The sequence below is a fragment of the Lithobates pipiens genome, unplaced genomic scaffold (genome assembly GCF_037356315.1).
Source record: "Lithobates pipiens isolate NorthernLeopardFrog02 unplaced genomic scaffold, aLitPip1_a1.2 Scaffold_25, whole genome shotgun sequence".
Taxonomy (NCBI): domain Eukaryota; kingdom Metazoa; phylum Chordata; class Amphibia; order Anura; family Ranidae; genus Lithobates; species Lithobates pipiens.
Genome location: NW_027507787.1, coordinates 95,361,935 through 95,650,292, shown reverse-complemented (window position 1 = coordinate 95,650,292; position 288,358 = coordinate 95,361,935). Strand labels below are relative to the sequence as shown.

General features: G+C 45.7%; 1 protein-coding gene, 2 non-coding genes and 1 pseudogene across 4 annotated transcripts; 2 read left to right on the top strand and 2 right to left on the bottom strand.

The window, feature by feature from the left end:
* Window positions 1–120,400: 120,400 nt before the first annotated feature.
* Window positions 120,401–120,471, bottom strand: TRNAG-CCC (transfer RNA glycine (anticodon CCC)). The gene has a single exon. It is a non-coding gene; the product is annotated as a tRNA-Gly (tRNA).
* Window positions 120,472–122,093: 1,622 nt separating this feature from the next.
* On the bottom strand, window positions 122,094–122,164 carry TRNAG-CCC (transfer RNA glycine (anticodon CCC)). The gene has a single exon. It is a non-coding gene; the product is annotated as a tRNA-Gly (tRNA).
* Window positions 122,165–155,471: 33,307 nt separating this feature from the next.
* PATL1 (PAT1 homolog 1, processing body mRNA decay factor) lies at window positions 155,472–286,121 on the top strand. Of its 2 annotated transcripts, XM_077454730.1 has the most exons (19): window positions 155,478–155,644; window positions 166,243–166,333; window positions 186,576–186,769; window positions 197,854–197,925; window positions 198,696–198,896; window positions 211,205–211,264; window positions 214,448–214,531; window positions 228,410–228,600; window positions 229,077–229,184; window positions 238,497–238,677; window positions 243,939–244,062; window positions 245,670–245,767; window positions 246,037–246,096; window positions 247,091–247,239; window positions 256,689–256,848; window positions 256,937–257,077; window positions 272,174–272,262; window positions 273,547–273,696; window positions 285,732–286,121. In XM_077454730.1, exons 1-19 carry the CDS (start codon window positions 155,630–155,632, stop codon window positions 285,748–285,750), a joined length of 2,187 nt encoding a protein of 728 aa, XP_077310856.1. In that variant the 5' UTR covers window positions 155,478–155,629; the 3' UTR covers window positions 285,751–286,121. The 2 variants fall into 2 exon arrangements, with proteins under 2 accessions (XP_077310858.1, XP_077310856.1); XM_077454732.1 differs by lacking the exon at window positions 272,174–272,262 and having other exon boundaries at window positions 155,472–155,644.
* Window positions 234,584–234,702, top strand: LOC143932086 (5S ribosomal RNA; annotated as a pseudogene).
* Window positions 286,122–288,358: the final 2,237 nt, after the last annotated feature.

Sequence of the window (288,358 nt, the reverse complement as noted above, 5' to 3'; positions counted from 1 at the left end):
GGTCTCAAATAGAGAACAGCTATGTAGGTGGATATAGCGGTATGTACTGGGTACAGAGCACGCAGACACCACGCACTATCTCCTAACACTACTGACTGCAAGCTCTATTATTAAAGATAGATCACTAGCTATATAGGTGAGGTGAATATAGCGGTGTATACTGCGGTCAGGGCACGCAGACAATAACCACTACACAACAGCAAGATAGAAAATCGTCCGAAAACTATCGGTGTGTACTGTGTTGAAGGTACACAGAACACCCACTGCTTCAGACGCCAACACACTACACGAGGCCACCGCGATGGCGGCCTTATATAGTGTGGGGCGTGCACTACACAGCCTGAGCTATGATTGGCCACAGGCATCCTGCCTGTGGCCAATCATGGCTCTCCTCGCTGCTGGCGCTGCGATTGGCCAAGCATGTGGGGTCACAGTGCATGCTTGGCCAATCATGAGCCAGCAATGCACTGCACCATCGCAGTGCATTGTGGGCCGTTAGCGCCACGCGAATTTGACACGAACGGACCAAAATGTTCGGATTTCGCCGAACGGACGAACAGCCAATGTTCGAGTCGAACGTACGTTCGACTCGAACACGAAGCTCATCCCTAGTTGTCTCACAATAATCATGTCAACGTCAGTTCTCAGAAAACACCCTGTGTCACTGTTTATGGAAGACATCCTCAACTCCCTCTTCCTATGACTTGTTCTTCTGACATTCCAGCTTGGCTACTGTTCAGGAATAATTCAATTCATTAAATTCCATGTGGGCTGATGTTCATGATTCCCTCCAGAAAGCTGCCAACAAATTCAAGAGTTTTGCTGACCGTCGCAGGCGTAAGCCACCTTCTCTTCAGCCAGGAGACAAAGTCTGGCTCTCCACCAGGAACATCAAACTCCGGGTTCCTTCTCTCAAATTTGCCCCAAGATTCATTGGTCCGTACACCATAATTTCTAAACTGAATCCTGTTTGTTTCAAGCTCCAGATTCCCAAAAGCCTCAAAATCTCTAACTCCTTTCATGTTGTCCTAGTCCTCAATAAGTTCTCTCGTCCTCTCTCTACCATAGCACCAGTCTCTGAGGATGACCAGGAGTACGAGGTTAGCCAAATTTTGGATTCCCGACTTTGTAGAGGCATTATCCAGTACCTCGTGCACTGGAAAGGTTTTGGTCCTGTGGAGAGGTCGTGGATTTCGGCTTCCGAGGTCTTTGCACCTCGTCTGTTGAGGAAGTTTCATTTGAAGTTCCCCTCTAAACCTGGTCCCAGGTGGGGAAGGCCTCGTAAGAGGGGGGGTACTGTCATGGTTATGCAATAGAGTTCGTCTGCTTACCTGTCTCCATGTGTTCATCTCTAGAGACCAACCGACCCTCATCTGACTGCTTTTGTAATCCATCCTCTGGCATGGCATGGCTCCACCCTAACTCCTATCAGAGAACTCTATTTTAACCTGTGCACTGCAGGCCAACCCTGCTGATCAACCTTTGTGTGTTAGCTTCCTGTTACCTGCCGTGTGCTCTTCTGTTGTTCCGTTACCGACTTTGGCGTGTCCTTGACTATCCCTGTTTGCCTGTGATCCTGACCTTTTGGCGTGTTCCTGACTATTCCTGTCTGCTTGTGGCCCCAACCATGGCTTTGTCCCTCACTATCCCTATCCTCCTGTTGCCTACTGTGGGTGTGAGCTGGGGGACCCAGGGGGTCGCGTCCTGGAGCTAGTTGCAGCCAAGTCCATCCTCACTACTAGAGGCTCTGGTGAACACCTGCTGGCTCTTAGACTCCACGCCCCAGGGAATCTTACACTCTAACCCCAGTGGGATCCATCTTGGTGTTCTGGCGGCCCTGCCTTCCTTATCACCCTGACCCCCGTCCGCAGCAGTCAGCCGTAGGGTCCACAACCTTGCGGTGCACTCCTGATCCCTACGGTGTGCATCTGTCACCTGGCCTCATGGTGACCTGACACTGAGGTTCTGTTTAACCACTTGCTTACTGGGCACTTAAACCCCCCTCCTGCCCAGACCAATTTTCAGATTTCAGCGCTGATGCATTTTGAATGACAATTGCGCGGGCATACAACACTGTACCCAAATGAAATTTTTATCATTTTTTTTCCCACAAATAGAGCTTTCTTTTGGTGGTATTTAATTACAGCTGGGAGTTTTATTTTTTGCTAAACAAACAAAAAAAGATGCAAAAAAAAAAAAAATCATGTTTAATAGTTATAAAATTTTGCAAACAGGTAATTTTTCTCCTTCATTGAAGTGCGCTGATGAGGCGGCACTGATAGGCTGCACTGGTGGGCACTGATAGGCTGCATTGGTGGGCACTGATAGGCATAGTTAAGGCGGCACTAATAGGCACAGATAAGGCGGCACCGATGGGCACAGATAAGGCGGCACTGATGGGCAAAGATGGGCACAGATAAGATGGCACGGATGGGTGGCACGGATGAGTGGCACGGATGGGTGGCACTAAGGGGCACTGATAGGTACCACTGATAGATGGGACTGATGGGCACAGATAGGTGGCACTGATAGGTGGCTCTAATAGGTGGCACTGCTGGGCACTGATGGGCGGCACTGCTGGGCACTGGTGGGCACTGGTAGATGACACTGATGGGCACGGATATGTGGCACTGGGGTACAGCACCTTTGTTGAGGCAGATTGTGGGCACTGCTGGGTGGCACTGTGGGCACTGCTGGGTTGCACTGTGGGCACTGCTGGGTGGCACTATGGGCACTGCTGGGTGGCACTGACAGGGGCACTTATTTTTTAATGAGGTGGCATTGGCAGGGGGCAGGTGGGCACTGGCAGGGGGCAGGTGGGCACTGGCAGGGCTGGCCGTGATCAGGACTGATGTCCCGATCATGGCCGCCGGTGATCGGCTCTTTTTTTTTCTCCTTGCGCTGTCAGCGCAAAGAGGAATAATAGCCGATTACCGGCTTCGTTGTATCACATGATCAGCTGTCATTGGCTGACAGCTGATCACGTGATAAGGGGTCGGGATCGACCCCTTGCTCGGATCAGTGATCAGGCGAGTCTCATAGACTCGCCGATCACAGAGCGCGCCGCGCTTGCCCCTCAAGGGGCACGCAGGCCGCTCCTGCACGGGACGACGTCAATAGACGTAGTCCCGGCAAAGGAGGTCCGCGCTGTAGCCATCATTCGGCTATAGCGTGAGTCTCAAGTGGTTAAAGACTGGCTTGCTGACATCCCTTCTGGCTCCTTATCCTGCTTGCTGTTGCTTTACTTGGATCCCTGACTTCTGGCCTGGCTGATTACCCGATCTGGTTGTTGAACTCTGGCCTGGCTGACTACTCGATCCAGTTACTGGACTCTGGGTATGCTTTGACTATGCTTTTTCTATTTACCATTTTATTTTTATTTAATAAACAAGTGTGATTTAATTGTACTTCTGTCTCGGTCTGGTTCATGGTTTCTGACACTATGGTTATGATAAGGTGATAACTACAGTGGTTGTGCCATCACATCAACATAAGGTAACAATACAGTGAATCTAAACAGGTAAATATAGCACAAATACAAGGGAGCTCCCCCTACTTTAAGTTCTAGGTGCAAGCTTGCAATAACACTACAGGTCTGTAGTGATTTGTAATCCAACAAAGTGAGATAATAAAGGTTAACTTAGAAAGGATCCTAGAACTGTTTCTGGAGATACTCCAATGGTTATTGCCTCCGGTATGGCACGGTACTAAAGTGAAATGAGGAGTAGATGTTAGACCTGCCTAATGTCAGTGTTTGTTAGATCCTCCTCCGTGGTACTACAGGTCCCAGCACCTCTGTATAGAAGTCTAGCTGTATGCAAGTGCATAATAAACTGTGGGCTACAGCCCGCTCACCAACTGGATCTGATGAAATGCAGTAGTTCTGCTCCGGTGCACTGTGTCTTGCTTCTAGCCGGCCGGCTCCTTCACACCGATCCATTCTGCAAGATGCACTGGGTCCCTCTGATGGCTCCGGCAGGTGTCTCTGGATCCTTCCTGATCCGGTCACTCAGTCTCTCCAGCTATCAGATGAATGGCAAAGTCTCTCTTAGATGCGGTCCACAGTGGCTGTAGGCCACGCTCTCTGGAGACAATCCTCACAGGTCCTCACAGGCAGGCCATGCGTCCAGAAGAGCCCTAAGATGGCTGCGCAGGGTCCTTTTATAGCCTACACAGCATGCATTTCAGTACAGGGTGACCATGAGTAGGTCACCTGGGATTCTGAGTAGATAAGGTCATAGCCAAAATGTAAACAACAGTCACTTCCTGTTATCTTTCCAACATGATGAAAAGGAAAATCATCCAAGTCCATTTCCAGTTTTGGTCACTAGATGGTGCCAAATACTAAGGAATAACACTGTCCATAGGTTTACATATTAAAGCATTAGTAGGCAAAAATATCAGAGCTACATATATTTATATATATATATATATATATATATATATATATATATATATATATATATATATATATATATATATATATATATATATATATATATATATATACATACACTCTGCATTTACGATAGACTTTATATTCAGTGTTTACGCTATATTCAGTCAGTGAAGGCATTGTATTAATGCAGTATCTCAAATAAGTACACCCCTCACATTTTTTTAAATATTTTATTATATCTTTTCATGTGACAACACTGAAGAAATTACACTTTGCTACAATTTGATGTTGTGAGAGTACAGCTTGTCTAACAGTTTAAATTTTCTGTCCCCTCAAAATAACTCAACACAGCCATTAATGTCTAAACTGCTGGCAACAAAAGAGTACACCTCTAAGTGAAAATTTACAAAATGGGCCCAATTAGCTATTTTCCCTCCTCTGTGTCATGTGACTCGTTAGTGTTACAAGGTCTCAGGTGTGCTAAATTTGGTTTTTTCGCTCTCACTCTCTCATACTGGTCAGTTCAACACCAGACTGGAAGTTCAACATGTCAGCTCATGGCAAAGAACTCTCTGAGGATCTGAAAAAAATAATTGTTGTTCTACATAAAGATGGCCTAGGCCATGGATATGCAATTAGCGGACCTCCAGCTGTTGCTAAACTACAAGTCCCATCATGCCTCTGCCCCTGGCTGTCATTCTTGTGGCTCTAAGAGTCTTGCTATGCCTCATGGGAATTGTAGTTCTGCAACAGCTGGAGGTCCGCTAATTGCATATCCCTGGCCTAGGCTATAAAAAGATTGCCAAGACTGAAACTGAGCTGCAGCATGGTGGCCAAGACCATACAGTGATTTAACAGGATAGGTTCCACTCAGAATAGGCCTCGCCATGGTTGACCAAAGAAGTTAAGTGCACATGCTCATCGTCATATCCAGAGGTTGTCTTTGGGAAATAGACGTATGAGTGCTGCCAGCATTGCTGCAGAGGTTGAAGGGGTGGGGGGGGGTCAGCCTCTCAGTGCTCAGAGCATATGCTGCACACTGCATCAAATTGGTCTGCATGGCTGTCATCCCAGAAGGAAGCCTCTTCTACAGATGATGCACAAGAAAGCCAGCAAACAGTTTTCTGAAGACAAGCAGACTAAGAACATGGATTACTGAAACCATGTCCTGTGGTCTGATAAGACTAAGATAAACTTATTTGGTTCAGATGGTGTCAGGCGTGTGTAGTGGCAACCAGGTGAAGAGTACAAAGACAAGTGTGTCTTGCATACAATCAAGCATGGTGGTAGGAGTATCATGGTCATGAGTGCTGCCAGCACTGAGGAGCTACAGATCATTGAGGGAACCATGAATGCCAACATGTACTGTGACATACTGAAGCAGAGCATGATCCCCTCCCTTTGGAGACTGGGCCACAGGGCAGTATTTCAACATGATAATGACCCCAAACACACCTCCAAGATGGCCACTGTCTTGCTAAAGAAGCTGAGGGTAAAGGTGATGGACTGAACAAGCCTGTCTCCAGGCCTAAACCCTATTGAGCATCTGTGGAGCATTCTCAAATGGAAGTTGGAGGAATGTAAGGTCTCAAACATTCCCCAGCTCTGTAATGTCATCATGGAGGAGTGGAAGAGGACTCCAGTGGCAACCTGTGAAGCTCTGGTGAACTCCATCCCCAAGAGGGTTAAGGCAGCGCTGGAAAATAATGCAGGCCACACAAAATATTTACACATTTGGGTCCCAATTTGGACATTTTCACTTAGGGGTGTACTCACTTTTGCTGCCAGCGCTTTAGACATTAATGGCTGTGTGTTGAGTTATTTTGGGGGGACAGCAAATTTACACCATTATACAAACTGTACACTCACTACTAGGGATGAGCCGAACACCCCTCGGTTCGGTTCGCATCCAGAACATGCAAACAGGCAAAAAATGTATTCAAACACTGTTAAAATCTATGGGACACAAACATGAATAATCAAAAGTGCTAATTTTAAAGGCTTATATGCAAGTTATTGTCATAAAAAGTGTTTGGGGACTCGGATCTTGCCACAGGGCACATGTATCAATGCAAAAAAAAAGTTTTAAGTTTTTTTCAGGAGCAGTGAGTGTAATATGCTTAAAGTGAAACAATAAGTGTAATGTTCCTTTAAATTTTGTACCTGGGGGGTGTTAATAGTATGCCGGTAAAGTGGCGTATGTTTCCGTGTTTAGAATAGTCTGAGAGCAAAATTACATTTCTAAAGGAAAAAAAGTGATTTAACTACTTGCGGCTATAATGAATAGTAATAATAGTAATATAATGGGACCCGGCAATACACATAAAAGTCATTGAAAAAAACAAAGGGACCCCAAACCAAAATTTAAAAAAAAATGCCGTGGGGGTCCCCCTCAAAATCCATAGCAGACCCTTCAGCGCCAAAATTTTAAAAAAAGCGTGTGTACCAGGCCACACGCCCTCAACATGGGTAGCCCCCCAAAGCCCCTTGTCCTAATGATGATGTGGAGAAGGGCCTCATCCCCACAATCCTTGCCAGGTGGTTGTGGGGGTCTGGGGGTGGGTGCTTATCAGAATCTGGAAGCCCCTTTTAACAAGGGGAACCCCAGCCCCCACCCTTGTGTGAATTGGTAATGGGGTACAAATGTACCCCTACCATTTCACAAAAAAAGTGTCAAAAATGTTAAAAAAGACAATAGCCGGTTTTTGACAATTCCTTTATTAATGTCTTCTTCTTTCCCCGCTTCGTCTTCTATCTTCTTCTGTTCTTCCTTCGGTTTTCTTCTTCTTCCTCCATCTTGTTCTTCCTCACTTCTTCCTCTATCTTCCTCTGCTTCTTCATCTATCATCCTCTGCTTCTTCCTCCGGTCTTCTCGTCCGGTATCTTCCTTTAGCTTCTTCTTCCCCGCTTCGTCCTCCGGACGATCCACTTCAATGGGAGTCTCCCGCTGTGTGACGCTTCTGTTCAGGTGACAGCTCTTATATTACGGAAGGTGGGGCCACCCAGTGACCTCTATGGCTTTCCCCATGGTGTCAGAGGGGGCGAGGTCACCCGTTTATGTAAATGGTTGACCCCACCCCCTCTGACACCATGGGAAAGCCATAGGGAAGTCCCCCAGGGGGCGAGGTCACCCATGTTGAGGGCATGTGGCCTGGTACAGATCAGGGGGGGCACTCTCACCCCCCCTCTTTTCCTGCAGCCTGCGAGGTTGCATGCTTGGATAAGGGTCTAGTAGGGATTTTTGGGGGGACCTCACGCCATTTTTTTAAATAAGTTTGGCATGGGGTCCCCCTTAAAATCCATACCAGACCTGAAGGGTCTGGTATGGATTTTGAGGGGACCCCCACGCCCTTTTTTTTTTTAATTTTGGCGCGAGGTTCCCCTTAATATCCATACCAGACCTGAAGGACCAGGTATGGAATTTGGGGGGACCCCCACGCATTTTTCTTTTAAATTTTGGTTCGGGGGTTCCTCTGTGGGGGAATCCCATGCTGTTTTTTTCAATAACTCTTAGGGCCGGTTCACACTGCGGGCGATGCAAGGCGACACCGACTTGCCTCGCCGCGACCTGCCGCGACCTCAGCGGCGATTTGCAAATGACTTCTGTATAGAAGTCAATGCAAGTCGCCCCGAGGTCGCCCAGAAGTAGTACAGGAACCTTTTTTCTGAGTCGGAGCGACTCGAGTCGCTCCTCTCAGAACGGTTCCATTGTACAGAACGGGGGCGACTTGTCAGATTGCGGCGAGGCAAGTCGTGTCGCCTCGCATCGCCCGCAGTGTGAACCGGCCCTTATGTGTATTGAAAATGTGTATGAGTCGTTTTAAATTACTTTTTTTGCTTTAGAAATTTTATTTTGATCTCAGATAGGGATGAGCCGAACACCACTCGGTTCGGTTCGCACCAGAACTTTTGAACGGACCGAAAATTCGGACGAACCTTAGAACCCCATTGATGTCTATGGGACTCGAACGTTCTTAATAAAAAGTGCTAATTTTATTGGATAATATGCAAGATATTGTCCTAAAAAGGGTTTGGGGACCTGGCTCCTGCCTCAGGGGACATAAATCAATGCCAAATTTTTTTTTTAAACGACTGTTTTTTCGGGAGCACTGATTTTAATGACGATTAAAGTGAAAAAAAAGTGAAATATTCCTTTAAATATCGTGCCTGGGGGGTGTCTATAGTATGCCTGTGAAGTGGCACGTGTTTCCCATGTTTAGAATAGTCTCTGCACAAAATGACATTTGCAAGTAGGAGACGTTTGTAAGTTGAATGTTTGAAAGTAGGGGCCTGCCCTATATGCTCTGCAGAAATGTGGGCCTAAGGTGTTGGTGTTGCCACAACACTGTAAGCCCTCAAAGTGACTCTTGGTGGGCGCTGGAGTGCCCTGCTGTGAACGATTATATCAAGAATTGTAATTACATGCCATTGCTGAACAGTGGTAGAAAAATTGGGCCTTTGGTGGTTGTGGTGGTGGTGCTGGTGCCACAACACTGTTAATCTCGGTGGGCGCAGGAATGGGCCCTGCTGTGAAATATCATAAAAAGAATTGTAATTATATGCCCCTGTTAAACAGGGGCTGAAAAATTGGGCCTTAGGGACTGGTGTTGGTGCCATGACACTGCAACCTCTCCCAGATACTCTATTTGGAGTGCAGAAATGAGCCCTGCTGCAAAGCATTGCATCAAAAATTGTAATTACATGCCCCTGTTAAACAGGGGCTGAAAAATTGGGCCTTAGCCACTGGTGGTGTCACCCAGAACTAAAAATGTTCTTCCAAGCTATAAGCAGGATCATTGAGGAGGAAGAAGATAGTCAGTCAACATAACAGGACAGTCACTCAGCATCAGCATAGGCAGTCTTGAAGGGATGTGACATTTCAAAAAAAATTATTCGGTTATATCAGCTTCAGGTGCTTGGTAGCTGGTGGAGATCCAAGACTGATTCATCTTCATGAAGGTCAGTCAATCAACCGAGTTGGTGGACAGGTGCACCTTGTGATCGGCTACAAAGCCACCAGCAGCACTGAAGGTGCATTCTGAAAGAACACTGGATGCAGAACAGGCCAGCAGCTCAATTGCTCACTGGCCAAGTGATCCATCCTCAAGACCCAGTAAGCCAGAGGATTTTCGGTGTGAAAGGTGTCCAAGTCTGACCTTGCCCCTAGGTATTCCTGCACCATGTAAATCAGACGCTGGTGATGGTTGCTGAAACCGATCATATCTTGGGGTTGCGGACTAAAAAATTGTCTGAACGCATCGGTCAGACTGCCACCTTCTCCACCGCTCCTTCTGTGACTGACCAAAGCCTCAGCAACACATTGTCTAGGACCAGGAGTTTGTAACCTCCCAGTCTCTGGGAACGCGTTGCCCAGACCTTTCTGCAAGGCCTGCTGCAGATGTCTCATCCTCTGCTCCCTCTGCGACAGCAAGATAAGGTCCGCAACCTTAGCCTTGTACCATGGATCAAGGAGAGTGGTCAGCCAGTAATGGTCCCTCTCCTTGATCCAAAGAATACGAGGATCCTTCTGCAGGCTTTGCAGGATCAGGGAGGCCATGCAGCGTAGGTTAGCTGAGGCATTCAATCCGGAGTCCTCTGGGTCACTAAGCACAATATGATCCGCAGCCACCTCCTCCCAACCGCGTACAAGTCCACGTGCTGCTGCTGCTGATGCTGAGTGCCAGGCTCCACCTCCATGCTGATACAAGCCTCCTCCTCCTCCTCCTTTTCCTGTGTGATGGGTGGGACAGCAGGAACACTGTCTGGATAAAGGGGGCCTTGAGAGGCAAGGAGGTCGTCCTCTTCCTGCCTCTGTTCTGCCTCAAGTGCCCTGTCCATTATTCCACGCAGCGTATGCTCCAAGAGGTGGACAAGAGGTACAGTGTCACTGATGCATGCACTGTCGCTCCTAACCATTCTTGTGGCCTCCTCAAATGGTGACAGGACAGTGCATGCATCCCTTACCATGCTCCACTGGCATGGTGAAAAAAAAACCGAGCTCCCCTGCCCTGTCCTGGTGCCGTAGTCGCACAGGAACTCATTGATGGCCCTCTGCTGCGTGTGCAGCCGCCACAGCATGGCCAACGTTGAGTTGCACCTGGTGGGCATGTCACATATAAGGCGGCTCTTGGGCAGGTTCAACTCCTTTTGGAGCTCAGCCAGCCGAGCACTGGCATTAAATGCACACAGACTTTCTTGGCCTGCCTCAGGACATCCTGTAAGCCTGGGTACCTGCCCAAGAACCACTGCACCCCCAGGTTAAGGACGTGAGTCACACAGGGCACATGGGTCAGTTGTCCCTGTCGTAGGGCGGAGAGGAGGTTGGTGCCATTGTCGCAAACCACCATTCCTGGCTTAAGCTGGCGTGGCATCAACCACCTCTCGGCCTGCCCCTGCAAAGCTGACAAAATATCTGCCCCAGTGTGGCTCCTGTCCCCCAAACAAAACAGCGCAAGCACGGCATGGCATCTTTTTGCCTGCGTACTTGCGTAGCCCCTGGAACACCTACGGAGCACCGCTGGTTCCGAGGACAAAGCATTGGAAGAGGCCATGAAGGAAGAAGAGGAGGAGGGGGTGGAGGAGAGAGGTGTGTCACAACCATTAGTAGCTTTTTGGAGGCGTGGTGGCGGAACAACCTCCAACACTACTGTACCTTGTCCTGCATCCTTTCCAGCTGCCAGAAGAGTGACCCAATGGGCCGTGAAAGATAGGTAACGTCCCTATCCATGCCTGCTGGACCATGAGGCAGCAGTAATATGCTAGGGCTTGGTCATTTACTCTACAAGTCTTCAGCATGATGCGGCTCAACACGTCCAGCTGTCAAAAATAAGGACAAGCGTGTCCATTGGCCACGTGCTGATGACGGTGCACCGCGTCCACGACCAGCACTGTTGTCTCTAAACACAGAGCCTGCTTGCAATCTTTTATTGGCTCATGACTGTCTGCCTCTCCTTGTTGGCCTTCCAGACATAGTAATGGCATGCAGGGAGATGGAAAAACCATCAATTGGGTAGCTTTAGGTGCACACTGAGCAGATGACACAGTTCAACGACTGTAATTACTGCAGCTGCCTGCCGGTGTTCCAAAAACAGAACAACACTAGCAATAAGGTGTAGCTTCAGGTGTATACTGTGCAGGAGGCATACAACACCCACTGTAAATGCTGCCGATGCCTGTATTACAGAACACCAGTAATAAAGGGTAGCTTCAGGTGTATACTATGCTGGAAGCACACAACGCCCACTTTAACTGCTGCAGATGCCTGAATTACAGAACACCAGCAATAAGGGGTATCTTCAGGTGTATACTTTGCTGTAGGTACACAACACCCAATTTAACTGCTGCAGATGCCTTTATCACAGAACACCAGCAATAATGGGTATCTTAAGGTGTATACTGTGCTGGAGGCACACAACACCCACTTTAACTCCTGCAGATGCCTGTATTACAGAAGACCAGCAATAAGGGGTATCTTCAGGTGTATACTGTGCTGGAGGCACACAACACCCACTGTAAATCCTGCAGATGCCTGTATTACAGAACACCAGCAATAAAGGGTAGCTTCAGGTGTATACTGTGCTGGAGGCACACAACACCCACTTTAACAGCGCTAGGTTCACAAGAAAAGAACACACTGTTCCTACCTATCCTGCTCTTTCCCTGAACGCCGCAACACACTACACAAGGCCACCGCAATGGCGGCCTTATATAGTGTTGGGCCTGTACTAAACCCCCTGAGCTATAATTGGCCACAGGTATCCTTCCTGTGCCAATTATGGCTCTCCTCCCTGCCGGCGCTGTGATTGGCCAAGCATGCGGGGTCACAGTGCATGCTTGGCCAATCATAAGCCAGCAATGCACTGCCATGGCGAAGTGCATTGTGGGCCGTGAGCGCCACATGAACATGGCGCAAATGGCCCATAACTTTCGGAATTAGCCGAACGGACGAACAGCCAGTGTTCGAGTCGAACATGCATTCGACTCAAACACCAAGCTCATCCCTAATCTCTTACTATTATAAACATGGGAAAAATGCACCAGTTTACAGGCATACGATAGACACCCCCCAGGTACGAAATTTAAAGGAATATTACACTTTTATTGTTTCACTTTAAGCATTATTAAAATCACTGCTCCTGAAAAAACTGACATTTTTAAAACTTTTTTTTGCAGGACCCAGGTCCCCAAACACTTTTCTTGATCATACATCACGGGACACAGAAGCTTCATTACATAGTGAGTTATATAGGCACCTCTGGTGATTGGACACTGGTTAACCCCCAATTAAGGAGAATTTCTCCCCTATGTAACCCCTCCCATATGGGAGGCACCTCAGTTTTTTCACCAGTGTCTATGGTGGTTGGTCACGTAAAACATGTGCTATGAAGAAAGCTCTGTGCAGGTCCCTGCGGGGGTCTAAGGGCTACAACAAACCGGATCCTAATCTCGGGCCGATATTTTGACTCCCAAGATGATATGGTACCCAGGCCTCGTCATCCGAAGAAACCAGGTTTTGCCTGTAAGTCCTCTCCTATTGGAAGACTGGGCTCTGGGAAAATCAGACTTGCTGTACTATTTACATAGTGGCACGAAAGTTTCTGGCAGAGACTTTTACAAGGTCCAGGTAGGAGGTTCTTCTGAGAAGGAACCCCCAAAAAAAACCTGAAGGTTGGCACAACTCTGCCCGCCGTGATGGGTGAAGGCTGGAATCTGTCTGTTTTCAGCAATTCCTGTGGCGAGGACGGGTAAGGGAAGTTAATCCTATATAAATTATATTATGGATTTCTTCATTGAGTAGTTGTATGTCTTACCTGGTTTCCACCACTAGAAGGAGTAAGAGCAGCCTGATGCATGCTTGCATGCCTTTCAGATACACATGCTCAGTGAAGCCTGGTTCTCCCGGATGACTCACGTCTCCACTGCAATCTCTGCCACAATGAAGGTTATACAGGGGTCCCACGTAGTCTGGGGGTCCCACGCAGCTCAGATGGCGATTCCCTTCCCCCCTGGATACCGGCGGTCCTCGTGCATGCGTGGGGAGTGTGGTTGCGAGGCATGCACGTCGGTGTGCACGGCGCTGTACTGCGCAGGCGCCAGGTGCCAGTTTTTAAAAAGCCCAGAGCGTCAGGGGGCAATAAGTGGAGACACAGGAGCTGTGGGCAGTAAGCATCCCAAGGGATTGGATCCAGGCAAACCTAAGACACCTACTCAGCATCAGGTTGTGCAGTTTAAGCATATATATTTGAGAGTGAGTATATGTGAGACTTTAAGCACAACAGTGATTGCACTTTGTACTAGTACCTCTGCTTTGTAGCTTAGGACTATGTCTCCTCGTAAGAGGGTCTCAGGGGGAGGTAACAAGGGCACTGCTAAATCACCGCCTAGGTCTAGGGCAGTGATGGCGAATCTTGGCACCACAGATGTTTTGGAACTACATTTCCCATGATGCTCAACTACACTGCAGAGTGCATGAGCATCATGGGAAATGTAGTTCCAAAACATCTGGGGTGCCAAGGTTTGCCATCACTGGTCTAGGGGTTCTAAAAATGCCTGTAGGTTACCATCCCCCCCTGCAAGACTGGAGCCAGCCTCACAGGATGAGTCAGTGCCCCTGTCAGGTTTTGCAGCCTCTCCTAATATTTCAGCCCCGGTATAGGTCACTGAGGACTCCCTTAGGGCTACATTGGAGGGTTTTAAAGGGAGAATCATGAATTTTATTTCAGCTTCCCTAAAAGATAGCAGGGAAAGGGGTAGATCCCCTCCCTCTGCTGAGATTCTTCTTTCAGATGACACTTCTGACAATGAGGAGAGATTCCTATCTTGGGACAGGGATCTTGAGCAGTCGGATGAATCAGAGGAAGAGGAGAGAGTCCCCTCCTCCCAGGCGCTCAGAAAACAGGTGCAGTATTATACTGAATTGGTGCGTACCACAATCAGAATGCCTGCTGCTGAGGTCGCTACCTCCTCTGTTTCTTCCCTGGGAGTCAGGAAAATCCCACAGACTGCCTTTTCCTTTCCAATTCATCCCTTAATGGATAAATTGTTGTATGAGGATTGGGGACATCCTGATAAACTGTTTGCTCCTCCTAAAAGGTTTTCTATGCTTTATCCTCTGGAGGAAAGTTTCACCAAGAAATGGGGGGTCCCATCTGTCGATGCAGCTGTTTCTTGCGTGAATAGAAACTTGACCTGTCCTTTGGATAATGCTCAGGTATTTAAAGATCCAACTGATAAGAAGCTGGAAACATTATTAAAAGCCTCCTTTTCCGTGACTGACGCTGTAGTGCAACCTACAGTCGCAGCTGTGGGGTTGTGTCAGTTCCTCAAGGAACAGGTTAAGCAGATGCTTGGCCTCCTTCCCAGTGAGGAAGTGGAGAATTATGCAGAAATACCTCAAATTCTGTGTTTCATGATTGATGCAATTTTGGATTCTGTCCAACAAGCATCACGTTTGTCTCTCCTGTTGGTACACATGAGAAGGGCCCTATGGCTAAAGAATTGGGCAGCTGAGCTATCATGCAAGAAGCATTTGATTGGGTTCCCGTTTAAAGGGGAACGTTTGTTTGGAGAAGAATTAGACAAATTGGTCCAAAAAATTTCAAGGGGTAAATCTACTCTCCTTTCAGTCAAAAGGAGCAAACGTCCATCATTTAGGCGTTCTCTCTCTCCCGGAGCATCAAGCTCTAAGCAGTGGCAACAGCCTTCTCAACCCCCCTCTAAAGGAAAGGCTCAAGGCCGGGCCCAGGGGCAGAAGAAATCCTGGGGGTGAAAGCCTGCCAAGCAAACCCCAAAAGCTTCCTTGTGAAGGGGTGCCCCCGCTCGCCCCTTGGGGGGAAGGCTCCTGCAGTTTGCGAGATCCGGGACAAGTGGGTGGTCTCTTCGGTATCTCTGGGCTACAAGCTGGAGTTTCAGGAGATTCCACCTTCTCGTTTTCTAGGGTCAAGGATCCCCAGGGACCCAGTAAAGCAAAGACCGCTATTTCTGGCCTTAGATCTCTTACTATCCCAGGGGGTGATAATAGAAGTGGACCCAAAAGAACAGGGTTCAGGGTTTTACTCGAACCTCTTCACCGTTCCAAAGCCAAATGGAAGTGTCAGACCTATCCTGGATCTGAAGGATCTGAACCGGTTTTTACACATCCGGTCCTTCCGAATGCAGTCAATTCGCACTGTGGTCTCCTCCCTGCAAGGGGGAGAGTTTATGGCATCAATAGACATCAAGGATGCATATGTCCATGTGCCAATTTTTCCCACACACCAAAAGTATCTAAGGTTCGCGGTAGCGGCCCCATTTTCAATTTGTGGCCTTGCCGTTCTGGCTCGCTACGGCCCCTCGAGTCTTCACAAAGATTCTGGACCCTCTCTTTGCAAACCTAAGAGCTCAGGGTATAGCCATCATGGCTTATCTAGACGATTTGCTTCTCATAGAGAAAACAGTAGCGCTCCTGAAACACAGTGTTACCAGAACGCTAGAACACATGGAACGCCTAGGTTGGATTATAAACCTAGAAAAGTCGTCCCTACAGCCTGCTACCAGGTTGGAATACCTGGGTATGGTTATCGACACCGCTCAGGGCAAGGTGTTTCTACCAAGGCCAAAAGCTTTGGCCATTGGGGATCTGGTGCACCTAATTTTGGGCAGAAGATCTTCCCCCATTCGGTTGTGCATGAGACTGTTATGGAAAATGGTCACCTCCTTCGAGGCCATTCCATTCGCCCAGTTCCACTCAAGGCCTCTGTAAAGATGCATCCTTGCGGCTTGGAACAGGAAGCCCCAGTCCTTGGATCTTCCTATGCGTCTATCCCCAGGGACACGCAAGAGTCTCGTCTGGTGGTTACAAACCGAGAATTTGCTGAAAGGCAAAACTTTTCTTCCTCTTCCATGGAAGAATATTACGACAGATGACAGCCTGACAGGCTGGGGAGCAGTGTTGGAGGAGACGTGCTCGCAGGGGAAATGGTCTGCGATCGAGAAGCTATTGCCCATAAATGTCTTGGAGATCCGGGCAGTTTATATAGCTCTCATGAACTGGTCTTTCAGACTACGGGGTCTCCCTGTTCAGGTTCAGTCCGACAATGCCACAGCAGTGGCCTATATCAATCACCAGGGCGGTACCAGGAGTCTGGTTGCACAAAAAGAGGTGAATCGCATACTTGTCTGGGCAGAAAGGCATGTTCCATGCCTTTCTGCAGTCTTCATTCCAGGAGTGGAAAATTGGCAGGTGGATTTTCTGAGCCGCCAGCAGTTGTGCCCAGGAGATTGGGCTCTGCACCCCGACGTGTTTTGGAACATATGTCACAGGTGGGGTACTCCAGACATAGATCTGTTTGCGTCCAGGTTCAACAGAAAACTGGACAAATTTGTGTCAAGGACAAGAGATGTACTCGCTCAGGGGTGGGATGCTCTGACAGTTCCCTGGGATCAGTACAATTTTATTTATGCCTTCCCCCCATGCCCGCTTCTGTCGCGGTTTCTGGGAAGAGTCAAGAGGGAGACAAAGTCAGTTCTTTTGGTAGCCCTGGCTTGGCCCAGGGGGCCTTGGTACGCAGAGATCATGAAGTTGGCAGTAGGCAGGCCGTGGATCCTCCCTCTCCGGCCAGATCTACTCTCACAGGGTCCAATTTACCATCCTGCTTTACACAGTCTGAATTTGACGGTTTGGCTGCTGAGACCCACATTCTGAGAGACGGTGGGCTTTCGGGGCCAGTCCTTTCTACTCTGGTCAATGCCAGAAAGCCAGCCTCCAGGCTTATTTACTACAAAATCTGGAGGGCATATGTTTCCTGGTGTGAACTCAGGGAATGGCATCCTAGAAAGTATGTCATTAGCAGGATTTTGGCCTTCCTCCAGTCAGGCCTAGAAATGAATTTGGCCGTAAGCACTATCAAGGTGCAGATTTCGGCCTTGTCAGTGTTTTTTCAGAAGCCCCTTGCATCGCATTCCCTGGTGCAGGCTTTCATCCAGGGGGCTATGCGGATAAGGCCGACAGTCAAACCTCCGGTATGCCCATTGGATCTGAATTTAGTTCTCTCGGCTTTGCAGGGGCATCCTTTTGAACCTTTGCATCATGCTTCGTTAGTTCTTTTGACTAAAAAAATGGTTTTCTTGGTAGCCATATCCACGGCTAGAAGAGTGTCAGAACTAGCAGCTCTCTCCAGCATAGAGCCGTATCTAATTATTCATAAGGACCGGATGGTCATGCGTCCCAACAGGTCCTTTCTGCCTAAGGTGGTTTCAGGATTCCATTTGAATCAAGATGTAATCCTACCATCCTTTTTTCCGGACCCACAGTCCGCAGAAGAAGAATCTTTGCACACTTTGGATGTGGTAAGGGCAATCAGTATCTATCTTCAGGCAACTGCTCAGATAAGGAAAACTGATTGCTTATTTATTTTGCCGGAAGGCCCTAGGAAGGGCCAGGCGGCATCAAAATCCACTCTCTCAAGGTGGATTAGACAGATTATTTCTCAGGCCTATAGTGTTAATGGGAAGATTCCTCCTTTTCAAGTGAAAGCGCACTCAACTAGGGCTGTAAGTGCTTCTTGGGCAGTGTATCACCAGGCCTCCCTGGCTCAGATCTGTAAGGCTGCAACTTGGTCATCAGCCCACACATTCACCAGATTCTATCAGGTGGATGTCAGAGGGCAAGAGGATATCGCCTTTGGGCGCAGTGTACTGCAGGCTGCAGTTTAGGTCCTCCGGTCCTTGGCGGTCTATAATTATGATCTGTGTCTCCCTCCCCTCAATCTGAGCATTGCTTTGGGACATCCCACTATGTAATGAAGCTCCTGTGTCCCGTGATGTATGATCAAGAAAATAGGATTTTTATATACAGCTTACCTGTAAAATACTTTTCTTGAGAGTACATCACGGGACACAGGGCTACCGCCCCTCTTGGGTTTTACGTAGTTTCCTATTGCTTTGCTACAAAACTGAGGTGCCTCCCATATGGGAGGGGTTATATAAGGGAGGAATTCTCCTTAATTGGGGGTTAACCAGTGTCCAATCACCAGAGGTGCCTATATAACCCACTATGTAATGAAGCTCTTGTGTCCCATGATGTACTCTCAAGAAAAGGATTTTACAACTAAGCTGTATATAAAAATCCTATTTTTATGACAATAACTTGCATATTAACCTTTAAAATTTACACATTTGATTTCTCCCATAAACTTTTAAAGGGTGTTCTGCGGCTTTCGAATTTGCTGCGATCAACCCAAACAGGCGAATAGCCAATGTTCACCCCAAACATAAAGCCCATCCCTACTCACTACTTTACATTGTAGCAAAGTGTAATTTATTCAGTGTTGTCACATGAAAAGATATAATAGAATATTTACAAAAAAGGTGAGGGGTGTACTCACTTTTGTGAGATACTGTATATATTTACAGTCCATATATAAATTTATATATATATATATATATATATATATATATATATATATATATATATAAACGCCGAAGGCTCCGTGAATACCAGATCAATTGCTACCAGGACCCGGAACCGACAGAGGACTTGAATGTAAATATGGTACATAATATTTCCTATTTTCCTTTAAATGTTACAGAGACTCGGGTCTTAAATAAGGGCCTGAATTTCTGTCCTAAGGAAAGGATGGATTCATTTAGATTAAAACAGGACTTGTATCGCTTTTACAGGAATATACGGTTAAAAGCTTATTATTCGTCTCGCCCTATGATGAACAGTAGCAGTTCTTCGGCCATTTCTATTTCTAATTTAGGTTTGAAAAATAAAAGTACATTTGTACCTCCTACTTCATGTGCGGCCGCAGAACTGTTCATCAATAGGGTAGAGTCTGATATCAAATTGTTTTTGAATGATCACACTAAGAGGGACCATATACAATCCAATCTCAATCGACAAAGGCTGATCAATAGTGGTAATGGATACTTCTCAGTATGAAAGGGAGATTTTTAGACAACTTAATGATGTTGGAACTTATAGACGACTTTACAGGTTTCTAATAAAATAAAAAAGGTAGTTAAACATGCAGTACAGACAGGTATCATAGATAATAATACGCAGACATTTCTCGTTTCAGAATTTTCTATGACTCCCATATTTTATGTACTGCCTAAAATCCATAAGGATTTGAAAAATCCTCCTGCACGTCCCATCGTCTCTAGTATAAATTCTATTACCACACCATTAGCTAAATATGTAGACAAATGTTTATCTCCTCTGGTCTCCAATACCCGCTCTTATATTTGTGATACTATGGATTTTTTAGAAAAGGTCGAGAAGTTTAATATACCCCCAGGGGCTGTATTAGTCACCTGGGATGTAGCCAATTTGTATACAGCTATTCCACATGAGCTAGGAAGTGAAGCAAGCAAACGCCTTCTAAAACAATCGGGACTTTATAGTTCTGCTCAAATAGAATTTATTTTAAAACTATTGCGGCTTGTATTGGAAGAGAATTTTTTTCTGTTCAAGGATACATATTATTTACAATTGACAGGCACTGCGATGGGTTCTAATGTCGCCCCCCCATATGCCAATGCATTTATGGATATGCTGGAAAATGCATTTGTTTATCATTGTAAACTGTTTGAAGATAATTGTCTGGCATACTTTAGATTTATTGATGACGCCTTTGGCATATGGGTGGACGACACTGAATCGCTATGGTTATTTAATGAATATCTTAACTGTTTGGTTCCTGGTCTGAAATGTAACATGTCGGTTGCAAATGAAAATGTTCCTTTTCTGGACACTTTATTATCTGATCAGGAAGGGAGGATTGTTAGCGATATTTATTGCAAACCCACAGACTGCAATCAAATACTACACTATTCTAGTTTTCACCCTCCAGGTGTATTTAAATCCATTCCAAGAAGTCCGTTAAAAAGAGTTGCTAGGATCACTGATAAATCTAGCTTTAAGGAGGACAGACTGAGTGAGATGGAGGTGAGACTACGACAGCGGGGTTATCCTGGTAATACAGTACATTTTGAATGTACTAATTTAGAAACAAAAAAAGAAAAAAAATCCTGTCCTAGGCTTCCCTTCATCTCTCAGTTTCATCCCTTCTCTAATAAAGTTAATAATATTATTAAAAAACACTGGTCCATATTAAGCAAAAATTATCCTTCTGTCCCTCAGTTTCGTTTCTCCCCTTTACCTTCATACCGTAAGGGTAGGACCATATACAATCGATTGGTAAGATCTGACCAGTATAGGGTACCCACTTCACGGGTTACTTTTTTGGGACCTCCTAATTATGGTTCATTTCCTTGCTTGTCATGTATTCAATGTTACATAGTTACATAGTTAGTCAGGTTGAAAAAAGACACAAGTCCATCCAGTTCAACCAAAAAAAAAAATATATATATAATAAATATCATACCAACCCATATACCCAATTCTATACCCACAGTTGATCCAGAGGAAGGCAAAAAACCCCAGCAGAGCATGATTCAATTTGCTAAAGCAGGGGAAAAAATTCCTTCCTGATCCCCCGAGAGGCAATCGGATTTTCCCCGGATCAACTTTACCTATAAATTTTAGTACCCAGTTATATTACGTACACTTAGGAAATAATCCAGGCCTTTCTTAAAGCAATCCACTGAGCTGGCCATAACCACCTCTGCAGGGAGTCTATTACACATTTTCACAGCTCTTACTGTGAAGAAACCTTTCCGTATTTGGAGATGAAATCTCTTCTCCTCTAGACGTTAAGAGTGCCCCCTTGTCCTCTTTGTTGACTGTAAAGTGAATAACTCGACACCAAGTTCCCTATATGGACCCCTTATATATTTGTACATGTTGATCAAACCCCCCCTTAATCTCCTCTTATCAAGAGTGAATAAATTCAGTTCCTCTAATCTTTCCTCATAGCTGAGTTCCTCTATGCCCCTTATCAGTTTGGTTGCCCTTCTCTGCACTTTCTCCAGTTCCCCAAGATCCTTTTTGAGAACTGGTGCCCAAAACTGAACGGCATATTCCAGATGAGGTCTTACTAATGATTTGAACAGGGGCAAAATGATATCTCTCTCTCTGGAGTACATACCTCTCTTAATACAGGAAAGGACTTTGCTCGCTTTGGAAACCGCAGCTTGGCATTGCATGCTATTATTGAGCTTATGATCTACCAAAACCCCCAGATCCTTCTCCACTATGGATTCCCCCAGTTGTACTCCCCCTAGCGTGTATGATGCATACATATTCTTAGCCCCCAAGTGCATAACTTTACATTTCTCAACATTAAACCTCATCTGCCACATAGTCGCCCAATTAGACAGAGCATTGAGGTCGGCTTGTAAATTGGTGACATCCTGTAAGGACGTTATTGCATTGCATAGCTTGGTGTCATCTGCAAAGACGGAAATGTTACTTTTGATCCCAGACCCAATATCATTTATAAAGATATTAAAAAGCAAGGGTCCCAGCACTGAACCTTGGGGTACACCACTGATAACCTTAGACCATTCAGAGTAAGAATCATTAACCACTACTTTCTGAATTCTGTCTTTTAGCCAGTTTTCTATCCATCTACAAACTGATGTTTCCAAACCTGTAGACTTTACCTTACACATGAGCCGTTTGTGTGGAACTGTATCGAACGCTTTTGCAAAATCCAAATATATCACGTCCACCGCCACCCCTCTGTCCAAGGTTTTACTTACCACCTCATAAAAAGAAATCAGGTTTGTCTGACAACTTCTGTCTTTCATGAATCCATGCTGTCTGTTGCTCAAAATATTTTTTTCCTGCAAGAACTCGTCTATGTGGTCTTTTATTAATCCCTCCAGTATCTTCCCAACTATAGAAGTTAAACTAGCGGGTCTATAATTACTTGGTAAAGACTTTGTTCCCTTTTTAAATATAGGCACCACATTGGCCCTGCGCCAATCCAGTGGTACTATTCCTGTCATTAATGAGTCCCTAAAAATTAGATACAATGGCTTTGAAATTACAGAGCTCAATTCTTTTAGGATCCGTGGGTGGATGCCATCAGGTCCAGGTGCTTTATCCACCTTTATTCTGTCCAAATATTTCTGGACCATATCACTTATGAGCCATTGTGGATTTGGGGCTGCGTCAGTACCACCCCCATTATGGACATGAGCTCTCCCATGCTCCTTTGTATACACAGAGCTGAAGAAAGTATTTAATAAGTTAGCCTTCTCTTTGTCCCCAGTCACCCACTCCAGATTATTTTGCAAAGGGCCTACATGCTCAGACTTAACCTTTTTACTATTAATATATTTGAAGATTTTTTTGGGGTTTGTCCTACTGTCTTTTGCAATCTGTCTTTCATTTAGAATTTTTGCATCCTTGATTTCCTTTTTACATATTCCGTTATATTCCTTGTAACATTTAAATGACACTAGCGTTCCTTCATTTTTATATTTTTTGAAAGCTCTTTTTTTATAGTTTATAGCTTTTTTAACTTTGGCCGTGAGCCACATCAGCTTTATTTTTAACCTTTTAAACTTATTGCCCATGGGAATATACTTTGCAGTGAGATCACAAACAAGCTAGCATGATTAAGGGAAAGTCCTTTAATCATCCGACTCAAGGTTACAATATCCCTATAAAAGATCATTTCACATGTGTCAGGTCACCTTGTGGCGAGGTGACAGATGTACACCGTAGGGATCAGGAGTGCACCGCAAGGTTGTGGACCCTATGACTGACTGCTGCAGATGGGAGACAAATCCCACTGGGGTTAGAGCGTAAGATTCCCTGGGGCGCGGAGTCTAAGAGCCCCAGGGAACGTCACCTGAATACCTGAATTATACCTGATGCGATGTAAATTTTATCAATAAATTTACTTTTGTTTGTGCAGCAATCCCTTTTCTGCTTTTATATATATATATATATATATATACACTGTGAATTCAGTGTAACCTATATATATATAGTGTATTCTGTGGTGTATAGTTTCTAATAGACTTCAGGTGGTGTACACGGTATATAATACAGTTTAGTGTGGTGTTGAAAAACAAAAAATATATCATGTCCGGAAGGCCACCAGGGAGAGGCAGATGCTCAAATGCCACTAAAAGAGGGCAAGCAGCCTCTGTGTCTACAGTCAACAGTGGTGGTCGTGGACATGGTGCATCTTCTGCAGGTGACTGCAGGGCATGCTTGTTCTTTTTTTCTTGCCTTGTTATTGAGCCATAACATGCAGAAGAGTTTGTGGAGTGGATAATGAAGCCATCCTCATCTTCCTCATCCTCTGTCACCCAGGCTCAAAGTAGTTTGCCTTCCAACGCAGCTGCCAAAGTGGCCTATTCCACTGGCTCCTTGTCCACAGTCACTTCTTTCATAAGCCCCAGCATCATGCACTGAGTCCCCAGAATTATTCGACCACAGTGTCGGTTATATGCTGCTGGAGGATGCTCAGTGATTTGAAGGCTCCAATGTTGGTTCACAGGTTGAGAAAGGAAGTAACGTGAGCCTAGATAGAAGGGGTGCCCAAGAAACTGGCACTCATGTTCCCCCAGCTGCAGCACACTGCCAAGTTTTCTCCTGTGATGAGGAGGGAGGGGATGATGAGGTCACTGACTGTACTTGGGTGCCTGAGAGAAAAGGAGGAGGAGGCACAACTCCAATGAGGCAGGATATCCTCTAGGGGCAGCTTAAGGGCAGCCACCCTATTGCATCACACTGCAGAGCTACGCAGGTGAAGGGCACTGCTGGCTCCCCACTGACTCTTAAAAGTTCCTTGGTGTGGGCCTTTTTCAACACATGTGCAGCAGATAGCACCGTTGCTTTTTGCAACCTATGTCTGAAGTGGATCAAGCATGGCCAGAACAGAAGCCGCTTGGGCACCACATGCTTGACCAGATATTTGATGGCCTGTCATGCAGTCCGTTGGCAAAAGCACTTGAAAGACCCACATCATAGAAAAAGGCGGACTTGCTCCTCATCTGGGATCTCCAGTCCTACTATACCTCCAGTCCTCTCAAAAACCTGCACTGAGAGGAATGAAGGTATAGCAATAGGTGTCCCAAGTACTTGCAGCCAATCTGCTATCAGTACGCCATCAATTGATTTTAGCAGGCAAATTTTCCTACCCCAGTTGCTGAACCCTAAAAATAAATTTGGTCCCAGCCATCCACATGCTCAGCATCTAAATGCTAGCTTGGCCAAATTGCTAGCAGTGCAACTGTTGCCTTTTCAGCTGGTAGACTCTGCCCCTTTTGTGAATTTGTGGAATGTGCTGTTCCTCAGTGGCTGGTTCCATTTCTTTTCACAGAAGGCCATTCCGGCTCTCTACCGGCATGTGGAAGGCAATGTTTTGGCCTCATTGGACAGGGCAGTCAGCAGTAAAGTTCATATTACCACTGACTCATGGTCCAGCAGGCATGGGCAGGGACGTTACCTTTCCTTCACGGTGCACTGGGTAACTCTACTGGCAGCTGGGAAGGATGCAGGATAGGGTTCAAAGTTGTTGGAGCTTGTTCTGCCACCATGCCTCCAAAATGCTAGTGGTGATTCTGCCACAGCTCTCTCCTCCACCCCCTCCTCTTCTTCTTCCTCTATGGCCTCTTCTGCAGATTTGTCTTCTGAACCAGCAGTGCTCCGTAAGTGTTCAAGGGGCTAAGCAAGCAGTCAGGCTAAAAGATGTCATGCGGTGCTTAAGTTTGTCTGCCTAGGAGACCAGAGCTACACTGGAGCAGAAATTCTGTCAACTCTGCAGGGGCAGGCTCAGAGGTGGTTGATGCCATGCCAGCTTCAGCCAGGAATGGTTGCATGCGACAATGGCACAAACCTTCTCTCCGCCCTCCGACAGGGACACTTGACCCATGTTCCATGTTTGGCACGCATCCTGGTGGTGCAGTGGTTCTTGACCAGGTACCCAGGCTTACAAGATCTGCTGAGGCAGGCCAGAAAAGTCTGTGGTAATTTTCATCGGTTATACAATGCCAGTGCTTGGCTGGCTGACATTCAAAGGAAATGCAACCTGCCCACCAACCGCCTCATTTGTGACATGCCCACCAGGTGGAACTCAATGTTGGCAATGCTGCAGCAGCTGCACACACAGCAGAGGGCCATCAATGAGTACCTGTGTGAGTATGGCACCAGGACAGGGTCAGGGGAGCCCGGCTTCTTTTGGCCATGCCGATGGCTACTGATCAAGGATGCATGCACTGACCTTTCACTATTTGAGGAGGCCACAAGGATGGTGAGCAGCGACAATGCATGGATCAGTGAAACTGTCCCCTTAATCTTCCTTCTGGAGCACACGCTTCATGGAATCATGGACAGGGTACTTGAGGCAGAATAGCGCGAGGAAGAGGAGAACTTCCTTTCCTCTCAAGGCCCCCTTTATCTAGATAGCATTCCTGTGGCCCCCCAAACACACAGGAAGAAGAGGAGGAGGAGAATTGTATCAACATGGATGTAGAGGATAACACTCAGACTCTAGTCTTCAAGGGTTGGTTTTCAGTGCCCAGAAACCCAAGAAGTTGTACGTGGCTGGGAGGAGGTAGTTACAGATAATGTGATCCTTAGTGACCCAGAGGACTCAGAATCGAATGCCTCTGCAAACTTATGCTGTATGGCCTCCCTAATTTTGCAAAGCCTGCGAAAGGACCCTAGGATTCATGGTATCAAGGAAAGGGATCATTATTGGCTGTCAACCCTTCTTGATCCACATTGCAAGGGTAAAGTTGCAGAACTCATCCTGCCTTCGTAGAGGGAGCAGAGGATGAAACTGAAACATCTTCAGGAAGCCTTGAAGTAAGGTTTGTGTAATGCATTTCCAGACCCTGGGAGGTTACCATTTCCTGGTGCTGGACAATGCGTTGCTGAGGCTTTGTTCAGTCAGAGGAAGAGCGGTGGAGAAGGTGGCCGGTTGACTGATGCCTTTAAACAATTTTTCAGTCCTCCGCGCCAAGGTATGATCGGTTCAAGCAACCATCGCCAGCGTCTTCATTATATGGTGAAGGAATATCTAGGGTCAAGAGCAGACTCGGAGACCTTTCCAACAGAGCATCCACTGGGTTACTGGGTCTTGAGGATGGACCACTGGCCAGAACTTGCTCAATATGCAATTGAGCTACTGACCTGTCCTGCATCCAGCATGTTTTCTGAATGCCCATTCAGTGCTGCTGGAGGGTTTGTAATGGATCAAAGAGTGCGCCTGTCCACAGATTATGTTGATAGGCTCACATTCATAAAAATTAATCAGCCTTGGATCAGCAGTTATCAAGCACCTGATGCTGATGTAACTGCTTGAATTTGCTATGGATCTGGGATCCCATGAGGACTGCCTATTCTGACTATCCTATTCCTCCTCAATCTTGATGATGCTAGCTTCCAACAATATTTTTGGTTTAGGTCACCACCATCACCACCCAAGGCCCAATCTTTCTGCCCCTGTTAAACAGGGGCATGTAATTACAATTGTTTATATAATATTTCAATGCACGGCCCATTCCTGCACCCAGCAAGAGTAACTGTGAGGGGTTACAGTGTTGTGGCACCACCACCCCCACCCAAGGCCCATTTTTTCTGCCCCTGTTTACCAGGAGCATGTAATCACAGTTTTAATATAATATTTTACAGTAGTGCCCATTCCTGTGCCCAACAAGAGTAACTGTGAGTGGTTACAGTGTTCTGGCACCACCAACACCCAAGGCCCAATTTTTCTGCAGAGTATCTACTGTATCTGTGTTTATATGTGTGTGCATGTATGCGTGTGTGTGCATGTATGTGTGTGTACATGTATGTGGGTGTGCATGTATGTGTGTGTGGGCATGTGTGTGTGTGTGTGCATTCATGTGTGTGTGTATGTTCATGTATGTGTGTGCGTGGATGTGCATGTATGTGGTGTGCGTGGGTGTGTGTTCATGTATGTGTGTGTGGGTGTGTGCATGTATGTGTATGTGTGCGCATTCGTGTGGGTGTGCATGTGTGTGTGCGTAGGTGTGCATGTATGTGTGTGTGTGTGCATTCATGTGTGTGTGTGTGCGTTCATGTATGTGTGTGTGCCTGGGTGTGCATATATGTGTGTGTGTGTGTGCATGTATGTGTGTGTGTGTGTGTGTGTATGTATGTGTGTGTGTGTGTGTGCATAAAGGACCGCATTTTTTTTTTTTAGACTATCTACTGTATCTGTGTTTATATGTGTGTGCATGTATGCGTGTGTGTGCATGCATGTGTGTGTACATGTATGTGGGTGTGCCTGTATGTGTGTGCATGCATGTGTGTGTGTGTGCATGTATGTGTGTGTGCTTGCATGCATGTATGTGTGTGTGCATGCATGTATGTGTGTGTGTGTTCATATATGTATGTGTATGTATTCATGTGTGTGTGCGCATGTATGTGAGTGTGCATGTATGCATATGCATGCATGTGAATGTGCATGTGTTTATCAGTGGCGGTGCATCCAAAAGGGTGCACAGGTGCTGCCCCCTCTCTCCAGCCACTCCCTCTATGACCAATGGATAGATTCATGCATAACATACCCTGTTTCCCCGAAAATAAGACCTAGCGTGATTGTCGGTGATGGCTGCAATATAAGCCCTACCCCCCAAATAAGCCCTTCTCTGTTTCCCCGAAAATAAGCCCTACCCTGAAAATAAGACCTACAAGGACTTTAACTAGGGCTTATTTGGGGGGGTAGGGCTTATATTGCAGCCATCAACGACAATCACACTAGGTCTTATTTTCGGGGAAACGGGGTAGCATGAATCTATCCATGGCCACCACTGCCACTCCCATATTTAGGTGTCCAGTCCCTTTTGGGGTGCTGGGAGCCTGAATTACAGTGTCGGGGGTAGGCGGGGAATGTTTTTGAAGTGCCTGATTAGAGCCGTAGGTTCTAATAGGCTTCAAAATAGGTAAACTGCGAGCGCCATGCTTGGCGCTCACAGTCCACCCAGGTGTGTTAGAAAAGTGAATTAATATTCACTTTCCTAACATTGAACCAACCTCTCCACCAATCAGGTGTACGGGTCTCTTACCCGTCACCTGATTGGCTGGAACGATAGGCGCAGCTATTGGATGCCTATCAGGAGGAGAGGACGGGAGATGAGGATGGCAGGAGACGCATGGAGGACTCCACTCGTGGCTGTCACCCGCTGCCCCACCAAGACAGGGTAGGTGCATATATATATATAGTATATGTGTGCTTATTATGTGTGTGTGTGTTTATATATGTGTGTGTGTTTACATGTATGTATGCACATTTTATGTAAAATGCTGTTCCTCTGAAAAGAAATCCATGCTTGACCCCTTAAATGTATCATCACTATTTTGAAACTGCATGCAATGCAGACAGTTGCAGGGGGGTTGGAGTGCAGCCCCATTCACCTAGGGGTGTACTTCAAAGGTGCCCTGACTGGAAAAAGATTGTGAAACACTGACATAAAAGAACCCATCTCTCCATTTTCCTCCTGCAGCCGCTGAATGCCTGTGGGTGGGAGAGGAGGAAAAGCGGGGGGAAAAGGAGAAATCGGTTCCTTTATATGCAGCCACCCACTTGTGACCGGTCCCTGGTGTTCCGCCACCGGGCTCTGAGAAAAGAGCACTGTCAGAGGTCAGAGGGGGGCCCTCCATGGTTTCTTGCATCGGGGCCCTGAGGGTTCTAGTGACAGCACTGGGGCAGACCGTATAGTATATATGCTGCTGTTCAGAGTATATAGTGCCTGGGGGACCCCCATGTCCTTTTTTTTGTGCGGGGTTCCCCTTAATATCTATACCAGACCTAAAGGACCTGGTATGGATTTGGGGGGCATCCATGCCTTTTTTTTGTATTTTTGGCACAGAGTTCCCCTTAATATTCATACTAGACCCAAAGGGTCTGGGGGGGGACCCACACCATTTTTTTCAAGGATTTGTATCTATATTTCCAGGATCTGACAATACATTACAGCCACAAGCAGTTTTAAATGATATTTTCTTGATCATACATTACGGGACACAGGAGCTTCATTACATAGTGGGTTATATAGGCACCTCTTGTGATTGGACACTGGTTAACCCCCAATTAAGGAGAATTCCTCCCCTATATAACCCCTCCCATATGGGAGGCACCTCAGTTTTTTCGCCAGTGTCTAAGGTGGTTGGTCACGTAAAACATGTGCTATGAAGAAAGCTCTGTGCAGGTCCCTGCAGGGGTCTAAGGGCTATGATAACCGGATCCATATCTCGGGCCGATATTTGACTCCCAAGATGATATGGTACCCGGGCCTCGTCATCCGAAGAAACAAGGTTTTGCCTGTAAGTCCTCTCCTGTTGGAAGACTGGGCTGTGGGAAAACCATACTTGGTGTACTATTTACATAGTGGCATGAAAGTTTCTGGCAGAGTCTTTTACAAGGTCCAGGTAAGAGGTTCCTCTGAAAAGGAACCCAAAAAACCCTGAAGGTTGGCACAACTCTGCCCGTCGTGATGGGTGAAGGCTGGAATCTGTCTGTTTTCAGCAATTCCTGCGGCGAGGACAGGTAAGAGAAGTTAATCCTATATAAATCATATATTATGGATTTCTTCATGTGAGTAGTTGTATGTCTTACCTGGTTTCCACCACTAGAGGGAGTAAGAGCAGCCTGATGCATACTTACATGCCTTTCAGATACACACGCTCAGTGCAGCCTGTTTTTTTCAGATGGCTCACATCTCCGCTGCAGACTCTGCCACAATAGAGGTAAGAGAGGGGTCCCACGTAGTCTAGGGGTCCCACGCGACTCCATAGGTGATCCTCTCCCCCTTGGACAACCGGAAGTCCTTGTGCACACTCGCTGAGCGCGCTCCCATACTAATGGAAGGGGGGGTGGTTGTGGGCCATGCACGTCAGCGTGCACGTCGCTTTACTGCAATTTTAAAAAGCCCAGAGCGCCAGGGGTCTGTAAGCGGAAGACACAGGATCTGTGGGCAGTAAGCATCCTAAGGGATTGGATCCAGGCAAACCTAAGACACCTACTCAGCATCAGGTTGTGCAGTTTAAGCATATATATTTATTGTGAGACTTGGAGCACAACAGTGATTGCACTTTGTACTAGTACCTCTGCTTTGTAGCTTAGGACTATGTCTCCTCGTAAGAGGGTCTTGGGGGAGGTAACAAGGGCACTGGTAAATCACCGGCTAGGTCTAGGGGTCCTGAAAATGCCTGTAGTTTACCATCCCCCCCCTGCTAGACTGGAGCCAGCCTCACAGGATGAGTCAGTGCCCCTGTCAGATTTTGCAGCCTCTCCTAATGTTTCAGCCCCAGTGTATGTCACTGAAGACTCCCTTAAGGCTACATTGGAGGGTTTTGAGGGAGAATCATGAATTTAATTTCAGCTTCCCTAAAAAATAGCAGAAAAAGGGGTAGAACCCCTCCCTCTGCTGAGATTCCTCTTTCAGATGACACCTCTGAAAATGAGGAGAGATCCCTATCATGGGATAGGGATCAAGAGCAGTCGGATGAGTCAGAGGAAGAGGACAGAGTCCCCTCCTCCCAGGCATTCAGAAAACAGGTTCAATATTATACTGAGTTGGTGCGTACCACATTCAAAATGCCCGCTGCTGAAGCCGCCACATCCTCTGTTTCTTCCCTGGGGGTCAGGAAAATCCCACAGACTGCCTTTTCCTTTCCGATTCATCCCTTAATGGATAAATAGTTGTATGAGGAATGGGGACATCCCGATAAACTGTTTGCTTCTCCTAAAAGGTTTTCTATGTTTTATCCTCTGGAGGAAAGTTTCACCAAGAAATGGGGGGTCCCATCTGTCGATGCAGCTGTTTCTTGTGTGAAGAGAAACCTGACCTGTCCTTTGGATAATGCTCAGGTATTTAAGGATCCAACTGATAAGAAGCTGGAAACGTTATTGAAAGCCTCCTTTTCCATGGCTGGCGCTGTAGTGCAGCCTACAGTCGCAACTGTGGGGTTGTGTCAGTTCCTCAAGGAACAGGTTAAGCAGATGCTTGGCCTTCTTCCCAGTGAGGAAGTGGAGAATTATGCAGAAATTCATCAAATTCTGTGTTTTATGATTGATGCGATTTTGGATTCGGTCCAACAAGCATCTCGTTTGTTTCTCCCGTTGATACACATGCGAAGGGCCCTATGACTAAAAAATTGGGCAGCCGAGCTATCATGTAAGAAGTATTTCATTGGGTTCCTGTTTAAGGGGGAACGCTTATTTGGAGAGGAATTAGATAAATTCGTCCAAAAGATTACAGGGGGTAAATCTACTCTCCTTCCAATCAAAAAGAGCAAACGTCCATCATTTAGGCGTTCTCTTTCTCCCGGAGCATCAAGCTCTAAGCAGTGGCGACGGCCTTCCCAACCTCCCTCTACAGGAAAGGCCCAAGTCCACGCCCAGGGGCAGAAAAAGACTTGGGGGCAAAAGCCTGCCAAGCAGAGCCCAAAAGCTTCCTTATGAAGGGGCGCCCCCACTCAGCTGAGTGGGGGTAAGGCTCCTGCAGTTTGCAGAAGCCTGGCGGGAAGAGATCCGGGACAAGTGGGTAACCTCCTCGGTATCTCTGGGCTACAAGCTAGAGTTTCAGGAGATTCCACCTTCTCGCTTCCTAAGGTCAAGGATCCCCAAGGATCCAGTAAAGCAAAAACCGCTACTTCTGGCCTTAGATCACTTATCTAGACGATTTACTTCTCATAGAGAAAACAGTAGCGCTCTTGAACCACAGTATTACCAAAATGGTAGAACACCTGGAACGCCTAGGTTGGATTATAAACCTAGAAAAGTCGTCCCTACAGCCTGCTACCAGGCTGGAGTATCTGGGCATGGTCATCGACACCGCTCAGGGCGGGGTGTTTCTACCAAGGCCAAAAGCCATGGCTATAGGGGATCTGGTGCGCAGAAGATCTTCCCCCATTCGGTTGTGTATGAGACTGTTAGGCAAAACGGTCGCCTCCTTCGAGGCCGTTCCATTCGCCCAGTTTCACTCAAGGCCTTTGCAAAGATGCATCCCTGCAGCTTGGAACAGGAAGCCCCAGGCCTTGGACCTTCCTATGTGTCTATCCCCAGGGACACACAAGAGTCTCCTTTGGTGGTCACAGACCAAGAATCTGCTGAAAGGCAAAACTTTTCTTCCTCTTCCATGGAAGGTTATAACTACAGATGCCAGCTTGACAGGCTGGGGAGCAGTGTTGGAGGAGACGTGCTCGCAGGGGAAATGGTCTGCGATCAAGAAGCTATTGCCCATAAATGTTTTGGAGATCCGGGCAGTTTATATGGCTCTCATAAATTGGTCTTACAGACTACGGGTTCGAGTTCAGTCCGACAATGCCACAGCTGTGGCCTATATCAATCACCAGGGTGGCACCAGGAGTCTGGTTGCACAAAGAGAGGTGAATCGCATACTTGCTTGGGCAGAAAGGCATGTTCCATGCCTTTCTGCAGTCTTCATTCCAGGAGTGGAAAATTGGCAAGCTGACTTTCTAAGCCACCAACAGTTATGCCCAGAAGAATGGGATCTACACACCGACGTATTTCGGAACATATGTCACAAGTGGGGCACTCCAGACGTAGATCTGTTTGTGTCCAGATTCAACAGAAAACTGGACAGATTCGTGTCAAGGACAAGAGATGTACTTGCTCAGGGGTCGGAAGCTCCGACAGTTCCCTGGGATCAGTACAATCTAATTTATGCCTTCCCACCATTTCCGCTTCTGTCACGGTTCCTGGGAAGAGTCAAAAGGGAAACAAAGTCGGTTATTTTGGTAGCCCCGGATTGGCCCAGGCGACCTTGGTACGCAGAGATCTTGAAGTTGGCAGTAGGCAGGCCGTGGATCCTTCCTCTCCGGCCAGATCTACTCTCGCAGGGTCCAATCTACCATCCTGCTTTACACAGTCTAAGTTTAACGGTTTGGCTGCTGAGACCCAGATTCTGAGAGATCGTGGGCTTTCGGGGCCAGTCCTTTCTACTCTGGTCAATGCCAGAAAGCCGGCCTCCAGGCTTATTTACTACAAGATCTGGAAGGCATATGTTTCCTGGTGTGAACCCAGGGGATGTCATCCTAGAAAGTATGTAATTAGCAGGATCTTGGCTTTCCTCCAGTCAGGCCTAGAAATGAATTTGGCCGTAAGCACTGTCAAGGTGCAGATTTCGGCCTTGTCAGTTTTTTTCCAGAAGCCACTTGCATCACATTCCCTTGTGCGGGCTTTCATCCAGGGGGCTATGCGGTTAAGGCCGCCGGACAAACCTCCGGTATGCCCGTGGGATCTGAATTTGGTTCTCAAGGGCAACCATTTGAACCTTTGCATCAGGCTTCATTAGTTCTTTTGACTAAAAAATTGGTTTTCTTGATAGCCATATCCTCGGCTAGAAGAGTGTCAGAACTAGCAGCTCTCTCCAGCAAGGAACCTTATCTAATTATTCATAAGGACTGGGTAGTAATGCGTCCTAATAGGTCCTTTCTCCCTAAGGTGGTTTCAGAATTCCATTTGAATCAAGATGTAATCCTACCATCCTTTTTTTCCGGATCCACAGTCCGCAGAAGAGGAGTCTTTGCACACTTTGGATGTGGTAAGGGCAATCAGTATCTATCTTCAGGCTACTGCTCAGATAAGAAAAACTGATTGCTTATTTATTTTGCAGGAAGGCCCTAGGAAGGGCCAGGCGGCATCAAAATCCACTCTCTCAAGGTGGATTAGACAGGTTATTTTTCAGGCCTATAGTGTTAAAGGGAAGAGTCCTCCTTTTCAAGTGAAAGCGCACTCAACGAGAGCTGTAAGTGCTTCTTGGGCAGTGCATCACCAGGTGTCCCTGGCTCAGATCTGAAAGGCTGCAACTTGGTCATCAATCCACACATTCACCAGATTTTATCAGGTGGATGTCAGAGGGCAAGAGGATATCGCCTTTGGGCGCAGTGTACTGCAGGCTGCAGTTTAGATCCTCTGGTCCATGGCGGTCTATAATTCTGATCTGTGTCTCCCTCCCCTCAAACTGAGCATTGCTTTGGGACATCCCACTATGTAATGAAGCTCCTGTGTCCCATGATGTATGATCAATAAAATAGGATTTTTATATACAGCTTACCTGTAAAATCCTTTTCTTGAGAGTACATCACGGGACACAGGGCTCCCGCCCTCCTTGGGTTTTACGTGGTTTCTTATTGTTTTGCTACAAAATTGAGGTGCCTCCCATATGGGAGGGGTTATATAGGGGAGGAATTCTCCTTAATTGGGGGTAGGGATGAGCTTTGTGTTTGAGTCGAACATACGTTCGACTCGAACATCAGCTGTTCGCCCGTTTCGAACGTTATGGGCCGTTCGCGCCAAATTCGTGTGGCGCTCACGGCCCACAATGCAATGCATCATCACAGTGCATTGCTGGCTCATGATTGGCCAAGCATGCACTGTGACCCCGCATGCTTGGCCAATCACAGCACCAGCAGCGAGGAGAGCCATGATTGGCCACAGGCATCCTGCCTGTGGCCAATCATAGCTCAGGCTGTGTAGTACACGCCCCACACTATATAAGGCCGCCAGCGCGACGGCCTAGTGTAGTGTGTTGGCGTCTGAAGCAGTTAGTGGGTGTTCTGTGTACCTTCAACACAGTACACACAGATCGTTATAGGCCGATTTTCGATCTTGCTCTTCTGTAGTGGTTGTTGTCTGCTTGCCCTGACCGCAGTATACACCGCTATATTCACCTCACCTATATAGCTAGTGATCTATCTTTTATAATAGAGCTTGCAGTCAGTAGTGTTAGGAGCTTGTGCGTGCTGTCTGCGTGCTCTGTACGCAGTACACACCGCTATATCCACCTACATAGCTCTTCTCTATTTGAGCCCACTTGCCATCTGCAGGAGTTATTGGAAGTTGTGTGTGCCTCCAGCACAGCACAGTATATATCTGTATATACCCCTTTATCTCTGGTGTTCTATAAAAAAGGCATCTGCAGGAGTTAGTGGGTTTTTTGTGCCTCCAGCACAATATACACTTGTATCTACCCTTTATTGCTGTTCTCTAATAGAGGCATCTGCAGGGCTTAGTGGGTGTTGTGTGACTCAATTACAGTATACCCCTTTATCTCTGGTGTTCTATAATAAAGGCATCTGCAGGAGTTAGTGGGTGTTGTGTGACTCCAGCACAATATACACCTGTATCTACCGTTTACTGCTGTTCTCTAATAGAGCCATCTGCAGGGCTTAGTGGGTGTTGTGTGACTCCATTACACTGCTGTTTTACCCAACTCCCTTCAGGCCATTACCATGTCTGGAAGGCCAGCAAGGAGAGGCAGACAGGCGCGAGCCGATAAAAGAGGGCAAGCAGGCTCTGTGTCTAGAGACAACAGTGCTGGTCGTGGACGCGGTGCATTGTCATCAGCACGTGGCCATGGGACACGCTTGTCCTTCTTTTCGGCAGCTGGACATGTTGAACCGCAACATGCCAACGACTTGGTAGAGTGGATGACCAAGCCCTCTTCATCCTCCTCATCCTCTCTCACCCAGTCTCAGGGTACTAGCAAAGCAGCTGCCAACGCATCGTCTTCCCTCCTCTCAATGTCATCATCAGTGACTCCTTCCCTAGACCCACCACGTCCTCCTGAGGAGTCTCCTGAACTCTTTGAGCACAGTGTTGGGTACATGCTCCAGGAGGATGCCCAGTGTTTTGTGGGCTCTGATGATGACACTCAGCTAGAGGAAGGCAGTAGCGTGAATGCAGAGAGAGGGGATGCTCAAGAAGGACAGCAATCTGGCAGTCATGTTCCACAAGCTGCAGCATACTGCCAGGTTTGCTACAGCGATGAAGAGGGAGGGGATGATGAGGGCACTGACTCCACGGTGGTGCCTGGTAGGAGAGAGGAGGAGGAGGAGGAGGCACATGGCCAACGAGACAGGATGCCCTCCGGGGGCCAGCTTAGGGGCAGCGCACCGACTGAATCACACCGCAGAGCTCCGCCTGTGCAGGGCGCTGCCTCTGTGTATTATTCTAAAAGTTCTTTGGTGTGGGCCTTTTTTGAGACGAGTGCATCAGATCGCACCACTGCTATTTGCAACATATGTCTCAAGCATATCTCGCGTGGCCAAAACATCAGCCGCTTGGGCACCACATGCTTGACCAGACATATGTTGACCTGCCATGCAGCTCGTTGGCAAGCGTACCTCAAAGACCCACACCAAAGAACAAAGCGGACCTCTCCTTGCTCCTCATCAGCTGGCATCTCTAACCCCACTAGACCTTCAGTCCTCTCTGAAACCTGCTCTGAGAGGAATGAAGGTGTAGAATTAGGTGTGTCACAGCCAAGTGCTTCCAGGCATTCTGCTAGCAGTACACCCACGTCCGATTATAGCAGGCAAATGTCCCTGCCCCAGCTGCTGGACCGGCGAAAGAAGTTCACTCCCAGCCATCCACATGCCCAGCGGTTGAATGCTAGCTTGGCTAAATTGCTAGCACTTCAACTGCTGCCTTTTCAGTTGGTAGACTCGGCCCCCTTCCGTGAGTTTGTACAATGTGCGGTTCCTCAGTGGCAGGTCCCCAAACGCCACTTTTTCTCACGGAAGGCGATTCCGGCTCTCTACCGGCATGTGGAAGGCAATGTCCTTGCCTCGCTGGACAGGGCGGTCAGCGGTAAGATGCATATTACCACTGACTCATGGTCCAGCAGGCATGGACAGGGACGTTACCTGTCTTTCACCGCCCATTGTGTCACTCTTCTGGCAGCTGGGAAGGATGCAGGACAAGGTGCAGTAGTGTTGGAGGTTGTTCCGCCACCACGCCTCCAAAATGCTACTATTGGTTGTGACACACCTCTCTCCTCCACCCCCTCCTCTTCCTCCATGGCCTCTTCCAGTGCTCTGTCCTCAGAACCAGCGGTGCTCCATAGGCGTTCCAGGGGCTACGCAAGTACGCAGGCAAAACGATGCCATGCCGTGCTTGCGCTGGTTTGTTTGGGGGACAGGAGCCACACTGGGGCGGATGTTTTGTCAGCTCTGCAGGGGCAGGCTGAGAGGTGGTTGACGCCACGCCAGCTTAAGCCAGGAATGGTGGTTTGTGACAATGGCACCAACCTCCTCTCCGCCCTCCGACAGGGACAACTGACCCATGTGCCCTGTGCAGCTCACGTCCTTAACCTGGTGGTGCAGAGGTTCTTGGGCAGGTACCCCGGCTTACAGGATGTCCTGAAGCAGGCCAGGAAAGTCTGTGTGCATTTCCGCCGATCATTTAATGCCTGTGCTCGGCTGGCTGAGCTCCAAAATGAGTTGAACCTGCCCAAGAACCGCCTTATATGTGACATGCCCACCATGTGGAACTCAACGTTGGCCATGCTGCAGCGGCTGCACACGCAGCAGAGGGCCATTAATGAGTACCTGTGTGACTACGGCACCAGGACAGGGTCAGGGGAGCTCGGTTTTTTCTCACCACGCCAGTGGGGCATGATCAGGGATGCATGCACTGTCCTGTCACCGTTTGAGGAGGCCACAAGGATGGTGAGCAGTGACAGTGCATGCATCAGTGACACTGTACCTCTTGTCCACCTCTTGGAGCATACGCTGTGTGGAATAATGGACAAGGCACTTGAGGCAGAACAGAGGCAGGAAGAGGAGGACTTCCTTGCCTCTCAAGGCCCCCTTTATCCAGACAGTGTTCCTGCTGTGCCACCCATCACACAGGAAGAGGATGAGGAGGAGGAAGAGGAGGAGGAGGATGATTGTGTCAGCATGGAGGTGGAGGCTGGCACTCAGCATCAGCAGCAGCAGCAGCAGTCTTGTAGGGATGATTTACAGTCCCAAGAAACCTGTGGACTTGTACGTGGCTGGGAGGAGGTAGCTGCGGATCATGTTGTCCTTAGTGACCCAGAGGACTCCGGACCAAATGCCTCAGCTAACCTACGCTGCATGGCCTCCCTGATCCTGCAAAGCCTGCGGAAGGATCCTCGTATTCTTCGGATCAAGGAGAGGGACCATTACTGGCTGGCCACTCTCCTTGATCCACGGTACAAGGGTAAGGTTGCCGACCTTATCTTGCCATCGCAGAGGGAGCAGAGGATGAGACATCTCCGGGAGGCCTTGCAGAAAGGTCTGTGCAACGCGTTCCCAGAGACTGGGAGGTTACAAACTCCTGGTCCTGGACAACGTGTTGCTGAGGCATCGGTCAGAAGGAGCGGTGGAGAAGGTGGCCGTCTGACTGATGCTTTCAGACAATTTTTTAGTCCGCAGCCCCAAGGTATGATCGGTTCCAGCAACCATCGCCAGCGTCTGATTTACATGGTGCAGGAATACCTAGGGGCAAGGTCAGACTTGGACACCTTTCCCACCGAAAATCCTCTGGCTTACTGGGTCTTGAGGATGGATCACTGGCCAGAGCTTGCACAGTATGCAATTGAGCTACTGGCCTGTCCTGCATCCAGCGTTCTTTCGGAACGCACCTTCAGTGCTGCTGGTGGCTTTATTACCGATCACAGGGTGCGCCTGTCCACCGAATCAGTTGATCGAATGACCTTCATCAAGATGAATCAGTCTTGGATCACCCACAGCTACCAAGCACCTGAAGCTGATGTAACCAAATAATTTTTTTTTTAAATATCACATCCCTTCAAGACTGCCTATGCTGAGTGACTGTCCTGTTATGTTGATTGTCTATCCTCTTCCTCCTCCGCTGATATGTTGGAAGAACATTTCTGGCTCTGGGTGATGCCATCAGCCCAGTTTTTCTGCCCCTGTTTAACAGGGGCATTTAATTACAATTTTTGATGCAATGCTTTGCAGCAGGGCTAATTCCTGCAATAAAACTAGAGTATATGGAAGAGGTTGCAGTGTGGTGGCACCAGCACCAGTGCCTAAGGCCCAATTTTTCTGCCCCTGTTTAACAGGGGCGTTTAATTACAATTTTTGATGCAATGCTTTGCAGCAGGGCTAATTCCTGCAATAAAACTAGAGTATATGGAAGAGGTTGCAGTGTGGTGGCACCAGCACCAGTGCCTAAGGCCCAATTTTTCTGCCCCTGTTTAACAGGGGCGTTTAATTACAATTTTTGATGCAATGCTTTGCAGCAGGGCTAATTCCTGTAATAAAACTAGAGTATATGGCAGAGGTTGCAGTGTGGTGGCACCAGTGCCTAAGGCCCAATTTTTCTGCCCCTGTTGAACAGGGGCGTTTAATTACAATTTTTGATGCAATGCTTTGCAGCAGGGCTAATTCCTGCAATAAAACTAGAGTATATGGAAGAGGTTGCAGTGTGGTGGCACCAGCACCAGTGCCTAAGGCCCAATTTTTCTGCCCCTGTTTAACAGGGGCGTTTAATTACAATTTTTGATGCAATGCTTTGCAGCAGGGCTAATTCCTGTAATAAAACTAGAGTATATGGCAGAGGTTGCAGTGTGGTGGCACCAGTGCCTAAGGCCCAATTTTTCTGCCCCTGTTGAACAGGGGCGTTTAATTACAATTTTTGATGCAATGCTTTGCAGCAGGGCTAATTCCTGCAATAAAACAAGAGTATATGGGAGAGGTTGCAGTGTCGTGGCACCAGCACTAGTGCCTAAGGCCCAATTTTTTTGCCCCTGTTTAACAGGGACTAGTAATTACAATTCTTGATATAATATTTCACAGGAGGGCCCGTTCCTGTGCCCACCCAGAGTAACTGTGAGGACTTATAGTGTTGTGGCACCAGCACCACAACCACCAAAGGTCAATTTTTCTACCACTGTTCAACAATGGCATGTAATTGCAATTCTTGATATAATCGTTCACAGCAGGGCGCTCCAGCACCCACCAAGAGTCACTTTGAGGGTTTACAATGTTGTGGCAAAACCAACACCTTGTTCCGCCATTTCTGCAGAGCATATAGGGCAGGCCCCTACTTTCAAACATCCAACTTACAAACATCTCCTACTTGCAAACGGAAGGAGACAACAGCAAGTGAGATGAAAAAAGATGGACGATAAAACAAATTATACAGGGGTGATAACCCTTCCCTATGTTTTCCAAAAAGCTTAAAAATAGTTTTTTTTGACTGGAGCTACACTTTAAAAATGTACCAGTTGAAAATTACAAACAGATTCAACTTAACACAACAAACCTACACAGTCCCTGTCTTGTTTGCACCGCCTGTATACTGCTGTTCTGAGTATATAGGGCCTGGGGGCCACACGCATTTCCTTTTTTTAATATGGGTACAGGGTTCCCCTTAATATTCCTACAAGACCCAAATAGGCTGGTAATGGGCAGGGAGGGCTACCCATGCCATTTTTCTCAATGATTTTCAACCATATTGCAGGAACCAGATATAACATTAAAACCGCAAGCAGTTTTAAATGGTGTTATTTCTGTTTAATGTCATTTTGTGCAGGGACTGTTCTAAACACGGGAAACACGTGGCACTTCACAGGCATACTACAGACACCCCCCAGGCACCATATTTAAAGGAATATTTCACTTTTTTTTCACTTTAATCGTCATTAAAATCAGTGCTCCCACCAAAACGGACATTTTTAAAAACATTTTAGGCATTGACCCATGTCCCCTGGGGCAGGAGCCAGGTCCCCAAACCCTTTTTAGGACAGTATCTTGCATATTATCCGTTAAAATTAGCACTTTTAATTTCGAACGTTCGAGTCCCATAGACTTCAATGTGGTTCTAAAGTTCGTTCGAATTTGGGGTCCGTTCGAAAGTTCTGGTGCGAACCGAACCGAGGGGTGTTCGGCTCATCCCTAATTGGGGGTTAACCATTGTCCAATCACCAGAGGTGCCTATATAACCCACTATGTAATGAAGCTCCTGTGTCCCATGATGTACTCTCAAGAAACGGATTTTACAGGTAAGCTGTATATAAAAATCCTATTTTTTCCTTTAGAAATTTAATTTTGCTGTTGTACTGTTATAAACATCGGAAAGATGCATACCTCCCAACTTTTTGAGATCAGAATGAGGGACACCTATCAGCAAAAGCATGCAGGCATAGGACACACACCCTGCCACGCCCCCTTAAAGGAGAATTGTACAAAAAAACAAGATTGGTTAACCACTTCAATACCCAGCCATAGTCTAATGACGCCCACAGATGGGATCTCCCATCCTGGGTGGGCGTCATATGACGTCCTCAGCTTTCCGCCACTACTGCAGGCCCCCGGGGTGGCGATCGGGAATCCAGTGTGCTCCTCGGGACACAGCCGTTTCCCGATCCAGTGTGAGGAGGAGATCAGCTAACAGTGAGTTACACATTACAGTACCCCAGTATATATTTTACTGTGCCCAGATTGCCCCCCCTAAACAAAGAGGACCTGTCACCAGGAGTACCTGTCATCAGAACTACCTGTCATCAGGAATACCTGTCACCTCACCAGAGTACCCACCACCTCACCAGAGAACCTGCCACCAGAGTACCTGCCACCTTACCACCTGCCACCAGAGCACCCACCACCAGAGTACCCGCCACCTCACCACCTGCCACCAGAGTACCTGCCACAGTACCTGCCACCAGAGTACCTGCCACCAGAGTACCACCAGAGTACCCGCCACCTCACCACCTGCCACCAGAGTACCTGCCAACAGAGTACCACCAGAGTAACACCAGAGTACCTGCCACCTCATCACCTGCCACCAGAGTACCTGCCACCTCACCAGAATACCCACCACCTCACCACCTGCCACCAGAGCACCCGCCACCTCACCACCTGCCACAAAGTACCTGCCACCTCACCAGAATACCTGCCACCTCACCACCTGCCACCAGAGTACCTGCCACCAGAGTACCCACCACCAGAGTACCCGCCACCTCAACAGAATATCCGCCACCTCAGCACCTGCCACCAGAGTACCTACCACCAGAGTACCTACAGCCACTATGTCCAGAAAGGTGTACACCCCAGAAGAGGCATACCAAATACTCAGTCTGACCGATGAGAGCAACGGGGAGCTCTCACCGCTCAGTTCTGATTCCGATTCTGGTTCGGAATATGAGCCCCCCGAAGGCAGCACATCAGGATCTGAATTGGAGGAGGAAGCAGTCTGTCCAAAAAGAAGACGGTCTGAGCAACAGGCAGCTACCAGCAGTGCCAACAGTGGTAAACCCCAGGAGGAGAGGCACAGTACAAGTGCTGCTAGACCCCAGGAGGAAAGGCCCAGTGCACGCCAAAGAATTAGGGCCCAAACCCAGCTTCCAGAAGCCTTAGCAAACCCATTGTGGCTGCCTTCTATCACAGGGTAAGCCACTGTCCCCCCTTTTACAGCACAGCCAGGTGTGCAGGTCAACACTGCAGGTTTTTTTCAAATGGGTTTTTTAAATTTATTTTTTCCTGATGAATTGGTTCAAGGCATCGTGGACCAAGCCAACCTTTTTGCCCAACAATTTATTGCAACCAACCTCAGCTCCAACTATGCCCACCCCTTTGAATGGAGACACCTTACAGTGGGGGAGCTTAAATCGTTTTTAGGCCTAACGTTCAACATGGGGCTTACAAAAAAAATGAAATGCATAAGTATTGGTCGATCGAACTCATCCATCATATGCCAATTTTTTCATCAGCCATGTCCAGGTCCCAATACGAAATTATAATGCGCTTCCTGCATTTCAGTGACAACTCACAATGCCCCCCCCCCCCTCGAAATCACCCAAACTTTGAAAAACTATATAAAATTTGCCCCCTAATTCATTTTTTTTCCAAGAAGTTTGACAAACTTTATGTCCCTGACAAAAACATGTGTGGATGAATCCCTGGTGCATTTCACAGGCCGGCTGGGAATCAAGCAATATATCCCCAGTAAGAGAGCGATGTACGGCTTGAAGCTCAACAAGCTCTGTGAAAGCACCACAGGTTATGTGCACTCATTCCACATGTATGAAGGCAAATATTCCCAGCTCAAGCCCCCTGAGAGCGTTCGTACAATGATGAGAATAAGTGGAAAAATAGTTTGGGAGTTGGTATTCCCACTCCTCCAAAAGGGTATCTTATTTACATGGACAACTATTACACAAGTTTGCCCCTTCTCCGCCACCTGTGCCTAAAAAAAACTTTGGCCTGTGGTACAACAAGGAAAAACTGAAAGGGCTTCCCACAGCGTCTTGTCACCACAACCATTCAAAGGGGGGAATCGGCAAGCTTGAGGAATGAGGAAGTGTTGGCTATGAAGTGGAGGGATAGGAAAGACGTATACATGATGTCCACCATCCACGATGACACCTCTGTGGAACTTCACAGTCCCATTCGCAAGCCTTCCTGTATCAACGAGTATAATACATTTATGGGGGGGTGGATTTAAACGATCAAATGTTGCATCCCTATCTTCAACAAGAAAATCAATTTTCTGGCACAATAAAGTCACAATTTACTTTTTTTGACCCTTTTAAATTTTTTCATCATCTACCAAAAATCAACAGAAACACCCACCACTTTCATAAATTTTATTGAAGACACTGTCACTTCCCAGATCTACCAACAAGTATCCCCCCCCCCCCAGAAAGTATTCGCTCAGATTCTGTCAGCAGACTACATGAGCGTCATTTTCCAAACTATATTCCACCATCAGGATCCGGAAGACGACGCCAAAAAAAATGTCGGTGTGCACCAAAAGAGGAATTAGGAAACACACCAGCTTCCATTGTCCCGACTGTCCCTCCTAACCTGGCCTTTGCATCGGAGAATGCTTCAAGCGATATCACACTCTGGAAAACTATTAGTCCATATTTCTAATACTGCCATTTCCCGGTTTTCAATTTCTGTCATGAATATTTCCCTGCCTCAACCAAACATATCATTGTCTTCCATGTGAACTGACCCTGGCTTGTTTCTCGACTATGCCTCTGCCTACCATCTGCATTGTTTATCCGCCATGTTTCTGCCTTTCATGTGAACTGACCCTGGACTGTATCGACTGTGCCTCTGCCTACCATCTATTTCTGCCTTTTACCTGCACTGACCTTGGCCTGTTGACCATGTTTTTGCCTGCCCCTTGGACTGATCTTTTACCCTGCTACACAGGGGTCTCACATATGTGAGGGGCTCCAGAATAGTGTTTGTAGTTCAAAAAAACTGTTTTTGTTTTTCTGTGTTCCCAGAACAGGGTCTGGTTGTCCGGAGGCTTCAAAGCGATTTGGGTGGGAGAAGCCTCTACCCCTGTCCCCATTCTTTCCTGATCGATGCCCTAAGCTTGATGGTTCTGCCTACTCCCTGGACAAATACTCTGGCTGTGCTGACCATACCTCTGTCTCCTGCATGTGCTATGGACAGTATTCCTGCCTGCTGCATGGACGATTCTTTGATCCTTTTGCTGCTGCTGACCACATCCCTGCCTGCTATCTGGACCAATGCTTTGGCTATGCTGACAACATCTCTACCTGTACTGACTATTGCTGCCTGCTGCCTGCTGCCTGTTTTGCTGTCGCTGTCCACGTTCCTGCCTGCTGCCTGGACCGATGCTCTCCTTTGTAGACCACTGCACTACTAAAACCGCAGGTAATCTTTTCTTTACCCTTTGCTCAGCAGAATATATTTTGGTTTGTAATTGGTATGTACAGTATATGCTATGTGTTAGAAATATGAAGGGCCTTCAACAATGTAATTTGTGGTTGGCAGGAATTTATGTGTGTAACCTGACAGTGCTACTTGGTTGTTGGGTCTCTGTATGTGGCCAGGCTGTGTAAAAGTCTCACACATGTGGTATCGCCATACTCAGGAGGAGTAGCAGAATGTATTTGGGGTGTCATTTTTGCTATGTACATGCTATGTGTTGGAAATATCTTATAAATGGATAACTTGCGTTTTCATTTCTTTCCACCAATTCCAAAAACTTCTGGGAAAAAATTAACCATTCAAAAGACTCATTATGCCTCATGTTGGAAATATCTTATAAATTGACAACCTTGTATAAAAAAATGCGTTTTCATTTTTTCCCACATATTCCAAAAACTTCTGGAAAAAAATGAGTCGTTCAAAAAACTCATTATGTCTCATAGATTATACTTTGGGGTGTTAGCTTTCCAAAATGGGGTAATTTTGAGGGCGTTTAAATTGTCCTGGTGCTCCAGGGTCTTCAAAACTGTAATAGGTGGTTGAGAAATGAGATGTGTAATTTATGCATGTAGAACGCCTGACGGTGCTATTTCAATGTTGGGCCTCTGTATGTGGCCAGGCTGTGTAAAAGTCTCACACATTTGGTATTGCCTTACTCAGGAGGAGTAGCAGAATGTATTTTGTGGTGTAATTTTTGCTATGTACATGCTATGTGTTGGAAATATCTTATAAATTGACAACTTTGTGTAAAAAAACATTGCGTTTTAATTTTTTTCCACAGTTTCCAAAAACTTCTGTGAAAAATGAACCGTTCCAAAGACTCATTATGCCTTATAGATTATACATTGGGGTATTATCTTTCCAAAATGGGGTCATTTTGTGGGCGTTTCCATTGACCTGATGCTCCAGGGCCTTCAAAAATGTGATAAGTTGTCATCAAATGAGATGTGCAATTTATGCTTGTAGAAAGCCTGACGGTGCTATTTGGATGTTAGACCTCTGTATGTGGCCAGGTTAAAAGTCTCACACATGTGGTATCACTATACTCAGGAGGAGTAGCAGAATGTATTTTGGGTTGTCATTGCAAGTATGCATGTGCTGTGTGAGAGAAATAACTTGTTATTATCACAATTTTGTGCAAAAAAAAAAATATATATATATATAATAATTTTACCAAGAATTGTGGGAAAAAATTACAACTTCAAAAAACTCCCCATACCTCTTAGTAAATACCTTGGAATGCCTGCTTTCCAAAAAAGGGTAATTTGGGGGGTATTTGTACTTCTCTGGCTTGTTAGGATCTCAAGAATTGAGATAGGCCTTCAGTACATCAGGTGTGAAAAGATGTGATAATTTTGCAATGATTTGCACCATAGCTTGAAGACTCTATAACTTTCACATAGACCAAATAATATACACTAATTTGAGTTATTTTTACTAAAGATATGTAGCAGTATACATTTTGGCCCAAATTTATGAAGAAAAATTACTTATTTGCAAAATCTTACAATAGAAACTATAGTGAAAAAAATAAAAAACCCAGTGCTGAATAAATACCACCAAAAGAAAGCTCTGTTTGTGATAAAAAAAAATGACAAAAAATTGGTTTGGGTACAGTGTAATTGTCATTCAAAGTGTGAGAGTGCTGAAAGTTAAAAATTTGGTCTGGGAAGGAAGGGTGTATAAAAGCCCTGTATTGAAGTGGTTAAACCCATAAATATTTTTTTACCACTACTATTCCTTTATATTGGCTTTTGGAATTTACAAATGCAGCAATTTAGAAATCAGATGAAAGGTTTAGTGCTGGAAAACACTTTTTGATAGATGAAAAGTGCATTTTAAAAACAACTATATAGATCAGCTCAAAATGAGAGACAAATGAGGAGGAATAAGGGACAGAGGGACATTGCTCCAAATCAGGCACAGTCCCTCAAAATCAGGGACAGTTGGAAACTATGAAGATAAGCTACTTCACATACTTCACAGGCAGACTAAAGAGACACCCCCCCCCCCACCCCCCGGCACAATATTTAAAGGAATATTTAATTTATTGTTTCACTTTAAAGCGGTTGTATACTTTTTTTTACTTTTACCTGCAGGTAAGCCTATAATAAGGCTTACCTGTAGGTAAAAGAAATATCTCCTAAACCTGTATGGTTTAGGACATATTCCCCTCGAAATGCTCTGCTGACTGCAGCGGCGCATGCGCACAGGGGATTTTCGGCTGAAAGCCTGGCAGACGCCGGACTTTGTCCGAAAGAAATCTCCCACGCGCATGCGCGGGAGTGATGATATCGTGCATCCGGCCACTCGCAGCGCCGGAGCCGCAATACCCGGAAGACACGCCGAGGGAACATGTCAGCTCCCTCGGAGTGGATCGTCGGAGATATTAGGGCCTCGTTCTAAGGTAAGTATTTCATAATGAGCTAGTATGCGGTGCATACTAGCTCATTATTCCTTTTCCCTTGCAGGTCAGAAAAAGAAAAATTCAGCGGGTTTACTCCCGCTTTAAGCATTATTTAACCGGTTCCCGACCAGCGCACGACGATGTACGTCGACAGAATGGCACAAGCAGGCATATTGGCATACAGGTACGTCCAATATTCAATGCCGCGCTGGTCGGGACCCCCGTGAGTCCGGTCGCGGGACCCGCGGACTCGATCGCCGCGGGCATCCCCGCGATCGTCTCACGGGATGGCTGAATGAAGGAAATGCCATGTAAACAGCATTTCTCCATTCTGCCTAGCAACTAGTGACGCTGATCTCTGCTCCATGTGATTGGAGCAGAGATCAGTGTTCACTAAATGAAAGCCCAACCTCCCCACAGTTAGTAACACACCCCTAGGAACACTTAACCCCTACACTGCCACCCACTGGTTAACCCCTTCACTGCCAGTGTCATTTACACAGGAATCACTGCATTTATATAGTAGTGATTACTGTATAAATGACAATGGTCCCCCACAATGTCGCAGTCACAATAAAAATCGCTGATCGCCACCATTACTAGTAAAAAAAAAAAATAATAAAAAATTATTAATAAAAATGCTATAAAACTATCCCTATTTTGTAAACGCTATAACTTTTGCGCAAACCAATCAATAATCGCTTATTGTGATTTTTTTTACCAAAAATATGTAGAAGAATACGTATCGGCCTAAACTGAGGGAAAAAAATGTTTTTTTATATATTTTTGGGGGATATTTATTATAACAAAAAATAAAAAATAATGCGTTTTTTTCAAAATTGTCGCTCTATTTTTGTTTATAGCGCAAAAAATAAAAACCGCAGGGGTGATCAAATACCACCAAAAGAAAGCTCTATTTGTGGGAAAAAAAGGACGTCAATTTTGTTTGGGAGCCACGTCGCACGACCGCGCAATTGTCGGTTAAAGCGACGCAGTGCCGAATCGCAAAAAGTGGTCTGGTCTTTGACCAGCAAAATGGTCCGGTCTGTAAGTGGTTAAATCACTGCTCCCGAAAAACGTCTGTTTTTAAAACATTTTTTGCATTGATACATGTCCCTTGAGGCAGAACCTGGGTCCCCAAACACTTTTTATGGCAATAACTTGCATATAAGCCTTTAAAATTAGCACTTTTGCTTTTCCAATTCACGTCCCATAGACTTTAACAGTGTTAGCACACATTTTTTGCATGTTCTGCTGCGAACCGAACCGGTTAGACATGACATGACATTGTATGCAGAAGATTGGCTGGCCACTGAGGAGGCGCAGCGTGTCTCGCACCCAACTGTGAAGCCCACATTTGTAATGCTGGGGAGAGAACTGAGGGATCGGGCAGCCACATCGCTGTAAATGGGTTAATGAGGGACTGGGACAAAAAATAGGCCCGGGCATTTTAGACTGAGCAGCCAACTTTTCCATCGGGGGTGTCGGTAGACATTCGCGGGGGTGGCTGGTGTCGGTCCTCCACACTGTAATGTGCAGGGACGCTTTGATATAAAGTGAACTGCACTGTAAAGGGGCACTGTAATGATTACAGTGCCCCTTTACAGTGCAGTCCCCTTTATATTACAGTGTCCCAGTCCTATTGTGGCCATACAATGCTAGTATTCTGTCTCCTATTGTGCCCACACTGCCCAGTGACACTGATCTGCTCTCATTCTGGTGGTGCGGTACAGCATGACTATCTCTCTGGTGGTGTGATGCAGCGTGGCTCTCTCTCTGGTGGTGTGGTAAAGCGTGGCTCTCTCTCTGGTGGTACGGTACAGCGTGGCTCTCTCTCTGGTGGTGCGGTACAGCGTGGCTCTCTCTCTGGTGGTGCGGTACAGCGTGGCTCTCTCTCTGGTGGTGCGGTACAGCGTGGCTCTCTCTCTGGTGGTGCGGGTACAGCATGGCTCTCTCTCTGGTGGTGCGGTACAGCGTGGCCCTTTCTCTGGTGGTGCGGTACAGTGTAGCTCTCTCTGGTGGTGCTGGGGCTATTAGTTCCCCCAGCACAGACCTCTCTTTTGTTTTCCATGTCTCCTGTAGTAGCTGCTACAAGCACTCCTCAGCTTGTTTCTGGGTTTTCGCTTTCACCCCAGCAGAGTGCATGCTGGGGACTGTAGTCTGCTCCCTGCTAAAAACAATTAAGCCACCTATCTCTGGGACTTCATTTCCCAGGATCCCCCTCTAGTTGCTTCTGATTGGCCCACCGCTGTGGCCAATGGGGAGGGAAGAAGAACAGACAGGAAAGCCTTCTCTTCCCCGTGCTGTTGACATGAGAAGGAGAGGGGGGCGAGCGGGGGAAACATCATGACAGCAGCCCGCAGCTTTCCCCACCTTACCCCACCAAGTGGATGACTAGTGATGGATGAACTTCCGACGGGACGTTTCGCAAACGCGATCCGCGAAGTGCCCAAATGTTCGCAAACCGCAAGATTCGCGGTGGACCCCATTCACTTTAATGGCAGGCGAACCTTAAAAACCTCCAGGTCATATTTTCAGCCACAAAATACTTACTAGCTGTGCACACATAGTCCCACAACATGGACACTGACATACCAGAAGTATTAACTGAATCTGGGATCAACAACGACAAGCATTCTTTTTTTATCTGTGAAATTTTGTCAATTCAGGAGCACATGAAGGCCATGGAGGAGAGGCAAGGTCAGGGCAGGCTATGAAGGGGGTGCAGGAGATGATCAGTGCCACAGTCAGGGCAGCGCAGTCCTGTGTCAGTGTCCCAGTGTGCCAAGCTGTGCTTGAGCCCCTAACCCATCCCTCTGCCCGGCCCTTACCCTCACCTATGCAGGGCTCCACTGCGGTGGTCCGGAGGTGCCAGTCCAGTGCTGATCCTCAGCCATGCTGCTGGCACTGCCTGCTGATTGGCTTCTCTGCTGCTATCTCCCTCACTGACACCAGCACTGAGATAGAACACTAACACCAGCACCGAGATAGAGAGCACTGACGCCAGCACCGTGATAGAGAGCACTGACACCAGCACCGTGATAGAGAGCACTGACACCAGCACCGAGATAGAGAGCACTGACACCAGCACCAAGATAGAGAGCACTGACACCAGCACCGTGATAGAGAACACTGACACCAGCACCGAGATAGAGAGCACTGACACCACACGAGCACAGAGATAGAGAGCACTGACACCACACCCGCACCCTGATAGAGAGCACTGAGACCAGCACCGAGATAGAGAGCACTGACACCAGCACCGTGATATAGAGCACTCACACCAGCACCGTGATAGAGAGCACTGACACAACACAAGCATGGCACATGTATAATTTTGCCCTGTTTCAGTGCACTAAGCAGATTGGCACCGTTGTCACTAGGGATGAGCCGAACACCCCCCGGTTCGGTTCGCACCAGAACTTTTGAACGGACCCCAAATTCGAACGAACTTTAGAACCCCATTGAAGTCTATGGGACTCGAACGTTCGAAATTAAAAGTGCTAATTTTAACGGCTAATATGCAAGATACTGTCCTAAAAAGGGTTTGGGGACCTGGCTCCTGCCCCAGGGGACATGGGTCAATGCCTAAAATGTTTTTAAAAATGGCCGTTTTGGCGGGAGCACTGATTTTAATGACGATTAAAGTGAAAAAAAAAGTGAAATATTCCTTTAAATATGGTGCCTGGGGGGTGTCTGTAGTATGCCTGTGAAGTGCCACGTGTTTCCCGTGTTTAGAACAGTCCCTGCACAAAATGACATTAAACGGAAATAACACCATTTAAAACTGCTTGCGGTTTTAATGTTATATCTGGTTCCTGCAATATGGTTGAAAATCATTGAGAAAAATGGCATGGGTAGCCCTCCCTGCCCATTACCAGCCTATTTGGGTCTTGTACGCATATTAAGGGGAACCCTGTACCCATATTAAAAAAAGGAAATGCGTGTGGCCCCCAGGCCCTATATACTCAAAACAGCAGTATACAGGCGGTGCAAACAAGACAGGGACTGTCTGTGTGTAGGTTTGTTGTGTTAAGTTGAATCTGTTTGTAATTTTCAACTGGTACATTTTTAAAATGTAGCTCCAGTCAAAAAAACTATTTTTAAGCTTTTTGGAAAACATAGGGAAGGGTTATCACCCCTGTATAATTTGTTTTGTCGTCCATCTTTTTTCATCTCACTTGCTGTTGTCTCCTTCCGTTTACAAGTAGGAGATGTTTGTAAATTGGATGTTTGAAAGTAGGGGCCTGCCCTATATGCTCTGCAGAAATGGCGGAACAAGGTGTTGGTTTTGCCACAACATTGTAAGCCCTCAAAGTGACTCTTGGTGGGCGCCGGAGCGCCCTGCTGTGAACGATTATATCAAGAATTGTAATTACATGCCATTGTTGAACAGTGGTAGAAAAATTGACCTTTGGTGGTTGTGGTGCTGGTGCCACAACACTATAAGTCCTCACCGTTACTCTGGGTGGGCACAGGAAGGGGCCCTCCTGTGAAATATTATATCAAGAATTGTAATTACATGTCCCTGTTAAACAGGGACAGAAAAATTTGGCCTTAGGCACTGCTGCTGGTGCCACCACACTGCAACCTCTGCCATATACTCTAGTTTTATTGCAGGAATTAGCCCTGCTGCAAAGCATTGCATCAAAAATTTTACTTAAACGCCCCTGTTAAACAGGGGCAGAAAAATTGGGCCTTAGGCACTGGTGCTGGTGCCACCACACTGCAACCTCTGCCATATACTCTAGTTTTATTGCAGGAATTAGCCCTGCTGCAAAGCATTGCATCAAAAATTGTACTTAAACGCCCCTGTTAAACAGGGGCAGAAAAATTGGGCCTTAGGCACTGGTACTGGTGCCACCACACTGCAACCTCTCCCATATACTCTTGTTTGATTGCAGGAATTAGCCCTGCTGCAAAGCATTGCATCAAAAATTGTACTTAAACGCCCCTGCTAAACAGGGGCAGAAAAATTGGGCGTTAGGCACTGGTGCTGGTGCCACCACACTGCAACCTCTGCCATATACTCTAGTTTTATTGCAGGAATTAGCCCTGATGCAAAGCATTGCATCAAAAATTGTACTTAAACGCCCCTGTTAAACAGGGGCAGAAAAATTGGGCCTTAGGCACTGGTGCTGGTGCCACCACACTGCAACCTCTCCCATATACTCTTGTTTGATTGCAGGAATTAACCCTGCTGCAAAGCATTGCATCAAAAATTGTACTTAAACGCCCCTGTTAAACAGGGGCAGAAAAATTGGGCTGATGGCATCAACCAGAACCAGAAATGTTCTTCCAACATATCAGCGGAGGAGGAAGAGGATAGACAATCAACATAACAGGACAGTCACTCAGCATCAGCATAGGCAGTCTTGAAGGGATGTGATACTTAAAAAAAAAATTATTCGGTTACATCAGCTTCAGGTGCTTGGTAGCTGTGGGTGATTCAAGACTGATTCATCTTTATGAAGGTCGATCAACTGATTCGGTGGACAGGCGCACCCTGTGATCGGTAACAAAGCCACCAGCAGCACTGAAGGTGCATTCCGAAAGAACGCTGGATGCAGGACAGGCCAGTAGCTCAATTGCATACTGTGCAAGCTCTGGCCAGTGATCCATCCTCAAGACCCAGTAAGCCAGAGGATTTTCGGTTGGAAAGGTGTCCAAGTCTGACCTTGCCCCTAGGTATTCCTGCACCATGTAAATCAGACGCTGGCGATGGTTGCTGGAACCGATCATACCTTGGGGCTGCGGACTAAAAAATTGTCAGAAAGCATCAGTCAGACGGCCACCTTCTCCACCGCTCCTTCTGACCGATGCCTCAGCAACACGTTGTCCAGGACCAGGAGTTTGTAACCTCCCAGTCTCTGGGAACGCGTTGCACAGACCTTTCTACAAGGCCTCCCGGAGATGTCTCATCCTCTGCTCCCTCTGCGATGGCAAGATAAGGTCGGCAACCTTACCCTTGTACCGTGGATCAAGGAGAGTGGCCAGACAGTAATGGTCCCTCTCCTTGATCCGAAGAATACGAGGATCCTTCCGCAGGCTTTGCAGGATCAGGGAGGCCATGCAGCGTAGGTTAGCTGAGGCATTCGGTCCGGAGTCCTCTGGGTCACTAAGGACAACATGATCCGCAGCTACCTCCTCCCAGCCACGTACAAGTCCACGTGTTTCTTGGGACTGTAAATCATCCCTACAAGACTTCTGCTGCTGCTGCTGCTGCTGCTGAAGCTGCATGACAGCCTCCACCTCCATGCTGACACAATCATCCTCCTCCTCCTCTTCTTCCTCCTCATCCTCTTCCTGTGTGATGGGTGGCACAGCAGGAACACTGTCTGGATAAAGGGGGCCTTGAGAGGCAAGGAAGTCCTCCTCTTCCTGCCTCTGTTCTGCCTCAAGTGCCCTGTCCATTATTCCACGCAGCATATGCTCCAAGAGGTGGACAAGAGGTACAGTGTCACTGATGCATGCACTGTCACTGCTCACCATCCTTGTGGCCTCCTCAAACGGTGACAGGACAGTGCATGCATCCCTGATCATGCCCCACTGGCGTGGTGAGAAAAAACCGAGCTCCCCTGACCCTGTCCTGGTGCCGTAGTCGCACAGGTACTCATTGATGGCCCTCTGCTGCGTGTGCAGCCGCTGCAGCATGGCCAATGTTGAGTTCCATCTGGTGGGCATGTCACATATAAGGCGGTTCTTGGGCAGGTTCAACTCCTTTTGGAGCTCAGCCAGCCGAGCACAGGCATTAAATGATCGGCAGAAATGCACACAGACTTTCCTGGCCTGCTTCAGGACATCCTGTAAGCCGGGGTACCTGCCCAAGAACCGCTGCACCACCAGGTTAAGGACGTGAGCTACACAGGGCACATGGGTCAGTTGTCCCTGTCGGAGGGCGGAGAGGAGGTTGGTGCCATTGTCGCAAACCACCATTCCTGGCTTAAGCTGGCGTGGCGTCAACCACCTCTCGGCCTGCCCCTGCAGAGCTGACAAAACATCCGCCCCAGTGTGGCTCCTGTCCCCCAAACAAACCAGCGCAAGCACGGCATGGCATCGTTTTGCCTGCGTACTTGCGTAGCCCCTGGAACGCCTACGGAGCACCGCTGGTTCTGAGGACAGAGCACTGGAAGAGGCCATGGAGGAAGAAGAAGAGGAGGGGGTGGAGGAGAGAGGTGTGTCACAACCAATAGTAGCATTTTGGAGGCGTGGTGGCGGAACAACCTCCAACACTACTGCACCTTGTCCTGCATCCTTCCCAGCTGCCAGAAGAGTGACCCAATGGACCGTGAAAGACAGGTAACGTCCCTGTCCATGCCTGCTGGACCATGAGTCAGCGGTAATATGCAACTTACCGCTGACCACCCTGTCCAGCGAGGCAAGGACATTGCCTTCCACATGCCGGTAGAGAGCCGGAATCGCCTTCCGTGAGAAAAAATGGCGTTTGGGGACCTGCCACCGAGGAACCGCACATTGTACAAACTCACGGAAGGGGGCCGAGTCTACCAACTGAAAAGGCAGCAGTTGAAGTGCTAGCAATTTAGCCAAGCTAGCATTCAACCGCTGGGCATGTGGATGGCTGGGAGTGAACTTCTTTCGCCGGTCCAGCAGCTGGGGCAGGGACATTTGCCTGCTATAATCGGACGTGGGTGTACCGCTAGCAGAGTTCCCGGAAGCATTTGGCTGTGACACACCTAATTCTACACCTTCATTCCTCTCAGAGCAGGTTTCAGAGAGGACTGAAGGTCTAGTGGGGTTGGAGATGCCAGCTGATGAGGAGCAAGGAGAGGTCCGCTTTGTTCTTTGGTGTGGGTCTTTGAGGTACGCTTGCCAACAAGCTGCATGGCAGGTCAACATATGTCTGGTCAAGCATGTGTTTTGGCCACGTGAGATACGCTTGAGACATATGTTGCAAATAGCAGCGGTGCGATCTGATGCACTCGTCTCAAAAAAGGCCCACACCAAAGAACTTTTAGAATAACGTGCAGAGGCAGCGCTCTGCACAGGCGGAGCTCTGCGGTGTGATTCAGTCGGTGTGCGGCCCCTAAGCTGGCCCCCGGAGGGCATCCTGCCTCGTTGGACATGTGCCTCCTCCTCCTCCTCCTCTCTCCTTCCAGGCACCCACGTGGAGTCAGTGCCCTCATCATCCCCTCCCTCTTCATCGCTGTAGCAAACCTGGCAGTATGCTGCAGCTTGTGGAACATGACTGCCAGATTGCTGTCCTTCTTGAGCATCCCCTCTCTCTGCGCTCACGCTACTGCCTTCCTCTAGCTGAGTGTCATCATCAGAGCCCACAAAACACTGGGCATCCTCCTGGAGCATGTACCCAACACTGTGCTCAAAGAGTTCAGGAGACTCCTCAGGAGGACGTGGTGGGTCTAGGGAAGGAGTCACTGATGATGACATTGAGAGGAGGGAAGACGATGCGTTGGCAGCTGCTTTGCTAGTACCCTGAGACTGGGTGAGAGAGGATGAGGAGGATGAAGAGGGCTTGGTCATCCACTCTACCAAGTCGTTGGCATGTTGCGGTTCAACATGTCCAGCTGCCGAAAAGAAGGACAAGCGTGTCCTATGGCCACGTGCTGATGACAATGCACCGCGTCCACGACCAGCACTGTTGTCTCTAGACACAGAGCCTGCTTGCCCTCTTTTATCGGCTCGCGCCTGTCTGCCTCTCCTTGCTGGCCTTCCAGACATGGTAATGGCCTGAAGGGAGTTGGGTAAAAAAGCAGTTGGGTAGTGTATATTGTGCTAGAGGCACACAACACCCACTAACTCCTGCAGATGCCTTTATTATAGAACACCAGAGATAAAGGGGTATATACAGATGTATACTGTGCTGTGCTGGAGGCACACACAACTTCCAATAACTCCTGCAGATGGCAAGTGGGCTCAAATAGAGAAGAGCTATGTAGGTGGATATAGCGGTATGTACTGGGTACAGAGCACGCAGACAGCACGCACTATCTCCTAACACTACTGACTGCAAGCTCTATTATAAAAGATAGATCACTAGCTATATAGGTGAGGTGAATATAGCGGTGTATACTGCGGTCAGGGCACGCAGATAACAACCGCTACACAACAGCAAGATCGAAAATTGTCCGAAAACGATCGGTGTGTACTGTGTTGAAGGTACACAGAACACCCACTAACTCCTGCAGATGCCTTTATTATAGAACACCAGAGATAAAGGGGTATATACAGATGTATACTGTGCTGTGCTGGAAGCACACACAACTTCCAATAACTCCTGCAGATGGCAAGTGGGCTCAAATAGAGAATAGCTATGTAGGTGGATATAGCGGTATGTACTGGGTACAGAGCACGCAGACAGCACGCACTATCTCCTAACACTACTGACTGCAAGCTCTATTATAAAAGATAGATCACTAGCTATATAGGTGAGGTGAATATAGCAGTGTATACTGCGGTCAGGGCACGCAGACAATAACCACTACACAACAGCAAGATCGAAAATCGGCCGAAAACGATCGGTGTGTACACAAGGTACACAGAACACCCACTGCTTCAGACGCCAACACACTACACAAGGCCGCCGCGCTGGCGGCCTTATATAGTGTGGGGCGTGCACTACACAGCCTGAGCTATGATTGGCCACAGGCATCCTGCCTGTGGCCAATCATGGCTCTCCTCGCTGCTGGCGCTGCGATTGGCCAAGCATGCGGGGTCACAGTGCATGCTTGGCCAATCATGAGCCAGCAATGCACTGCGCCATCGCAGTGCATTGTGGGCTGTGAGCGCCACACGAATTTGACGCGAACGGACCAAAATGTTCGGACTTCGCCGAACGGACCAACAGCCAATGTTCGAGTCGAACGTATATGTTCGACTCGAACACGAAGCTCATCCCTAGTTGTCACACACCACTTTACCAACTGTCAAATTGAGCGGTGTTAGCCACTGATCTGCCTGTGAATGCAAAGCTGAAAGGAGTGCAGGGCCAGTGTGGCTCTTGGCTTCCAGGCACAACAGACGCAGCACAGCATGGCAACGTCTCACCTGGCTTGTCGAATAGGTTCTGGGGATCTTGGGAGGTGCAGCGGAAGAGACGCTAGCAGCGGAAAAGGAGGAGTCAGCCGAGGAGGAGAGGGCGGATGGAGTAGGAGGAGGAGAAGAAGAGGCAGGCCTGCATGCAATCCATGGTGGCAAAACCAAACCTACACGGGTGCCACGGGTTACATGCTTGACGGTCATCAGAAGGTTCACCCAGTGGGCAGTAAAAGTTATATACCTTCCCTGCCCGTGTTTGCTAGACCACGTGTCTGTGGTCAGATGTATCTTGGCACCGACACTGTGTGCCAGAGATACATTCACTTGCCGCTGAACATGGCCATATAGCTCTGGGATGCCCTTCTGTGAGAAATACTTCCTTCCTGGGACCTTCCAGTGTGGTGTTCCAATGGCCACAAATTTTCGAAAGGCCTCCGAGTCCACCAGTTTATATGGCAGTAGTTGGCGGGCTAACAGTTCTGACAAGCCAGAGGGTTATCCGGCGTCATCATTTTTTTATGCTCAAACATTTGGCCCACAGAAGCCTGCCTTTTTCCAGAAAAACGTGAGGACGGCATGATGGAAGGTGGAGTGGAGGACAATTGTGAGGAGAGAGGAGAAGTAGAAGGCTGGACGGTGAAAGCCTGGAGTGGGGCTTTGTGGGTTCCATTGCTCCCACTGGGCTCAGTGATGGCAGCTCATGTGCCTTCTTAAGGCGGTCGTCCCTAGGTGAGTGTTGGGCTTACCGCGACTTATGCGTTGACTACAAAGGCTGCAGTTGGCAAGACTATTGTCAGCAGCGGACACGTTAAAAAAAGCCCACACTGCGGAGCCATGTGTCGGCGTCCTGGGAGTGCCAGATGTGACCGTACATGGTTGATGCCTTGCTCCTGATACATTAGCAGTCTGGTTTGTCCCTCCTGTGCAATGTAAGTTCCGCCTGCTTCTCCTCCCTATCTGCTGGTCCATATCTCCCTCTGAACTTCCCTCCTCTTCCTCACTTGTGGGCACGCACGTGACGTCACTAGGCAAGTCATCATCAATGTCACCTTCCCCACTACTATAATTAGAGATCTTGGAGTAGGCAGCAACACCGGGGACCAGCCTCCTCCTTGGGCTGATCTGGGTACTGTCATCAGACTGCTGAGTGGCGGTTGTTGCTACCTCCTCTTCCTGATCCAATGCCAAGAATGGCTGCGCATCGGAAATGTCTTGTGATGGATCGGAAAATAATTCATGTGACTCAAGCGGAGTGTATATGGTGGTGGTGTTGGTGGTAGTGTCTTTGGGGGTGCACACAGCAGAGAGTGAAGAGGGTGCAGATCGAGAGGATGAGGAGGGTGCAGAAGAGTAAAGCCCCATACACACTATCAGATTATCTGCTGACTTTTTCCTTCAGATTTACCAAAACCATGTAGTAGAAGGGCCTGCCTGATTGCATACACATTGAAACTCCTAAGGTTTGTCCTCATATTATATGGTTTTGGTAAATCTGAAGGAAAAAGTCAGCAGATAATCTGATAGTGTGTATGGGGCTTTAGGCTGAGTGAGCCACTCAACCAAGTCTGGTGCGTCCTTTGACATAATCGAACGCACCTTCTGCAATTTGCCACTTTGGCTCAAGCCTGTTGCTCCTGCCCTATCCCTAACACCCCTGCGGAAGGGCCTGCCTCTTCCTCTGCCTGTCATTTTTTAAATGACCCTGTGACAAAAGTCTCTATAGAAGTGCAGTATATGTGGAAGAAGGTATATAACACCCCACTTCAATCTGTCGTTTTGGGGGGCCACTGGTCTATCACACCAGTTATAATACTTTTTTCTAATTGCATTTGTCACTCTTTGTAGTATCGCTGCAGAACCGCTCAGCAGTCACAATGCTGCACAGTGGAAATGGACTATACTATGCTTTCTATATCTGAAAGTATTTTATATGTGTATTACACCCCTATATACTGCACACCAAATAGTACACCTATACCAGTCCTTAAAAGGAACTTTGTGGACCTAATAGTAGCTAGCTAGTAGCTAGTGAATTGCAGACTGTCCCTGCTCCAAACACCAAACTGTCCCTACACTGAGAAACATCAGCTGCAGAATCGGTCACGGTCAGCACTGCAGTGCACTATAATATGCTTTCTATATTTGAAAGAAAGTATATTATACGTGTATTACAACCCTATATATTGTACACCTATACAAGTCCTTATAAGGACCTTTGTGGACCTAAAGTAGCTAGCTAGTAGCTAGTGAATTGCAGACTGTGCCTGCTCCAAACACCAAACTGTCCCTACACTGAGAAACAACAGCTGCAGTATCAGTCAGCCGCACTGCAGTGCACTATAATATGCTTTCTATATTTGAAAGAAAGTATATTATACATGTATTACAACCCTATATACTGTACACCTATACCAGTCCTTAAAAGGACCTTTGTCGACCTAATAGTAGCTAGTAGGGATGAGCCGAACACCCCCCGGTTCGGTTCGCACCAGAACTTTCGAACGGACCCCAAATTCGAAAGGAACATTAGAACCCCATTGAAGTCTATGGGACTCGAACGTTCGAAATAAAAAGTGCTAATTTTAACGGCTAATATGCAAGATACTGTCCTAAAAAGGGTTTGGGGACCTGGCTCCTGCCCCAGGGGACATGGGTCAATGCCTAAAATGTTTTTAAAAATGGCCGTTTTGGCGGGAGCACTGATTTTAATGATGATTAACCCTTTCATGACTAAGCCTATTTTTGGAATTTGGTGTTTACAAGTTAAAATCCATATTTTTTGCTAGAAAATTACTTGGAACCCCCAAACATTATATATATTTTTTTAGCAGAGGCTCTAGAGAATAAAACGGCGATTGTTGCAATATTTTATGTCACACGGTATTTGCGCAGTGGTGTTTTAAACGCAACTTTTTGGGAAAAGGGACACTTTCATGAATAAAAAAAAAACAAAACAGTAAAATTAGCCCAATTTTTTTGCGTAATATGAAAGATAATGTTACGCCGAGTAAATAGATACCAAACATGTCACACTTTATAACTGCGCGCACTTGTAGATTGACGACAAAGTACGGTACCTAAAAATCTCAATAGGCGACGCTTTAAAAAAAATTTACGGTTACCAGGTTAGCGTTACAGAGGAGGTCTACTGCTAGAATTATTGCTCTCGCTCTGACGATCGCGGCGATACCTCACATGTGTGATTTGAACACCGTTTACATACGCAGGCGCGACTTCCGTATGCGTTTTCTTTGCTTCGCGAGCTCGCGGGGACGGCGGGCGCTTTGAAATTTTTTTTTTTATTTTTTTTTTTATTTTATTTATTTTAAAACGACTAAATTGTTTTAAAAAAAAAAAAAAATATTTGATCACTTTTATTGCTGTCACAAGGAATGTAAACATCCCTTGTGACAGTAATAGGTGGTGACAGGTACTCTTTATGGAGGGATCGGGGGTCTAAAAGACCCCCCACCCCTCCTTTACACTTCAATGTATTCAGATCGCCGAAAACGGCGATTCTGAATACCGGATATTTTTTTAAAACCGGCGCCATTGGCAGCCGAGTAAACGGGAAGTGACGTCATGACGTCGCTTCCGTGTTTACGATGAGGAGACTGGAACGAAGCCGATTACGGCTTCGTTCCAGTTCCTCCGCAGCAGCCGGAGGCGTCGGACAGGGAATCGGTGCTCCCGATCGAGCGGGAGCACCGGTAACAGCGGCGAGAGGCGGCGGGAGGGGGGGACGTCCCCTCCCGCTCCTCCGGCATAACAGCCGAGCGGCTTTTAGCCGCATCGGTTGTTATGGCTGGAAAGCCAATCGCCTGCTGCAAAAAACGGTACCGGGATGATGCCTGCAGGTGCGGGCATCATCCCGGTATACCCCCCGGAAGCCGAGTACGCAGATCTGCGTACGCTCGGCGGGAAGGGGTTAAAGTGAAAAAAAAAGTGAAATATTCCTTTAAATATGGTGCCTGGGGGGTGTCTGTAGTATGCCTGTGAAGTGCCACGTGTTTCCCGTGTTTAGAACAGTCCCTGCACAAAATGACATTAAACGGAAATAACACCATTTAAAACTGCTTGCGGTTTTAATGTTATATCTGGTTCCTGCAATATGGTTGAAAATCATTGAGAAAAATGGCATGGGTAGCCCTCCCTGCCCATTACCAGCCTATTTGGGTCTTGTACGCATATTAAGGGGAACCCTGTACCCATATTAAAAAAAGGAAATGCGTGTGGCCCCCAGGCCCTATATACTCAGAACAGCAGTATACAGGCGGTGCAAACAAGACAGGGACTGTGTAGGTTTGTTGTGTTAAGTTGAATCTGTTTGTAATTTTCAACTGGTACATTTTTAAAGTTTAGCTCCAGTCAAAAAAACTATTTTTAAGCTTTTTGGAAAACATAGGGAAGGGTTATCACCCCTGTATAATTTGTTTTGTCGTCCATCTTTTTTCATCTCACTTGCTGTTGTCTCCTTCCGTTTGCAAGTAGGAGATGTTTGTAAGTTGGATGTTTGAAAGTAGGGGCCTGCCCTATATGCCCTGCAGAAATGGCGGAACAAGGTGTTGGTTTTGCCACAACATTGTAAGCCCTCAAAGTGACTCTTGGTGGGCGCCGGAGCGCCCTGCTGTGAAAGATTATATCAAGAATTGTAATTACATGCCATTGTTGAACAGTGGTAGAAAAATTTACCTTTGGTGGTTGTGGTGCTGGTGCCACAACACTATAAGTCCTCACCGTTACTCTGGGTGGGCACAGGAAGGGGCCCTCCTGTGAAATATTATATCAAGAATTGTAATTACATATCCCTGTTAAACAGGGGCAGAAAAATTGGGCCTTAGGCACTGGTGCTGGTGCCACCACACTGCAACCTCTGCCATATACTCTAGTTTTATTGCAGGAATTAGCCCTGCTGCAAAGCATTGCATCAAAAATTGTACTTAAACGCCCCTGTTAAACAGGGGCAGAAAAATTGGGCCTTAGGCACTGGTGCTGGTGCCACCACACTGCAACCTCTCCCATATACTCTTGTTTGATTGCAGGAATTAGCCCTGCTGCAAAGCATTGCATCAAAAATTGTACTTAAACGCCCCTGTTAAACAGGGGCAGAAAAATTGGGCCTTAGGCACTGGTGCTGGTGCCACCACACTGCAACCTCTGCCATATACTCTAGTTTTATTGCAGGAATTAGCCCTGCTGCAAAGCATTGCATCAAAAATTGTACTTAAACGCCCCTGTTAAACAGGGGCAGAAAAATTGGGCCTTAGGCACTGGTGCTGGTGCCACCACACTGCAACCTCTGCCATATACTCTAGTTTTATTGCAGGAATTAGCCCTGCTGCAAAGCATTGCATCAAAAATTGTACTTAAACGCCCCTGTTAAACAGGGGCAGAAAAATTGGGCTGATGGCATCAACCAGAACCAGAAATGTTCTTCCAACATATCAGCGGAGGAGGAAGAGGATAGACAATCAACATAACAGGACAGTCACTCAGCATCAGCATAGGCAGTCTTGAAGGGATGTGGTATTTCAAAAAAAATTATTCGGTTACATCAGCTTCAGGTGCTTGGTAGCTGTGGGTGATCCAAGACTGATTCATCTTGATGAAGGTCAGTCGATCAACTGATTCGGTGGACAGGCGCACCCTGTGATCGGTAACAAAGCCACCAGCAGCACTGAAGGTGCGTTCCGACAGAACGCTGGATGCAGGACAGGCCAGTAGCTCAATTGCATACTGTGCAAGCTCTGGCCAGTGATCCATCCTCAAGACCCAGTAAGCCAGAGGATTTTCGGTTGGAAAGGTGTCCAAGTCTGACCTTGCCCCTAGGTATTCCTGCACCATGTAAATCAGACGCTGGCGATGGTTGCTGGAACCGATCATACCTTGGGGCTGCGGACTAAAAAATTGTCTGAAAGCATCAGTCAGACGGCCACCTTCTCCACCGCTCCTTCTGACCGATGCCTCAGCAACACGTTGTCCAGGACCAGGAGTTTGTAACCTCCCAGTCTCTGGGAACGCGTTGCACAGACCTTTCTGCAAGGCCTCCCGGAGATGTCTCATCCTCTGCTCCCTCTGCGATGGCAAGATAAGGTCGGCAACCTTACCCTTGTACCGTGGATCAAACAGAGTGGCCAGCCAGTAATGGTCCCTCTCCTTGATCCGAAGAATACGAGGATCCTTCCACAGGCTTTGCAGGATCAGGGAGGCCATGCAGCGTAGGTTAGCTGAGGCATTCGGTCCGGAGTCCTCTGGGTCACTAAGGACAACATGATCTGCAGCTACCTCCTCCCAGCCACATACAAGTCCACGTGTTTCTTGGGACTGTAAATCATCCCTACAAGACTGCTGCTACTGCTGCTGATGCTGATGCTGAGTGCCAGCCTCCACCTCCATGCTGACACAATCATCCTCCTCCTCCTCTTCCTCCTCCTCATCCTCTTCCTGTGTGATGGGTGGCACAGCAGGAACACTGTCTGGATAAAGGGGGCCTTGAGAGGCAAGGAAGTCCTCCTCTTCCTGCCTCTGTTCTGCCTCAAGTGCCCTGTCCATTATTCCACGCAGCGTATGCTCCAAGAGGTGATGCATGCACTGTCACTGCTCACCATCCTTGTGGCCTCCTCAAACGGTGACAGGACAGTGCATGCATCCCTGATCATGCCCCACTGGCGTGGTGAGAAAAAACTGAGCTCCCCTGACCCTGTCCTGGTGCCGTAGTTGCACAGGTACTCATTGATGGCCCTCTGCTGCGTGTGCAGCCGCTGCAGCATGGCCAATGTTGAGTTCCATCTGGTGGGCATGTCACATATAAGGCGGTTCTTGGGCAGGTTCAACTCCTTTTGGAGCTCAGCCAGCCGAGCACAGGCATTAAATGATCGGTGGAAATGCACACAGACTTTCCTGGCCTGCTTCAGGACATCCTGTAAGCCGGGGTACCTGCCCAAGAACCGCTGCACCACCAGGTTAAGGACGTGAGCTACACAGGGCACATGGGTCAGTTGTCCCTGTCGGAGGGCGGAGAGGAGGTTGGTGCCATTGTCGCAAACCACCATTCCTGGCTTAAGCTGGCGTGGCGTCAACCACCTCTCGGCCTGCCCCTGCAGAGATGACAAAACATCCGCCCCAGTGTGGCTCCTGTCCCCCAAACAAACCAGCGCAAGCACGGCATGGCATCGTTTTGCCTGCGTACTTGCGTAGCCCCTGGAACGCCTACGGAGCACCGCTGGTTCTGAGGACAGAGCACTGGAAGAGGCTATGGAGGAAGAAGAAGAGGAGGGGGTGGAGGAGAGAGGTGTGTCACAACCAATAGTAGCATTTTGGAGGCGTGGTGGCGGAACAACCTCCAACACTACTGCACCTTGTCCTGCATCCTTCCCAGCTGCCAGAAGAGTGACCCAATGGGCCGTGAAAGACAGGTAACGTCCCTGTCCATGCCTGCTGGACCATGAGTCAGCGGTAATATGCACCTTACCGCTGACCGCCCTGTCCAGCGAGGCAAGGACATTGCCTTCCACATGCCGGTAGAGAGCCGGAATCGCCTTCCGTGAGAAAAAGTGGCGTTTGGGGACCTGCCACTGAGGAACCGCACATTGTACAAACTCACCTCACGGAAGGGGGCCGAGTCTACCAACTGAAAAGGCAGCAGTTGAAGTGCTAGCAATTTAGCCAAGCTAGCATTCAACCGCTGGGCATGTGGATGGCTGGGAGTGAACTTCTTTCGCCGGTCCAGCAGCTGGGGCAGGGACATTTGCCTGCTATAATCGGACGTGGGTGTACAGCTAGCAGAGTTCCCGGAAGCACTTGGCTGTGACACACCTAATTCTACACCTTCATTCCTCTCAGAGCAGGTTTCAGAGAGGACTGAAGGTCTAGTGGGGTTGGAGATGCCAGCTGATGAGGAGCAAGGAGAGGTCCGCTTTGTTCTTTGGTGTGGGTCTTTGAGGTACGCTTGCCAACGAGCTGCATGGCAGGTCAACATATGTCTGGTCAAGCATGTGGTGCCCAAGCGGCTGATGTTTTGGCCACGTGAGATACGCTTGAGACATATGTTGCAAATAGCAGCGGTGCGATCTGATGCACTCGTCTCAAAAAAGGCCCACACCAAAGAACTTTTAGAATAACGCGCAGAGGCAGCGCTCTGCACAGGCGGAGCTCTGCGGTGTGATTCAGTTGATGTGCTGCCCCTAAGCTGGCCCCCGGAGGGCATCCTGCCTCGTTGGACATGTGCCTCCTCCTCCTCCTCTCTCCTTCCAGGCACCCACGTGGAGTCAGTGCCCTCATCATCCCCTCCCTCTTCATCGCTGTAGCAAACCTGGCAGTATGCTGCAGCTTGTGGAACATGACTGCCAGATTGCTGTCCTTCTTGAGCATCCCCTCTCTCTGCGCTCACGCTACTGCCTTCCTCTAGCTGAGTGTCATCATCAGAGCCCACAAAACACTGGGCATCCTCCTGGAGCATGTACCCAACACTGTGCTCAAAGAGTTCAGGAGACTCCTCAGGAGGACGTGGTGGGTCTAGGGAAGGAGTCACTGATGATGACATTGAGAGGAGGGAAGACGATGCGTTAGCAGCTGCTTTGCTAGTACCCTGAGACTGAGTGAGAGAGGATGAGGAGGATGAAGAGGGCTTGGTCATCCACTCTACCAAGTCGTTGGCATGTTGCGGTTCAACATGTCCAGCTGCCGAAAAGAAGGACAAGCATGTCCCATGGCCACGTGCTGATGACAATGCACCGTGTCCACGACCAGCACTGTTGTCTCTAGACACAGAGCCTGCTTGCCCTCTTTTATCGGCTCGCGCCTGTCTGCCTCTCCTTGCTGGCCTTCCAGACATGGTAATGGCCTGAAGGGAGTTGGGTAAAACAGCAGTTGGGTAGTGTATATTGTGCTGGAGGCACACAACACCCACTAACTCCTGCAGATGCCTTTATTATAGAACACCAGAGATAAAGGGGTATATACAGATGTATACTGTGCTGTGCTGGAGGCACACACAACTTCCAATAACTCCTGCAGATGGCAAGTGGGCTCAAATAGAGAAGAGCTATGTAGGTGGATATAGCGGTATGTACTGGGTACAGAGCACGCAGACAGCACGCACTATCTCCTAACACTACTGGGTACAGAGCACGCAGACAGCACGCACTATCTCCTAACACTACTGACTGCAAGCTCTATTATAAAAGATAGATCACTACTACTAGCTATATAGGTGAGGTGAATATAGCGGTGTATACTGCGGTCAGGGCACGCAGACAATAACCAGAGAACACCAGAGATAAAGGGGTATATACAGATGTATACTGTGCTGTGCTGGAGGCACACACAACTTCCAATAACTCCTGCAGATGGCAAGTGGGCTCAAATAGAGAAGAGCTATGTAGGTGGATATAGCGGTATGTACTGGGTACAGAGCACACAGACAGCACACACTATCTCCTAACACTACTGACTGCAAGCTCTATTATAAAAGATAGATCACTAGCTATATAGGTGAGGTGAATATAGCAGTGTATACTGCGGGCAGGGCACGCAGACAATAACCAGAGAACACCAGAGATAAAGGGGTATATACAGATGTATACTGTGCTGTGCTGGAGGCACACACAACGTCCAATAACTCCTGCAGATGGCAAGTGGACTCAAATAGAGAACAGCTATGTAGGTGGATATAGCGGTATGTACTGGGTACAGAGCATGCAGACAGCACGCACTATCTCCTAACACTACTGGGTACAGAGCACGCAGACAGCACGCACTATCTCCTAACACTACTGACTGCAAGCTCTATTATAAAAGATAGATCACTAGCTATATAGGTGAGGTGAATATAGCGGTGTATACTGCGGTCAGGGCACGCAGACAATAACCAGAGAACACCAGAGATAAAGGGGTATATACAGATGTATACTGTGCTGTGCTGGAGGCACACACAACTTCCAATAACTCCTGCAGATGGCAAGTGGACTCAAATAGAGAACAGCTATGTAGGTGGATATAGCGGTATGTACTGGGTACAGAGCACGCAGACAGCACGCACTATCTCCTAACACTACTGACTGCAAGCTCTATTATAAAAGATAGATCACTAGCTATATAGGTGAGGTGAATATAGCGGTGTATACTGCGGTCAGGGCACGCAGACAATAACTACTACACAACAGCAAGATAGAAAATCGGCCGAAAACGATCGGTGTGTACTGTGTTGAAGGTACACAGAACACCCACTGCTTCAGACGCCAACACACTACACGAGGCCGCCGCGATGGCGGCCTTATATAGTGTGGGGCGTGCACTACACAGCCTGAGCTATGATTGGCCACAGGCATCCTGCCTGTGGCCAATCATGGCTCTCCTCGCTGCTGGCGCTGCGATTGGCCAAGCATGCGGGGTCACAGTGCATGCTTGGCCAATCATGAGCCAGCAATGCACTGCGCCATCGCAGTGCATTGTGGGCCGTGAGCGCCACACGAATTAGACGCGAACGGACCAAAATGTTCGGACTTCGCCGAACGGACGAACAGCCAATGTACGTTCGACTCGAACACGAAGCTTATCCCTAGTAGCTAGCTAGTAGCTAGTGAATTGCAGACTGTCCCTGCTCCAAACACCAAACTGTCCCTACACTGAGAAACGACAGCTGCAGTATCGGTCAGCCGCACTGCAGTGCACTATAATATGCTTTCTATATTTGAAAGAAAGTATATTATACATGTAGTACAACCCTATATACTGTACACCTATACCAGTCCTTAAAAGGACCTTTGTGGACCTAATAGTAGCTAATAGTAGCTAGCTAGTAGCTAGTGAATTGCAGACTGTCCCTGCTCCAAACACCAAACTGTCCCTACACTGAGAAACGACAGCTGCAGTATCGGTCACGTTCAGCACTGCAGTGCACTATAATATGCTTTCTATATTTGAAAGAAAGTATATTATACGTGTATTACAACCCTATATATTGTACACCTATACCGGTCCTTAAAAGGACCTTTGTGGACCTAATAGTAGCTAGCTAGTAGCTAGTGAATTGCAGACTGTCCCTGCTCCAAACACCAAGCTGTCCCTACACTGAAAAACGACAGCTGCAGTATCGGTCACGGTCAGCACTGCAGTGCACTATAGTATGCTTTCTATATTTGAAATAAAGTATATTATATGTGTATTACAACCCTATATACTGTACACCTATACCAGTCCTTAACCACCTTCAGACCGGACCATTTTGCTGGTAAATGACCAGAGGTTTTTTTACAATTTGGCACTGCGCTGCTTTAACTGGTAATTGCGCGGTCATGCAATGTTGTACCCAAACAAAATTTGCGTCCTTTTCTTCCCACAAATAGAGCTTTCTTTTGATGGTATTTGATTGCCTCTGCGATTTTTATTTTTTGCGATATAAACGTAAAAAGACCTCAAATTTTGAAAAAAAATGATATTTTCTACTTTTTGTTATTAGAAAAATCCAATAAACTCAATTTTAGTCATACATTTAGGCCAAAATGTATTCAGCCACATGTCTTTGGTAAAAAAAAAGTCAATAATTGTATATTTATTGGTTTGCGCAAAAGTTGTCACATCTACAAACTAAGGTACGTTTTCTGGAATTTACGCAGCTTTTAGTTTACGACTGCCTATTTCATTTCTTGAGGTGCTAAAATGGCAGGGCAGTACAAAACCCCCCCAAATGACCCCATTTTGGAAAGTAGACACCCTAAGGAAATTGATAAGTGGCATGTTGAGCCCATTGAATATTTTTTTTTTTTACACAAAGTTGTCACTAAATGATATATTGCTCACACATGCTATGGGCATATGTGAAATGACACCCCAAAATAAATTCTGCTGCTTCTCCTGAGTACGGGGATACCACATATGTGGGACTTTTTGGGAGCCTAGCCGCGTACGGGGCCCCGAAATCCAAGCACCGCCTTCAGGCTTTCTAAGGGCGTAAATTTTTGATTTCACTTCTCACTACCTATTACAGTTTTGAAGGCCATAAAATGCCAAGATGGCACAAAACCCCCACAAATGACCCCATTTTAGAAAGTAGACACCCCAAGCTATTTGCTGAGAGGCATTTTGAGTCCATGGAATATTTTATATTTTGCCACAAGTTGCGGGAAAATTACAAACTTTAATTTTTTTTAATTTTTTTTTCACAAAGTTGTCACTAAATGATATATTGCTCACACATGCTATGGGCATATGTGAAATGACACCCCAAAATAAATTCTGCTGCTTCTCCTGAGTACGGGGATACCACATATGTGGTACTTTTTGGGAGCCTAGCCGCGTACGGGGCCCCGAAAGCCAAGAACCGCCTTCAGGTTTTCTAAGGGCGTAAATATTTGACTTCACTCCTCACTACCTATTACAGTTTTGAAGGCCATAAAATGCCAAGATGGCACAAAACCCCCACAAATGACCCCATTTTAGAAAGTAGACACCCCAAGCTATTTGCTGAGAGGCATGTTGAGTCCATGGAATATTTTATATTTTGCCACAAGTTGCGGGAAAATTACAAACTTTTTTTTTTTTTTCACAAAGTTGTCACTAAATGATATATTGCTCACGCATGCCATGGGCATGTGTGAAATGACACCCCAAAATAAATTCTGCTGCTTCTCCTGAGTACGGGGATACCACATATGTGGGACTTTTTGGGAGCCTAGCCGCGTACGGGGCCCCGAAAACCAAGCACCGCCTTCAGGCTTTCTAAGGGCGTTACAGTTTTGAAGGCCATAAAATGCCAAGATGGCACAACCCCCCCCCCAAATGACCCCATTTTGGAAAGTAGACACCCCTAAATTTAGGGGTACACTAGTGAGACTAGGTAATAAATGGCGGGTGCCCTGAAACTATAAAAAAAATAACTAACCAACCAGCGTCACCTGTAACAGTTATATGGTGATCACTGGTGAAAGGGTTAACTAGGGGGCAATCAGGGGGCTTTATGCGGTAGTATATGGGGGTCCCTGGCGCTATAAAAAGCTGCGGCGAACCTAAATACCTAACTGCCTAACTAGCGTCACCTGTGACACTAATACAGTGATCAGAAAAACGATCGCTTATTAGGCTGGGTTCACACTGGAGCGATGCGGGAACGCCACGAATCCGCGGCGGGTTCCCGCATCACATGCCTCCCGGCGGCAGTTCACACTGCCCTATGCGAACTGCTGGGAGTGTCAGTGAAATGTTAATGACACCCCCAGATCAGTTCGCATATCGCAGTGCGATCTGCAAACTCGGATCGCATGGTGTGAACACCCATGCGATCCGATTCTGCTGCGGACCAAAAAAAGGGTCCCGTGCGAGTTTGTGGCGGGTGCGGCGGGTGCGACACGAATTCAGCCATACTATCTGTATGGCTGAACTCGAATCGCACAGAGATCGGATGTGATTTGCACTGCAGTGCGGTGCGAATCACATCCGTTCTCATAAACCGCTGCAATGTGAACCCAGCCTTAGTGACACTGGCGACGGGGGGTGATCACGGGGTTAAACCTTTATTGGGGGGGTTAGGGGGGTACCTTAGAACTAAAGGGGGCTAACCCTAACTGCCCTAACAGTTATTACAGTCACAAATGACACCCGCCGGGTGATCAGGGGTGTAAAAACCTTTATTGGGTAATAAATGGCGGGTGCCCTGAAACTATAAAAAAATAACTAACCAACCAGCGTCACCTGTAACAGTTATATGGTGATCACTGGTGAAAGGGTTAACTAGGGGGCAATCAGGGGGCTTTATGCGGTAGTATATGGGGGTCCCTGGCGCTATAAAAAGCTGCGGCGAACCTAAATACCTACCTGCCTAACTAGCGTCACCTGTGACACTAATACAGCGATCAGAAAAACTATCGCTTATTAGGCTGGGTTCACACTGGAGCGATGCGGGAACGCCATGAATCCGCGGCGGGTTCCCGCATCGCATGCCTCCCGGCGGCAGTTCACACTGCCCTATGCGAACTGCTGGGAGTGTCAGTGAAATGTTAATGACACCCCCAGATCAGTTCGCATATCGCAGTGCGATCTGCAAACTCGGATCGCATGGTGTGAACACCCATGCGATCCGATTCTGCTGCGGGCCAAAAAAAGGGTCCCGTGCGAATTTGCGGCGGGTGCGACACGAATTCAGCCATACTATCTGTATGGCTGAACTCGAATCGCACAGAGATCGGATGTGATTTGCACTGCAGTGCGGTGCGAATCACATTCGTTCTCATAAACCGCTGCAATGTGAACCCAGCCTTAGTGACACTGGCGACAGGGGGTGATCACGGGGTTAAACCTTTATTGGGGGGTTAGGGGGGCACATTAGAACTAAAGGGGGCTAACCCTAACTGCCCTAACAGTTACTACAGTCACAAATGACACCAATGCAAAAAAAAAAAAAAAAAAGCAATTGGTGTCACTGTGACTGGGGGGGCAGGGGTAATTGGGGGGTGATCGGGGGGTAAAGGGGGGGTGTGAGTGTGCCTGGCATGTTCTACTGTATGTGGGGTGTGTTGGTGCAACTCACCGAACCTCTCTCCTCGGTGCCGGAACGAAAACTACCGACACGGAGGAGAGAATACATCACTTCCTCTCCTGTGTTTACATTACAGGAGAGGAAGTGATGTCACCGGACATTTTCATTCGCCGGGAGCGATCGCGAGGGGGTGGCCATGAATGAATGGCCGTCCCCTCGTCCGGGATCGCTCCCGAACGAATACCGACCGCCGCAGGCACCGGGCGGGGGCCCGATCGGGGCACCGGGCGGGGGCCCAATCGGGCCCCCGACCGGCGGGCAGGCAAGGACGTACATGTAAGCCCTTATGCCTGCCCGTGCCATTCTGCCGATGTACATCGGCGTGCGGCGGTCGGCAAGTGGTTAAAAGGACCTTTGTGAACCTAATAGTAGCTAGTGAATTGCAGACTGTCCCTGCTCCAAACACCAAACTGTCCCTACACTGAGAAAAGACAGCTGCAGTATCGGTCAGCACTGCAGTGCACTATAATATGCTTTCTATATTTGAAAGAATGTACATTCTAAGTGTATTACAACCCTATATACTTATACCTATACCAGTCCTTAAAAGGATTTTTGTGGACCTAATAGTAACAGACTGACTGTCCCTGCTCCACACAGCATCCTTTCCCTACACTGACAAAAGACAGAATGTAAAATGGCCACCAGATCAGGTCTATTTAATAGGTAGGGGGTATGTCCATGTGCTGAAATGTCTCAATTGGCTGTCCTGTACCCCATGATGGATGTGTCATGGGTCAAAGTTCTTCACAATGTAAGCGAATATGTCCGCCGCGAACAGCGCCAGAAGTCCGCTGGTTTGGCAAATCGTGAACGAGCAAAGTTCGCCACAAACCGACCGCCGGGTGAGCCGCAGGGCCATCTCTATGGATGCCTGGAGAAGGAGAGCGGAAGTGTCAGTGGGGCTCTGAGGCTGAGCAGTGTGAGAGACACACAGCTCAGCCCATGCAGCCCCCGATTCCGCCAGAGATGACACAGCCCCGGCCGCATAGCAGTAGGTGAACTGCGGTTGATCATCAACAGGCCACAGTCTGCCCTATGGCCAGTCCAGGCCAGGAGGGAAAAACACACCTGGCCATGAACAGCTAAGCAGCCAATTGTCCCATTACTTTTGGTCCCTTAAGTGAGAGGCTCATATACAAACTGTTGTAATTCCTACACCGTTCATCTGATTTGGATGTAAATACCCTCAAATTAAAGCTGAAAGTCTGCAGTTAAAGCACATCTTATTTGTTTCATTTTAAATCCATTGTGGTAGTGTATAGAGCCAAAAAAATTAGAATTGTGTCGATGTCCCAATATTTATGGACCTGACACAGAGATGAAACAAATCCTCCTACATAAAATGTATCTGTCTATCTGCAGTTTTCACTTCTCTCGATCCATTCAAACTGCTAAATTTATAAGCTTGTCTGAGAGTTCAGAAAAAAGGGGGCAGGGATCTGAAGTTACACTCTGTAGACTCAGTGAGGAGAGCGGATTGGAAGGAAGGGACACCCCCCTTGTTGGCGCTCCTTTCACCCACCTTTACGTGACCTTTATCTATAACATCATGCCTTCTTCACATTGGCTTCAGGTGACACAGGTACTGTGTGAATGAGTGTTCTTTTTTATAGACTGACCAGTCCCCCTCCAGGCAGCCACAAAAAAAAAAAAAATATATATATATATATATATATATATATATATATATATATATATATATTTTTTTTTTTTTTAATTATTACTGGCCCTTTAAAAAAAAAAATACAGTTCCTTAAGTGCACTGTGTTCGGACGCCGGACACAGTGCCCTTATGGGAAGTGCCGCGTCTATGCAATCATGAGATTGCAGACGTGGCGCTGCATTTGCGGGCGTTTAGCCTGCCTTGCGGCGTTTTCTGAAGCGCCGAGTAGCATCCGCAGGGCCATAGTAACATATACTACAGGCGCCTGGCGGAAGCTACTTCTGCGCTTCAGATTTGATTGACATCTGACCTCAGTTAGATGTCACTTCCGGTCTCTCTCTCCCATTGCGCCCGGGAGAGGAACCAGGAAGTATGCCGCTCCACCAGCGCTGCCAGTGAAAGGAGTCACCGCTGGAGAGGACAACAGAAAGGTAAGTACACAGGCTGCATTGGGGGGACACAGGCTGCAATGGGGGGACACAGGCTGCATTGGGGGGGATACAGGCTGCATTGGGAGGGACACAGGCTGCATTGGGGGGACACAGGCTGCATTAGGGGGGACAGAGGCTGCATTGGGGGGGGACAGGCTGCATTAGAGGGGGACACAGGCTGCATTAGAGGGGGGGACAGGCTGCATTTGGGGGGGGGCACAGGCTGCTTTGGGGGGACACAGGCTGCATGGGGGGACAAAGATGAATTTGGGGGGGAGCACAGGCTGCATTTAATGGGACAAAGGCAGGCTGCATTTGGGGGGGGGACACAGGCTGCATTTAATGGGACACAGGCAGGCTGCATTTGGGGGTACACAGATTGCATTTGGGGGGGAGACAGGTTGCATTTGGGGGGGCAGATGCTGCATTTAATGGGACCCAGGCAGGCTGCAATTGGGGGGGGACAGAGGCTGCATTGGGTGGGGACACAGGCTGCATCTAAGGAGGGACTCTGCTGGGGGCACCTGATGTAAGGACGGGCTCCGCTGGGGACACCTGATGTAAAGACGGGCTCCGCTGGGGACACCTGATGGCATCTGGTTGTAGGCGACGTGGCTAGTGACACGCTCAGGGATCCCACTGATTCTGCATTATGGTGAGTTGAATAATTTAATTGTATATTGCAATGTAATAATAGAAATAATGCGCTTCAATCATCCTGACACCATAACAACCATGGTGCTGGGATGATTGACGCGCTAACATCAGGTGTTTGGAGTATCTTTATTTGCTGATTGTTAAACTTTCTAGAATACACATTTCTATTGTTGTGTAGGATCTGGGCCTGCTGTCCCTTCATTCGTCTCGTCCCTCTACCTCCATCCCTCGTTCATCTCAGACGCTAACCACGCCACCTTAGAGCCACGCCCAATATTTTGTGCAAACCACGCCCATTTTCACAAAGTGGGAGGGGCCAAAAAGGAAGGGCGGGGTCTGGCAGCCCCCCATCCTAAAGCTTCACCAGCCACCACTGAGACTGACACTTGCCACCTTCCCCCTATCCAGAGATCTCTAGGCATAATATTCAGGCTCTTTGCAAATTTCACAAATGTATTAGCCCCTCTGTTTTGGGGCAGGACTGTGGGCAATGGCAGAGCCTAGTGACATCATTACATCGCCCATAAGTAGCTGATGGATACAATATACTGGCTGCAGTCTGATCCTTAGAGGGCATATACAGATATATGTAAAAATGGGATTTTTATATACAGCTTACCTGTAAAATCCTTTTCTTGAGAGTACATCACGGGACACAGGAGCTTCATTACATAGTGGGTTATATAGGCACCTCTGGTGATTGGACACTGGTTAACCCCAATTACGGAGAATTCCTCCCCTATATAACCCCTCCCATATGGGAGGCACCTCAGTTTTGTAGCAAAGCAATAGGAAACCATGTAAAACCCAGGAGGGGCCGGAGCCCTGTGTCCCGTGATGTACTCTCAAGAAAAGGATTTTACAGGTAAGCTGTATATAAAAATCCCATTCTCTTGATCATACATCACGGGACACAGGAGCTTCATTACATAGTGGGATGTCCCAAAGCAATACTCAGATTGAGGGGAGGGAGACACAGATCATAATTATAGACCGCCAGGGACCGGAGGACCTAAACTGCAGCCTGCAGTACACTGCGCCCGAAGGCAATATCCTCTTGCCCTCTGACATCCACCTGATAGAATCTGGTGAATGTGTGGACTGATGACCAAGTTGCAGCCTTACAGATCTGAGCCAGGGAGGCCTGGTGATGCACTGCCCAAGAAAAACTTACAGCCCTAGTAGAGTGCCCTTTCACTGGAAAGGGAGGGATTTTCCATTTAACACTATAGGCCTGAGAAATAACCTGTCTAATCCACCTTGAGAGAGTGGATTTTGACGCCACCTGGCCCTTCCTAGGGCCTTCCGGCAAAATAAACAAGCAATCAGTTTTCCTTATCCGAGCAGTTGCTTGAAGATATATACTGATTGCCCTAACCACATCCAAAGTGTGCAAAGATTCTTTTTCTGCGGACTGTGGGTCCGGAAAAAGGGATGGTAGGATTACGTCTTGATTCAAATGGAATCCCAAAACCACCTAAGGTAGAAAGGACCTGTTGGGACGCATGACCACCCGGTCCTTATGAATAATTAGATACAGTTCCTTGCTGGAAAGAGCTGCTAGCTCTGATACTCTTCTAGCCGTGGATATGGCTACCAAGAAAACCAATTTTTTAGTCAGGAGAACTAATGAACCCAGATGCAAAGGTTCAAATGGTTGCCCCTGCAAAGCCGAGAGAACCAAATTCAGATCCCATGGGCATACCGGAGATTTGACTGGTGGTCTTATCCACATGGCCCCCTGGATGAAAGCCCGCACCAGGGAATGCGATACAAGTGGCTTCTGAAAAAACACTGACAGGGCCGAAATCTGCACCTTGATAGTGCTTATGGCCAAATTAATTTCTAGGCCTGACTGGAGGAAGGCCAAGATCCTGCTAATGACATACTTTCTATGGTGTATGTACTGAGCTGTCCTTGTGGCCTCCTCTATGTGGGGAGAACCATAAGGACACTGAGACAACGCTTCGGCGAACATAGAAGACTCATTGAAGGAGGTATAGACCCACACAGTGTGCCACGACATTTCTCCCACTTCCACAAAGGCTCTACTATAGGCCTAAAGGTATGGATCATTGAACAGATTCCAAATCATCTCCCCCCGGCGGAGAGATTCAAAAAACTGTGCGCCCGTGAAACATTCTGGATATATTCCCTGGATGTTCTCTCCCCGGGGGGAATCAATTAATCCATCGAAATCGCCACGATCCTCTGATTTTGCCTATACTTCCCCACCCACTGCTCCCCACTATTATAACCTGGTATAGCATATCGTTCATACATACATTTCCCTTCCTGTACCGTCCGTGCACTTTATGTTAGTAAAACTTATTTTGTAAAGAATAAGGCCTTACATACAACAGCCTTTCCCTGATTCTTTTATATAGATGTTTCACACAACCAAGGGATTATTCTTGTTATGTTGACAAACCCGATGATTTTATTAAGCGCTTTCTTTTACCGTATTTGACTGTTATGATAAGATGCATTAAGTTACTATTATTGTGATGTTTTTTAAAATCAATCGATCGGTGGATTGGCGACAAACCGACCGATTTGTATATGTTTTTTTCCTGGTAACTAGATACCAATCATTATCCCGCTATCATTTCCCCCCTTTTTTCTTCCCATCTTTCCTTCCCAGACTTACCTAACCACTACAGGCAGCATAAAGTATATATATTCCCATTGCTCACATACTATGCTGCCGTCCCCCTCCCCCTTCCCTTTTTCTTCGCCTCAATCTTCCCTCTACCCCCCTCGCATATTTCTTCACTGTACATCTATCCTTCCATCCCAATCTCCACAATATACCCCAAACACTACCATACATATATTATTCCCCCTCTTGTTCTTTCTTCTTTCCCAGTTCCTTGAATTTGTTTCCCTTAATTTATACTTATATACATTTTTTATATTTTACATATCATATATTTCCTCTATATATTTTACATATATTTTTTACATGCGCATGTACACATAGATGTATGTGCGTAGGTATACATATATACTGTATGCCAGGGGCGACATAATTTATTCATATATCATTCATATATAAATGTATCTACATCCATGAGTTTGTTATTTATTTTCTCCATCTTGACCTCATTCGCTTCCCCTTTTTCTATATATTTTATCCATTATTTTTCATTTTTTATCTTTTTATTTTATTATTTTTTTATTTTTCATTTTTCATTTTTCATTTATTTATTTTTATTATATATATTTTTTTATTATTATCATTATTATTATTTTCATTTTTCTACTACTCCACCTTTTTGTAATTTTTCTTTTTTCCCCCCGAATATCTCCACTTTCATTCACTTCATATAATTTGTCCATTCTCAGTAATTCCCCCCGTTTTTAGTTTAAATACCATAATGTACTCATGCGGTTTCCCTACTAGCTATTTTCAACCACTTCCCTATTATTTTTTGTCCTCTTTTTACCCCCTTATTTACTACCTGCTCCCGCAGTTAGTATGCAGTTTCGCTCTTCTTCCCATGGTTTGTATGTTATCTTGTACCCCTCGGCCCCCCCCCCCTATTTTTTTCCCCCCTTCCCCTCCCCCCCTTTTTTTTCCGAGTTATTTATAACTCTCTCATTTACAATTCCACCTTCTCCTCCGATATGCTCCCTTACTCTTCTTTCATCCCCCTCATATCACACATTTTACAATATACACCTTGATAATTTCTCCATATGCTTTATTAATAACATGCCCACATATTTATACATTATGTCTGTCTAGATGTCTCAAATTATAGTTCCCTTTCTTCTGTCCGTTTGTCCCCGCCTGCCTGCTCGCTTCATCTGTATCCATTACATCTTCTCCCCGTTGTCTCCTCCCCCATCTTCCTGATTCACGCCCCTCTCAACCTTACCCCGTAGCCACGCCCCACTTTCCGCCCAACCACGCCTCCTGTTTCAGTCTCTTCTCCTCTATTTAAATCCCTGTTTCCCCCTTCTCATCTGATTGGCCTGATGAAAGAGTGTGGTCGTCTCTCCACCTCGACCCGAACGCTCAGGAAACACGTCGCCCGCCGTGACATGACCCGCGTGTCACAGCTAACCAAGCCTCGCTTTGGAAATACATCCTCTGCGTCCACCAAGCCGGCTTTTTTAAAACAACAAACTTGTAGTAACGCCAGGAGAGGACAACATGACACCTGCGGACCGGATCTCAAGTGACGGACGAATCAGATGAAAACCCCCCCCTTTTTATTCTACATGCCTTTTTATGCCTTGGAAAATGTGAGTGCATAATCTCTTTGTTTTACCTGTGAATAAATTGCTTTTTAAAAAAATCTACACCCAGAGGCGCCCCCTTCTTCTTTTCTTTTTCTGACATACTTTCTAGGATGACATTTCCTGAGTTCACACCAGGAAACATATGCCCTCCAGATTTTGTAATAAATAGGCCTGGAGGCCGGCTTTCTGGCATTGACCATAGTAGAAAGGACTGGCCCGGAAAGCCCACGATCTCTCAGAATCTGGGTCTCAGCAGCCAAACCGTTAAACTTAGACTGTGTAAAGCAGGATGGTAGATTGGACCCTGCGAGAGTAGATCTGGCCGGAGAGGGAGGATCCACGGCCTGCCTACTGCCAACTTCAAGATCTCTGCGTACCAAGGTCGCCTGGGCCAAGCCGGGGCTACCAAAATAACCGACTTTGTTTCCCTTTTGACTCTTCCCAGGAACCGTGACAGAAGTGGGAATGGTGGGAATGCATAAATTAGATTGTACTGATCCCAGGGAACTGTCAGAGCATCTGACCCCTGAGCAAGTGCATCTCTTGTCCTTGACACAAAATTGTCCAGTTTCCTGTTGAACCTGGATGCAAACAGATCTACGTCTGGAGTACCCCACCTGTGACATATGTTCCGAAACACATCGGGGTGCAGAGCCCATTCTCCTGGGCACAACTGCTGGCGGCTCAGAAAATCCGCCTGACAATTTTCCACTCCTGGAATGAAGACTGCAGAAAGACACGGAACATGCTTTTCTGCCCAGACAAGTATGCGATTCACCTCTTTTTGCACAACCAGACTTCTGGTACCGCCCTGGGGATTGATATAAGCCACTGCTGTGGCATTGTCGGACTGAACCCGAACAGGGAGACCTCGTAGTCTGTAAGACCACCTTATGAGAGCCATATAAACTGCCCGGATCTCCAAGACATTTATGGGCAATAGCCTCTCGATCGCAGACCATTTCCCCTGCGAGCACGTCTCCTCCAACACTGCTCCCCAGCCTGTCAGGCTGGCATCTGTCGTGATAATCTTCCATGGAAGAGGAAGAAAAGTTTTGCCCTTCAGCAAATTCTTGGTTTGTAACCACCAGACGAGACTCTTTCGTGTCCCTGGGGATAGACGCATAGGAAGATCCAAGGATTGGGGCTTCCTGTTCCAAGCCGCAAGGATGCATCTTTGCGGAGGCCTTGAGTGGAACTGGGCAAATGGGATGGCCTCGAAGGAGGCGACCATTTTCCCTAACAGTCTCATGCACAATCAAATGGGGGATGCTCTCCTGCCCAGAATTAGGTGCACCAGATCCCCAATGGCCAAGGCTTTTGGCCTTGGAAGAAACACCTTGCCCTGAGCGGTGTCGATCATCATACCCAGGTATTCCAACCTGGTGGCAGGCTGTAGGGACGACTTTTCTAGGTTTATAATCCAACCTAGGCGTTCCAGGTGTTCTAGCGTCCTGGTAACGCTGTGGTTCAGGAACGCTACTGTTTTCTCCATGAGAAGTAAATCGTCTAGATAAGCCATGACGGCTATACCCTGAGCTCTTAGGTTTGCCAAGATAGGGTCCAGAATCTTTGTGAAGACTCGAGGGGTCGTAGCAAGCCCAAACGGCAAGGCCACAAATTGAAAATGGTGCTGCTCTACCGCGAACCTTAGAAATTTTTGGTGTGCAGGAAAAATTGGCACATGGAGATATGCATCTTTGATGTCTATTGATGCCATAAACTCTCCCCCTTGCAGGGAGGAGACCACAGTGCGGATTGACTGCATTCGGAAGGACCGGATGCGTAAAAAACGGTTCAGATCCTTCAGATCTAGGATAGGTCTGACACTTCCATTTGGCTTCGGAACGGTGAAGAGATTCGAGTAAAACCCTGAACCCTGTTCTTTTGGGTTCACTTCTACTATCACCCCCTGGGATAGTAAGTGATCTAAAGCCAGAAATAGCGGTTTTTGCTTTACTTGATCCCTGGGGATCCTTGACCTTAGGAAACGAGAAGGTGGAATCTCCTGAAACTCTAGCCTGTAGCCCAGAGATACCGAAGAGATCACCCACTTGTCCCGGATCTCTTCCCGCCAGGCTCCTGCAAACTGCAGGAGCCTTCCCCCCACTCGGCCGAGCGGGGGCGCCCCTTCACAAGGAAGCTTTTGGGCTCTGCTTGGCAGGCTTTCGCCCCCAAGTCTTTTTCTGCCCCTGGGCTCGGCCCTGAGCCTTTCCTGTAGAGGAGGGTTGAGAAGGCCGTCGCCACTGCTTAGAGCTTGATGCTCCAGGGAGAGAGAGCACGCCTAAATGAAGGACGCTTGCTCCTTTTGACTAGAAGGAGAGTAGAATTACCTCCTGAAATATTTTGGACGAATTTGTCTAATTCTTCTCCAAACAAACGTTCCCCTTTAAACGGGAACCCAATCAAATGCTTCTTGCATGACAGCTCAGCTGCCCAATTCTTTAGCCATAGGGCCCTTCGCATGTGTACCAACATGAGAGACAAACTTGATGCTTGTTGGACAGAATCCAAAATTGCATCAATCATGAAACACAGAATATGAGGCATTTCTGCATAATTCTCTACTTCCTCACTGGGTAGGAGCCCAAGCATCTGCTCAACCTGTTCCTTGAGGAACTGACACAACCCCACGGCTGCGACTGTAGGTTGCACTACAGCGCTAGTCATGGAAAAGGAGGCTTTTAATAATGTTTCCAGCTTCTTATCAGTTGGATCTTTAAATACCTGCACATTATCCAAGGGACAAGTCAGGTTTTTATTCACGCAAGAAACAGCCGCATCAACAGATGGGACCCCCCACTTCTTGGTGAAACTTTCCTCCAGAGGATAATGCATAGAAAACCTTTTAGGAGGAGCAAACAGTTTATCGGGATGTCCCCAATCCTCATACAACAATTCATCCATTAAGGGATGAATTGGGAAGGAATAGGCATTCTGTGGGGCTTTCCTGACTCCCAGGGAAGAAACAGAGGACGTAGCGACTTCAGCAGCAGGCATTCTGAATGTGGTAGGCACCAATTCAGTTTAATACTGCGCCTGTTTTCTGAGCGCCTGGGAAGAGGGGACTCTCTCCTCTTCCTCTGCTTCATCCGACTGCTCATGATCCCTCTCCCAAGATAGAGATCTCTCCTCATTGTCAGAAGAATCATCTGAGAGAGGAATTTCAGCAGAGGGAGGGGATCTACCCCTTTTCCTGCTATCTTTCAGGGAAGCAGAAATAAAATTCATTATTCTCCCTTCAAAACCCTCCAATGTAGCCCTAAGGGAGTCCTCAGTGGCATAAACCGGGGCTGGGACATTAGGAGAGGCTGCAAAACCTGATAGGAGCACTGACTTGTCCTGAGAGGCTGGCTCCAGTCTTGCAGGGGGGGGTGGTAACTTAAATGCACTTTTAGAACCCCTGGACCTAGGCGGTGATTTACCAGTGCTCTTGTTACCTCCCCCTGAGACCCTCTTACAAGGAGACATGGTCCTAAGTTACAAAGCAGAGGTACTAGTACAAAGTGCAATCACTGTTGTGCTTAAAGTCTCACAATAAATATATATGCTTAAACTGCACAACCTGATGCTGAGTAGGTGTCTAAGGTTTGTCTGGATCCAATCCCCTGGGATGCTTACTGCCCACAGCTCCTGTCTCCACTTAAGTGTCTCCACTTACAGCCCCCTGACACTCTGGGCTTTTTAAAACTGCCGCCTGCGCAGTACAGCGCCATGCACACTGACGTGCACGGCTCACTCCCTACTCCTCCATTAGGCCGGGAACACGCCCGGCGCACGTGTACGAGGACCGCGGAATCCAGGGGGGAAAGGAAAACTCCATCGGAGCTGCATGGGACCCCCAGACTACATGGGACCCCTGTATTACCTCTATTGTGGCAGGGACTGCAGTGGAGACGTGAGACAGCTGGAGAACCAGGCTTCACTGAGCGTGTGTACTGAAAGGCATTTAAGTATGCATCAGGCTGCTCTTACTCCCTCTAGTGGTGGAAACCAGGTAAGACATACAACTACTCAAAATGAAGAAATACATCATATAATTATATATATAGGATTAACTTCCCTTACCTGTCCCCGCCGCAGGAATTGCTGAAACAGACAAATTCCAGCCTTCACCCATCACGGCGGGCAGTGTTAGCCAACCTTCAGGTTTATCTGGGGCTCTTTCTCGGAAGAGCCTCCTACCTGGACCATGTAAAAGACTCTGCAAGAAACTTTCGTGCGCTCTGTGTAAACAGTACACCAAGTCTGGTTTTCCCAGAGCCCAGTCTTTCAATAGGAGAGGACTTACAGGCCAAACCTCGTTTCTTCGGCTGACGAGGCCCGGTACCATACCATCTTGGGAGTCAAATATCGGCCCGAGATATGGATCCGGTTTGTTGTAGCCCTTAGGCCCCCGCAGGGACCTGCACAGAGCCAAAGTTTTACGTGACCAACCACCATAGACACTGGCGAAAAAACTGAGGTGCCTCCCATATGGGAGGGGTTATATAGGGGAGGAATTCTCCTTAATTGGGGTTAACCAGTGTCCAATCACCAGAGGTGCCTATATAACCCACTATGCAATGAAGCTCCTGTGTCCCGTGATGTATGATCAAGAAAAGTGTTTTTAAGGTGGTGCACTACTGTTATTAGTAGGCTGCAGATACTCTGAAGTCATCTGTAGCAGTCGGACACCCCAGTTCCCTAAGCCCCCGTACACGCGGTCGGACATTCCGATCACCAAATCCATCAGATAATTTCCAACGGATTTAGTCCGGAACTGGTGTTGCATACACACGGTCGGACAAAGTTGTTGGAATTTCCGGTCGTCAAGAACGCGGTGACATAAACTGTGTACGATGGAACTAGAAAAGGGAAGTTCAGCACCACGTGTGGCACCCTTTGAGCTCCTTCTGCTGATCTCGTGTTTATTGCATGTTAGTAGAAGTTTGGTTAGAGACAATTCGCGCTTTTCAGATTTGTGCTTCAGATCGTTACTGCTCTTCAGTTTGTGCTTATTGGTGCATATCTGCTTATCAGTGCGTGTAGTCAGTTTGGATTTGTTGGTCATTGTGGACTATATCTTGGTATAGTACGCTTTGATTTTCAGTGCTTATTGTCTGCTCGTTTCTGGTTTTCAGTTCGTTTTTCCAGGCCTTGCTGTTTATCGTGCTTTCTGTTAGTCCGTTCTGACCAGCCGACCGTTTCTAAGCCATGTTTCATGTACGTATTCGTGGTAGAGTTCATGCTGTGCAGGGGCTTGGTGTTGGGCTTTTAGCTTTGACACAAGCCCAGTCCATGAACAGGGCGAGGAGGAGTTCATGGAGCATGAATTGGTTGCTCCAGCGTGACCAGTTCTCGCACATGCCTTTGCTTTGTGAGATCCGGGAGAATAATCCTGATGATTTTAGGAATTATCTCCAGATGACGGACCCCAGTTTTCACCGTCTGCTGGCTTTGCTGTTCCGTTATATCAGTAGGCAGGATACCTGCATGCGGCAAGCCATCACTCCGAAGCAGAGTCTAGTTACCATGTTGCAGTACGTGGCGACAGGGAGAAGCCTTCAGGACCTCAAGTTCTCTACAGGCGTCTCCCCCCAGGCTCTGGGGATCATTATTCCAGAGACCTGTTCTGCCATCATACAGGTCCTGCAGAAGGACTATATTAAAGTAAGAATTCTCCTTTAACATCACATTCTATGTATTTAATGTTTGCTAATGTATTGAATTTGTTTCCTCGTTCCCTAATTACCATGATTGTAATATGCTGTAATTGATATGATGTGCTCCTTTGTCCTCATGCATGCTGGAAGCTTTTAAAGTCCTTTTTTTGTCCTTCATGCATATTTGCCTTCACTTCATGGGCCCAGGAGAGCATGCTCTCCTGGGCCTATACACCTCTAGCCTAGTCACTTAGCAATGTATTTTGTCAGCTCCATAGTATTGCTTTCCCCTAAACACCCCCTAAAATGTGTACAAATGCTATGTGTGTGCTTAAATTCATGCAGAGTGCCAGAGTTTTTTTTTTGGTGGGCCGAACTAGGAACCCCCCTCCCCCAACTGCTAGGTCAGCTGATAGCAATACTCTATCTGCTGACTTTTCCAAACCCAATACACACTACCATACCTACCTCTTTTGTGGTCAGATTTATGGATGAAGTCACCAAAGCATGTAGTGAAAGGGTTTGCCTCAATACTTTCAAATGCTACTGTTTTATGTTTTTTTTCTCCTATTATTATCTCTATAAGTAATAGCAGAATGTAAAAATGTGCTTCCATTTGTTCATATTTTTTTTTGTATTATGACACTTTTTACCTGTCCGGGGGGGGGGGGGGGGGGTTTGCCAATAGTGTAAGTAAGGAGGGTCTGGCCAAAGTATCACACATTATTTATACATTCAGCTCTCAATGAAGTGAGGAGGGTTACCTGTCCAAAACATCTGATAAGGGGACCTTATACTTTTGGCTTTAAATACTAATTTCCAAAAATGTTATACTGATCTTGGGCAAAAAATTTTGTGTCTAATCTGCTTGCAATGTTGATGTGCAAAATGACTACATTTTTTTTCTTGTTTGACTCCACAGTTTCCTTCAACGCCACAGGAATGGCAGTCTGTGGCCTCCCACTTTGCCACCCGTTGGGACTTTCCCAATTGTGGAGGTGCAATTGATGGGAAACATGTCCGCATCGCCCCCCCCCCCCCAACTCGGGGTCCTACTATTATAATTACAAGGGGTATAATAGTATCGTGATGTTGGCAGTGGTGTCAGCGACATATGACTTCCTGTATGTGGACGTGGGGAAAAATGGCCGGATGTCAGATGGTGGAGTGATCGCGCAGACGGAGTTTTACTGGCGTCTTCAGAGTGGCAGTCTGGACTTGCCACCTCCAGAGGAGGATGTTGAAAGACTCCCTTTTGTCTTCATCGCGGATGAAGCGTTTGCTCTGGGAAACCATCTGATGCGGCCTTTCCCAATGAGGACCGTCACCCCGGACCAGCGGGTCTTTAATTTCCAGCTGGCCAGAGCCAGAAGAGTAGTGGAGAACACTTTTGGGATAATAGCCAGACGGTTCTGCCTATTTTTGACTCCAATCCACATGGTGGAATATAAACTCAATCATATTGTGCTTTTGTGCTGCATTCTGCACAATTTTTTGAAGAAACACGCACGGAACTATGTGGCCTCAGTTTGGCCTGATGCAGACTTACCAGAAAATGCCAACCTGACGGCCCTTGAAGCTGGCCTTCCTGGCTTGCCCCCCTAAAGCACCTGCAAAGTTAGAACAAGATATATGGAGTACTTTGTGAGTAGGGGGGCCATTGATATGCCAGACAATGTCTGAGAGGCATTTTTTTAATGATTTTTTTTTTCAAACTGCAATAATATTTGTTTTCATTTACTGCTTGGGTTTGTTTTAAGGTGTCTCCTAGCTTTTCTTTTTTTGCTTTTTTTTTGGGCCTTTTTCTTCAACAGTGCAAACCTAATTTCTGGGCGAGATGAGGTGTCAGTCTCTTCTTCAGATAATATTATTATGTTGTGGGTTTTCTACACATACACCTTGTTTTTGTTATTAATGTATGTAGTGCATTACTGACAAAAATATTGCTAATTTTCAGCACCATGACAGAAATGTGTGGAGTCATAAAAATGGCGTAATTGGAGCAAATTAAAAAGCACCGTGGGTGTTATTTACTAAAGGCAAACCCACTATGCACTACAAGTGCACTGCAAAAGTACGCCTGAAACTGCACTTGGAGTGCAAAGTGGATTTGCCTTTAGTAAATAACACCCATTGCCACAGAAAATAACAACTTTACAACAAATACTGCTTTTGCGCATTGAAAAAGGAAGCCACACATTGTTGATAATTAAACTTTTTACCCAAAGCACATTCACATGTGCATTTATAAAAGGGTTTTACAACAGACCAACATATTTGGTGTATATAGCATTATTTTTGGTAACATTAATATAACCTGCCGTTTTTGTGTAAACAGGCATTTACCAATGCATAACATACAGAACACAGGAACTTACAAAATTCAACTTTGAAAAGTGAACACAATATCAGACATGAGTATGTACAAACTGTGTTGATATTGCCTTCATCATATGGGGTGTCACCCCTGTAAAAGCCAAATTTGGAAGATGCACACAAATTGTGAATCCAACTGGGCATTTTCCTCCTGATCCCATGCCTAAATGTCAACATGTGCTATCTGCCATCATGGGGGATCAATGTATGTGTTTTGGGGGTGCAACCCCTTCATCTCAGCCACTTTAGTAGCAAGAAAGGGGTTGCACCCACAAAACGTGAACATTGATCCCCCATGATGGGAGATAGCACATGTTGACACACTGTGTGCATCTTCCAAATTTGGCTTTAATAAAAAAAATATAAAAGTGTTTTTGAAAAATGAAAAAGGATGCTAGCTAGTTTTGGGTTTCTCAGATTCTCCCTAAAACATCAATGATGTTCTTAATTTTTTGTTGAACATCATTGATGTTTTTCTTGATATTATCTAAATCGCAATTGCACCCCATTATCTGCCCGATGATGATCTGGGCACTTTTACTAGTAAAATGTGATTCTTCTTCCACAACATCCACATCACCTACAAATAAACCACTGTGTATTATAAATATGCAGGCATACATTGATTCGCTTACTGTCAGGGCTGGCTTTGCCCTTCCTTCTCCGGGCTGGCCGCTCAGCTGTCGGCTAATTGCCAGCTCTCTTCTCTCCCCACAGTTACCAGCTGTTCCCAATGATGCTTGTCTGACCTGCCTACTTAAAGCCTTCCAGCTCACTTCACCTCTGCCTTCGCGTTGGTCACATCACAAGGAACCATCTCCTACAGTTTTTTTCAAGACTGGCTTGCTGACATCCCTCCTGGCTCCTTATCCTGCTTGCAGTTGCTCTACTTGGATCCCTGACTTCAGGCCTGGTTGATTACCCGATCTGGTTATTGAACTTTGGACTGACTGACTACCCGATCTGGTTAATTGTACTTCTGTCTCAGTCTGATTCATGGTTTCTGACAGTACGCGAAGGCCATGAATTCAGAAGATACAGTCAATCCACTTGTTGGTAATATTTTTTCCAGATTGGATGAGCAAGATCACCGCATGGATCAGTTTGCCTTGGTGTTACAAACGCTCCTGAATCGCACGGCTCACCTGGAATCCCCCACGGTGGCTGCTCCGGTACAACCTGAGTCGCAGGCCGTCCCTGATGCTGCGCCAGTCTCTGTGCAGGCACCCGCCTCGAGTATTACCTCTATAAGAGGTATGTCTGGTTCTGCTCCGCTTCCCCAGTGATTTGGGGATGATCCAGTTCAATGCGGAGGGTTTCTCAATCAGGTTGAGATATACTTCGAAATGCTGCCCCAGGCGTTTCCCACAGACAGAAGCAAAGTAGGTTTCATGATATCTTTAGTTTCTGAGAGAGCCTTGGCCTGGGCTAACCCTCTATAGGAGATGCAAAAACCTGTTGTCTTGAGTTACCCTCAGTTTGTGGCCTCCTTTAAAAGGGTTTTTGACGTTCCCGCACGCTCCACTTCTGCTGCCAAGTGCCTCATGTCCATCAAACAGAGTACGAGAACTGTTGCCGACTACGCCATTGAATTCCGTACTCTGGCAGCAGAGGTTTCTTGGAACAATGAGGCCCTCATGGCTGCTTTTTCTCATGGTCTCTCAGATTCCCTCAAGGATGAGATAACAGCCCGAGATATACCCACTGAGCCGGAGAGCTTGATCTCATTTGCCATCCTCATTGACTTCAGACTCAGAGAAAGACTTTCTCTTAAGGAGGCGCTTGCTGAAGCCTCCTGTACATTTGCCTCTGAGCTTTGTAGTCCCACCCATGCCTCCACCACCTCCCATGCCTCCTGGTACCGAGTTGGTCAGTGAAGATGAACCTATGCACCTGGGCTTCACGTGTCTCTCTGCGGATGAGAGAGCCTTTAGGAGGAGGGAGAGATTGTGCCTTTATTGTGGCCAGGCAGCTCACTTTTTTAAATCTTGTCCTACCTGTCCAGGGAACGCCCAAACCTAGAGGTCCAGTCATGGACAGACCTTAGGTGGCGCTGTTTCGTCCCCAGTTATCCAGAAGGATAAGGTTTTGGTCACCCTTTCTTGGGCTGAGTCGTCCATCGAGATACAGGCTCTAATCAACTCTGGGGCTGCAGGCCTGTTCATTGATGCTGCATTTGTTTCGCAGCACTCGATTCCGCTGCAGCTGCGTGACACTCCACTTGCCATTGAGGCTCTTGACGGGAGACCTTTACAGCCCGCCCATGTTACTCATGAGACGGTTCCGTTGTCCATGGCCGTAGGGGCTCTTCACCATGAGATAATCCAATTCTAAGTTATTTCCTCACCCAGGTTTCCACTGGTTATTGGTTATCCTTGGTTACAGAGGCACAACCCCTCTTTTGATTGGCTCTGTGCTGAGGTTCTATCCTGATCACCACAATGCAGTGAGACATGCTTCCTGAAGGTATCCAAGGTCCTGTGCACCTCTTCACTCCCCTCCCTGCTGGAGGTGTACCGTGATTTTGGCAATGTCTTTGATAAAGGTCAAGCCGGTAGTTTGCCTCCACACCGGTCTTATGATTGCGCAATTGACCTTCAACCTGGTGCCATACTTCCTCATGGCCGGGTTTACCCTTTGTCGGTCTTGGAGGATAAGGCCATGGAGGAGTATGTTGCTGACGCACTTTCTCAAGGTTTCATCCGCAAATCCTCGTCTCCTGCTGGTGCTGGTTTCTTCTTTGTGAAAAAGAAGAGCGGTGAACTGAGACCTTGTATAGATTATAGGGGTCTCAATCGTGTCACGATTAAGAATGCCTATCCGATTTAATTGAATACAGAGTTATTTGACCGACTCAAGGGAGCAACGTTTTTCACGAAGCTTGACTTGAGGGGCATACAATCTTGTGCGCATTAAGGAGGGCGATGAGTGGAAAACTGTGTTTAATACCAGAACAGGCCATTATGAATACCTGGTAATGCCTTTTGACCTTTGTAACGCCACAGCAGTTTTCCAGGAATTTATTAACGATGTCCTCCGAGATTTGTTGCAGTTGTGTGTGGTGGTTTATCTCGATGATATCCTCATATTTTCCAAGTCCCTGGAGAGCCACCACACAGATGTCTATCGTGTGCTTCAGAAACTTAGAGAGAAGAATCTCTAATGTAAACTGGAGAATTGCGAGTTCCATCGTGAACAGGTTACATTCCTGGGCTATGTCATTTCCACTGCTGGTTTTTCAATGGACCCAGAGAAACTTTCGGCAGTCCTACAGTGGGCTCGACCCGTGGGTTTACGTCCTCTGCAGCGTTTCCTGGGCCTTGCCAACTACTATCAGAAGTTTATTCGTAACTTCTCGTCTCTGGTCAAGCCTCTGACTGATATGACCAGGAAGGATGGTAACCCACAGAGTTGGTCTCCGGAGTCCATTAAAGCCTTTGAGACTCTCAAGGTTGCCTTTGTTTCTGCTCCTGTGTTGGCACATCCTGATCCTACGTTGCCTTTTATTCTAGAAGTTGATGCTTCTGAGACTGGAGTTGGCGCCCTTCTGTCTCAACGTCCTAACTCTGAGAGCGCTATGCATCCGTGTGGCTACTTTTCCAAGAAATTGTCACCTGTTGAGTGCAATTATGAGATTGGTGACAGAGAGCTGTTGGCGATAATTTTAGCCCGGAAAGAATGGAGACATCTCCTTGAAGGTACCACTGTGCCCATTCTTATTCTTACTGACCATAAGAATCTTACATTCTTGTCTGAGGCTAAGCGACTCTCTCCCAGAAGGGCGCGATGGGCTCTTTTCTTGTCGAGCTTTAATTACATTGTCTCATTCTTACCCGGTACTAAGAATGTAAGGGCTGATGCCTTGTCACGACAATTTTCCTCCACTTCCAAGTCGGAGTCGGTTCCAGTTCCTATGATTCCTCCTGATCGTATCTTGGCTACGGTTCGCACCAGTCTTACTTCTCCTTTGGGTGACAAAATTCATGCTCCTCCTGATAAACCTTGTGACTGCTGCTTTGTCCCAGAGAGTCTCCGTACTGCTGTGCTCCAGACTTACCATTCTCCCAAGGCAGCTGGCCATCCTGGGAGGAATCAACTCATTTGGGCAATTTCCCAACAATTCTGGTGGCCTAGTCTACGGGCTGATGTTACTGCCTTCGTAGCTGCCTGTCCCGTGTGTGCTCAGAGTAAGACTCCACGACACCTTCCAGTGGACTTCCTACAACCCATACCCAATGGAGAGAGGCCCTGGACTCACCTGTCTATGGATTTCATTGTTGAGTTGCCCAACTCCCAAGGCAACACTGTTATCCTTATGGTGGTTGACCGGTTCTCAAAGATGTGTCATTGTATTCCACTTAAGAAGTTGCCCACCTCTAAGGAACTGGCTTCCATTTTTGCTCTGGAGATCTTTTGCTTACATGGGCTACCCAAGGTGATTGTCTCGGACAGGGGCAGTCAGTTTGTCTCCTGGTTCTGGCGAGCCTTTTGTGCACAGTTGGGAATCCAGCTTGCGTTCTCTTCTGCGTATCACCCTCAGTCTAATGGGGCCGCAGAACAAGCCAATCAGTCCTTGGAGCAATTCCTACGTTGCTATATTTATGACCATCATAACAACTGGTCTGACCTATTACCTTGGGCAGAGTTTGCTCACAACAGTGCCTTGAATTCTGCCTCCCGATTGTCTCCATTTATGGCGAATTATGGTTTCCAACCTTCCATGTTGCCTGACTCGTTTGTTCCAAAGAGTATTCCTGCGTTAGAGGAGCATCTCTGTGGTCTTAGTTCCAATAGGGTTCAAGTCCAGGAGGCTTTGCATCATGCTAATGATAGGTACAGACTCCATGCTGACCGCAGACACCTGCCTGCGCCTTCCTACCAGGTTGGGGACAGGGTCTGGCTGTCATCTTGCAACCTCCGGCTTCGTGTTCCCTCACTGAAGTTTGCACCTCGGTTTATTGGGCCTTTCCGTATCCTTCGCAGGATTAACCCAGTAGCTTACGCGTTGGACCTTCCTCCTAGTATGCGCATCTCAAATGTGTTTCATGTCTCCTTATTGAAACCGTTGGTCTGTAACCGATTTACCACCTCAGTGCCACGTCCTCACCCTATTCAGGTCGAGAACCATGAGGAGTATGAGGTACAATCCATTGTTGACTCCCGTAGGTTCCGTGGGCGCATACAGTACCTGGTGCATTGGAGGGGGTACGGTCCGGAGGAACGCTCCTGGGTTTCATCTTCTGAGGTACATGCCCCTGTCCTCCTCCGCGAGTTCCATAGACGGTTTCCCCTCAAGCCCGGTGGCCATTGAGGAGGGGTCATTGAGGAGGGGGTACTGTCAGGGCTGGCTTAGCCCTTCCTTCTCTGGGCTGGCCGCTCAGCTGTCGGCTAATTGCCAGCTCTCTTCTCTCTCCACAGTTACCAGCTGTTCCCGATGATGCGCGTCTGACCTGTCTATTTAAAGCCATCCAGCTCACTTCACCTCTGCCTTTGCGTTGGTCACATCACAAGGAACCATCTCCTGCGGTTTGTTTTAAGACTGGCTTGCTGACATCCCTCCTGGCTCCGTATCCTGCTTGCACTTGCTCTACTTGGATCCCTGACTTCAGGCCTGGCTGATTACCCGATCTGGTTATTGAACTTTGGACTGGCTGACTACCCGATCTGGTTACTGAACTCTGGCTATGCTTGACTATGCTTTTTCTATTTACCTTTTTATTTTTATTAATAAACAAGTGTGATTTAATTGTACTTCTGTCTCAGTCTGATTCATGGTTTCTGACACTTACCTGAAGCTGTGGTCTCAGACACTCACCTGTTGTGGTGCCAATTTCACCAATTTCTACAATCTCTCCTTCCTTCTCTGCTTCTGGTGTTGGTATTTCCCCTTCTTTGGGAGGTGTGGGGTCCCTGGTGTCCTCAGACGTCCCGAGTCTTCTCTCCCCTATGAGAATGTAAAAAAGGAATACAGATATTTGAGGGCAGAAATAGGAATATGAAACATTGCTTAGAAGTGTCGTACAATTGTGTTTTTTGGCAGAGTTCAATGCTGAAAACATTATTTTTGACACTTTCTAAAGCTGGAATACTTACCTGTTTTGTGAACAAATGTAGTCAAGTGCAACTTGCCAAAACATTGTCTTTGGAGTGGGCTAACGAACGATGTTTATTACGAACGATTGAACCCATGAACATGAAAGTGGCTATTTTAAACTGTACAACATTAAATAAAAGCACATAGAGCAGTATGAAAGCAATAATAATAATTATATGAACACACGACATCTACTTACTTTTTTGAAGAACTCGCTTGATACTTCTGTACTGATCGTGCTCCCTCAGTTTCAGGTCTGACCAGCGTTTTCTCAGTTGATCCATGGATCGTCGTAACCTAAAATTATTCTAAAGACTCTTCACAACTTTAGTCATGATCTTGGCATTTCTGACATTTGGGTTTGGGTAAGGTCCATACTTCCCATCATTTCCATTCCCATCATTTCTTGAGGACCTACTGCACCTGGGTGACCCCCTGTTTAATAATAATAAATAAAAACATTTTTTGTTGCTTTTCAGCTGTATGCATTGGAGCATTCTGCAATCTATATACATTTTTTCACGTATTCTTCGGCAATAATGGTGGAGACCGGACCGATGGAGTGATACCTATTGTATTTTGGTTATCTAAAGATTTGCATGCGATGCAGAGTTTATACAGCAATTTGCTTATACTGTAAGTGTTTTTTTTGCTGTTGCTCTTCAATATTTACCATATACGCTGCTGCCCTCACACTAATTGATACTTATGTATTTTTATGTTAGATCATACAGTTATCAAAAACACTTGAAGAAGAAACTATACAAATTAACAAAGTTCAGAAACGTGTTGGGTATTCCATGCATCGTGTTTAATTGTGGTCTCATACTCTAGAGCCCTCCATATCATGATATATAGATTTATCTGTATGAATTGTGCAATATATTGTTTTTAATGTGTTTATTTGTATACTATTCTAATAAAATGTATTACTTTTGTACTACCGTTTTACTTGCTGCACATATTTAGACCCCCACCTGTATAGTCCCTGGGAACTTTTTGTTGACTTTTGATGGGATGAGGTGGGGGGTCTTTAGTGCTATATGCTAGATAGACCCCTTTTTCCTTTTTCTTTTAAATACTTCCCATCATAGTCGTTCCTCTTCAATATGTTCACCATCTCCAACATCTCTCCAAAAGAAATATTTGAGGCCTTTAATCTTCTCCTCCGAGATCGGGACGTTTCTGGCTCCGGGCTTTCCTCGTCCTCCTCCTCCTCGTTACTAGTATACTTTGTGCGCACCTGCTGTGTCTCCACCATGTGCTCTCCCCACTGTGCCGAAAGAGAAGGGGCGGGGAATAGACTAGAAAGAACGTCAGGGGTGGGCAGAGTTTCACGCATGCGCACTGTATATAAACTGCAACACGCGCGTCATACGTACGATCTGTGAGCAGAGGGAGGAGCTGACGTGCCGATCGTTCAAACGAAGGTACAATTTTAACTTGGTACATCACTAGCCTATACTGCTTCTAGATTGAGGCCTATATTGGGACAAGATTAGGAGAGTTTAGTCTGAGACAATGGTTTGCCATAAACATCCCCACTACAGTAACAAATTAAAGAGGCAGGCAGCAATTGAGAAACTGCTGGCGTTTGTGAAGCTGGTGGTCCCCAGGCAGACATCAACTATTTAAGAACGAAAATTGGCTGCCTGAGGAGTCCATATCTGAGGGAGTGCAAGAAGGTGCAGGAGTCCATGAAAACTGGAGCTGCAGCAGATGAAGTGTCCCCAGGCTGTGGTACTATGAGAGGATGCATTTTGTGGCAGACCAGACTGAGGTCAGGGAATCCCTCTCTACTCTTCCTTCCATGCTTCCTTCTATGCTTCATTCCACCCCTGCTGAGGCTTCCGACGCCCAACCTGGGCCTTCCAGTCAGGAAGGTGTGGAGGAGCCAGGTATAGTATTGTTCTACATATTTTTGGAGTAAAAATGAATGATAAATGTTTGCTCACTAATTGCTGATTTTATAAAGTGTTTTACATATCAATAGACAGTAGTGGCCAAAATATTTGGGCCAAGAATGAAAAATGCTGGGCTCAGAATGATAGTCTTTTCTATTAACAATTTGCAACAGTCAAGAGCTGAAAATTGTATTTGATGAACCAAAAACTAAAACTATGTCCCTTTTTCATACACAGGAAGACCTCAGCCAGGAGGAAGGCGTGGAATGCGGCAGCCAGGAAGTGGCTGTGGAATGTGGCAGCCAGGAGGAGGCAGGGGTAAGTGGCAGCCAAGAGGTGGGCAGGCCTAGGAGTCTGACTCAATCACAATTCCCTCCCCTCCGCCTTCCACCAAAAAGGGCCAGAAAGGGGGGGAATGTGGGGAGTCAGCGCTCAAGCTAATTGAGGAGGCTTCTGCGGCCCTTAAAACCACCCCCAAATATCAAGAGGCCTTTGCCGCCTTGGCTGCATGCAAACTGCAGCAAATGGAGGGGCAACGCCTCATGTGTGAGGAAATAATTATACAAACTTTAAATAAGGGGTTGAAGGGCCAAATGACACAAACACACTTGTGTGACTTGGAGCATGCTCCTCCTCCTCCTCCTCCTTCTGCCACACCTCCAGCACCACAGCCACAGCGTGGAAGGAAGACCAGAGTGTGATGACCTGGGTTCAGTCTGGTGTGACAGAAGATGCAGGCTCTTGTATGACCACAGCCTGGGGACATAGATGTCATCTGCTGCTGTTCCGGGTTTCTTGGACTTCTGGACCAGACTGTACTCCCTTAGATATGGACTCCTCAGGCCACCAAGTTTTGCCTTTAAATAATTGTCTGCCCTGTTACCTCCTTCTTTATTTGTTTATGACACCTAAATAAAGTTTTTTTTTTTGGTTCAAGAAATACTTGCCTATGTGTGTTACTTCAAAAAGGACAGTTTATTTGTGAGTAGGCAAGTACATTTCAAAAATACAAAGTCAAATTAAAACAAGCAGCACCAACAGCAAACAACCCCCTAGAGATTAAAAAATAAAACAATAAAATAAAAAGATAATAATGGTGTTGTGGTAAGTTGACACACAAAACACACCAACAAAAATTACGTAGATGAGCAAAATGTCAAAAAAAGGAGATCTTGATTAAAAAACCAACCACAAAATTTAAACAAAAAATAGATGAAAAATGATTCGGGAGATCTGATGAATAAAAATATTGTATTCATGAAATCAGGAAAAATAATAAATAAATAAGTTTTGGAGAAATGTGTGTGAATATGAGCAACAAAACAACTTAATTCTTGTAGCATTATAAAGAAAAAGAGAATGCGCTGCATTAAACAATTTTTAACATTGCAGCGTGACGAATGTGCTATATCGATTACAATCGCTATTTTTACCTGACCGAGCGCTTCTGTCTCAGATGGCACTTTGTCCGTCGGACTAGGCTACACACGATCGGAATTGACGCGCATTGGGTCATGTTGTCGTAAACTTTTATATCCAGCTCTCAAATTTTGTTGGTCGGACATTCTAATGGAATAAGTCAGATGGAGCCCACACATGGTGGGATTATCTGACAACATGGTCCGATCGGACATTTTCCGTCAGAATGTCCGGTCGTGTGTACAGGGGGTTAGGTTGGCCATAGATGGTGAAAATTTATTTCCTGCAACCCGTTTGCATGATTCCCCCATCAACACTAACGTGCAGACAGGGGAATTCCTTCTGTCATGCAATTGTCTGCTCTTGGCGAAGGGGGGAAGCCGCCCCCACCGGGAGAAGACGGTAATTATTGCTGGCGCCTATAGCAACCATTAGCAATAATCACAAGTGCATCCGGCAGGCTGGTTGTACACAAGTTGATCAGTCAAGCAACTTAGTAAATTTAGCCTGCCCACACACAGTTCGAACCTTGGCTGGTTCCTGCTGGCTGAGATTCTAATGCCCCGTACACACAATCAGACTTTCCGGCAGACTTGGTCTGGCAGACCAGAGTCCGTCTTACAATTCGATCGTGTGTGGGCACCAGCAGACTTTTTCTTCCCCAAAGTCTGGCGGACCTAGATTTAAAACATGTTTTAAATCTTTCCGCCGAAAGTCTGCCGGACCTGTCGGGAAGTCTGCTCATCTGTATGCTGGTCCGATGGTCTTTCCAAATAAACTGACTTACCCTCACATGGACTAAAGTCTGTTAATTTTGAACGGGACTTCAGGTACGACGGGACTAGAGAAGGAAGTCAATGTCACCGCTTTCATCTGCGAGATTGACACCGTGCAAGCCCCGTCGCCTGGTATGGGTTTTAAGGGTAACCCCCTACGCCGAAAAAATGGCGTGGGGCTCACCCCAAAGTCCATACCAGACCATTATACGAACACGCAGCCCGGCCGGTCAGGAAAGGGGGTGGGGATGAGCAAGCGCCCACCCCCTCCTGAACTGTACCAGGCCGCATGCCCTCAACATGAGGGGGCTTTGGTTTGGTTTGTGGAAGGGGGGGCACCCTGCACCCCCCCCACCCCAAAGCACCTTGTCCCCATGTTGATGAGGACAAGGGCCTCCTCCTGACAACCCTGGCCGTTGGTTGTCGGGGTCTGCGGGCAGAGGACTTATCGGTATCCGGGAGCTCCCTTTAACAAGGGGGGGCCCCCCAGATCCCGGCCCCCCACCCTATGTGAATGAGTATAACAAGAAAAAAGCCTGGTGCACGAGGCACAGCAAATACCCCTAGGGATATTAATTCAGATTGATCAGTCAGTAGTTAAAAATATATATATAATTTTTATTGAATAAAGAAAAATAAGGTAACACCTATCACAGAGAGTACTTCACAATGCTTAATTAGAACAGGCTTGGACCATATGTAATGTGGAGAGTATTGCCGTCATGTTTCGGACTATCCGTCCTTTTTCTTAGGCAAAACAAACATCTCGTAAATACATAGTCTAAAATATAAATATAAGAAAGTATTTGGCGGATTTAGTGGTTTCGCCACTTCGGGGTGGTCCCCAAGAAGGAATGCAATAAATTCCGCCTGATTCCCCACCTGCTGCGCCTGCGGGGCAGTTCGGTCAATGATGCTATTGACCCGCAGTTGTGCACGGTGTCTTATGCCTCTTTTGTTGATGCCATTAAATGGGTGCATAAGTTTGGAAAGGGCGAGCTGTTGGCGAAGACTGACATTGAGTCGGCTTTTCGCTTACTTCCCGTACACACGCAGAGTTTTCGGTTTTTGGGCTACGTTTGGGAGGGACACTATCTCGTGGATCGCTGTTTACCCATGGGATGCACTATTTCCTGTTCCTTTTTTGAAACTTTCAGTTCCTTTCTGGACTGGGTAGTGCGTGATGTTTCTGGTTGGCAATCCGTCATCCATTATTTGGACGATTTTTTGGTTGTAGGCCCTCCTGGGACTAGGGTTTGCCAGATGTTGTTGTCAATGTTACAGCATGTGTTCCAGATTTTTGGGGTGCCGTTGGCACCTGAAAGGATGGAGGGTCCAGTCGAGGAACTGAAGTTTCTGGGTATGATTATCGATACGCTTCGGATGGAATGCAGGCTTCCTGACGATAAATTAGAGGATCCTCGAGGAACGGTTGATATGGCGTATAGTTGCAAGAAGTTGCAATTATGAGCCCTACAGTCTATTTTGCTTGCCGCGTGATGCCCATGGGGCAGGTTTTTTGCAGACGGTTGGCGGCTGCCACCGCTGGGGTAACATCTCTACATCATTATGTACGGCTCCACAGGGCACATCGGGAGGATCTACGGGTCTGGAAAACATTTCTTGAGCAGTACAATGGCAGATCCTTATGGATCGAATTGTCGGTGTCCAATTTTGACTTGGACCTTTATACTGATGCAGCCGGTTCAGTCAGATATGCCAGAGTCGTGGAGCAGTTCAGATTTCATCCGTAACCTGGTGCTATTGGAACTTTTTTTTTTGCTTTTAGTAGTTTTATTTCATTTTTTCATTTTCCACATTTACAAAACAATTAAAAATGTTCTTGTACATACTCTTACAAATCACTTTTTATATAGCATTCATAATAATATTCAATATTCATATAAAAACAAGAAGAGAAAGGGTTTGCATTGGGTACCCGACTGGATCGATCCTGAGTATACCTCTATAATCAAGAGGAAAAAAAAAAAGCGGGGGGGGGGGGGGAGACAAGTCCTCTACACCCCTGTGACCTAAATTATCACCTTATAAGTCCTATCTTGACCTTACTATTTCCTCTTCCCCATGACTCTTTTTCTTAATTTCAATATGTAATATGTGTAAGGTGGGTATTCCTCTCCCTCTATCCCCACTACCTTCTTCCATAAATCTATGTGAATATTATCTTAAAAAAAAAAAAATGTCCAAACAGGCATTTCCAGGGATCCAGCTCTAATTCCGTCCCATCGATCTCTTTAATTAGGCCCAGCACTTCTTCCCAATAAGACTGAATTGAGCTACACTGCCACCATATAAGGGCATGAGTTCCCTCCTTCCCACATTCTCTCCAGCATAGAGGTGATAAGTCATGATTCATTTTATGCATTTTGGATGGGACATAATACCACTTAACCATTAATTTATAATTCATTTCTTTTATCCTTGTGTCCATTGAAGTGGAGTGGACATAGTCCATAACTTTCCCTTTCAGTTTTTCCGAAATGGATTGATTCAGTTCGCCTTCCCATCTCCCCAGGGGAGACATAGCCTCATCGTCCATCAAGGTTATTAGGACCCTATGTATTTTAGAGATACCCTGTCTACCCATCCCTCCTCGGTCAATCAATTTTTCCCAGGGGTTTAAACTATCACCTGAACGGAGGGGTTTAGGGAGGGATTCTACAAAATGTTGGGGTTGTCTGTATCTCCATCCGTCCCACGGTGTTATGCTATATTTCTCTCGTAGCTCCGCTAGAGAACACAGGCTATTTACTTTTATCACATCCCTTAGTCTCAGTTGGTCCCTATGGGTCCAATTTAAGTAAAAAAAAAATTCTTTCCCCAGGGGGAAATAATTATTTCCTGACAAGGGCATTAGAGGGCTATTATTTTGCCCTACTGTACCTTTAAGTACCCCATCCCATGCTCTTAATGTTTCCGTTGTAATCGGGGATATTCCTCTAGGGAAACCTCTAAACTTCATTGGGATCCAGATGGTCTGACTCAGGGCAACTTTACTTATATTATCTTCCAGTAATATGGGGCGTTATAGACCCAATCCAGAATTCTCCTCACTACTGCTTTTTCTTATCCTTAGGTCTGCTCATTGTCTTATAGGAAATACGACTTCCTCTTCTGTTCCATATACATTTCTGGATCAAGGATTTAATCATTTTAAAATAAGCCCCTTGGACATTAATCGGGAGACTCTGGAAAATATACAGGGCTTTTGGGAGGATCATCATTTTAATTACACTTATCCTACCAAACCATGACAGTCTATGTACAGGGTATCCTTTAAGATCTTGCTTAATTCTATTGAGGAGAGGGAGATAGTTATCCTGGTATAAGTCTACAGCTGATGCCGATAGATACACTCCCAAATATTTTAGACCTTTTTCTTTCCACACAAAGGGGAAAAGAGCTCTAAGGCCGCGTACACACGCGCGGACTGTTCGCCCAACTTTGTCCGTCAAACAGTTTCGGCAAACAGTCCGCTCAAAATTAGCATGGACGGACATGGCCACACACGACGGACGAACAGTTTGCTGAAACCGTGCGCGATGACGTGAACGGCACGTACGACGGGACGAAAAATACGACGTCCTATACACTGCATTATAACTTTCGGCGTGTAAATCCTTTCTGAGCATGCGCGGAACTTAGTTTGACGAACAAGCCTACACACGAGCGGACTGTTCGCTGAAACAAGGTTTCAGCGGACAGTTTTTCGGAAATTCCGTAAAACCTTGTTCGTCAAACTGTCCGCTGAAACTGTCCGCTGAAAGCCCACACACGAGCGGACTGTCCGCCCAAACACTGTTCAGCGGACAAAGTTGGGCGAACAGTCCGCCCGTGTGTACGCGGCCTAAGTTCTCTTCTCTCCTTTGGGGAGGTATACACATTTAATATCTCAGTTTTCTCCCTATTGATCTTAAAATTTGAGACACTCCCATATTCATCTAACTCCTGCAGGATCCTAGGGAGGGACTGCTTAGGATTTGTTATATAAAGCATAACATCATCTGCAAACGCAGATATCTTCTGTTCGTACCCTGAAACCTTTATTCCTTCAATTTCATAATTCGCTCTTATGGATACCAAAAGAGTTTCCAGAGAGAATAAAAAAAGTAAGGGAGAAAGTGGGCATCCCTGGCATGTCCCATTGTAGAGCCCAAAAGTATCTGATAAAGTTCCATTCACCTGAATCTGAGCTGTGGGGTTAGAATATAAAGCCTCTATCCACCTTAATATTCTTGGGCCAAAACCAAATTTATGTAGTGTCTGCAGCATATATTCCCAATCTAACCTATCAAAGGCCTTTTCGGCATCTACCGATAGGAAAAGGGAAGACTGCTTCCTCCTTTTAGCTTCATGTATTAAAAGGGTTGTCCTCAGTATATTGTCCAGCGCCTCCCTCCCTGGGACAAAACCTGCCTGATCTCCTTCTATGCAGTCTGGCATATACTGTTTCAATCTTTCAGCCAGGATCCTTGCGTAAATTTTTACATCCTCATTGATCAGAGAAATAGGTCTAAAGCTGGAGCATAATGTTGGATCTTTCCCTTCCTTTGCTAATATAGTTATGTAAGCTCCCAGAGCTTCCTTGTGTATCTTCCTTCCTCCCCCAATTGAATTCATGTACTGGTGGAAATAGGATGTCAAAGGTCCCATAAACTTTTTAAAGTATAATGACGTATACCCATTGGGCCCTGGACTTTTCCCATTCTTGCTATCCTTAATTGCCCTCTCTATTTCCTCCGTAGAGATATCTCTATCGAGTATACCAGCATCTTCTTCTGTTATCCTCGGTAGCTCTACCTTCCGGAGATATTGTTCAATTTTTCCCCTTCTATTTTGTTTATCCTTGGGGTCCTGTCATTCACCTTATATAATAGCTGATAGTATTCTGAAAAGATGTTGCTAATGTCTCTGGTTGAATATTTCATTACTCCCTTCTTGTCTTTAATTTTTGTGATATAATTAAAATTTCTTCTAGGTTTAATTACCCCTGCCAGGATTCTCCCCGGTTTGTTACCAAATTCATATTGTCTTTTGGCAGACTTCAGAAAAACCTGCCTAGTTTCCTGCTCTAATAAATATCTCAGTGCTTCCCGTTTTCCTATTAATTTGACCATTATTTTATGGTCGTTTAACCCTTTATGTAGCTGTTCCAGCTCCTGGATTTCCTGTAAAATCAATAATTTTCGCGCTGTCCATATTTCAAATCCATTTCTAGAGCCTCAAATATTTTATGGTCATGTAAGAGAGATTCATCCAACCGCCATAGTCTTTGCCTAACCGGTATGTCCTCTAAATCCAATGTGGCCGATAGGGTTATTGATTTCACTTCTACTTCCCTCAGCCCCTCCAAGAGCTGATGATCTAGAAAAATATAGTCAATTCTTGAATAGGAACGATGCACCTGAGAATAATACGTAAAATCCTTCCCCCTAGGATGCACAATTCTCCATACCTCCACCAATTGCTGCTGATGCAATTTTTGTTTAATTACCTTAAAATATTTCCCTTCTGAGCGTAGAGATGGAGGTTGGGCATCCAGGGCTGGATCAAATACAAAGTTAAGATCCCCTGCCATAATCACCCCTCCCTCCTTAAAACTTTCTAACTTATTCAATACTTTTCCAAAGAAGGGACTAGGGCGAGAGTTAGGGCAATAGATATTAACTAGTGTACACATTTTATTAAAAATAGAGCCTTTGATAAGCAGGTACCTCCCTTCGGAATCCGATTCCATAGCTTTTAGAATAAAGGGAGTATTTCTATCAAACCCAATGGCAATTCCTCTAGACCTCTTACTAGAGGAATATCCATGAAACCAAGTTGGATAATTTTTAGAATTCAAACCACTACTATGTGACCATTTAAGGTGAGTCTCCTGTAGAAAAGCAATATTTGATGACCACTTTTTCAGTTCCTGCGAGATCTGGTACCTCTTGTTGTCAAAGGGGCCATTTTCCACAGGAATTAAATGTAGCTATCCATAAACATTCCATCATGATGCCAAAAACAAAGACATTTTTTTTTTTACCAAGATCTAGCCAGTCAACGTACCGTACAGTAACCAATGTGAAAAAAACATATTCTTCCCCAACCATATTATCCCCCCCTCCCTCCCCTCCGTACATTGAATATCAGTGTTACCGTCCTCCGGGCTAGCACCTATTACGAGACCCCAGCCCTGGTTGGACCTTCCTTGAGGGATTATAAGTGCCCGCATGGGCCCCCGAGCCTCACCCCCTTTCGGGGGTGGTCTCGGGGGAGCACGCGGGCACTGCCCAGCCCCCAGCACACTCCTCCCCCCGAAGCGATATTAATGATATGCTCTTCCAGTCTACATATCTTGTAAGTGTTTTTAACCCTTTTTGGGGAAATTAAACAGCTTTTAATTCTACACTTAGAGGCGCCTGTCAGGTCACCTGGAGGCGAGGTGACAGGTGCACCCCGTAGGGATCCGGAGTGCACCGCAAGGTAGTGGACCCTACGGCTGACTGCTGCAGATGGGGGACAGATCCCACTGGGGTAAGAGCGTAAGATTCGAGTGGTGAAGATGGTCTTGGCTGCAACTGGCTCCAGGTCGCGACCCCCAGGGTCCCCCAGCTCACACCCACAGTAGGGAACAGGAGGATAGGGATGGTGAGGGACAAAGCCAAAGTCGGGGCCACAAGCAGAACAGAATAGTCGGGTACACGCCAATAGGTCAGGGTCAAAGGCAAGCAGGGATGGTCAGAACACGCCAAGGTTGGTAACGGAAATCAGTAGCAGAGCACACGACAGGAAACAGGAAGCTAATACACAAAGGAATACACAATGGGTGATCAGCACTGAGCCCTGCAGTGCACAGGTTTATATAGGCTCCCTGATAGGGCCTGGGGTGGAGCCATGCTTAGAGGAGAGGTTATAAAAACCACCAGGTGGAAGTAGCTGGCTTCTTAGTCTGAAGACATGAGGGAAGGTAAGCAAACACAGGAAGATCACTGCATAACCATGACAGTACCCTCCCTCTTACGAGGCCTCCCCCTTCCCTGCCTGGGTCCAGGCTTAAAGGGAAACTCCAGATGGAACCTCCTTAACAGACAGGGAGCAAAGACCTCAGATGCAGTGATCCAAGACCTCTCCTCAGAACCCAACCCTTTCCAAAGTACGAGGTATTGAAGAATGCCTTTACGGAGCCGGGAATCCAAAACTTGACTAACCACGTATTTTAGATTATCCTCAGAAACCAAAGCAGAGGTAGGGAGAGGACGAGAGGACTTGAGGACTAAAGGCTTTTTAGGAATGGGTAAGGGCATGAGAAGATCAGGAGTCTGAGCAGGGACCCCCAAACCCTTAAAGTTGAGTTGGGCATCCATCACAGGACCACCAAACTGGGCAGAGGTCAGTGGATCCCTGAGGTCAGGTTGGTTAGAGGGTGACATGTCGCAAGATTTAAGCTGGATAGCAGAAACACAAACAGAACCCAGGGAAAAAGATTGAAAACCCCTCTTGGCCGAATGAGGTATTCTATCCAAAGGATGGATTGAGCCTCTTAAATGGGTTTGAACGGACATAGTAGTAGTAGGGTGAGACTGGGTCACAGAAGGTCCTGAACAAGAAGCAGGAAGCTCATAGGGCATGGGCTGGACTGGCATAAGTGGTGTGGAGGCCGACTGATTAGTATAGTCAGATGTAGCGACCATCGCATCACAAGGCATAGCAACTCTGGAACTTGCAGACAAGTTAACCTGGCTGTGTGTCCAAGGGAGATTAGGGACAGGCAAAGGTAAATGGTTATGCGAACTGGAGTGAATGATCGACTCAGGTTCATAGGTGGGCTCCTCATCCAGAGTACCACATGACCTAGAGACTGCTCCAGTCCGACTATTGCAGGACGTATCGCAGGGATCGCTATATACAGCGGGAAAAGCAGAAGATACTGGGATGGTGGAAACAGGAAGTCTCTCCTTTGGGGTACCCTTAAGTAGGCAGGAAGAGGAACAGGAGGAACCCCAAGCCAGGATCTGTCCAGCAGACTAGTCAACGTGTGGAGAATGGAGCCGAAACCAAGGAAGACCTAATATGATAGGAGATGAAGCCTTAGGTAAGACAAGGAAGGAAATCCACTCCTGGTGGAGGGTCCCTACTGACATCTTAACAGGAATAGTCTGGAAGCGGATAGGGCCCTCTGGGAGGACCGTGCCATCAATCGCCAAGACCACCAATGGTGTTGTAAGGGGCAAAAGGGTAAGGCCGCGTACACACGGGCGGACTGTTCGCCCAACCTTGTCCGCTGAACAGTGTTTGGGCGGACAGTCCGCTCGTGTGTGGGCTTTCAGCGGACAGTTTCAGCGGACAGTTGGACGGACAAAGTCTTTCGGAAATTCCGAAAAACTGTCCGCTGAAACTGTGTTTGAGCGAACAGTCCGCCCGTGTGTGGGCTTGTCCGCTGTACTTTCGAAATGAGCGGACTGTTCCCGCTCGGAAAGTCCGCCCATTTCGAGCGCGTGTACAGGTAGGCGGGGCCCGCGAAGGAGACGTCGCGGGCTCCGCCGCCTGGAATGGGCTTAAAGGGGAACCCCAACGCCGAAAAAAATCGGCGTGGGGGTTCCCCCCAAGTCCACACCAGACCCTTGTCCGAGCACGCTACCCGGCCGGCCAGGAAAGGGGGGCGAGCGAGCGCGCCCCCCCTCCTGAGCCGTACCAGGCCGCGTGCCCTCAACATGGGGGGTGCCTTGGGGAAGGGGGGGCCGCGCGGCCCCCCCACCCCAAAGCACCTTGTCCCCATGTTGATGAGGACAAGGGCCTCTTCCCGACAACCCTGGCCGTTGGTTGTCGGGGTCTGCGGGCGGGGGGCTTATCGGAATCCGGGAGCCCCCTTTAAGAAGGGGGCCCCCGGATACCGGCCCCCCACCCTATGTGAATGAGTATGGGGTACAATGTACCCCTACCCATTCACCTGTGAACTAAAGTACAATAAAAAACACAACACAGAGAAAAAATATTTTATTGCACAGCTCCGGGGGTCTTCCGTCTTCGGGGGTCTTCTCGCCGGACTCCTCCGCTATGTGTGTGTAGCTCTTTTGCTAGCGGAGGAGTCCGGCTTTCTTCCTCCCCGCCGCCGGCCTCTTCTCCCGACTTCGGGGGTCTTGTCCCCCTCTTCGGTTCTTCTGCCGGGCCACCGCGCCTGGTCCGGTGGCCCGGTCTTCTGTCGCCGCCTTCCGTTCTTCTGTCGCCGCCTTCGGTTCTTCTGCCGGGCCACCGCGCCTTCTTGTAGCTCTTTTACAGGCGGTGGCCCGGTCTTCTGTGGCCGCTGTCGTCGCCGCCGCCGCCGCCGCCGCCTTCCGTTCTTGTTCTTGTTCTTGTTCTTCTTCTTCTTCTCCTGGAGATGTTGACTCGACGATCTCTCCGGCCGGAATGCCAGAGCCGCGCTGTGCGGTCACTTATATAGTGACAATGGGGCGGTGTCACATGGTATATGTCACATGGGTTGGTCACATGGGTTGATGTCACATGGGGACTATGACATCGTAAGGGGGCGGGGTCACCATGTGACCAACCCATGTGACATATACCATGTGACACCGCCCCATTGTCACTATATAAGTGACCGCACAGCGCGGCTCTGGCATTCCGGCCGGAGAGATCGTCGAGTCAACATCTCCAGGAGAAGAAGAAGAAGAACAAGAAGAAGAACAAGAACGGAAGGCGGCGGCGGCGGCGATGACAGCGGCCACAGAAGACCGGGCCACCGCCTGTAAAAGAGCTACAAGAAGGCGCGGTGGCCCGGCAGAAGAACCGAAGGCGGCGACAGAAGAACGGAAGACGGCGACAGAAGACCGGGCCACCGGACCAGGCGCGGTGGCCCGGCAGAAGAACCGAAGAGGGGGACAAGACCCCCGAAGTCGGGAGAAGAGGCCGGCGGCGGGGAGGAAGAAAGCCGGACTCCTCCGCTAGCAAAAGAGCTACACACACATAGCGGAGGAGTCCGGCGAGAAGACCCCCGAAGACGGAAGACCCCCGGAGCTGTGCAATAAAATATTTTTTCTCTGTGTTGTGTTTTTTATTGTACTTTAGTTCACAGGTGAATGGGTAGGGGTACATTGTACCCCATACTCATTCACATAGGGTGGGGGGCCGGTATCCGGGGGCCCCCTTCTTAAAGGGGGCTCCCGGATTCCGATAAGCCCCCCGCCCGCAGACCCCGACAACCAACGGCCAGGGTTGTCGGGAAGAGGCCCTTGTCCTCATCAACATGGGGACAAGGTGCTTTGGGGTGGGGGGGCCGCGCGGCCCCCCCTTCCCCAAGGCACCCCCCATGTTGAGGGCACGCGGCCTGGTACGGCTCAGGAGGGGGGGCGCGCTCGCTCGCCCCCCTTTCCTGGCCGGCCGGGTAGCGTGCTCGGACAAGGGTCTGGTGTGGACTTGGGGGGAACCCCCACGCCGATTTTTTTCGGCGTTGGGGTTCCCCTTTAAGCCCATTCCAGGCGGCGGAGCCCGCGACGTCTCCTTCGCGGGCCCCGCCTACCTGTACACGCGCTCGAAATGGGCGGATTTGCCTCCGCCTTACGTGGGCGAGTCCGTTCATTTCAAAAGTTGAGCGAACTGTTTGCCCAACCTTGTTCGTCAAACAGTCCGCTCGTGTGTGGGCAAGTCCGCTCATGCAAATTTTGAGCGGACTGTTTGATGAAACTGTTTGCCGAACAAGGTTGGGCAAACAGTCCGCCCGTGTGTACGCGGCCTTAGTCTCATGGAGGATGCAGTTTCCCAATCCATGAAATTGGCAGCGGCTCCGGAATCCAGATGTGCTGAGACCGAACGAGAAGAAGCACCGACATGAAGCAACACAGAAAGGAGAAAACGAGAAGGTGAAGGTGATATTTCAGGGTCTAATACTCCACCTTCCAGATGTATTAGCCCTGAGCGTTTTTCCGGACGAAGAGAACAAGTGTCACGGAAATGGCCTTTGGCCCCACAATAGAGGCATAGGCCCAGATTTCTGCGCCTAGCGCGTTCTTCGGGAGATAACTTAGTCCAGCCCAACTGCATAGGTTCCTTGGTAGGCAGGGGGTGCTCCTCGGATCGAGGAGAAGGGACTGGGAACTCAGGCTGCCTAGAGAACGGGGAGTGCTGGCGTCTTTTTTCCAGGGCCCTCTCCTGAAAGCGAATATCGATCTGGTTACACAAGGTGATGACACTATCCAGATCAGCAGGAAGGGATCTTCCTGCTAATTCATCCTTCACTCTATCAGAGAGGCCATGTAAAAAGGTTGCAACTAGGGCCTCATTATTCCAGCTCAATTCAGCTGTGAGGATACGGAACTGAAGAGCATACTGTCCCACAGAAGCGGACTCTTGACGGAGACGTAAAAGAGCGCTAGCCGCTGAGGAGACACGACCCGGTTCCTCGAAGATATTCCGAAAAAGTTTCAAGAAATCAGATAGGTTAGAAACCACTGGATCATTCAGTTCCCACAGAGGAGCGGCCCAGGCTAACGCCTCGCCGGACAGGAGGGATATGATATATGCGACTTTTGCCCGATCGGACAGGAAGTTTTGGGGCAGAAGTTCAAAATGAATTGTGCATTGGCTGAGGAAGCCCCTGCAGGCCTTGGAGTCCCCAGAGAAACGGGACGGAGCTGGCAGTGCTAATGAATGCGTGGATGCGACTGGTGCGATAGGTGCAGTCGCAGATAGCGGTTGAGGTTGTTTAACTGGGGGTCCTAATGAGGCCTGAACCTGTTCAAAACGGGATGCCAAATCCTGAAGGAATTGCATCACCTGCGTCTGATGCGATTCTTGGGTCTCAAGTCGCCGAACTAAGCTCTGCAATGGATCATCTGCAGGAAGCGGCACGTCAGCTGGGTCCATGGCTGATCAAACTGTCAGGTCACCTGGAGGCGAGGTGACAGGTGCACCCCGTAGGGATCCGGAGTGCACCGCAAGGTAGTGGACCCTACGGCTGACTGCTGCAGATGGGGGACAGATCCCACTGGGGTAAGAGCGTAAGATTCCCCGGGGCGCGGAATCTAAGAGCCAGCTGGTGTTCACCAGAGCTTCGAGTGGTGAAGATGGTCTTGGCTGCAACTGGCTCCAGGTCACGACCCCCAGGGTCCCCCAGCTCACACCCACAGTAGGGAACAGGAGGATAGGGATGGTGAGGGACAAAGCCAAAGTCGGGGCCACAAGCAGAACAGAATAGTCGGGTACACGCCAATAGGTCAGGGTCACAGGCAAGCAGGGATGGTCAGAACACGCCAAGGTCGGTAACGGAAATCAGTAGCAGAGCACACGACAGGAAACAGGAAGCTAATACACAAAGGAATACACAATGGGTGATCAGCACTGAGCCCTGCAGTGCACAGGTTTATATAGGCTCCCTGATAGGGCCTGGGGTGGAGCCATGCTTAGAGGAGAGGTTATAAAAACCACCAGGTGGAAGTAGCTGGCTTCTTAGTCTGAAGACATGAGGGAAGGTAAGCAAACACAGGAAGATCACTGCATAACCATGACAGCGCCTTTTCTTTGTTTTTCTGTTTCCTATTCAGAGATTGCTTCTCTCCATAAGTGCAGCCCTAAGTGTGGAAGATACCCTATTATAGACTTTCTGGTTCATAAAGACATCTGTTTTTGCTTGGTCCTGAAGTTCAGAGCACCCTTACAAACTGTATCTCCCCCCGAAGCGAGCCTACTTAAATTCATCCCTACCCAAAAATTCTATTTTTTTGTTTTTCCTCCCTTATTCCTGCCCAAAAACCTGTTATGTATTGTGCATTTACCCTAATTTTTCCTCTTCCATCCCCTTCTCCTCCCCTCTTAATTAAAAAAAGGCGCCACACTCTATATTCTAGGCTGATCTCTCAGTTTCAGCCAATCTGGGAGTTTCTTCTCCCAATTTTCTAGATTGACACATGGCATATTTAATTTATTACAAAATTCTTTCAGATCCTCTGGAAATCGTAAAGGTAGCTGATATTCCCTGATTTTTAGCTATCAAGCATGCAGGGAAACCCCATCTGTAAGTAATCTTCTTCTCTTGTAATTGATTTATTAGGGGTTTCATGGCCCTTCTGCAGCTCAGTGTCTCTTGTGAAAGATCAGAAAAAATAAGCAACGTAGCTCCATCATGTTTAATGGCTTCAGAGCTTCTCGCATCTTGCTGAACTTGTTTTACTTCATACTGGGCAAATCTCACTATTACATCTCTCTCCGTCTCAGATCTTAACTTCGCCTTTGTTTGTATTCTATGTATTCTATCAAAAGCTATATGAGATGTTGCTTCTTTTTTCTTTATTTTGTTAAACACTTCACGGAGCACTGTCTCCAACTCGGTACTTCTCACGGATTCTGGCAGGCCGCGGATTCTTAAGTTATTTCGTCTATTCCTGTTTTCCTGGTCCTCCAATTTATATCTAATATTTCTCATTTCTATCCAATCCAAGTCCGCCCTTTTCTGTAGTTCCGAGATGGCTTTTTTATGTTCTTCTAATTGTATTTCTGATTCTTCTACCCTTTTTAAAACATTCTGAATATCTGCACGAGTTGCTTTTAGTTCACCTTTAATCATACCTTCCAGATGTGACAACATTTCCGCCATGTCCTGTTTAGTAGGGAGTAGTTGGGGATTAACTCCTTCCTTTTCTGGTTCCCACATTTTTCCCAACTCCTTTTGCTGATGTCGTTCTCTTGAACTTTTCTGTGGGGTTATCCCTTCTTCTGTATTGGGATTTATACTGGTCTGTCCTTCCTGGGAAAGGGGTGTTCCTTCTCCCCTTTCCGCTTCCGGTTCCCCCCTCTGATCTACTCTGCCCTGGGCCATATAAGTTTTTATAGAGTTCCCTTTCCCACTTTCTGTTTGACCAGCTTTCAAGTTTGCGTTGATAGGCATTGATGCTATTTTACTTTATTCACCTACCTAATCTCCTCCCAAGATTATAGTTATCTCTAGGTAGCAAGCACCTTTTTCTTATCTATTCCCGTTCTTCTTCTCCCCCCCCCCCCCCCCCCCCAATGCTAAGGTGCTATGTGCAAGTCAGTTATACACAGTTATAAATCATTTTTGTATATAAAAAAATAAAAATAAATAAAATTAGGGAGGAAGGAGACAAGGCACAACCAGTGCAAAATCCGCAAAACTGCAAAAAATGCAAAAAGTGCAAAATATTGCAAAAATGTGCAAAAATGTGCAAAAAAAATAAAAAGAAAAAAGAGAAAAAAAAGGGGGGGGGAAGGGGAACAAGGCACAACCAGTGCAAAATCCGCAAAAGTGCAAAAAGTGCACAAAATGCAGAATATTGCAAAAATGTGCAAAAAAATAATAATTTTTTAAAAATGAGGGGGAAGAGGGGGAGGTAAAACAAACCAAAAGCTGGAAGAAGGGAAGGGAAGGGGGGGGTGCTTGTGAGGAGTGGGATAGTTATTACCACTTTATTTGTTGTTATTTGTTGTTTTCCTAAACTACTAAAATATTTCTAAACCAAATCATACGCCATTTTATCTACCCCCCCAAAAAAAGGCTGAGAAACGGCGCGGGGAGGAAAAAATAAATAATTATATCAAATGTCTACGCTTCCAATCAATTAATTAATTGCAGAGAAGGAAGTAATATCCAGAGATTTCAACTGGAAGAAAAAAAAAAAGAAAAGAATATATCAAGTGTTCATATGTCCTAATGTCCAATCATCCGAGAGGGAAAAAAAATATTATCCAATGATTTCACCTGGAACCTTCGCCCACTGTTTATATTTGATTTATAAGTGATTACTTCATATGATAAATATTTGTAGTTTATAGTTCATAGATTCATGTAAATTCCACAGTTCATACTCCCCCAAATCTCTGTCTTTCCAGCTGCAGTATATCATATATTCTACTGAAAAAAAAAAAGAGGAGGTTTTGTATAGAGCAATGTGCCCTTACTTCAGCTGTCTCTCAATTCAATTCAGTTCATATCAGTTCATATCTCCCTTAGCCTCGGTACAAAAAATAAGAAAGACAGCAGATCCTTCATCTAATTGATGTTTAGGGGGACTAATAGCTATAAAAGGAACATGCGCTGGTTTTAATTGTTTTATAGGCAAGAGATATTTCAAAGGGATCAGCTTTTCTACATCCAGCCTCCTGTATCGGTCAGTGGAGGGTAAGCTGAGATTTTTTTTTCCCCCAATCTTCAAGTCTCAAGTCCCACCACTATACAGCTGCACAGCTACGGCTGCAGCCCCGCTCTTTCTCTCCCCCTTACCACCTCTATGCCGTCTCGCCGACGTCCTTCACCGATGTCCCTCTCTCTTTCGTGGTTCGGAATCAGATATTCTCTCTCATGGGAAGGGTTTGGCAGGCAGTCTCCACGATGATCCACGTCCTAACTCCGGACATCCCAGATCACTCCTCCTTCCGCCGGCCTCCTTCACTTCCTTCCCTCTCCTCTGTTTAGCCGTATTCGTCCAGTGTCTTTCAGGGACTTAACATAAGGGATGGATATCAGTATCAAACTTCTTTGCGTCTGGCTCTGCACAGAAATCTGATGGCAGGGTTCTTGGGCTCCGGGAACTCCTTACATCAATAGCAAGCTACAAACATGCTTTCAGCTCGCCTCTGGGGAGGTGCGCCTCCGGCCACAGCGTTCAGCTGGTGTGTGGCGCCATCTTCCGTAGCTCCACCTCCCTCCCTCTAGCACTCTGATCTGCTGACCGCTATTGGAACTTTTTCCAATAGTGTTGGCGTTGGAAATTTGTAGTTTGCTGTCCATTTGTCTGGGGTGAATAACACAGTGGCAGATGCCCTTTCTAGTCTACAGTGGAAGAAATTCCGCCAGTTGGCACCAGAAGCGGAGCAGCTCGGAATTCCATGCCCGGATTACTTGTGGGAGGTCGTTTCGTCACCGTAGCAGGATTCTTCTGATACCTGGACAGCTTATGAATGGGTCTGGGAGGAATGGCATAGGCTGGTAAGTTTGGTAGGGGAGTGTTTTCATAAGGACGATAGGTTACACGTTCTTTTGTATTATATTGGAAAGAACTTTGAGGAGAGCGTTTTCGATCTCTTCTTTGAATAAGAAGATGGCAGGTTTGGCATTCCTTTTCCAGCTCTCAGGGTTGGTGGACATCACTAAATCTTTCCTGGTTAGAAAAGCTTTGAGCGGTTACAGGAAGGGGCGGCGGGTGCCTGATTCCCAACGACCAGTGTCTTTCGGAATGCTTGTAGTACTGTTGGATCAGTTGCCGACAGTCTGTTCGACTCCTTTTGAAGCAGTTCTCTTCAAGACGGCCTTTGTTTTGGCTTTCTTCGGGGCTCTGCGGATTGGGGAATTAGTTAGCCCTTCGACTAGAGTTAGGGGAGGATTAGGGGTTTCCGAGGTCACAGTGCAAGGGCACAAGTTGTACTTATACATTAAAAAATCAAAAACGGACCAGTTGGGCCGTGGGGCTACTGTGGTGCTCGGCCGAGTTCCTAATTCTCCGACCTGCCCAGTCGCAGCCATGGTCAATTGGTTAGGGGTCCGGACTGCGGGGCCGGGACCTTTGTTGACACACGCTGATGGTTCGGCATTGTCTTGTTTCCAGTTTGTTTCAGTTTTTAGGAAATGTTTGTGGACAGCTGGTTTAAATCCAAGGGTTTATGCTTCCCATTCATTTCGCATTGGGGCCGCCACTGAGGCAGCGTGGTGGGGTTTAGATGACCGGATCTTACAGCAGATTGGTCATTGGCAATCCAGGCGTTTTAGTTTGTATGTTCGTCCACATCTCCTTTGATGTGTTTTGTTGTTTGTCATAGCCCTGTATGTGATGGTAGTGGCAGTTTTTTGTTCTGTTTGTCTTTGTGTGTTTTGGGGTGTTTGTTATTCTGTTATTTTGTTCTTGCATTTTATGTTTTTCAGATAGAGAATGTTTGGTGTGGAATATCGGCCACTTGGCAAAAGTGTGGTGGATCGGAGTCCCAGGCATGATGTGGTCTAGGGTATTGCCTGAAATACACTTATATACCAGATTGGATAGACCCCCGGACATTTTAGTTGTACATGCTGGAGGTAATGACCTAGGGCTCCGTTCTGCTAGGGAATTGAATTGTGAAATTAAGTTAGATTTTTTGCGTTTACACTCTTTTTTCCCAGATGTTATCCTTGTCTGGTCTGACATTGTGGGCAGAGCCTCCTGGCATCTCGCTCGATCTGTGGACAGGCTTAATAAGGCTTAATAAGGCGAGGATCAAGTTGAAGAAAGAAGTGGCACGGTTTTTTGTCCGGAATAGTGGCCTTGCGGTGCGCCATATGGAATTGGAGGGTGACAACTGGCTCTGCGAGGGGACAGTGTTCACTTGAACGCTGTCGGGATAGATATGTGGTGCTTGGGCACACAGGATATGATTCAGAGGGCATTGGATGTGTGGTGGGCCACGCAAGTGTGAGGTTTCCCGCGTCGGTGGCAGGGTTTTTTGAAGGTGGGCATGGTCAAAATGTTATGTGTAGTATGGTGGGAGGGGCTCATCTTTGGTATGGGTACCTTACCGAATTAAGTGATGTCATTAAGATGAGAATGGTATTGGGGCTTTATCAGGTTGGTAAGGTGTTACAAAATTGTCTTGAGCCGGTGTATTTGTGGCTGTGGGCCGTGGTATGGAAAAGGTAGCTTGATACAGCAGATTTGGTAGACCATGCTTGCCTCCAAATACCTGCTTTCAGAGTCAGTTAGTTTAGGATGATACATTATGGTTGATGTTTTTTCAATTTGTTTCATAAAAGGCTGCTATGGCCATTTAAAACCCATAAAAAGTCTGGTGTTTTGATTTATATTAAGGTTGGTGGGTTAGGAGTAAGTGGTCACGGCAGCCGGTAATTCTGCGATACACCAGTCAAGTGAACCCTGGGATCTATTCAAAGCAATGTCATGAGAGAGCTCAGATATGTTTGTTTATTGATTTGTATTTTATCAGAGGCGGCCACTATAGAACAATGAAGCTCGCTTCTGCAAATGATTCAATTTTTTGATTCTGTGTTTTTGAACATTTTGCTTTTTTTCCTTTGTAGGTTTCACTACGCTGCTCGGATTTGGGACGGGGTAAAGAAGTCTTTGGCATTATCAGAATTGTTGGGATAGTGAGGATCACCTCTTGACCCCAAGTGTTATGTTTTATAGGTGGTTGGCAGAGTCTACTACTATTTTGGATTTTTGCGGTTGTAACCCCCTGCCATAGTGCTTGGAGTTTTGGGCGCTCCCGTCTACCTTCAGATTTTCAAATCTCCAAATTAAAAAAGGTGAAAGCGGGAAACCTTCACAAGTGTCACATCGGGTATAACGATCTGGAAAGTGAAGCATCGAGACTTCACCACCAGGGTCTGTGATAGATCCCCTATTTCAGAACCCAGATTATCAGTTGTGGGTTGACAATCTCTTGTTGGATGACAATCTCTTGGTGGACTTTATATGGCCTGCTCTTTACATAAAACAAGAGATCCAACCTTGAAGATGTATTATAAGAACAGTTAGAGGAAAAGGTCAATTTCCTCTAAGTCATCATGATTAAGATGGACCGATTGTGAAAAAACAAGCGCTGCCGCTCAAGGTTTTTGTATGTCCTAGTCCACTGAGTCATACTAAGGGTGTAGGCTGGGGAGAGCCCATCCTGGCTTAGTGCATGCAGTGTAAAGGAAGGACACAACCCCAAGTGCTGCACACCATCAGGACCCGGCAATCACTACAGTAGAAGCAGCTAGGGTTGCACCTATGCTATTTTTTTTTTTATCTGCAAGTCAAGTACCCATACTTTCGATCAAGTACTCGCTAGTAGAGAGACCGATACCTTTGCGGTGCGATTTGAGCTCATACAAAATAAATAGGTTAAAATTGCACACCAAAGAATCACATGTGGTTTGAACAAGAACTTGTCAGAATTGCATGCAATTTCCCCCTACCACTCCTGCGTGTGTGAACCAGGTATAGAAAGAGAAGCGCCATCTAGTGCACCAATGGGCATTTTATTAAAAATGTTATGCCGTGTACACGCGATAGGAAATTGGGTCGGTAAAAGCTCTGGTGGTTTTCCCGACAGAATTCCGACGGTATTTCGCTCAAGCTGTCTTGCACACACACTGTCACACCAAATTCCGACCATCAAGAACGCTGTGACATACAACACGTACGACGGGACTAGAAAAAGGAAGTTCAATACCCAGTAGCCAATAGCTTCCATCTCGTAGTTGAATCTGAGCATGCGTGAGTTTTTGTGCGTCGGAGTTGCATACACACAATCAGAATTTCCGATCTTTTTCCGTTGGAAAAATTGAGAACCTGTTCTCAATCTTTTGCTGGAGGAAATTCGGCCAGCAAAATTCCGATGGAGCATACACATGGTCACATTTTCCGACGAAAAGCTCTCATCGGTCTTTTGCTGGCCGAAATTCCGACCGTGTGTATTTGGCATTAGAACAGCTCACATTAAAAAGTACATATACCATCAAATCCAAATATGCATAGTGTCTCCATCCAGCCGATGATAGAAAATCACAGCCACTGGAGGTACTCACAGGGATGAAGGAGAAGTTGAGGGACCCTTGTGGATATAGGGCGAAAGTGATGTCAGCTTCAGGGTGGTCCCACCTATACATCTTCTCCAGCCTTGTGAGCACCTCCAGCGGCCACGGTTTTCAATCTTTGGAGGGACGGGGACAGTGTGCATATTTGGATTTGATGAGATATGTACTTTTTGATTGTGAGTAGTTCTAACATTTTAAAGAAAACTGCCCAATGCTGCACTAGATGGCGCTTCCCATTCTATACTGGGTTCACACACAGGAGCGGTGGGGGAAAGCGCATGCAATTATTTGCAGTGCGATTTGAGCCGATTCATTTTGTATCGCACCACAAAGGTATCAAATCGCTCACGCAAAGGTATCGGGAGCATTTGTACCAGTATTTGTGCAAATACTCAGTATTGGCACCGATATCTGTACAACCCTAGAAGCATCCTCATTCCATCTGTCTAGGTCATGCTCCGCTAACCCAATTCACACTGCCCAGGGGGCAGGGCCTCTATCACAAAGCTCTATGGGCAGGGCAAAATACGTTGGGGGGCATAGCCTGGACAGAACTGTGCTGAGGCTGCTTCTACTATAGTGACTGTTGGGTTCTGATGGTGTGCGGTACTCAGGGTTGTTTCTTTCCTTTATACGGCATGATTATGATGGAACCACAAAAAGACCACCTTTCTGCATATCGGTTCATTGTGTAAAGGAATGTGACCACTGAAGGCAAAGTCCTGTGCATATCCTGTGGTCACCTACATCATCGGACTGTCAATTTCTAAACCAGAGACAATGATGAGCATTGATTGGTGTAATTAAGCTACTGGCTGGTTTATGAGAAGCTCATGGATTATGTACTGATTTACATTTGCCCTAAATAAAAATAAAGGTTGGAATTCGGCTTTTGCTAGAAAACATTCTCTGTGACCCCAGATATCTGTCTGGATTAAAAAATGCTAATTTTTGTCGCCAGTCGTTTTCCTCATACAGTTACATGCAGTCATTAAACGCATAGAAATCATTAGTACTGAACAATTATTATATCATACACAAAACAATGAAGGGTTAGGACCAGAAGGATTTGCCCAGCTGATGACCATGCCATTTTTTGCTATGCAGCACCGCGTCGCTTTAACTGAAAATTGCGCGGTCATGCAACGGTTTACCCAATCAAAAGTGTAAATTTTTTCCCACAAATAAAGCTTTCTTTTGGTGGTATTTGAGCACCTCTGTGGTTTTTATTTTTTACGCTATGAACAAAAAATATTTTAAAAAATTATTCCCCCCCCCCCTTTTTTCTTAACCTTAAATAAGGATAAGTGTGTTGCAGTGCGTTTTTGGTGCATTTGGGTGCATTCGGGTGTGTTCCAGTGCATTTTTGATGTGTTTTACAGCGTTCCAGTACAGTCCAGTACAGCATGTTATACTTTTTTTCTGGAACTGGAATGTACTGGAACTGCAAGCACTGGTGTGAACTATGCCATTGAAAACCATATACCCTACTTTTCATGCGTTTTTGAGCAGAAAAAAACGCACTGGACTGCATGTGGTGTGAACTGGCCCTTAGACCCCTTTCACACCACACCGCCCATAGCATGGACGGTAAAACGCCGCTATTTTTAGCAGAGTTTTACCGCTGGATTTACGCGGATTTGTGGCGCATTTTGGCCGAGAAAGGGTTAAAACCGCCGGCAATACGCCGCAATAGCGGCGTTTTGCCAGCAGTATTACAGCGCTGCCCCATTGATTTCAATGGGAAGCAGAGGTGGAGGAGCGATAAACACACCGCTCCAAAGAAGCTGCTGGCAGGACTTTTCCCTGACATCCTGCCAGCGCACCGCTGTAGTGTGAATGCCCTCTGGCTTTCACACTACAAACAATGGTGCAGCTTTTTTAGGGCGGATTGCAAGCGCTATTTCTAATGCTATAGCGCCTGCAAAACGCCCTGGTGTACTGTATATATATATATATATATATATATAAAAATCTGGGCTAGTTCCTGCTGACCAGCCTTAGCGCCATGAGGATGGACAAATAAATAAAATTTATGTCAGCAGCTTGCAACCTATTGTTCATACGTGTATTCTATTAAATACAAATGTGAGCAAACTCAGATTGTTACACAATGCACAGTATACCCTGTGATCCTAATGCCCCGTACACACAATCAGACTTTCCGCCAACAATACCGTGGAATTTTGTCCGCATTGGCTCAAACATGTCTTGCATACACAGGGTCACACAATTGTTGGCCAACAATTACGAATGTAGTGATGCCACCCTTTGGGCTCCTTCTGCTAATTTCCTGTTAGTAGAAGTTTGGTGAATCTTGATTCGTACTTTTCTTTTTGCGTTTTTCATTTAGTGCTTTTCATTTCATTTCTGAATGACCGTTTGTCAACCAGCCATGTTGCGGAATTGGAGGAGATAACGTATAACGTATTTATTATTGGCCTTGGAGTTATTGCTTTGACATTATTTTTTTGGTTGAATAATTAATTAAATAATTTGATTTGGTATATTTTTGGATGCGTAGAATGCACTTTTTGGTTAAGTTCTATTGGCAGATAGCATTTTTTTATTTTTATTTTTTATTTTTTTAATGCACAATAAAAAAATTGTGGAGAATAATACTTGGCTATGTGTTCAAATGACAGTTTGGGAGTAGGGAGTTACATTTAAAAAATACAATGTAAAATTCACAAGGGACAGCAACATAGTTTCATCCTTTATCTTAAAAACTACGGGATAATGGTGTTGTGGTAACTTGCCCAAAAAAAAAAAAAGCATAATAATATTATTCTTGATATCACTAGAAAAAAAAAAGCCTTTGAAAATTTGTTTGCAATAACTCCATCAGTATCACCAGCAAAGCAGCTTCATTATTATCCCATTAAAGAAGAATAGAATTGTGCGCTGCATTTGGAGATTTCATAATTTGCCACATCACGAATGTTAATTCTCCATTACGAGAGTTAGTTTACAAGACCGGCCGCTTCTGGCTCATCCTTGCTTCTGAGCATGCATGTTTGTACTTTTGTCCGACGGACTTGTGTACACATGCGGAAAATTTGAAGACATGCTAGCCAACATTTGTTGGTGGACAACAATTGTCTGATGGAGCATACACATGGTCGGATTTTCCGGCTACAGCCTGACATCGTACATTTCCCTTTGGAACATCCGATCGTGTGTACGGGCCTTAAAGCGGTTGTATAGTCAAATTTTTTACTTTAACCTACAGGAAAGCCTATAATAAGGCTTACCTGTAGGTAAAAAAATATCTCCTAAACCTGTACGGTTTAGGAGATATTCCCCTCGCAATGTGCCGCTGACTGCAGCAGCGCATGCGCACAAGGGATTCTCGGCTGAAAGTCCGGCAGATGCCGGACCCTGCCGGAGAGAAATCTCCCGCGTGCATGCGCGGGAGTGACGATATCGCGGCTCCGGCCACTCACATCGCCGGAGCCGCGATACCCGGAAGAAACGCTGAGGGAACATGTCAGCTCCCTCAGCGTGGATCGGGTGAGATGTCGGCGCCTTGTTCTAAGGTAAGTATTTCATGATGAACTAGCATGCGGTGCATACTAGCTCATTATGCCTTTTCCTTTGCAGGTCAGGGAAAAAAAAAAAAACTTCAGCGGGTATACAACCACTTTAAGTCTGCATTCACACCTATGTGACACAACACTTCTTTTTGTACACTTCTCTAACCTACCGACATGTCTTTGGAGTGTTTATTCAAACTCCAGGAGTCTAAAAAAAACCTGCATTTCAAAGATTTATTAAATATGTCTGGAGGAGTGAAGAAGAGCCTGTTTCATTTAATTTATTTGTCCCTCCAACCAGCTTCAGCTTTAAAAAGTACAAGGAAAATACATGAATATACGTGAATAAACATATAAACAATAAAAGAGTAAGAAATACAAAATAAAAGCATACATGCGCCAGCCGGGACTCGAACCCGGGTCGCAAGAATGGGAATCTTGCATGATACCCCTACACTACTGGCGCTCCTGGTTTGAGTTATGGGGCAGAAAAAAACTGTTGAGTCAGCCCAATTTTTCTTCATAATTAATGCTTGATTTTATTTTTTACTTTTTTTTTAAGTATTAATGGTTTTGGCTATATATATATATATATATATATATATATATATATATATATATATATATATATATATATATATATATATATATATATATATATATATATATGTGTGTGTGTATATATATATATATATATATATGTGTGTGTGTATATATATGAGGAGCTTGCAATATATAGGAGCTTGCAATCCATTGGTCATGCATGTAGTCTATCAAATACAAATGTGAGCAAACTCAGATGCACAGTATAACATGTAAACCTAAGGCTTAGAAATAGAATTTTTCCAATGTTGTGAATTTATACGAACTAACAAATTTCGATCATAACGAATGACCCGAAAAACTAAAAAAAAAAAGAATAAGGGCCAGTTCACACAGCGAGGCGCGGCGAGGCGTCTCCGACTTGCCTCGCCGCGACCTGCGGGGACCTCAGCGGCGACTTGCAGAGGACTTCTGTATAGAAGTCAATGCAAGTCGCCCCCGAAGTCGCCCCGAAGTAGTACAGGAACCTTTTTTCTGAGTCGGAGCGACTCGAGTCGCTCCTCTCAGAACGGTTCCATTGTACAGAATGGGGGCGACTTGCGGGAGCGAGGCGAGGCGAGCCGTGTCGCCTCGCATCGCCTCGCTGTGTGAACCGGCCCTAAAGTGAAACTAACAAATTTTTCGGCAGTGCACATGTCTAATGATTAGAGCTCAAGGCTCTAATTGACTTCACAAAAGGATGGGCACGGGGTGAAGGGCACTAAGCCCTGAGCCTACCCAGTTGTGTGAAAATAGCAAATGAATATAAGCTATTGTCTTACTGACAATCTTCTCCTCCCAGCCAATCAGGAAGCCGGTGCCCCATTAACCAAGAGGAGAATCGACCATATTGGCTGCGAGGAGGAGGAGACGCAGGGGGAAATTGAAACTTCCCACAACCTAAACGGGGTAAGTATGGGGCTGGTGGGCAGATGGACGAGCAAATTTAATATTTAATATGCAAAATTTGGACCATTCAATATCCAAATCCAAACTATCAAATGTATTTGGCATTTGAATTATTTTTCCCATGAGCATCATGTGGCGTTATCTGAATGAAACAAATGCACTAATTTTGTTATAACTTTTTTTTGGGGAATTGTTGCCATTCATTACTATTTCTTTATGGAGATACACTTACATCTGAATCTCCGAAAATCGCATTTCATCCAAAACACGAATCATAACCATAATCATAACACGCAACAAAACATGTTAAAAACATGGGCATATAGCAAAAATGCACGAGGCTCACTGCAGTAGTAATAAAAAATAGGTACAGGAGCTACTTTGGCATGCTTGTTGCGTGTAGGTCAGATCAGATGTCACACTATGAACGCAAAAAAAAGCGCCAATAACGAGCCTAAAACGTAATATTGCTATATCGTAATGAAGGAATTCAGCAAACAAAAGAATTTCAATTTTTTTTATATAAATTTTGTGAAGATATAGAGCTAGATAGAATCTATAGAGACAACTGTCTTATAGAAAGAAAAAAAAGTATTTTGCGCTAGCCGGGACTCGAACCCGGGTCGCAAGAATGGGAATCTTGCATGATACCCCTACACTACTAGCGCTGGTAAGGAACTTGTTTGTCACATATGGAGACAATGTGTTATTAGTATTCTGTACTATTGGTTTATATTATACCATCCCTTGTTTTTAATAAAAAGAATTTCAAACTTTCGTTGATTTTCTATTCTACAAGATTTTCAGTCTCATTGCAGTTGTTGCTCAGCAGGTCTGTGAAGCAAATCAAAGGAAGCTAATTCTGTAATCCGACCTGATATGCATGTAAAATGATAAATAAGTATTTAATACCAGCATAGATGATAAATTGAAAGAATATTAGCAAAAGTGCACAGCAGGCCCCAGCGAGATTTGAACTCGCGACCCCTGGTTTACAAGACCAGTGCTCTAACCCCTGAGCTATGGAGCCGTACGCTGAACAGCTGAGCTCCAGCTCAGCACACAACAAGAGTACTTTCGTTTTACACAGCCTGGTTGTGCCTAGTAGGTTTCTGGTTTCTTTTTCCTACAGAGAGACACAGAGACTCCTCCTAGTGTGAATGACTAACTAGATTGCTTTATGGCTGGCAGAAAGGTTGCTGGCCTCATGGGGGAAGAGTTAGAATGCAGCAATGAATTAACTATACAGCTTTTTTTTAATTGGACTGATAATACTTGTGTGTTCTGAACTGATGGAAGGATGGGAGCTCTTGCAACGTTTGCAGACTATCTTTCCCACTTTGGATCTAGGAGTATAAATTACTTTCATGAGTAGCTTATTTGAATTGTTTTGTGCCATGACTGTTCTACCGGACTGCTTTGCATGCGTGGTACATTTTTGACACTTTTCATTTCAATGGGCTGCCACATGCGTGGGAACGTGCAAAAAGGATGGCAGGTGCAACAAATCGCAGCGCTCCAAACCGCTTGGTAATGCAGCACCATGCATTTTGACTTTTGGTGGTTGCAAACGCATGCTTTCTTTTGGTGGTATTGGTATTTCTTTTGGTGGTATTGGATCAAATCTGCGTTTTTAATTTTTTGCTCTATAAACCAATAAAATTAAAAAAAAAACGATAATAAAAAAAAATATATATTTTTTAGTTTCTGCTGTAAAACACATACAATAAAAAATTCGAATTTCTTCATCAATTTAGGCCACTATGTATTATGCTAAATATTTTGGTAAAAAAAAAAAAAAAAACAATAAGTGTATATTGATTGGTTTGCGCAAAATTTATTGTGTCTACAAACTATGGGATATTTTTATGGCATTATTATTATTTTTTTTAATAGTAATGGTGGCGATCAATGACTTTTAGCAGGACTTCGACATTACGGCGGACAAACTGGACACCTAACTGACACCTTTGACACTTTTTTGGGGACCAGTGAAATTATTACAGTGATCGGTGCTAAAAATATGCGCTGTTATTGTACTAATGATACTGACAGTGAAGGAGTTAAAGCGGAGTTGTGCTTTAACCACTTGTTTACTGGGCACTTAAACCCCCCTCATGCCCAGACCAATTTTCAGCTTTCAGTGCTCTCACACTTTGAATGACAATTACTCAGTCATGCAACACTGTAACCAAATGACTTTTTTGTCCTTTTCTTCATACCAATAGAGCTTTCTTTTGGTGGTATTTGATCACCTCTCGGTTTTTTTATTTTCTGCGCTATAAATGAAAAAAGATCGAAAATTTTGAAAAAAAATGAATTTTTCTGTGATAAAATTTTGCAAATTAGCAATTTTTCTTCATAAATTTTGGCCACAATTTATACTACTACACATCTTTGGTAAAAATAACCCAAATTATTGCATTACAAGCTATGGTGCAAATCATAAAGATTTGCAAAAAAAGATCACATCTGATGTACTAAGGCCTATCTCCATTCTTGAGACCCTAACAAGCCAGGAAAGTGCAAATGCCCCCCAAATGACCCCTTTTTGGAAAGTAGACATTCCAATGTATTTAGTAAGAGGCATGGTGAGTTATTTTAAAGCGGAGGTCCACCCTAAAATGGACCTTCCGCTCATTGGATTGCTCCCCCCCTCCGGCGCCACAATTGGCACCTTTCAGGGGGGAGGGGGGTGCAGTTACCTGGATAATCCAGGTAACTGCACCCACTTTCGGGCTAGCTCTCTGCGGAAAGGGGCGTACATTACGCCCCTTTCCGCAAGTGCCCGCCCCCTTCCGCAGGTGCCCCGCTGCCTGCTGGGAAACACACAGATCCCAGAGGCAGCGGGGACCGTCCTCATTGCGCAGCGCGGCTCACGCATGCGCAGTAGGGAACCGGGAAATGATGCCGAAAGGCTCCATTTCCTGATTCCCATACCCAAGATGGCGGCGGCAGCACACGAGTGTCGATCTAGAGATCGGCTTCGGGTGCCGACATCGCGGGCGCTCTGGACAGGTAAGTGTCACTATTTTAAAAGTCAGCAGCTGCAGTATTTGTAGCTGCTGACTTAAAAAAAAAAAAAAAAAATGCGGAGTCCCGGCGGACTCCCGCTTTAAGTTGTCATTTTTTCCCATTATTCTTTGCAAAATTAAGATTTTTTTTTTTCACAAGATTTTCATTGTAATAGCTTATTTCTCCCACACGGAATGTGCATACCACAAATAACACCCCAAAATACATACTCCTACTCCTCCTGAGTATAACGATACCACATGTGTGAGACTTTTACACAGCCTGACCACATACAGAGGCCTAATTTTGAAGTAGCACCATCAGGCATTCTAGGAGCATAAATTACACATTTCATTTCTCAAACACCTATTACAGTTTTGAAGGCCCTGGAACACCAGGGCAATGGAAACGTCCAGAAAATGACCCCATTTTGGAAAGCTAACACCCCAACGTATAATCTATGAGGCATAATGAGTCTTTTCAATGGTTCATTTTTTTCCAGAAGTTTTTGGAAAATGTGGAAAAAAATGAAAACGCATTTTTTTTTTACACAAAGTTGTCCGTTTATAAGATATTTCCAACGCATAGCATTTACATAGCAAAAATGGCACCCCAAAATACATTCTCCTACTCCTCCTGAGTATAACGATACCACATGTGTTAAGGAATCCAATGTACATAATGATAATCAGAAAATGTCTATTTGCTTATGTATATACATGTTCCTTACTTATTATGTAATATACAGATTGACTTTCTGTTCGGAGCCAAGATGGCGTCTACCCCCCACATCCCCCGCGTTAGAGGAATGCATTCGAGATAAGGGAACCAGCTTCAACCAAACTTCAAGCATCAAGTTTCTTCATTTCTCTTGTATTGTAACCAATAAGATGTACCAATTAGACTGACATAGTAATGACGTATCTTTCTGTATAAAATATTAACACCGCCCACGAATAAATCAGTATTTAGAAGTAGCCGAGCTGAACATGTCTCAGAGAGTGTTTACTTCTAATGTGCATGCACATTTATACTTTTTAATTAGGAATAGCAGCAGATAACCAAGAACTAATTTATAGTTCTTATCCATTTCAACTGGCGCCCAACGTGGGGCGGCTTTCAGGCTTCAATCGAAGGGAGACCGCATTCCAGGACTGAACGGCTGGCCAGATCAGAGAAGGGGGTTAAGCGCGCAGCCCTAACAGTACGGTAAGCATATTTATCCTTACCATTTGTACGACTTCTCTGGTTTGCCTGGTTGATTTGGTCTTGTTGGCTCCTTTCGATTGTTCAAAGAGGCAGGTAACTTATTTCTCGCCTGAAGCCGTTTTAACGAACCTGCTAATGGTTTTCTGCTGACTATTATCTGTTCAGTGTCTGTCATTCTGAAGGGCTGCAAATTTAGCAGACTGAAAGTGCAGCTGCAGGCGTGTGTCCATCCTCACCTCTAGATTGTATCTCTGGTGGTGGGGTGGAATTCTGCAGGCATTTATAGACGGGGTTACTCGAGGTTGGCTGTGTAGGACCTCTGAGGGTTAATCTCAAACTGTGAATTAGGGCAGTTTGAAAGAAGACTTGCGGATGTGGCAGTCTTGCGTCTATGAATGTTCTGCTCGGGAAAGCTTTCCTGAGGGTTTATCTCAAACTGTGAATTAGGGCAGTTTGAAAGAAGGCTAGCTGGAATTTGGCAGTCTTGTGACTCAGGTGAGCTTTTCCCGAGAGCTATCTTTGCAGTTCAAAGAGTGTCAGGTGTCATGTCCTGTGTGTATTTGTCCATTACTGTTTGATATACACGAAGAGGGTTGGAGAGAAGGTGGCTACCTGGAGATTCAGTTGGGCCATAAGCCACTGCTCCACACCACCACTGACGTGCTAGTTTTGACCCTCGAAGAGATAGAATAGTCAGGAGTGTGCTAGGAGACAGATCTCTCGCAGGGATGCGAGCCCCCACCCTAGGAATTCTTTGATAAGACAGCAGTCAGAGGAGTATTAACCACTTTGTTGCCTGTATTCTCCTCTTAAGCCGTCCGCTGAAAGAGAGAGAGAGAGAGAGAGAGAGAGAGAGAGAAGGAGAGAGAGAAGGGAATGCTAGAATGTGATATTAGAAGAGGAGAGAAGAAGATGTTGCAAGAAGCAGAGGAATGGCATGTGCTGATAAAAAAAAAAAAAAAAAGAGGCGCTATGTGTGATAACGGCTTATTGGATGTGGCAGAAGCATGGTACAGGACGGCAAGGTCATTGCACAAAGAAGGTTGGATAGAAGAGGAAATCAAGAAAGATGCAAATTGTACTATGTATGTGTATCACAGAGTTAAATGTGACTGTACCGCCCCCATATACAAAAAACTGGAACGAAGGAGGAGAGGGACAACTAACGCCCACTCCCTTCTCACCACCCCAACCCGAGCACAACCCACTGTGACCACTCCCAGGAGGCCATCTTGGTACACCCAAGCCCTCACTTCAGGCACAGCCCAGTGCACTTCCTGCCGGAGGCCATCTTGGTACACCCAATAGGCCCAGCCATGGCATATAACCAGTTCTCCCCGTTTTAAACCAGGATGGTTCCTACCACACACCTATCTTCCCTAATATGGAAGCACTACCTTCACAGGCCGGATATGTTAATGATGAAGAAGCGTCCGAGTGGGAAGACCAACAACAGGCAGCAAGGCCACCTGCTGATTTAACCCCTAATCCGGCTCCGGACTCATAGTTCCGAGAGGATCTCAAACATATGCTGACAACCATGAGAAACAGTGCCCATTCTCAGCCCCCGCCCCAACACCAGTCTCGGTTACCAGAAGGGGCACTGGTGATGTATGTCGCTTTTACCCCATCACAAGCAGCAACCTTAGTGACAAGTCTGCCTGACCCAGAGAAACAGCCAATGCTCTTCTACCGCAGGATAGTGCAGATACAAGAAGCTTACTCAGCTGCCTGGAGAGACTTGATCAGCCTATGCCAAATTAAAGCAGGACATGTCTTTTGGCCAGTTATGCAGGCGGCCCTACTATGATGCCTGCCTGGCAAGTGCCACTTCTTATACCTCAGGCTTGGAGTTCTGTGCACAACTCCGCGACTGGGCAAAGGAGAAATTGGCAGATCAGACCACCACAATCCAAGATATTGCCCAAGATAAAGGGGAGTCTGTGGAGAAGTATCATGCTAGACTCATACAGGCCTTTGAACATCTGGGCTTCTCCCTCTATGAAAAGACACACACAGACGTGTTATCATCTGCTTTTGTCTCAGGACTCAGAGAGGATATCAGGAAAAAGCCTGATGGTGGCCCGCCCTGAATATCGCTCAATGAAAATGTCCAATTTACTGTTGGTGGCCAGAGGGATAGAAAACCAAAAAAACAAAACAAAAAAAAAACAACGCCCCTCATGGTAACACAAGACGAAGATCCTGCCTACACTCGTCCACCACCACTGCCCAATACCAGGGAAAAGATCATCTGTTACAACTGTGGGAAGCGGGGTCACATCAGAAGAGTATGCAGAGCCCCAAGACATCTGAGACATGACAGGGACCCCCGCGAAGGGCAACGTGGACATGGACCTTCACCACCACACCCCAACTCATGCTAGGAAATGAGAAAACCCGTGTCACCCCTTATGACAGTGTCCTCAAATGAGACTGGGGGACCCCTAGAAAAGGTCACCTTACCTATACAAGGAAAACCTACCACTTTTCTCATTGACATGAGTGCAGCCAGGAGTGTGTTGAGGGCTGAGGACCTGCCTGATAATTCTTTCCTTTCCACTATTGATGTTCCCTGCGTGGGAGTGGATGGGGTGCCCCGCTCCAGTCCACTCACTGAGCCTCTCCAAGTGAGGACATTTCCTGATTTGCTTACCAGATTTGTGGTGTCCTCTACATGTCCCTTGAATCTACAAGGAGCTGATGTGCTGTCCAGACTACAGGCGTCAATCATTTTCACACCTATGGGGGGGGGGGTGAAGTTACATACTCCCCTATCCTTGGAAGACTCATCTGCTTTGTATTCTCTGCCTCTCCTGATGACACTTCATGAAGCAATAACTCCAAGTTCAATACAAAAAGAAGTACTTGACAGAATTCCTGCGTGTCTATGGTCCACAGGCCCGGAAGACATTGGTCACTTAAAAGTGCCACCAGTTTCAGTCAAGCTCAAAGAGGGCGCATCATTGCCCCGGAAACCACAATACCCACTTAAGTTGGCTCAATCAGAAGCTATCTCGAAACATGTAGCTGCCTTGATCCAGAATGGGGCCTTGATCCCCTGTACCTCACCATGTAATACACCTCTTTTTCCTGTCAAGAAGAAAACACCTAAGGGAGAACCTGACAGATACAGGATGGTGCAGGATCTGCGAGCAATTAACGAAGTCACAGTGTTGGACACCCCAATTGTGCCAAATCCACATACCTTATTATCAGCTGTACCTCCAATGGCTGAGTACTTCACTGTGGTGGACCTGGCAAATGCATTCTACAGTGTACCCCTGCATCCTTCCTGCAGGTACCTCTTTGCCTTCTCCCACGAAAAGAAGCAGCAACGTACCCAGACAGTTATGCCAAAAAGGGGCACAGAACTCTCCAAGCTAGTTTGCAAATGCTACGGCTATCATCCTTGACATATAACAAGAGGATCACCTGGAAGTGATTCTCCTCCAATATGTTGATGACCTTCTCCACTGTGCAGCCGACTTACCCACTGTTGAAGTCACCTCAGAAAGCCAGTTGGGCTATCTTGCCACACAGGGTTGCGAAGCCTCAAAGCCCAAATTGCAGTGGTGCTCAACATCTGTAATTGTTCTTGGACACTGTCTTGTCCCATGGGACAAGACACCTCACTGAAGACAGGGTGAAAGCAATCTCTGACATCCCACTGCCACAAGGACAGAAGCCCCTTCATTCCTTCCTTGGACTAATTTCGTATTGCAGAGCATGGATTCCAGAAGGCTCCCTACTGATGCAAGCTTTGTATGATGCCCTGAAAGCAGACCCCTTCCAGATGTTTCCTGAAGCAATATCCAACTTTGAGGCCTTCAAGCACACCATCTCTGGCGCTAGGGCTCCCAGACTACGACAAAACGTTCAAGCCCTTTGTATCCGAACATCTGGGACATGCTACAGGTGTACTCGCCCAATCACACGGCATCTGCCTACGCCCTATAGGATATTATTCCTGTCGGCTGGATGCGATAGCAAGAGGAGGCCCATCGTGTCTGTGAGCTGTCTTTGCTGCACAAGCCTTGTTTGACAAAACTTTGGACTTGGCTCTCGGACTCTGCCTCGTTCTGCTTGCTCCCATGACATTGCTCCCATACTCCACCAAGATCCAGCCGAAACATCTGTCCATTGCCAGACACTTGAGACTCCTGTGTTTCTACCTTCTAGACAGCATTACTCTATTACGTTGTCAAACACCGAAACCTACCACCCTTCTTCCACTTCTCGAGGGGGGTAAGGAGGAGGAGTCGAGTCTTGACTTGTCACCCCATGACTGCATCGAACTAATGCGGCTGGAAACCACGCATCTCCCCACCGTGAGTGAAATACCCCTGCAGGATCCAGGTCACCACTGAAAACTCGGTTCTCCAAACTGAAACCTTACCGCCGGTGATGTCTGCACAGGTGGCAGAGCTGCAAGCACTTACTACAGCATGTAAATTGGCAGAGGGAAAAAGAGCCAACATTCATACGGACTCAAGATATGCTTTCAGCGTTGCCCATGATTTTGGTGTTACCTGGAAGGACAGAGGGTTCCTGATGGCTGCAGGAACACCTGTGAAACATAACTCAGCCATCAAGGACTTGGACGCCCTGCTTCTCCCAACCCAAGTGACTATTCTAAAGTAAAGCACACGACAAACTAAACTCGAAGGAAGCTCGAGGCAATCTAGACGATTCAGCTGCCAAACAGACAGGCAGTGTTCCACGGGAAGTGGACAGCAGGGTGGTAGAAGAAGACCACCCTGTGCTTATCCTACAGACTCTCCCAGTGGACAGAGTTTATCTGAAATAATTACAGGAAGTAGCAAGTCCGGATGAGAAGAAAAGCTGGAAAACGGAGAGGAGGAACTCTCAGAGATGGACTATGCGAGTGCAACAAGAAGCCTTGTCTACCCAGGAGTATGTACCCAGCCATGGTGCAATGGGCAAATGGAACTGCCCACTTGACAAAGACTCTTATGAACTTATGAGTTATTTCATTGACCAACAACTTCTGCAGATCATGCACTATCTGCGACAAATGTAACCCAGAATGTACAGAAAAGGCACAGAAGAAGCACCTGGCAAAAGCTCTATACCCCTTCCAGAGGATACAAATTGATCACTCCCAAATGCCAAAGGAGTGACAGATTCGAATACGCCCCCTAGTGGAGGTGGACATGACTGCCAGGACCACAGCTAAGGAACTACTGAGTGAGATAGTATGTAGATTTGAGGTCCCAGACCCTTACAAAAGATTAGGGCAGCACTGGGGGTTCAGTTGGCTCTACACACCCCTTACCACCCTCAAAGTAGCGGGAAGGTAGAAAGGATAAAAGGGACACTAGAAAAACAGGATGTTAAAGATGGCCCAAAAGACTAACATGAGTCGGCCAGACAGTTTGCCCATTGCCCTGTTCAGTGTCAGACACACACCCCGGGGGAAATATGCCCTATCCCCTTATAAAATTTAGTTTGGTTCAGCCCCCAGACTTGGCTGTCACTTTCCACAACAGTTACAGTTGCAATCTGATGTGTTGACTAATTATGTGACCTCATTATCACGAGAATTAACCCAAATGCATGTCCAGGTGTTTTCTTCCATTCCAGATCCTGAATTAGATACAGGAACACACCAACTACTGCCTGGAGATTGGGGGCTGGTAAAGAAATTTGTGAGAAAACATTCTCTTGAACCCAGATATGATGGTCCATTCCAAGTTTTGCTGACCACAGCCACCTCAGTGGAATTGGCCGGGAAGAATACCTGAATACACGCCTCCCACTGCAAGAAAGCTCCACCCCTGAGGACAAGATCCCTCCCACTTCATGACGACCATGCTGCATATCCTTTTTCTGTTTGGTCTAGGGGGGAGGCCCAGGAGGGGGTCATCACAAAAAATGATAACATAATTACATTTTGGTACAACTCTTCAGGTACACATGTGACCACCTTTACCTTTGATTACTGTGACATAGTACCTTGTCCGTTTGACTCTTTCATGGCAATGCCATTGGTACAGTGACATCCCTGATGGTAAGGATATACATGTGTGTTTTACCGACAGTTACTGGGGCCAGAATTGTGGTTCCTGGGAGGGACAGTGGGTTGGAACATAGGACCAGATTAGAGGGTATCTGGACTGGTGAATGTGCCCTTGAAAAGGTGATTATCCCCCTCCATATCCTAGCAGAAGATCCCCCTGATACATACACTGACCCAGCACACAGTCAGAGGAGGAAGCGAGCAGCTCTCTCCGGAAGCTTTGACCCTCATGTGTACATAGATGCTATAGGGGTCCCAAGGGGGGTCCCTGATGAATTCAAAGCCAGGGAATTGCTGGCCAGTTACCCCCCACTTCCTACATGACATTCCAGAACCGGATGGCCTTAGACATGCTGTTAGTTGAGAAAGGAAGTGTCTGTAAAAATAGAAAAAACGGGAACCTGTTGCACCTACATTCCTGATAATACCGGCCCAAATGGTAAAGTAACTTTAGCTATAAAGAAATTAGAGGATCTGTCATTGGAATTGAAGAAGAACTCCGGTATTACAGACCCGTGGGATCAATATTTTAGCTGGATGAGTGGGTGGCAGAAGGTGCTCGCCCAGATAGGGGTAACGGTACTAATAATCCTGGTTCTTTTACCCCCCGATTGTATGCTGTATTCCACCTTTCGTAAAGAAGTTAATGAGCAAGGCTGTAGACAACAGCCCACCTACATTTCTCCACCAAGAAGAAGAGGACCCTCTTATGATGGAGGATGACAAACCCTTCACTCCTCTACAGTCACTCTCTGTCCAAAATCTCACAATCCTCTAGGGTTATAGGGGTAGATAGCACCTGATTGCCCTTCTCCAGCTGTATCGAGGGGGGTAGTGAACTAGTTGCTGCCCAACTCTATATACAGCCTAAAAGAGTTGCTGAGGAGAATGAGCCAGGTGAGTAGGACCTTTTAGATGAGGGACAGAAGAAAATAGCCATTTTAGGGGGGACTGTTAAGGAATCCAATGTACATAATGATAATCAGAAAATGTCTATTTGCTTATGTATATACATGTTCCTTACTTATTATGTAATATACAGATTGACTTTCTGTTCGGAGCCAAGATGGCGTCTACCCCCCACATCCCCCGCGTTAGAGGAATGCATTCGAGATAAGGGAACCAGCTTCAACCAAACTTCAAGCATCAAGTTTCTTCATTTCTCTTGTATTGTAACCAATAAGATGTACCAATTAGACTGACATAGTAATGACGTATCTTTCTGTATAAAATATTAACACCGCCCACGAATAAATCAGTATTTAGAAGTAGCCGAGCTGAACATGTCTCAGAGAGTGTTTACTTCTAATGTGCATGCACATTTATACTTTTTAATTAGGAATAGCAGCAGATAACCAAGAACTAATTTATAGTTCTTATCCATTTCACATGTGTGAGACTTTTACACAGCCTGACCACATACAGAGGCCTAATTTTGAAGTAGCACCTTCAGGCATTCTAGGAGCATAAATTACACATTTCATTTCTCAACCACCTATTACAGTTTTGAAGACCCTGGAACACCAGGGCAATGGAAACATCCAGAAAATGACCCCATTTTGGAAAGCTAACATCCCAATGTATAATCCATGAGGCATAATGAGTCTTTTCAATGGTTCATTTTTTTCCAGAAGTTTTTGGAAAATGTGGAAAAAAATGAAAACGCATTTTTTTTTACACAAAGTTGTCCGTTTATAAGATATTTCCAACGCATAGCATTTACATAGCAAAAATAACACCCCAAAATACATTCTACTACTCCTCCTGAGTATGGCAATACCACATGTGTGAGATGTTTACACAGCCTGGCCACATACAGAGGCGCAACATGCAAGGAACACCGTCTGGCGTTCCAGGGACACATAGCCTGCACATACCAAGAATTACACCCCCAAATACATTATGCTGAGCAAAGGGTAAAGAAAAGATTACCTGTGGTTTTAGAAGCGCAGTTGTCCACAGGAGGATATCACTGGTCCAGGCAGCAGGCAGGGACTTGGTCAGCAACAGCGAACACAATTTTTCGGGCAGCAGGCAGGGATACTGTCCATATACAGTCCAGGGTCAGTGCAGAGATATTGTCAGCAGTGCCAAAAATATTGGTCCTGGTAGTAGGCAGGTCCATGTGGTGTGGTCAGTGCGGCATGACGGCAGTAAGTCCTACAGGCAGCAGACAGAAGTAGAGCCTCGTTCAGGACAGAATGGGGATAGGGGTAGAGGCTTCTCCCTCCCAAATTTCTTTGAAGCCTCCGAGTCTCCAGACCCTAATCTAGGAATAAGAAAACAAAGAAAATAGTTTTCTTCATCCAGAAAAACTATACTGGAGCCCCTCACATATGTGAGACCCCGTGTTGAATCCCACTAGTCCAGTTGCAGAATACAAGATCAGTCCAAGAGGCAGGCAAATATTGTGGTCAAACAGTCCAAGGTCAGTTCCAGATCAGGCAGAGGTATGTACAGAATCGTTAGGCAGAAGCATGGTCGAATAACAGTCCAGGGTCAGTTCCAGATCAGGCAGAGGTATGTACAGAATCGTTAGGCAGAAGCATGGTCGAATAACAGTCCAGGGTCAGTTCCAGATCAGGCAGCGGTATGTACAGAATCGGCAGGCATAAGAGTGGTCAAATAACAAGCCAGGGTCAGTTACAGAGCAGGCAGTGGCATAAGGGGTGTGAAGGTGTATGAAGGCAGGAACTGAGGATTATGTTTACCATACTTCACTAAAAATGTATTAAAGTATGGTAATGCCGAAAACAGTCACCTATGCAGAGGCCTGGTTGGGAAGGACATTGTGCACAATAATAAGATGTGTCTTTTCTGACTCCTGCTCTGGTACACACATTGTACATCTTTTTTGACGTCTTTGGCCTGTTGGTTTGGGAGGGATTTTATCTGGAAAGTGGCGCTCGGAGAGTCGACTGACAACATCTGATCGGATATTTTCTGGTTTGGGAAAATAAGGGCAGTGAAAACTTCCTCCTGGTAGCCAAAGAAACGTTTGGGGTTTTGGGTGGAGTTGCGGTAAATGACATAGGAATTGTAAATGGCCAATTGGAAAAAATAAATTGCTACTTTTTTGTACCAATGGTATGTCCATCTTGTGGCAAGGTATGGTTCCATCATTTGGTCGTTGAAGTCGACTCCCCCCATGAACAAATTGTATTCATAAATGCATTTTGGGTTTTTTACGGGCCCATTCCTTCTGGGGATTTCCACGAACGTATCATTGTGGATAGAAGACAACATATATACATCCCTTCTGTCCCTCCACTTCACTGCCAGAATCTTCTTGTTTCTCAGACTTGCGGTTTCTCCTTTTCGCAGCTTCTTATTCACAAGACTTTGAGGAAAGCCCTTCCGATTCCTTTTTACGGTGCCACATGCTGGCGTCTTCTTCCGGTGAAGGTTGTGGAACAGGGGCAGAGATGTGTAGAAGTTGTCTACATACAGGTGGTAGCCTTTATCCAATAGGGGGTATATGAGGTCCCAAACAACTTTCCCGCTGGATCCCAAGTAGTCCAGACAATTAGGGGGCTGCAGCTGGGTGTCCTTCCCTTCGTACACTATGAAGGAATATGTGTACCCTGTGGCTCGGTCGCATAATTTGTAGATCTTCACCCCATAGCGGGCCCTTTTGCTGGGCATAAATTGCTTCATTTTAAGCCTACCGCTAAATTTAATAAGGGACTCATCCACACATATGTGTTGGTCCGGGGTAAACAATTTGGGGAATGTTTGTGAAAAATAATGAAGTATTGGTCGAATTTTGTAAAGCCTGTCGTAATTTGGGTCATTTCGTGGAAGGCACTGGGTATTGTCGCTGAAATGTAAGAACCTCATGATCATCTGATACCTGGTTCTGGGCATTACCGCAGAGAAGAGCGGTGAGTGGTGGAGGGGGTGGGTTGACCAATAGGTACGCAATTGATTTTTTTTTTTGAGTCCCATGTTAAATGTGAGGCCTAAAAAAACCTTGAACTCCTCCACCGTTAGGTCTCTCCATTCGTAGGGACGGGCATAATAAGATGTTGGATTTTTCAAAATAAATTGTTGCGCATACAGGTTGCACTGGGCCACAATTGACGCCAACATATCCTCAGTCAAAATTAAATTAAAAAAATCTATTGGGGTAAAATTCTCCGTGTCCACCTGGATTCCTGGCTGGGCAGTGAAAGGGGGAACATTGGCCTCTCCTGAATTAGGTGGAAGCCACAAGGGGTTCTGAAGGGCATTGGGAAGGCCGGCATGGCTCCTAACCCTTTGGGGCTGAGATGACACCCCACTGGTACTTGGCCTTTCTTGCCGGGGCACTGCGATGCTGGTGGACGGCACTTCGGTGCTGGTGGACGGCACTTCGGTGCTGGTGGACGGCACTGCCTCACTAGAACGCCTTCGTTTGATGGGCCAATGATATCTTCCTCCTCGGATTCAGTCAGTGTTTCACTACTGAGGACTGGCTCATAATTTATGTCGGCTTCAGAATCCGAATCTGAAAGAGAATCTGAAGAGGAGAGCTCCCCGTTGCTCTCGTCGGCCGTGGAAAGAATTTTGTACGCCTCCTCGGCGGAAAAGACTCGTTTAGACATGGTTGCTGGTGTTAAGCCTGCACTGATGGGCACTGATGAGGTGGCACTGATGTGCACTGATTAATGGCACAGATGTGTACTGTTGAAGCAGCACAGAGGTGGCACAGATGGGTACTGATGAGGTGGCACAGATGGGCACTGATGAGTCGGCACAGATGTGCACTGATGAGTCGGCACAGATGTGCACTGATGAGTCGGCACAGATGTGCACTGATTGTACAGATGTGCACTATTTAGGTGGCACAGATGGGCGCTTTTGAGGTGGCACAGGTGGGCGCTTTTGAGATGGCACATATGGGCGCTGTTGAGGCGGCACAAATGGGCACTGATGGGTCGGCACAGATGTGCACTGATTTATTGCACAGATGTGCAGATTTATTGCACAGATGTGCACTGATGAGGCAGCAGATGGGCACAGATGGGCACTGCTGATGCGGCACAGATGGGCACTGCTGAGGCGGCACAGATGGGCACTACTGAGTCGGCACAGATGGGCACTGCTGAGGTGACACAGATGGGCACTGATGGGTCAGCACAGATGTGCACTGATTTATTGCACAGATGTGCACTGATGAGGCAGCAGATGGGCACAGATGGGCACTGCTGAGGCGGCACAGATGGGCACTGCTGAGGCAGCACAGATGGGCACTGAGGCGGCACAGATGGGCACTGAGGCAGCACAGATGGGCACTGCTGAGGCGGCGGCACAGATGGGCACTGCTGAGGTGGCACAGATGGTACAGATGGGCACCGATTGGTACAGATGGGCACCGATTGGCACTGGCGGGCACTGGCGGTGCACAGATGGGCACTGGCGGGCACTGTCGGTGCACAGATGGGCACTGACATTGCACAGATGGTGCACAGATGGCACAGGTGGGCACAGGTGGGCACTGGTGAGGTACAGATGGGCACTGGCGGGGTATAGATGGGCACTGGTGGGGTACAGAGGGGCACTGGCGGGGTACAGATGGGCACTGGCGGGCACAGATGGCACTAATAACACTTGTAATATCAACTCACAGAATCTCTCTCCTCACACGCTGTCTCTGTGTGAGGAGACAGATTCGGCAATGGGAAATGATCTCATTTGTTTACATTTGAGATCATCACCGCTGTGATTGGCCGTTTACAGCGATCTGTGATTGGCTGTGTCCAGGGGACACGGCGAACACAGATTTTCCCCGATGCGCGCTCCCGGGAGCCATTAAAGGGGACGACGTCAATAGACGTCGTCCAGGCAATCGAGATCCGCGCTGTAGCCATCATTTGACTATAGCGCGGATCTCAAGTGGTTAAAAATAAATAAATAAATAAAAGTCAGCAGCTATAAATACTGCAGCTGCTGACTTTTAATAATTAGACACCTGTCCCAGAGTCCAGCAATCCCCCTCCTCTGTGCAGCGTCGGCATCGTAACTGTAGGCGCCCGGCTTCACAGCTGGGCACCCACTGCGCATGCGTGAGCCGTGCCGCACACCATGACTGGCCGGGCAATCATCTGGGATCTGTCACGTGTCCCAGATGATTGCCGAGAGCATGGGTCTTCAAGGCCCTCCAATTGTTCAGGAATAGGGATGTATATAGGGTTGTACACATATAATATACTTTCTTTCAAATATAGAAAGCCTATTATACTTGACTGCTGAGCTGAGTGCTGACCAATTCTGCAGCTGTCTTTTATCAGTGTAGGGACTGAGGGACAGTCTGCAAATCACTAGCTACTAGGTCCACAAAGGACCCTTTAACGTGGTTGTAAACCCTTACAAACCACTTTGACCTACAGGTAAGCCTTAATCTAGGCTTACCTTTAGGTCCAAGAAATATCTCCTAAACCTACACGGTTTAGGAGATATTTGCCCAAAGACAGGCACCGCTGTCTACGGTGCATGCGCCGTAGACAGCGGCGCGCAGGCGCACTGAGCGTGCCGCTGTCAACGGCGATATGCCGCGAGTAGCGGCTCCCGTGCGCATGCGCGGGAGTGATGTCATTGCGGCTTCGTCACATGACAGCGGCGGAGCAGCGAGACCCACCAAGAAGATGGATGCTCCGGACTACAGGGGACAGCGGTGAATTTTTCTGGTTCCTGTGTCAGGTAAGTGACACATAATGGACTACTATGCGATGCATAGTAGTCCATTATGCTTTACCTTTGCAGGGAATCAAAGATGAAGTAAACCCATCGGGGTTTACTTCCTCTTTAAGGACTGGTATAGGTGTACAGTATATAGTGTTGTACACGTATAATATACTTTCTTTCAAATATAGAAAGCCTATTATACTTGACTGCTGAGCTGAGTGCTGACTGATTTTGAAGCTGTCTTTTATCAGTGTAGGGACTGAGGGACAGTCTGCAAATCACTAGCTACTAGGTCCACAAAGGCCCTTTTAAGGACTGGTATAGGTGTACTATTTGGTGTGCAGTATATGGGGGTGTAATACACGTCTAAAATACTTGCACATATAGAAAGCATAGTATAGTGCAGGGGTAATGAATTAAAATTCAAGGGGGTCCGATCGCCAAAATTTTCTTTGGGCCGAGGTCCGAATCTCCTTTACATCAGGTGTCCCCATTACAGTGCCCCTTTACATCATGTGTCCCCATCAAAGTGCCCCTTTACATCAGGTGTCCCCATCACAGTGCCCCTTTACATCATGTGTCCCCATCACAGTGCCCCTTTACATCAGGTGTCCTCATTACAGTGCCCCTTTACATCATGTGTCCCCATCAAAGTGCCCCTTTACATCAGGTGTCCCCATCACAGTGCCCCTTTACATCAGGTGTCCCCATCACAGTGCCCCTTTACATCAGGTGTCCCCATCACAGTGCCCCTTTACATCAGGTGTCCCCATCACAGTGCCCCTTTACATCAGGTGTCCCCCATCACAGTGCCCCTTTACATCGGGTGTCCCCATCACAGTGCCCCTTTACATCGGGTGTCCCCATCACAGTGCCCCTTTACATCAGACATTCCTGTCAGAGTGTCCCCTTACATCAGATGTCCCCATCAGAGTCCCCCTTAACATAAAATGTGCATATCAGGGTGTCCCTTAACATAAAATCAGGGTCACGCTGATGGGTAAATTTTATGTTAAGGGTCACGCTGATGGGCACATTTTATATTAAGGGGCACTCTGATGGACACAACCAAACGTGCCTCTTAACTTAAAATTTGCCCATCAGAGTGCCCCTTTAATATAAAATGTGCCCATCAGTGTTGCTTTTAAAATAAAATATGCACATCAGCGTGCCCCCATCACAGTGCGCCTTTAAATCGGGTGTCCTCATCACAGTGCTCCTTTACATCAGGTGTCCCCATCACAGTGCCCCTTTACATCAGGTGCTTCCATCACAGTACCCCTTTACATCAGGTTCCTCCATCACAGTGCCCCTTTACATCAGGTGTCCCCACCACAGTGCTCCTTTACATCAGGTGTCCCCACCACAGTGCTCCTTTACATCAGGTGTCCCCATCACAGTGCTCCTTTACATCAGGTGTCCCCATCACAGTGCCCCTTTACATCAGGTGTCCCCATCACAGTGCCCCTTTACATCAGGTGTCCCCATCACAGTGCCCCTTTACATCAGGTGTCCCCATCACAATGCCCCTTTACATCAGGTGTCCCCATCACAGTGCTCCTTTACATCAGGTGTCCCCATCACAGTGCCCCTTTACATCAGGTGTTCCCATCACAGTGCCCCTTTACATCAGGTTTCCCCACCACAGTGCTCCTTTACATCAGGTGTCCCCATCACAGTGCTCCTTTACATCAGGTGTCCCCATCACAGTGCCCCTTTACATCAGGTGTCCCCATCACAGTGCCCCTTTACATCAGGTGTCCCCATCACAGTGCCCCTTTACATCAGGTGTCCCCATCACAGTGTCCCTTTACATCAGGTGTCCCCATCACAGTGCCCCTTTACATCAGGTGTCCCATCACAGTGCCCCTTTGCATCAGGTGTCCCCATCACAGTGTCCCTTTACATCAGGTGTCCCCATCACAGTGTCCCTTTACATCATGTGTCCCCATCACAGTGTCCCTTAACATAAAATGTGCACATCAGGATTTCCCTTAAAATAAAATAAGTGTCATGCTGATGGGCACATTTTATATTAAGGGGCACTCTGATGGACACAACAAAACATGCCCCTTAACTTAAAATTTGCCCATCAAAGTGCCCCTTTTAATATAAAATGTACCCATCAGTGTTGCTCTTAAAATAAAATCTGCCCATCAGCGTGCCCCTTAACATGAAATAAGGGTCACACTGATGGGCACCTATTATGTTAGGAGGCATTCTGATGGACAAATTTTATTTTAAGGGGCATGCTGATGGGTATATTTTTAATGTGCACATTGATGGGCATATTTTGTAGGGCACATTTTGCTGTACCCACCTTCGTGTCCCTTAACAAAATATGCCCATCGATGTGCACATTAAAAATATACCCATCAGCGTGCCCCGTAAAATAAAATTTGTCCATCGGATTACCTCTTAACATAAAAGGTGCCCATCAACATGACCCTTATTTTATGTTAAGGGGCACGCTGATGGGAAAATGTTATGTTAAAGGGCACTCTGATGGGCACATTTTATTTTAAGGGGAACGCTAATGGGTATATTTTTAATGTGCACACCGATGGGCATATTTTGTTAAGGGGCACCTTAACAAAACATGTCCATCAGTGTGCACATAAAAAATATACCCAACAGCATGCCCCTTACAAAAAAGAGCTCAGCATTGTGCATATTAAAAATATACCAGTGTGCCCCTTAAAATATGCCCAACAGTATACCAGTGTGCCCCTTAAAATATGCCCAACAGTGTGCACAATAAAAACATTCTTATTTATAGATCACTAATGTGCCCACATACCTTAACTGCAGGAGGGTGGGCACAACTGAAGCTGCCTCGCAATGAGATCCAGGACCCGGGAATCGGGAACCGTGGGCAGCAGGGGGGCGGGGCACGCATGTGACATCACACCCTACTGCCCGTGAGTGTCTCTTTAGCTCCGAGAGACGCGGCCAGGAGCAGGGGGCGGGCAAATGCGTGCAGCGTCACTGGTTGCTGGGGAAACCCGCGGTCCCAGCAAACCAGTGATTGCTGCTGTCGTTTACTACACTGGCGGCATGGCGGTTCGGGCAGAAGGGCTGCTCGGTCCAGGCTTGGACCGCGGGCCGCCATTTAATGACGGCTGGTATAGTGCATTTCCACTGTGCAGCATTGTGACTGCTGAGCGGTTCTGCAGCGATACTACAAAGAGTGACAAACGCAATAAAAAAAAAAGTATTATAACTTGTGTGATAGACCAGTGGCCACCAAAAACGACAGATTGAAGCAGGGTGTTATATACCTTCTTCCACATACATACTGCACTTATCTAGAGACTTTTGTCACAGGGTCAAATAAAAAATGACAGGCAGAGGAAGAGGCAGGCCATTCCTCAGAGGTGGTAGGGGTAGGGCAGGAGCAACAGTCTTGAGTAAAAAGTGGCAAATTGCAGAAGGTGGGTGCGATTACGTCAAAGGACGCACCAGACTTGGTTGAGTGACTCACTCAGCCTTACTCTTCTGCACCCTCCTCATCCTCTCGATCTGCACCCTCTTTACTCTCTGCTGTGTGCACCCCCAAAGACACTACCACCAACACCACCACCATATACCTTCCGCTTGAGTCATAGGAATTATTTTCCGATCCATCACAAGACATTTCCGACGCGCAGCCATTCTTGGCATTGGATCAGGAAGAGGAGGTAGCAACAACCGCCACTCAGCAGTCTGATGACAGTACCCAGATCAGCCCAAGGAGGTTGGTCCCCGCTGTTGCTGCCTACTCCGAGATCTCTAATTATAGCGGTGGGGAAGGTGATGTCGATGATAACGTGTCTAGTGATCTCACGTGGGTGCCTACAAGAGAGGAAGAGGAGGGGAGTTCAGAGGGAGATATGGACCAGCAGATAGGGAGGAGAAGCAGGCGGAACTTAGATTGCACAGGAGGGACAAAGCAGACTGCTAATGTATCAGGAGCGAGGCATCAACCATGTACGGTCACATCTGGCGCTCCCAGGATGCCGGCACATGGCTCCGCAGTGTGGGCTTTTTTTAACGGGTCCACTGCTGACAATAGTGTTGCCATCTGTAATCTTTGCAGTCAATGCATAAGTCGCGGTAAGCCCAACACTCACCTAGGGATGACCGCCTTAAGAAGGCACATGAGCTGCCATCACCGAGCCCAGTGGGAGCAACGGAACCCACAAAGCTACACTCCAGGCTCTCACCGTCCAGCCTCGTCTTCTACTTCTCCTTCTTCTCTCTCCTCACGATTGTCCTCCACTCCACCTTCCATCATGCCGTCCTCACGTTTTTCTGCAAAAAGTCAGGCTTCCGTGGGCAAAATGTTCGAGCGTAAAAAAATGATGACGCCGGCTAACCCTCTTGCCCAATGGTTGACAACTGGCTTGTCAGAACTGATAGCCTGCCAACTACTGCCATATAAACTGGTGGACTCGGAGGCCTTTCAAAAATTTGTGGCCATTGGAACACCACAATGGAAGGTCCCAGGAAGGAAGTATTTCTCACAGAAGGGCATCCCAGAGCTATATGGCCATGTTCAGCGGCAAGTGAATGTATCTCTGGCACACAGTGTCGGTGCCAAGATACATCTGACCACAGTCACGTGATCTAGCAAACACGGGCAAGGAAGGTATATAACTTTTACTGCCCACTGGGTGAACCTTCTGACGGCCGTCAAGCATGTAACCCGTGGCACCCGTGTAGATTTGGTTTTACCGCCACGGATTGCATGCAGGCCTGCCTCTTCTTCTCCTCCTCCTACTCCATCCTCCTCCCTCTCCTCCTCGGCTGACTCCTCCTTTTCCGCTGCTAGTGTCTCTTCCGCTGCTCCGCCCAAGATCCCCAGAACCTATTCGACATGCCAGGTCAGACGTTGCCATGCCGTGCTGCGTCTGTTGTGCCTGGAAGCCAAGAGCCACACTGGCCCTGCACTGCTTTCAGCTTTGTGTTCACAGGCAGATCAGTGGCTAACACCGCTCAATTTGACATTTGGTAAAGTGGTGTGCGAACAACGGTGCCAATCTGCTTAGCGCATTGAAACAGGGCAAAATTACACACGTGCCATGCATGTCACACATCTTAAACTTGGTCGTGCAGCGATTCGTCATCCAATACACTGGGGTTCAGGACATCTTGCGGCAGGCAAGGAAAATCTCGGCCCGTTTCAGAAGATCTTACACGGCCATGGCTCGCCTTGCTGACATTCAGCGGCGACACAATCTGCCGGTCAGACGTCTTATTTGCGATTGCCCGACATGATGGAACTCAACCTTCTATATGCTTGATAGACTGCTCCAGCAGAAACATGCAGTTAACGACTACCTGTAAGAACTCTGCGGCAGAACAGGTTCTGGGGAGCTTGTTTTTTTTTCACCGCGCCAGTGGCTGCTCATGCGCGACGCATGCAGACTTCTGCGGGCATTTGATGAGATTACCAAACTGGTCAGTTGCAGCCATGGCGTCATCGGTGACACCGTCTTTATGGAGCGTGCATTGCATCGTGTCATTGATCAAGCTGTGGAGGATCAGGAGCAGGAAGATGAGGAAGTCGCAATGCTGGATGAATTCCCGGGGGGGCTACTCTATCTGAGACAAGTCAACAACAGGAGTCTAAAGAGGAGTCAGAGGAGGATGGTGCAGGGGCGGATAACTAGGAGCAAGAAGAGCATGCTTTAAACCTTTCTGGGATCCCTGTTGTTGTGCGTGGTTGGGGAGAGGAGACCGAGGAGGATGACATTATCCTGGATGATGAGCAGGAGCCAGGCCACCACACCGCTTCCAGTTTAGTGCAAATGGGGGGGCCTTCATGCTCCAGTGTTTTAACAGGGACCTCCGTATAAAAAGCATAAAGGTCAAGGACCAGTACTGGGTGGCAACGTACTTAGACCCCCGGTACAAACACAAAATGGCGGAAATGTTACCACCGTCACAGAGGGCTGTCAGAATGGAGCACTTACAGACCTTGCTTGGACAACTGCTGCATTCTGCTTTTGCGTGCACTGACAGAGGAGGAATTTCCACTCCCAGAGAAAGAGTTGCGGGTATCAATCCAACAGCGCCTGCAAGAAGAGGACGGCTTGAAGATGTGTTGGTGACTTCTGATATGAGGTCATTCTTTCAGCCGACCCATTGACAGATCTCATCCAGATCCAGCATCAGGGAAAGCATAGACCGACAGGTGTCCGACTACATCAGGTTAACGGCCGATGATGAACCCCTGGACTACTGGGTGGGCAGGCTTGACCTCTGGCCAGAGCTTGCCCAATTTGAAATGGAACTGTTGGCTTCACCCTCGTCCAGTGTCCTGTCTGAAAGGACATTCAGCACAGCAGGGGGGATCGTGACCGATAAGCGCACTCGCCTAGCTCACAACAGTGTTGACTACCTCACATTTATAAAAATGAATGAGGCATGCATCTCGGAGGAACTCAACACATGTGACCAGTAGACCATGTATATGCATAACTCTATAAACGATTTATTTAATCGAGCACACTGACCTTTTTTCTACCTTTGGCTCACTTCCTTGTACAAAAAAAGCACACTGTACTATATGTCCGTACCCTCCTGTTTGAAGAGGTTGAGCGGTGTCATATTTTCGGGTCCCGCAGCGAGTTGCTGGTATCAGTGCTGCTGTCAGTGCTCTCTATCTCGGTGCTGGTGTCAGTGCTCTCTTTCTATCTCGGTGCTGGTGTGGTCTCAGTGCTCTCTATCATGGTTCTGGTGTCAGTGCTCTCTATCACGGTGCTGGTGTGGTGTCAGTGCTCTCTATCTTGCTGCTGGTGTCAGTGCTCTCTCTCTATCTCGGTGCTGGTGTGGTGCCAGTGCTCTCTATCTCGCTGCTGGTGTCAGTGCTCTCTCTCTATGTCGGTGCTGGTGAGGTTTCAGTGCTCTCTATCTCGATGCTGGTGTGGTCTCAGTGCTCTCTATTATGGTGCTGGTGTCAGTGCTCTCTATCACGGTGCTGGTGTGGTGTCAGTGCTCTCTATATCACTGCTGGTGTCAGTGCTCTCTCTCTATCTCGGTGCTGGTGTGCTGTCAGTGCTCTCTATCTCGGTGCTGGTGTCAGTGCTCTCTATCTCAGTGCTGGTGTCAGTGCTCTCTATCACGGTGCTGGTGTCAGTGCTCTCTATCTCGGTGCTGGTGTCAGTGCTCTCTATCACGGTGCTGGTGTCAGTGCTCTCTATCACGGTGCTGGTGTCAGTGCTCTCTCTCTCAGTGCTGGTGTCAGTGCTCTCTATCACGGTGCTGGTGTCAGTGCTCTCTATCTCGGTGCTGGTGTGGTCTCAGTGCTCTCTATCACGGTGCTGGTGTCAGTGCTCTCTCTCTCAGTGCTGGTGTCAGTGCTCTCTATCACGGTGCTGGTGTCAGTGCTCTCTATCTCGGTGCTGGTGTGGTCTCAGTGCTCTCTATCACGGTGCTGGTGTCAGTGCTCTCTATCTCGCTGCTGGTGTCAGTGCTCTCTCTCTATCTCGGTGCTGGTGTGGTGTCAGTGCTCTCTATCTCTGTGCTGGTGTCAGTGCTCTCTATCTCAGTGCTGGTGTCAGTGCTCTCTATCACGGTGCTGGTGTCAGTGCTCTCTATCTCGGTGCTGGTGTCAGTGCTCTCTATCTCAGTGCTGGTGTCAGTGCTCTCTATCAGGGTGCTGGTGTCAGTGCTCTCTATCTCGGTGCTGGTGTGGTCTCATTGCTCTCTATCATGGTGCTGGTGTCAGTGCTCTCTATCACGGTGCTGGTGTGGTGTCAGTGCTCTCTATCTCGCGGCTGGTGTCAGTGCTCTCTCTCTATCTTGGTGCTGGTGTGGTGTCAGTGCTCTCTATCTCTGTGCTGGTGTCAGTGCTCTCTATCTCGGTGCTGGTGTCAGTGCTCTCTATCACGGTGCTGGTGTCAGTGCTCTCTATCTCGGTGCTGGTGTCAGTGCTCTCTATCTCGGTGCTGGTGTCAGTGCTCTCTATCACGGTGCTGGTGTCAGCGCTCTCTCTCTCAGTGTTGGTGTCAGTGCTCTCTATCACGGTGCTGGTGTCAGTGCTCTCTATCTCGGTGCTGGTGTGGTCTCAGTGCTCTCTATCACGGTGCTGGTGTCAGTGCTCTCTATCACGGCGCTGGTGTGGTGTCAGTGCTCTCTATCTCGCTGATGGTGTCAGTGCTCTCTCTCTATCTCGGTACTGGTGTGGTGTTAGTGCTCTCTATCTCGCTGCTGGTGTCAGTGCTCTCTCTCTATCTCGGTGCTGGTGTGGTCTCAGTGCTCTCTATCTTGGTGCTGGTGTGGTCTCAGTGCTCTCTATCACGGTGCTGGGGTCAGTGCTCTCTATCACGGTGCTGGTGTGGTGTCAGTGCCCTCTATCTCACTGCTGGTGTCAGTGCTCTCTCTCTATCTCGGTGCTGGTGTGGTGTCAATGCTCTCTATCTCGGTGCTGGTGTCAGTGCTCTCTATCTCGGTGCTGGTGTTAGTGCTCTCTATCACGGTGCTGGTGTCAGTGTTCTCTATCTTGGTGTTGGTGTCAGTGCTCTCTATCAGGGTGCTGGTGTCAGTGCTCTCTATCACGGTGCTGGTGTCAATGCTCTCTCTCTCTCGGTGCTGGTGTCAGTGCTCTCTATCTCAGTGCTGGTGTCAGTGGTCAGTCTCTATCACGGTGCTGGTGACAGTGCTCAGCCTCTATCGCGGTGCTGGTTTCAGACAGTGAGGGAGATAGCAGCGGAGAAGCCAATCAGCAGGCAGTGCCAGCACCATGGCTGAGGATCAGCACTGGACTGGCACCTCTGGACCACCGCAGAGGGAGGGGCTCAAGCACAGGTTGGCACACTGGGACACTGGCACAGGACTGCGCTGCCCTGACTGTGGCACTGATCATCTCCTGCACCCCCTTCATAGCCTGCCCTGACCTTGCCTCTCCTCCATGGCCTTCATGCACTCCTGAATTGTCAAAATTTCACAGATAAAAAAGAATGCTTGTCGTTGTCGATCCCAGATTCACTTAATACTTTTGTTATGTCAGTGTCCATGTTGTGGGACTATGTGTGCACAGCTAGTAAATATTTTGTGGCTGAAAATATGACCCAGAGGTTTTTAAGGTACGCCTGCCATTAAAATCAATGGGGTCCGCTGGAACTTTGCGGTTCGCAAACTTTTGCCCGCGTTCGCGGTTCGCGTTCACGAAATGTCCCGTCGGAAGTTTGTCCATCACTATTCAGGAACTACAAATCCCATCATGCCTTGTCATGTCTGTGAATGTCAGAGTTCTACAATGCCTCATGGGATGTGTAGTTTCACAACAGGTGGAGGGCTGTAGTTTGAGGATCCCTGGCCGAGAGGGAGGGGGGAGAGGTGATCTTCCTTCCGGTGCCGTGGTGACGCGGGTGGAAGAGGGAGCTGGAACCCTCTACAACTTCCAGTTGTTGACAAAGGATTGCGACTTGAGAAGACACCCAAGGGCTCACGAAACGCGTCTTTCACTAATGACGACATCCCCTTGAGCCTCGTTCTGAGGCCGTTCTTCCGCAAGCCAGCATTACCAACGCATGGAAGCTTACTAACCAGCAAACGGCTTTGATCAGATGGACATATTCTATTCCGGGGAAAACGTCTATGGAAACGTTTATACAATACCTGCTTATCTTCTTGTAAATGTGAGTGCACATTTTGTTGCCTATTCAATTTGTTATTTTATCTACTGCACCCAGAGGCGCCTCTCCACTTGTTTTTATCTTTGCAGTTTCTCTGCAACACGGTTTCACTCCTAACTGATGGCTGCCCTGTCTGCATACGTTTGGATTTAGTTCTGATTGGACTAATTCATATATTATTACAATTAGGACTTTTATTACTAAGAGGCTTATATTTATAACTATTTTTACATATGTAAATACATTGTGAGATATCTACTGTGCTGATTCGGAATTGTGCCCCTATACTCGCTATAATGTTTAGTTAAAACTACAAGTTTAATGGGTGGTAGTCATCAACTCACATTTAGGTAGAAATAAACAGGCACATAGTACAAGAATCCACATTTATCTCTTCCGTCCGTGCAGCTTTGCAGAGGTGATCGCCAGTCCCGTCCGCTCCAGTGGTGTCTGTCCCGGTGGCATCCGCTCCAGTGGTGTCTGCTCCGGTGGTGTCTGCTCCGGTGGTGTCCACTCCAGTGGTGTGCGCTCCACCTGGACTGGAGTGGTGCCACTATATAGTGTTGTGGCACCACTCCAGTCATCTGCGCTCCAGCAGGGTCTGCTCCGGTGGTGTCCGCTCCAGTGGTGTGTGCTCCAGTGTGTCCGCTCCAGTGGTGTGTGGTCCAGTGGTATCTGCTCCAGTGGTGTCCGCTCCAGTGGTGTACAGTCCAGTGGTGTGCGGTCCAGTGGTGTCCGCTCCAATGGTGTGCACTCCAGTGGTATCCGCTCCAGTGGTGTCCGCTCCAGCAGTATCCGCTCCAGTGGTGTGTGGTCCAGTGGTGTGCGGTAGGGATGAGCTTCGTGTTCGAGCCGAACATACGTTCGACTCGAACATCGTCTGTTCGCCCGTTCGGCCAATACCGAACATTATGGGCCGTTCGCGCCAAAATCGTGTGGCGCTCACGGCCCACAATGCACTGCGCCATCGCAGTGCATTGCTGGCTCATTATTGGCCAAGCATGCACTGTGACCCCACATGCTTGGCCAATCACAGCGCCGGCAGCGAGGAGAGCCATGACTGGCCACAGGCAGGATGCCTGTGGCCAATCATAGCTCAGGCTGTGTAGTACACGCCCCACACTATATAAGGCCGCCAGCGCGGCGGCCTTGTGTAGTGTGTTGGCGTCTGTAGGAGTTAGTGGGTGTTCTGTGTACCTTCAACACAGTATACACCGTTCGTTATCGGACGATTTTGCGTTCTTGCTCTTCTGTAGTGGTTGTTGTCTGCGTGCCCTGACCGCAGTATACACCATTATATCCACCTATATAGCTAGCTATATTGCTCTTTTTTAATAGAGCTTGAAGTCAGTTGTAGGAGATTGTGCGTGCTGTCTGCGTGCCCTGACCGCAGTATACACTGTTATATCCACCTATATAGCTAGCTATATTGCTCTTTTTAAATAGAGCTTGCAGTCAGTTGTAGGAAATTGTGCGTGCTGTCTGCGTGCCCTGACCGCAGTATACACCGTTATATCCACCTATATAGCTAGCTATATTGCTCTTTTTTAATAGAGCTTTCAGTCAGTTGTAGGAGATTGTGTGTACTGTCTGCGTGCCCTGACCGCAGTATACACCGTTATATCCACCTATATAGCTAGCTATATTGCTCTTTTTTAATAGAGCTTGCAGTCAGTTGTAGGAGATTGTGCGTGCTGTCTGCATGCCCTGACCGCAGTATACACCGTTATATCCACCTATATAGCAAGCTATCTTGCTCTTTTTAAATAAAGCTTGCAGTCAGTTGTAGGAGATTGTGGGTGTTGTCTGCATGCCCTGACCGCAGTATACACCATTATATCCACCTATATAGCTAGCTATATTGCTCTTCTGTAATAGAGCTTTCAGTCAGTGTGCGTGCTGTCTGCGTGCTACCAGTGCCAGCAGCCCAATTTTTCAGCCCCTGTTTAGCAGGGGCATGTAATTACAATTCTTGATATAATATTTCACAGCAGGGCCCGTTCCTGTGCCCACCGAGAGTAACTGTGAGGACTTATAGTGTTGTGGCACCAGCACCACAACCACCAAAGGCCCAATTTTTCTACCACTGTTCAATAATGGCATGCAATTACAATTCTTGATATAATCGTTCACAGCAGGGCGCTCCAGCGCCCACCAAGAGTCACTTTGAGGGCTTACAATGTTGTGGCAACACCAACACCTTGTTCCGACATTTCTGCAGAGCATATAGGGCAGGCCCCTACTTTCAAACATATAACTTACAAACGTCTCCTACTTGCAAACGGTAGGAGACAACAGGAAGTGAGATGAAAAAAGACGGACGGCAAAACAAATTATACAGGGGTGATAACCCTTCCCTATGTTTTCCAAAAAGCTTAAAAATAGATTTTTTGACTGGAGCTACACTTTAAAAATGTACCAGTTCAAAATTACACACAGATTCTACTTAACACAACAAATCTACATAGTCCCTGTCTTGTTTGCACCGCCTGTATACTGCTGTTCTGAGTATATAGGGCCTGGGGCGCCCTTTTTTTAATATGGGTACGGGGTTCCCCTTAATATACGTACAAGACCCAAAGGGGCTGGTAACGGGCAGGGGGGCTACCCATGCCATTTTTCTCAATGATTTTCATCCATATTGCCGGAACCAGATATTACATTAAAAACGCAAGCAGTTTGAAATGACTTTTTTTATTTCGAACGTTCGAGTCCCATAGACTTCAATGGGGTTCTAACGTTCGTAAGAATTTGCGGTCCGTTCGAAAGTTCTGGCGCGAACCGAACCGGGGGGGTGTTCGGCTCATCCCTAGTGTGCGGTCCAGTGGCGTACGGTTCAGTGGTGTGTGGTCCAGTGGTATCCGCTCCAGTGGTGTCCGCTCCAATGGTGTGCGGTCCATTGGTGCGCCGGTCCAGCGGTATCCACTCCAGTGGTGTCCGCTCCAGTGGTGTGCGGTCCAGTGGTATCTGCTCCAGTGGGGTGCACTCCAGTGGTATGTGGTCCAGTGGTATCCGCTCCAGTGGTGTCCGCTCCAGTGGTATGCGGTCCAGTGGTGTCCTTTCCAGTGGTGTGCGGTCCAATGGTATCCACTCCAGTGATGTGCGCTCCAGCAGGGTCTGCTCTAGTGGTGTCTGCTCCAATGTGTCTGCTCCAGTGGTGTGCGCTCCAGTGTATCCACTCCAGTGGTGTGCGGTCTAGTGGTATCCGCTCCAGTGGTGTCCGCTCCAGTGGTGTGCGGTCCAGTGGTATCCGCTCCAGTGGTGTTTGGTCCAGTGGTGTCCGCTCCAGTGGTGTGAGGTCCAGTTGTGTCCACTCCAGTGGTGTGCACTCCAGTGGTATCCGCTCCAGTGGTATCCGCTCCAGTGGTGTGCGCTCCAGAGGTGTGTGGTCCAGTGGTATCTGCTCCAGTGGTGTGCGGTCCAGTGGTTTGCGGTCCAGTTGTATCCGCTCCAGTGGTGTACAGTCCATTGATGTGCGGTGCAGTGGTATCCGCTCCAGTGGTGTTCACTCCAGTGGTGTGCGGTCCAGTGGTATCCCCTCCAGTGATGTGCGCTCCAGCAGGGTCCGCTCCAGTGGTGTGCGCTCCAGTGTGTCCGCTCCAGTGGTGTGTGGTTCAGTGGTATCCACTCCAGTGGTGTCTGCTCCAGTGGTGTGCGGTACATTGGTATCCGCTCCAGTGATGTGCGCTCCAGCAGGGTCCGCTCCGGTGGTGTCTGCTCCAGTGGTGTGCGGTCCAGTAGTATCCTCTCCAGTGGTGTGCGCTCCAGTGGTGTGTGGTCCAGTGGTATCCGCTCCAGTGGTGTGTGGTCCAGTGGTATCTGCTCCAGTGGTGTCCGCTCCAGTGGTGTGCGGTCCAGTGGTGTCCGCTCCAGTGATGTGCGGTCCAGTGGTGTCTGCTCCAGTGGTATGCACTCCAGTGGTATCCGCTCCAGTGGTGTGTGGTCCAGTGGTATCCTCTCCAGTGGTGTATGGTCCAGTGGTGCGCGGTCCAGTGGTATCCGTTCCAGTGGTGTGCGGTCCAGTGGTGTGCATTCCAGTGGTATCCACTCCAGTGGTGCTCGGTCCAGTGGTATCCGCTCCAGTGGTGTGCGGTCCAGTGGTGTCCGCTCCAGTGGTGTGTGGTCCAGTGGTATCCACTCCAGTGGTGCTCGGTCCAGTGGTATCCGCTCCAGTGGTGTGCGGTCCAGTGGTGTCTGCTCCAGTGGTATGCACTCCAGTGGTATCCGCTCCAGTGGTGTGTGGTCCAGTGGTATCCACTCCAGTGGTATCCTTTCCAGTGGTGTATGGTCCAGTGGTACGCGGTCCAGTGGTATCCGCTCCAGTGGTGTGCGTTCCAGTGGTGCTCGGTCCAGTGGTATCCGCTCCAGTGGTGTGCGGTCCAGTGGTATCCACTCCAGTGGTGTCCGCTCAAGTGGTATGTGGTCCAGTGGTATCCGCTCCAGTGGTGTGTGCGGTCCAGTGGTATCTGCTCCAGTGATTTGCGCTCCAGCAGGGTCCGCTCCGGGGGTGTCTGCTCCAATGTGTTCGCTCCAGTGGTGTGCGCTCCAGTGTGTCCACTCCAGTGGTGTGCGGTCCAGTGGTATCCGCTCCAGTGGTGTCCGCTCCAGTGGTGTCCACTCCAGTGGTATCAGCTCCAGTGGTGCGCGCTCCAGTGGGGTGCGGTCCAGTGGTATCTGCTCCAGTGATGTGCGCTCCAGCAGGGTCTGCTCCGGTGGTGTCTGCTCCAATGGTGTGCGCTCCAGTGGTGTGCGCTCCAGTGGTGCACGGTCTTTTGGTGTCCGCTCCAGTGGTGTTTGCTCCAGTGCTGTCCGCTCCAGTGGTATCCGCACCAGTGGCATGTGCTCCAGTGGTGTGCGGTCCAGTGGTATCTGCTCCAGTGGTTTCCGCTCCAGTGGTGTGTGGTCCAGAGGTGTGTGGTCCAGTGGTATCCACTCCAGTGGTATCTGTTCCAGTGGTGTGCGGTCCAGTGTTGTGCGGTCCATTGGTATCCGCTCCAGTGGTGTGCGGTCCAGTGGTGTGCGGTCCAGTGGAGTGGTATCACCAGAAAGCTCTATTTTTGAGGAAAAACAAGGACATACACTTAATTTATGTACAGCGTTGCATGACCGCGCAGTTGTCAAAGTAACATCTAGCGGCGGCTCCTGAAGAGTACGCACTATGCGTTTTTCAAAGTTAAAGTTATGCCTGAACTGCAGTTTGGTTTGGGTACTATTGTCTAAATTTAGACTTCAGCATGAGTCTGACTGGACTGTGAAATGTTCAGCCTGGCCACAGGGGGCACTGTCTCTTCTGGCAGGCATGGAACTATGGTCTGGTTAGGTGCTTGAGGTACTCTCTCTCGGAGCCCGCCCTGTGGGAGTGACGCTCTTGCTGTGCTTTATGGGAGAGGGTATTTAAGATGCGGACATCATGTGGTTTGGGGTTCCGGTCCAGAATGATGTACTGACTTCATGGTCCTGGTCCTTCTAAACAGCCCCCAGGAAGGCTATGGCCTGGGGTGCGGATCCACCTGATTTTGATGTCTCGGGGCTGGCTAGCCCGAGGCAAGGAAACTAAAGGAGGATTCTGAGGTGGTTGGGTGCCGCCTCTGGTTTGGGAGAGACTCAGAGACTTCAGGCATTCCATGGGAGGACTCTTCAGAAGAAGACCACGTACGGGTTGGTTTCTTAGTAAGAGCCTGGAAGGGCTGAAGTACCCAAGAGTATCCGGTCTTGTGGATATCGCCAAGCTGGCTGAAAGATCCAGGTATCCTATGAGTGTCCTTCAAGTTTAGTTTCCCTATGTGTTCTACAACAATGTCTGTGGCAGAGACATTATCTTGTATGTTCTACAACAACGTCTGTGGCAGAGACTTGTTCCTGAGTAAGCACCTTGTTGGCTGCTAGGCCTTGTGAGAGAAGGACTGTCCAACTTGAGTGAACATCCAGTTGCGAATGGCTATTCTCTGGATGCAGTCTAGGGTTGCCACCTGTCCAGGATTCACCCGGACAGTTCAGGTTTTGAATCCTGTGTCCGGGTTTTAGACCACCTGAAACCCGGACACATTATTCAGACCAGACTATGGCTTCCTAGCAGGGTTGCTGACTGCAGTTGTCTAAGCTGAGGGTGTCTATTACACTCTCTTTCACACTGCCCAAAGCCAGCACTAACAATCCACGCCCCCCACACTGACAGGAGAGGGGAAAGGGCTCGATCTGCTTCTCTTCCTCCCATCCCTACCCCTCTGTGTCTAACCACATTCAAATCCCTGGCTCTGTGCCTCAGAAAACGAAAGTGGGGGTGGGAAATCTGAAGTCCAGCAATCGCAGATAAATCTGGATGAGAGGTGCTGACTGCCAAGGAGTGAGTGAGCTCACCATCCATCCCTGTCTGTGACTGAAGTCTTCTTCCCCTTTCTCTCTCCTGCCTCTGAGTGAGTACACTAAGGTGAATCAGAGCACCCCTTACATCAGAGTTCCCATTTACACCAGAGGCCACAGTGTTCCCCCATACATCAGAGTCCACTTCTTACATCAGTGCTCTCAGTGTACCCCCTTAAATAAGGGCTCCCAGAGCATCCCTTATGTCAGAGTCCCCAAAGTTCTCCCTTACATCAGAGTCTGTTGGGTCCCCCCTTAGAGTGTAATGGAACTCTGCTAGTTCAGATATAAAGAGGGAACTCTGCGGATTCCATTGTAAAAGGGGACTCTTGTGATTAACTTTATATGATTGGAAATGTTATTTAACCGCAAAATATATGTATAGTTTATACTGTAAAAAAAAAAAAATGCTGTGCACTGCTAGAGTGTTCGAGTTTGACTTGAAGAAAAGGTGGCAACCCTAATGCAGTCAAAGTAAGCAAGTTCTTCAATATTTGACTTTGACACTAGTACCCAAACTTCCTTTCCAACCCTCTGATCCCAATTCAAGAGACTGTTCATTGTCTACATTTTGCAAATAAAATCCATTCAAGTGGATCTGTTGCCAGTCTCTCGAGTTACTGGACCATCTACCACGAGACACCCCTAGATGTGAAATTAGGAGAACAGATGGTAACGGTAAGCCCAAATCTAACCAGCAGCTCCTTCGGGGGTAGTGCTACAAACGCCATGCCATATCACAAAAAATGGCCTGGTCACGAAGGGGGGTAGATCTTCTGAGGGTCAAGTGGTTAATATTTGTTTTTTTTCATACTTTACAAGTGAATAGCTACTGGTGGGCGGTGCTAAACAATGTTGTAACTATACATTTACACTCTTAATTCCTTCTCTGTTATGTCAATTTATTCTGTTATCAATAAAGTTTTACACTGATTTTATTTTCCTCTCCACAGCTAAGGCGCGGTCCCTTTGCCTTTACGTCACCGCGCACGGTCCTCTGGGCGACCCGGAGCGCGCCCGTTCGTCACGAGCTTTGGACAAACCAGCCAGGCGGCGAGCACGCACAAGCCCAGACCCGCCAGCCAATGGCATTGTTTGGGCGCTGGAGCGCGCCTGATGTCTCGCCAATCGGGGAGGTGGTACGGCAAGAGGAGGGAGCGCGTGTGCGCGCACCGGTGTAAGGGGGTGCGGAGAGGCCAAGAGAGGTAGAGGGAGCTATGCTGCGATTTCAGGTGAGTCGGAGCTCAGGTATGGGCTGTTATGGCCGGGTTAGTTCCCAGTGAGCATGCTGTGGAGAGTTATTAGCCGTGGCTCGGGGCGCGACAACAGTACTTTGTTTACCATGGATACACTAGAGCTGCTCACTTCCCCTCCTTGTTGGAGGCTGAATACAGAACACACGTGACTAGATAAAAAAACCAGACTGGCCACTTATAGTGCTTCTAAAGGCTATCACTTATTTTCTTTATCGCAGTGCATTGCCTGTAATGTAAAAAAAAAAACAAAAAAAAACCTCCCCACTTATTTCTCCTCACATCCCTGAATCCCCTCATGATCCAGCGGTGTCCCCGGCTGTGTCGCTTCCTGGTCACAGGAGAACACTGGGAGCAGGGGAGAGCCATTGGCTGACAGTCAAATCATGTTAGGCAGCTGAGCAAGTGGTTCTGTGGGTGTCTATGGATGCATGTAGCCTGGCGTGGAGACTCATCCTTGTGTGTATCCCCATTAGAAAACAGCTTGCTATGGGGGCATCTGCAGAAAGAAGCCGTGCTCCGTGTGTCTATGGATGCACATAGCCCGGCGCAGGGACACCTCCTCGTGTGTACCCACCATAACAAATGGCTTGCTACAGGGGCATCTGCAGAAAGGAGTGGACAGCACCAGCGGGGGACCACCAAAAGAAGAGCTAAGAGGCTGCTGTGTGCAATATCGTTACACAGAGCAGTAAGTATAAACCTTTTTTCTTGTCTTAAAGTGGAGGGAAACCCTCTCCTATGCCCAGTGAACCGCCTCAGATGATACACAGAGATGAAACAATTCTCCCTACATACGTTTTACATGTATATCCCTTTCTATACTCTATAGAAAGTGCACATTGTGTTAGAAATCATGTTTCCTCATTCGGCATTCTGGGCTTACACTGTTTGAGAGCTGATTGGACGAAAGGTGCGCACACACCTCCCTTCAAATAGGCAAACCTGCAGAGCTGTAGTCTGAATAGACAAGTTTTCTGTGGATCTCCCTCGAAGCTCCCTCCCCGATACAAATTGTAAGCTGTTATTTGTCAGAGAACTGGATCGACTGTGGGTGAATGATTGTGTATATGGGATTGTATTTATTTTTTTGGTTGAACTAAATGGGCTTATGTCTTTTTTTTCAACCTAACGATGTAACTCATGCAGAGGAATGGAGCAACAGAAAGAAATGACACAGAGCTTTCGTGAGAGAAAAGTAAACACTACAAATGTGTGCCTGGACCACATTTCATGAATGGGGTTTACAACCACTTCAAATTAGAAGTTTTTGTCAAAAAATAAATATGGTCCAATAGGCAGGAATTTGAATGCAGAAGAGACATGCTTTCTCTTCTGAATTAACCGGTTCCTGACTGACTCGTGTCTATTGACGGGGGTAGAATGGCACCCCTGAGCGAAACCCAGTATGGGGGTTGCCGGAGGGGAGAACGCCCACTGCACGGTGGGGGGACCCGATGCGCATGGCCGGCGATCGTGTGCACGAGCATGCACTAACAAATCCCTGTGAAGTCGGAGAGGAGACATGTTGTTTGTTCCTAGTAAGTAGGAACAGCGATATGTCTCCTCTTCTACTAAGTCCTATCCCCATACAGTTAGAACACACTGACGGAACACACATTTAACCCCTTAATTGCCCCTAGTGTTAACACCTTCCCTACCAGTGACATTTACACAATAATCGGTGCATTTTTATAGCTCTGATAGCTGTATAAATGTCAACGGTCCCAAAAATGTGTCCGATCTGTCCGTTGCAAAACTGCAATTAATCCGATCACCAACATTACTAGTAAAAAAATAAATAATAAAATGCCATAAATGTTTCCCATAGTTTGTAGACGCTATAACTTTTGCGCAAACCAATAAATATATGCTTATTGCAATATAAAAAAAAATATATAGATATATACTGATGAAGACTTTTTTTTTTTTTTTTAAACGTTTTTGGGGATATTATAGCAAAAAGTAAAACAATGACCGATCAGATTTTCCAACAACTTTGTCCGACCGTGTGTATGCAACACCAGTTTCGGACAAAAATTGGCGGAAAAAATCTGACGGATTTTGTTGTCTGAATGTCCGACTGTGTGTACAAGGGCTAACACGTGAATATGCTTTTATCTAAACCATTCCTTTAGGGTTGCACCAATACCAGTATTGGTGCCGATTAGCGCTGCACGATCCTGGCTAAAATGAGAATCATGTTTATTTTTTGCTGGTAACTGCAATGACGCAGAAAAGTCATGTTGACAGCAGAGCACAGTGTTTCTCAATGTTCCAGAGCTGCGCAATATTATGCGGCATGTTTGCATAATATCGCACAGTTCTGGATGGCCCTGCATATTACTACACATATGCAGCAGGCTGCTGTACAATGACATGCATGAAGTGTCTTTTTGTACATTTCACATAAGGTTCAATCACAAAAATGGGGAGGTGTGTGATGTGATAAAACGCACATCGCGCGGCCTCCTTCCATACAGCTCTGCAGCTTAAAGCGTTGATGGCCACACACCAGTTTAATGAGTGGGCTGCAGGCAGTGTGAACAGCTCCTAAGAGTTCAGAATTCCCTTCCCAAAAGTTTGTGTTTTGTTCTCCTTTTTTTTTTTTTTTTTTTTCTGGGTTTATCTTCAAAACATATACTCGCCTAACCAGAAAATCCTGGTTACACATTGGTTCCTGCATTGTCATCTTTGCTGATGTCATCAGGACATGGCTGCCTTAGGCTGCACTACTGAGCATGTTTGTTATAAATAGCTCTGAATTTTCAGGGATGCGTGACATTGTTATCCCAGGACGTTGAGGGATGTCATCTTCATCTCGGTGAGAAAGTTGTGCTGTCTCTAAAATGGGTAATCTCCCAACCCCCCCCCCCCCCCCAAAAAAAAATTTTTTTTAAATTTAAGTCAAGGTCTACTTTCAGTAAGGCTGAACCTGCTAAAATCATAGGCTTAACCTTAAAGAGTAACTCCATTTTTTGTTGATAAAATTTCCTCTGGGTTACCTTGCAAGGATTTTAACAAGCGTTGTTGCAGATTTCTACCTTTTTGTTATTCTGAAGAAAACCCTGTGTGTTTGTCTGTCATTGTGGTAATTTAATGGGAGTGGTTTCTTAAAGTGGAAGTAAACCCTCCTATCGTTTCCAGCCATGGAAGCTGCCATCTTGGCATCTGTTTAAGCTTCAACTGCCATGATGCTGCACATGTGATCAGTTATGACACCAGCTATTGGATGGTTTGACAGTTTGGTTGACGGTTCAACCAATGTCAGTTAGCATTTCCGGCATGCGGGGAATGTAACGTTTTTTTTTAAACTTAAATCGATGGGTTTACTTCAGATTTAATTATCAGTCAGCTGCTGCACCTGCAGGGCACTAATGAGGAAAATTGAAGGGTCTGCATCCCTTTGACTCCTGTCACGCAGGTGCTTTTGTGAAGCAGAATCTGCTTACTCAGCGGGGGATCTCTCCTCTGATCACAGGTCCGTGTCTGCTCCGCTATGCAGAAAGAACAGTCCCACTCTTCTCTATGAGGAAATCGGATAGAAATAGAATACTTGTCCGTTTCCATCCGATCCATCAGACGGGTGGGGAATAGGATCCCTATCTGTTTGTTTTTGACAGACCGGATCAGATGGTGGCAGGTGTCTGCTGACATAAGCCGCTCTATATAAGAGACTGGAGGGTCTGATCCGGTCTGCCTAAAAAAACGGACCTGATTGGACAGCCTGTGCGAAAGGGGCCTTAAGATGTGATTTCCTCTTTGGAGTATCTCACCAATAATGTAATTTTTGTTGCAGGGGATACCTTAAATCTGACTTGTATCTTAGTGCAGACTTCATGGAAAGTCAGTGAGCCAATCACACAAGCAGGAAATGTTTCTGGGGGGGGGGGGGGGGGGCGCGCTCTATACACATTTTGTCTAAAGAACACCTCCAGGTAACCACGTTGCATTTTACAGAAAATTACAAAGCTGCAGATTGAAAAAGAGAGGTTATTTTTTAATAATGTTCAATTACAATTTGACAATTGTATATACTACATTATTATTTTTGTTTTTTTTCCCCCCCACAAGAGTGGAGTTAGGCCCCTTTCACACAGATGATCCGTCTGTCAGTTTTTCAGGTGGACCTGAACGGATGCTCCATAGAGGTCTATGGAGTGTCGGATGTCAGCGGTGACAAGTCCGCTGACATCCGATCCGAAAAAGTGTGACGGAGGAAAAAGCAATTTTTCCATCCGTCATCGGATCGGGTGACAACGGACACTGCGGTCCGTCGTCACCCCGATCTCCTATAGGGGAGAGTGGCGCTGTGACAGGTCCGTCCCTGCGCAGTGTGCAGAGACAGACCTGTCATCTTCCTGCTCAGTGGAGATCGCTCCGGCGATCCCCGCTGAGCAAGTGGATATCCACGGGGGGGGGTCAGCATTATGTGAAAGGACCCTTACCCTTTAATGAATTCCGGCCTAGCTGCGGCACCTGTCACACACAAGTTTTTTTACTGCAAGCCCATACACAAGCAGCATTATTGTCGAGGGGGGGGGGGGGGGTGGTCCGGGTCAGCTGGTTGGGTGGCAAAACAGCCTCCCTGGAACTTGCCAGCATTTATCTCGGTTCACACTGCGGCGGCTTCAAAGTCGCCCGACTGAAGCTGCCCCACACGGCGTGACTTCAGCGTGGATTGCAAACGCCTACTTTAATAGAAGTCAATGCAAGCTGCTTCAAAGTTGTCCCCAGGTAGTCCAGAAACCTTTTTCTAAGCCAGAGCGACTTGAGTCTCTCCGATTAGAACGGTTCCATTGCACTGAATGAGCATGACTTGTCAGGCGGCTAAGTCGCCTGGCAGGTTGTCCCAGTGTGAACCGAGCCTTATTATCACTAGACACAGACACAGTTCAGCTCTCCTCTATGGGGAAATTGGGTGAAAGCAGACCACCTGTCTGTTTTCATCCGATCATATCCAATTCGATCCACCAGACGCGTGGAAAATAAAGGTCTCCACCCGCCTGGATTTTGTGGACAGGATCGGATGTCGGCCAAAATGTCATTGCTGACATCCTCCACTCCATAGGGGAAAGTGACTGTAAGGCCTTACCAGGTCCGCCTGAAAAAGTGACGGGCAGTTGGAACTAATTTTAAAGCTTGGGGAAAAAGGTTTACAATTGGGTTGAGTGAAGAATCTCAACTCCATAAGAAAATCGGACTCCCTTGGTCTCCCTTTCTCACCTGGAGATCCTGCAAGTAACACACTTCTGTCCTAGCATGACAACACTCGCTGTAATTCTTCTAGAAGGATGAGTATTTTCACCCTAGGAGAGTTTGTGTGTTAGGACTATAGATGTCTCCTCCTTCTCCAGTACTCTGGCAGGGCTGATAATGTTTGAGAATTTAGTGCAGCATTGTTGGCTCCCTACAGGAAGTTAGAAGCTCACTTGGTTTCTGGCAGGATCAGCAGGTAAATATGACTTTGAAAGAACATTCACCATATGGGATCATTTCATAATTTTTACCTTGTTTTTAGGGCTGCAACTAACGATTATTTTCATAATCGATTAGTCGGCCGATTATTGTTTTGATTAATCAGTTAATAACCTTAACCACTTCGTGCCGGTAGGACGTCCAGGGACGGCCTCGGCTTCCGGTGGTTATATCTGAATGATGCCTGAGGCCACAGACATCATTCAGATATTGGCATTTTCAGCCGGCGATTCCCTGCACCATAAGAACGATCATAGCGGCTGTTCCACCGCTTGATTGTTCTTACGGGCGGCGGAAGGGGACGTCCGTCCCCCCTCGCCGCCCTCCGGCGCTTCCATCGGTGAGTCGGTCACAGGATCCGCCAGCCCCCAGATGATACCATATTGATTTCCGTTGGACCAGATGGTCCCCGGAGTCTCTGATTGTTCGCAGGCCGGGCGCGATGTTATGACATCACGCCCGGCCTCTGTATTCAAAATAACGGCGCCGATTTGGCTGGGAAGCCGTGATCTTTTTATTTTTTTATTTTTGACATTTTAGGCTTCCCAGCCTAGAGGTAAGATATGGGGTCTTATTGACCCCATATCTCACTGTAAATAGGTCTGATCGTGCCATATTCCTATTACAAGGGATGTTTACATTCCTTGTAATAGGAATAAAAGTCATAAATTTTATTTATTTTTTTAAGTGTCAAACTAAAAAAATAAAAGTAAAATTAACAATAGAAAAAAAAAAAATTAAAGCGCCCCTGTCCCCGTGAGCTCGTACGCAGAAGCGAATGCATACGTAAGTCCTGCCCACATATGAAAACGGTGTGCAAACCACACGTGAGGTATCGCCGCGAACGTTAGAGCGAGAGCAATAATTCTAGCACTAGACCTCCTCTGTAATGCAAAACATGTAACCAGTAAATTTTTTTAAAGCGTCGCCTATGGGGATTTTTAAATGCCAAAGTTTGGCACCATTCCACGAGCGCGTGCAATTTTGAAGCGTGACATGTTGGGTATCTATTTACTCGGCGTATATTCATCTATCACATTATTGGGCTAACTTTACTGTTTTTTTTTGTTTTTGTTTTTTAGCATAAAACTGTTTTTCTTCTGAAAAAAAAAACACGTTCGAGATAAAAAAGTTGCAACAACCGCCATTGTATTCTCTAGGGTCTTTGCTAAAAAAACATATATATATAATGTTTTGGGGTTCTATGTAATTTTCTAGCAAAAAAAATTATGAATTTTACATGTAGGAGAGAAAAGTCAGAATTGGCCTGGGTGCGAAGTGGTTTAACCAGTTGCCGACCGCCGCACGCCGATGTACGTCGGCAGAATGGCACGGGCAGGCATAAGGGCTTACATGTACGTCCCTTGCCTCCCGCGGGTCGGGGGCCCGATCGGGCCCCCGCCCGGTGCCTGCGGCGGTCGGTATTCGTTCGGGAGCGATCCCGGACGAGGGTACGGCCATTCATTCATGGCCACCCCCTCGCGATCGCTCCCGACGAATAGAAATCCCCGGTGACATCACTTCCTCTCCTGTAATGTAAACACAGGAGAGGAAGTGATGTATTCTCTCCTCCGTGTCGGTAGTTTTCGTTCCGACACGGAGGAGAGCGGATCGGTGAGTTGCACCAACACTCTACACACACAGTAGAACATGCCAGGCACACTCACACCCCCCCTTTACCCCCCGATCACCCCCCCAATTACCCCTGCCCCCCAGTCACAGTGACACCAATGTCATTTTTTTTTTTTTTTTTTGCATTGGTGTCATTTGTGACTGTAATAACTGTTAGGGCAGTTAGGGTTAGCCCCCTTTAGTTCTAATGTACCCCCCTAACCCCCCCAATAAAGGTTTAACCCCGTGATCACCCCCCGTCGCCAGTGTCACTAAGGCTGGGTTCACATTGCAGCGGTTTATGAGAACGAATGTGATTCGCACCGCACTGCAGTGCAAATCACATCCGATCTCTGTGCGATTCGAGTTCAGCCATTCGCCGCACCCGCCACACCCGCCGCAAATTCGCACGGGACCCTTTTTTTTGGCCCGCAGCAGAATCGGATCGCATGGGTGTTCACACCATGCGATCCGAGTTTGCAGATCGCACTGCGATATGCGAACTGATCTGGGGGTGTCAGTAACATTTCACTGACACTCCCAGCAGTTCGCATAGGGCAGTGTGAACTGCCGCCGGGAGGCATGCGATGCGGGAACCCGCCGCGGATTCGCGGCGTTTCCGCATCGCTCCAGTGTGAACCCAGCCTAATAAGCGATCATTTTTCTGATCGCCGTATTAGTGTCACAGGTGACGCTAGTTAGGCAGGTAGGTATTTAGGTTCGCCGCAGCTTTTTATAGCGCCAGGGACCCCCATATACTACCGCATAAAGCCCCCTGATTGCCCCCTAGTTAACCCTTTCACCAGTGATCACCATATAACTGTTACAGGTGACGCTGGTTGGTTAGTTATTTTTTTATAGTTTCAGGGCACCCGCCATTTATTACCTAGTCTCACTAGTGTACCCCTAAATTTAGGGGTGTCTACTTTCCAAAATGGGGTCATTTGGGGGGGGGTTTGTGCCATCTTGGCATTTTATGGCCTTCAAAACTGTAACGCCCTTAGAAAGCCTGAAGGCGGTGCTTGGTTTTCGGGGCCCCGTACGCGGCTAGGCTCCCAAAAAGTCCCACATATGTGGTATCCCCGTACTCAGGAGAAGCAGCAGAATTTATTTTGGGGTGTCATTTCACATACGCCCATAGCATGTGTGAGCAATATATCATTTAGTGACAACTTTGTGTAAAAAAAAAAAAAAATTTTCTTTTTTTGTCATTATTCAATCGCTTGAGGCAAAAAAATAAAATATTCAATGGGCTCAACATGCCTCTTATCAATTTCCTTAGGGGGTCTACTTTCCAAAATGGGGTCATTTGGGGGGGTTTTGTACTGCCCTGCCATTTTAGCACCTCAAGAAATGAGATAGGCAGTCGTAAACTAAAAGCTGCGTAAATTCCAGAAAACGTACCTTAGTTTGTAGATGTGACAACTTTTGCGCAAACCAATAAATATACAATTATTGACTTTTTTTTTACCAAAGACATGTGGCTGAATACATTTTGGCCTAAATGTATGACTAAAATTGAGTTTATTGGATTTTTCTAATAACAAAAAGTAGAAAATATCATTTTTTTTTTCAAAATTTGCGGTCTTTTTACGTTTATATCGCAAAAAATAAAAATCGCAGAGGCAATCAAATACCATCAAAAGAAAGCTCTATTTGTGGGAAGAAAAGGACGCAAATTTTGTTTGGGTACAACATTGCATGACCGCGCAATTACCAGTTAAAGCAGCGCAGTGCCAAAGTGTAAAAAGACCTCTGGTCATTTACCAGCAAAATGGTCCAGGCTGAAAGTGGTTAAAAAAAAAAATTAAAATAAAAAAAGTGGATCAAATTGACGTTCATTTTCAACCACAGTGACGGGAAAATTTGGGAATAATAGAAAACTTCTTGGTCAAAGGACTTTTCAGAGAGTGCAGTGGTTTTTGTTCAGAAATGAAGTGAAAATTTCAAAATAATTCTTTCATTCAGCGAATGTACAAAGATTTTTCATCTGAATATTCTCACCTGTAAATTGATCCATAGGCCAGCATAAGGCTTGGTACACACCTATGCAGTTTTTGCTTTTGATCTGTTTCTGCAGTGCTTTTTGCTGTGTTTTGACTTTTGCGCACGTGATTTTACTGCAATTGGGCAGATTAAAAAACACAAATTGCCGCAAAAACACATTACATTCTTTTCTGCAGCTTCTCCATTGAAGTATATTGAACCAAAAAAAAGCAGTTTTGCGTTAAAAGTCCCCGACCCTTTCCGGGGGCCGAATCATACATTCAGCGGCTATGGATGCCGAATGCTGGACTCAGGAACGTGCCCACAAGGTAACCCTCCCGGGAGAGCGTTTTTCTGAGGGGGTTATACAATGTGGGGAGGAGCCGCTGAAGGACCCCAGAAGTCTGTTTTCGGGCCAATCTGTGCAAAACGAACTGAACAGTGGAGGTAAGTATGACATGTTTATTTAAAAAATATATATATTTGAAGCTTTACAATCCACACCTACCCCTCTTGAACAAGTCCTATAATAACATTCTCCACCCCAGCTTCTTATTTGCCTCTGTACCAAAGCTGCATCTTTTGTACAGAAATCCTTGTTAGAACCTGCAGTGAGACTACATAAACTGGGGTTGTGTTGGGACGCATCTCCATCCAAAACAGCCCAGGACAATGGGGGGAAAAAAGTCGTTTTAGCTGTAGTTTAACTTCAGAGCTAAATTCCAGACACAAACTTGTATTAACTAAATAAGTATCATTAGCCACAAATAAAATAAATCCACATTGCAAGCTCCAAACATCTGCAAAAATCAGATATTACCTAAATGTAGCATTGACGACACCACTGTGCTGCACATAGCGTGAGCGCTGTGGGAGGGACCCAGCGGGTCCATCCACTACAACAGAATGCTTGCAGAAAACTACAGGAGTGGGATAGATGCAAGACTGCTCACCTTGCACAAGGAGAGAGCAGTTTTGATTAAAGGAAACTCCTTGCACAAAGAGAAGGTTTCACACTGGATTACTGCACAGATCTGGGAAAAATACATAAAGCACACAATACAAGTTTTTCATTTTCTTTAAAGTGGAGGTCCGCCCACCGCTGCAAAAATTAAAAGCCAGCAGCTGCAGTATGTGACTTTTAATCATCGGACACTTACCCGTCCTGTAGTCCAGTGATGTCGGCACCGCAGCTGATGTTTCCATCAGCTGTTGGGTGCATGCCGCCTCCATTGTGAGTAAGGGAACCCAGCAGTAAAGCCTTACGGCTCCTCTCCTCTCTCCAATGGGCTGGCAACGAGGAGGACGACGGAGCCCCAGCCGTGGCTTCAATACCCGCGGCTGAGGCTCCTGGAAGTGGGGAAAGCTACAGGTTTTTCTTTACACACAAGACTTGCTGATAGTATTGTGAAGCTGATCAGATAATACAATATTAGGTCTCACTACAGTGATCCCATGGTTTTGCTGCTAAATTGATAATTTCATACATTGATGTTTTTCAGTCTCTTGAGGACGGTGATCGCTTCCCGGACCTCGAGGAAGATGAGGATATCGACCAGTTCAATGATGATACGTTTGGAGCAGGAGCGATTGGTGAGTGACCAAGCATATCTGTAGGACTGTTATTTGTCCCAAATTACTAATAAGCGCTCTTAATTGAAGGAGCAGTCTTTTGGTGATATTTCTGACTGGAGTTCACAGACATTCAGAGATTGGCAACCCAGAGGGGCACAACAAGTGTGTATGTGTATTTTTTTCTTTTTACATTTATTTTATATTTTGTGGAATGGAACAGTCTGTAATTTTCACAGTATTTCTGAGTATTTGCACAAAGCTTGTGTAAGCTGACCCTTTTAAAGGAGAAGTTCACTTTCAGAAATATATGGTGAAAGGATGCCCCCACTTGTACAGGTGGTGGGAGATGTCTCTTGGGCTTTGCGGCCACCTGAAGTCAGATTACTGGATCAGCAGCTTGATTTCCAGAGACAACAAACTGAAGATTTGCTGCTTTCCCCCTCCATGCTTTATGTGCTCAAAGATATTTTTGGATCAACAAACATGCAGTTTTGCAGCCCTGGAAAGACTACTCTGCCAAGGGGTCATCGTGCTCTTTCTGGAGGAGGAGGAAGAGAGGTATCTTTGCTTCTATTCCAACATGTTTACAGTTTCCAAGCTAAATGGGTATGTCATAATAGGGATCTTAACCATTTCCTAAAATTCAGGATGAAATCCACATGGTCAATGAGTGCTCCCTTCATCAGGGGAACTTCCTGGCATCAGTGGATATCAAGGGCACCTACCTATACATCCTGATTGTCTGGCCTCACCACCTGTCTCTGGGATTCGCAAAGGAGGATAGCCACTATAAATTTGTGTCATTACCCTTCAGTCTGTCCACAAACCCAGAGTGTTTGCCAAGGTATTGGCTCCTAATTTTGGGTTGTTGAGAACGGCATCAGATGTCATCTTTGCTTCTGACTTAACAGCTTGTGTATTTGGGTTTAACACTCGACAAGGCCACAGGCAAAGGTACTGCTTCCATTGGAGAAATGCTTCTCCACAGATGAGCTTGTTGTCTTTCGCAGAACTTCATGTTCTTGCCCTCTCCGCTGTGCACATTGCCAGTAAGCAAACTTGGCAGACAGACTTTCTCAGCCATTAGAAGCTAAATCTGGGTGAATGGGCCCTTCGCCGAGAGGTATTCAGAGATCTGTCTGCGGTAGGGGGTGCTAGAGGTAGATCCTTTTGCATTCGAACTCCACAGCAAATTTGAATATTTTTTTTTGTCGAATGAGGGATCCTCAGGGATTTGATCCCAAAGAATCACTAGATCATCCACCACAACTTTCCCGATCTATGCCTTTCCTCCACTTCAGCTTCTTTCTTGTCTGTTGCACAAGATAAGGGTGAAGGGCATTCTGTTAATTTCTTTAATCGTAGATCATGGGACACAGCCATAGTAATTACTATGTGGTTATCAAACCTCTGCAGAAGGTGATTAGCTGTACTTGCCAATCTGTTATCAGCCACTGTGCCTGTGTTGGGTGAATTTACCACCACTGCATGAGAAGGTGTAATAAGACATGCTGGACACAAGGTGGCATCGGCGATGACGTCAGAACCGTACACACGCAGCATGGTTTCCCCCCTTTCCTAAAACACCGCTACTGCTCTACAGTGCTCCATTGGCAGTGCACCACAGCCTCCCAACAAATCTAGATGATCTGAAGAGCTTGTCTGCCAAGAGACCCACAAGGTCTCTATACTTCTTGGCCAAGCAAAAATAGGATTTTTATAACAGCTTACCTGTAACAATCCTTTTCTTTTGAAGTACATTACGGGACGCAGAGCCATAGTAATTTGATTATAGTCCACCTTTAGGTGCTGGACGCTGGCACACCCTGAACAGGAAGTTGCCTCCCTGTATAACCCCTCCAACTACTGAGTGTATCAGTTTTTTCACCAGTGTCTGAGGTGTTGGTCACGAGTGAAGATGTGCTGTGCTGAGCTCCACTGGAGCAATCCTTGCTGGGGCTAGCTATGCAGCCGGATCCATTCAAAGTGTCTGTTTTAGGCCAAATTGAATGGTACCTGGGCCTCGTATCTGAAGAAATTAGGTTTTGCCTGTAACGCTTCTTTTTATAGAGCTGGACCCCGGGATCCAGTACTTTTGGTATTAAGGCCATAAAGTTTTACTGTCCCCGTTTCATAGAGGTTTGTTAACGGAACCCACTATGAAGGGTGAAGATTGGGTCTGTTGGTTTTACCATAGAAAAACCTGCGGCGGCAAAGGTAAGTGGAGTTTTCTAAGGAATTTTTACATTTTCTTATGAAATGCCTCCTTTAATGTAAATGTTGTCATGCCTAAGTGTCACCACTGGGGCCTGTATGGATGTACCTTCTCATGCTTTGCTCAGAGATCACGCTGTGTCACAGAAGCAACAGACTTTTTTTCCTCCGGCTAGCAGGCAGCCCTCCTATAAGTTTGGGGGGGTTTTGCTTCCTCCAGACACCCCCACCTGAGCTGAACTCTTCCCCCTCCTTGAAGAAGCCAAGTATAAAGGAAGAACTAAAAACGATCAGCAATGCTGTTTTCTTTGTCCAACCCTACATAGCAGCGGCTTCCAGGTCTCCTCCATGCCATCCCTCACTCAGCCGATGGGGGCAGGGCTTAGCGCGTCATTGGGGTCCTCCAACATGGGAGTGTATTTAAAAAGAAGAAAAACTCCATTTATGCTGGCTGCAAAATTGTCAGAGACATAAGAGCAAAGAAGAGCATGAAAGAGGTTTTGGAGACACAGGCATTTTCTATTTGACACATTTATTATTTGCATCAGGCTGAGCATTAATAGCAGTGGCTGGACTATTGCTCAAGCGGTGGATGCGATTTCTTCTGGTAGTACCTCTGCTTTGTGCGTCGGGCTATGGGCAGAAGGGGGGGGGGGGTTGAAACGCCCCATAAAAAGAGCTAAAAGGGTCTCCCTCAAGCTCTTGAAAGCCTACTCATCTCTGCAAATGGCATCCTCCCCTGAGAGGGGATTGGCTGGTCAGAGTGAGCATCGGGGCCATAAAATGTTTGCAACTGTTTTTAACACTGCAGTCCCTGTTTGTTTTATGATTAAAAAAAAAAAAAAAAAAAAATTTAGCGACTTTAATCGCATCCCAGTGTGGGTCAAAATGCAACAGGTTCTCTTCCCTTTCCCAGAACCCTCAAACTAAGGAACTAGAGGCAGGAGAAGACTAATTCCCTCAGGGGACTGTGGTGAGGCTGATGATTCCTTTTCTGGGTTGTCAAATGCGGGATTATCGGCTGTTCCAATCTTAAAATTTATGGTGTAATTTTCTTGCTGAATGCTCCACATTTATGTACCCTTAACTGAGTGTTTGGGTTCACTAAAGCCTCATCAAGCTGTGTATGCCTTTTTCCTGTACATTCATTGCTGGAGAAGTTTTTTTGTATCTGAGAGGATCACCCAGATAAGCATTTTTCACACTTTATTCTATGATGGAGGAAATTCATTAAGTAGGGTATATCGGCAATTAGCACTGCTATATCCTCTATGCATAAGTTTGACTTGTCCGGCAGACAATGCTCAAATGTTTTGGGATCCAATGGATAAAAAAGGTGGAATTCCCATTGAAAAAATAAAAACAAACACTTTTTTTCTCTGGCAGATTGAGTGTCTCAGCCTGCGCTGACAGTAATTGCTTAAGCATTGAGAGACCAGTTTAAACCAGTGTTCAAGGTTATCCTGCTCAGCAGGCCCAGGAGGCAGCTTTATATTTGCAATAATTGCTATGAGAGATTCTATCCTTCAGGCCTTACGCCCTTCGCTAAGCGCCTTGTAAGAAGCTCCTGGCTAGTCTTCCTTTTTGAAGTGAAACAGCTATTTGGGGATGTTTTGGATAATGCATCCAAAGAAATTCTAGTAGAAAGCACCCCTTTTGCCATTTAAGAAGAGGAGTAAATGTACAGTGCCTTGCAAATGTATTCGGCCCCCTTGAACTTTTCAACCTTTTGACACATTTCAGGCTTCAAACATAAAGATATAACATTTTTATTTTTTGTGAAGAATCACCAACAAGTGGGACACAATTGTGAAGTGGAACGAAATCTATTGGATTTTTGAAACTTTTTTAACTAATAAAAAAAATGAAAAGTGGGGCGTGCAAAATTATTCGGCCCCCTTGCGTTAATACTTTGTAGAGCCACCTTTTGCTGCGATTACAGCTGCAAGTCGCTTGGGGTATGTCTCTATCAGTTTTGCACATCGAGAGACTGAAATTCTTGACCATTCTTCCTTGCAAAACAGCTCGAGCTCAGTGAGGTTGGATGGAGAGCGTTTGTGAACAGCAGTTTTCAGCTCTTTCCACAGATTCTCGATTGGATTCAGGTCTGGACTTTGACTTGGCCATTCTAACACCTGGATACGTTTATTTGTGAGCCATTCCTTTGTAGATTTTGCTGTATGTTTGGGATCATTGTCTTGTTGGAAGATAAATCTCCGTCCCAGTTTCAGGTCTTTTGCAGACTCCCAACAGGTTTTCATCCAGAATGGTCGTGTATTTGGCTGCATCCATCTTCCCCTCAATTTTAACCATCTTCCCTGTCCCTGCTGAAGAAAAGCGGGCCCAAACCATGATGCTGCCACCACCATGTTTGACAGTGGGGATGGTGTGTTGAGGGTGATGAGCTGTGTTGCTTTTACGCCAAACATATCGTTTTACATTGTGGGCAAAAAGTTCGATTTTGGTTTCATCTGACTAGAGCACCTTCTTCCACATGTTTGGTGTGTCTCCCAGGTGGCTTGTGGCAAACTTTAGACAAGACTTTTTATGGATATCTTTTTGAGAAATGGCTTTCTTCTTGCCACTCTTCCATAAAGGCCAGATTTGTGCAGTGTACGGCTGATTGTTGTCCTATGGACAGACTCTCCCACCTCAGCTGTAGTTCTCTGCAGTTTATCCAGAGTGATCATGGGCCTCTTGGCTGCATCTCTGATCAGTCTGCTCCTTGTCTGAGCTGAAAGTTTAGAGGGACGGCCAGGTCTTGGTAGATTTGCAGTGGTCTGATACTCCTTCCATTTCAAAATGATCACTTGCACAGTGCTCCTTGGGATGTTTAAAGCTTGGGAAATCTTTTTGTATCCAAATCCGGCTTTAAACTTCTCCACAACAGTATTACGGACCTGCCTGGTGTGTTCCTTGGTCTTCATGATGCTCTCTGCGCTTTCAATAGAACCCTGAGACTATCACAGAGCAGGTGCATTTATACAGAGACTTGATTACACACAGGTGGATTCTATTTATCACCATCAGTCATTTAGGACAACATTGGATCATTCAGAGATCCTCGCTGAACTTCTGGAGTGAGTTTGCTGCACTGAAAGTAAAGGGGCCGAATAATTTTGCACGCACCACTTTTCAGTTTTTTATTTGCTAAAAAAGTTTAAAATATCCAAGAGATTTCGTTCCACTTCACAATTGTGTCCCACTTGTTGGTGATTCTTCACAAAAAATAAAAATTTTATATCTTTGTTTGAAGCCTGAAATGTGGCAAAAGGTTGAAAAGTTCAAGGGGGCCGAATACTTTCGCAAGGCACTGTATTTTCGTTTTAAAGCTCCTTCTCCTGTGCCAGAGGCATCAGCCTCCAGGCTGTCACGGTGGCTTCCACCGCCAAGTTCACTCAAATAGGGGGAATTTTTCTGCAGTTCTCAAGGATCTGGCAGGATGAGTGGTGAGACCAATAGGGAACTTCCTCAATAGCTCCAGGGTACAAACTGGTGTTCCAAGAGTTCCAGTTTTTAAGATTCCAGAGAAAAAGAAAAGTTTCCATGTAAGAACAAAGGTTGGGGTTTGATTCAAACCTTTTTTTTTTTTTTTCACGGTGCCGAATCCAAATGTACATTCTGGATCTCATACCTCCATATGCCCATTTCCTCGCTCACTAGTAATATCTACTTTTCAAGGTGGAAAATCTTCATTTCCAGTCCAGCTACTGCACCTTGAACATTTACAAAAGTTCTGGCCCCTCTTCTAGCCAGATTAAGGGCCCAAGGTATAACGATTATGGTTTACCTAGTCGATCTGTTCTTGATAGACTAGTCGGTAGCCCGCTTTAGACCAAAGTATGGTCACCACATCCTAGGAGAAATCTTCTTTAAAACCATGAAGAAGGCTAAAATACTACTGACTCCAAAGCCACATCACCATGAGTGCCCAATCTCATCTGATCTTGGAGGCTAAGAATCGGGCCTGGTTAGTACCCATACGAGAGATGACCTGGAAATACCAGGTGCTGTAGGCTGGGTGCGCCGGAACCTCAGTTTATGGTTAATATCCAAAAATCTACTAAAGGGAAAATCCTTCCTTCAGTTACCTGGGAAGTGGTAATAACATATGCCTTTTTTGTTTAGGTTGGGGAACAGTCCTGGAAGAGGCAACTGTCCTCTTCCAGGACAGGAGAAAATGCCCAGATCAGAAATGGCCTTGTCCATTAACATTTTAGAAATTCAGACAGAGCTCTTGGTCCTGAGGGCCTGAACGTTCAGTTTACGGTATTGTCCTGCCAGGTTTCAATCCGACAATGCGACAGCAATGGCCTGTATTATTCACCAAGGGGGCACAAAAAGTTATGTGGCCCAGAGAAAGGTGAATCATATCCTTTCTTGGGCAGAAAACAATGTACTTTGCCTATCGGCAGCCTTCATTATAGGAATAGAAAATTGACAGCCGGACTACTTGATTCGCCAGCAGCAGTTCCCGGGAGAATGGTTCCTTCACCTCGATATCTTCCTGTCAATATGTCAAAAATGGACGATCCCAGACATAGATCTGTTTGCGTCCAGGTTCAACAAAGAAATCGACAACTTTTTGTCAAGAACAAAGGATCCGCTAGCATGCAGAACAGATGCCTTGCTATTCCCATGGAATCGGTTCTCACTGGTTTATGCAGTCACTCCTATTCTGTCTGCGTCCACGACCTCTTTACAGGATCAAACAGGAAGGGAAGTCGTTGATTCTTGTGGCCCCCAGCGCGGCCCAGGAAATCTTGGTATGCAGAGATCTTAAAGATGGCAGTAGGGGACCCATAGACCCTACCCTCCATGGCCAGACCTTCTCTCGCAAGGGCCAGTGTTCCATCCTACTTTACAAACACTAAATTTAACGTTCTGGCTATTGAGACCCAAACTCTGAAGAAGCGTGGGCTGTCAGGTTCAGTAGTTTCTACCTTGGTTAATGCAAGGGAGCCGGCCTCCATAATTATATATTATGGTGTCCGGAAATATGTCTCTTGATGTGAAACCAACAGTTGCACCCCAGGAAATAGGTCAAAGGTAGAATCCTTGACTTTCTGCAGATAGGGTGAGAAATAAGGCTGGCCTTAAGTGCTTTCTAAGGACAGTTCTGTGCCTTATTGGTATTTCAACGACCGCTTGCTTCGCATTCTTTGGTTTGTAACTTTCTTCAGGGGGTAACACGGCGTAATCTCTGGTTAGGTAACCCCAGAAACCTTGGGATTTGAATTTTAGTTTTGTCAGCATTACAAAACAGCCTCTTTTTTTTTTTTATTTTTTTTTTTTTTGGGCCAATATGACATATTCCCTTGGTGCTTTTTTTGACAAGGAAACCATTTTTTCTGTTAACCATATCTGCTGCAAAATGTTATCGGAATTGGTCACTCTTTCTAGTAGTATTGCATCCTCATCCTAATGTTTTACTGAAGGTAATATCAGGTTTTTATCTAAACCAGGATATTGTTCTACCTTCATTCTTCCAGAACCCTGTTGTATGGAATAAAAATCACTACGTTCTCTTAATGTGATGAGGGCAGTCAAAGTCTACTTAAAGAGGAAGTAAACCCTGATGGGTTTACTTCCTCTTTTTTTCCCTGCAAAGGTAAAGCATAATGGACTACTATGCATCGCATAGTAGCTCATTATGTGTCACTTACCTGACACAGGAGCCAGCGAAGTCGCCGCTGATCCCTGTAGTCCGCCGCATCCATCTTGCTGGTGGCGTCTCGCAGCTCCGACCAATGACAGCGGCGAAGCCGCGATGACGTCACTCCCGCGCATGCGCACGGGAGTCGCGTCTCGCAGCTCCGCCGCTGCCATTCGGCGAAGCCGCGATGACGTCACTCCCGCGCATGCGCACGGGAGTCGACAAATTAGGCAAATCCATTCTTGGACTTGCCGCATTTAGTGCGCCTGCGCGCCGCTGTCTACGGCACATGCGCCGTAGACAGCGGTGCCCATTTTCGGGCAAATATCTCCTAAACCATATAGGTTTAGGAGATATTGCTTGGACCTACAGGTAAGCCTTAATCTAGGCTTACCTGTAGGTCAAAGTGGTTTGAAGGGGTTTACTTCCTCTTTAAAGGCGACTGCTCAGATTTGGAAAACGGATGTTTTGTTTGTGTTGCCTGAAGGTCCTAAAAGAGGACAGGCAGCATCTTAATATACCATTTCTAAATGGATTCAACGAGTAATCGTTCAAGCTTATGGTTTAAAGAGGTAGTTCTACCCTCTCAAATCAAAGCGCACTCCTCTAGGGCTGTTAGTGATTCGTGGGCAGTGCATCCCCCAAGCCTCCATGGCTCACTTCTGCAAGGCCGCAACTTGGTCTTCAATCCATACATTTACCAGATTCTTTCTGGTGGATGTAAAAAAAGACACGAGGATGTTGGGTGCAGTGTACTGCAGGCAGCAGTATAAATCCTCTGTTCTCATGGTACCTTACTTTCGTTGTGTCTCCCTCCCCTCATTTGGCATTGCTTTGGGACATCCCACATAGTAATTACTATGGTTCTGTGTCCCGTGATGTATGATTAAAGAAAATAGGATTTTTTTTTTTTATAACCGCTTACCTGTAAAATCCTTTTGTTTTGAAGTACATCACGGGACACAGAGGTCCTGCCCCTCTTTCTAGAATACACGTGTATTGCTTTGCTACAAAACTGAGATACTCCCAGTAGTGGGAGGGGTTATATAGGGAGGCAACTTCCCTTTAGGGTGTGCCAGTGTTCGGCACCTGAAGGTGGGCTATAACCCACATAGTAATTACTATGGCTCTGCGTCCTGTAATGTACTTCAAAAGAAAAGGATTTTTACAGGTAAGCTGTTATAAAAATCCTATTTTTGCTTGGTATAGAGAAGAAGTATAGAGACCTTGTGGGTTTCTTGGCAGACAAGCTCTTCAGATCATCCAGATTTGTTGGGAGGCTGTGCTGCACTGCCAATGGAGCACTGTAGAGCAGTAGCGGTGTTTTAGGAAAGGGGGCAAACCATTTTGTGGGTGTGTACGGTTCTGATGTCATCGCAAATGCCATCTTGTGTCCAGCATACCTTCTCATGCAGTGGTGGTAAATTCACCCAACACACAGGTACAGTGGCTGATAACAGATTGGCAAGTACACTTAGTCCCCCTTCTGCAGAGGTTTTATCACCACTAGGTGTCTTGGTTTTTATCAGCCACTTCTCACTGCTGAGACCACTGCTCTCATATTGGGATATAGAGGTCTGTTACCTCAGCAAGCCATGGCACATTGCAGTCAGAGAGGTAGAGGAAGGATGGTGTAATGGGCTCCCTATTACCTGTGAGGTAGAGAGGACCCCCTGCAATGGCTAACCTAAGGGTTACTTTAGTTCTGAATTTCTTCCCTTATATTTCTACTGTATGTTTTAAGGGAACATTTGTCCAACTTTGTATCTTGAGAGGAACTTTTAGCTGCCATTTCTGCTTGGGATGAATAGCCCTGAGGGCTTCTTACTGGTTTGGCCAGGAAAGCTCAACTCTTGTTCCCCCTGCCCACCCCCTCCTTTTTTTTTTTTTTTGTGGGATGATTATGTATTGAAGGGGCATGTTTTAATGGAGGTGGAGGCTGGTGAAGACTGGGACTCCCTCTTTGGAGGAATCTCGGATTCCTGGGCTGTCTCATTTGTTAGTCTATGGTGGGCTTCCTGGCTGACGTGGTGCGCATAAATTAAAGTTGTTGGTTCAAGGTGCTCTTCTCCCCGAGTAACTGGATTTAGGTCCTGGTAACAACCTAAGAATCTAAAATCTTTTCTTTTGCATCCTTGTCTGCAGCAAATTATGTATGTCAATTGGGCTCACCCAGAGAAGGTGTTTTCGCCACTCAGTTGATTCGCTCAGCACCACCTCATGGAGGAGGACTTAGAAAAATAGGGGCTGTTGACCCTGTAACTTCTTATTTGAATGAGATGCTAATGGTCCTGGTGGATGAGTACTCAGTCTTGAACTGCTTCAGTACTGGGCACTTTAACCCCCTTCTTGCCCAGGCCAATTTTCAGCTTTTAGTGCTGTCACACTTTGAAAATTGCGTGGTCATGCAACGCTATACCCAAATGTAAAGGTTTTTATCCGTTTTTTTTTTTGTTTTGTTTTTAGACGGCTTTCTTTTGGTGGTATTTAATCATCACTGGGTTTTTTTTTTCTGCTTAAAAAAACAAAAAGACATTCATTTTGAAAAGAAAAATGTCTTAGTATCTGCTGGGCAAAGTGTATGCTTCATTCCAGAGAAGTATAGATCAATTGTTCCTGATCTATGCTTTTTCTCTGCTGCAAATTCTTGCTCACTTTTTGCACACGATAAAAGTGGAGGGCATTCTGGTGATTTTAATCACACCAGCTTGGCTAAGGAGAACATGGTATATGGACATTTTTAAATCTATTGATGGACAGGTCATGGGCTCTTCCAGATCCGCCAGACTTTCTGTTTCTAGCTTTGATGGCATGGCTGTTGAAGCCTACGTCTGGGTGTTTGACTTTGTTTTACCATCCTCAGGGCATGGGGACGCTAGTTTTTCTGGTCCAAACGTGTTTTTTTTTTTCTGTACACCACCACCATCTTGGGAATGGCATTCAGAAGTACTGCTTCCACTGAAAGTGAGGTAACCGGAAGTGGGGTGGCACCCTACGAGCAGGCGCAGTGATTTCCCGCTGACAACTGATTGTAAACAAAGATTTGCCGGCTAATTCACAAAAATAACGTCATGGGGTGCGCTGGTATGGATTTTGAGCGGTAACCCCCGAGTGTCTGAAGCGGAGGAAGAAGACATTTTTAATAAAGGACTTGTCCAAAACTGCCTTTTGTAATACCACACTACTTTCTTTTTGGGTGAAATGGGAGGCTCTTTCCCACCCCCCACATATTGAGGGCCACACTGTTTATTTTGTGAATTATTTTTTTTTTTTTTTTTTTTTTTTTTTTTTTAAGCCATCAAATCTTTCCCCCTTCCCCCCCCTTTTGCAGGGAACCCTGCTGACTCATCGGTTGTTAAGGATCCGGCCGTCGGCTTTCCGGCCTGCTCCTTAGCAACCAAATATATACATAAAAATGTAAAGCCAAAAAATAAATAAATTGCAGTAAAATCGCTGTAAAAACGCAGTACTTGCATTTTTGGAAGTGGGTCCATTAAAGTCTATTACATGCAAAACACTGCATGCTGCGGTAAAAAAAAAAAAGTCCCTGACCCCTTTCAAAAACGCAGAAGCACAAAAATGCATTGATGTGAACATGTTCCATAGGAACCAGTGTTCATGTCCTGCATTAAGTATGAAAAAACGCATTGGTCTGAATAGAGCTTAAAGCCTCGTACACGGTACGATTGTAATATAAAAAAAATATATATATATAATATATGCATTTTCTATCTATCTCTCTCCAAGCTCATCTCTTTACCACATAGCCACAAAGGCAAGAGAGTTATTGTTGGGCCATGTATTCTTACTTGGACGAACACACTTGGACCGAATTTTAATGGTTCAAAGAATGTCGGGCAAAATGGTCGGTTCTCACACATGTTCACTTCATCAAATCTGGCCCTCTTTGAAAAAAGTTTGGACACCCCTGATATATATAGACATTCTACACCTTCATCCTTTATCCCAATGTTTTATAGTATTCTATGTGATTGCAGACAGCAAGCCTACCAAAGTTATGCACCAGGCTGCAACTAACGATTATTTTCATAATCGATTAGTTGACCGATTTATTATTTTAATTGGTTAATAACCTTAAAAGAAAGTGTGGTGTATAATTTAGTTAATATGTAAAGTTTTAAAAAAAGCAATTTATTCCTAAATATCTCTATAATACTGTATATATTAGAGGTTGAATCTGGTAAATATCAAACTCGGATCAAATTTTTTTTACTTAAAGAAAGACTGTTTTGCAGATTTTCAAACAGAAATGTAATATTATATGTTGGCCATACAAAAAACAATGTCTTCCTTAAATTTTTTTTTTTTTTTTTTTAAGAACGATTTTCTAATCGTTAGTGTGGTCAAATCGACATTTGTTTTCAACCACAGTGAAGGGAACATTTAGAAATTATAGAAAACTTCTTGGTCAAAGGAATTTTCAAATAGTGTACAGGCAATGCCCTAGTTACAAACATTCGACCTACAAACGGAGGGAGACAACAGGAAGTAAGAGGAAATCTCCCCCTAGGAAGGGAAATTCACTCCTGTACTGGTTATTATGGGAAAAAGGTACCTCTGCTGATGCTTTATCACCAAGGCGTGTTTCTACAAGAACCCAAAATGTTCAAAATCCAATTGTTATTGGGACAGAAAGTGAGGTGAAATCTTCTTAACAGGGGCACACAGCAAAACAAACATTACAGGGGTGTTAACCCTTCCGTATGCTATCCAATAAGCTTAAAAATCGTTTTTTTGGCTAGCGCTTTTTTTTTTTACAGAAAAAATAATGTACCTGTTCTGACTTACAAACAGATTCAACTTAAGAACAAACCTACAGACCCTATCTTGTTTGTAACCCGGGAACTGCTTGTATGTAGTTTTTGTTCAGAAAATACATTCATTTTAAAACCATGTTAAAAGCAAGTGAAAATTTCAAGCATTCTTTCTTTCAGCGAATGTACAAAGATTTTTTTTTGCATGAATATTCTCGTCTGAGAATTGATCCATGTGTCCAGCATAAGGCTCAGAACAAACCTATGCAGTTTGCCTTTGATCAATTTCTGCAGTGCTTTTTGCTGTGCATGATGATTTTTGTGCACGTGATTTTGCTGAGATTAGCATTTTTCCTTTTTTTTTTTTATGCTTTTTTGTTAGCCTAATTTGTTTTGCAGATTAAAAAACACAAATTGCTGTAAAAAACACACTACATGCTTTTCTGCAGCATCTCCATTGAAGTATATTGAACCAAAAAAGCACAGCTTTGCGTTTAAAAAAAGGTCCTTGACCCTTTCCAAATACTCAGCAGCTGAAAAAAGCATAGATATGAACTGTAGTGCATTTCTGCAAACAGCACCAAAAGACATATGGGTGGGAACCAGCCCTTTGTTTTTTTTTTTTTTAATGTGCAGGTGATATTTACAGTAGATTTGCTCTTTGTACTAAAAAGGGCTAATTTTAGTTTTTTTAACCCCATTATGTTAGTGGCCGATTAATCGATTATGAAAATGGTAATTGATTCGTTTCATAATAAATTAGATGTCGATTAATCAATTAGTTGTTTTCGGCACTATTTGAATGTGACGTCCATTAAAATATTTAAAGGTAAATCTTCCCCTCTCTCGCTCTCATGCACATTGCTGTATCGAGATCGGGCTCAGGTAAGTTTTTGGGGGGGCTGTGGGGGTCACTGCATACTAGAGCTGCAACTAACGATTTTGTCTGTCGACTAATCTATAGATTTATTTTTTTGATTAGTCATCGACTATAACGATTATTTTTTTAGTATTTTTTTTTTTTTTTACTTAATCAAGTGTGTTCTTTTTGTGATTAGCTAATTAATCCTTTTGGATAACTTTACAAAAAAAATATAAGTACAACTACTAATATAATATTTCAACTTTTATTAAATTTTTTCCAAAAAATACTTCAATGTGTTTGACGTTTTTACAGTATACAAAAGTGCTAAAAATAAAATGTAAACAACACTTTAGCATCAAGCACAAATATTGCCATTAATTCAGAGCCAGAAGCATTCAAAAATGCCATATAAATGCAACAAAAGCACTGCTCTGCACTGCTGCTCAACGCTGTGTGTGCAAAAACACATGAAAGACATATACAAAAATAAAAAGTACCAAAAAATAAAATGTAACACTTTAGGGCATGAGGCACGAAAATGCCATATAAATTCTGCCTAACACTTTGCAAAAGATGCATTATGTGGTAACCTTATTACATGACTTCAGAATGCATCTTTTGCAAAGTGTTAGGCAGAATTTATATGGCATTATGCATTATTACATAGTGTTATTGTAGAGTGTTGAGCAGTATTTCTCAAGTCATCTTCCAGGACGGCACACCTGAGAGATGAGAGGCTCCTCCCTACAGGAAACACAATCAATCGACAGCTGTTTTAAGTCCCCACCCTTCCCCTTGATCCTCAGTTTTTTGATTGTGTTTCTCCCTACACAGCGAAACTGTTTGTTTTTTTCCAAATGACCCGAAGCCTGGGGCTGGTGGTCTCCCCCTGGGAGCCGGACCACAAGCCTGGGAAGCCTCTGGGTCTGGTAGGATATTCTTGTCCTTCCTGGGGGGTTCCCCTATCTTTTCCTCAGGGCGGGCAGCAGAAATTGGAAGAGCCCCCCTGAGAGCTGAAGGACCCTGGGTACAGTGGTGTACCCAGAACTTCAGGGGCCATTATCCTGTCTCCCCCTCCTTACCTGTACAGGTGGCTGTTCAGACGGGGGTGCTGGCCATCGGTTCTTTCCAGGGGGATCTTGTCCCCGACTCCTGGGTCCCCGGTAGCTCGCGTGGGCTGCCGGAGAGGGCGTGGCAACAAGCACCGCGTCATTTTCAAACTTCGGGAAAATGGCAGCGGCGTTCTTACCCAGGAGGGAAGGCTGAGAGTCAGTAGGAGCAGGCGCCCACATCCTCCTTTCTCTAGAGCGAGGAGGCACCAGTTTACTACGGTGTATGTCTGCCTTAACCACCTCAGATATGAAGATGGGAATGAGGAATGGAAGGCATTGCCCCCCCCCATGTATATAGACTGACTGACTGGTACAGTGCAGGACACAGCCTAACCTAGCACCTCCCTATGGGGACAGCAGTTGGGGGGGGGGGGGGGAGCACTTTGGCGGCTATCCTCCTTGCGTGTGGACCATAAGGATGGAAAAGCAAGCCCGCTGGCTGTGGCAAAAAGAGGAAGACGACAACGGTGAGTACTTTACTTTCCTTTTGCCGTGGGAAATTAGCTGCAAAATCCCCAATTCCAGCCAGAGGGTTCCTGGGCATTTGAGATCTCACCTGGGGTCTGGATTCAAATAGCCCTTAAGCTTCTGCTAAAAACACCAGCTGCAGCCCCTCTTACATCAGAGAAGCTGTATGGTGGACAGGTGGTGCAGAGGAACGAGTGTGCCTAAACCACCTCAGATGAGAAAGAGGTAGGTAGGCCATTGCTCCCCCTTCCCCGTGTATATACTGACTGGTGCAGTGCAGAACTTGGGGTCGGGATACAAATAGCGCAGACGCCACTGCTAAAACCACCAGCCAAGGCTCCCTCTTACAGCAGAGACACTGTGGTTATCGCAGCAGTAGGTTGCCAGCCTCTCCCTACATGCCCAGTTGTGGTACATTTAGTAGGGATGAATATAGCGTACAGAGGGGACCTGGTAGATACAAAGTTACTTACAGGCCAGGTATACCACTGAACAGGTTATTAATTGGGCAGTGGTTGGTGGATTCAGAAGCTCCCCTGGTCAGCAGGTGCACTAGGTTACCGGCCCTATTAGCCCAGCTGCTAGGAATCTGAAGTTGCTTCACAATGTTTAAAAGCTGACCTAACATTCAAGGATGGGCAGAGACCAAGCTACTGTGTGGCACAGTAGGGGTTCCCTTGTCACAGATCCTCCTTTTGGGGGTTGCCTGCTATAGTTAACTTTCATAAGCTCCAACCTCCCACTCCACCTTTACACTGTGTTTATATTATAGTGTAGGAGGTAAGAAGAAACTTTTTTTTATTGGTTTGGGCTACAATCCACTCAGTGGCAGATCTAAAGGCGATTCACCATAGATCGCTCCCTACATCCTTTTAATTGAGGATTTTCTGTGCAAACCTATGCAAGAGCTACATAATTGATTGCTTGAAGCCTGCAAATAGCTATTTACCTCCCAGGCTAAACTGGTAACCACCTCTTCTAGAGAGGTCTTAAATTGGTCTCTAGGGCTGGGCTCATTGAGACTTTAGTTGCTAATCAGCACCACCTGGATATGTGCTGGCTAGCGTTTGCTCAGTCTATGGAGGTAAGGTAGGACAACAACTACTACTAATAGTAGGGTGTCCAACCATTTTAGGATCTGTTCCTTCACTGGTGGTGAAGGTTTAGTATCTACAGCCCAGGCTATGCCTATGAAATAAATTGCCTGTTGGTTATTTCATAAAGGGATAGACCATGACTCCTCATTGGCTGCACACCAGTAGACCTCAGTAGTGAAGGTTTGTGCTTGCTGGGATGTTTTTGTGGCACAGCAGAAATACACATTGAGATTTGTGACATCTCTGCTTAATAAGGGCTATATTGCTGTACATCAGAAATGCACTGCACTGAAGCTTGTTTGCTGTCCTTTATATACTAAGGGTACTGCTTTGTTTGGCTACAGATCAGAAGAATACAACAGTGAAGGTGGTCTGTACTTTCTGGTTTTGTGTTGCACAGCAGAAATGCACATCATTGAGTCTGGTGACATCTCTGCTCATAATGGTTATATTGCTGCACATCAGACATACACAAGATTGAGGTCTGTCTGTGGGGCTTTGTGTCCTGTTTTACTGCCTTGTTGGTTACTTATCAGAAAGGCAGCAGTGAAGTCTGATGGTCCTGATTTGCAGGGCGCTGTGCTGATTCAGACAGTGCTATTAACAGCAATGGCTGCCGAGTTTAAACATGCGATTTGACATGTTGAGTCGCATGACAAATCATTTCAATATGGATGTGCTATCTCTATTCATAGTGTTTTATTGTTGCACATCAGATTTATACAGCATTAAGGTCTGTGAGGTTTTGTGTCCTGTATTACTGCCTTATCAGAAAGGCAGCAGTGAAAATTGATGGTTCGAATTTGTTGGGCTACTTAGTAGAAATACAAATTGAACCCCTGCCAGGTGTAGTACATATACTGCCTTTGGTAATCCCTGTAGCACCACAAAGTGGTGTTGTGCTGATTTTAGCCATGCGATTTGACATGTTGAGTCGCAAGGCCAAATCGCTTCAATATGGATGTGCTATCTCTATTCAGAATTGTTATATTGTTGCACATCAGACATATACAAGATTGAAGGTTGTCTGTCCTTTATGTCTTGCATATACTGCCTTATTGGCTGCATATCAGAAAGGACACAGCAGTGAAGATTGCTTGTCTTTTTCTGATTTTGTTTTTGCTGCTCAGCTGAGAGACACATTGAGGATGGTGGCCGCTCTGCTCAGTATTGGTATATTACTACACATCAGACATACACAAAGATTGAATGTTTGTGTCCTGTATGTCCTATATTTACTGCCTTATCGTTTGTATATCAGGCTAAGCAGTGTTTCTCATGGATCTACCTTTCTGCATCTTAGGGATACACAGCAGGGGTTTGTTGGCTGCAATCCTCCAGGGAGTCACAGCATTGGGGACCCCTTACTTGTTCGACCTGAAAATTGCTATTTGTTTTTTTTTTCCCTGCGACCTGTGTAATCTTGAGGTCTGTGGATCCAGGAATCAGGGACTGCTGGTGTCGCACAGACACAAATGGTACCCATTGGAAGCCATAGTATATGACTTCTCATGCGTCTTGCAGTCCCAAGTCGCAGGTTGGGTCGCACGGGTGTGGGAACCCTAAACTTATCTGTCCCTTCTGATTGAGGTTTTGCTACACAGCAGGAATACTCATCATGACGTTATTGTTTTATTTTGCAGCAGACCAGAAAGATTGCAGCTGTAAAGGCTGTCTGTCTTTTTCCTCAGTGTCTGCTTTTATGTTGTTGCACAGCAGAAATACTCAAGATTGAAGCTTGTTGGTGCTTTCTCTTTCAGAAAAACACAATGCTGCAGGTTGCTTGTGTCCTTTCTCAGTGTTGGTTCTATCTGAACTACACTACAGAAGTGCATGACAGAAAGGATTGTCTTGTGTTCCATATTTTTCCCTGTGGCATAGCAAAAATGCACAACACGGGAGTTGGTGTTCATATTAATCTTATAACTGTGGTGGTTTGTCAGAAATACACAACATAGAAGTTTGGGTCTTTCTGTCTTTATAGCCTTGTTTTGCTGTACATAGGTAAAGCACAACAGTAAAGGGGGTTCCTGTCCTTTCTGTATTTATATATCAGTTATGACCTAGCTAGCTGCACTAAAGAAATACGCAGCATTTAGGGTTTGCTTGAGTCTTAATGTTTTTACGTCTTGGCAGCACATCAGAAAACCAGACTATGAGGACTGTTTGTCTACGTTGAGGTTCAGATTTGGGTCTCTTCCCATATTTGATATATTGGTTTAGCTAGTCACACTCAGGCACACAACATTGTTGTCTATGCTTGTGTCCTTTCTGTCTAAATCTATTGTGCCGTGCCCACAATCTATGATCATTTTATTTGTGATATTAATAATGCATGTATCACCTTTTTGTATTTCAGCCTTCTTTTCCATGGAGGGGCCAGGAGTTCGGGCTGCAGCTGTCACATGTCAGAAAACCTTGACCACTTGCATTCAGGGATGCCAGAACCATTTCCTAGGGTTGAAGCCCTGTAGGGTTATGGGACACTGGAGGAAGGGGATAATGAATCGCCCTGTTTAGTAAGAACTTGGAGAGTTCTGTTCAGAGGAGTATTCGGGCCTAAGGATGAAGTATAAAGATGTATACCCGATCGAATAGGTTTCGGCTCGGTGCATGGCCTTCATTTTGCCCTTTTAGCAAAACTAGACATAGCAATATGGGTAGTCTACTCCTGCTAGGGACTTTAATCTCCTGAAGAAGGCTCTCAGGCGTAAGTAAGGACATAGATTGGGCGTGCCTTAAACCCAGGGTTCAAGCTTCTGTTAATCTATTTCCCTTGAGTAGGCTTCCCTTTAGTCTTTTGCTGACATAAAGATAAAAAGGAAGCAGTTTTATTTCCCTCAACAGGATAGTGTTAAGACAGGCCCTCTTATTGATTAATGTAGTGTCCTTGTCTTACACAGGTCTCTTATTTATCTTTTTAGTGGTTCTAAGTAGCACCTACAGGCATAATAGGCCATGGTTGTTAGATGTGTGAGATAGGCAACATTGCTAACCTACAAGTTTAACATGTTTTCTGATTCCATTTTTAAGAGCCCATTTCACCTAGATACTGCATCTGAAGCGGAAAAGGCAGGAACATCTGTGGAGCAGACCTGCAGATCAGCCGCATGATCCATCTAAGATGCCTTCATCAAGCATATGAGCGTATGGAATGGAGGTAAAGCTCACTGCAGAGCCAAGGTTCGCCAAGAGGGTTTTGCAGTGGCCCCACCCTAAGGTAGGCCTGAGGTACTTGTTTATCCTCTCAGGTGTGCCGTCCTGGAAGATGACTTGAGAAAAGTACCAGTTACTTACCGGTAACTGTCTTTCTGGGAAATCTTCCAGGACGGCAGGCCTACTTCCCGCCTGTTGGAGGAGGGAAAATTCTAGAACACTAGAAGGTGAGTACCTAGAACAAAGGACCATTTTATTTGGCCTCTGTGTAAAGAATTCCCATACTTTTGAAAGTCGTGGTCTAGCTTTTCGTGCTAGACTGGAACTTTCTCCATTCCCAGGAGCAGCAGTCGCCATTACCCGCGAGATGAGACCGCGACGCGTCAACTCCTTTCATGCCCATCTACATATTTTCATAGTCGATTACGTCGATGTGTCGTGGCAGCTCTACTGCATACTGAAGATTTTTTACCTTCATAGGATGCGTGAAGGTAAAAAACCTTCAGCCTTTAGAACCACTTTAAACGTTCACTGCAGGTGAATCTTCTTGGAGCATATGTTTTTAAATTACAGTAATTGCTTTAACTGCAGTCAATGTTTAGGAATTTTCACATTCACTGCAATATAAATAAGCAAAAATATTGGTCATGCAGCTAAATATCATCGTAAGGGTCCCCTAAAGTGCTCCCAGATAAATATCAGTTTTAAGGTGTCTTTATGCAAAAACACTTTGGCTTTCACATGTTGGAGACAATTTCAGATAATAGCCTGTCATCACTGTGTTGCAAACAAGCAGTTTCCATAGTATAGGGTTCAACACAACTTCAGCCTCTGTTTTGTTACAGCAAAGTGCTAAATATTTTTTTTTTCATTTTTAGCAGCTGGTTCAGTTTTCCTGACTTTTTTTTTCTCTGTAGATGATGATTGGCGAGAGGTGCATGACCGGCTGGCAGAGATGGAGGAGAAACACACAGACTCTGACCTTTTGGGCAGAAGCTCCCCCCCCTTTACTGATCTACTGGGGGAGCAGCAGGAGGAACTGGAGCACAGCCTGAGCCAGCTGGTGAGAGAGATTGAAGAGCCAGCATTGCCAAGAGGGTCACGCACCCAGGTAGGTGTATAGTAAAGAGCCTAAATGTAAATTCCCCTATTCATTACATACTTGAAAAGAAATTGCAGTCTGCTCACATAATTTGTAATAAAAACATCTTTGCCATTCTGAAGCATATATATATATATATATATATATATATATATATATATATATATATATATATATATATATACTGTGATTCTGTACTTGCCAAATATGCTGCAGAAATCTCCCTCCACTAAGTCTGGCAGAAGCTGCTGCCTGTTCACTTCCTGGATTTACACACATACCTGTGCTCAGGCATGTTCGCAACTCCACGTGCCCACGCCTGCCAGGAAGCTGACGCTGCACAGCGCTAATCGCATAAACCAGCCCCATATTAAGTGATCTCGCAGGGAATCCGCCACAGAGACCACTTTTATTTGAAAGAGGACCATCTGCTGTTGAAGAGGATACCAGGGTTATGTCAGCTATCTGCTGCCATAACAACGGTATTCAACTTCAAACAGTCGACGCACAACAACTGCGGGCGGTCCGCAAGTAGTTAATGGCAGCCATTTTTTGCGATACGGCACTGCTTTGCTTTAAAGCGGAGGTCCACCCTAAAATGGACCTTCCGCTCATCGGAATCCCCCCCCCCCCCCCGGCGCCACAATTGGCACCTTTCAGGGGGGAGGGGGGGTGCAGTTACCTGGATAATCCAGGGAACTGCACCCACTTCCGGGATAGCTCTCTGCGGAAAGGGACGTAGATTACGCCCCTTTCCGCAAGTGCCCGCCCCCTTCCACAAGTGCCCCACTGCCTGCTGGGAAACAGACAGATCCCAGAGGCAGCGGGGACCGTCCTTATTGCGCAGCGCAACTCGCGCATGCGCAGTAGGGAACCGGGAAATGAAGCCAAAAGGCTCCATTTCCTGATTCCCATACCCAAGATGGCGGCGGCAGCACCCGAGTGTCGATCTAGAGATCGGCTTCGGGGGCCGACATCGCGGGCGCGCTGGACAGGTAAGTGTCACTATTTTAAAAGTCAGCAGCTGCAGTATTTGTAGCTGCTGGCTTTTAAAAAAAAAAAAAAAAACGCGGAGTCCCGGTGGACTCCCGCTTTAACTGACAATTGCAAGGACATGCAATGTTGTATCCAGACAAAATTTACCTTTTCTCACAAATAGAGCTTTCTTCTGGTGGTATTTGATCACCTCTGCGGTTTTTATTTTTTATGCTATAAACAAAAAAGCGACAATTTGACTTTTTGCTATAATAAAGAAAAAATGTAAAGCGAATTTCTTCATCAGTTTAGGCCAATATACTACATATTTTTGGTAAAAAAAATTCCAATAACCATATATTGATTGGTTTGCACAAAAGTTATAGCATCTACAAAATAGGGGATAGATTTATGGCTTTTTTTTTATTTTATTTTTTTATTGCGGCCGACAGATCAGACACTCTAAAAATAACTGCAGATATGTGGGGATGCTGCACATGCCTGCAGCTGCCTCCCAAACATTTAGCCGTGGCTTAATTCCAAATCAACCTGAGAAGCAAATGTTCAGCGCTTCTGTCCCCATTTCTTTTCTTGCATCGGGGGGACAGCAATAGTAATATGTGGGTTATATCGGACCGACAGGTGCTGGACACTGGCACACCCCTTAAGGGCGTGTACTTTCCCCATATAACCCCTCCCACTACTGATAGGCCACAGTTTTTTCACCAGTGTCTAAGGTGTCTGGCACGAGTAAAGATGTGCTGTGCTGAGCTCCACAGGCAGTAATCCTTTGAGAGCCAGCCATGCTGACCGGATCCATTTTGATGTCTTGTAATGGGCTAAATGAATGGTACCCGGGACTCGTAATCCTAAGAAACAAGGTTTTGCTTGCGAATGCTTCTCTTTCAGAGTTGGGCCCTGGGATCCAGTGCTTTTTGGTAGTAAGGCCATAAAGTTTTACTGGCAGGGTCCTGTCGCAAGTCCAGGATTGTGGGTTAACCTGAGCGTTCCCCGGTTCCTGAAGGCTCCGAGACCTTAAAAGGAAACCTATCCTGAAGATTGTGTTTTTTTTTTTTTATCTCTGATAAAACCCTGCTGCGAGGATAAGGTAAGGGAGATTTTCTCAGGAATTTCTCCTTCTATATATTGTGTTGTCATGTTTGTGTCACCACTGGGGGCTGTATTGAGCACTTACGATTCTGACGCTGGAAACGGCAGAAACCTTCACTCTCTCTCAGCTTCAGCCAGCTCAGACCCTCTGGTAAGAAAAGGGTGGTCTGATCTCCTCCTGTGCCCCCAGATTTGCATTTTTTCACATTTTCATGCCAGACCAGCTGCCTTGTTCTTTTGAAAAAAATAAAAAAAAATTTTTGATAGCAGACCGCAGCCGCTCGAAAGAGCGGAAGAATTGCGCCCCCCGCCATGCTGCAGGATGCCGCTCGCGTGGGAAAAATCAGCTTCTTTTGTAAAAGGGGGGGGGGGGGGGGCGCATGCACTTATTCCATGTGGGGGGCATGGCTAACAACGTCAGACACTGGCCACACATCCAGGTAGTGTTTAAAGCACTGTGACGGAAGCTGCTGCCTGGTGGTGGAGGGACAGAGCAGAGAGGTTGGCTGGTCAGGTTTGGTGACACATTTGCCCTTGACAACATTGTACTTTAAAAGCTAGGATTAATAGTTATTGTACTATACTATAGCCTAGCAAGTTTACATTATTTTTCTGGTAGTGCCTCTGCTTTGTGCTGTAAGCTATGAGTGGCTCTTGGGGGCAGAAAGCCCAAAAAACAGAATGCTAAATCCTTCTCATGAAGGAGCACCCCCACTCGTTTGGGTGAGTGGAAAGGTCCTGCGATTCTCAAAGTCTGGCAGGAACAATGTCAAGAGCAGAGGGATTTCTGCAATTTTTTTTCTCTAGGTTACGACTAGAGTTCCAAGAGCCTTGATGGCTCAGCCGGCTTTTGTTCTGAGGATCCGGGATTTGGGTGCTGCCTGTGGGATCCTTGGGCTGCTGATGCAACAGTCTTTATGCAAGAGTTTGTCTCCTCTGAGAATGTTCCTAAGGATCCAGAAAAAGGGAAAAAAAGTATCTTTCTGGCCTCTGGATCAGCAGTTATTCCAGTCGGTGATATCAGAAATTCTCTTAGTTGAACAGGGTATTTTTGGCTCAAACCTTTTAAGGTTCCAGAACTAAACAGAGGTAAGACCCATTCTAAATCTCAAAGATCTGAGTCAGCACTTAAACATCCGATACTTTCAGAATTAGATTGGCTGTGCCCATCCTGCAAGGAGGGGAGTTGCATATCTCCAAGTGCCAAAGTTTCCCACTTACCAGAAATTTTTGCGGTTCGACATTTTAAAATTATTTTTTCAGTTTTGGCCCTGCCATTCGGCTTAGCCACAGCACCATGAGTGTTCTGAAAGATTCTGGCACCTCCTTTAGCCAGGTTAAGGGCTCAAGGCATAGTGGTTCTAGCCTATTAGAAGATCTACTTTTAATAAATCATTCGGTCTCAGGTCTAAGATGAGAGTCTGATCTCAGTCGTAAATATCTGAAACCTGTAGGTTGGATTCTCAACCTAGGAAGATTCTCCTTAAAACCATCAAGGAGATTACAGTACTTGGGGTCGGGCTGGTTATAGGGAAAAGGGGAAAATCTTTATCCTGGAAGTTAACAGATGCCAGCCTTCTAGGCTGGGGAGCAGCCCTGGAAGAAGATTCTGTCCAGGGGAGATGGTCCACGTTAGAGGACCTTGCCTATCAACATTTTGGGAAGTTTCAGGCAGTACATCTGGCCCTAGAATCTTGGCGGTCAGACTACAGGACTGTCCTGACAGGATTCAGTCTGACAAGGCCACGGTGGTTTTTTGTATCGATCACCAGGGGAGGCACGAGAAGTCGTGCAGCCCAAAAAGAGGTGAATAATGTTCTAGCTTTGGCAGAACACAACATTCCTTGCCTATCGGCAATTCTAATTTTTCAGGCGTACTATTTGGGACGCCAACAATTATTTCCCGGAGAATGATCTATTCACCCCGACCATCTTCCTAGCAATATGTCAGATGGGGTACTCCGGACATGGACCTGTTCGCGTCCAGATTCATTAACCAGGTCGACAACTTTGTCGAACAAGGGGTCTGGTAGCAGGCGGAACAGACACATTAGTCTTCTCAGGGGATCAGTTTTCACTGATCTATGCATTTCCTCCGGTTTTGCTACTTCCGCACCTTCCGGGGGATTAAGCAGGAACAAAAGGAGGTGATTCTGGCGGCCCCAGCCGGGTCCCAGAAGATCTTAATTTACAGAGATCATAAAGATGGCAGTAGGAGTTCTTTTGATCAATATTTTGATCACTAACCATACCTGCTATCACCTATAACCTGCTTAGGAGGAGGTAGTCCTAGCCAAAGAGGCAAAAACTCCATTGTGGAAAAAAATAATAGCTGAGCAGATTTTTCATTATATATAATATATATCTCTATCTCTAATCTCTAATCTCCCTCCCTTATAATTAAAGTAATTGAATCATAAAGTACCCTAGACTATTATCGCAAGAGGGAAACAAATCAAACACAGAGATTTCTTTAACCACTTAACAACCGCCCTATAGCCGAATGACGGCTACAGGGCGGTTGTTTAACTCTGGGAGGCCGTCATATGACGTCCTCCCAGAATTCCGCTCTCGCGCGCACTCGAGCATCCGTGACCGCCGCGGCAGTTTACCACGTGATCGCTCCGTCAAATGACGGAGTGATCACTTGTAAACAAACCGGCGTCATGTTATGACGCCGGTTCCTCCCTCCCCCTCTCTGTACCGATCGGATTGGTGTCAGCAGCGCTGTGGGCTGCATCTGCAGTGCCCACATCGCTGCTCACCGAAAATTAACCCCATCATACCCTGCCATTACCCTGCAACAACACTCTGCAATACCCTGCAACAACACTCTGCAATACCCTGCAACAACACTCTGCAATACCCTGCAACAACACTCTGCAATACCCTGCAACAACACTCTGCAATACCCTGCAACAACACTCTGCAATACCCTGCAACAACACTCTGCAATACCCTGCAACAACACTCTGCAATACCCTGCAACAACACTCTGCAATACCCTGCAACAACACTCTGCAATACCCTGCAACAACACTCTGCAATACCCTGCAACAACACTCTGCAATGCCCTGCAACAACACTCTGCAATGCCCTGCAACAACACTCTGCAATGCCCTGCAACAACACTCTGCAATGCCCTGCAACAACACTCTGCAATGCTCTGCAACACCCGCCAATACCCTGCCTTAATCTGGGGAAGAGAAAGCACTACATTCCCTTGATGTAGTAAGAGCGACCAGAGTCTATATAAAGGTGACGGCTCAGGTTTGCAAAATGCAGGTTTTGTTTGTACTGCCAGAGGGTCCAAGATGTGGACAGGCAGCGTCAAGATCCACTATTTTCCAAATGGATTGTCAAGTGATTGATCAAGCTTCAGCTTAAAGAAGAAAATGATTTCTTCTCATATTTAGAGCACACTCATACAGGGCGATTAGTGCCTCTTGGGTGGTGAATTATCAGGCCTCTCTGGCTCAGATCTGTAAGGCCGTGACTTGGTCTTCGGTTCATACGTTTATCAGATTTTATCAAATTGATATTAAAGGTCATGAAGATATTGCCTTGGGCACAGCATATACTACAGGCTGCAGTATGAGTCCTCTGGTCTCCTGTTTTTTGTTCTGTTCTATCCCCCCCCCCCCCCCCCCCTTCAGTTGCCATTGCTATGGGACCTCCCACATAGTAATTACTATGGCTCTGTGTCCCCTGATGTAAGAAAAGAAAATAGGATTTTTAAAACGGCTTACCTGTAAAATCCTTTTCTTTGATGTACATCAGGGGACACAGATGCCTCCCTTCTTATACACTTATATTGGTTGGCTACAAAACTGAGGACTCCCAGTGGTGGGAGGGGTTATATGGGTGAAGTACACACCTTAAGGGGCGTGCAAGTGTCCAGCACCCGTCGATCCAATATAACCGACATAGTAATGGCTGTGTCCCCTGATGTACATCAAAGAAAAGGATTTTACAGGTAGGCTATTTTAAAAATCCTATTTTTCTCTTGGCCAGTCAGGCTGCCCATCATAGTGATAGAAAATTTGGTAATGGAGGGAGAGCTTGGCAGCAAGATCCTTACAAACATAGAAGGTAAATACAGATAGTCACTTCAGGGAGTATCAATAGTTCTATACGTAATAATTATGAAAATATGGTGCAACAAGAAAAATGATGAAAGTTAACTTAAACATCACCTAAACTAAAGTTTTTGATGTTGCTGTTTTCAATTTGTTGGCTTTAAAACAATTGTGAAAAAGTAAAATGATGATTTCTACATTGTATTTTAATTGCATACTCCTAAGGCTTCATGTACACTGGATGTTTAACCACTTGCTTACTGGGCAATTAAACCTCCCTCTTGCCCAGACCAATTTTTAGCTTTCAGCGCTGATGCACTTTGAATGACAATTGCGCGGGCATACAACACTGTACCCAAATGAAATTTTTATCATTTTTTTTCCCACAAATAGAGATTTCTTTTGGTGGTATTTAATTACAGCTGGGAGTTTTATTTTTTGCAAAAAAAAAAAAATCATGTTTAATAGTTTGTTATAAAATTTTGCAAACAGGTCATTTTTCTCCTTCATTAAAGTGCGCTGATGAGGCGGCACTGATAGGCTGCACTGATAGGCTGCACTGGTGGGCACTGATAGGTGGCACTGGTGGGCACAGATAAGATGGCACGGATGGGTGGCACTAAGGGGCACTGATAGGTACCACTGATAGGTGGCTCCGATAGGGGGCACTGATGGGCACTGGTAGATGACACTGATGGGCAAGGATATGTGGCACTGGGGTTCAGCACCGTTGTTGAGGCAGATTGTGGGCACTGATGGGTGGCACTGTGGGCACTGCTGGGGGGCACTTATTTATTCCTGAGGTGGCACTGGCAAGGGGCAGGTGGGCACTGGTAAGTTGGCCGGGATCGACCCCTTGCTCGGATCCGTGATCAGGCGAGTCTCATAGACTCGCCGATCACCGAACGCACCGCGCGCCCCTCGGGGCGTGCAGGCCGCTCGTGCACGGGACGACGTCAATAGACGTCGTCCCGGCAAAGGAGGTCCGCGCTGTAGCTGTCATTTGGCTATAGCGTGGATCTCTAGTGGTTAACCTCTCCTGAACGATTTCCGCAAGAAACCGGCATCTAAAAACTTTCAATTAGCCACGTTTGCATGGCGCGTTTGCAAAGGAGCGTTTTTTTTTTTTTTTTTATTAAAAAAGTCTGTAAATATAACGCTGCTAAATGTGTTTTACTGCCTTTATCAGCATTTACAGGCATTTTTGCGTTTCCAATGCCTCTGAACATCCGTCCTGAACCCATTTTTTTGCATTCCAAAAAATGCCTTTAAACTCAACTGCCTATAAATGACCCCGTGTACATATACCGATATGATAACATATAGGAGAGCTCAGGGGCAGCTGAAAATAACGCCCAACTGCTTCTAAACGTCTGCTTACCAGCAGGTGTTACTTTTTTTTTTTTTTTGGACATTATGTCCACTAAATTTATAGGTACCTAGTGTGACTCGGGGGGGATTCGGATTGCTTGAGCTGCTACAGAGAAGAAAAAAAAATATTACCTGCTAGTGCTAGCAGAGATCAGGCCTGATCTTGCTAAAGCTGCTGTTGTGTGCATTGTATCAGCAGTGATAGTGAACTACTGAAGTAAACCTTACTATTGGGGACACTAGTATAGTTCAGCTTAAAGATATTGATCTGTTCACACTATACTAGTAATAGAGCTTTTATAGTGTGTCTGTAATAGTGTTAATCAAAGGGTTAAAATGTGGCGGGCAATCTAATGCTATCTGGGATTAACACGAAATCTGAAGTCATCGGTGACACTAATACAGTGATCAGTAAAAAAAAAAAAAAAAATCCGTACACTGTACTAAATGACACTGATGACAGGGGAGTGAAAGGGTTAACTGGGGTAATCGTGGAGGTTAAAATGTGCCTAACTGTGATTTTGCTGTGTGTGGTGTGTAATTTACTTTAGTGACTGCTCTCTTATTGAAAAGGGCTCTAGGGGAGACGATTGCATCTCTTCCTGTGACTGTTTTGTAAACTCAGGCACATGTTGATCTCTGATTCGGTACAGATGATCGGCGGGTGCGTGGCCCTGACTCGTGGAGTGCATGTGTGTGTATATGTGATCCTGTGCAGAGCAGCCACCCTGTAGCAGTAAAGCTACATTGGGTGGTCGTTAACTGGTTAACTTCTGAACGAACTAAACATGTCCAAAGACTTCAAGACCATTAAGGCCTCATGCACAATGGGCGTTAAAATAACATTCTTAAAACGCCAGTAGCTTTGCTTTTTGCAGTAGCGTTTTATTTTATAGTTTTTCCACGTTAGAGTTTTGAGCTTTTTTTTTTTTTTTTTCCAATGGATCAAAAACGTCAAACGCTGGTGAGCCACGTTTTTGAGCATTTATTGGCGTTAGTGTTTTTACAGCTGAAAACAACTGAATAACTCCTCTCGGAGCCCACTAGTTTTGGGGTTGTTTTTAAAACCAAAGAAACGCCCCAGGCAATGCTGATAACAGCCTATGTGTGCATGGACACATGATGGGGTGTTTATTGATTGTGTAAAAAAACATCAGCCAAACTGCTGCTGTAAAAACGTCCACAAATGTCCAGTGTGTATGAGGCCTAATAACTACTGTGTGTGCTTTTTAACCACTTACAGACCGGACCATTTTGCTGGTCAAAGACCAGACCACTTTTTGCGATTCAGCACTGCGTCCCTTTAACTGACAATCGTGCGACGTGGCTCCCAAACAAAATTGACGCCCTTTTTTTCCCACAAATGGAGCTTTCTTTTGGTGGTATTTGATCACCTCTGCGGTTTTTATTTTTTGCGCTATAAACAAAAATAGAGCGACAATTTTGAAAAAAACACATTTTTTACTTTTTGTTATAATAAATATCCCCCAAAAATATATATAAAAAATGTTTCCCTCAGTTTAGGCCAATACGTATTCTTCTACATATTTTTGGTAAAAAAAATCGCAATAGGCGATTGCTTTGCGCAAAAGTTATAGCGTTTACAAAATAGGGATAGTTTTATGGCATTTTTATTAATAATTTTTTATTTATTTTTTACTAGTAATGGCGGCGATCAGCGATTTATTTTTTTTTTTTTTTTTTTTATTGTGACTGCGACATTGTGGGGGACCCATCGGACATTTTTGACACATTTTTGGGACCATTGTCATTTATACAGTAATCACTGTGAAAGGGTTAACCAGTGGGTGGCAGTGTAGGGGGTTAAGTGTTCCTAGGGGTGTGTTACTAACTGTGGGGGGGTTGGACTTTCATTTAGTGAACACTGATCTCTGCTCCAATCACATGGAGCAGAGATCAGCGTCACTAGTTGCTAGGCAGAATGGAGAAATGCGGTTTACAACGGCATTTCTTCATTCGGCCGCTCCGTGAGACGATCGTCGGTATGCCCGCGGCGATCGAGTCCGCGGGTCCCGCGACCGGACTCACGGGGGTCCCAACCAGCGCGGGAGCGCGCCGCCGCCGGTGCGCTCCCGATGGCAGGGCGGCATTGAAGATTGGACGTACCTGTACGCCAATATGCTTGCCCGTGCCATTCTGTCTACGTACATCGTCCGATGGCAGGGCGGCAAATTTAAAGGGACGTACATGTATGCCCATTTGCCTGCCCGTGCCATTCTGCCGACATACATCGGCGTGCGCTGGTCGGCAAGTGGTTAAATGGGAAAAGGAAGTTGTCAAAAAACACCCTTTCCATTAATAAAATGCCAAGACTATAGAAACTCCCCCAACATGACCCCTTTTTTGAAAAGTGTACACCCCAAGGTGATCAGATTTTTGCAACACTATTTTTGTAAAGTAAGAACCATGCTGGTGTTGAACTTGGTAAAATATGGAGCTTGATAATGGTGTACTAGATGCAGCTCAATATTAATGTGTGAGCCAAACATACAATCACATATACACAATCCTACCCACAGTTGATCCAGAGGAAGGCGAAAAACCCCAGCAAAGTAAGATCTGCATTTGTTCCAGCAGGGGATAAAATTCCTTCCTGATCCCCCAGGAGGGAATCAGATTTTCCTTGGATCAACATGTCGTTCCCTGTGTATGTCGGCTGGCTTCTGTTGGACGTGCATGCTGGAAAACCAGCAGCCAACTGACTCCAGATCAGCGCTCTCAGCCATTGGCAGAGAGTGCTGATCAGAGTGTTCTGTAGTGTGTGTGGCTGGCGCCCTGTCAGAACACAACAGCTCAGTGGGGGAGATCGCTGGACTTACCTTGCATGATTAGTACAGCGGCTCCCGACCAGAGCTGTGTACCAGGCTTTAAAGTACAGATTAAAGTTGTAGGATGGAGAGGAGTGTTGATGTGAAGGATAAGGGACAAAAAGGAGATACAGGGCATGAAGTGTATGGGTGAGCAGTGGAGTTGAAAAGATTATTAAAAAAAAAAAAATCGCGTTCAAACCCCTCAGTGAATCTGCAGCTCTCTGTGCTCCACTTTATCAATTGTTTGCTTTGTGATTGGTTATCAAAATGTGCAGATCCACTCTGAACAGCTTTATGCATGTTCACTTCTTACTGTTTAAACATTTCACTACCACTGTACATTTTCAAAGTAGAACTCCAGCCCAAAATGTTATTCTTTACTTTTGTATTACGTGAAGAAGGAGTAGAACTCCAATCGGGTTTTAGTGCTGCCCATGGCTTGTAGAAGAATATCCCCCCCCCCCCCCCCCATTTCTTATCCAGGTGTGGTCGGTAGACCTGCAGCAGAGGGTGATCTTGAAACAGGATACCTGTCAAACATGGTATTTGCTAATGAACCTTTTGCCTCTCTGGAACTCAACGGGTACATAGAAAAAAAAAAATCTAAGATTTTAACATCCCTTTACCACTGTAAGCAACAAATGTCTGTAATGCCATTTTAATTCTGCAGTTTTGTGTTACTTTGACTCTTATCTTTTTTTTTTTTTTTCTTTTTTTTTTTGCTTAGTTTTCTTCTGGGATAAACTCCAGTATATGGGATCCTGATTTGAGGCCGATCAGAGGTCCTTCGCTCACAGAGGTAAGTAGAATAAAAATATGGATCCATAAATCTCAAAATTGTCTGGACAAAATTACAAATTATTTGACAGGTAAAAGACCTTTTTTCAGTTGTGTATTTAGCTTTTTAGCATAAGTTTGGGCTTTAAAGAGAACCAATCTCCCTCCCCGTTTTTTTTTATTCTCACTAACTGATTTTTCATGTCATATTAACGGTGCTGCCTTTTTGTCTTGGTTCAGTGCTGATTAAAGACGCAAACAATATATCATATAAAAAGGGTACTATCAGGTTTACATGAAATCTCAAAGGCTGTTTTAATTGATAAATTTACCCAACTTGAACATCAGTTTTTACCCAACAACTTTACCCAACAGTTTTTTTTTTTTTTTTTTTTTTTTTCTAGGCTTCAGACAGGAGAGAGGACAGCCTCAATGAGGGGATACAATCACACACTGAGTCTATACTTTTTTGCTTTGGGGTAGAAAGAATACTTGCTTAACAGGACATGCTGAATAAAAACACTGCATTCATAAGTGTTTACAAGGGTTTGGTTCTTTTTAACTATACGCTGTGTTTGAATTACTAAAATGGGATAGTATAAAATCTGGTGCAGCTGTGCATAGTAGCCAATCAACTTCTAACTTTAGCTTGTTAAATTAAGCTTGGACAAAAAGCTGGAAGCTGATTGGTTTCTGTGCAGAACTGCACCAGATTTTGTGCGCTTCTGCTTTAGTAAATCAACCCCTGTGTGTGTGGATATTATGATCACAATGTTTTTGTTTTCCTTAAAGGATATGGGTCCACTGTCAATACTGCATGAGTATGGCCTAGGTCCCATGCCTCCACCTGGCCGCGATGACATAGAGCAAGACGCATCAGAAAGAGCTCTGCCTCGTCGTTCCACTTCTCCAGTTATTGGAAGCCCCCCTGTGCGAGCTGTTCCCATTGGCACTCCACCAAAACATGTTGGCCCTATGTTCACTCAGCAGCAGGTAATAACATTGCTTAAAGCTCATCTTTGCTTTGATATGCACAATTCAGTGATAATGATAAAATATGCACTGAAATGTACACAGATTACGTTTTTCTGCTGGAGGTTTTTGGTTTTCACCCAAGGTGTTTTTTCTGATAATGTGGTGCTCAAGAACACAGGTCTTTGATGCACTTGAGTATTTCCAAACCTCCCCATTTCAGGCTCTATACTGGTTCACATAGAGAAGCCCACTCCTTTTGCTTGTAGACGCACACCTAGGCACTCTGTGAAAGCCCTTTCTTTGGCCCAACCAGAGTGGTGGCTTTACGGGGGGGGGGGGGGGGGGGGGATGTGACAGGTGTAATGCTCATCGGGTTTCCTTGTTGATACTTCCAGCAACTGTAAGCTATATTACCTAATGAGGACTGTGAATTCCGAAAAAGTAACATCTGGTTACACAACCTATTAGCACTCCCAGATGTGTGGAGTGATGGAGTTTGTATTTGCTTCGATGCTGTCAGTAGGCTATTTTGTATATTTTACTTGTGTATGAATTAGGAGAGACAATAAGAATTCAGCTGCACACCACCACTGGTCCTACAATATTTATTGAAGACTGTACAAGTGGCTGCCACCAGGACACAGACAATAAATACAGGTATGATGTGTTTCACAAAGACATTGTGCTTCCCCAAAAACTTGGTTTGTTTGACCGACAGTGGTGTGCAGAAAATTTCTTATTGTCTCTACTACCACGTTGGCAAGCTGGGGCTGGCACCCAGACCACCAAGTCCTTTTGAGTGTTAGTCACCTGGAGCAACGCACCATTTTCTTTTCCCTCAGCCTGAATTAGGAGGCTGTCTTCAAAGAATTACTATGGGAAAGGGCACTTCTTTGAATAATTATACTCACTGAGCATTAATCCCAAACTCGAAACAGTTTGCCACAATTTGTCTAGGGAGAAAGGGACCATCTCAATGGTGTATAGATAACTTAATGAAATGCACTTACCAGAGAAATCAACTGCTATGACCCATTGAGAATTAGACATAGCCCAAGAATTTTCCTCAGAGGAATGGTCAGACATGATACTAAACATGCATAAATGTTCTCGCTCTGTCTCTTAAGGAAACGGTAGTGAAACTGCACACGAGGTGGTACCTCGCCCCAGATAGAGTACATATATTCTACCCAGGAGTCCCAGACACTTGCTTTAGGGGCTGCCAGACCACAGTAACATTGCTCCATACATTCTGGAGCTGTCCCCAACTGAAGCATTTATGGAGTCAGGCCGCCTCCAAGGTAGCGCAGATGACTGGGTCACTGATCACACTGACAGCACCAATGTGCTTACTCTTCACCCCCTACCAAATATCCCTCCCCCAAACCAAAAGTTGGTAAATACCATTTTTTGTGCTATCTTATGGGCTATAGCCTTAAATTGGCGCTCACCTACAATACTCTGGGCTTAGGTACTCCAAAGAATGTAAACCATTAAACAAATCCACCATTAGATACTAGACACCATGTGTGTTTTCAATAATAAATGTTCCGGTTGGACTGCATATGGTAGAACACTGTGAACCAATGGCCTTATACATTTATCTTAACCTTTTTTTCTTGACATGTAAATATCCAACATGCACCCAAAAATGCCCATAGGATTGATCTTGGTTAAATAGATGCAAATATGACACATGTAACTGTCTACAGCTTTGTCTCTTAGCTCAGCATAAACCTGTTATTTTCTATAGTTCTCTTTTATTGTTTATATAGTTATCTTTCCTTTTTATTTTCCTATAATATTGGTAATAGAATGCACCACAATATGGCGCTAAAACCCAGTTAATGCACTAAAGCTTACCATTGGAAAACAATACCATTGTAAATATGACTAACATGTATTGCATATATATTTACCAATCAGGGTTGCATCCTGATATATACCATAACTTCCATGTTAAATTTATATGGTCTTTTCCTACACTCAAAAACACTTGTATTAAAAAGAATTACTACGGGTAAATAAATGTAACGACTTACTTTCTTGGATTTTTAAGGAGGACTAATGCAGTGTACTTCTACTTTTGTCTAATAAAAGAAAAGAAAAAAAACAGCTGCTCAGGTTTTACAGGTTTGAGGTGCATGGGGGAATCCCTCCCATGGAGGGGTTGTTTTCTCCACCCCCTCAGCAGCATATCCTTATGCAGCAGCAGATCAGCTCTAGTGTCTGCCTCACTGCTTTTAATTTTCAGTACAGTGCTAAGAATAGAACACAGCTGAGGCTGTGCACAACAGGGTAAGAGAAGGGCCTACTACATTTTAAACAAAATATATAATACTTTATAATGTTTTTATATAACCTACCTGCAAAAAGGGGTCCACACAGATGTAATGCCAGGCTGATTGGAGGATGCTTGTTTAGTATCTTGCTTGACCTGTCTAAATCAGATTAAATGGGATTCACCAAAGGGAAGACAGGTCTCCGATGCCACTAAAAGAATAAATAATCTTATGCTGCAACCAACTGATCGCCTTCTCTGCTCTTGTCTCTCGACGCAGAGGCGTTCAATAGAATTCATTGGGTGTATTTGTCCCGGGATTTAGCAAAATGTGGATTCCAAGGGCCCATTCTTCAACCATCTTGGCCCTTTACTCCTGTTCCTCTGCCCAAGTTTATACATCCAATCTACAGTCTAGAACAGGGGTGTCCAAACTTTTTTCAAAGTGGGCCGGATTTGATGAAGTGAACATGCCTGAGGGCCGACCATTTTGCCTGACATTCTTTGAACCATTGAAAATTCGGTCTAAGTGTGTCCATCCGAGCACTAATACACGGCCCAACAAGAATTCTCTTGCCTTTGTCGCGCTCGTTCCCAACACACAGACGAATGCTCTGCACTTTAGGGGGCACCGTTAATTCTTAATGGTACCCCACACATTGGAAAATGTAGGGTGCTTTTGGTACAGTGCAATAAAAAAAAATTAAAAAAAAAAAACACACACAGACACATGTGCGCACACACACATACAGACACATGTGCACACACACACACACACATACAGACACATGTGCACACACACACACACACACACAGACACACACACACACACAGACACACACACACAGACACACACACACACAGACACACACACACACACACACACAGACACACACACACACACACACACAGACACACACACACACACACACACAGACACACACACACACACACACACAGACACACACAGACACACACACACACACAGACACACACACACACAGACACACACACACACAGACACACACACACACAGACACACACACACACACAGACACACACACACACAGACACACACACAGACACACACACACACAGACACACACACACACAGACACACACACACACAGACACACACACACATACACACATACAGACACATGTGCACACACACATACACACATACAGACACATGTGCACACACACATACACACACATGTGCACACACACATACAGACACATGTGCACACACACATACAGACACATGTGCACACACACATACAGACACATGTGCACACACACATACAGACACATGTGCACACACACATACAGACACATGTGCACACACACATACAGACACATGTGCACACGCACACACATACAGACACATGTGCACACGCACACACATACAGACACATGTGCGCACACACACACACACACACACATACAGACACATGTGCACACACACACACACACACACACACACATACAGACACATGTGCACACGCACACACATACAGACACATGTGCACACGCACACACATACAGACACATGTGCACACACACACACACACACACACACACACACATACAGACACATGTACACACACACACACACACACACACACACACACATACAGACACATGTGCACACGCACACACATACAGACACATGTGCACACGCACACACATACAGACACATGTGCACACGCACACACATACAGACACATGTGCACACGCACACACATACAGACACATGTGCACACACACACACAGACACATGTGCGCACACACACACACACACACATACAGACACATGTGCACACACACACATACAGACACATGTGCACACACACACATACAGACACATGTGCTCACACACACACAGACACATGTGCACACACACACATACAGACACATGTGCTCACACACACACATACAGACACATGTGCTCACACACACACATACAGACACATGTGCTCACACACACACATACAGACACATGTGCTCACACACACACATACAGACACATGTGCTCACACACACATACAGACACATGTGCACACACACACACACACATACAGACACATGTGCACACACACACATACAGATGTGCACACACACAGACATGAATAAAGGCCTTTTTAACACGAATCTAGCTTGTAGTACAGTACCTTTTGCAGCTTCCTCATTCAGCCGGGTACTGCACTGTAGGGGGAAGCAGAGAGCACAGCACAATCCTCTGCACTTTACTTTCACTTTTGAAGCTCACGGAGCTTCTCACAGTGCCGGGGATCGGCTGATCTGACAGCCCTGATCCCGCAGCACAATAAATTGAGAAAGAGCAGGCGGGCCGTTCAAAACCGGACCGCGGGCTGCAAATGGCCCGCGGGCCGGACTTTGGACATGCCTGGTCTAGAACCTTTGTGATCACAAATGGCACTTATCAGTGATGCCCGTTGTCCCTCATTATTATTATTATTATTTATTTTTTATTTTTAAAGGGTACATTTTAGTCATGTTTCAAAAAAATATATATATCTAAATGCAACATCCATAACACACCTTGTATGAAGGATAACATTGATAAACATGCATCCTTAACCATATTACATATGAACAAAATATGTGCATCATATTATACATCTTCAGAATCTTATCAATAAAGCCAGTCTTAACAAAAACAAAGCAAAATTAACTAAACCTGAAGCCTTTTGACCATATACTCTACCACGCTTTAAATACTGTACTCAAGAAAACTCTATTACTGTATATACTTAGCCCCATTCTGTCCTATTTTATACTTGGGTTGCTCTGCCACTCCCGCCCATACTACACCTCTGTCTCCAGATACAGACTTTATCCTCCCAGCCCATATTTTCGCTAAACTTTTTAAGGCAACCCCTAGTGGTTTAGGTTAGTTTGTACGTTGGCGATGCTCTGTTAATGAGTTCCCCCAATCTTGAAGAGATGGAGAGACCGGGTACTTTCATCTGGGAGCCAATGCTTTTTTGGCATTAAAAAAAATAAAATAAAAAAAAAGAACCTTGGTAGGGCTTTCTGAGAGCTAGTTATGTCCTTCTCAAAATTCCCCAAGAGACATCTAGCTGGGGCAGTAGATAATTGGGAGGGCTAGTTTTTCCTCTAAGAATTTCATGATGGCTTCCCAGAATCTCTCCACAAGGGGGCATAGCCAAATCACATGGAAATAATCTCCTACTGCAGCATTGCACTGTGGACAATCCGGTGCATCTGCCCTACCCATTTTATGAAGACTTGCAAGGGTATAATTTATTCGGTCCAAATAATTAAATTGTGTCACTTTGTCTCTGGCTGAGATCACCGAAGGCAACAGCGATTCAATGATCTCAAACTGCGACTTCTCTGTAAGGGATGGTATATCGGATTTCCACTGTGAAGCTACCCTATCCTTCCTAGGGGAGGAGGCGGCGGTCAGCAGGGTGAAATGGTATCTGGAAATTTTAGCTTTTGGGTGATCATCTTCGAATATAATTTTTTTTCCGATTCTAGATGGGCAAAGCATGACCTCCTTTGTGTCACAGCATGACGCAGTTGCAGATAGCGGGGGGAAAAAAGGTATAGGAAATCCTATACTAAGGGCCTGGTCTGTAAATAGCTGGTTTAACATGTGATGCCATATTGCGCCCAACACTCTCCTTCTGGTATCTTATATATTTCAGTGAGCTGAGGGTTATGCCACAAGGGAGCATTTGGAGAGGCGTTCAGGCAAGTGCCTCCTGTTCTATCATTACACATATGAAAGATCCTGTAGGAAAGTTTAAGAATATTTGACCGTTTGGGATTTGGTCCATTCCTATATACTACATTGTTAAGGGCCTCATACGAGTGAACTTGGGCTGCCTGGGTGGACATCGAAGCAACATCCAGTTTTGGTAATAACCACCAATGTACGTGCCTTAATTGGGACACCAGGCCGTATCACTGTAAATTTTGGCAAAGCCAAGCCTCCGGCTTGTATAGGTAGAAATTATGTGTCCAAGGAGATCCTAGGTGGCTTAGATCCCCAAAGAAACAAAGAGTAACATATTTATTTCAGAAAATTGTTTCTTAGGGATATAAATTGAGGCATGCCAAAACAAATAAAGAAATCTGGGGCAGTAAATCATTTTGAATACATTAATTTGGCCTAATTCGAGAGGCAGCTTAGACCAGGTTTGTAGACTATCCCTCAGTCGAGTCACCAGGGGAGAGAGATTATTAGATATATATGTGCTCAATGGTAGCTGAATCTCAACTCCTAAGTACCTAAATCGAGACACTATTTGCCGTGGAATATCCAGGGGTAACCTAGGATTATATTCAGGGCTGAAGTGAGACTCTGGACTTATTCCAATTAACTTTAAATCCAGAATAAGCACCAAAACTTGAGATTCTATTTAAGGCAGTACTCCAAGACCCCTCTGCCTCTGCCAAGTATAGCACCATATCGTCGGCATAGAGGGATGTTTTTCTTCCAAAGTATTTATCCAACAACCTTTTATGTCTCTATCCACCCTCAGCAGGGCTGCCAATGGCTCTATAGTGAGGGAAAACAGCAGAGGAGACAATGCGCACCCATGCCGAGTCCCCCTAGCTATTTCAAAGGTGTCAGTCATAATGTTAACCCTAAAACGAGCCAGTGGCCTAGCAAGCAGTAGTTTCACCTAAGCAATACATTTAGGACCGAATCCCAGCCGCCCAGGGACTGCCAACAAGTAGGGTCACTCAATAGTCGAAGGCCTTACGAGTGTCCAGTTGTTATACCTACTTACACATATGATGCCACCTCTCCTCCCCAATTTGGGTATACTAGCTTCAGTATGGCAATTTTATTTTTCTTATGAAATGTCTCCTTTTAAAGTAAATTTCATGGGGGCTGTATAGAGCACGTACCTTGTCATGCTTCCATAAAGATCACACTGTCACAGAAGCAGCAGGCTTCCCTCCGGCGAGCAGGTCAGACCTCCGTTAAGATTGGGGGGGGGGGGGATTTTCTTCCATGAAACACCCCTCACCTGGACAAAGCTCTCCCCCTCTTCCTGGATAGGGGGAGGCCAAAAATGATTGCCAATGCCGCTCCCTTTTTTTTTTATAGGTTATAGGTCCCCCACACAAACGCACACTGCGATCCCGTCTGATCGGAGGCCCGCACTCGCATGGGAAATTTATCTTTTGAAGAGAGAGGGGGACCCACAATGTGATGGGCGATGGCTTAGCGTCCTTCAACATCCAGCGTGGGAGTATGTTTAAAAGCTCCATTTCTGCTCACTGCAGATGTCAGAGAGACACAAGCAAAAAGGGGCATGTAAGAGTTTAGTGACACAGGCATTCCCTCGGCACATTTACTAATAGCATCAGGCTGAGCGTTAATAGCAGCGTTGGACTATTGCTCAAGCAGTGGTCAGAGTGAGCATTGGGGCCATGAAATGTTTGCAAATGGTTTTAACACTGCAGCCCCTGTCTATATTACTAAAATGGTCTTTTCCCTAAGCCATGATAGGATTGGAAAAAAGATTAGTGGCTTTAATCGCATCCCAGTGTGGGACAAAATGCAACAGGTTCGCTTCTGTTGCCCAGGACCCTCAAACTGAGGAACTGGGGATGGGAGATTAATTCCCTCAGGGGACCGTGGTAAAACTGACTCTGCTTCTGAGGGGTCAAATGCAGGGGGAACAGCTTAATAATCTTTAAGATTGATGGTGCAATTTCTTACTGAATGGTCCACTCCACATTTATGTACCCTTAACTGAGTGTTTAGGTTCGCTAAAGCCTCCTTAACCACTTACAGATCGGACCATTTTGCTGGTCAAAGACCAGACCACTTTTTGCGATTCGGCACTGCGTCGCTTTAACTGACAATTGCGCGGTCGTACGACGTGGCTCCCAAACAAAATTGACGTCCTTTTTTCCCCACAAATAGAGCTTTCTTTTGGTGGTATTTGATCACCCCTGCGGTTTTTATTTTTTGCGCTATAAACAAAAATAGAGCGACAATTTTGAAAAAACAAATTTTTTTACTTTTTGTTATAATAAATATCCCCCAAAAATATATATAAAAAAATGTTCCCTCAGTTTAGGCCGATACATATTCTTCTACAAATTTCTGGTAAAATAAAATCGCAATAAGCGATTATTGATTGGTTTGCGCAAAAGTTATAGCGTTTACAAAATAAGGATAGTTTTATGGCATTTTTATTAATCATTTTTTATTATTTTATTTTTTTACTAGTAATGGCGGCGATCAGCGATTTTTATTGTGACTGCGACATTGTGGCGGACACATCGGACATTTTTGACACATTTTTGGGACCATTGTCGTTTCTACAGTAATCACTGCTATATAAATGCAGTGATTCCTGTGTAAATGACACTGGCAGTGAAGGGGTTAACCAGTGGGTGGCAGTGTAGGGGTTAAGTGTTCCTAGGGGTGTGTTACTAACTGTGGGGGAGGGTTGGGCTTTCATTTAGTGAACACTGATCTCTGCTCCAATCACATGGAGCAGAGATCAGCGTCACTAGTTGCTAGGCAGAATGGAGAAATGCTGTTTACATGGCATTTCCTCCATTCAGCCGTCCCGTGAGACGATCGTGGGTATGCCCGCGGCGATCGAGTCCGCGGGACCCGCAAACGGACTCATGGGGGTCCCGACCGGCACGCGAGTGCGGCGGCACGCGAGCGATGGCAGGGCGGCATTGAAGATTGGACGTACCTGTACGCCAGTATGCCTGCCGTGCCATTCTGCCGACGTACATCGGCGTGCGCTGGTCGGGAACCGGTTAAGCTGTGCATGCCTTTCCTGTCCATTCATTGCTGGAAAAGATTTTTGTATCTGAATGGGATCACCCAGATGAACATTTTTTTTTTTTTTTTTTTTTTTTGTTCCCCTCCTAAAAAGTTTTTCACACTTTACTCTAATGGAAGAAAAAATTCACTAAAAGTGGGGTATACCAGCAATTGATGCTGCTATATCCTCTGTGAATACGTTTGACTTGTCCGACAGACTATGCTCAAATGCTTAGGGATCCAACGGATAAAAAGTTGGAATTCCTGTTAAACACTTTTTTTTTTTTTTGTCTGGCAGGTAGAGCGTTTCAACCTGCGCAGACAGTAATTGGACAGTAAATCCTTGAGAGACCAGTTTAAACAGGTGCTCAAGGTTATCCTGTTCAGCAGGCCCGGGATCTGGCAAGCTACATGTTTGCAATGGTTTTAATGAGAGATTCTATCCTCCAGGCCTTATACCTTTCGCTAAGTGCCATACAAGAAGCTCCTGGCTAGTCTTCCTGTTTGGGGATGATTTGGGTAATACATCCAAAGAATTTTAGTGGAAAAAGTACCCCTTTGCCATTTAATAACAGGAGTAAATGTTTTTCATTCTAACAAGCTCCTTCTCCTGTGCCAGGGGCATCAGCCACCAGGCAGTCATGACGGCCTCCACCGTCAAGTTCAAGAGGTATTCCACAGGGTCAACCCCAGGGACAAAAGAAGTCTTGGGGGAGGAAACCTACAAAATATTAAAGCCTCCTTATGAGGAGGTGCCCCTGCTCGCTCAAGTAGGGGGAATACTTCTGCAGTTCTCAAGGGTCTGGCAGTAAGAGTGTCAAAACAGATGGGGGACTTTAATAGCTCCAGGGTACAAACTGGAGTTCCAAGAGTCCCCGTCTCCTTTTTTTTTTTCAGATCAAACATTCCTAAGGATCCAGAGAAAAGTCTTTTTCAAGCATTGGACCATCGTTTGACAAAAAGTGATCATGAAGGTCCCCATGTAAGAGCAAAACCGAATGGACATTCTGGATCTCCAATATCTAAATCTGTTCCTGAATATCCACTCTTTTTTTGCATGGAGTCTATCCAATCAGTTGTCTCCATCCTACAAGGATGGCGTCAATTGACTTCAACGATGCATACCTCCATGTGCCTATTTCCCTGCTCACCAGTAATATCCCTGGCCCCTCCTATAGCCAGATTAAGGGCCCAAGGTATAATGATTATAGTTTACCTAGACGATTTGTTCTTGATAGACCTGTCAGTAGCCTGCTTTAGACCTAAGTATGGTCACCACATTAACTATCTGGAATACCTAGGTTGGATTCTCAACCTAGAGATATTGTCCTTAAAACTATGAAGAAGGCTAAAATACTTGGGTCTGATCATAGATACACCCAGAAAAGGGTATTCTTGCCCCAGGGAAAGATCAGCGCCATAAAGAAACTGATTCAGGTGGTTGATGCAAGATGAATCCTTCTATTTAGCTTTGCATGAGGTTGTTGGGAAAGATGGTGGCTTCATTTGAGGCCATTCCTTATGCTCAGTTTCGTTCGAGACTGCTGCAAAACAGTATCCTATCAGCTTGGAACAAAAGGGTTCAAGCTCTAGATTTCCTAATGTGTCTGACTCTAAAGTACGGTGGAGCCTCAGTTTATGGTTAATGACCGAAAATCTGGAAAGGGGAAAATCCTTCCTACAGTTACCTGGGAAGTGGTAACAACATATGCCAACCTTTTTTTGGGTTGGGGAGCAGTTCTGGAAGAGGCAACTGCCCAAGAGAAGTGGTCCAGATCAGAAATGACCTTGCCCATTAACATTCTAGAGATTCGGGCAGAGCACTTGGTCCTGAGGGCCTGAACGTTCAGTTTGTCGGATTGCATCCTGACAGGACAATTCCGTAATGCCACAGCAATGGCCTATATCAATCACCAAGGGGACACAAGAAGTTGAGCGGCCCAGAGGGAGCTGAATCATATCCTATCTTGGGCAGAAAACAATGTACTTTGCCTATTGGTAGTCTTCATGTTAGGAATAGAAAATTGGCAAGCGGACGCCAGCAGTTGTTCCTGGGAGAATGGTTCCTTCAACCCGATATCTTCAATATATGTCAAAGATGGGGAATTCCAGACTTAGATCTGTTTGCATCCAGGTTCAACAAAGAAGATGACAACTATGTGTCAAGAACAAAGGATCCGCTAGCATGCGGAACAGATGCCTTGCTGTTCCTGTGGAACCAGTTCTCACTGGGATGTTGGTGATTCTTGTGGCCCAGGAGATCTTGGTATGCAGAGATTATAAGGATAGCAGTAGGGGACCCATGGACCCTACCATCACGGCCAGACCTTCTCTCGCAAGGTCCGGAATTCCATCCTACCTTAAAAACTTGAAATTTAACGGTTTGGCTGAGACCCACATTCTGAAGAAGCGTGGGCTGTCAAGTTCAGTGGTATCTACCTTGGTTAATGCAAGGAAGCCGGCCTCCAGAATCAGATTAGTCTGGAAGGCATACGTCTCCTGGGATGAATGCAGGGGTTGGTACTCCAGAAAGTATGTCATAGGTAGAATCCTTGGCTTTCTGCAGATGGGGTAAGAAAAGAAGCTGGCTAGGATTACCTGTAAAAAATCATTTTCTTTGAAGTACGTCATAGGTCCCTCCCCTCTTTCTGGTATACACGTGTGTTGCTTGCTACAAAAACTGAGGTACTCCCAGTAATGGAAGGGGTTGCATAGGGAGGCAACTTCCTGTTTAGGGTGTGCCAGTGTCCATCACCTGAAGGTGGCCTATAACCCACATAGTAATTACTATGGCTCTTGTGTCCCATGATGCACTTCAAAGAAAAGGATTTTACAGGTAAGCTGTTATAAAAATCTATAAAAAAAAATTCATACAAACGTACACTTGCATTGTGGAAAGGAAATGTGACTGCTTTTGATAGTTTGGGAACCTTAGTATACTTGGATTAACAGATAATGGTTATTGTAGCTGTGCCTTAATGCTTTTTCTTATGTCAATCTAACGTTTGCATTACTGACTTCTACTGCGTGCCTATGTAGGGGCTTGTTACTACTGAACATGTTAGTTGCTTTATCTTAGTTATTTCTGATTCTACCTTTGTATCTGCCGCTGGTGGTCTTCTTTGTATTTGCCTTTAAAATTCAATAAAAAAACTATTAAGAAATTGGTAAATAAAATCTAAAAACATTTTCTTTATTGAAAGGTAATAGCTTTTTTTTTTCCTATTTGATTTTCTACAGGTTTTGTGCCCAAATCCTATCCACATCCGAGCTGCCTCATCCCCATTCAACAGCCATCCGGTATGTTACAGTGAAATATCTGTTTTGTAGCTATAGTAGGTGTAATTGTGCAGGTATAGTAGGTAGAGAGTAGTGCAATTAGTAAGCATGTCAAACTGAAATGACTGCAAAAGGAAGGAAAAGTAGCAATGCAAATGTTGCACGCAGAGAAATCAAAAGGAATGTATCATTGTTTTTAAAGAATTTGTTATATGTAAAAGATCAGCTAGTTGTAGGTCTTTGGTCGTACAGGGCATAGTCTTACACAACTGGGTTATACAGTTTGGTCCATATATATTTGGACACGGGCACAATTTTCGATTGTTTTTTTTTTTTTTAGGCATCTACCGAAACATATTAAAGCTATAGTTCTATAATTTATATGGGCTGAAGGTGCACACTATCAGGTTTAATTTGAGGGTATATACATCCAAATTGGAGGCAGGGTTTAGAAATTACTGCTCTTAAGAATAGCCACCCCCCCCCCCCCCTTTTTCAAGGGAGCAAAATGAATTGCACAATTTAATCAAAAGCTGTTTCTTTGCCAGTTGTAGGCTGCTCCTTCATGATTTCTTCATCAATTAAGCAGATAAAAGGTCTTGTTGATTCTAAGTGTGGTATTTGCATTTGAACTCTTTCTGTGAATCTACATCATGCGTTGAAAGGAGCTGTCCATGCAGTTGAAACAGGCCATTGTAAGGTCGTCAAAAATTAAACCAATCCAGCAGAGAGATGGTAGCAACATTAGTAATGGCGAAATCAACAGTTTGGTACATTCTGAGGAAAGAAAAATGCACTGGTGAGCTCAAATATAAAAAGGCCTTGACGTCCAGGGGAGACAACAGTGGTGGATGAACGCAGGATCTCCTCTATGGTAAAGAAAAACCCATTCACAACATCCAGACAAGTGAAGGACACTCTCCAGCAGGTGGGAGTATCATTGTTAAAGTCTACAATAAAGGGGAGACTTCACAAGAGCAAATAGAGGGTTCACCACAAAGTGCCACCCATTCATGAGCCTGAACAATAGAAAAGCCAGATTAGACTTTGCCAAGAAACATCTAAAAAAAAAAAAAAAAAAAAAAAAAAAAAGCCAGACCAGTTCTGGAAAAGCATTCTTTGGATGAATGGAACTAAGATTAATCTGTACCAGAATGGCGGGAAGAAAAGTGTGGAGAAGGCTTGAAACCGCTCATGATCCAAAGCACACAACATCATCTGTAAAGCATGTAGTCAGTGTGGTGACATGGGCATGCATGGCCTCCAGTGGCGCTGGGTCATTGGCGTTTGTCATATGGCAATTTGCAGTACAACTCAGTAGATTTTCCAATAAAAGTGGAATATTCTGCAATGGCCGAGTCAATCACCTGATCCCAACCCAATTGACCATACATTTCACTTACTGAAGGTAAAACTAAAGGCAGAAAGACCCACCAACAAAGAACTGAAGACAGTTGCAGTTAGAGCCTGGCAAAGCATCAGATGGAGGAAACACAATCTTTGGTAATGTCCATGGGTTCCAAACTTCCCTCAGTCATTGCCAGTAAGGGATTCTCAACAAAATATTAAAAATGAACATTTTATTTATGATTATATTCATTATTCCAATTTCATTTTGAGCCCTTGAAAATGTGGGGACTGTATAAAAATTGTTGCAGTTCCTTAAATTTGTACTTGATATTTATGTTCAACACCTTGAATTAAAGCTAAAAGTCTGCACTTCAAATTCATTTGGATTGTTTTAATTTTATTCTGGTGGCATACAGAGTCAAAAGTATGAAAATTGTGCCCATGTCCAAATATGTCGACCCAAATGTATGTTACTACATTTAGGTGTGTGGACACTGCCAAACAGAACTGTAAGAACCCTCATGTAATCCGTTCCACTGACTGTTATCCTGTTTCTTACTAGTTCCCTGGATACTGGGTGGATACTCTTCTTCTTTTTTTTTTTTTTAGGCTACATACTGGCCTTCCTACTTAAGCAGCTTTCAAATTGGTACCCTAATGGGCACCATACCCAGTCCCTGACAAAATACTGGAGCCTGCCTTTACTGGAACCAGCCTGTGAAATTGTTTCAGGCACTGGATCCTGCATTAGGCAGTCCTCCTTAGTACGTTTTTGTTAGCCGCAGGGTATGTTATAGGTCTAGGGCAGTGGTGATCTACGCAGATCTCTCAATCTCCCTATCCTCAATATTAAAGCAGACATTTATTGTATTGCAACTTACCAATTCATAGATGTAATGGCTAGATTCATTTTTTTCTTTTTTAGGCTTTCTTTCCTTCTTCACCTGGTGATGAAATAGAACAAAAATAGACATTGTTCAAGGAGCCAGTCTCTAATGTATTAAAGTGCACCTAAAGCCAAAACTTTTTTTTTTATTTTTTTTTACTTGAGGGTAGTACCCCTGAAAGGTCTTTAATTGCCGGTTGTGTCCCTGTTGAGGATATTACATGGTGAGGTTGAAAAAAAGACACAAGTCCATGAAGTCCAACCTATGTATGTGATTATATGTCAGTCAAAAATTTTACGTTGCTCAAGAACGGGACTAGAGAAAAAAATCTTTAAATTGGGACACTTGTTCTGGTGACAATTAAGGGCCGGTTCACACTGCTGCGATGCGAGAACCCTGCGAATCCACTGCGGGTTCCCTAATCGCATTTTTCCCAGTGGGTCCGGTAAAAGTTAATGACACCACCAAATCAGTTTGCATATCGCAGTGCAATCTGCAAACCCTGACAGAAATCGGATTGCATGGGTGTGAACCCCCATGCGATCCGATTCTGCTGCGGACAAAAAAGGGTCCTGTGCGGGTTTGATGCAAATTCAGCCATACGAGCTTTATGGCCTTAAATCGCATCGCACAGAGATTGCATGTGATTTTCACTGCAGTGCGGAGCTAATCACATCCGATCTGACATCGCACCAGTGTGAACTGGCCCTAAGAGGATTTTCCTCACTTTCAAGAGATTGCTTCCAGCTGTGTCTACAGGGCAGAAAATGAAGGGAAACCTCCCCAATAACATACATATAGCAAAATAACCCTGGCAGGGGCTTTACACGATATCAAAAATGAAACACCGTTTTTGCTTTACATGCTTTAAAGTTGCTGGTGCCTCTTGTTTTGCATTTGTTTTTGTAGATTGTCTCTCTCTGGCATGTAGATGCTTGTTGGACCCTAGTTTGTTTTGTCTCTGCAGAATAACCCAGCGGCGCTTTTGAGACACCAGTTCCCTTCTGCCCTCTCCCCACTTCAGCGTGCACAGCTCCTGGGAGGAGCACAGGTAAACTTTGTCTTGCTTTACGGTTTAAATGGATCCTGCCATTAGAAGTGTGAAGGCTGCTGATCTAAAACTGGGGGGGATTCCACATCTGCTTAGTTTTCCAGGACAGAGAAATCTGTCTTTGTTCAACTTGCTGACTAATCGGGACGATGGGGGGAAGCCAACAGTGTATTGATGCTTTAGTTTTACAGAGTCTGTTTTTCACTCCGCGGTGACCTAAAGGATTCCAGGTATAGATATATTTACGTTGCACTTTACTGCTGGACCAATGTAACTTTCTTGCACAGCCTTGCTAATCAGACAGCAGAACCTAGGTAAGAAAGGTATAAACATGGCTGCCCCTCTGTATGTATGTAAAAACAAAACCTAGGCACATGGTTTGCTATTAACATTTTATTAAATTTAAAAAAGGCCTGCATTGTTTGCTATGAGGGAATGAAAGCAAGTGAACATGTAACACTGTGCCTGTTTGTGGTTCCTCAGAGGCAAAACGCCAGTAGGACACAGTGCAGCACTGCACATTGCACTTATCCCAAACTTTGCAGTCAGTGCCCCCATCCTGCCTCTGGCCCACCTCACCCCTTCCATTCCTCTTTACAGCATGAAGTCCATTCCCACTTGTAGCACAGACCCCACTCTCTGCCCCTCCATTAACCCCAACAACCAAAGCCAAGTCTGATTAAATTACCTTTTCACATAGGGCTGGGTAGCTTCGGACAGCTTTTTTTCCTTAATAAATAAAATCATTTAAAAACTGCATTTTGACTTTATGCGGGTTATCTTTGTGTAGTATTACAATATGTTTGAGGATCTGAATCCTTTAAAGCGGGATTGCACTGTGGAAAAAATATTAAAAGCCAGCAGCTACAAATATGGCAGCTGCTGACTTTTAATAAATGGACACTCACCTGTCCCGGAGTCCAGTGATGCCGGCAGCCGAGGCCGATCGATCGCTCGGCTCTCGGCTGCTGCCGTCACCATTCTAGGTGAGGGAATCAGGAAGTGAAGCGCTGCGGCTTCACTTCTCGGTTCCCTACTGCGCGAGTCGCGCAGCGCAATAGGAATTGTCCGTGCTGTCTCTGGGACCTGTGTGTGTCCCAGCAGACAGCGCGCAGGGACAGGAAGAGGCATAAACTCCCGTGGGAGTCTATGCCCGGAAGTGGGTGTAAATACCTGTCTTGGACAGGTATCTGCACCCCCCTGAAAGGTGCCAATTGTGACACCGGAGGGGGGGAGGGTTGCTATCAGCGGAAGTTCCACTTTAGGGTGGAATCCCGCTTTAAGTGTGACAAATATGCAGGAAACAAAAAATCTCATGTTTTATGCCCACCCCAGTTTTTTTTTTTTTTTTGCACGTTCTGCATACTATCAAAGCTTTTGGACGCCTCTTCTGCACATATTTCCCATCATCAGACCCTTCTCTTTACTCTTCTCCACCTAATGCCATTGTCCTCTCCTCTCCATACCCTCCTTACTGCTTTACAGTACATATTTTCCACCAAGACGCCTTCCACACTCTTCTATAAATACTGTGTACTGTCATGCCCTCTTCACTTCTATTCACTATACTTTATTCTGCCCCCTTTTGACCCTCTGCACTTTTCTCCTGTATATACTGCCTGCCTTCATATTTTGCATACTCGTCTCTTTCAAATATTGCCCCAAGTCAGACCTTATGCACATCTTTTCTGTATATAATGCCTGCTCTCATATCCTCCGCATTCCTCTACATACTACCCCATGCTGGACTCTTTTCTCCTGTACATTCTACCGACCCTTATAACCCTTTGCACTCTTTCTCTTCAAAATTTCTTATTTCAGACCCTCCAAACTCTGAACTTCTCTGCTGCACATACTGTCTGGCTTTATACCCCTTTGTTCCTCCTCCTCCTCCTCCCCTTGCTTTCCTCTCCTATACATGCCGTTATCTGTCCTACCCGACCAGCATTCCTCTCCTGCATGTGTATGCCATTGTCAAATCATCTAAACTCCTCTCCTGCACATACCGCTGCTCTTATGTACTCTGTAAGCCTTTCCTGTACATACTGAGAATGAGTAAATATATATCCTTGCTCTACTATGTGCTACCCCAAACTTATCTCCTGTACATACTGTTACTGTCACACCCTCTGCACTCCACTCTTGCATATGTTGCCACTGTCATATCCACATTTATCTTCTGCACAAACTACCGCTGTCATACCCTCCAATACTCCTTTCCTGCATATGCTGCCATAATCATACTGTCCACACTCCTTTTTTGTACATACTGCCACTGGTATACCCTTTGCACTTCCTTCCTTAACATACCGTATTTTTCGGACTATAAGGCGCACGTAAAAGCCTAAATTTTCTCACAAAATCGACCGTGCGCCCTATAATCCGGTGCGCCTTATATATGACCTGTTGACATGATGGCAAGCACCGAATTCGTTTTCTTCACTTGGGCTTTAACAGTATCTGTCAGATGGGCGCGCATGGAGTCACAGATCAATAGGGATGGAGATTCGTGGAAAAAGCCACCCGGTCTCTTACCGTAAACTGACGTACCGTAAACCTCTCTCAGGTTGTTCTACTGCGTGACTGATAGCGATGAGTTTGAAATCCGCTTCGTAAGCATGTCTCTTAACAGGAGCCATTTTTGGGGCAGCGGGTATACCGTAGAAAATGAACGAATGAATGCGCACACCTCCTGACTAAGATGGCCGTAATGCTCACGAAGCTGCACTGCTTGGATTGGGCATTACGGCCATCTTAGTCAGGAGGTGTGCGCATTCATTCGTTCATTTTCTACGGTATACCCGCTGCCCCAAAAATGGCTCCTGTTAAGAGACATGCTTACGAAGCGGATTTCAAACTGAAGGCTATCAGTCATGCAGTAGAGCATGGAAATAGAGTAGCTGCGAGAGAATTCAACATTAATGAATCAATGGTACGAAAGTGGAGGAAGCAAGAAGATGCCCTGCGCCAGGTAAAGAAGACCAAACTGAGTTTCCGAGGAAACAAAGCAAGATGGCCACGGTTGGAGGACAAAATTGAACAGTGGGTTATTGAACAGAGAACCGCAGGTAGAAGCGTCTCTACTGTCTCTATTCGACTCAAAGCAACAGCGATCGCACGCGACATGGAGATCAACGACTTTCGAGGAGGTCCCTCTTGGTGCTTCCGTTTCATGAAAAGGCGGAATCTCTCTATCCGCACAAGAACCACTATGTCACAGCAACTGCCAAAGGATTACGAAGAAAAGCTGGCCATTTTCCATACCTACTGCAAGAACAAGATCAATGAACAGAAAATCCGACCAGAGCACATCACCAACATGGACGAGGTCCCCCTTACCTTTGATATCCCTGTAAACCGTACTGTCGAGAGAACAGGGACCAGTACGGTATCTATACGCACTAAAGGAAACGAAAAGTCATCCTTCACTGTAGTTCTCGGTTGCCAGGCTAATGGCCAGAAACTACCACCCATGGTAATTTTCAAGAGGAAGACTCTGCCAAAAGAAAAGTTTCCGGTTGGCATCATCATCAAGGCTAACCCGAAGGGCTGGATGGACGAGGAGAAGATGAGTGAGTGGCTGAGAGAGGTTTACGTCAAGAGACCGGGTGGCTTTTTCCACGAATCTCCATCCCTATTGGTCTGTGACTCCATGCGCGCCCATCTGACAGATACTGTCAAAGCCCAAGTGAAGAAAACTAATTCGGTGCTTGCCATCATTCCGGGTGGATTAACCAAAGAACTGCAGCCACTAGATATAGGTGTCAACAGGTCGTTTAAAGTTAAACTGCGAGCTGCGTGGGAGCATTGGATGACAGAAGGCGAACACACATTCACCAACACAGGGAGGCAACGCCGGGCGAGTTACGCCACTATCTGCCAGTGGATCGTGGATGCCTGGGCGAAGGTATCAGTCACCAGTGTAATCCGAGCTTTCAAGAAGTCCGGAATTATCACTGAACAGCTAAGTACCGGTACCGATGACAGCAACGAGCCTGACTCGGATACTGATGAGAATGATGAGAGGGATACGGGCGTGCTTGATGCCGAAATCGCCCAATTGTTAAACTCAGACACTGAAGATGAAGAATTTGATGGATTTGCGGGAGAAGAATAAAGTGAAAAAGTGAGTGTCTGGTTTTGTACGGTATTCACCGGTAACTGAACAGTGTTAAGAGTTATTGAAGAATAAAGTGAAAAAGTGAGTGTCTGGTTTTGTATTTAATTGAACAGTGTTAAGAGTTATTGTTATAGACCATTTTATGGTTATTGCTAAAGAGTTGAAAAAATTTGACTTACAGTACCGCATCCGAGTTGTGTTTCATTAAATGCGCCTTATAATCCAGTGTGCCTTATAGTCCGATGCGCCTTATATATGGAAATATCCATTATATCAAGCCGGTCGTTGCTAGTGCGCCTTATAATCCGGTGCGCCTTATCGTCCGAAAAATACGGTACTGCTACTGTCATAAACATAACATTATTCTCCTACACATGCTGCCAGTGTTGTACATCCACATTCCTTTTCTGTATATACTGCACACTGCCATACACTCCACATTCCTCTCCTGCACATTCTCCCTGCTAAAATGCTTTAAGATGTTTCATGTTATCCCCACATTTGCTTGTTTTTGACCAGACACACTTTTGCTAGTCTAAATAATAACACCAGAGTTTGTTGAACAGGGAATATCTGATTGCCTTATGGGATCAGGAAATCATTTTCTTTCCTTGTTGGACCATACTTTATAAAGGCTTATTTTAATTGTACAGGATACATGCTTGATGCTATAGACCTTGGGTTCTATGCTTATATTTTCAGGTGATTGGATACTAGCTAAGCTTTTAAGGACACTCCCCCAGCACTTGTGGGCTTTGATTGGCAGCACTGTTGGCTGCACTCATAATCCATACCCTGATGTGTAGATGTCCCTTTTAACACAAGCCGATTATTGGCTCTCCTCATGCTGTCAGCATGAGGAAAGGAATTCTGTTAACCGTCTTGTGTTTACTTTGTGATCAGCTGTCATCTGACAAGGTAATCGCATAGTAAGGGGCCACTGTGATTAGCCCTTACCCCGATCTGTGATCAGATGTTTCCTAAGGATGCATCACAAAGCATTCCGCAGGGGTTGCACGGGTAGTGTGGTCATATGCTCTCTTCTGTAGTGTCTCGGTAGTGCCCTTGGAAGATTCCATATGGCAGCTTTCCTGGGTGGGCACCATGTCTGCCTACATGAAAGGATCTTGTAGTTTTGCAGAACCTCTCTGCAAGAAGCAAATTGAAAGCCGGAACTTTGAAGGCCAACACTTGTTTGGACCAGCCTTAAAGGTCTTGGGTGACTGTGGATAAGCACATTCGTATCTCTAGAGGCTGAATTTCTATGAAGATCAATGATTGCTTGACTTCATCTATTAGATGTGAAACAAAAAATGGAGCGCTAAAAAGGTAAGCACCAAAAAACTCAAAACAGTTTTTAAGTGAATATAAACAACCTGTGCTGAAAGAAAAAAGGTCTCGCACTTACTGTGAGATAAACGTGAACACCATTGTGTACAATGTGCAATGCTCAATGCACTATAAATACAATTGTAAATGTGTAATGTAGTAACAATGGGGTTACATAGCATGAATTCTGGAAAATAAATTGTCAGTTCAGCAGTCTATAGAGGAGTCCTCTTATAACAAGCAAGCCCAATCTTCTCATATAGACCATGGGCCAGGGTGGCTACAGGACCAGCGGCAACAATCTGTTTGTAGTGGTATCTGACGACGCAACACTCGATAAATGTAAGGTAGGTACTCTTACCAGAATTGTTGGACCCACATGCCCTACGACAGTGGGTCTAAAGCGCTTGTAATCCCAGAGGATTGTATTCCAGCTTTTGATGAGATAGGTCGTAGTATGTAATCCTCTTCTAGGCGTCCTCTGTCCCGGATGAGGGGTTGGTATTCCCGGTAGTTTACCAACTGCTAATTTCCCACTCAAGGACGATGATATTTTCGGAACCCGATGTATCCAGACTCCACTTTCAAATAAGGGCTCATGTGGATGGTATATAAAACGGAAAAAGAACAGTAAGTCAAAAAAAACGATAGGTTTGATGAAAAAGTATACATATTGTACATATATAAAAAGTGATCACAAAAAAGAGAATTGATAAAAAAAGCAATGTAGGGTGCAAGTAATGCTGCCCGACGTGTTTCGACACAAGCAGTCATCAACAGGGGCATACTGTGTCCCTCCCCACATTGCTGCTCTATAATCCGTCCATAAAAGTGGGCAGAACAGGAAATTGGACTAAATTGACTGCTAGTATATTTGGCACATGTATAGGACAACCTCTTTACAAGCTCATCTCAACCACAGAGACCACACGTCCACAACAGGCCACCATCCAGCACGATCAATCGCCCAATCTCAATATAAACAAAAACCACAAAAGAGGCCAGAATGACACTAAACACAAGACAGCAAAAATTTAAACACTGGGGCTCATACCGTCTATCGATTGTGTCCCCAACTTTGAAATGTGTTAGAAAAGGCACTTCCGGGGGGACTCTACTGTGTATTATAACATGCTATAATGTTGAAAAATATAGACGTAATGCAATACAGAAACCATGAACAGATCCACCATGGCATTCCACTGCAATAAGGATAAAAATCCTAATACGAAAAAACCTATATTATGGTGCGTTTTTATAATTGCAGGTCTCACATCCCCCACATATGTCACATGATCGCCAGGGACTCGGAGACCACGCAACCTAAGGGAGAGGGGAAATGCACGCATCAGCCTTAAACCATGGTGACGGGACAACAACTTCCCATATTACAGTCAAAGTTATATTTGTTCAACATTATGTTCAACATTTGTTCAACATTATAGTCTATTATAATACACAGAGTCACCCCGGAAGTGCATTTTCTAACACATTTCAAAGTTGGGGACACAATCGATAGACGGTATGAGCCCCAGTGTTTACATTTTTTCTGTCTTGTGTTTAGTGTCATTCTGGCCTCTTTTGTGGTTTTTGTTTGTATTGAGATTGGGCGATTGATCGTGCTGGATGGTGGCCTGTTGTGGACGTGTGGTCTCTGTGGTTGAGATGAGCTTGTAAAGAGGTTGTCCTATACATGTGCCGAATATACTAGCATTCAATTTAGTCCAATTTCCTGTTCCGCCCACTTTTATGGGCGGATTAAGTTCAGAGTAGTGCATTTATAGAGCAGCAATGTGGGGGGACACAGTATGCCCCTGTTGATGACCGATTGCGTCGGGAAGCATTACTTGCACCCCACATTGCTTTTTTTTCTTCTCAATTCTTTTTTGTGATCACTTTTTATATTTGTACAATATGTATACTTTTTAATAAAACCTATCGTTTTTTTTGACCTACACTATCCGGAGTCCCCTTTTTTTGTTCTTTTTCCGTTTTATATACCATCCGCATGAGCCCTTATTTGAAAGTGGAGTCTGGATACATCGGGTTCCCGAAATATCATCACCCTTGAGTGGGAAAATATCGGTTGGCAACTACCGGGAATACCTACCCCCACCCGGGACCGAGGACGCCTAGAAGAGGATTATATACTACGACCTATCTCATCAAAAGCTGGAATACAATCCTCTGGGATTACAAGCGCTTTAGACCCACTGTTGTAGGGCATGCGGGTCCAACATTTCTGGTAAGAGTACCTACCTTACATTTATCGAGTGTGTCGTCAGATACCACTACAGACAAACAGATTGTTGCCGCTGGTCCTGTAGCCACCCCGACCCATGGTCTGTGAGAAGATTGGCCACTCTGGCTTGTTATAATAAGGGGACTCTATAGACTGCTGAACTTATAATAATTTATTTTCCAGAATTCATGCTATGTAATCCCATTGTTACTACATTACACATTTACAATTGTATTTATAGTGCATTGGGCATTGCACATTGTACACAATGGTGTTCACGTTTATCTCGCAGTAAGTGTGAGACCTTTTTTCTTTCAGCACAGGTTGTTTATATTCACTTAAAAACTGTTTTGAGTTTTTTGGTGCTTACCTTTTTAGCGCTCCATTTTTTGTTTCACATCTAATAGATGAAGTCAAGCAATCATTGATCTTCATAGAAATTCAGCCTGAATTTCTGAACTTTCAAGAACCTGTTGAGATCCTTGAGATTCAGAACAGGCTGCAAAGGCTATAGAGTGCATCGTACCCCCCAACTGCAAGTGAAGGATTTGTCTCTGGAACAGGGCTTGGCAGTCCAGTTCTTGTTCCGGAAATAGGATATGGACTTTTGCTTACATCTCAATTTATAGTAACTTTGATTGTTAGCTGCTAGTTCTATTATAGTAGCGCAGTGTTTTCCCCCTTTTTTTGCTATATTCATCTATTGGATGTCCATCCCAATTTTCTGTCTTCGCTAGCAATTTCTGTGATTCACAGTGAAGGTTCGCCATTAACAGATGGTGACATTTACCATTCTGCCTGGCCATGGCCCTCGGGCTGTTTTCCAAGGAGCTGGCTCCGGTTCTGGATTTGTTGAAGATGCGGGGTACCTGGCGACCTGCTCCTCATGCAGCAATTTTCCGAGAAGCAGACGGTGCAGGTCTTGGAAAAAAAAAAAGCTTGGTTGGGTGCTAAGCCTTGAGAAGTTGGCCTTGGTTCTGACCCAGCGTCTGAAGTATTTAGGCTTATCCCTCGATGCAAATCAGGCTGGAGTCCTTAACCGCTTGCTGACTGCCTCACTCCGATATACGTCGGCAGAAGGGCTCGTAAGGCAAACTAACATATCTGTATGTGGCCCTTTAAGAAGGGGCCTGCGGGTGCGCACACGCCACTGGCAAGCTCCGTGAGGCGGGTCTCGTGGACTCTATCCTTGTGGTCGCCTAACGGAGAGGAAGAACAGGGAGATGCTAATGTAAACCAGCATCTCCCTGTTCTGCCTAGTGACAGTGTCACTAATCTCTGCTCCCTGTGATCGGAAGCAGAGATCAGTGTGTCACACGTAGCCATGCCCTCCCACAGTTAGAAACACTCCCCAGGTCACACTTAACCCCTACAGTGCCCCCTAATGGTTAACCCCTTCACTGCCAGTGTCATTTACACAGGAATCTGCATTTATATAAATGACAATGGTCCCAAAAATGTCCGATGTGTCTGCCATAATGTCGCAGTCATGATAAAAATCGCTGATCGCCGTCATTACTAGTTAAAAAAAAAAAAAAGTCATAAAACTAACCCCTATTTTGTAAATGCTCTAACTTTTGGGCAAACCAATCGCTTATTGCGATTTTTAGTTTAAAAAAAAAATATGCAGAAGAATAGGTGTTGGCCTAAACTGTGGAAAAAAAATTGTTTTTTATATATTTTTGGGGAACATTATAGCAAAATGTAAAAAATGAGTTTTTTCAAAATTGTCGCTTTTTTTTTTTTTTTTTGTTTTTATTTTTTTTATTTATAGCACAAAAAATAAAAACTGCAGGGGTGAGAAAATACCACCAAAAGAAAGCTCTATTTGTGGGGAAAAAAAGGACATCCATTTTGTTTGGGAGCCATGTCGCATGACCGCTCAATTGTCAGTCAAAGGGACGCAGTGCCGAATCGCATAAAGTGCTCTAGTCAGGAAGGGGGTAAATCCTTCAAGGTTCTTAATTCAGGCCTGCATGAAGGCACTGGGCAAGATGGTGGCTGTTTTCAATGGTGTCCCCTGTGCCCAGTTTCTCTCCAGGGTTCTTCATAGCTCAATATTCTGTCAGTATAAGACAAATGTCAGGAGTCTTTGGATTTGCCTATGCATCTGACTCCCAAACCAGATTAGCTCTGAAAATGGTGGATATCGACGCAGATGCTGGTTAGCAGGAAGTGGAAGGTCTTTATGATGGACACCAGCCAGTGGAGCTGGGAAGGTGCTTTGGCAAACCTCTTGGTTCCAGGAACATATTCCTCAGAGGAGTGGAAGTTGCTGATCAATATCCTGAAACTAGGTAATTTGGCTACTCCACTACGCTGGTCTGTCCGCTTTTGGACTCTCTCCATCCGGGTGCAGTCAGACAATGCATTCATCAGCCATCAAGGTAGTTGGCAAGAAGTTGCACTGGACCCTTCACGCAAAGGTGCTCAGATTTTTATTTTTTCTATATTCTTTATTTTGGTATTTTGTTCAATTGTACAAACATTTTCTTTTAATCATTAAAACTTATACATTCATTATTATCACATTTGTTACGACCTTTTCCTCCCCCCCACCCACCCCATACTGTCAAAAAAACAAACCCACATAGTACCCTGTCTCACTCATATCCCTCTGTCGGCATTATCCTTCCAATAACCGTAGGTACCTCTCAGTTTTCCAAAATACCAGCCATTGTTGCCATATCCTATGATATTTCTCCCCTGTTTCTTCTATCATATGTATAGACTCTTCTATAATTCTTGTCCACTTCACCCTCTCAATCTACTCTGTCGGAGCCTCCTGGGTTTTCCAGAGGCATGGGCTCAGGGCCTTGGCTGTGTTTAGTAAATATGGGGTTAAAGTCAATTTGTATTGTGCCACCCCCTTCTGAGTCATGGAACAAGCATACCCATGGTTGTTTATTAATCCTTTCCCCTGTTATGCAAAATATTGCTTCTATTTTATATTATCCAAAGGACACACAAACAACTGAAATGTCCTGTAAGTTGCTAGCCACGTGATATGTGATCCCACAGAGAGTGCATGGTTTTAGAGGAGACATCCCACCAAATTCCTATCCTGCTTTACAGTCACTGGCTTTGACAACAAGGTTGTTGAAGGCACAAGTTCTGAGGAATAGGGAATAGTTTTGATGCCAACATTCCTACACTTCTCAGGGGTCAACCCCAAGGAAGGGTTATCATTGCTCATAGAAAGTCTTTTGCCTTGTATGAGGCTCATAAGTTTCTTCCCTGTATGTTGGAGGCATTTTGACTTTTCTACATTTTTTTTTTTTTTTTTTTTTTAAATCTTTTGTGGAGAGGTTTATGGCTTTAAGTACCATCAAGGGACAGATCTCAACCTTAGACGTTCTAATTCGGAGACCTAGAGCAGCTAAATCTTTGGTAAAAGCTTTTGAGCAAGGTATCAGACTGTTCCACCTGTTCCTTCCATCCTCCTCGTCTCCATGGGACCCTAAGGCTCCATTTACACTTGTGCGACTTTTTTTATGCAACTTTGAACATCAAAGTCTTATGACAAGTTATTCCCCATTATTTCCAATGACAACTATTCATATATGTGTGACTTTTAAAGTTTCAGCAAATTCAAAGTACTGTGTGTATCTGTAAAAATCAGGGGGAACGTGCGTGTGCGTGCGCGCGGGCATGTTAACGCCGATTCCTGCTACCTCGGAGTGGAAGGGGACGAGCGCCACCAGATTATATGGAGCTGCGATCTCCTATGTACCCGGCGCTCAGTCACAGTCCCGCCCCCCTGACCCAGTATTGGACCACTGTTCTGTCTATCGTATGAGACGGACGGGACTGTGTGTGACTGAGCGCCGGGTACACAGGAGATGGCAGATCTGTGTAATCCAGCACTGGCGTGGCTGCGATGATTGTCAAAGGTGAGGCTGTAGATTAGGGCTGAAACAACGAATAGATTAATCAACAACTAATAGAGTATGAAAATAGGTATCAACTATTTTCATAATCGATTAATCGGCCAGCCAATTAGTTGGCTTCTAAGGTCCGTCCTCATCCGATCCCCCATAGAGGAGAGCGGCGGGAAGATCAGCATCTGACATTAGACAATACAAATGCATTTTAAAGTAAACTTTTACATGGAGGCAAGCCACATTACGTGGGAACAGGGCACATATTACACACACCCCAGTGTGAAAGGGGTCTAAAAAAAAAAAAAAAAAAAGTGATCTCTGAGTCTATTTACCAGATTCAACCTCCAATAGTATATACAGTATGTCTCTCCTGTCTGTTATTCTCAGAGTGAATAAGATTTTGCTCCCCAACCATATAGTTGGTTATTTATATTTACCACTGCATAGAGATTTTTAAGAATAAATTGCTTTTTTTTTTTAAACTTTACAGATTAAATTATACACCACACTTTTTTTTTAAGGTTGTTGTTCTATTAAACGGATAATCGGTCAACTAATCATTTATGAAAGTAATCATTAGTGGCAGCCCTACTGTAGATGGGCACTAAGCAAGGCTGCTATGATGGGCATATTAGAGGCTGCAGATGGGCATGGATCAGGCTTAATTTATGGGCACTGATAAGGCTGCATTAATGGGCACTGGTCCTTATTTTACTTCAAGATGTGCATGCAAGATCAAGCAGCCTTTTTACACAATGCAGAGGATTAACCCCTTAGGTTCCACAGTGAGTATAACAAGCATGCTTTACTGCATATACAGATTTTAACTGTTGTGGGTTTAGTAACACTTTAAGGCTATAGTATCATCCACATGGTTCCTCCTTTCCCAGCCCATTCCGCCAGTAGTGTCATCGGGCTTCTGTCCAAGTTTGGCTGCTACCAGGTCTTCTATTGGCAAGTTTACAAAGTTCTACTAGTTAGATGTTCTCACCTCTGCAAATGCCAGTTTTGGACAGAAGGTCTTGCAGGTGGCTTTGAAAGGTGTGCCCTCTTTTCTGTTTAGGGCATGGTGGCCTCGTTGCTATGTTGTCCACCCCTCATGTTTAGTGTTTTGGGACATCCCAAGTAATCATTAAAGGGGTTGTAAAGGTAAATGTTTTTTCACCTTAATGCATTCTATGCATTAAGGTGAAAAAACATCTCACACTGCCGGCACCCCCAGTCCCCCCGTTTTACTTACCCGACCCCTCGAAATTCCCACGCTCGCCCCCGCAGTCCTCTTTGCCACTTAGCCTGGCCACTGATTGGCTGGAGTGGATGGATTGAAAACAGAGTAGCCATTGGCTTGCGCTGCTGTGAATCGCATCCAATGACGTGGAGCGCTGGGGAGGGCGGGGCCGTGTGATACAGCGAGCGGCTATAGCCGCCAGCTGTATCCCGGGAGCGTGCCCGTAGGTGCTTCTCACCATGCGAGGGAGCTCGCATGAATGTGAGAAGTACCTGCGGGAGAAAGCAGAGACAGCTGCCGAGGGACCCCAGAAGACCAGGTTCGGGGCCACTCTGTGCAAAACGAGCTGCACAGTGGAGGTAAGTATAACATGTTTGTTTTTGTTTTTTTGCTTTTTTTTATTTTTTACTTTACACTCCCTTTAAGTCCTGTGATGAACAATTAAGAAATTTAGAATTTTTGGTTTATCTTTTTAAAATCGTTTTCTTGGAGTACACTACAGGACACAGAGTATCCCTGCCCTCTTATCTGTTCCTTGTTGCTAGCTACAGTGCTGTGGTTTAGCAGAGCTGGATGGCGTTATGCCTGGGCAATTTTTTCCCCAGATTAATCCTTGGCTTCCAATAATTATGACAGATAATCTGGGTAAATACTGATGTAAACAAATGCAATTTAATTTGGAATTTTCCGTTTGTTTCCGTTTCTAATTTATCTCATCAACTCAAACTGCTCCTATCTTGATCTTAAGCTACGTCACTGCCCCATCCCACCCATGTCACAATGAAGTGTCAAAGGGATCATAAAGCTTTCCTTTTATGGTAATAAAAAAATATTGTGTGTATGCATGGATAGATAGCTATGGACCTGTAGATATAAAGTGTATGTCTATACAGATAGATGCAGTAGATATAAAGAAAAGATCTGCCCAGATACGCTAGCGAATAAATATATATATATATATTAAAAAATTTCCCAGCCCCCCTAAATAACTGAACTCTTTAAATGCTTAATCTGGTTTTCTCTGTTTCTTTGTACATTTTGAGATTTGCCATTATTTTGTTTTGTCATCCTTTAGGCAGCCGCAGGCCGGATGTCACCTAGCCAGTTTGCCCGTACTACTGGCCTCCACGGACCTATAGCTGGTGTTACCCCTAAGCTTCTACAGGGTCATGTGGGGCCTATGGTGACCCCAGGAGCTGGAGGATTTCGGCCTTTCTTTGGTGTTCCTCCCACAGCTGCTCCAGGAGCTCATCTCAAAAACTTGAGGTGAGAAATTTCAGGGAAGGTGGGAGGAAGCAGCTTGTAGACACACTGAAAAATTGTGATGTCACTAAAGGCTAGAAAAATGGACTTTAAAGGCACATGGGTAGACCATATAAAAGCAGTTACATTTTTTATTTTGTAGAAAATTATTAAAGAGGGAGATTCAGCAGACGCTAACTGACGAAGATTTCTCTGGGAGACACACTACCCAGCTCTAAACTCTGAGGTATTAGCCTCTGTGAGCCTTCAGCCTGTTTCCCTACAATGTTTGAATAGGTCTTTTAAATACACACATGCTGGTCTACATTACCAGCATCTGTTTGTTTTTTTTGTTTTTCTAGCCTTTAGTTTCTATATATCGATTATCGGGATGCTGGCACACTGTTAACTGTGTGTCCACAGTGTCGCCCTGTGAAAATACACATTGAATTCGCAATCTTTCTCAATTGTGATGTCACGTTGGCATTCTTCCCTTACAGGTCTTCACAGCAACAACCGCAAAGGCAACCCCTTCCGTTCCTCCCAGACACAACTCACCTTCATCCACAACACAGGCGCCTGCTTTATCAGCGCCAGCAGAACCGCAAGTGAGTCCTTGGCCTGGTTGCCATGTAGTTACATGAATGATTGATTTCTTTTGTTTGAAAATTTTTATTTTTTTGCATTTATAGCCAATACCTTTTTTGGGTAGAGTGAGAAGGGTTACTTCTGAAAACTTTTTAATATGATTCCACTGGAAATATTTCCTCTCATTGTTTGCTGCAGTGACACCTTGTGACCCCAAGAATTCATGATATAAGAGGTCCAGGGGTCACAGGACAGGAAATAACCAATGGCAATATAAACTTTCCAGAGCTAACCCTTTTCAACTGTAGTAGAAATGTTTTTGTTGCTCTCTGTCGCAGTTGAGGATATTTTTCGTTGCTTTCTGTCCTGCTGACCCTTTTTCACCAGGACAGGAAGTAAGGGGAAAGCTTCTCATTAACGACACAGAAATAAAAACCAAATAGCAATTTTAACCTTGTTTCATGTTATGCTCCCCCCAAACAACCCGAAAACTTCTGGCCAGAATTTTAAGTAGATCTCTAGGTTTTAGTAATGATTTAACCACTTGCAGACCGGACCATTTTGCTGGTCAAAGACCAGACCACTTTTTGCGATTCGGCACTGCGTCGCTTTAACTGACAATTGCGCGGTCGTGCGACGTGGCTCCCAAACAAAATTGACGTCCTTTTTTACCCACAAATAGAGCTTTCTTTTGGTGGTATTTGATCACCCCTGCGGTTTTTATTTTTTGCGCTATAAACAAACATAGAGCGATAATTTTGAAAAAAACAAATTTTTTTAACTTTTTGTTATAATAAATATCCCCCAAAAATATATAAAAAAAACATTTTTTCCCTCAGTTTAGGCCGATACGTATTCTTCTACATATTTTTGGTAAAAAAAATCGCAATAAGCGATTGATTGGTTTGCGCAAAAGTTATAGCGTTTACAAAATAGGGATAGTTTTATAGCATTTTTATGAATTTTTTTTTTTTTTACTAGTAATGGCGGCGATCAGCGATTTTTATTGTGACTGCGACATTGTGGGGGACCCATAGAACATTTTTGACACATTTTTGGGACCATTGTCATTTATACAGTAATCACTGCTATATAAATGCAGTGATTCCTGTGTAAATGACACTGGCAGTGAAAGGGTTAACCAGTGGGTGGCAGTGTGGGGGTTAAGTGTTCCTAGGGGTGTGTTACTAACTGTGGGGGGGTTGGGCTTTCATTTAGTGAACACTGATCTCTGCTCCAATCACATGGAGCTGAGATCAGCGTCACTAGTTGCTAGGCAGAATGGAGAAATGTGGTTTACACAGCATTTCCTCCATTCGGCCGCTCCGTGAGACGATCGCGGGGATGCCCGCGACGATCGAGTCCGCGGGTCCCGCGACCGGACTCACGGGGGTCCCGACCAGCGCGGGAGCGCGCCGCCGGCGGCGCGCACCCGATGGCAGGGCGGCGCGCTCCCGATGGCAGGGCGGCATTGAATATTGGACGTACCTGTACGCCAATATGCCTGCCCGTGCCATTCTGTCGACGTAAATCGTCGTGCGCTGGTCGGGAAGTGGTTAAATAGTTCATTTTGACCAACTTGGACAAAAGGAACTATTTGTTTCGCTAACAGATACAGCAACTGTTTGCACTGCGTAAACTGTATGCAGCCTTCGCTGTATACAGTGTGTGTGTGTTTTAGCAGCAGGAAGGGAGCTTCCTGTTCCACTTCTAGAACAAAAGTCGGGCTGCTCAGCCATTCGCAACAAACTTTTGTATTCTATGAAAGAAATACCATATTTTGAGAAAAGAAAACTTTGAAGTAAGCAAACCAGTAAAGGGACAGGCATCTAGTAGTCCCTGCACATACCTTCAAAAGGTTCAAATAGCGTCAAGGGACCTCAAAATTGTGTTCTAAGCAAACTCGAGGCACCAGTTGTATTCCTCTATGGAGTTCCCTGTGCCTACAAAAGTCCAGGTTACTTTTGTAATATAAATACTGCTCAGCTTCTGTTCATGACACAAACCCTCCTTTACTCATCTGCCTTGTTAGCAAGTCCTGCTGTAAAAGGCACCTCCAGCTAACACTCTAATGGTCCTGGGGCTGTTTGCAGCACACCTGCTGATGCAGGCAGTCTGCAGCCTGGAATCCTGTTGTTCTCTGCCCCTAGATTCTATTCTGTCTTCTTTTGCTCCATTAGGTTTGGCTGTTTCCTCTGCTCATTCAGCTTAGGTTTTTATTATAGTCAAGCAAAATTTTATGACTCAGATTAGCCATTTATTTACGGACTCTGGACTGCAGAGGCATCAAACATGCTGTCATTGCATTCCTGTGTAGGGACATAACATGTGCCCCCAGTGCATTGCCGTGTATTTTGTATTTCATTTATCAACAGCTTGTAGTGGCTTCTGAATCATCGGCTGCAAAGACTTTATCCGATTCTGAGTCTCTCCAGTTTTTGCCCAACAAACTTCTCTTGGAGGAGTCAGTCTTCTATTAATAAAAAAAATGACACCGTTTCAGCACTTATCACTGTGGTGCTCACCACTCAATAACTAGAGGATTAGCATGTTTCTTCTACTGGTGCAGATTAGTCTTGTGTCTTTTAGAGCCCCTAAGTGAGCAAAGATTTTCATATTGCACACACTATTCAAGTCTTCCTATAAAAAGATTGCAAACCTCCTGATAAGATGTGTGCTTCCCCAAAGCGCGTATTAGCCTTGTACCGTTTGAGGAGGACTATGTAAAGACGTGGTCTGCCCTCACAGTGGATCCAGAACTGTCCTGCCTTAGCAAAGCAACTGGCAACATTTTTCCAGCCTTCTATTGTCTAATTTTGGTGAGCCTGTGCAAATTGTTACTATTGCATCAGACTGAGCATTAATAGCAGTGGCATGGCTGGACTATTGCTCAAGCAATGGATGCAATTTCTTATAGTACCTCTGCTTTGTGCATCAGAATATGGTCAGAAGGGGGGGGTTGAAATGCCCTCAAACAAGAGCTAAAATGGTCTCCCTCAAGCTCTGGAAAGCTTACTCTACAAATTGCATCCTCCCCTGAGAGGGGGTGGCTGTTCAGAGTGAGATTGGGGCCATGAAATGTTTGCAACTGTTTGCAACACTGCAGCCCCTGTTAATTTTACTAAAGATCTCTTTTGCCTCAGCCGTGGTAGGTTTAAAAAAAATTTTTTATAAAAATTTAGCGCATCCCAGTGTGGTCAAGATGTGACAGGTTCTCTTCAATTTTCCTTAAACTCAAACTGAGGAACTAGGGGCAGGAGAAGACGAATTCCCTCAGGGTACTGTGGTGAGGCTGATGACTCCTCTTCTGAAGTGTCCGATGTATGAGAGTCAGCTTTCACAATCTGTAAGATTGATGGTACAGTTTCTTTCTGAATGATCCACTCTACATTTATGTACCCTTAACTGAGTGTTTGGGTTCGCTAAAGCCTCCTCAAGCTGTGCATGCCTTTTCCTGTCCATTCTTTGTTGGAAAAGTTTTTTTGTATTTGGAGGATCACCCAGATAAGCATTATTTTCCATCCTAAAAGTTTTCACACTTTATCGTATGGTAGAGAAAATTCACTAAGTAGGGTATACTGGCAATTGACGCTACTATATCCTTTGTGAATAAGTTTGACTTGTTCGGCACACAATACTCAATAACTTAGGGATCCAATGGATAAAAGGTTGGAATTCCTATAATAAAAAGCCTGCGCCGACAGTAATTGGTTAACGTTGAGACCAGTTTAAACGGGTTTTCAAGGTTATCCTGCTCAGCAGCCCCTGGAGGCAGCTTTATGTTTGCAATAGTTGCTTTGACAGATTCTATCCTTTAAGCCTTTCGCCCTTCGCTAAGACCCCTTTCACACTCGATATTTTTCAAGCGCTACAGCGCTAAAAATAGCAACTGAAAAAAGCAGCTCCATTCACTGCAGTGTGAAAGCCCAAGGGCTTTCACATTAAAGCGGTGTGGTGGCAGGGTGTCACAAAAAGTCCTGCCAGCAGCTTCTTTGGAGCGGTGAACTCTCTGCTCCTCCACCGCTGCTCCCCACTGAAATCAATGGTGTAGCGCTGCGATACCACCAGCAAAACGCTGCTCCGGCCGTGTTTTGGGTTGCTAACGGGGGTTTAAACCGCCCCACTAACGGCCGAATAGCGCCGCTAAAACGACTAAGAATAGCGCCGCTTTACCACTTTCACCCTAGGCGGTGGTGTGTGAAAGGGCTCTAAGCGTCATGCAAGAAGCTCCTGGCTAGTCTTCCTTTTTACGGTGCAACAGCTACCCCTTTTGCCATTTAAGTGAAGAAGTAAATCTATTTTCATTTCAAAGCTCCTGTGCCAGGGGCATCAGCCGCCAGACAGTCACAACGTCTTCTTCCATCAGGTTCAAAGGGTAATCCTCAGGGTTAACTCCAGGGACAAGAGGTCTTGGGGGAGGAAGCTTACAAGATACTGAAGCCTCCTTATGTGGAGGTGCCCCCGCTTGCGCAATAGGGAGATTTCTTCTGCAGTTCTCAGGGATCTGGCAGCAGAAGTGTCGAGATGAACGGGGGACTTCCTCAATAGCTACAAGGTACAAACTGGAGTTCAAAGTTTCCGTCCCCTCGTTTTCTCAGATCAAACGTTCCTAAGGATCCAGAGAAAAAGGAGTCTTTCTCTCAAGCGTTGGACCATCATCTGGCAAAAAGTGTTCATTGTGGCCCCCATGTAAGAGCAGAGGTTGGGGTTGGTTAAATCCAAATGGACATGCTGGATCTCCAAATTCTAAATTCAATTCCTGAATATAATATCTCTTTTTTTGCATGAAGTCGATCCAATCAGTTATCTCCATCCTACAAGGAGAACTTCTGGCGTCAATCGACATCAAAGATGCATATCTCCATATGCCTATTTCCTCGCTCACTAGTAATATCTACTTATCAAAGTGGAAAATCTTCATTTTCTGTGTGTAGCTCTGCTTCCGATCTAGCTACTGCACCTCCAGTACAAAGGTTCTGGCTCCTCTTCTAGCCAGATTGAGGGTCCAAGGTATAACGATTATGGTTTTACCTAGTCAATCTGTTCTTGATAGACCAGCTTAGATGAAATTATGGTCAGCACATTCAAATACCAGGAATATCTAGGTTGGATTCTCAACCTAGGAGAGCTCTTCTTTAAAACCATGAAGAAGGCTAAAATACTTGGGTCTGATCATAGGTACACACAGAAAAGGGTATTCATACCCCAGGCAAAGATCAGTGCCATAAAGGAACTGATTTAGGTGATCGAAGCAAGATGAATTTCTCCTATTCAACTTTGCATGAGGTTGTTGGGAAAGATGGCTTCATTCGAGTACGTTCCTTATGCTCAGTTTCATCAAGACTGCTGCAAAACAGTATCCTATCGGCTTGAAACAAAAGGGTTCCAGCTCTACATTGCCAATGTGTCTGACTCCAAAGCCTACGGATACATCACCCTGATAGTGCCCAATCTCGTCTGATCTTGGAGGCTAAGCAGGGTCGGGCCTGGTTTGTACCCAGATGAAAGACCACCTGGAAATACCAGGTGCTTTAGGCTGGGTGCACCCGAGCCTCAGTTTATGGTTAATATCTAAAAATCTGCTAAGGGGAAAATCCTTCAGTTACCTGGGAAATGGTAACAACATATGCCAACCTTTTTTGTTTAGGTTGGGCAACAGTCCTGAAAGAGGCAACTGTCCAAGAGAAGTGACCCAGATCTGAAATGACCTTGCCCATTAACATTTGGAGAAATTCAGGCAGAGCACTTGGTGCTGAGGGCCTGAACATTCAGTTTACGGTATTGTCCTACCAGGATTCAATCCATCAATACCACAGCAATGGCCTATATTAATCACCAAGGGGGCACAAGAAGTTGTGCGGCCCAGAGAGAGATGAATCATATCCTATCTTGGGCAGAAAACAATGTACTTTGCCTATCGGCAGTCTTCGTTATAGCAATAGAAAATTGGCAGGCGGACTACTTGAGTCACCAGCAGTTGTTCCCAGGAGAATGGTTCCTTCACCCCTATATCTTCCTGTCAGTATGTCAAAGATGGGGGATCCCAAACATAGATCTGTTTGCGTCCAGGAAAATCAGCAACTTTGTGTAAAGAACAAAGGATCTGCTAGCATGCAGAACAGATGCCTTCCCGTGGAATCGGTACTCACTGATTTACGCATTTCCTTCTATTCTGCCTGCATCCACGACTTCTTCGCAGGAAGTGAAGGCATTGATTCTTGTGACCCCCAGCAGGGCCCAGGAAATCTTGGTATGCAGAGATCATAAAGATGGCAGTAGGGGACCCATGGACCCTATCATCATGGCCAGACCTTCTCTCACAAGTGCCGGAGTTCCATCCTACTTTGCAAACGCTAAATTTTACTGGTTTGGTTATTGAGACCCACACTCTGAAGAAGCGTTGGCTGTCAGGTTCAGTAGTTTTCTACCTTGGTTAATGCAAGGGAGCCGGCCTCCATGTTTATATGTCAGGGCTCGACAAACCCCGGGCGCCAGATCGCATTGGCGACTAGAATTTGTGATCTGGCGCCTGGGGCAGCACAGCGGGGGTATCCTGTCTCCTTCCACCCCCCCCTGGCGTGATCGTGTCGGGCCGCGCCGCCGCCGGCCGGTAATTGAGGCCGCGGCTTTGAGGCCTTCTGTGGTCCTATGTTTAGTTCTGTAATCTGGCGCCATCTAGTGGTGGCTGTTGGTATGACAGCCAGCGATGCTAATGAAGCTTTCACTGCCCACCCATCTCACCTTTACTTAGAATAATAAAAAAAAAAAAGTGTGTGTGTGTGTGTGTGTGTGTGTGTGTGTTTAGGAGTTCTAACAACCTAGAGAATAAAATGGTGGTCGTTGCAATACTGTCTGTCACACCGTATTTGTGCAGCGGACTTACAAGCGCATTTTCGGGGAAAAAGTCTTATTTTTTTAATTAAATATAACAGTAAAGTTGGCCCAATTTTTTTATATTGTGAAAAATAATGTTACACCGAATAAATTGATACCCAACATGTCACGCTTCAAAATTGCGTCCGCTCATGGAATGGCGACAAACTTTTAGCCTTTAAAATCTCCATAGGCGACGTTTAAAAAATTCTACAGGTTGCACGTTTTGGGTTACAGAGGAGGTCTAGGGCTAGAATTATTGCTCTCGCTCTACCGAACGCAGCGATACCTCATGTGTGGTTTGAACACCGCTTTCCTATGCGGGCGCTACTCACGTATGCGTTCGCTTCTGCACGCAAGCTTGGCAGGACAGGGCGCATTTAAAACATTTTTTTTTTTCTTATTTTAACTTTTTATTTTTTCACGGTGCTTTTAAAAAAAAAAAAATTGTCACTTTTATTCCTATTACAAGGAATGTAAAAATCCCTTGTAATTGAAAAAAACAGGACAGGTCCTCTTAAATATATGAGATCTGGGGTCAGAGAGACCTCAGATCTCAAATTTACACTAAAATGCAATAAAAAAAAAAAAAAAAAAAATTGTCATTTGAAAAAAAAAAAAAAAAAATGTCCCTCTAAGAGCTATGGGCAATGACATGGAGACAGGTGGGGGGGCCGCGCTATCCTCCCCTCACTCGTCTCCATGTCAGGCCAGGGACAGGTCTGGATTGCCGTTACCGACCTGGCTCCTAACTTTTTTAGCTGGCTCCTAGATTCCAAGCAAATTTGTCAAGCCCTGTTATATGTTATGATGTCTGTGAAACATACGTCTCCTGGTGTAAAAGCAGGAGCTGCACCCCAGCAAATAGGTTAAAAGTAGAGTCCTTGACTTTCTGCAGATGGGATGAGAAATAAATATGGCCTTGAGTGCTTTCTAAGGACAGGTTTTGGCCTAATCGGTATTATTTCAAGGACAACTTCACATTCTTTGATTCGTAACTTATTCAGGGGGTAACACTGCTTAATCTCCGGTTAGGTAACCTCTGAACCCTTGTGACTTGAATTTAGTTTTGCCGGAATTAGAAAACATCCTTTTTTTTTGGCCCGATAAGACCTATTCCCTTGGTCCTTTTTTGACCAGGAAACAATTTTTTCTGGTAAGCAGATCTGCTGCAAGAAGGGTATCAGAATTGGCTGCTCTTTCTTGTAAAGAGCCATATTTTTATTAACAAGGATAAGGTAGTATTGCGTCGTCATCCTAACTTTTTACGAAAGGTAGTATCAGGCTTTTATCTAAACCAGGATATTGTTCTACCTTCATTATTCTAGAACCCTGTTTGGAAGAAAGATTACTACATTCTCTTGATGTGTTGAGAGCAGTCAAAGTCTACTTAAAGGCGATTGCTCAGATTCGGAAAACTGTTTTGTTCATGTTGCCTGAAGGTCCTAAAAGAGGACAGGCAGCATCGAAATCTACTATTCTAAATAGATTTGAAAAGTAATTGCTCAAGCTTATGGTTTAAAGAGGTATATTCCACCCTCTAAAATCAAAACACACTCCTAGGGCTGTTAGTGCTTCGTGGGCAGTGCATCACCAAGCTTTCATGGCTCAATTTTTCAAGGCTGCAACTTGGTCTTCAATCTATACATTTACCAGATTCTATCTGGTGGATGTAAAAAGACTTGAAGATGTTGTCTTTGGACGCAGTGTACTGCAGGCAGCAGTATAAATCCTCTGTTCTCATGGTACCCTACTTTGGTTGCGTCTCCCTTCCCTCAGTTGGAATTTCTCTAGGACATCCCACATAGTAATTACTATATGACTGTGTCCCGTGATAAAGGATTTTTATAACGGCTTACCTGTAAAATCCTTTTGTTTTGAAGTACATCAGGGGACACAGTGGTCCCACCCCTCTTTCTAGTATACACGTGTATTGCTTTGCTACAAAACTGAGATACTTCCAGTAGTGGGAGGGGCTATATAGGGAGGCAACTTCCCGTTTACGGTGTGCCAGTGTCCAGCACCTGAAGATGGACTATAACCCACATAGTAATTACTATGGCTCTGTGTCCCGTCATGTACTTTAAAAGAAAAGCATTTTACAGGTAAGCTGTTATAAAAATCCTATTTTTCAAATGTTTGTTCATGGTTGAAGTTTTTATATACACTTTTAAGGTATGCTATTTACACTTGGGGTGAAATATCATAAAATAAAAGCATTGAGGGGGAATACAATTTGATTATATTAGGTTTAAATTTATTTTTTTGTAGCAAGAATTCATCTGTTGATCAATTTTAAACGGATTATTTGCACACCCAAAACATGTTAGTAGAAAGCCAATATGACAACATGGCAACCCAGTGATTTTCAAAAGTATCTTGAATTCATCCTTGAAGTGACGCAACTTTTATTAATATATTACGAGAGTAATTCACATAACTGATTGTTTTTTCTTCAGTCAGCATCGCGGTTTGAATGGTACTGGAGGGGACCATTCTTCTCGCCCCCAACATACAGAACCTCATCGGCGGGACCCCTATGCTGGTTTGATGCTTCAGCGAGAAAAGGAGTGGGTGTGTCGTATTCAGCTTCTCCAACTGCAGAGTACAGACCCCTACCATGATGACTTCTACTACCAGGTGACTGAGGGGAAGGGTGATGGATCATTTAGAATTTTTAAGGGTGTACTCTGCAAAAGTTTTAGATGTTTTAAAACCAAATTTGCACTTTGATTGAAGATGGTGCATAGATTCTTACACGTCTTCCTCTCCCTCCTTTTTCTTAATCGTACATCAGGGGACACAGAGCCATAGTATTTACTATGTGGGTTATAGACCACCTTCAGGTGATGGACACTGTCACACCCTAAACAGGAATTTGCCTCCCTATATAACCTCTCCCACTACTGGGAGTACCTCCGTTTTTTCGCCAGTGTCTAAAGGTTTGGCCACAAGTAAACATGTGCTGAGTTCCACTGGAGCAATCCTTGCTGGGGCAAGCTATGCAGCCGGATCCATTCAAAGTGTCTTTTTAGGCTGAATTGAATGGTACCCAGGCCTTGTGGCGGAAGAAACGAGGTTTAACCTGTAACGCTTCTCTTTCTAGAGAGCTGGACCCCGGGAACCAGTGCTTTTGTTTTTTTTCAGCCATAAGTTTTTTTCTGGAGGTGTGTTAATATGGGTCCAGGAGGGTGCATCCCCGATAAAAAGGGGCCCCAGTTCCTGAAGATTTTTTTAAATGGTGCCCACCGTGAGAGGTGAAGATTGGGTCTGTTGGTTTTTTACCACAAATCCCTGCAGCGGTAAAACGAAGTGGAGATTTCTAAGGAATTTTAAAGTTTCTTATGAATTGTCTCCTTTAAAAAGGAAATGTCGTCATGCCTGAAAGTCACCACTGGGGGCTCTAAATAGCATGTACCTCGTCATGCTTTCTCAGATCATGTTGTGACAGCAAAAGCTGCAGCTTCCTCTGGCTAGCAGTCACAGAACTTCGATAAGATGTCTTCCCCCTCTCTCTGAGTAGAGGCATAAGCCAGAACGATCGGCTATGGCCGCTCCATTCTCCGTGGCCTCTGTACGGTCCGGTAATACCTCTGCATTTGTGCATTGGGCTATGGTTAGTAGGGGAGGTAGAAACACCTCAAAAGGGACTCCAAGCTCTAAATAGCCTAAACTCATCTCTACAATGGCATCCTCCCCTGAGAGGGGGTGGCTGGTCAGAGTGAGCCATCAGGGCTATCAAATATTGCAATTGTTTTCAATGCTGCAGCCCCTGTCTATATTACTGGAGAGGGTTTTTTCCTCAAGCCAGAGTAGGATTGGCTAGGGGCTTTAATCGCATCCCAGAATGGGATAAAATGCAACAGGTCCCTTTCCTTTACCCAGGACCCTGAAACTGAGGATCTCAAGGCAGGAGAAGAGGAATTTTGCTGAGGGGACAGTGGAGAGGCTGATGACTCGTCTTCTGAGGGGTCAAATCCACGGGGATCAGCTTCACAATCTGAAAGATTGATGGTGCATTTTTGCTAATCTTCATTGAGTCAGTTAATATGCCCACTTTTTGTTTTGGGTTCACTAAAGCCTCCCCAAGCGGTGAATGCCTTTCCTGTCCATTCATTACTGGAAAGGCTTATGTATTCTGAGTGGGATCACCCAGATAAGCTTTTTTTCCTCCTATAACACTTTATCCTATGAAGGAAAAATTTAAAAAAGAAATTGTCCCTGCTATATCCTCTGTGAATGAAAGTTTGACTTCTCCAGTAGACAATGCTCATATTCTTAGGGATCCAACAGATAAGAAGTTGGAATTCCTAGCAGGTGTATGTCAATCATTGAGAGACCAGTTTAAACAAGTGCTCAAGGTTATTCCTGATCAGCAAGCTTGGATTTAGCTGCGGTATTATGTTTGGCAATAGACGCCATGAGAGATTCTATTCTTCAAGCCTCACGCCTTGCTGGTGCATAGGCATAAAATCTTGTGGTTGAAAGATTGGTCAGTCGAAGCATCATGCAAGGCTCCTGGCTAGTTTTCCTTTTCGGTGAGCAGCTGTTTAGGGGTGATTTGGATAAATACATCCAAAAAAATTCTAGTGGAAAAAGTACCCTTTTGCTAGTTAGGAAGAGGAGTAATCGTATTTCATTTAAACAAGCTCCTCCAGGCAGTCACAAAGGCCTCCACCGTCAAGTTCAAGAGGGGAACTGGAGCCTCCTTATGAGGGAGCGCCCCCATTCACTCGAGCGGGGTGAAGACTTCTGCAGTTCTCACGGGTCTGGTAGGAAGGGTGTCGGGAGCTTACGGCCACATCACCCTAAAAGGGCCCGATCTTGTCTGATCTCAGAGGCTAAGCAAGTTTTCTCAGATTCCAGAGAAGTCTCTTTCAAGCGTTGGACCATCTTTTGTCTCAAAAAATTGATCTTAGTGGTTCCCGTGCAAGAGTAGGGTTTGGGGTTTTATTTGAACCTTTTCACAGTACCAAAACCAAATGGCTATGTCAGACCCATTCTAGATCTCAAAGATCTAAATCAGTTTCTGAATATCTGCTCTTTTCGCATGGAGTTAATCCGATCAGTGGTCTCCGTCCTACAAGGTGGAGAAATTCTGGCGTCAGATATCAGGGACGCATGCCTCCATGTACCTATATTTCCCGCTCACAATAAATATCTACGTTTTGAGGTAGAAAATCTTTTTCAGTTTGTAGCTCTGCCTTTCGGTCTAGCTACTGCACCTCGAGTATTTACAAATAAATACCCTTCTGTAGCCGGATTAAGAGTCCAAGGTATAACGATTATAGCTTGCCTAGATGATCTGCTCTTGATAGACCTGTTGGTAGCCCGCTTAGACCAAAGTATGGTCCACAGTCAATTACCTGGAATAACTAGGTTGGATTCTCAACCTAGAGAAATCCTCCTTAAAAAAACTATCAAGGAGATTAGAATACCTGGGTCTGATTATTGATACAGCCCAAAAAGGGTGTTCTTGCCCCAGGCAAAGATCAGGGTCATAAAGGAACTGATTCAGGTGGTCAAGGCAAAGAAGAATCCTTCTATTTGACTTTGCATGAGGTTGTTGGGAAATATGGTGACTTCGTTTGAGGCCGTTCCTTATGTTCAGTTGCGGCTGCTGCAAAACAGTATCTTATCAGCTTGGAACAAGAAGATCCAAGCTCTAGATTTCCCAATGTATCTGTCTCCAGGGTGTGTGCAGAAGCCTCAGTTGGTTGATAGCCAAGAATCTGCAAAAGGGAAAATCTTTCCTACCAGTTACTTGGAAGATGGTAACAATGATGGTAGAATTCTTGACTTCTGTAGATGGGGTTAGAATTGAAGCTGGCCTTGTGTACTATCAAAGGCCAGGTTTCGGCCTTATCGGTATTTCAACAACCACTTTCTTCGCATTCTTTGGTACATAGCTTATTCAGGGTGTAACGCGGCTTAATCCTCCGGTTAAGTCACTCCTGAACCCTTGGGACTTGAATTTTAGTTCTGTCAGCATTGCTGAAACAGCCTTTTTGAGCGGATACAGCATATTCCCTTGGTCCTTTTGACAATGAAACAAATTTTCTGGTAAGCCATATCTTCTTCAAGAAGGATATCAGAGGTGGCTGCTCTTTCTTGTAAAGAGTCATATTTGATTATTCACAAGGATAAGGTAATATTGCGTCCTCATCCTAACTTTCTACCAAAGGTAGTGTCTAGTTTTTATCCGAACCAGGATATTGTTCTACCTTCATTTTTCCCAGAACCCTGTTCTACGGAAGGGAAATTACTTCTTTCTCTTGATGTGGTGGGAGCACTCAAGGTCTACTTGAAGGCGATTGCTCAGATTCGAAAAACGGATGTTTTGTTTTGTTGCCTGAAGGCCCTAGAAAAGGGACAAGCAGCATCGACATCTACTCTAAATTCCATTTTTTTTTTGTGTGTGTTTTTGCGCATACTTTAAATGCTGTTAGCCACTGTCATTCTCCAGTCCAGTTAGAAGCTAGACAATCTAGCAAGATGGTAGGGTCTGGGGATGAGGGGGGGGGGGGAAGTAGGGAATACCCAAGCTTGCGGCAGCAGGTAAAATTTTAGGTACACTACACAGACGAGGATTTGGATGTTTGGTTATAACCCTTTTGCAAACTATTAAAGCAGACCTGAACTCAAATTTACAGTCTTTTAAGAAACATCTAAAATAGTAATTTTACTCAAGTACTACCCTGTAAATGTACCTTTTTGTGTTCTTCCTGGAAAAAGCCATGCACATTCTATGTCTTGAGACTTTCATAGCGGTATATCTGGAGTGTGATGGTATCATGTTAATTTACCATGCTTTGGCTCCCTAGTCTCCCCAGATGTTGTGTGAAGTTTGGTGGTGTCACTACTATACTACTCAATGTTTTGTTTGCTGGAGAGGAAACTACCTGAGCAGTTGCAGTCAAGACAGCCATCAGAAATTGTGGGGCCCCTTACACAGGCCTGGGCCCTGCTGGGCCTGACCACAAACATTGCCCAGGGCCTGCCCACTGGCCGTCCCGCCAAATCCACCCACTGGCCATCCCGCCAAATCCACCCACTAGGCATCCCACAAAGTCCTTCAGTGCCTCAGCCCCTCCTCACACCTTTACGCTCGCAGCCCCCCTTCACACCTTTACGCTCGCCACTTGCCTCTCAGCCCCCATCACACCTGTACGCTTGCAGCCCCCTATTCACACCTGTATGCAAACACCACCACCCCCTTGTAGAACAGCCCTTATTTGTAGGAAGACCTTCCTAGTTCCAGCTCTTGTTTCAACATGTGGCTGAGATACAGAAAGGAGCTGCAGTCCAGGATACATTTCAGGCAGAGCGCACACACACACATGCAGTGCACATGCAGGAAGTTGCCAGAAGTGGCAGCAAAGTGCCCGATGTAAGCTCAAAGACACAGAGCAGCAACAGCTGCCGGCTCTCACACAGAAGCTCCTCTGTACCCACACCTGCCTTCTCCCATCACCACTAGGTGGCTGGACCCGTCAATACACTTGGGCCCCTTACAAGTGTATGGACTGTACCCCCCTGATGGCGGCCCTAGTTGCAGTACAATGATTTTTCAGCTTCTGCTTTATCCATGAATCTGTACATCTTGCACCTAGCCTGCTTTTTCTTGAGCACTACAGCCCCAAATAACCATTCAGTGGGGGAATTGTTGTGACATAATTTCTGCTTCTATCAGGATGGCTGTCTTTACACAGTGTGAAGCAATGGATAGGAAGTCAGTAATAGGGAAAGGATCGCCTACAAGGAGTTTATAGGCAATATTATTGACTAGTCCCCTTTGTATGCAAGTGGCTTAAGGAAATGTACCTATTTGGATTAGGCTGTAACCTGTATGAGTTTTTGCTGTAATATCAACCAGTTGTTAATTTTGGCACAAACTCCAGAATTACTTTGAGAAGTTGGATAAGCTCTCTGCCAGTCAAGACAGTCTGAGTGAGGGCCCCAAAAAAGAGAGAACAAAGCTGATCACGCCACAAGTGGCCAAACTGGAGCACACCTATAAACCAGGTAAGAAGACTTAATTCCACTGCTATTAATATACTGCATTGTCTGAAAGTGCTGAAGCTTGCAGCCTGGGCCTTCACTACATATGGCGCTTGTTTTATCTACATTTTATGGAAATGCAAAATGGCATTTATTTTCTAATCTCTGTATTGGGCTGTTTCCCTTTTCTCGACAGGGGCTGTTAATTTAGCTGAACAGTAGTGTCAGTATCTGAAAAGTCACCTAAACCAGGTTTATACATTTACCTGCTTCCACATGATGATGAAAGGAAACATCCAGATTAGACCAATTTTTGGATTGTAGAGAGTATGAGATACTTTGTACTTCATGCTTCTGATACAGACATTTTTAGTAGCAAATTTTGAGAACACAAATACTCCTGCACTATAGTGGCCAGGAGTCTGTTTACATGTGTCAAGCTGACTCGCAGCTTTCTAGTGGAAAGCCATACACGCTCTATACATACAAACATGAAAGGCTACGGATACCTTAATTTTGATTGTCTACCAGGTGCCAACCGCTGCACACAGATGTACATCTGCAGAATGTCACAGGCAGGCAAATGAGTGTATTTGAAGGTCCCTTTGAATTTGCTGCCTATCAGGCATGTGCCCGTGGGTCCCAGGAACTCTGTTTGCCAGCAGCCCGCGATTGTGTGAGGAGAGGCAGAACAGGGAGATGTAAACAAGGCATTTCCCAGTTCTGCCTAGCAACATGACAGCGATCTACTGGTCACTGTCATCGGGAACAGTGATCGCTGTGATGCCAGTGGTAGCTGACCCCCCCCCCCCCCCCCCCCTACAGTTATAACACCTCCCTAGGACACACTTAACCCCTTAATTGCCCCCTAGTGTTTAAACCCTTCCCTGCCAGTGTAATTTACACAGTAATTGGTGCATTTTTATAGCACTGATCGTCGACCATAAATGAGACTGGGCTCAAAATGGTGTTAAAAACGTCCGATGTGTCTGCCATGTCAGTCGTGATAAAAAAATCTCTTATCGCCGCCATTACTAATAAAAAAAATAAAAATGCATAAATCTATCCCCTATTTTGTAGGCGCTATAACTTTTGTACAAACCAATCAATATACGCTTGTTGCGATTTCTTTTACCAAAAATATGTAGAAGAATACATATCGGCTTAAACTGAAAGAGAATTATTTTTTTATATATTTTTTGGGGATATCTATTATAGCAAAAAGTAAAAAAATTATTGCTTTTTTTTTTATAGTGCAAAAAATAAAAAACGCAGAGGTGATCAAATACCACCAAAAGAAAGCTCTATTTGTGGGGAATAAAAAGGATATCCATTTTGTTTGGGTACAACGTCGCACAAGCGTGCAATTGTCAGCTAAATCGACGCAGTGCCGAATCGAAAAAATGCTCTGGTCAGGAAGGGGGTAATAATCTTGAGGTTGAAGTTGTTAAATGATTTCCTAGGTCTGGCATCAGTGGTATGTGATTCTTACTGCATCTGTAACCTGCAACACATTTTAGTTTAGAGGAGGATACAATTGTGTTTTTTTTTCTAGCCATCTTTGGATACCATTAGTTGTCACTGGTTTCTGTTGGTGTATGTCTGCTTTTATCTGGCCTTTTCACCCACAGTACAGTTTGAAGGATCTCTTGGAAAGCTGACCGTCTCTAGCGTGAACAACCCTCGGAAGATGATTGATGCCGTGGCTACACATCGTTCTGATGAAGAGGTAATCTTCGTACCAACCTGTCTAAGGTCCCATACACACTATTAGATTTTCTGCAGAGCTTTGTCTTCAGATTTACCAAAACAATATAATGAGGTCAAACCTTAAAAGTTTTGATTTGTATGCAATCGGGCAGGCCCTTGCACTACATGGTTTTGGTAAATCTGAAGACAAAAATTTGCAGAAAATCGAATAGTGTGTATGGGCTCCATAACCGTGTGGTTTACGTGTCTGTATCTTGGCTTCTGAAACCTCTTGCGCTCACTTTACAGGAAACCCGGGAGAAGCAAGTGAGAGACAAGAGACGGCAGACCCTAGTGGTAATTGAGAAGGTAAATCTTTTTAATTCATCATTAATATCGACCTATTTGCCATAAATTCTAATATGTCCAGCTCTGACCACACACTGTACGTTTTTAAAACCTGTATGACTGTGTGCATCCAGGCAGTTGTTTGAGCAGCTTGTCAGTAATTAGAGTGACCTCTTACATTTGACACAAGCCAAAGTATCAGCTGCATTTAAATAAAGCTAAGTAATGGAGCATATTTTTTCATAAGTAAGCAAAAAACTTAAAACTACTGTAAATGCTCAGATTCATGCAGAAATAGAAAAGTTGTTCTCTTGAAAGAGTCTACATTTAGTAATTAGATGGCTATCTCTGCATGTAATTGCACCTACTGATTTCCCAAGTGACCAGCAGCAGTTTGAATGTGTACGGACTGGCTAATCCATAGCTTAAGAAATAAGCAATGGAGTGCTACAGCAATATGTTGGTCTGAACTAGTTTTTGGATAAAAAGTTCAATTGGAAGCTGCATAATTTGCTGGCATATTTAGGGGATTAAGAGTTACCGCCTTCATAATGGCTAGTAGTGGCTGCCTATGGGCAGGGGGTTAGCTTTGTCATGCATGGGCAAATCCTTTAAGGGGAGATTTAGGGTGCTGGTGTGTTTCCCAAAGTTGATCAATAGCAGTGCTCAGTATTAGAGCCTCCAATGTTGCAGTCTAACATGTTACGTCTAGGACTTGTATGTAGAGATCTAAAAAAATTGATTGCAATTGATTTTTTTCTCAATGTGACTTTTAGGCATTTTGAAAATGCTCTGTATGCTCTCTATATTAACAAAACTGAAGCCATGTACCTTTTGTAAGCCAGAAGAAGCATTGGTTCTCATTTGGCAGACTAGAGTTCCTCCTCATAAATAGGTTATATAGAATCCGTTTTTTTTTGTGATGCTACAGGATTAGATTTAATCAGCAAGGGGTGCTGCAAATGTCTGACTATCCATAATGTGATGGTTTAGATAATTTGTGTGTATGTTGCAGGCTTTCTCTGTCTTGTTGGCGTTGGAAGACTTTGAGCGGCGGTTTTCCCTTTGCTGTGAAGACGAGGAGAGAGATGCCCTGACCGAAGAACGCAGGCACAAGCTGCAGCAGCTCTGTGACATCTTGAGGGGAAAGGAAGGAATTGAGCGGTGAGACCAGATAGGAATTTGTAACGAAACGACCATAATCGTATATACAGAAGGTAAAATAAGTATTGAACACGTCGCCATTTTTCTAGGTAAATATATTTCTAAAGGTGCTATTGACATGAACTTTTCACCACGTTGGTAACAACCCATGTAATCCATACATAGACACTAAAACATATTTAGAAATGAAGTTATGTGTGATAAAATGGAATGACACAGGGAAAAAGTATTGAACGCACGAAGAAAGGGAGTTGCTGAAATTCATTTACAACTTTGGACAAAATCCTTGTTAATGACCGCTTCAAGATGCTTCAGGTATGATTTTGGCCCATTCTTCCACACAAACCGTCTTCAAATCTTGAAGGTTCTGTGGGGCTCTTCCATGGACTCTGATCTTTTAGTTCTTACCATTGCTCTTCTATTGGATTCAAGTTCAGGTACAGTAATTGGCTGGGCCATTCTAGCAGCTTTGGTAATTGTTGGTTATCCTCGCGCTACAATTGTTAAACAAAAGAGCTAATATGGTTGCAGCAAAACACCGACAGAGGTGCAAACCCTCCCCTCAGATTATAATAGTGATAAAAAATGGTGTTGCGCTCCACACAGAAACTAAATTAAATCCAATAATAGTGAATAAATAATCGCATACAAGATCTAAAACACACCTATGCGATTATTACAAAACAATTGATTTAAACTATATCAATACCCTATATACATAAAATCATTATAAAGTGACCAGTATAAATATTCAAGTAGTACACATATTCCTAGTAAAGTGCAAGTGAAACAATAGGTAACGAAATCACAAATAGTAATGATGGCAATCCAAAAAGTGTACAATCCAAAGTGTGTCTCAATCCATGAAGTGTATCCAAGTGAAAAAATATATACGTTAAAAAATTGTATAAAAGTAAAATTCAATAAATAAACAGAAAAAGTAAAAATAGATATAAAACACAATCCAAAAAAAATTCTTAAAGTGTCTCTATTTATAGAAAAAATAGCAATCCATATCAGGTCATGCAAATAAGTGAGTTCACACTGTGCTGTGTAATAGACTAGTTCTGTGAACAAACACGGGATAATTCCACCGGTGATCTCACAAATCCTAAAGACGGGTGCTCGCACACTGAGTGCCTTACCTCACTGCTGTCAGTTAAACAGCAATACGTTCCAATGGTTAAGGTGTATGTTCTCAGCTGATATAGATACCCCAGGCAATCCCCTCCAGGTACTCAGCCATGGACCATAGATCACACCCGGAAAAAAGAAGAGGGGCTCCAATAGTGAAGTAATGTCAAACAGATTTTATTATAAAAAGGACATAGTCCTGGGTACTCACATTTAATAGCACAGTTAAAAGCGAAAATTACAGCTAAAAAAACGAACGGACTCCTCGTTCGTACCCCGGACGTCGCTTCCGGTATCCTCCTAAGCCAATCCTACGCGTATCGTCATTGATCACGTGACTTCATCAGGGAGTCTTTTTGACCCCCAATCTCACATTTAAGAGGTCCTGTCATGCTTTATTTCTATTACAAGGGATGTTTACATTCCCTTTAATAGGAATAAAAGTGACACTTTTATTTTTACACTGTTTAAAAAAAAAAAAAAAAGATAAAATAAGAAAAAAAGCTACAGACCTCCTCTGTAACGCAAAACTTGCAACCTGTAACATTTTTTAAATGTTGCATATGGAGATTTTTAAGTGCAAAAGGTTGTCGCCATTCCACGAGCGGGCGCAATTTTGAAGCATGACATGTTGGGTATCCATTTACTCTGCGTAACGTTATCTTTCACAATATAAAGAAAAATTGGGCTAACTTTACTGTTATATTTTTTTAATTTAAAAAAGTGTATTTTTTAAAGTGTAATGTAAAAATGTGCTTGTAAGACCGCTGTGCAAATGCGGTGCGACAAAGTATTGCAATGACTGCCATTTTATTCTCTAGGGCAGTGATGGCGAACCTTGGCACCCCAGATGTTTTGGAACTACATTTCCCATGATGCTCATGCACTCTACAGTGCAGTTGAGCATCATGGGAAATGTAGCTCCAAAACATCTGGGTTGCCAAGGTTCGCCATCACTGCTCTAGGGTGTTAGAAAAAAATGTGTATGATGTTTGGGGATTCAAAGTAATTTTTTAGCCCAAAAAAAAGAGGCTCAGTCCTTAAGTGGTTAAGAATGTCTTCATAGGTTTTTTTTCCATTCATCCTTCCTTCAATGATATGAAGTTTGCCAGTGCCATATGCTAAAGACAGCCCCACACCATGATGTTCCCACCTCCAAACTTTACTGTTGGTTTTGGGGTGATGTGCCATTTGACCTCCAAACATGGTGTGTATTATGGCATCAATAGAGTTCAATTTTGGTCTCATCTGACCAGACTATTCTATTTCACAGGCTAAATGTTGTTCAGCAAACTTTAAACGAGCTTCAGCATGCTTTTGTCTTTACTTTTTTTTTTTTTTTACTTTACTTATTTTTTTAAACAATTTTACCTGCTAATTCCAGGTCTTTCTGAAGCTCTCCACAAGTGGTTCTTGGCCCTTGGTCAACTCTTCTAATTATTTTCACTCCTCGCTAGAAATCTTGCAAGGATCACCTGGTTGTGGTCGGTGTATGGTGAAATGATGATGATCTTTTCACTTCTGGATTATGGCTCCAAGAGTGCTCACTGAAACATTCAGAAATCCTTTTGCAACCAATGCCATCGGTATATTTTGCAACAGTGAGGTTGTGAAGGCCTTGAGAGCTTTTTGCTTTTACCCATTATGAGATGTTTGTGTGACATCTTGGTAATAAGACCATCATTTGAGACTGAACCAGCTGACATTAATTTGTGCTGACAAGGGGCAGGATTGCTTTCTGATTGCCGATGGATTTTAGCTCGTGTCTTGGTTTCCATGCCTTTAGGCAGCTCCCTTTCACCAGGTGTACTTTTTTTCCCCCTGTGTCATTCCACTTTATTACGTATAACATAATTTCTGAGCTTATTTGTTTTGGTTTCTTTGTATGGATTGCATGGGTTGTTACTGACATATGGGGAATGCCAATAGCACCTTTAGAGATATATTTACCTAGAAAAATCGTGAAGTGTTAAATACTTATATTAGCAGCTGTATATCTTGGGTTTAATACTGCAATGGTGTTTTTTCTGCTTGGGACTTATCTTCCATTGTTTTAGTTCTGTTTCCTCTGTTACAAACTCGCCTCAATGCTGCTGTAAATGTAGAAAACGACCACCATGTACAGTGCCTTGCGAAAGTATTCGGCCCCCTTGAACTTTTCAACCTTTTGCCACATTTCAGGCTTCAAACATAAAGATATAAAATTAAATTTTTTTGTGAAGAATCACCAACAAGTGGGACACAATTGTGAAGTGGAACGAAATCTCTTGGATAATTTAAACTTTTTTAGCAAATAAAAAACTGAAAAGTGGTGCGTGCAAAATTATTCGGCCCCTTTACTTTCAGTGCAGCAAACTCACTCCAGAAGATCAGCGAGGATCTCTGAATGATCCAATGTTGTCCTAAATGATGGTGATAAATAGCATCCACCTGTGTGTAATCAAGTCTCTGTATAAATGCACCTGCTCTGTGATAGTCTCAGGGTTCTGTTGAAAGAGCAGAGAGCATCATGAAGATCAAGGAACACACCAGGCAGGTCCGTAATACTGTTGTGGAGAAGTTTAAAGCCGGATTTGGATACAAAAAGATTTCCCAAGCTTTAAACATCCCAAGGAGCACTGTGCAAGTGATCATTTTGAAATGGAAGGAGTATCAGACCACTGCAAATCTACCAAGACCTGGCCGTCCCTCTAAACTTTCAGCTCAGACAAGGAGAAGACTGATCAGAGATGCAGCCAAGAGGCCCATGATCACTCTGGATACAAAGGAGCATGGGGGAACTCATGTCCACAATGGGGGTGGTACTGACGCAGCCCCTAATCCACAATGGCTCATAAGTGATATGGTCCAGAAATATTTGGACAGAATAAAGGTGGAGAAAGCACCTGGACCTGATGGCATCCACCCACGGATCCTAAAAGAATTGAGCTCTGTAATTTCAAAGCCATTGTATCTAATTTTTAGGGACTCATTAATGACAGGAATAGTACCACTGGATTGGCGCAGGGCCAATGTGGTGCCTATATTTAAAAAGGGAACAAAGTCTTTACCAAGTAATTATAGACCCGTTAGTTTAACTTCTATAGTTGGGAAGATACTGGAGGGATTAATAAAAGACCACATAGATGAGTTCTTGCAGGAAAAAAATATTTTGAGCAACAGACAGCATGGATTCATGAAAGACAGGAGTTGTCAGACAAACCTGATTTCTTTTTATGAGGTGGTAAGTAAAACCTTGGACAGAGGGTCGGCGGTGGACGTGATATATTTGGATTTTGCAAAAGCATTCGATACTGTTCCGCACACACGGCTCATGTGTAAGATAAAGTCTACAGGTTTGGAAACATCAGTTTGTAGATGGATAGAAAACTGGCTAAAAGACAGAATTCAGAGAGTAGTGGTTAATGATTCTTACTCTGAATGGTCTAAGGTTATGAGTGGTGTACCCCAAGGTTCAGTGCTGGGACCCTTACTTTTTAATATCTTTATAAATGATATTGGGTCTGGGATCAAGAGTAACATTTCCGTCTTTGCAGATGACACCAAGCTATGTGGTGCAATAACGTCCTTACAGGATGTCGCCAATTTACAAGCAGACCTCAATGCTCTAATTGGGCGACTATGTGGCAGATGAGGTTTAATGTTGAGAAATGTAAGGTTATGCACTTGGGGGCTAAGAATATGCATGCATCATACACGCTAGGGGGAAGTACAGCTGGGGGAATCCATAGTGGAGAAGGATCTGGGGGTTTTGGTAGATCATAAGCTCAATAATAGCATGCAATGCCAAGCTGCGGTTTCCAAAGCGAGCAAAGTCCTTTCCTGTATTAAGAGAGGTATGTACTCCAGAGAGAGAGATATCATTTTGCCCCTGTTCAAATCATTAGTAAGACCTCATCTGGAATATGCCGTTCAGTTTTGGGCACCAGTTCTCAAAAAGGATATCGGGGAACTGGAGAAAGTGCAGAGAAGGGCAACCAAACTGATAAGAGGCATGGAGCAACTCAGCTATGAGGAAAGATTGGAGGAACTGAATTTATTCACTCTTGATAAGAGGAGATTAAGGGGGGATTTGATCAACATGTACAAATATATAAGGGGTCCATATAGGGAACTTGGTGTCGAGTTATTCACTTTAAAGTCAACAAAGAGGACAAGGGGGCACTCTTTACGTCTAGAGGAGAAGAGATTTCATCTCCAAATACGGAAAGGTTTCTTCACAGTAAGAGCTGTGAAAATGTGGAATAGACTCCCTGCAGAGGTGGTTATGGCCAGCTCAGTGGATTGCTTTAAGAAAGGCCTGGATTATTTCCTAAGTGTACGTAATATGACTGGGTACTAAAATTTACAGGTAAAGTTGATCCGGGGAAAATCCGATTGCCTCTCGGGGATCAGGAAGGAATTTTTTCCCCTGCTTTAGCAAATTGGATCATGCTCTGCTGGGGTTTTTGCCTTCCTCTGGATCAACTGTGGGTATAGAATTGGGTATATGGGCTGGTATATGTATATGTGTATGTGTGTGTGTATGTATATATATATATATATATATATATATATATATGTGTGTGTATATGTATATGTATGTGTATATGTATGTGTATGTGTGTGTGTATGTATAGTATATATATTTTTTTTTTTGGTTGAACTGGATGGACTTGTGTCTTTTTTTCAACCTGACTAACTATGTAACTGCAGAGAACTACAGCAGAGGTGGGAGAGTCTGTTTATAGGACAACAATCAGTCGTACACTGCACAAATCTGGCCTTTATGGAAGAGTGGCAAGAAAGCCATTTCTCATAGATATCCATAAAAAGTCTCGTCTAAAGTTTGCCACAAGCCACCTGGGAGACACACCAAACATGTGGAAGAAGGTGCTCTGGTCAGATGAAACCAAAATTGAACTTTTTGCCCACAATGCAAAACGATATGTTTGGCGTAAAAGCAACACAGCTCATCACCCTCAACACACCATCCCCACTGTCAAACATGGTGGTGGCAGAATCATGGTTTGGGCCTGCTTTTCTTCAGCAGGGATAGGGAAGATGGTTAAAATTGAGGGGAAGATGGATGCAGCCAAATACAGGACCATTCTGGATGAAAACCTGTTGGAGTCTGCAAAAGACCTGAAACTGGGACGGAGATTTATCTTCCAACAAGACAATGATCCCAAACGTACAGTAAAATCTACAAAGGAATGGTTCACAAATAAACGTATCCAGGTGTTAGAATGGCCAAGTCAAAGTCCAGACCTGAATCCAATCGAGAATCTGTGGAAAAATCTAACCTCACTGAGCTCGAGCTGTTTTGCAAGGAAGAATGGGCAAGAATTTCAGTCTCTCGATGTGCAAATCTGATAGAGACATACCCCAAGCGACTTGCAGCTGTAACCGCAGCAAAAGGTGGCTCTACAAAGTATTAACGCAAGGGGGCCGAATAATTTTGCACGCCCACTTTTTTTATTTTTTTTATTAGTTAAAAAAGTTTCAAAAATCCAATAGATTTCATTCCACTTCACAATTGTGTCCCACTTGTTGGTGATTCTTCACAAAAAAATAAAAATTTTATATAAGGGGGCCGAATACTTTCGCAAGGCACTGTATTTCCCTAGTTCATTTACAAGAAGATTTATGGTAATAAAGGCAAGCTTTGTTTAGGATTTGTGAGTCCTATATCTTCCCCTTAATTTAAAGTAAACCTAATCTTTCCACGAGAAATTGCAACAGGGTCACCTTTTTAAATCCTCCTTACCCCACCACTTACTCTTACCTTGCCCCTCCACTCAATTGACTTATGTAAGCTACCAACTGCTCAAGTTCTAGCTTAACCACTTCCATTAAGAGCAACTTTTTTAAAAATATTTACCCATATAAAATATGCATTTTGGGCTATAAAACAACTTAAAGTGAAAGTAAATTTCCCCCCCCCCCCCCAACCCCCCATCGTTTTCAGCCAAGGAAGCTGCCATCTTTCCCTCTGTTTAATCTACAACTGCCACGATGCACATGTGAACAGTTATGACACCAGCCATTGGATGGTTTGACAGGTTGGTTGAGAGTACAACCAATGGGAGTATTGCATTTCCGACACGTTTTATGGATGGGTTTGCTTCTGCTTTAAAACCCTTGAACATTATATATTTTCAGAACACATGGATCCTTTAGAAATAATTTTTTTGCCTGAAATGATACAATCCCTTTGTTTCACTACGTGGAGCATGTAACATGTTCTCGCTCCTGCAGCCTCCTCCCGTTCACTTCCCTTCCTAGGGTTCTTCTGCCTGCACCTGTTGTCACAATTTGAAAAGAGCACGGCTGTGCAGACAGCCACATCCGCACGGCCACGTGATTCATTCAGAGTTCCGTGAATAAATGCCTACAAGTTTCATCGGCCTTTGCGGCTGATGGCTTGTAGTTCTCTGTGAACTGCGAGGGCCCTGGTGAGCACTCTTATAGTTCATTGGGCTTCCTGTCATTAACTGCCTGCCCATATGAGGTGTGGGTAGATGGCTACACTGACAGTTTGCAGGAGCCAGACATTGCATATGATCTTCTGATCGCAGGTGCAATGTTTTAGTTCCCAAGAAAAAAAAATGAATTGTACTCCTTTATAAAGAGATCAGGGGTCTATTAAACCCTTAATGTCTCCCCTGCACATTTGTTTTATTGCCCTGGATTTAATGTAAAGTCTTGACATACAAGCACATAGCTTTTAGGTGTCAGAACCTTTTTGTCTTTTCCAGCAAGCCCTCCAGCCTGCCTTGGACCTTCTTTGAAGATACAGATTTTCTGAACATGGAATCACATATGCACCCTCCCTTTCACAGACTTTGCATCCCAAGGGGCAATCGCTAGGGCCTCTTAACAATGCAGAGGCAGTTAATGACGTTGCCAAAATCTTTCTAATGTACAGGTGCATCTCATAAAGTTAGAATATCATCAAAAAGTTAATTTATTTCAGTAATGCAATTCAAAAAATGACTTGTATATCTTGTATAGATGCGTTACTCAAGCGCAGTTATATATTTCACACATTTCTTTCGTTTGAATTGTGATGATTATGGCTCACAGCTACTGAAAACCCCAAATTCAGTATCATAGAAAATTTGAATATTACATAAAACCAATAAAGTTTTTAATGCAGAAATTTTGGCTTACCAAAAATTACGTACAGTATAGTATGCGCTCAATATTTGGTTGGGGCCAAATGCATGATCATTAAACCAAGTATTGGTACTTTTGGCAGTGTGCTGGAAAAGGAAATTGGCATCTCTGTAAAACTGGTCAGCAGAGGGAAGCATGAAGTGCTCTAGAATTTCCTGGTAGAGGGCTGCACTGACTTTATACTTGATGATAAAACACAGTGGACCAACACCAGCAGATGTAAATCAAGGTCCCAGAGTCTGGAAGAAGAGCACAGAATCAAAGTCGCATGAGGTCCAGTGGGAAGTTTCCACAGTCAGTGATGATTTGGGGAGCCATGTCATCTGCTGTTGTTGGTCCACTGTGTTTTATAAAGACCAAAGTCAGCGCAGCCCTCTACCAGGAAATTCTAGAGCACTTCATGCTTCCCACTGTTGATCAGTTTAATGGAAAGTTCATTTTCCAGCAGAACTTGGCACCTGCCCACACTGCCAAAAGTACCAATATTTGGTTTAATGATCAAGGTATCATTGTGCTTGATTAACCAGCAAACTTGCCTGACCTAAACCCAATAGGGAATCTGGGTTAATGTCAAGAGGAAGATGAGACACCAGACCCAACAATGACAAACCACTATCAAAGCAATCTGGGCTTCCATAACACCTCAGCAGTGCCACAGGCTGATAGCCTCCATGCCATGTCGTATTGATGCAGTAATTCATGCAAAAATGACCCCGTCCAAGTATTGAGTGCCTACTATACTGTATGTGGACATACTTTTCAATAAGCCAAAATTTCTCTATTAAAAAATCCTTTTTTTTTTTTTTTTTTTTTTTATTGGTTTTGTGTAATCTAATCTGAGATACTGAAGTTTGGGTTTTCACTAGCTGTAAGCCATAAACCTCAAAATTAAAAGAAAGAAAGGCTTGAAATGTATCACACTGTATGTAATGAATCTATATAATGAGTTTAACTTTTTGAATTACTGAAATTTAACTTTTTAATGATATTCTAATTTTATAAGATGCGTATATGGTTGCCATGAAGGGTATTTTTCTTCTTGGCAAGAAAGTTTCCCTAAAAGAAAAAAAAAGCATTTTAGTATTTGTCATGGAGGTTTTAAAAACGGTCAAGCCCTTCCAGCTGACTGACAGTTGGTTTCCTTTTGCCCACAGAGCAGCTGAGGAGCAGTTTGTCCAGATCATGTGCATTAGGAAGGGGAAGCGCCTAGTGGCTCGGATCATCCGCTTTTTGCCACTTCAGCTAAGTGAAGCTTTACTATCCACCACTGCGCAGAGTTTGCCTTTCCTTATCAAGAAGGATTATCAAGACCAGGTAATGCGCTACACTTAGGAAAAATCTGAAGCTGCTTATTTTCTCTCCCTGCAGGGTATACTCATTAAACTTTCTTTCGTCCCTGCAGATACTTCCCTACCTGGTCAACCCCTGTGCCCATGTGATTAGCCAACTGTCTGCTGCTGCTCTCACTTTCCTGTTACAGAGTGTCTGTGGTTCTGGAATCTCTGCCCCCCAGCAACAGTTGTCATCTGTCTTACAGAACAAGGTGAGTGCCTGAGCTTGTGGGTACAGGGTAGGTAATTTTAAAGTCCATCTCAGGGCAAAAAAACACATTTCCTACCACCCATCCCCTCCCAACTGTTTACTAATTTAGTTTTTTCGTATATTGAGGGACGATTCTGGCTAAAATGAGGAACATAATTTTTTTGCTTAGAATAAAGATCACAATTCTCACAGCATAACATATTTCTAATTATACAAAAAAATTGGGCTAACTTTACTGTTTAGTATTTTTATTTTATTTAGTAAAGTGTATTTTTTCCCCAAAAATTGCGTTTGAAAGACCGCTGTGTAAATTGTGTATTCTCCAGAGTCTCTGCTAAAAAAATATATAATGTTTGGAGGTTCTCATTATCTAGCAAAAAATACCAATTTCATCTTGTAAGCAACAAGTGGCAGAAAAAGGTTTGGTCTTTTAAATTGTTAAACTGACCTCTTTTACAGACCACATTCATGCCTTTGATCTAAAAGAACTAAATTCTACTTTTATAGTTATCTCCCAGCTCTGACAATGTTCTGATAAACTTGGCATGCTGCCTGGGTTTTTTTTTTCTTTGACAGCTGTCACCTGTCCGCAGAGAATGGCTCTGCACTAAATCGAGGAAATGCTGTATTAATTGAAGCAAAGCGAAATCGCCATTTTTTTTTTTTTTTTTTTTAAACGATTAATCATGCAGTGCTGTTATAATCCATTCATTTTCCAGATACTGCTTTCAGCGCCAAACTTCCAGCTGCGACAGTGAAGCAAAGCTGATATTTACCTTATATTCACCAACCGACACAGCTCCTCTCTTAGCCATTGGGTTGTTAGCCTCATCACTAGGAGAATACTATGCATTAGTTGTAACAAAACACTCAGAATCCTTAGTTCTGCCCAGGGGGGCGGTTCCTTTGGGTAACAACCCTCCCGTCTGCAGACAGACCTCAGTTTTATTTTGCCTAGTGAAGAACAAGGACCTAGGAACCCTGTGGGCCCATCGGTCTGTGCTTTTTTGATGCAGAAGCTTGGCTTTTTGCGCAAGATGAATGATCCTGTGATCTGCTATCAACAGCCGGCTGGGTGCCAGGCTGGATACCCTTATCCTTGTAGTCTCCCCAGTCTGGCCATCGAGCGTGTGCAGGCCACAGCTACTCGCTCGGCAGGCCACCACGAAACCTCCGCTCCAGAGGTGGTCATTGAGCTTTTATGCTCCGGGGCATACATATGACCAGGCTGTTGATGTCTGTGTTACAGTATGCTGGGCCAGCAGCTACCCTGTACTGATCAGTGAGTAGTTCTGCAATGGAATGTCTCCCAGTTCTTCAGGACTGGTAAGTACAGCTCTCCCTGCCTCGGTGGGGCTGAGCAGCTGGGCATTCCTTGGGAGGTCAATTCGTGGGGTCCCTCACCTCCCTCTCTTCTCTCCCTGTCTTCCCTCCTGCCCCCCCCTCCCTGGAGGGATGCTGCATGTGGCCGCTGAGCGGTGTATGTGTACATATACAGGGGATCTCTGTGGGCTCTCATCTGGGATGGGTGGCTGGCTGGCTAGCGGTGTTCTGGTTCCTGTGTTTTATACCCCTGGAAGGTGCCTGTGAGGGTCTGCTGTGGTCTGGTACAGCGATGTGTCTCTGCCATCCTTTTTTCTTTCTGTACCTCATGGAGCTGCAGACGGCCATGTTAAGTGTTGGCGAGGGCAGCATGCCTTCCCTGGGCTTCAGCGGCCATTTTCCAAGTGATCTCCTATTCAGGACACTGGCGGCCATTTTCTGGAAGCCTGAACACCTTTTCAGTGTTCTCTGGCAGAAGCATGGTACATGTGATCTCACAAGTCCCCTTCGGGTGGCGGGCAGGGTAGGGTCAGCATGGCTTCAGATACTGGTGTTCCACCGAAATCCAGGCAATTGCAAACGGGTCACTTGCGGATTGCGCAGTGCCCATGGACACCCTGACGGCGGCCCTCATTTCGTTGCCAAGATGGATGCGGTGCGTGGGGAAGAAAGGTGCATTAGAGGCCCCTGCCCCCCCGTCCTCTGGGGAGAGCTCTGACGCAGACTCAGGTCCTGCTGAGGCTGGTGACCCCTGCCCTGTCTTGTCGGATGAGGCTGGCCAGGACCGTTCGGACAGTGAGGATGAGTCCTCGTCCGGGCGTGACAAATCGCTTAAAGATTCAGGAGCCAGCGAATCCCTCTGCTGATGTACCGGTCCCTTTTGGGTCCCGCAAGCCAGCACGTTCACCTAAGGTGTTCCCGTATCTGACTTATTTTGACAAGTTCATTTACAAGGAATGGGGTCGCCCGCAACGGACCTTTTCGGTCCCCAAATACATGGCGGTGTGTTACCCTTTTGAGGAGAGCCTTCTTAAGAAATGGTCGGCTCCTCCGTTCGTGGACCCCCCAGTATCCAGATGAAGTAACCACGATCCCGGTTGAGGGGACTCCTGCATTCAAGGATCCCACGGACAGGAAGGCCCGAGGCAGTGGCTCGTTCTCTGTTTATGGTTGTGGGGTCCGCCGTGCAACCAGTACTGGCATCCGCACTGGTGTCGCAGACACTGACTGAGTGGGAAAAACTTTTGCACTGCGAATTGGGAGAGCAACAGGCTTCTCCTGTCTGTGTGGAACTAGCAGACCAACTAGTGCAAGGCCTTAAGTATGTCTGTGACGTGGCCCCTCTGTTATCCAGGGCTTCAGTGTCAGCTGTGGTGCTGAGGCGCCTGATTTGGCTAAAATGCTGGTCTGCTGACCAGGCATCCAAAAAACCCCTGGCGTATCTTCCCTTCCTTGGTGACCGGCTCTTTGGAGCCTTCTTGGATGACCTTATTAAAAATGCCACCGGTGGTAAGAGTACCTTACTCCCACAGGCCAGGAAGGCTAAGGAGCCACACCGTAGGCAAGGGTCCTCTTCTTTTTTTTTTTTTTTTTTTTTTCGCTCACAAACAGCCTTTTCGTCCGCCCGGAGCCACAACAAAACGTCCCTAGCCCGACAGGAGGTCCACGGACGGTCAAAAACGTCCCTGGAACCGCAAGCCTACGAATAAAAGTGCTACCGCATGAAGGTTTGCCCCCACCCATGTCTTGGGTAGGGGGTCGCCTTCGGAAGTTTGCAGCTCGGTGGTCCTCCCGGTTATCCAACCAATGGGTCTGCGATCTGGTTTCCACAGGCTATAAGATAGTTTCTCTCTTGGCCACGAAACAGATTCTTCCCCTCCAGCATACCCGTATCCCCGGCTCGCTGGGAGGCCTCCTTGGGGGCTGTAAGGGACCTGCTGAATCGTGGGGTGATTGTACCGGTTCCGGAATCGGAACGCTTCCAGGGATTCTACTCAAATCTGTTTGTGGTTCCCAAGAAGGAAGGGGTATGTTCTATCTTGGACCTAAAAGCCCTCAATCACAAAGGGACTACCTGGCATCCTTAGACATCCAGGATGCGTACCTGCACATACCCATATGCCTTCGGCATCAAAAGTTTCTGCGATTTGCAGTCGGAAGCCCACTACCAGTTTGTGGCTCTTCCTTTTGGTCGGGCATCAGCCCCCGAGTCTTTACCAAGGTATTGGCTCCACTTTTGGCGTTGCTACGGCAACGTGGGATTGCGATCATGGGATACCTAGACGATCTCCTCCTGAGGGCATCTTCCGTCTCAGAATTAGAAGAGGATGTGGCGATCACCATGCAGACCCTGCGAGAATTTGGTTGGCTGTTGAACCTAAGGAAGTCGGTGATCGTACAGACCCAGCATCTGGAGTACCTAGGCTTGCTGCTGGACTCCATGGAAGGGAGAGTGTTTCCCCCTTCAGAGAAGCTGCAGACTCTGAGATCCGCAGTAAAACTGATGAACCGCAAGTGGTCGTTGCTCTGCTTTTGCATGCTAGTACTGGGCCTCATGGTAGCCTCCTTCGAAGCAGTGCCTTATGCCCAGTTCCACACCAGAGTCCTGCAGAAGGAGATTTTAACAAAATGGGACAAATCTCAGTTGTCCCTGGATCGACAGATCCAGGTGAGCCAGTCAGTCAGAGACTCACTGATATGGGGGTTGAGGTCCCAGTGATTCAGTCAGGAAAATCATTCCTACCTCTGAAATGGACCGTGATCACTACGGATGCCAGTCTAGGGTGGAGTGATGGGGGTTCAGTCGGCTCAGGGCCTCTGGTCGACAGAAGAATCCAAGTTGCCGATCAATCTGCTCGAATTGAGAGTGATCAGGCTGTGCCTCTCCACATGGTCGACGAGACTGCAAGGGAGTTCAATCAGGATCCAGTCAGACAATGCCACTGCGGTGGCATACATCAATGACCAAGGGGCAACAAGAAGCTCAGCCGCTGCAAGGGACGTCGCTCACATTCTTCCGTGAGCAGAGCGACACGTACCGGCCCGGTCAGCCATTTACATACCGGGAGTGGAGAACTGGCAGGCGGACTAACGGAGTCAACAGATGCTGGACCCAGGAGAATGGGCATTGCATCCGGACATATTCAGGTTACTGTGCCTGAAGTGGGGCACACCAGACATGGATCTGCTGGCCTCCTGTCTCAATCGGAAGGCGCCAAGATTCGTGTCCAGGACAAGAGATCCGTGGGCAGACTCGTCAGACGCGATGGTGGCTCCGTAGGATCAGTACCAGCCGATCTATGCCTTTCCGCCACTAAAACTGTTACCACCTCTGCTTCACAGAGTGGAAGCCAAGGGGATCCCAGTGATACTGGTTGCCCCAGATTGGCCTCAGCGTCCCTGGTACGCAGACCCGGTGCGTCTGGTGGCAGACGCTCCCTGGCGACTGCCGTTGCCAGAGGACCTTCTGTCTCAAGGCCCGATTCTCCATCCTGCTTTACTATCGCTGGCTTTAACGGCATGGCTATTGAGAGCCAGGTGTTAAGGAACCGGGGGCTGTCGGACTCTGTGATCCCAACTATGTTGAGAGCACGGAAATCTTCTTCTCGGAAGATATACCATCGTACCTGGAAGGCCTACATCTCCATGTGTGAGGAGAAAAGATGGCATCCGCGCTCCTTTTCTATATCTAGGATCCTGCTGTTTCTTTAGCAAGGAGTAGACCAGAAATTGGCGTTAAGCACCACTAAAGGGCAAATTTCAGCCTTGGCTGTCTTTTTTTCCTTTGGGATTTTAACCTGTTGTTGTTGGCGCTTCAAAAACCGCCGTTTGAAAATATCAGGGAGATTCCCCTGTTGACTCTTTCCCAGAAAGTGGTCTTCCTAGTGGCCATCACATCAGCCAGGAGGGTTTCTGAACTGGCAGCCTTGTCTTGCAAGTTGCCCTATCTGGTTATCCACAAGGATAAGATGGTGTTGCGTCCGCAACCGTCTTTTCTACCGAAAGTGGTCTTGGCTTTTCATATAAATGAGGACATTGTATTACCATCTCTGTGTCCTAAGCCGAAGCACCCTAAGGAGGTGGCCCTTCACGCTCTGGATGTGGTTCGGGCTCTAAAGGTGTATTTGTCTGCCACGGCTACCTTTCGGAAGTCAGACTCTTTGTTTGTTTCAGTGGCTGGTCAAAATAAAGGCAAGGCGGTCTTGGCCACCATTTCTAGGTGGATCAGACATATTGTAGTACAAGCCTACACCTTGAAGGCACTGTTTTTGTGGGTAAAGTTTCCTTAGTTCCCACTTGCCATGGTGGAGGAAGTTTTATGCTGTTTTTCCCACCCCTCATTTGGCACTGCTTGGGGACATCCCAATGGCTAAGAGAGGAGCTGTGTCGGTTGGTGGATATAAGAGAAAATAGGATTTTTTGTACTCGCCGTAAAATCCTTTTCTCTGTAATTCACCGATGGACATAGCACCCGCCCCTCCTTTTTTCTCTTTACGTTATACTGCTTGTCGATGTACTGAGGTCTGTCTGCAGACGGGAGGGTTGTTACCCAAGGGACCACCCCCCCTAGGCAGAACTAAGAGTTCTGAGTGTTGTGTTACAGTGATAAGGCTAACAACCCAATGGCTAAGAAAGGAGCTGTGTCGGTCGGTGAATTACAGAGAAAAGGATTTTACGGTGAGTACAAAAAATCCTATTTTTCCACGAGATACTGCTTTCAGTGCCAAACTTCCAGCTGTGATAGTTAAGCAAAGCTGATATTTGCCCACCCTTTCTTCTCCCCTTGTTCACAAAACGCCTTTTCATATCTGACATCTGGCACTGGAAAAGCTCACCCTTCAATGGAAGTTGGGTTCTAGCACTTTGTTTCCAGGGGCTACACACTAAATATTTGCTCGGAGCCCCCTCCTCAGTTTATCATGTCCAACCCTCCTGTGTCACAGCACAGATTAGCGGATGTCAAGGCAGCCCTAACTGATCTTTTGGCTCAAGGTATCATTAGCTCCTGTGACAGGTGTTTTACTACAACCTGTTCAGTTTCCAGACCCAAAAGGGGGGGGGGGGGGGGATTTGCCTTATCTTGGATCTCTAAAACAGTGAATGTCTTTGTTGAAGCACAGAATGTTTGTGCTATGTAATCTACTAGGTTTGTCATCATCTCCCTTCACCAGGGAGTCTTCCCTAGCCTCTGTGGACATAAGACTTGTGCATACATGTTATATTTCCAGAGTTTTCCTGCACTTTGCTGTGGGTCCCCTTCACTTTCAGCTCTCAACACTGCTGTGCTATAAAGGCATCCCTATATATGAACTAATGTTGTGGGAGCAGCACAGCCTTGTCCGTCCATACATTACAAGGATTCATATAGATGCTAAAACGTCATAAATCAGTGTTGGAACTGACTCGTCACTTGGCGTTTCTGGGTCTAGCCTTGGACACAACTCAGGCCAGAGTTCTTTCCTAAGAAAAGCTTCACACTCTCCTATACCAGACTTTTGCTCTTCATTCCAGGAGTCTTCCAACTCTCCTCTTCTGCAGGAGAGTCCTTTGTCTGGTGGTAGCCTCCTGCGAAGCAGTCCCATGTGCCCAGATTCACTCCGGACTCCTATTACACAGCATTATGTGTTTATTGCACAAGTCATTCTGGTCTCTGGACAGGCTGATTTGTCTGGTACTGAGGACCAGGTTGCCCCTGACTTAGGAGTCCTGCTCTTGAGTCGGAAGTCCTTCTTTCCCATCTTTTGGAAGATCCTTACGACAGATGTTAGCCTATCAAGCTTATGAGAAGTCTTAGATATCTTGTTACAGGGACGTCGGAGGACTCTTGCTTTCCTTAACATTCTGGAGTTTAGGGTGGTTTGGCTGTCCTTGCACTACTAGACTGTCTGGCTAAAGAGTCATGCAATGCAGATTCAGTCAGGCAACACCATGGCCATATTTGCCTGATCTGTTTACATCCCAGGCATGGAAAATTATCAGGCAGATTTCTTCAGCTGGCAACGTGTGGACCTGGGGGAGTGGTAGCTACACAGGGAGGCGTACCAAGATCTGTGTTGCAGATAGGGGACTCTGGATGTGGACCTGCTGGCCTCCTGGCTCAACTACACACTCAACAGGTTTGACTCCTGCTAAAGGGCTCATCTACTGCAGGGGTGTAGAAACTTGTTTCAAAGAGGGTCAGATTTGATGAAGTGAACATGCGCCAGGGCCGACCATTTTGCCTGACATTCTTTGAGCCCTTAAAATGAAATGCAAATTAACTATTTTATGCAAAGTTTATTGCAAACTGCATACTTTTCATTTTGTTACATGGATGACAAATCTAAACAGGTGTGAAATACTTTTACCAAGTATACATGTTGTGTCCAAATATATTTATAACTGATTTAGACCAACTAACATTAACTGAGATTTTACAATGTATTCATCTCAATTGGAAAAAAAACTTGTCTTCCCTAATGTGAAGGGTGAACCTGAGATCTAGACTGCAGCACATAGACTAGGTCTGGTTCAAAGGCAGTGGTTTTGATGTGCAAAACATCACGCAGTTGAGTCACTTAGTCCTGTCCTTAATGCGGTTCTTAAAGTTCATAGCAGAGAATGTCTTCTCACACATATATGTTGAGCCAAACAAGCTTAGCATTTTCTCAGACAATGTTCAAATCTCTTGTAACTGGCTCTTATCCAGTCACAAGAGAGCTGTTGGTGATGACTGCGTAACTTGCTGTCACAATGCAGCTCAATGTGCTCAAGGTGCAGCTGATCTGGAGCATCATCTGGATGGAGGATCAATAAATTAATCTCCATCACCACCCACTGCTTGGAGTCTGCATTGCAATGCCAACCCACGAAAGGTTCACCGCCCTGTAATACTTGAAGTCAGGAAGGCCAATGCCCCCTTTTACCTTTGGCAAAGATAATCGTATTTTTATATGCGGTGACTTATGGGACCAAATAAATTCCCTAATTATCACTCTAAGCTATTTTAAAAATACCAAAGGGATGCAGATTGGCATAGCTTGGAATATGTACAATATCCTCCGGAGAACTGTTATTTTTTAAGGCCTTGCCCCGCCCAAACCATGTCAAGGTCAGTGTATGCCAGTGTTGGAGTTCAGTTTTCAATCCGTACAGCAAGGGTAGCAAATTGGAAGAAAACAGGTGCGTCAAGTCAGGGGTGATGTTAATAACCAAATACCGTATTGATTTGTCAGCCCAATGAAGCACAAAATACGAGCGCATACTGTGGACTTCAGAATCACGAACCATTATGTTCAACACCGCTGACTTAATAAAATGAACCTTAAAGTTTGACAGTACCCCATACGCCTGCTAGAATATTTGGAAGCAAAATACGTGGGTTGGAGACCAAAAAGATTGTCATCTGCATAGGCCAAGGTTTTATTATGCCCTGAGGGCTTCTGTATGCTCATTATATTGGGGTCATCTCTTAATGGAACACAGGAAAGGCTTTAGGGTCCAAATTAAAATTGAGGTGAGGGGCTGCCCTGTGTCGTCTTGTTTGTTATATTGAAAAAGAGTGCCATTCATTTACCCGTACTGCCACTGAGGGGGTGGAATAGAGAGAGCGGCTCCATCAAAGTATATTAGGACCTAGTCCAATGTGATCCAGGGTGGTCTGCATGAAATGCCAGGCCACCCTGTTGAAGGCCTTTTCAGCATCTGTTGAAAGCAAGAGAGAGGTGCTTCTGGTGGAGCAGGCCATATGGATAAGGTTGAAAACACTGGCAGTGTCGTCCCTTGCTTCCCTCAATGGTACAAAACCTGCCTGATCTAAGTGCATCAGTTTTGAGATGTGCGATAAAAGTCAATTTGACAAACTTTTTGTTGAGAAGCGCGATTGGACAGTAATTTCCACATTGGTATGGGTCCTTCCCTTCTTTGGGTATAAGTGATATATACACCCTCAGTGTGTCCGCTGGCATGGAACCTTCCCCCTTCAGAATATTATAGGCTGTCAAGAAATGAGCCATCAGCAGTCGAGAAGGTGTGATAAGTCAACGTGAAACCATCAGGCCTCGCCACCTTCCGAGGTTTGGTTTGAGCTAAGGCTACGTTGAGTTCCTCAGCTATAATCTCAGACTCCCTGCTTTCCATCGCAAAGTCACGTGAATCGATGCGTTGTCGGAAAAATATATGAAGTCCATTTGGGAGGAGGCTACAAGATTTTCACTCCCACCCGTTCAGGTTTAGAAACTAGTCACTGGTCTCTACATCAGGTTCTAGCTCTATCTTAAGCAGCAAAACTTTTCTGTAACTATATCACAATTTCTCTGACAATCAGCATCCTAGCCATCATTGCTAATGCATGTGGTGCCGGCAAACAGGCGTGGCTGTGTTCCTGTAAGGCGCAAACAAAAAAAACCCTTCAATCTTCTTGTGCCTAAGACCCTCCTTTCTTACTGAGGCAGGCACCTCATTGCAGACAATTCTTTCCTCTTTGATCCCTTGTCTTTCCAAAGAAGATTGCTTTACACTGTTGTCACAGCCATCAGAATCTACCTCAAAGCAACATATTGGCTTTTTGGGGTCTGCTTTGTTAAACATACACAGCCTTCTGTTTAATTGCTTGCCTACCACAGATCTCTCCATAAGGAGTACCGGTCACATGCCTATTGATGTCATAAGGATGTTAACATTCCTTGTGACAGCAATAAAAGTTGGAAAAAAAAAAAGTCAGTGGAAAAATAAATAATGAAGAAAAAAAAGTATGTGTCCAATTCCCCCGTGCTTACGCGCACAAACAGTGATCATCCCACTCATGTGAGGTTTCACCACAAGTGTTAGATCATGGGCAGTAATTACAGCACTAGACCTCCTGTGTAAGTCTAAATGGGTAACCTGTAAAGGCTTTGAAAACTGCACCTGTGGATAGTAAAATTTACGTAATTTTTCACAATTGCATGAGCGTGCACAGTTTTAAAGTGTGACATGTTTGGTATCTGTTTACTCGGCGTAATATCCTTTGTTTTACCCAAAATTGGACAACGGTGCACCATTTCGCCTTTGTTCACCATGGCGCACATGCATTCGCAAGAGTCCTGCTGGACTTAACAGTTTGTTTGGCAGCCATGGCGCATGCAGCTTCGCCGCACATGCGCAGTAGCCTTTATCTGGGCGTACGTAGATTTGCGCCTTACGCGAATAAAGCCACGCCTGTTCGCCGGGACCACGTGCATGCATGCTCAGAAAGTTCCGGTGCACAGCCAACTTATTCAAGCTGTATGCCAAGGATGCGGTGCTTCCAGAAGGCAGCCGTGGGACACAGAGCAGACTCTGAACAGGCAATTGCAGCAGATTATTTCTCCTTACCTGGGTCATGTGAGTCACCAATTGTTGCTTGGCAGGCTAAAGGTGCTTAGCAGGATTGTTGCATAGGGACTCCATTCTGAGGTGTTTTAATACTACACTTAAGTACTCGCGTTTTGTGGCTAGTAAATGTCTTCAAAAAAGAGGAGTGGGACTAACACTATAAGGAAGGGCACACCTATGTCAGTAGTTCCTGAATGACCTAGTAGTATCCCTAGTGTTTGTATCACCTGAAGGGCCAGGGGCTTCCGGGCAATCTGAGCCGCTGCACCTATCTGTTATTGTGCCTACAGTCAACGCTGCTGCTTCACCCTTTATCAAAATGATGAACTGTCCTCTGCCCTAACCGGTTTAGAGCACTGGATTGCCTCCACCCCGCAGGGTGGCAAGAAGCGTGACAGATCCCCCCTTCCTGGAGCTTCCTAGTTTGGAGCAGGAATGGGTTGAGGCTGCGGAAGAGTTAAAAGCTCAGGATTCTGTGGAGGGCCTGGCAGATGAGTCTGCTTCCGTGCAATCTGGATAAGAAGATATCCAGTTGATATTTGCCTCTGTCACAGAGGCTTTTCATCCTGACTCTGACCGAAATGGTTTGTTCTGCCTTTAAGTTGCCTCTTGCAGAGGTGATGAGCCCCCCTGGTCCTCTTGGGATCCCTGAGGCCTCTTCAGGCTGCACAGGCTTTCCCTCTACACCCTCTGCTGGAACAAGCAGTGTATGCAGATTGGGAACATCCTGACAGGATTTTGTTCCTCTTAAGAGGTTTTCCCTTTTTATATCCCATGGATGAAAAGTTTTTTAAAGGGAGCATGCCACCCATAGATGCAGCAGTCTCTTCCTTAAACAAGCACTTAACTTGTCTGGCAGATAACGCACAGGGCTTAAAAGACCCTGTTGACAAGAAATTGGAGTCATTATAAAAGGCTTCCTTTTCTTTGGCCAGCTGTTTCAGTAATTGGTATCTGCCAGTCCGTAAAGGAACAGGTCAAACGGCCTTATAGGCATAACCAGGAGGATGATCTGCCTGAAAATAAGACAAATATTCCTTGAGCGCTGTGTTTTTGCTGTTGACGACTTAAAAGGATTCAATACAGCAGGTTTCTCATTTGGCTCTCTGTACATATGCGCAGACTTTTGTGGCTTAACTGGTCAGCCAAGCTTCCTTATGAAAAGTTATTGTCAGGTGTCCCCTTTCATAGGGAGCATTTTATTTGGACAAATGCATTCAAAACATTTCCGGAGGGAAGAGTTCTCTACTTCCTGTGAAGAAAAGCACCAGGCATCCCTTGTTTAAAACTTCAGGGACTGCTTCCTCAAGTCTCAGTGCTAAGGCAGTTCCACCGCCAACAGGCACTAGGGTCAGGGGGATTCCGCAAGGCCAGGGCCAGAAAAAGCCCTGGGTCCAAAATTCTTCTAAACCCAGTACCAAGTCGTCCTTTTGAGGAGACGCCTCACTCAGGTGGGGGGAAAGCTGCTGCACTTTACGGACGTTTGGAGAACAATAATTCAGGATGAGTGGGTCACCTCAATTATATCTCGCGGTTACAAGCTGGAGTTATGGGGGGTACCCCCTCAGGTTTTTAAGATCCTGCGTTCCCTTGGATCCTCCAAAAAAACATTGCTTCAGGCACTACATCATTTAGTGTATCGAGGAGTGATTGTACAGGTTCCTGTATCTGAAGGAGTGAACCTGTTTTTACAGTTTAAAAACCAAACTGGGTCAGGAGGTCAATTTTTGGACCTAAAATCCCTGAACCAGTATCTACTAATCCAATCCTTTTGGATGGATTCTGTCCGCTCAGTTGTAGCCTCTCTCCAGATGGAAGACTTTTTAGCCTCCATCGATATAAAGGACACGTATTTACACGTACCTATCTTTCAGCCTCATCAGAGGTTTCTGCGATTTGCAGTAGAGAAATGTCATTTTCTGTTTGTGACTCTACCCTCCCCGGGTGTTCACAAAGCTCCTAGCCCCCGCACTGGGTCTTTTTAAGGACCCAACGGATCCTGGTGCTTGGTTATCTGGAAGACCTCCTGTTTAGAGATCACTCATTACAGGCTCTACAACAGAGCATAACATGCACAGTGCAGTATTTGAAAAGGCTTAGGCTGGATCATAAATACCGAAAAGTCGGCCTTGAAATCAGCGCAAGGTCTAAAGTATTTAGGTCTGATCCTAGATACGGTCCAAGCAAAGGTATTCTTGCCACCTGCAAGGATCTGTTCCCCATGAAGGATCAGGTGTGTCAGGGGGCACCAAACGACCCTCCATTCGGCTCTGTATGAGCCTTCTAGGGAGGATGGTATCCTTCAAGATGGTGCCAATGCCCAGTTCCATTCCAGGCCTCTACAACATCTTGTTGGCTTGGAACAGGAGAGGACAAGCCCTGGATTATCCAATGTTCTTATCTCCTTGGGTGCGCTTAAGCCTAAATTGGTGGTTCTAGGATCAGAACCTGCAAAAGGGAGGATCCTTTGTCTCGGTAACTTGGAAAGTATTACAGATGCCAGTCTCTCAGGCTGAGGAGCGACCCTAAAAGGGTTCACAGCTCAGGGGAAATGGTCAAGGACAGAACAGATCCTGCCTATAAACATCCTGGAATTACAGGCAGTAAGACTGGCCCTACTGTTCTGGACGGTGGTGCTTCAGGACTACCCTATCAGAGTTATGAGTTTGCCAACGTTGGGGATGGCCAGAGGTTGACCTACTGGCATCCAGGTTCAACAAAAAGCTACAGCAGGTATAAGGTCTGGAAGACTATATTGCTTGGTGTGAAGCCAAAAAATGGCATCTTCGGAAATACGTGATTAGGAGAATTCTCTTTTCTACAGTCAGCTGTGAAAATCACATTGGCTTTGAGTACAATCAGAGGTCAAGTTATGGCCCTATAGGTTTCTATTCCAAAGGCCTTTAGCCGCCCATTCACTGGTCCAAACCTTTATGCAGGGGGCAACTCACTCGCTTCCCCTCATTAGGTCACCTATGTGTCCTTGGGACTTGAACTTGATGCTGTCTGTGTTATTTTGAACCAATCAAGGAAATTCCATTAGACTTGCGGTTACGCAAGCTAGCCTTCCTGATGGCTATCTCCTCAGCTACAAGGGTGTCAGAGTTGGCGGCCCTTTCATGCAGTGAACTGTACCTGATCCTTCACCATGACAGGGTCATGTTATGACCGGTTCCATCGTTTTTGCCAAAAGTGGTGTCGGCCTTTCATTTAAATCGGGAAATTATTTTGCCTTCTCTCGGCCTCGTTCGGTGGAAGAGAGACTGCACTCCTTGAACGTTGTCCAGGATATGCGGAGATCTGAGGATAAGACTTTTTGTTTTACCAAAAGGACCCTAGAAAGGGCAGACAGCTTCCATGTCCAATTGGGTCTGTCAATTGCTCATTCAGGCCTACTGTCTGAAACTTAAAGTGCCTCACTTTAGGGTGAGAGCTCATTCTACCAGGGGTGTAGGAACCTCCTGGACTTTTTGCCATCACGCATCTGCGGCTCAGATTTGTAAGGCTGCTACCTAGTTTTCAGTGCATATGTTCACAAAAATGTTATCAAGTGGATGTTCGAGCAGCCGAGGGTTTGGCTTTCGGCCGCAGTGTACAAAAGGTCTGATGGCTATTGTTTGGCAGGGTGTCTCCCTCCCCTCAAGGCTATTGCTCTGAGGCATCCCAGCAGGTAATGAATGTTAGCCTAACTCTGTCCCATGATGTATGAAAAGCAAAATAGGATTTTTTTCGTCATACTTGCCTGTAAAATCCTTTTGAGTACATCATGTGACACATAGGCCCCTCCTCTTTTTGAGGATTCAGTGCTTGCTACAAAACTGAAGTACTTCCTGTATGGGATGTGTATGTATATGTGTGTATATATAATAATTTCCGGTCTAAAGACCTTTGGACTACCAGTGTCAATACACCTGAAGATGAAGTATAACCCTATAACACTATTTGTCCCATGATGGACTGAAAGGGATTTACAGGTAAGTATGACAAAAAAATCAAATTTTTCCCCCCAAAAAAACTGCGGTTGAAAAAACGCTGTGCAAATACCGTGTGACATAAATTGCAAAACTCGCTAATCTTTTCTCTAGAGCAGTGATGGTGAACCTAGATGCCCCAGATGTTTTGGAACTGCATTTCCCATGATGCTCATGTACTCTGCAGTCTGGTGGAGAATCATGGGAAATGTAGTTAAAAAACCTCTGGGCCGCCAACACTGCTTTAGGGCATTTTCTTTAAAAAAAAAGTTTTGGGGAATATATTTTCTAGCACAAATTACTGATTGTAACACGTAAACAAAGTGCCAGAAAAGGCTTGGTCTTTAAGTGGTTAAAAAAGTAATTTGTTCAACTTACCTTTTGAGTGTGCAACATATTTGAATATCCAAGTGAAAATTGATCATCTCAGTTTTACATATAACTGATTGCTTCCTTTATTCATGATGTAGTTTGGACTGACATTAGTGTGCCAGATTCTGGGAAGAGCTGAAGAGCTGATGAGTTCTGAAAATTCCACGACACTGAGTCAGTCACTCTGGTATGTTATAAAGCAGTGGTGTGAGCACTGGATTTGAGTTGGGACTATCTGGGATTTCCAAACAGTAAACCTACATTTGATGGTTTTTATTTGTGTAAAATGGGTTTCCCCACCTTCCATAGCCTCTAGGTAAAAAAGTTACGATCCCCATTCTACTGCTGAAGTGCTTGGCAGGCTGAAGTCTGCTATCAAAAAAATAAAATCTGCCCTTTCTTTACAGCACCATTACATTTTATCATAGTGCCCATAGATGTCACTCCAATTTTTAGGACCGGGTTCACATATGTGCGGTCTGGATTTGACAACGGAATTTCAACCCCCTCTGGTGCAACTTTGTGCAGCAATTCAGGAGCGAATTGTCAAAGTGTATGACAATGGAAATCCCACCTGAGCCATGCTCAAAATCATACTGGACTCTTTAGAAATGTGCAGCAGCAGGCATGCACATATGTGAACCAGCTCCATTGAAAAGACTGCAGGTTCATGTCATATCTGATGCAGGTCAATACACATCCAGATATGCATATATGTGAACCCCCCAAAGTGAATGAGTAATGGGGTACATTGTACCCCTACTCATTTACCAAGAAATAAATAAAAACACAGTTTTTGACAGTTCCTTTATTAGAAATAAGAAGACAATGTCCCACCCCCCAGTGTAGATCCATCCTCAATCATGGCCACTGCCGGACCCAAAAAAAGGGGAAAAAAAGAGCTCTGCTTCCGATGAAGGCTTCCTCTGCCTGCTCCACCACATGACTATTCTTAAATAGGTAAGGGTTGAGGCCACCTGGCACGTCACAGGTGCCACAAGGTGACGTTCACCGACCGGTGCATGTTTAGTCACATGGGGTGTAAATGGGGCTTCCTGCCGAAGACCCTCACACAACCACCGCCCAGGGTTGTGGGGAAAAGGCCCTTGTCACCATAAACAAGCGGACAAGGTGGTTGGGTGGGGGCGTGTGGCCTGGTAAGGTTCAGGAGCCCCCCCACCCACACATGCTCGGATACATTCTTGCCACTGCAACCGGCTCCATAGAAATACGGTTTAATTCACATGTCATGTGGGGGTTGGATGCGGCTCAAAATGCACCCTATTCGCATATATGTGAACAGAGCCTTAGTGTTTGTCTTCTGTATAGTTACAGCAGTTTCTCAGCCGTACATGATTTTAATTAGTTGATTTTAGGCTTTTGCATTCTCTAAACCTGTTAATATTGGATTTCTAGCCTATGCAATGTTATCTTAGCATGGTTTTCATACCTGCTGTTCCATGTCTTTCAGGACGCCTTTGGTTGCACAAGTCGCTCAGTTCCTGCTGCAGATCCAAGCCGCCTCTCTGGCCCAGCCTCTCTGCTCTCCAGTAACTGCTCTGCTTCACTTCTCACGGTACCTTGATGATCAGACTTTCGAGCAGCTTCAGTCTAAGCTTAGGTGAGAGCCAGATAAACCAGCAAGAAAATATAACTACTGAAGCCACTTGGAGATATTGGAAACCAAGGCAAGATTCAACCTTACAGTGAAACTACACTGCATCTGAGCACCACAAACAAAAAATGCTGTTTAATTTTTGGTATTCAAAGCAAACTCGCCCATCCATCCATGTCTCCATGCTGAGAAATCATTTTTGAGAAAAACGCCTCCTAGCATTTCTGGCTGTGGCTATCTCGAGTAAGGGCAGGTGATTCACGTAGTATTTACTTCCTGGATTTCATCTGCCCTTAGCTCAGCAAACCCCACCTTCCCTCCTGAAAACTGGGATTTATGACATAATTTGCATAGGCATGAAAACCAGGAAGTACCTGAAGAAATATAAAAAAAAAAAAAAAAAAAAAAAGATTAAAACAAATAGGATATACTTTCCTATCTCTTTAATGATACCAACATAAGGATTGAGAGACTGAAATTTTGCTTTATGCTACGCTTAGCTTGAATAGCGATGTTGATGGACTGAATCTCTAAGTGAATGATTTGGCTAATGCAGCAGCATCAGTGTTTTTCTAACCATCAACACTAAAAAATAAAATAAAAATGATATGTCAGTTGCATGTTTAGTGATCTGCCTGGGGTCCAGCTTTAACAAGAAAGTGGAAAAAGCGCAAGGGCTTTGCATATTTACTACTAGTTAAATCAGAACTAAACTCTCCTATGCTTTTATAGGCAAGAAAGCAGCCATCCTTGCCTCTGTTTAATCTGCATTTGCCATGGTGCTACGCAACAGTTATGACAGCAGCTATATGATGACTTGATAGCTTAGTTGAAAACACAAGCAACTGTGAAAGTTATCATTTGAGGCATGCCTTGAACGTGACTGTTTTGGGAAACAGTTTAATTGATTAATGTAGTATGGTGCAAATATCATGTAAGGGTCCTGAGGTGTGTTAGTAGGTCACTGACACAAAGGTAATTTAAGGGCCAGCATAAGGAGTATGAAGGAATGCACTATATTGCCAAAATGATTGGGACGCCTGCCTTTACACGCACATGAACTTTAATGGCATCACAGCCTTAGTCCATAGGGTTCAATAACTGCTTCAACTCTTCTGGAAAGGCTGTCCACTGTAAAGAGTCGGGCAACTTAATATTGAACCCTATATTGATGAAGACTGGGATGCCATTAACTACTTCAGCTCCAAAACGGATTTATCCCAAAAACAGGGCTTTCTTTTGGTGGTATTTGATCACCTCTGCATTTTTATTTATTTTTTACACTATAAACAAAAAAAAAAAGCATCCATTTAGAGAAAAAAAAAAAAACTTTCTGCTATAATACATCAGTTTAGACCCATATTTATTCTGCTACCTATTTTTGGTAAAAATTCCAATAAGCGTATATTGATTTGTTTGCGCAAAAGTTATAGCGTCTACAAAATAGGGACAGATTTAGGGACTTTTAAATTATTTTATTTTTTTCCTATGTTCACTGACTGACACAGCTCCTTTCTTATACCATCGGGTTGTTGTACCACCTTCGGGAGAGGACTAGGCAGAACATGTTAATATGTTATAATAAAACTAGAACTTTCTAGTTCCGCCCAAGGGGCGGTCCCTTAGGTAACAACCCTCCAGCCTGCTACTGTAGCCTCAGTTTTTTCTGCCTAGTGAAGGAGAAGGACCTAAGAACCCTGCGGGCCCATCGGTCCGTGGATTTTTCTGCAGAAGTTTGCTTTTTGCGCAAGATTAAAGATCCTGTGATCTGCTATCAGCAGCTGACTGGGTGACAGGCTGGATACCCTTATCCTTGTAGTCTCCCCAGCCTGGCCAGCGAGCGTGTGCAGACCAGAGCTCCACGCTGGGTCAGCCACGACATGCCTCCTAGCTCCAGGGGCGGCTGGTGGGCATAATTTCCCCAGAGGCACACATATGACCAGGCTACTGATGTCTGCGTCAGTGTGCCGGGCCAGCAGCCACCCCGTACTGATCGGAGAGTGGGTCTGTGATGGAATGTCTCCCAGCTCTTCAGGACTGGTAAGTACAGCTCTCCCTGCCTCGGTGTGGCTGAGCAGCTGGGCATTCCCTGGGAGGTCCCTCACCTCCCTCTCTTCTCTCCCTGTCACTATCTTCCCTCCCCCCCCTTCCCTGTGGGGGATGCTCCATGGGCTGCTGAGTGGTGTGTGTGCATAGACAGGGGCTTTCCGGGGGGCTCTCACCTGGGGTGGGGACTGCGCTGGGTAGCTGTGCCCTGGATGTCTGTAGGTCTCTTCCATGAGGTGTCTGGAGGCTGTGTCTGCTGATCTATGTAGCGCTGTTTACCGCCATTTCTCTGTGTGGCCATTTTTGGTGTGACCAGGGAGCAGCATGCTCTGTCTCCATTTTACTGTAGTCCGGCGGCCATTTACCCTGTGATTATGTCCTATATACTGGATGCTCGGCGGCCATTTTATTGAAACCTGAACACGTTTTTCAGCTTCAGCGATATACGGAGGAGGTCGTAACAGCGCGGTTTTGTGTCTCATGCATCTGCGAGCTGACACAGGCACACCTATCTGGATGGCGCAGAACTCGGTCAGGGTGGTGAGTCCTGCGGTTGGGGTCCCTCAGTCTGCAGCAGTTAGGAGGGTGGGACCATCACTGTCCTAAGTCCCTAACAGGTGGCAGACAGGGTAGGGTCAGCATGGCTTCAGAAACTAGTGTTTCTTCCCCCGAAATCCAGGCAATTGCAACCGGTTCGCCTGCAGACAATGCAGTGCCTCTGGATTCTTTATCAGCAGTCCTTAATTCGTTTGTTGCCAAGATGGAGGCGGTGCGTGGGCGCAAAGGTGGTATTTTTTATTTTTTTTACTGGTAATGGCGGTAATCTGCTTTATTTAGCTGGACTGCTACATTGCGATGGTCAAATCTGACCCCAAGTGACACCCTTTGGGGACCAGTGACACCAATACGGTGATCAGTAGTAAAAAATTTTACTGATCAATGTATAAATGGAACTGGCAGGGAAGGGATTAACACTAGGGGCAATCAAGGGATTATCTGTTCCCTGGGTGTGTTCTAACTGTGTGGGTACTGGGCTCACTGGGACAACACAGAGATCACTGATCACTAGAAACAGCAGATCTCCATGTTGTCCCCTGTCAGAACAGGGATCCTCCTTGTTTACATAGGCAGATCCCCGCTCTGCCTCTCTGTACCGTCATCGCGGGTAGCCAGCGGACATCGAGTCCGCTGGACCCACACTATCACATGCATGGACCGACGTACAGGTACGTCAGTTTGCACAGTCTGCAAGTGGTTAAAGTTCATGTGCCTGTAAGGGCAGATGTTCCAATACTTTTGGAAATATAGTGTATGTCCAGTCAGAGAAGTGGATAGAAGGTGAACTGGATGAAGTCATAAGAAGTTTAATAATTATATGATTATTGAATGTGATTGACTTCATCAAAAGGTATTTCTAAGTGGAAACAATCTTTCCTAATCATACATCACAGTACATAGAGGAGTTAACATTCATAATGATTAGGGTTTTGCTGCCACCTTCGGGTGAATGGACACTGGCCAAAAAAGCAGGCATAACCACTCCCAGCAGATCTAAGCCTCAAACTTAGGGAGGCACATCAAAGACCTAAGAATACTGGCTAAAAAACACTGTGAAGATCTATTTTGTGGTCTGTTATACCCCCTAGCTTTCTCTGAACACCCATGATGAGAGGGAGGTTGGCTTTATCTGCAACTGTGCAACCCATGTAATTAGCTGGTGGGAGCTACACAGGTCCAGGGCCTGGTCTGTTCTGGTTATCCCAGGCCCTGTTGACCCCTCCAGGGGTATGCACAATGTGATAGGCAATGCCTGAACCTGTACAGGGACATGGTAGGTAAGACAGATTAATCTTCATGGCAAATGTGAGACTTAATATCTCCATTACTTGCAGTACATTTCTTAGTGTGTCCTGAATAGTATTCCATTTTACATTCAAACTAACAGGAAACCGGCAATTGTGTTTGCCTTTATTCACTGTAGATTGTTTAAACTTTCAAACTTGGCAGTAAAATTTCCTGCATTCGGAATTTAGTCTTTGGTAGATGATTAGGTGTTGTATCAGTAGCAGTATTACCCCCACTTCTGCCCAGAGCCCTTATAAGGTACTCGGGCACTACTCCTGCCCTTTTGACACAGGGACTTTGCCACATGACTGTCGACACTCGGATTGCTGTGTATCCCCCTTCCAAACACACCCCATTTTGGCATCTTGCTTCATGCAATGGTGTAAACCAGGCACAAAGGGAACCACAGCAAAAGCTCAGGCAAAACATTTGTTCTGCTGATGGGCTGCAAAGTACTCAAACTGCAGAGAGTGGCGTTACTTCCCTTAATTTGGAGCAGTGCCCTTTTTTAACACTGGTATCTGGATGTGATTCTAGCTCTATCTCAGCCATGTAATCAGGGGACTGTCTGACAGAAGCAATATCTGGGCAACTATGGCAAAATTTCTCAATCGAGACTCCTTTTCCACATACACCTTTTCTGTCATAGTTGGAAGGGTACCTTCCTCATTTAGAAAAGATAGACATGGAAAACTTTGAAGAAGACTGAAAAGCAATTTTAGAGCTGGCCGCAGAAGTTTTCTCAACCCCCCCAGGCTCCTGGACACCTGATGCTGTGGCTTCATGATATGTGCTTTCTAATGTAGATATACTCCTTCTGTGCACAAACGCCTCAACTGTGCACAAATGCCTCAGTATAGTCGTATTTAATTCTCCTTAGTCTCACTTTGCCCCTCCAGATACTAAGAGTCTACAAAGACCTTACCCATTCATTAACAAATAGATTAGAAAATGTATGACAATTGAGTTTTTCATGAAATGTTTTTCACCCCTACGAGAATTGAGCTGTATCCAATAGGTAAGGAATTTACTAAAAAAGTGGACTGTTTTAGTAGTTGACCCTGCAGTCCCAGTCTTAAACTTTTTATTTGTTATAAATGTTCCTTCATTTAAGGATTCTGCGGACAGAAAATTTGATGTTCTTAAAGTGATTGTAAAGTCTAAACATGTTATACTTGCCCCCTATAGTTGGTTTTGCACAGACCAGCCTGGATCCTCTTCTCGGGTCCATCTTTGCTGCTCCTGGCCCCTCCCTCCTATCGCATGCCCCCACAGTCAGAAGCTTCCTATGGAGGCACTGGAGCCAGGTCACAGCTCTGTGTGTCCATTCAGACACAGAGCCCTGACCCAGCCCTGCCCTCCTCTCTCACATGATTGGCTGACGGACTTTGATTACCGTTGGAGCCAATAGCGCCGATGCTGATTGGAGAAGGAGTGTCCTGGACAGCTTAGACATTCGTGGACTTCACTAGAGAGAGATGGGGCTCAGGTAAGTAATTAGGGGGGTGCTAGGGAGGCTGCTACATACAAAACATTTTTTATTCTAATGCATAGAATGCATTAAGATAAAAAACCTTTTGCCTTTACAACTCCTTTTTAAAGGTTCTCCTTACCCTTTAAGGTCCAGCCCTGCAACCAGCTATTGCTGCAATTTCTCTTTGTCAAACCACAGCTAATTGAACTAGGGTGATGAACAATCAGCAGGATCCTGTCTTTCTGGAGGAACAGTTACAAACACTGCCTTGTAAGAGATGTCTTTTACAGTTTGCATTCCTCTGGGTCTCAGATGTCCCAGAACCCCCAGTGGGTTCAGTTGGTAGTTTCAAGTGGGTACAAAATATAATTTTAAACTTTTCTCCCTTATTGCTATCTTCCCTCAAACCAACCAAAATCTACCCAAGGACAGTCAGATTTAAAGACTGCTCTGGATGATCTCTTGTCCCAGGAAGTGGTTTGTTCCTTTGGAGGACAGGTTTAAACCATTCTGTTCAAACCTGTTCATGGCACCAAAACCCAACAGGGGTATTCATCCTTTTCTGAACCTAAAATGCCTAAACAAGTTCCTTTTTAATAACAAAAAATGGGTTTGCGCTATGGATAGGCCACAAAAATGAACGATGGATACAGGAGGGCTGCCACTACCCAAGGTTTGCAACCAAAAGTTGGAACAGTGTGCCAATGTAATAAATATAGGTAGTAAGGGCGCTCTGCTCTGATATTGTATATCTTGTATCTCCAAAAATATTTAAAATGGAAATAAAATTAATGAAAATTAATGGATGTGTTTTCAAAAATCTGTGCAATGTGCAAATCTAGTGAATTCCAATAAAGTGCATAAAAAAAAGTAATGAGTAATAAAAAATCTGATACTATTAAACATATATATGAATATGAAAAGACACTTATCCCAATTGAATTCAAACTATGCAAATACAGTGATGCAAATACTGATCCTCTAATCAGTGTCCATAATCAACAGTGCTAAAACATAGAAAACAGCCCAAAAGTGCAAGGTGCCTAGTGCAAATGATCCTTGGGGGGTAAAAAAACCCGATGCGATTTTGTGCAATAGGCAGAATTCGCACTCACCAACTCCCCTGCCCCTGCAGGGCTAGAAGCGCCTCCACAGTATTAGCCACTGTGTAGCTGTTTGTTGATCCTGGTGTCCCGCTCTCTGCCGGTCCCAGTAGTCTGTTTGCTGCCTCAGGGATGTGTTATTCTAGGGATGTCTCCTGGAGCTGCAATGAGTTGTCCAGTTGCCAGTCCTCAAGCCCTATGCCCCTTAAATAAGTATACCTTAAGTTATAGTCATGTTCAGACCTTAAAGGGGTTATAAACCCTTGTTTTTTCACCTTAATGCATCCTATGCATTAAAGGGATTGTAAAGTAAAAATTTTAAAATTTAACAAACATGTTATACTTGCCTCCACTGTGCAGCTCGGCGGCTGTCTCTGCTTTCTCCCACAGGTACTTCTCACATTCATGCAAGCTCCCTTGCATGGTGAGAAGCACCTGCAGGCGCGCTCCCGTGATACAGCCGTTGGCTATAGCTGCTCGCTGTATCACACGGCCCGCCCCGGCGCACTGCGTCATTGGATGTGATTGACAGCAGCGCTGCTTTCAATCCATCCACTCCAGCCAATCAGCGGCCAGGCTGAGCGCCGAAGAGGAGGGCGGGGGCTAGCGCAGGATTTTCGAGGGGTCAGCTAAGTAAAACGGGGGGACTGGGGGTGCCAGCAGTGTGAGATGTTTTTTTCACCTTAATGCATAGAATGCATTAAGGTGAAAAAACATTTACCTTTACAACCCCTTTAAGGTGAAAAAACACCTGGCAGTGGCTGCGGGGGGGACGGGGCCGAGTCCAGCATTCGTGTCTATGGACGCAAATGCTGGACTCGGGAGTGCACCCACAAGATAAATCCCCCCTGGGAAAGCTCTTCTAGGGAGCTAATCTGATGTGGGGAGGAGCTGCCAGGGGGACCCCAGACGTTGAGGATCGGGACCACACTGCAAAATGAGCTGCACAGTGGAGGTAAGTATGTTTATTTAAAAAAAAAAACAAAAAAAACTTTGCCATCACTTTAGGATCAAAAGACCATGCCTCCAAAAAAATTTGCTGAGTCTTAGGCCCTCGTGCTGGCCTGATTTAAGGCAGTTTTCTTCACTCTGTTCCAGTCAAGGCTTTCCCAACACAACATTCTTTTGGCCTGGGACAAACACATTATCTCTTAACTTCCCTATGCTTCTCTCCAGTTAAACGGCTCCCTAACTTGCCAATCCTTGAAAATGCTTTTTTCCCCACACTAAGATGACGCGAGCCTTGCAGGCTGAGGAGCATTTCAGTTTCTCACAGATCAAAGAACTGGGCACAGCTCCCTGTTCAGACCTATGTTCAGATCTATGAGCTTAAAGCAACAAAATTGTCTCTGGACTCCCGTTCTGAAAAATCCAGTTGGTGTGGAATCAGAAAAGCAGTGGCCTATAATAATCAGGGGGGTACCATGAGGCAGGCACCCTTGAAGGAATTAAGCCGATCATTTATTGGGTGGAAAAACGCTGTCCGGCAATGTCTGCTGCTCTCATCCCAGGAGTAAAGTTCATTTCCACAGCTGTTCTTGACAGCTGCACCAAATTGAGCAGGGGTCTCAAACGTGCAGCCCTCCAGCTGTTGCAAAACTACAAGTCCCATCATGCTTTTGCCTGTGGGAGTCATGCTTGTAACTGTCAGACTTGCAATGCCTCATGGGACTTGTAGTTTTGCAACAGCTGGAGGGCTGACAGTTTGAGATCCCTGCAATTGAGAGAGAAGAAAGCTGTGATTCTCACTGTGCTGAACTGGCACAGAAACACCTGGTATACAGACACTCAAACTTCTAGGAGTCAACCCCTGACCTCTTCCAAACAGGCCAGACTTTGTCTCAAGGTCCCGTTCCATCCTGCTTCTTTAATCACTGGCTTTAATGGTATGACTGTTGAAGCCCAGGTCTTGACGGGCAGGTGTATATTCTGGCTTTTCTGCAGTTAGGATTTGACCAAAGCTGGTTCTAAATAAGTTTAAGAGGCAGTTTTCAGTCCTGTCTATTTTATTTCGAAAACCTTTGGCCTCACTTTCACTTGTTAAAGGGGTTGTAAACCCTCATGGTTTTTCATCCAAATGCATTCTAAACTTTCATTCAAGGCATCTCTTATCTGTCCCCCATTGCAACACACTCTGTGCTTTCTTGGGACCTTCATTTGGTTATCTCTGCCCTGCAGAAGCCCAATATAAAATGTCCTTTGGGTAATCATCCTGTCCAAAGGCTTTTTAAAATTTCAATCACCTGAAAGTAGCAGCCTATATCCCAAGGTTAATGATTAGACCAGACTTTATCCTGTACTGTACTCAAAGATCAAAAATGTACAGATTTCAAAAGATTTTTACATTAAACCACAACCATTTCATCTGCATGGACTTTTTCTTTCACTCTAAACTCTAAGCAAATGTAAAAGGCAGAAAGCATTGCAACTCTGTATTCATTACTGCCCCATTAACTATATTTAACCTGGTATCAGCCTTCTGCAGTCCCTGTATTGCAGGGCTGGAGTGTGCGAGGCAGAAACACAAGAAGCCAGTCACTTCATATGCTGATAGGAGAAAACTAGATGAGCTCACCAATGTGCTGCTGCTACTTTTACTGTCCAGTCACTGGCTCAGGTAGGTCCACGTTGACCTGGGCTCAGAAGAAACGTGTTGAATGATGCTAGGGATCAAACTGAGGATATCTAGCTACAGAAAAAAATCTCTGATCTTGAAGGTAAATTATTGTAGCAAAAACATGGTTTTTGTTATAGTATGCTTTTAACCACTTGCTTACAGGGCACTTAAACACCTTCCTGCCCAGACCAATTTTCAGCTTTCGGTGCTCTCACAATTTGAATGACAATTACTCAGTCATGCAACACTGTACCCAAATGAATTTTTTGTCCTTTTTTTCCCACAAATAGAGCTTTCTTTTGGTGGTATTTGATCACCTCTGGGGTTTTTATTTTTTGCGCTATAAATGAAAAAAGACCGAAAATTTTGAAAAAAAAACGCATATTTCTTTGTTTCTGTGACAGAATTATGCAAATTATTAATTTTTCTTCATAAATTTTGGTCACAATTTATACTGCTACATGTCTTTGGTAAAAATAACCCAAATTAGTGGATATTATTTGGTCTTTGTGAAAGTTAGAGAGTCTACAAGCTGTGGTGCGAATCGCACAAAATTGATCACATCTGATGTACTGGTGGCCTATCTCGCTTCTTGTGACCCGAACAAGTCAGGAAAGTACAAATACCCCCCAAATGACCCCTTTTTGGAAAGTAGACATTCCAAGGTATTTAGTAAGAGGCATGGTGAGCTTTTTGATGTTGTCATTTTTTTCCCACAATTCTTTGCAAAATTAAGATTTTTCATTTTTTTTTTTTCTCCACAAAATTGTCATTGTAATAGGTTATTTCTCTCACGTGGCATGTGTATACCACAAATGACACCCCCCAAAAAATTCTGCTACTCCTCCTGAGTATTACAATACCACATGTGTGGGACTTTTTCACAGCCTGGCCACATAGAGAGGCCCAACATGCAGGTAGCGCCATCATGTGTTCTAGGAACATAAGTTACACATCTAACTTGTTGACTATTTATTACACTTTTGAAGCACCAGGACAATGACACGTGACACTGATGACAGATGGCACTGATACGTGGCAATGATGACAGGTGGCACTGATGACAGATGGCACTAATATGTGGCACTGATGACAGATGGCACTAATATGTGGCACTGATGACGCGTGGCACTTATACGTGGCACTGATGACACGTGGCACTAATACGTGGCACTGATGACACGTGGCACCGATGACAGATGGCACTAATACATGGCACCGATGACGCGTGACACTGATGACAGATGGCACTGATAAGTGGCATTGATGACACGTGACACTGACAACAGATGGCACGTGACACTGACAGGTGGCACTGATGACAAATGGCACTGATACGTGGCACTGATGACAGATGGCACTATGTGGCACTGATGACACGTGGCACTGACGGCAGGTGGCACTGACGGCAGGTGGCACTGACGGCAGGTGGCACTGACGGCAGGTGGCACTGACGGCAGGTGGCACTGACGGCAGGTGGCACTGACGGCAGGTGGCACTGACGGCAGGTGGCACTGACGGCAGGTGGCACTGACGGCAGGTGGCACTGACGGCAGGTAGCACTGGGGTGGATGGCACTGGGGGCAGGTAGCACTGGGGTGGATGGCACTGGGGGCAGGTAGCACTGGGGTGGATGGCACTAGGGGCAGGTAGCACTGGGGTGGATGGCACTAGGGGCAGGTAGCACTGGGGTGGATGGCACTGGGGGCAGGTAGCACTGGGGTGGATGGCACTGGGGGCAGATGGCACTGCTGGGGGCGGATGGCACTGCTGGGGGCGGATGGCACTGCTGGGGGCGGATGGCACTGCTGGGGGCGGATGGCACTTTTTATTTAATTTTTTTAATTTTTTTTTTTTCCACAATCAGAACGGCTGCCGCTGCAGCCGTTCATCTCTCCCCTCTCGCACTGTCTGTGCGAGGAAGGAGAGCGGCGCTGCGAGATGATCTCATATGTTTACATATGAGATCATCTCCCATTGGACACGCCGATCACGCTGTAAACGGCCGCTGTGATTGGCCGTTTACAGCGATCTGTGTTTGCCTGTCCCCGGGGGACACGGCGAACACAGAACTTCCGCGATGCGCGCCCGCGGCGGCGCGCATTGCGGAAGTAAACATCAGGCCGTCCAGGGACGACCGCCCGAACGAACGCGCCTGCTCTACGGCCGTCATTCGGCTATAGGGCGGGCGCGAGGAGGTTAAAATGGGCTATTTTTTTTTTTTTTTTTTTTATTCTATGAACTTCAAATGAGGAAACCTAAAGTGGCTTTAGAGGCAGAAGTTTTTTTTATCTTTCATTCAATGTATTAAGATAAAAAGCCTTCTGTGTGCAGCTGCCCCCCTCTCCCTCCTTATTGGCTGAGACAAAAAAAGAGAATTTAGTATCACTTTTAAGCTGGCCATACACCACTAGGTTTTCTTTCTATTTGTTTTTTTAGCATGTGTGTTAAATTTTTCCAGTGGTTAATGAGGTCAAATTAACAATCATTTTCCATGACAAGGAAAATCGAAGGAAGGTGGAAATTAATTCTAACTGAATGTTTTTGTTTAGGAAAAATACCTATTGTATTACACATGTGCATGTCCTGAAATCCAATCTAAAATTTGAAACCTTAGGATGGCAGTTGTGTGTGTGTGTGTGTGTGTGTGTTGTTTTTTTTTTTTTTTTTTATGGTTGACATGAAATCTAGTGATTGGATCTGTCAGCACAGTACAAACCGGATTAATTATGATAAATATGAACTCCCTAGCCTCATTTTTTTTACAGAAAAAAGTTCATCATTGGAGTTTTCAAAAAGGAACAAGCGAAATGTAAACAAAATTTACATTTTTTTTTTGTTATGTTAATTTAACAACTATAAGGTAGGTGTTATCCCAATTTGGCTGCGAAGGTGGAATTGCACTTTACTGTTTCCACTTGTCAAGTATCTATCATATATTTCTCTTTATATTTAGGTCTGCTTCCAGTCCCTGATGCACGGAAGCACTGGACTTAACCACAATCAGAGTGTTCCTTCCCCTGCTTCAAAGATTTTATGTGGAATTTTATGAAGTATCTGCAGAGTTTGAAGCACCAAAGTCTTAAAGGGGAGTGCACACCCCAAGAGGGGGTCATCTTACTCTGCATTGCCACCTACAGGGCATCACAGCTGCTGCAAGAACTGCTCTTTGTAAATCAGAACACCCGTGTCATTTTCTTGTGTAGAAATTTTAAAACAATTACTCTGTGGGGATTTCTCACTGCATACATCAACCAACGAGGATCACAGATGGATTGTGTTTATTTTTTTTCCTCTTTTTATATATAGCTCCGTGTAAATAAATATAAAGTATTATTAAATCGGACTTATAAATCACTGTGTATTTGTACCTGCGGTGTTCTGCTGACTTGCTGTAAAATATATTGGATGTCTCGTATCAAAGGAAACTTCCAGCAAGCCATTTACAGCCCATATCCATCTTAAACTTTTCTGTTTAGTTTTGCAAAAGAGTTGGGTAAAGGTTACAACTTCTGTTTACAGTGGAACAATACTTGATCTGAGCACCACAAATGCAAAAATGCCATTTAATTCATTTTAGATATTCAAAGCAAGCTCAACAATTTATCCATGCTTTATTGAAAAGAAAATCACCGCTATAATTTCTGACCATGCCATTTTGAAAAAAAGGGCTGACTATTCATGTAGCATTTACTTACTGGAATCCACCTGCCCTTAGCACAGGCATGCAAGCAGGAGAGTGTGTGCTTAGCCAAGAAAGCCCATCCTCCCCTATTGAAGATTCCTGGGTTGTATGACATTTGCTTAGGCATGTAAACCAGGAATTAACTGAAGGAAAAAAAAAAAAAAAAGTTTTAAACAAATATATACTTGCCTATCTATATACTAATGCTAGCAGCATAAGGATTAAAAATGGTCAATGTTGAGAGAGTGAAGTTCCACTTTTAAGTTTTTCAATTGGATTTTTTTTGTGTTTTTCAAAATTTAATAACACACATTATTTAAGTATTGATAAAACATTTGTCACAGCATAAGGTACCGTATTGGCGTATAACTCACACCCCAAGTTTAGGAGAGAATTCTAAGGAAAAAGGAAAAAAAATACATTTAAATGCCCATCAATGCAGCCTTATCAGTGTCCATCTGCAGCCTTGTCCATCATTGCAGCCTTGCCCATTGTCCACCTGCAGCCTTGTCCAGTGCCTTTGCAGCCACTGATTATTTAAAATGGTCACTGATCTCCGCTGACTGTGAGCGAAGATGAGCGAGTGTCGGCGACATACAGAAAGCTGAGTGTATTCGGCTAGACTCGGCTCTGCTCACAGTCAGGGGCAGGACTGCGAAAGGAGCCGAGTCTAGCTGAATACACTCGGCTTTCTGTATGTCAGTGGCGCTTGCTCATATCCCCTCAGTCAGTGAGGAACAGCATTTAACACGCACCCACGATTTCCCCCTGATTTTAAGGGGGGAAAAAGTGCGTTTTTTCTTACATCAGGGGACACAGCCATAGTAATAACTATGTGGGTTATATCAGACCATCAGGTGCTGGACACTGGCATGCCTCTTAAGGTGTGAACTAACCCCTCCCACTACTGGGAGTCTTCAGTTTTTTTTGCCAGTGTCTAAGGTGTTGGGCAGGTGTAAGGATGTGTTGTACTGAGCTCCACGGGCAGTAATCCTTCGAGAGCCAGCCATCCTGACCGGATCCATTCTAATGTCTCCGCAATGGACTAAATGAATGGTACCCGGGCCTCGTCATGCGAAGACGCAAGATTTTGCTTGCAAATGCTTTAAGAGCTGGGCTCTGAAATCCAGTACTTTTTGGTAGTAAGGCCAATAAAAGTTTACTGACAGGGTCTACTCGCAGGTCCAAGATTGTGGTATAACCTGAGTGTTCCCCAGTTCCTGAAGGTTTCCTTTAAGGTCTCGGAGCCTACCGTGAAGGGTGAAGATTGGGTTTTTATCTCTGGTAAACCCTGCTGCGAGATAGGGGAGATTTTCTCGGTAATCTCTCCTTCCATGTTTTGTGTTGTCATGTCTGTGTCACCACTGGAGGCTGTATTGCGTACTCACCATTCTGATGCTGGAAACAGCAGAAGCTCCACTCTCCTCTCTGTTCAAGCCAGCTCAGACCCTCAAGTATGAAGGGGGGGGTCTGATCACTTCCTGGGCCCCCAGATTGGCGATTTCTTGTCGGATTGAATGCCAGCCAGCTGCCTTTTTTTTTTCTTTCACAATGAAAAATTTTTTTTGGCAAGCCATGGTTGCTCACCGAGCGGATGATCTACTGCCCGCCATGATGCCGGCGCTCATGCGGGAGATTCAACTTCCCTGTTTGAAAGAGGAGGGGGAGCCGTTTCCGTGTGGGGGGCATGGCTAAGTGGCGTCAGACGCCGGCCACGTGTAGGAAGTAGTTTAGAGCTCTGCAAGAGTAGCTGCTGCCTGGCGGTGGAGGGACAGGGCAGAGTGGTTGCTGGTCAGGTTTGGTGTCACAGGCATTTCCCCTTTTGACAACATTGTACTGTATAGCTAGGATTAATGGCAGTTATTTTACTGTACTATAGCCTAGCAAGTGGAACATTA

Bases quoted from the DNA above. Each gene is read 5' to 3' on its own strand.
- PATL1 (XM_077454730.1), top strand. The intron at 245,768-246,036 runs GTAATCTTCGTA...CTCACTTTACAG, and splicing joins CACATCGTTCTGATGAAGAG to GAAACCCGGGAGAAGCAAGT. The intron at 247,240-256,688 runs GTGAGACCAGAT...TTTTGCCCACAG, and splicing joins GGAAAGGAAGGAATTGAGCG to AGCAGCTGAGGAGCAGTTTG.